The 274,648-nt window shown below is 45.5% G+C and overlaps 1 protein-coding gene across 2 annotated transcripts; it reads right to left on the minus strand.

The window, feature by feature from the left end:
• Window positions 1-7,944: 7,944 nt before the first annotated feature.
• r3hcc1l (R3H domain and coiled-coil containing 1-like) lies at window positions 7,945-210,712 on the minus strand. Of its 2 annotated transcripts, none has more exons than XM_078412798.1 (7): window positions 210,657-210,712; window positions 101,984-103,370; window positions 86,563-86,738; window positions 74,384-74,454; window positions 55,720-55,815; window positions 42,091-42,231; window positions 7,945-8,877 (listed from the first exon to the last, which is right to left on the minus strand). In XM_078412798.1, exons 2-7 carry the CDS (start codon window positions 103,349-103,351, stop codon window positions 8,825-8,827), a joined length of 1,905 nt encoding a protein of 634 aa, XP_078268924.1. In that variant the 5' UTR covers window positions 103,352-103,370; window positions 210,657-210,712; the 3' UTR covers window positions 7,945-8,824. The 2 variants fall into 2 exon arrangements, with proteins under 2 accessions (XP_078268924.1, XP_078268925.1); XM_078412799.1 differs by lacking the exon at window positions 210,657-210,712 and adding an exon at window positions 158,230-158,315.
• Window positions 210,713-274,648: the final 63,936 nt, after the last annotated feature.

Below are 274,648 nucleotides of genomic sequence, written 5' to 3' on the forward strand. Positions count from 1 at the left end.
AATTCTCCATCAAAAGTCGCCGGGCAAACAGTGGTGCAGCGGGTAAAGCTGCTGCATCACAGTGTCAGAGACCCGGCGTTGATCCTGACCTCGGGTGCTGCCAATGCAGAGTTTGCACGCTCTCCTGGGACCGCATGGGTTTTCTCCCGGTGCTCTGGTTTCATCCCAAAGACGTGCGGGTCTGCAGGTTAATTGGCCGTCTGTAAATTGCCCCTCGTGTGTAGGGAGTGGATGAGAAAGCGGGATAACATAGAACTAGTGTGAATGACTGATCGATGGTCGGCGTTAACCTGATGGTCATCCAGCGCAGAAACAGGCCCTTTGGCCCAAACAAGTCCATGCTGAACAAGTTGGAAATACTGGACTCGCCCCATTTGCCGACATTTAGCCCCTATCCCTCTAAACCTTTCCTCTCCATGTACCTGTCCAATTGCCTTTTAAATGCTGTTGTAGCACCTGCCTCAACTACCCCCTCTAGTAGCTGGTTCCATGTTTGTCAGAAAAGTATTTCACTGTGCGTTTGCACTTTGCACTTTGCACATGTGATAATAAAAGCACCATTGAACATTGTAGCAACATCAAATACAGGAAAAGGGAGGATTTGCAGGGGAAAAATGCCGATTTGTGCAGAGTGAGCTGTTTGCATTGGGATTTCTTTTAAGTGGGAGAACATAGGAATGCCAAGGCAAATGGCTATTTCCTATTGCGTCGGTGCCTTGGAAGCAGTGAGCCCACCAGTAACGGGCTCGAGTCCTGATCAAAGGTGATCAGGTAGGTGGGGTGAGCCAGAACAGGCAGCAGTTTCTGCTATTGACCTGTGGAGCGCATTGAATCGTGCAGCGGCTGATGGCATATCGGATGGGCAGGCTGCCAGCCTCCTGCTCTCTAAACCCTGCCAGCAAGAGGGTGAATGCTTTGCTTTGCCCGTTTGATCCTGCTGGTTTAGGGTGGAGTCGTTCTCACCGAGACCACTAATGAAACAGCTTCCTGCTTTCTGCTTCACTCTCTTTACAAGTGTTACAAGTGTTTACAAGGGTTGCTGTGTTTCACGTACGGAGACCTGAACAGAATGCTGGAGCAATTCAGTGGGTCAGGCATCATCCGTGGAGGGAATGGACAGGCTGTGTTTCATGTACAGAGTGCTCATTGAAAGGACATTTCCTTCTCCGACAGCCCGTTCCATAAACCCACCACCCTCTGTGTGGAAAAAGTTGCCCCTTTTGTGTTCCTGGTAAATCTTTCCCCATCTCACCATTTTCATCCTAGTGTGTAGGGAGTGGATTAGAAAGTGGGATAACATGGAACTGGTGTGAGCCTCAGTCTCAAGCGTTCCAAGGAATAAAGTCCTAGCCTGCCCATCCTCTCCCTGTGGCTCAGGCCCACAAGCCCTGGCAACATCCTCGTAAATCTTCTCTGCAGTCTTTCCAGCTTAGTGGCAACTTTCCAGTGGCAGGGTGACAGAAGGCGAGTTCAATTATTCAGTAAATTTGTTCATCTGCAGATACATGTGGTGACACATACCCACTCCACCCAGATCACCACAAACAACTTCCATTTGGAGATTCTCTCCTGGTTTTGTTTATGGAATCCTACTGTCTAGTCTGCATTTTATTCCCCACGTTTCATTGTCCGAATGAGATCATTTCTGGACAGCTGCCACTATTATTCCACCTCCTATAACAGAGTAAAGCTGTAGTCCCTGCGATATTAAACCCAAACTGCTCTTATACCTCAATGGTCCAATGGTTCTTAATGGTCACGCACGCACTGCACAGTGAAATTCTTTTTGCATAGCTCACACACGAGGAAGAAGTAGCAGTTTGGACATAGCACACTATATAAGGCGTTGACGGATCTCGACGTTGGAAGGGGCTCCCAGCAGGCTTGTCGAGGAGCTGTGGAGCAGATTAGCAGTTGATTTCCTAGTAACAAAGATCTCATCACCCCCCTCTGGTGTTCAGATTGTCCTGGCCAGGGCCCTGCAGAATGCTGAGGCTCCTACACCCTGCTTCCGATATTCCTTGTGGAGTCACAGTCATACAGCACGGAAACAGGCCCTTCAGCCCAACACGTCCATGCTGACCAAGATGCCCCATCTACACTAGTCCCATTCAGAATCATACAGCACGGAAACAGGCCCTTCAGCCCAACACGTCTATGCTGACCAAGGTGCCCCGTCTACACTAGTCCCATTCAGAATCATACAGCACGGAAACAGGCCCTTCACCCCAACCCGTCCATGCTGACCAAGATGCCCCATCTACACTAGTCCCATTTGCCTGCATTGGTCCATATCCCTCTAAACCTTTCCTATCCATGTATGTTTGAGACTTCAGAGATACAGTGTGGAAACAGGCCCTTCGGCCCACTGGGTCTGCGCCGACCAGCGTTCACTGTACACTAGCACTATCTTACACACTAGGGACAATTTACAATTTTTACCAAAGCCAATTAACCTACAAACCTGTATGTCTTTGGAAATTGGGAAGAAACTGGAGTACCTGGAGGAAACCCACGCGGTCACAGAGAGAACGTATAAACTCCATACAGACTGTACCCTTAGACTGGATCGAGCATGGGTCTCTGACGTTGTAAGGCAGCAACTCTACCGCTGCGCCACTGTGCCGCCTAAACCTGTCCAAGTGTCTTTTAAATGGTGTTATTGTACCTGCCTCAACTCAAAGTCAAAGACCACATGGGGACACTGTCCCTCACTGCCGGAGCTCATGTACGGTGATGCTGGTGATCTCGGGCCGACCCAGCAGCCCAGTCCTGCTCTGTGGTGGCAGGTGTGGCGATCTCATGCTTCTTCCTGTGGTTCGCCCTTGCCTCGAGAGGGGTGACTGACAGTGTAGGTGTCTTCCTGGCAGCTCAGTTTCAGGCTTGGAGTAATGACCCTGGCTGTGTGTATGTATGTGGGCGTGTGTGTATGTGTGGGCGTGTGTGTGTATGTGTGGGCGTGTGTGTGGGTGTGTGTGTATGTGTGTGTGTGGGCGCGTATGTGGGCGTGTGTGTGGGTGTGTATGTGTGTGCGTGTGTGGGCATGTGTGTATGTGTGTGTGTGCATGCATGTCTGCCATGCAGTCTCTCGTTGTCTGTGGGCATTAAGAGGTTCTGGCTTGCCCCGGACACTCAGTCTTAGCCTTGGGTAGAGGCGCTGGCTGTCTAAATGCTTCCTTTCCCAGCAGTCCAGCCTTGACCACACGGTGACACTGGTGGTCAGTCCTGTCCCAGTGGCTCAATCTTCCTCGTACCTGCAACAGGGGAACATCTAGAAGGAAGGTAGCCTACTTTATCTTCTTTCCTCGCTGACTTTTTTATTATTCTTCATGTTAAAAGGAGCAGAATTGGACCATTTGGCCCATCAAGTCTACTCTGCCATTCAGTCATGGCTGGTCTACCATTCCCTCTCAACTCCATTCTCTTGCCTTTGCCCCGTAACTCCTGACATCCTTACTCGTCTTATTTTCTCTTCCTTCCACTTTTTCCTCCGCTTCTTCTCTCCTACCCTCTACTTTTGTTTGTTTGTCTGTCTGTCTCTTGCTCAGAAGCCATGGTTTTGGAGAGCAGGCTGACGGTTCAAGTGGCCAACCAATGATGCCAGGGATTGTCCTCTCCAGGCCTGTCAGCCAGTTATAGGGGTCAGAGTGACCTCCAGTCACAGCCGCCTTCGCCCGGCTGGTCTCAGATGCTTCCATGAGGGGAAGCCCAAGAGTGACTACAATCTGAACCCCGTCATCATGAGGACTGGCAGGGCACCAACATATTATAAGCTGCTTGCACTTCCATCCTGCCTTTCACAACCTCAGGGCATCCCAGAGCTCTTTACAGTCAATTAAATGTTGATGAAGTTGTAGCCTCCAATTAGTGCACGATCGAGCTCTCACAATATGATATTGACCAGGTAATCTGTTTCAGTGATATTGATTGACGTAAGAATATTGGCCAGAGCACTGGGGAGAAGTTCTCTGCTCTACTTGGAAGTAGTCTTATGGGATCAAATGAATGAAGCTCTTGATCACTGCACACCAACAACCAATACCTCAGACACTATGATCTTCTCTGGACTGTGTCTATGGTCACACAATGGACTTCTGTTTTGCACTATTATGATTACCTGGTATCACCGTTACTAATGCATTGTATTATTGATTATTATCCATTTTATCTGTGTGATATCGCACGGGTGATGGGCCGGTAAAGTAAGAATTCTTAATATAGTTTATTTTTGTCACATGTACCAAGGTACAGTGAAAAGCTTTTGTTTGTGTGCTACCAGTCAAAGAAAATACCCTAAGATAGACACAAAGCGCTGGAGTAACTCAGCGGGTCAGGCAGCATCTCTGGAGAAAAAAGGATGGGTGACATTTCGGGTCGGGATCCTTCTTCGGAATGAAAGTAGGGGGTGGAGGAGGGGTGTGGAGGGGGTGAAGAGCTGGAGACGAGACAAGTCCAGGACCAATCAAGGCCGGCCACAAACGACCTCAGGCAAGGGGGAGACTGCCGACCATGAACTGCACTGAATACTCCAAATGCGGCTTCACCAAAGTGCCAGGCAGGTGTCTAGTAATCTATGACTCTCATAACTTTCGATACTTCTATCAGGTTTTCCTGCATCTTCCGGCATTCCAGAGGAAACAATCCAAGTCTGTCCCTGTAGCTAATACCCTCTAATCCAGACATCCTTCTGGCAGAGATGCTGCCTGTCCCGCTGAATTACACCAGCTTTTTGTGTCTATCTCTCTGGTAAACCTCCTCTGCACCCTCTCCAAAGCCGCCTCCACGTTCTTCCTGCCACGCAATACTCCAAATGTGATTTAACCAAAGTAAACGTACAAACTCCAAACAGACAGCACCCGAGATCAGGATCGAACCCGGGTCTCTGGCGCTGCGAGGCAGCGGCTCTACCCGCTGCGCCATCATGCCGCCCACTTGAAGATTGAAGGAATTACGTTTGAAGAGCATTCTTTACACAACAGCATACATAACCTGGAATGCCTGTGGTTTAGAGAAACTTTATTTTATTTAAAAATGTAAAGATTTGCACAGTTAATGACCCTTACTGTAGCACAACCCATCTGAGATTAAAACCCCGGTAAAATCCAGCCTCACTCACATCGAGCAGACCAGGTAACAATGGCCCGGTAACAAGGGTCAGCAGAGGTGTACTGGCCTTTCACCTCCAGGCACAGGTCATGGTGTGCTGAAGCTTTCTTTGGAGATCTTTGTAAACTTTGACAGTCTCTTCTGTACCCAGGGCACAGTCTGTTAATTTCTCCCTCACTGTGCGGAAATCTCGGGCAGACACTTGAGAGAAGCCCCTGTTAGGGGTGGACAGCTGAGCAAACGCAAGAACCTTCTCACTGAACTTGGTCTGGGGACTCAAGTTACAACAAAATCGAAAAACATCGCTTTATTTGCTGTTTCAACCGCTGTCTTTCATTTTAAGAAAAGGACAAAGAATTTACAGCCATTTCATTTTTAAAAAGTTTTAAAAAAAACACGGTTCACACATCCCTCAAACATTTGAGCAGATTTCGAGCTCCTGGCTAGTATTCCATCAAAGCCGTCGACGGCAATGTCATTTACAATTTCATTTGCTTCAGAGCCTAATAAATTAGTATCACGTTTAAATGTTCCATTTATTTTAAACAAATATTGCGAATCTGGCCAAATTATGCAGCGCGGCAAATTGTCTCTCTCATGTAAAAGGAAACAAAAAGATAGATGTAAATGAAAGTCAGACAGATCTTTGAAGAAAAGATTGGAATTCTGGAATTTGAGTTGCCACGATTGAAGCCAGATCAAATAGACGTGAGCAGGGCCAGGGAGACTGGTGAAAGGGCATGTTTGCTTTGACATGCGTACCAAGCAACCCAGACTTTTGCAATCTGCAGCTGTACATTTTATCTTGCAGACCAGTGACTGTGCGTTGAGTTTAAGGGATGCACTGGTATTCCGGTAAAGGCCAAAAACACACACGGCAACTCTCTTTCCACTCACATTCCCGACTGAAAATGATTGGATGTGTCTAGACACAGACCCTGGGTCCTCAGTTTGCGGTAACACTCAATGCATCGCAGAAGAAAAATGCTTCTGTTCAAGAAAATTCAACTTAAACTGGACTTATTCAGTCGCTGTAAAAGAAAGTGTCTTTGAGTGCGTGGGTGAGAAGTTCAACGGGCGGGGTCTGATCCCAGTTATTTCAACGATCAAGGGTCTACCTTCAACAGAACAAAACGACCTGGATGCACAGTGCAGCCCAGAGCAATGAGAGTGGAGTTGAGGACCGCGGGTGAATCCAGTCGGACAGAGAGAGCTTGACTTCACCCGACAGTGAAGTATGTTCACTTACATTCCCATTACCCGCTGTCGCAATTCTAGGCATTAACCACAAGTTACAGGCCTTGATTGTGTTGCGAGCAGTCCAAAAAAATCAAATCACTTCACCTTCCTCCTTTCACTGCTCAGTACTTTTATATCACTTGATACATTCAGGAAGTTATTGCGAGTTGGAGAGAGACAGAGAGTGACAGGGAGACCATATCGCATTCCTGTACAATGACGGCGCGATGACATTTTAACTCGGCTACTAATGAGCTTAAAGTAAACATGCCATTAACAAATAGGCAGATCTGGAGAGTCCGTCGGAATAAGCGATGACAGCACAAGGAGTCAAGTCCAAATCACTGCTCTTTAAGCAAGGATTCAGCTGCTGTAATTCCCATCAGTAGCTCAGCCACTTCACTTCTCCCATCACCTCTGACACCGAGATAAAACATCCACCCGTGGGTTGGAATGATAGTTTGCAGCGATGATTCCAAAGACAGATTTTCTCGACATATTTTTGGCCACAGGCAACTAGACAACCTGGCCTGGTGCCTTCACATGAAACCTTAGACTACCAATGAAAGCCCGTTGAAGAACGGCGGCACTGGGAATATTCAATGGCAATCGCCATCGACCCCCAAATCACATCTGACAGAAAACCAAAGGAAAACTGCAGATGCTGGAAATCTGGGGGGAAACCCCCCTCCAGAAAATGCTGGAAATGCAGAGAGAGGTTACATTTCAGGACAAAGACTTTAGACTTTAGAGATATAGCCGAGTCTACTTCGACCCCGTACGCTAGCACTATCCTACACACTAGGGACAATTTACAATTTACAGAAGCCATTTAACCTACAAACTTACCAGGCTTGGATAGAGTGAGTCAAGGGGGCTAGAGGTCAGAGCCTCAGAATTAAAGGGCGTTACTTTGGGAAGGAGATTAGGAGGTATTTCTTTAGCCAGATGGCGGTGAATCTGTGGAATTCTTTGCCACAGAAGACTGTGGAGGCCGTCAATTGATATTTTTAAGGTAGAGATAAATATTGTTTTGATTAGCACGGGTGTCAGGGGTTAAGAGGGTAAGGCAGGAGAATAGGATTAGGAGGGAGAGATAGATCAGCCATGATTGAATGGTGGAGTTGACAATGGGCCGAATGGCCTAATTCTGCTCCCATCACTTATGACCTTACAAACCTGTAATGTGGGAGGAAACCGGAGCACCCGGAGAAACCCACGCGGTCACAGACTCCGTACAGACGGTACCATAGTCATGATCGAGCCTGGGTCTCTGGCATTGCAAGGCAGCAACTCCACCGCTGCACAACTGTCTCGGCTGAAGAGGGAAGGGGACAGTCGGAGCTTGTTAGGCTGTCGGGAGGGATGGAGTTCCCTCTGGGGGTGTCTGCCTGGCCTTCCATACATATCCTCTCGCTCAGCATTTCACAACTCTGTTCTCACCGTATAACTGCCCCACGCTCACTGACCACTATCCCTGCAACCCCAACGTCACTCCAGCTTTACCCGAGAAACATATCCCCCCTTCCCCCACCCCCCCCCCCCCCCCCCCCCCGCCATCCCACCCACCCCCATCACCCCCCCCCCCAAAGCTTTACGAGCTTCTGGCGTCTCCTGTACCGTTCTGATGCACGGTCTTCGACCTGAAATATTGACTGTTTCTCCCCACAGATGCAACCTGACCTGATGAGTGTTTACAGCATATTTCTGCTTTTGTTTTACATCTTTTAACGAGAGCCCAGAGTGGGTAAAACACGTAAATACACACCCACACACACGCCCGCAAGCACCCACTCACATCGAAGAAGATTTAGACCCAAGGAACTGCAGATGCTGGTTTACTAAACAAAAACACGAAGTGCTGGAGTATCTCAGGTTGGGTGAAAGGAAACATTTGGAGCACTGACGTGCGCACACTCGTGCCCCGGTCAACCCACCGCAGAGGCAGTGAGGCAGCAAGAGAGTGCACGTGTTATAGGATTGCTCCGACTCGGCACAGTTGTCCCATCCACCCAGAAACAGACTGTGTGATCCAGGCTTCCAAAAAACGCTCCTTAAATAATTCCAGTTAATTGATTTAAAAATCTGTGTCTGTGTAATCACTGTTTTGGGTACTCAGGAAACAAATGGAGCCTGCAGTTAGCTGGAATCCAACTTTTAAACACCCGTAGTTGCCACTACATAAATTACGGGGGGGGGGGAAAAAAAAGCTTTGGATTAAAGTGGATCTTCGTCATCCACCAGTTCAGCCACTGATATTGCTTTTGTGAACACATTTTGGTATACAACTTGCAGCGATTTCCCTTGATGGGTGTGTGTGTATAAATCGTGGTGCACTGCACACAGTCTCCATCCCATCCGGCACTGTAACCCGTGTACGCCAAGGCTTGGTGAAGCAAGGGTTTGGTTTCATCTGGTGGAACGGGCTCCCCACCTGCCTCTGGCTGGCCTTCGGTGCATGTCTCTGCGTGTGTCCGGGCTATTTCCCTTCCCAGGCCGCCTCCACTTGCTGTGCGGCCAGTAGCTTCTGCTCTGCAAGGGGAGAGAAGGAAATCGATTTCACTCGTGTGACACTGAGTCAGCCCCCGTTCTCTTTGAAAGAGAGCCCCCAGCACCCTCTCTCCCCCCAGCGCTCCATTTCAAGCATTTAGCCCAACCCTTCTTGAAGGCTGGGCTCAGCGGAGTCTGCAGGGGGCTGAGAATCTGGAGCAGAGATCTGCTGGTCAGGCAGCATCTGTGGAGGCAGATAGTACCGTCTCTCTGCTGACTGGATAGCTTGCATCAAAGGCTTTTCACTGTACCTCGGCACACGTGGCAATAAATTAAACTGAACTGAACTGATTGCCGACATTTTGGACCGTGCATCAGACAGAGATGCAGAGTTTGGATCCTTGTGTAGAACACAAAGTGCTGGGGGAACTCAGCGGGTCAGGCAGCGTCAGTAGGAAGAATGGACAGATGGTGTTTCGGGTTGGGGAGACCATTTTTCAGTTTGTAGAAGGGTCCCGACCTGAAATGTTGCCAATGGAATGGCAGGGAAAGGACACGGCGTGTTGGAGTAACTCGGCAGATCATGAAGCATCTCTTGGGAAGATGGATAGGTGTGTTCGCCATATCTATGGTGCCAGCTCGTTGGGTAAGTGGCGGACGTGGGGGTGGGTGGGATGCAACCCACTCTGTCCGCAATATCCAAAATCCGCTATATAGAATGTAGGAATGAACTGCATACAGGGCCTTCTTAATGCATGGGCCTGAAGGGCACTTGCCCGGGGCTCCACGAGCATAGGGCCCCCATGCTGATCTGTGTATGTTAAGTGACTTGCAATAAATAAATACTACTTTAAAAATGTAGGTTCAATAAGTGCTTTTTTCACAACATTTTCGGTCCCTAAGTGCTTCTCACAGCGATCTGTAAGTGCTTTTCGCAACAATGTAGCACCCTAAGTCCATCGCTAAGTGCTTTTCGGTAAGTGCTTTTCGCCGGCACGACGGGGGGGGGGGGGGGGGGGGGGGCTGGTAGGGAAAGGGGGGTGGGGGAGAGTAACGGTAGGGGCCCCAGTACACTGCTTTGCCCGGGGGCCCATAATGCTGTAAAAACGGCCCTGACTGCAGATGCTGGTTTAAATCGAAGGTAAACACAAAATGCTGGAGTATCTCAGCGGGGCAGGCAGCATCTCTGGAGAGGAGGAATGGGTGACGTTTCGGGTCGAGATCCTTCTTCAGACGGAAACGTCGCCCATTGCAACTTCGACCCGAGGCGTCATCCATTCCTCCTCTCCAGACATGCTGCCTGTCTCGCTGAGTTACTCCAGCATCTTGAGTCCACTATGTAGAGGTTCATTATTGCGAGGGTTTACTGTAGGTGGTAACCAAATATGGTGCACGCACACAGCAAGTTCATGGCAGTGGTTCTGGATATTCTCTACAAAGTGATAACATCTCTCTGTCACAATCAATAAAACTCCAGGCAAATTACTTGTCGGTCAAGATTGTGAAAACTCTCGTGGGATAGGTAGTGCTTAAGTGGTGGATCAGAGATAAAAGCTGAACAGATAGGCCCTTGATGTTGGGGAGAGATGCAGTGGGGGATGGGGATGGGGATGGGCTTTGACAGCACATGTGACTCCATCAGAAAAAGCCATTGGAAATGAAAAGGATGAATGGTTTTAGAAGATATCGAGAAAGATGGAAAAGATGAAATAGTCAACCTATGAAAACGAAGCGTATGAAACTGTAGATGCTGGAATCTTGAGCAAAGCACAAAGTGATGGAGGAACTCAGCGGATCAGGGAGCATCTGCAGGCAACATTTGCAGGGACTATCGCAAAGTTTAAGAAACATTTAGACAGGTACGTGGATAGGATAGGTTTCGAAGGATATGGGCCAAACGCAGGCAGACGGGACTAGTGTAGATGGGCCATGTTGGTCGGCATGGGGAAAACGGGGCCGAAGGGCCTTTTCAACGCTGTATGATTCTATAACACTATCTGTGAAGGGAACGGACAGATGACATTTTGGGACAGGACCTTTCTTCAGACTGATGAAGAAGTATGGACACACAAGGAACTGCAGATGCTGGAATTCTGCACAGACAAGTGCTAGAGTAACTCAGCAGGTCAGGCAGCATCTGGGAGGAAATGGACAGGTGAAGTTCTAGCGAAGGGTCCCAACTTGAAACATCACCTGTCCATTCCCTCCATAGATGCAGCCTGCCTAGCTGAGTTCTTTGTGACTTCAAGGGGAATGCAGTGTTGTTCCATCAGTCAGTAAATAGAAACATAGAAAATAGGTGCAGGAGTAGGCCATTCGGCCCTTCGAGCCTGCACCGCCATTCAATATGATCATGGCTGATCATCCAGCTCAGTAGCCTGTACCTGCCTTCTCTCCATACCCCCTGATCCCTTTAGCGACTAGGGCCACATCTAACTCCCTCTTAAATATAGCCAATGAACTGGCCTCAACTACCTTTTGTGGCAGAGAATTCCACAGACTCACCACTCTCTGTGTGAAGAAATGTTTTCTCATCTCGGTCCTAATAGACTTCCCCCTTATCCTTAAGCTGTGACCCCTGGTTCTGGACTTCCCCAACATCGGGAACAATCTTCCCGCATCTAGCCTCTCCAACCCCTTAAGAATTTTATATGTTTCTATAAGATCCCCCCTCAGTCTTCTAAATTCCAGCGAGTATAAGCCTAGACTATCTAGTCTTTCTTCATATGAAAGTCCTGCCATCCCATTACAAATATTCTTTGTAATCTCTTTTGTGTTTGATTGATTCGTATTCCACACATATTTTGCTGAGGAGTCATAGTTTCAGTATTTTAAAGATGCAGTGTGGAAGCAGGCCCTTCGACCCACCGAGTCAGCACCAACCAGTGATCGCTTGTTCACACTAGTTCTATCCTGCACACTCGGGACAATTTACAGAAGCCAATTAACCTACAAACCTGCACGTCTTTGGGGTGTGGGGGGAAACTGGAGCACCCACGTGGTCACAGGGAGAATGTACAAACTCCGCACAGACAGCACCCAAGGTCAGGATAGAACCTGGGACTCTGGCGCTGTGAGGCGGCAGCTCTACCCACAGTGCCAATGTGCCACTTCTTCCTCCAGCACTAGGTGTTTTGCTCAATATTCCGGTGTCTGCATTTCCTCGTGTCTCATTGGTAAACACCAGTGTTTCTGAGAGAAGGGGTCAATGTGATGCTACTGATACGTGCAAGGAATATTAGAACCAGCCACTCACTGCATCTCATGATAGAAAAGGATATAGGGTCAGGGATAAACAAGCAAGTTCAGGACTCAAGGAATGGTCTGGTCCAGAATGTTTCATGAAACCACTGAATTCTTCCTGCATGATTTCACTCTGCAAATATCAAGACTCTCTGAGCTAGGCAGTCAACAGCAGACTGAAGGCAGGTGTTTCTTTCCCCTCTCTGTTGAACACACTGGTTTTGTGGCCAGGCGCATACTCTGAACGCAAGCCAGCTGGCTCAGATAAGATCAGCCATCACAAACGCAGTGATATTCATGTGAAGAATCCCGTGGGCTTACAAGCTCTGCCAACATGGGTCAGGAGTGCAGCCAAGCTGCCCAGTAGGGATAGTTGTCAAATAACTCAACTCAGCCCAGTCCAACCTACCCAGCCTACCCCCCCCCCCCACCCCACTCCCATCTACACCATGCTGCCTCAGGAAAGCAGCCAACAGAATCAAGGACCACTCACACAGGGGTCATTCCCTCTTCTCCTAGCAGACAGGATACAAAAGCTTAAAAGCGCATTCCACCAGATTGAGGAATTAACTTGTACCCCCTTTTTATCAAACTATTGAATGCTCTTCCCAGAAGCTAATGGTGTGGACATGATCTTCCAACCTACCTCAAATTGGACCTTGCACTTTTTTTTTTACACTTTCTCTGTAACAGCAAGGCTGTGACACTACAATCTGTACCATGGTATTTTTATCTTTGCACTGTCCATTATACTTGTGTATGGCTTGATTATACTCAGTCATAGAGTTGTACGGCATGGAAACAGCCCCTTCACCCCACCTAGCACACTCGGCTAGTCCTGTTTACCTGCATTTGGCCCATGGTCATCTAAAACGTTTCTATCCATATATCTGTCCAAATACCTTTTATTTGGTGGGTATGTGGAACGAGCAGCCAGAAGGCAGGAACTATAACAACATTTAAAAGATATTTGGCTAGGTACATGGATAAGGAACGGTTTAGAGGGATATGGGCCAAATGCAGGCAGGTGGACCAGTGTAGATGGGGCATCTTAGTTGCCATGGGCATGTTAGGCTATAGGGCCGTAGGATATTCCATGTTGTATGTTCATGCTTATGCCTTTAAAAGTCGTAATTGTATCCGCTTTGAAAATGCTTCTGCAAGTATAGTATGATTTAGAGTCATACACCATGGAAACAGGCCCTTTGGTTCAACTCGCCCAAGCCCTATCTATACCAGTCCCACCTGCTCATGTTTGGCCCATTTCCCTCTAACCCTGTCCTATCCATGTACCTGTCCAAATGTCTTTGACATGCGGCTATAGTACCTGCCTCAACTACGTCCTCTGGCAGCTCCTTCCATACTTACCTCTCTGGATCCTGGGGTCAACATGACAATAAACTAAACACATTGTTTATGACGAGAGCAAATTACTCGATTGCATATTTTCAATGACTTATTTTCCCAGAAATCCTACAGGACGTGAGATGACACGATGGGCTTTGTAACCTTTCGCTATCATCATGAGTGCCTGCCTCCACCGCCGTGAACGAGCCCATCTCCATCCCATCTGCTGCTCACGTTGCTACCAAAGTTGTCCTTCGTATTGGTAATTGGTTCGTATTGGTATTGGTTTATTATTGTCACATGTATTGGGCGGCACAGTGGAGCAATTGATGATAATATTCATTCTCAGCTTTTCTTACTTAATCACAGTTTGGGCACCACAGTGACGCAGCAGTAGAGTGCCAGAGATCCCGACTAAGGGTGCTGTCTGCACGGGGTTTGTATGCTCTCCCTGTGACCACATGGGTTTTCTCCAGGTGCTCTGGTTTCCTCCCACACTCCAAAGAATGCAGGTTTGTCAGTCATGTAGAAACAAGGAACTGCAGATGCTGCTTTATACCACAGACAGACAAAAAGTGCTGGAGTAACTTGGTGGTGCAGGCAGCATCTCTGGAAAAAAAATAAGGCGATGTTTTCCTAGATTTGTATGTTAATTGGCTTCTGCAAATTGCCCCTAGTGTGTAGGATATTACTAGTGTACGGGGTGATTACATGTCAGAGTTGTCTCAGTGGTCTGAAGGGCCTGTTTCTACGCTGTATCTCTAAATAAAGTCTGAAGAGAAACAGTGAAGAACTTTATTTGCTTGGTATTCTTTACATGAATAGACAAGGTTTCAGGTCAGGAACCTTCTTCAGGAATGGCTTATTGCTGCTCCCAATGGACTAGAGAACTGATCCCAAAATATCCCTGAGGTTTTATAATAAAAACACAATTCAATGCCCTGGATTCCAATCAAAATTTCTTGTGCTTTATTCAAATTGGCAAATGAAAAGTTGGATCGTGTGTGATTCATGCACTGAGATGGAACAGGCTCTGCTCTGCGCGATAAACCAAGGTTGAAAGACAAAATTGCAAACCTAGGAAAGACATTACCTCAGAGTAGGAAAAATAAAGGAAAAGAAGACATTGAAAATATCCAATCGAATAATTTGCTTTTGTCATAAACAATGTGTTTTGTTTAGTTTAGTGTCATGTTGACCCCAGGTACAGTGAAAGGCTTTTGTTGCGGGCTCATCTGTCAGTAGACAGACTATACACCGTTACAATCGAGCTCTCCACAGTGTACAGCTATGCCTGTTGTGTCCATATCCTTCCATTCCCTGCACATCCATGTGCCTATCCAAAAGCATCTTAAACACCGCTATCGTATCTGCCTCCACTACCACCCCCGGCAGTGTGTTCCAGGCACTCACCATTCTCTGTGAAAAAAAACTTGCCCTGCACATCTCCTTTAAACTTTGCCCCTCTCACCTTAAAGCTATGTCCTCACCACCATCAATGACAATTTAGTATGGGCAAGGAATGGAGAACAAAGGAGCATTTCCCTGTTCTTCCGATGGGCATTAAATATTACTCCAATCTTGTAATTCCTTTCTTTTGCAATTAGAACGAAGAACGTTGAACAGTTCAGCACAAGAACAGGCTCGAAAAGCTGGAGTAATTCAGCGGGACAGGCAGCATCTCTGGAGAGAAGGAATGGGTGACATTTTGGGTTGAGACCACATTCCTTCTCTCCAGAGATGCTGCCTGTCCCGCTGAGTTACTCCAACGTTTTGCGTCTATCTTTGGTGTAAACCAGCATCTGCAGTTCCTTCTTACACAAGAACAGGCCCTTTAGTTCACAATGTTGGTGCTGAACATAATGCCAACGATCTCTTAACCGTCTGCACATAATCTATCTCCTTCCATATCCATGTGCCTATCCAGAATTCTCTTAAATGCCACTATGGTATCTGCCTCCACCACCACCCCAGGCAGCACGTTCCAGGCACCCACCACCCTCTATGCAGAAAAATGTACCCCGCACATCTCCTTTCAACTTTGCCTCTCTGACCTTAAAACTATGTCATTTAATTAATGGAAGCTGAAACACCATTACTATGCCTTTCATGCTTCAAATAGCTTAACACCATCTTGCCAAAGGCAATTGGGAATGGGCAAGGAATGGAAGACCAAAGAGCATTTCCTGTTCTTCAGATGGGCATGAAATATTACTCCAGTCTCGTAATTCCTTTCTTTTGCAATTTTGAGACCATTTCGAGAATGCATGGCAATTGACTTGAAAGCATAATGTTGCGCCTCTAATCTTAGAGCTGCTGGTACCCGTCCAATGTCACACTGCATCAATTTTGCAATGGGATTCACATTTGTCTACGGTTCCATTAACTCTCATTTCATTCCACAAATTAGCATGCTTTACCACCAATTAAATGCTTCTGAAGGCTCATCGCAGTTGCAAAGTAGGAAATGGATCACAACCAGATAGTCTAATTTGGAGATCTCGATCAAGGGGTAAGTGCAATGTAACTTTGAAAGGACCATGAGGGAACTGGATAAAAAAATCAAACCATTGCAATTAACCATTGCCAATGTTGAGATTTAAAAGGCAGGAGATTCTACAGAACGAGTTCATTAGTTCATAAGCTTCTACAGCAAGAGTTCATAAGTTCATACACTCTAGGAGCAGAATTAGGCCATTCAGTCCATCATCTACTCTGCCCTTCAATCGTGGCTGATCTATCTTTCTCTCTCAACCCCATTCTCCTGCCTTCTCCCCATAACCCCTGACACTCTTACTAATCAAGAATCCGTCAATCTCCGCTTTAAAAATATCCACTGACTTGGCCTCCACCACCGTCTGAATTCAAGTAAAGTTTTTTTCAAGAACCTATTTAATCTGACCATAATTTCATGGAAAGGATTTTGAAGAGAATATGAGGACAAAACTGTGGAGAGATTTATGGAAAAGACAACTCAACGTTTCACTTTGTTTCAGTCTACACCGTCTTCAGACTGTGTCTGCACCGTCATTTTATTATTAATATAGACCATAAAACAGTACAGCATAGGAACAGGTCTTTCAGCCCACAATGTTCATGCTGAACATGATGCCAAAGTTAACTCTTATCTGCCTGCACATGATCCATACCCGTACATTCCCTGCAAAATCCATCTGCCTATGCAAAAGTCTCTTAAATGCCACTATAATATCTGTCCCCACCACACCTCCGGCAGCAGGTTCCAGACACCCACCACCCAAAAAACTTGCCTTGTATATCGCCTTTAAACTTGACCCCTCTCACCTGAAAGCTACGCCCTCTAGTTTTGGACATTTCCATTCCGGGGAAAAAGTTCTGACTGTCTACCTTATCTGTGCCTGAATGAATGGTGGTGCTGGCTCGTAGGGCCGAATGGCCTCCTCCTGCACCTATTTTCTATGCCTCTCATAATTTATCAGATCCACCCTCTACTTCCCTTGTTCCAGAGAAAACGTATAAGATTATTAAGGGATTGGACACGTTAGAGGCAGGGAACATGTTCCCAATGTTGGGGGGAGTCCAGAACAAGGGGCCACAGTTTAAGAATAAGGGGTAGGCCATTTAGAACGGAGATGAGGAAAAACTTTTTCTGTCAGAGAGTTGTGAATCTGTGGAATTCTCTGCCTCAGAAGGCAGTGGAGGCCAATTCTCTGAATGCATTCAAGAGAGACCTAGATCAAGCTCTTAAGGATAGCGGAGTCAGGGGGTATGGGGAGAAGGCAGGAACGGGGTACTGATTGAGAATGATCAGCCATGATCACATTGAATGGCGGTGCTGGCTCGAAGAGCCGAGTGGCCTCCTGCACCTATTGTCTATTGTCTAATTCAAGTCCGTCCAACCTCTCTGTACTCAATGTCCCCTATTCTAGGAATCGTTCAGGTTAACCGTCTTTGCACCCTGTCCAAAGCCTCCACATCCTTCCACCAATGGGATGACCAAAACTGCACGCAATACACCAAATGCAGCTTAACCAAAGTCCTGTAAAGCTGCATCATGACTTCCTGACTCTAACACAATGCCCCCAACCTATGAAGGCAAGCATACCCTATGCCTTCTTCACCACTCTATCTACTTGCGTTGCCACTTTCAGGGAGCTATGGAGTTGGAGAATCTCGTCGATTTGTGTTCCATCACTGAAAAATCGATTCAGCTCCCTCTCCGAGATGGTACGGAACAGCCTTGTCATCAAAATTAGTCATTGATTAGCAACTATGAATAAAAGTAAACATATTGCAAATCTTTGGACCTGCCGTCTGTTTGGCCAGAAATAACACAGACCAAACGCATACTTTGCTGAGACACCCAAAGGTTTCAAACTTAATTGCCTCCGGTTGGAACTTTGGCAGTATATTCAGCAAGATCACCAAAAAGATGAAATGCTGGCAGAACAGTGGGCTAGTCAGTTACATTGAGTGGAGAATACACAAACACTTGTGATGTGGCTGACCAACAGGGAGCTGCAAGCAGGCGTAAAAGGGTATTTTGTCAGGTTGGTAATGCATGTTGCTAAATTTGTTAATGAGAAGAAAGCAAGTCGTGAAGACTCACCAGGAGAGATTCTTGATTAATAAGCGTGTCACGGGATATGGGTAGAAGGCAGAAGAATGGGGTTGAGAGGGAAAGATATATCAGGCATGATTGAATGGCAAAGTAGACTCGATGGGCTGAATGGCCTACTTTTGCTCATATGACTTATGAACTTTCATAGCCCAGAGTCCATGGTAGATCGTTGCTAAGGTAGGGTTGTTGGTGATCGATATAGATATAGATGTGGGAGGCCGCTCAGAGAACAAAGAGGGACTTGGTGTGGGGCGGCCGCCAAGAACAAAGAAGGACCTGCCGTTGGTTGGGTCGCCGAGAGAACAAAGAGGAACCCAGTGTAGGGGGTCACCAAGAGCAAAAGGGGGTGGGGGGAGAAGGAAGAGGGACTATATTGTAAATTTTTGTAACTTTGCATACTTGTGTATTGTATGCAAGACCAAGGACTTTACTGTACCAAGTACACGTGATCAATTATTCAATCAATCAATTCAATGTCTATGTCGTTGGGTAATATGTCAGTTACCTCCAGAGGAATATGAGGTGCCGTACTTCTCTTCCCCCACTCCACCAGTCTGAAGAAGGGTCCCGACCCAAGACGTTGTCAGTTCATTCCCTCCTCCGATGTTAGCGGACTCAATTTGTAAACGTTGCAGGTTTTTTAAGAACTTATTTATTTTGACCATAATTTCATGGAAAGGTTTTTGAAAAGAACATATAAATATGAGGACAAAACAATGGAGCGATTTATGGAAAAGACAACTCAATAATTTGGACGTGAGTGGGCAGAACTCTAGTAAATGAAGTATAATGTGGTAAAATATGAATTTGTCTATTTGGCAGAGAAGATTTAATAAAAAAGCAGACTATTATCTAAATTGTAAGAGATTGCAGAGTTCTAAGATAAAGAGGGTGTACTAGTGGAGGTGTTGACTTTAGCCTTTAGAGATACAGCGCGTAAACAGGCCCTTCGGCCCATCGAGTCCACGCCGAACAGCGATCTCCCCATACACGGGTGTTATCCTACACACGAGGGACAATTTACAATTTTACCTCAGCCAATTAACCTGCAAACCTGCACGTCTTTGGAGTGTGGGACGAAACCGGAGCACCCGGAGGAAACCCACGTGGTCACCTGGAGAACGCACAAACTCCATACAGACAGCACCCAGTCAGCATTGAACCCGGATCTCTGGCGCTGTAAAGCAGCAACTCTACTGCTGCGCCACTGTGGCGCCAAAACTGCGATTAATTAAGAAAAGCTGAGAATTAATATTATCATCAATTGCACAGAAATTGAAGTCGAAGGAGTTAGGAGTTAACTTTAGCTTCTGAACGGTCCTTCCATAGGCTTGGGTACTGTCCAATTCACCTCTAAACCATTGCGGACATTGGACTTTGTCTCTGGAACTGATGCGCTACAATGCTGAGAACTATATTCTGCACTCTGTATCTTCCTCTTCACTCCACCTATTGTACATGAGTGTGACTTGATAGTGTTTATGTATAGTATCATCTGATATGCAAAACAAAGTGTTTCACTGTACCTCGGTACATGTGACAATTTATTATTGTGTATACACACTAGCTTTAGGTTTAATTTTATTAAACCTAAAGCTAGTATGTGAGCCCACATCTGGAGTATTTTGCACGTCATTGGAAGGATGTTAATGTGTTGGAAAAAATCTGCAGTTGCAGATAAAAAACAGAAATTGTTGGAAATAATAAGAGGCCGGAGTTATTCCAGTATTTTATGGTTTTATTTTAGTGTTAGAAGCAGTTCGAGAAAGTTTACAAGACACCGATAGTCTAAGGAGGCTCGAGAGTACATGCAGAATCTGGAATTAAGAGCAGTGTTTAAAAATACGTTGTCATCCATTTGAGAACGAGAGGGGATGCATTTTGTTTCCTGAAGTTTGAGGATTTTTGAAACTCCCCTTTTTCAAAGGGCAGTAGAAAATAGGTTTTGAATATGTTTAACAAAAAGGTTCAGTAGCTTTTTGATAGATTGAGGGAATTAAATATTACCAGGCGAATAGTGTTGAGGTTCTAATTAGATCAGCCATGACCTTATCAAATGGTTGAGTGGTTGAAGATTGACTGGCTGTGTGTGTATGCTCTCTTGTTTGTGGTAGGAGGCGCAAGAGAGGAGGTAAGAAAGGTAGAGAAAGTTAGTTACACATCTCGCAAACAGGCCCTTCTGTTCAACTCACCTATGCTGACCAAGATGCCCCATCTAAGCTAGTCCATTTTGCCCATTCCTGGCCAATAACCTCTAAACATTTGCTATCCATATACCTTTCAATGTCTTTTAAATGCTGTTAGAGTACCTACCTCACCTACCTCCTCTGGCAGCTCATCCCATATACCGACCAGCTCTGAGTGAAAAGGTAGCCCCTAGAGTTCAGATTAAATCTTGCACCGCTCATCTTAAACCTATGCCCTCTGGCATTGATTCCCTTACCTTGGGGAAAAGACTCCTATCAATTGCCCTCGTGATTTTATACACCTCTAAAAGATCATCTCTCAGCCTCCTGCACTCAAAGGAATAAAGTCCTAACCTGCCCAATCTCTCCCTATGGCTCAGTCCCTCGAGTGCTAGTAAGAACCGCACAAATCTTCTCTCTTATTAAGAAAGAGACTTGGATAAAGAGATACAGCATGGCCCTTCAACGCACCGTGCCAGCCATAAACGTCTAATTCCACATTAATAGAATGAAACATTTTTTCCCTTACATTCTCACCAGCTCCGCATGGTAGGATGCTCTGGAAGGTTAGATTGCATGTGATTCAGGGAGAGCTAGGCAACTGGTATAGAGAATTGACTTCATAAAAGGAAGCAGAGGGTGATGGTGGAAGCTTGTTTTTCAGGCTGACATTCCTGTGACCTGTGGTGTGCCTCAGGGATCAGTGCTGGGCCCATTGGTGATTGTGGTTTATATCAATGGTTTGGATGAGAATGTGCAAGGCATGATTAGTAAGTATGCAGATGGCACAAAAGTAGGTAGGACCGTAGATAATGAAGATGGTTATCAAAAATTGCAGCAGGATCTTGATCTTGCGGAATGGTTGATGGAGTTTAGTACGGGGAAGTGCGAGGTGTTGCATTTTGGGAAGTCAGACGAGAGCAGGACCTGAATCGCAGGGCTCTGGGAAGTGGTGTAGAGCAGAGGGATCGAGGAGCACAGGTACATAGTTCCTTGAAAGTGGCGTCACAGGTAGAAAGGGTGGCCAAGGAGGCTTTTGGTGTGATCACCCGGTCTATGGATCACACTAGTTCTATGTTGTCCCACTTTCTCATCCACTCCCTACACACTAGGGGCAATTTTACAGAGGGCAAATTAACCACCAAACCCACCCGTCTTTAGGAAATGGGAGGAAACCGGAGCACCTGGAGGACATCCACACGGTCACAGGGAGAACGTGCAAACTCCACACACAGATAGCACCCGAGATCAGGATTGAACCTGGGTCTCCTGCACGGTCAGGCAGCGGCTCCACCAGCTGTACCTCTGTGCTTTATGAATACTACAGATATCAGCAGCAAAAATATGACAAATATGAAATAGAAATGAAATATTAACAAAAAGAAGCAAGCCTATATGTGAAATGAACTAATTTCTCGCACTGAATTTTTCATTAAGCAACGTTAAAATTTATTTAACTTTACAGAGTGGTAGTCAGATAGATAAATACCTTTCTGATTCAGTTATAAATAATAGTATCAAAAAAAATTACCTTCACAAGTTCCAAAGATTAATTTTGATCTGTTTATTTTTCAAAGCCTGTGCTGGATTGGCAGATATTTTCTCTGCAGGTAAATCTTACAGCACAGCCTCATCTAGTGGCTGCAATTTACAGCTGATTCACGTGAGACTTCAGGCTCCATGAGTCAACCCAGAACACAAGACATAGTCTCATGGTTAGAATTAAATAAGAAATTCCTTCATTTGGAACTGGAGATGAATCTTTGGAATTCACTGCACCAAAAGCCAGTGACTGCTGAGTTGATAACTAAATTCAAGATTGGTAGATTTTCATATGGTAAGAGTTAGGGATTGAAAAGGTAAATGGATTCAGTTAGCAAAATATTACCTGGAGTAACTCAGCATCCCCGGGGAAGACAGATAGGTGATGATTTAGGTTTGGGACCCTGCTTCAGACTGATGGAGTGGGGAAGAAAGTGGGAACAGTGACGCAGTGAGACCAGAGGCCGGAATACGGACGCTGTCCGTACGGAGTTTGTACGTTCTTCCTGTGACCGCGTGAGTTTGTTCCGGGTGCTCCGGTTTCCTCTCACGCTCCAAAGGCGTGCAGGTTTGTACGTTAATCGGCTTGTGTAAAATTGTACATGTCCCTACTGTGTAGAATAATGCGTGTTCAGGATGATCGCTGGTCGGCACGGACTCGGTGGCCTGAAGAGCCTGTTTCTGCCCTGTACCTCTAAAAGTAAAAGTCTAAAAGGTGGGAGCGGGCCACAGCCTGCCAAGCGATAGGTGAATACAAGTCAGAGGGGTTGACTGGCAGATGGGTGGAGTGAGGCTAGAGGGGAAAACGAGACAAAAGAGTGTCAGATAAGGAGAGGAGTGGTGAAATGTAAAGTCAGAGGAAGGAATATGGGAGGATGGGGATTGGGGGTGGGGGGGGGGGAGAGGAAATATGGGACTCGTGGATGGGAGAGGAGGATGGAAGGGTGAAGGGAAATGAGCAGGGGGACTAGGGTGGTGGGAGAAGGGTGTGCAACAGGATGGGAGGGATATTACTAGAAATTAGAAAGGGGGAGTAGGGGGTATTACTTAAAATTGGGGAATTCAATGTTGATACCATTGGGTTGTAAGTTAAGCTAATATATGAGGTGCTGTTCCTCTAGTTTGTGTGTGGCCTCACTCTGGCAATGGAGGTGGCCTTGGACAGAAAGGTCGGTGTGGGAATCGGAAGGGGAGTTAAAATGGTATAATATTAATCTTGATCTGATTGATTGGCGCAGCAGGTTAAGGTGGGTGGGGACCCTACCCGTGCTCTTTTATGTAAAAGACATAGGGCAGCATGGAGTCATACCTCATCCATGGCAAGAGCACCTACTGATCCAGGAGGAAATAAAAGCTTTCATCTGAACATACCCTCCAATGGGCATTTGCTGCACCATCCAGCAGAAATGAACACAGTGAGATACTTGGGCAGTGTCACATTATATCTGCTTTGTTTCTTTGAAAACAGCCCCTCATTCTATAAGGATAACATGAGTACTTTATTTTGTGCAATACCCTTGCTTCTGGCTCACGATGTACATGTATTTAGCGTCTAAAGTCATACAGCACAGAAACAGACCCAACTCGTCCATGCTGACTAAGATGTCCCATCTATGCTAGTCCCACTAGCCCGCGTTTGGCCCATATCCCTCTAAACCTTTCCTATCCATGTAACTGTCCAAACGTCTTTTAATTGTTGTTATTGTACCTGACATTACCTCCTCTGGCATCACATTCCATACACCCACTTTGTGTTGCATCTGTGGTTCATTGTAACCCTCTGTCTTTTACATGTTGTTATTGTACCTGCCCCAATTACTTCCTCTGGCAGCTCGTTCCATACACCCACCACCCTTAGTGTGGAAAAGTTGCCACTCAGATTCCCATCAAATCTTTCCCCTCTCACCTTAAACCTATGTTCTCCATGTTCTCCATTCCCCAATCCTGGAAAAAGACTGTGCATTCACCCTATCTATTTCCCTCCCATTTTTATACACCTCTATACGATCACCTCTCAGCCTAGGAATAAAGTCCTAACCTGCCCAAACTTTCCCTATAACTCAGGCCCTTGAGTCCTGGCTCCACAACATCCTCATTATTTTTCTCTGCACTCTTTCCAACTTAATGACAACTTTCCCATGGCAGGGTGACCAAAGCTGAACACAGTAACTCCAAGTGCGGCCTCACCAACAATATGCACAACTGTAACGTCACGTCCCAACTTCTATGCTCAATTTGGTCATTGTTACTGTGCCTTTTATTGGAACCTTCACTGCGTAAATTGGTTGTGACCTTTGCCCACTTTACGACAGTGAACGCAGTTAAGACACGTTCGTCACTGGCAGTGAAATGTTTGGAAAGTCCCGAGGATGGCAAATGAGCTAGGAAAATGGAGGTTCTTTCTTTCTCCCTCCAATCAAAATGTTTCTGCTCTTGAGGGATTCCTCATGGGGCAAAAGCAGCACTGTCAGCAGACGCGGGCACACAAGGACAGACAGACTGGATGGGAACGATGAGGTCTTGGAAGTTACTAATCATCAAAGACTGGCTGCTGGACCGAGGAATGAATGACTAACTCCTTGCTGCACACCACAAACATGCACTGACACATGGAAACTACTGTGAAGTACGGTCCTTGAAAGTGACTGATTCCTTCTTGAATACTGCTCTCTCAAGTCTCAATGACAACGTGTGATATATTTAAAGATCGCATCTTTTCGTCTTCTTAGGAGGTGGGAGAGTCTAGGATCACAGGCCATAGCTTCAGAATAAAAGGATATATCTTTAGAAAATAGATCAGGAAGAATTTTGTTTAGGCAGAGGGTGGTGGTTCTGTGGAATTCATTATCACAGAAGGCTGTGGAGGCCCAGTTAATGGATATTTTTTAGGCAGATTCTTGATTAATGCGGGTGTCAGGAGCGATGGGGAGAAGGCAGGAGAGTGGGGTTGATAGAGAAAGATAGATCACCTGTGACTGAATGGTGGAGTAGACCTGATGGGCCAAATGGCCTAATTCTGCTCCTATAACCTATCAACAAACTTTTGCAATATAGAAACCAACAGATTGCAGTTGTTCTAATGACCTAGAAACAGGTCAATCCACCCATTTTTGGAAAAATATTCCAATAAGTTAACACGAACGCCAGGAATGAAGGGGACCACAGAGAATGGTGGACACTGCCCGGTCCATCACGGGTACTGACTTCCCACCATCGAAGGGATCTACAGGAGACACTGCCGCAAAAAGGCTGCCAGCATCATCGATGATCCACACCGCCCTGGCCACGCTCTCATCTCACTGCTACCACCGGGGAAGAAGGTGCAGGAGCCTGAAAACCCTGACCTCCAGATTCAAGAACAGCTTCTTCCCAGCAACCATTAACCTCCTGAACACTGCACAATACTAACTACGACCTTCTATGCAATCTGCTTTGGTTGCACTACGGACTTCTGTTTTGGACTATTATGGTCTGGTTACCTTGTATTACTTCTTAATAATTTATTGTATTATTGATTATTGTATATTTAGTGTGTTATTGTGTTTACTGACCTGTTAAATTGCAGCAGATAATGCTATTGCTCCTTTGCTGGTACATATGACAATTAAACTCCCTTTGCACTGTAGATACAGCATTCTTTAGTATATCATTAATTCCCTTTTGCAAGTTACTATGAATTGGCTTCCATTGCTGTTTCAGGCACCATATTCCAGTTCTATGCAATTTATTCCCTAAAATTGTTTCTCGGGTTGGCACAGTGGTGCAGCAGTAGAGCTGCTGCCTCACAGCTCCAGAGATCTGGGTTCGAACCTGACTACGTGCTGTCTGTGTGGAATTTGTGTGTTCTCCCTGTGACTGCGTGGGTTTTCTCCGGGTGCTCTGGTTTCCTCCCACACTCCAAAGCCGTGCACCGTTTGTAGGTTGATTGGCTTTGGTAAAATTGTAAATTGTCCCTAGTGTGTAGGATAGTGCTCGTGAACGGGTCGGTTCACTAGCACTGGTCAGTGAGGACTCGATGGGCCAAAGGGCCTGTTTTGGTGCTGTACCTCAAAAGTCTAAACTCTTCTAGAGTACCTTTTCCCTAATGGATTTATTCCTGTCCTTATGGTTATTGATCTTCCTACTATTTGCAGGCTCTCCCACACGCGGGCTGTAAATCTATAATGCAAGATCAAGCATCTGGCACAGAATAGGGAGGATTATTAAATTAATGCAGCCAGGATCAATACGTGGTATAATGGTGCCTCACAGCTCCTGTAAGCAGTGTTTAATCCTAAGCTCGGGTGCTGCCTGCGTGGAGTTTGCACGTTCTCCCCGTGACCTCGTGGTTTCCTCCCACATCAAAAAGGCACACCGATTGGTTAGCTCATTGGCTGTGGTTAATTACCCCGGGGGTGAAGGATTGGTAGGAGAATCAGGGTGGAGATGATGGATAAGTGAGAGAAAACTGGTAGAGCAGCAGCCTCACAACTCTAGAGACCCAGGTCTGATCCTGATCTCGGGTGCTGTTTGCGCATTCTCCCCTGTGACAGTGTGTGTGTTTCATAGAAATGTAGAAAATCGGTGCAGGAGGCCATTTGGCCCTTCGAGCCAGCACTCCCATTTATTGTGATCATGGCTGATCATCCACAATCAGTAACCTGTGCCTGCCTTCTCCCCATATTCCTTGATTCCGCTAGGCCCTGGAGCTCTATCCAACTCTCTTTTAAATTCATCCAGTGAATTGACCTCCACTGCCCTCTGTGGCAGAGAATTCCACAAATGCACAACACTCTGGGTGAAAAAGTTTTTTCTCACCTCGGTTTTAAATGGCCTTCCTTGGACTGTGGCCCCTGCTTCTGGACTCCCCCAACATTGTGAACATTTTTCCTGCATCTAGGTTGTCCAGTCCTTTTATAATTTAATATTTTTATAAGTTTGTAGTGTGCAACATAGCAGTAGTGTGAAGAGTCTCTCTCTCTCTCTCCTTCCTCTCTCTCTCTCACTCTCTCTCTCTCTCTCTCTCTCTCTCTCTCTCTCTCTCTCTCTCTCTCTCTCTCTCTCTCTCTCTCTCTCTCTCTCTCTCTCTCTCTCTCTCTCTCTCTCTCTCTCCCCCCCCCCCCTCTCTCTCTCTCTCTCTCCCCTCTCTCTCTCCCCCTCTTCCTCTCTCTCCCTCTCCCTCTCCCTCTCTCTCCCTCTCCCTCTGGAAAATTGGATGGATCGGATTGTTCTTTGAGATAGCATAATTCAATCGACTAAATAGCATCCTAGACATGTAAAACTGTGGCTCGTTAGAAACTAGGCAACTCAATAGCATTAAAAAAAGTATATTTTTGCCAAAGCAAAATAAAAGCAACAGAGCACACAGATGGTGCCTTATCAACCTCCTACTAAGAATAAATATTTCTGCACTAACGATTATTGTGTTTTATTTAAGCACCGATGCTTAATGTGGATTGTTTGTGGAGCTGATTTTCAACTAGTTATCTGTGCACAATAGATCAATTGCCCATTAGTGGAACTATTCGATTTCAACCCCCTCTTTCTCAGCAACTCTGATCAACTGTGGACTTTGCTCTGGCTGCATGAGAGACTTGGGATTGGCACCGCCGGTATGGTCTGGTTGACTGGTATTATTGACAATTAATTTATTCTTTTATTGCTTATTATATATTTATTTGTGTGTCGTTGCATTAATGGGCCTGTTAAGCTGCAGCAAGTAAGAATTTCATTGTTTTGTTGCCGGTATGTATCGTTTTTGTTGTCATGTTGGAGCTTGTTCTTAGTACCAAGCTTTCGCTCCTGTCGTGATGACAGTAGATGGGCTCTGATTCATCGTTATGCCTAGCGCAAAAGGGAACTAATGCTATACTGGAAAAATCTCGATCCACAGGTTTGATTGTAAATGTACCAGCAATTGAACAATGGGATTATTACTTGCTGCATTTTTACGGGGCCATTAACGCAATAAACAATCAGTCAATGTAGACCCAAGGAAGTGCAGATGCTAGTTTATAAAACAAAAACAGCGTGCTGGAGTAACTCAGCGGTTCAGGCAGCATCACCAGAGATCATGGATCGAGCCGACGCTTTGGGTAGGGACCCTTCTTCACACTGATTCTAGTAGAGGGGAGAAAGCAGGAAAAGAGGGGTGGGGGCAGGACAAATCTGGCAAGAGGTGGTTGCAGGTGAGGAGGGATTGATTGGCAGATGGTTGGACAAAGACGAGAGATGAAAAGAAAAAAAGGATGTGATAAAGAGATGAGGACAGAAGGTGTGGAACGTGGAAACCAGAGTAAGGAATATAGGCGGAAAGGGATGAGTGTACCGGGGAAGGGGAAAGGAAGAAATGGGTGTGCACTCAGGTTGGGCCAGGGAGGAGAGGGGGATAGAGTGGGTGGGAAAATGGGGGGTGGTTGTTTGTTGATTAGTTTACTTATAATTGGAGAATTCATTGTTCATACCTTTAGGTTGTAAATTACCCAAGCAGAATATGAGGTGCTGTCCCTCCAGTTTGTGTGTGGCCTCACTCTGGCATTGGAGGAGGCTCATGACAGAAAGTTCAGTGTGGGAATGGGAAGTTAAAATGGTTAACTCAATAACGAATAATCCAATACGTTAATAATCAATAATACGAGGTAACCTGATCAAAATAGTGCAAAGAAAAGTACGTAGTGACACAGCGGGTAAAGATGCTGTCTCACGGCACGAGAGATCCGGGTTCGATCCTGACCTCAGATGCTGTCTGGGTGGAGTTTGCACATTCTCCCTGTGACCACGTGGGTTTCTTCCGGATGCTCCGGTTTCCTCCCACATCCTAAAGATGTGCGGGTTTGTAGGTTAATTGGCCGCTTTCAATTGTCCCCAGTGTGTAGGGAGTGGATGAGAAAGTGGCTTAACATAGAACTTGTGATCGATAGTCGGAGTGGGTCTCGGTGAGCCGAAGAGCCTGTTTCCACGCAGTTTATCCAAACAAAACTTTGGAAAAGAGGGTGGCGACAATTTAGCGGAGACGGGATGTACGGATTCTCAGGAAGTGAAGAGTTAACAGCGTTCTGGTGTGGTTAATGGCCGTGTAACAGAATGCAATGTTACAAATGTCACGAAGGGGAAGGTGATTGGAGAAGTTAAGTGGAAAAAGTCCCTTTTGCAATGAAGCGCTCACACCGTGCTCCAGCCTGCGCTCGCTGTAATGCCGCTGACAGCCATGCAAAATGAAGTTTACGCAGCATTATTGCCGGTTTAAAAATAATCCGATGACATTCATGCACCAGCCTACCAGCCCGCACAATCACCTCGGCTGCAGCTTGCCCGCTCTTCAGCAAACTAAGCAGCACTTATCATTAAGAGTCACGTAAAACAAATGTGAACACATGCTCCATCAATCTCAATGAATTTTTAAATCGCAGTTTTCTGCTCATTTTCTTTTCCTTGTTACTTGGCAACAGCAGAAAATAGCTAAATTTGGAGCAAGCCCACTTCAAGAGAGAGTTCCTCTAGGCTTGGATCTGATGGTCTCAATGCATGAAGTGATAGACTGGCCATTCAGTCCACTGTTCCAGCCTGGTGCTTACACTCCCAGCACTGCGTCCCAGCATTCGGAGGGCCGAATGGCCTACTCCTGAACCTATTGAACACCATTTGCCTATTAATCCCCTCTTTGTTTTGTCATCATCTTGCCACCCATTCTGTCACACTTCTTGATATTACGGTTTGGAACTGAACTCAGAACAGTACAGCACAGGAACAGGCCCTTTGGCCTATATGTGTGCACCAAACAAGTTAAACTAATCTCCTCCTCAAGAGAGAGTTACATTTAGCTCAGGGCGAAGGGAATCAAAGGGTATGGGGAAGAAGCCGGAACGGGGTACTGATTTTGGATGATCAACCATGATCATATTGAATGGCGGTGCTGGCTCGAAGGGCCGGATGGCCTACTCCTGAACCTATTTTCAATGCTTCTATGCCTGCACATGATTCATATCCCTCCATAACCTGCATATCCACGTGCCCATCCAAAAGCCGCTTAAATGCCATTATGGTATCTGCTTCCACCACCACCCTTGGCAGCGTAAAACAGGCACCTTTACCAACTATAAAAAAGCTTGCCCCACACATCTCCTTTAAACCTTGTCCCTTGCACATTAAAGCTATGCCCTCTAGTGTTTGATTTTTTTCATCCTGGGAAAAAGATTCTGACTGTCCACCCTATCGATGCCTCTCATAAAAAGATTCTGACTGTTCACCCTATCGATGCCTATCGATGCCTCTCACTTCTATCAGGTTTTCCCGCAACCTTGGGGGTTGCAGAGAAAACAATCCAAGTCTAACCAACTTCTCCCTGGAGCTAAAACCCTCTAATCCAGGCAATATTAGACAATAGGCAATAGGTGCAGGAGGAGGCCATTCGGCCCTTCGAGCCAGCGCCGCCATTCAATGTGATCATGGCTGATCATTCTCAATCAGTACCCCGTTCCTGCCTTCTCCCCATACTCCCTGACTCCGCTATCCTTAAGAGCTCTATCTAGCTCTCTATTGAATGCATTCAGAGAATTGGCCTCCACTGCCTTCTGAGGCAGAGAATTCCACAGATTCACAACTCTCTGACTGAAAAGGTTTTTCCTCATCTCCGTTCTAAATGGCCTACCCCTTATTCTTAAACTGTGGCCCCTTGTTCTGGACTCCCCCAACATTGGGAACATTCCGGTAAACCTCCTCTCCAAAGCCTCCACATCCTCCCTGTAATGGAGCGACCAAAACTGCACGCAATACTCCAATATAAGGCTAGACTAAACATTTTATACAGCTACTGTATAACCTTCTTCCGCGCAATGCCCCGACCAATGATGATTAGCGCACCACATGTCCTCTTCACCACTCTATCTACTTGTGTCGCACTGTCAAGAAGTTATCCGCTTGGACCCCAAGATCCTTCTGCGCATCAATGCCATTAAGGCTCAACCTTTAACTGTATATTCTCACTGTACATTTGACCTCTCAAAGTGCAACGCTTCACACCTGCTCGGATTCAACTCCATCTGCTATTTCTCCGCCCATTGCTGTAGCTGATCATAGCGTTTGACAGCCTTCCTCACTGTCCACAGCGCCACCAATTTTTTGGTGGTCGTTTGCAAACTGACCAACCCAACCCAACCCATCTACATTCACCTCCAAGTCACTATATTTTGTCACCAACGGCAGAGATCCCAGCACCGGTCCCTGTGGAACAATGTTGGTCACAGGCCTCCAGCCTGAATGACACCCATCCTTGGAATTAATTGGCACAGACGTCTGTGGAGCTCAAGTCAATGGATATTTTTAAGGTGGAGATTGACAGATTCTTGATTAGTTAGGGTGTCAGGGGTTATGGGGAGAAGGCAGGAGAATGGGGTTGAGGGGGAAAGATAGATCAGTCATGATTGCATGGCGGAGTAGACTTGATGGGCCGAATGGCCTAATTCTGCTCCTAGAACCTATGAACTTCCACCGCAACCCCCTCTGTAGGTAAGTCTGTTCTGAATACGAACTACCTTAGTCGTGCCTCTGCACAGCAGTGCCACACGGAAGGTTTTCTGGAAAATCAAATGCATTGCATGGGCTGCATTGAAATCAAAATTATCTTGTATTTTGTTTAAAAAAAACTCTAGGACTCATCAGGCATGATCATTCCTCTTGTAATCCACGCTGACTGTTCTTTATTATACATTTCTCTTTTGCTAATGATTTTTATGACCTCTTTAAGCAAGGCTTCCATTATATTTCCCATCACTGGTGTTAAGCTAATAGTTTCAAGCTCCTTGGCTTTGTTCATCTGTGCTTCTTACACCAGAAATCACAATGGTTGTTTGACAGTCTACTGGCATCTATCCCGACCCTAAAGAGTTATAAATAGAGACGCAAGGAACGGCAGATGCGGGACTCCTGAGCAAAACACAGTGTTGGAGGACTCAGTGGGTCAGGCACCATCAGTGGAGGGGATGGACAGACTATGTTTCAGGTCAGGACACTTCTTCAGACTAGGTTTGGGTTTAGCTTTAGGTTTATTAATGTCACATGTACCGTGGTTCAGTGGGGAGGGGGGGGCGGCAGGCAGCGGTTAGGACTGTTCGGTAACTTTGTCGGTACTAGAAATGTGATGACACTTGTGTACTGCCTTGGTGTGAGATCTGCAGTATGATTTTCCGGGCTGTATGCAAAAACATAGCATTTCACTGTACCTGTGATAATATGTGACTGTACATGTGATCATAAAGTATCATTGAATCATTGTGTGTGGGGCTGAACGATGTGTGCCCATCAGCCACCACCCATTCTCCTCGTTGGGGAAGGTCATCGATTGAACAACTGATGTCTGCCTGGTCTCAGCATCTGCCCTGGGGCTCTCCTGTAACCCAGGCAATTGCCCCGTCCATCATTCAGCCTGTCTGGTAAATACCACAGCACTGTAATTATGTAATAATTCTACCATTGTGCTCTCCCGACACGTTTATTGGTAGCTCAACCTCCAGATTCATCTTCCATTATTTACAGCTCTGTAAAAAATACATTTCATTTTTCTTCATTTAAATCTCCCTCCTCATTGCACTTTTGCCCTGTTTTCAGCATTCCTTTTTGGGGGTTTATTTCATTGCTGACTTTGCAAAATGTAATTTAAAAACAAAACATTTTTGATTGTGGGCTATTACTAGCTAGATTGTCACTCTTAATGGGCTTCTGTTGCTGTCATTTTCCTCCATTTATTTGTTTTATTTCACGTTTATTTTCCTTCAATCCATTCTCATTCCCCGAAAACCAGAAGCTGGTCCTTCATCTTCTCCTCCTCAATCCATATCTTAAACATTACTCACCCCTGCTTTTGGCTGCTTTTCACTTTCTCAGAAAAGCAGCCAACAAAAGCAGCCTGAAGTAAGGTCTCGATCTGAAAATTCATTAATCCATGTTCTCCAGAGATGCTGCATGACCTGCTGGGTTACTCCAGTATTTTGTGTTTTTTAAAAATATAAACCAGCATCTATAGTTCCTTGTGTCAACATAATCAAAGACTTGTCCCATTACAGTCATTCCTTCTTCATATGTTCATAAGTGATAGGAGCAGAATTAGACCATTCAGGCCATCAAGTCATTTAATCATGGCTGTGAAGTAAGGCAAGGAAGTTCAAAACAGCATGTTGAGTTGACGCCCTTTCATTAGAACTTACAACAGATAATTTGGTGCTTTACTGTTGGCAAGGGCCTGCTGTGCGCGATTTGGCTGCTCCCTTACAAGCTAAACATTGGCTGTGAAGTGCCATGGGTCATGAAGGCTCCTCTGTAAATGCATGAAATGGAAAGTTCTGACAGGGCTTAGCAGGTGGTGAGCATCTGAGGAAAGACAATAGACAAAAGACAATAGACACAGGAGGAGGCCATTCGGCCCTTCGAGCCAGCACCACCATTCAATGTGATCATGGCTGATCATTCTCAATCAGTACCCCGTTCCTGCCTTCTCCCCATACCCCTGACTCAGCTATCCTTAAGAGCTCTATCTAGCTCTCTCTTGAAAGCATTCAGAGAACTGGCCTTCACTGCCTTCTGAGGCAGAGAATTCCACAGATTCACAACTCTCTGACTGAAAAGGTTTTTCCTCATCTCTGTTCTAAATGGCCTACCCCTTATTCTTAAACTGTGGCCCCTGGTTCTGGACTCCCCCAACATTGGGAACATGTTTCCTGCCTCTAATGAAAGGGACAAGCAGAGATGACACTTCAGGTTAATGCCATCAAGACTGGATCAGTTTCCAGATCAGTGATGTTTGTTCCTTTGTTTTTTTATAAAGACAATTTCTTCTTTTGATATTCTGTTCTGATTCAAGACCAGGAATTCTGAGCTCCCTTGCTGTTGTCTGCAGACGCAAATCCCTTATTTATCTTATACTTTACTTTATCTCTCCTTATCCTTAGAGAGAGATTATCTCTCTCCTTAGAGAGAGATTTAGCTCTTAGGGCTAAGGGAATGAATGGAAATGGGGAGAAAGCCGGAACGGGGTACTGATTTTGAATGATCAGCAATGATCATATTGAATGGAGGTGCCGGCTCGAAGGGACAAATGGCCTACTCCTGCACCTATTTTCTATGTTTCTATGATGTTGTCCCACCCCGGTCATTCCTTCTTCTCCCTGCTCCTGCCTGACAGAAGGTACAGAAGCTTGAATACACGCACCACCAGACTCAGGAACAGCTTTTCCCCCTCTGTTATCAAGCTTCTGAATGGTCCTTCCATAAGCTAGGGTACTGTCCGATTCACCTCTACCCCATTGCGGACATTGGACTTTCTCTATGGAACTGATGCGCTACAATGCTGAAAACTATATTCTGCACTTTGTGTCTTCCCCTTTGTTCTACCTATAGTACTTGCGATTGACAATTATATTTATGCGTAGTATTATCTGATCTGATTTGATAGTTTGCAAAACAAAGCTTTTCACTGTACCTCGATGTACATGACAATAATAAACCTAAATTTGAGATGTTTCCTTCACCAGATTTTGCCACAGAAACCCTGGCCGCATTTGTTGCAGGCTGCTACTTGCAACCTACATGTTTAAATTAAAAAAACTATCATATTTGTTGCAAGAATCACAAAGAAAGTCATGGAGTCCTACAGCATGGAAGTGGCCCACCTCTGGATGGGAATGGGACAGGTGCTGAAGTGGGGAAGACCAGCGGCAAACAACAGAGCCATTATTCTCTCCTTTCCTTTGCTTATCCTGAACTATTCCAGCTTTTACAAACTTCAGTATCGTGCACCATGGAAACAGGCCATTTGGCCCAATTCAATAAGATAGGAAAGGCTTAGAGGGATATGGGCCCAACGTGAGCAAATGGAACTGGCAAAAAATGGGACATCTTGGTTGGCGTGGGCAAGTTGGGCTGAAGGGCCTGTCTCCAGGCTCTATGACTCTAAGAAGCCCCATCCATGCTAGTCTCACTTCCCTGCACCTGGCCCAGATAAGTGATGGGAGCAGAATTAGGCCATTCGACCCATCAAGTCTACTCCACCATTCAATCATGGCTGGTCTATCTCTCCCTCCTAACCCCATTCTCCTGCCTTCTCCCCATAACCCCCGACACCCACATCCCTCTAAACCTCTTCTATCCATGTGTCGGCGCAACACCTCCAATGCAACCCCAACATGGGCTCTGTCCAATTGGCCCCATTAAATCCCCGTGTCCTGGAATTATTGTCTATGCTGACATACGACTCGACTGATTTGAACAGATCCCCCCAACATACAGATTGGCGAGTTAACAAGCGCGCAGCTCACAAGATCGTTCCTTTAACCTTTCTCGAAGATTGGAATCTGTGACTACATTGCTCCCCTGTCCAATGAGCTGTAAACAAATTCCCATCGCACCGTCCCATGCCTGTGTTCTCATTTATTTAAGTACCCTTGGACACATTCCATCTGCTGCTGTTTTATTTGGTTTTAGCAAGGCATTTATTTCTTAAAACCTTTGTATTAGTGACCTCTATTGTCTCTGAACCAAAATGAATTCACTACTACTCTCATTATCAAGGCACTGAAAGCATTTTATTCTGGAGAGTATAAAAAAAAACTTTCGAAGGGTGAGTGTGCAAATTTTAAAGTTGAAATCTGCATTCCCGCTGAAACTCAATAGTATATTTCTGAGGGATTGGATATAAATTGGCTGTGCATATGCTTTGCCGATATGTGCCACCTTGGTGAATGCATAGGCAAAGCACACATTCAACACCGGAAATAAATTCAAAATTCGCAGTTAATGTTTTTTTCGTTTGATAAATTTGATTTTTGTATTTAGTTAACAAGTAAATTAGCAATGAAACTTTTAGGTTAAACGGTTTGTAACACTGCGGGATTAGTGATTACAAGGCGGTTGGGCTCACAGGAGAGCTTTAGACTGTAAAACAACACACACAAGCAATCAGGCGGCACATTTCATTTAGATGAAGTGTGAGATGAGATTTTGGACAGTGCATTAGCTGAGAACAATTTCTCAGTATCTTCCCAACCCCTGGGGTGTCGAGGCAGATGTTAGCAACTAGCAACTTATGCGTGAACATATCTACTGAGGGATTGAATCAGTAAATATTAAAGATCGGAAGGAGGCCATTTGGCCAATCAAGTTTGTGCTGGCTTGTTCAAACAAAAAACAAATTAGTTCCACTCTTTTCCAATATCCCTGCAATATTTTCTTCCTCCGTTGAGTATTTATCCAATTGCCCTTTGAATGCAATTTCTCGAATCTCTTTCCATCAGCTCACACTGCATTCTAACTCATATCTATTTATTTGATAGAAACCGATTTCCTCATGTGGCCTCTGATTCTTTCACCAATCTCCTCAAATCTGTTCCCTCTGGCTATCAACCTGCCGTTTTGCTGAAATGCGATCTCTACACAATCTTAAACACGTGGATCAATAACTAATGCGCGAGCGAGCGGTGTAGGCAATCCGACGGTGGGGAAGTGTGAGGGTGAGACTTCATTTAAACCCGCGGTGGAATCAGTCGTGGGGATGAGCTATCAACCGTACAGCACAAAGATGCCCATTTCAATCTTGACCTGTGCTGAGTTTGATGATCTTGACCAATGCCCAGTCCATCATGGGTACTGACCTTCCCACTATCAAAGCAATCTACAGGTGCTATCTCACAAAAGTATCCAATATCAGCAAAGACCCACACCTCCTTGGTCAAAGTGCTGGAGTAACCCAGCAGGTCAGGCAGCATCTCTGGAAAACATGGATACGTGATGTTTGGGGTCGAGACTGTTCTTCAAACTATTGTGTGCGTGGGGGAGGGGGGAGGGAAGAAGAATGCAAGAAGAGGGGAGAGGGGGAATAATAGGTAGACGCAGGCAAAGGGTGTTTTTTTATAGGAAGACGGTTGGAACAAGGAGATTCTACTCTAATTTCGGCAATGGTCTAACATGGACTGTGTTTGTACTATGTACCTTGGCTTTGCACTATGATGGCATTTATTAATTTATTATGCTGATTATTAATTTATTGTATTATTGATCACTGCATATTTATTTGTTGTGTAATTATGTTAATGGGCCTATAAAGCTGCAGCAAGGAAGAATTTCATTGTTCTATTTCCGGTACAAATGCCAATTAAACGCTGTCGATTCTTGACTCTCGATCATGCCGTACATTATAACTTTTATATTGCATTGGCTCTCGATCAATAAGGTCATCGCTTCTGTCCCGGCTTTCACGGAAGTACTCTGGCATTTATAAATCAGAATTCATTAGTGGTTCTGATCAGTGCAATATTGCCCACCGTAAATGCTCTGCAACCAGCTGAAGTGGGACATTCAGGCGACATAATAACCTGATGAAATAAACATGAGCATCTACATTAGCCGGCAGTCCTCAGATGTTTTACCCATTTCCGGAACGTGTTAGTCCCTGCATGGGAACATTCGGGCAGATGCAGTGCACCATCCAGGAACTCGCTCTCAAGCCATCCTTTCTGATCAGGTCTGAACGGTGAACCGCAGGAGTCATTTGCCAAGCCCTGAATTACACAAAGTAATGCATTTCCCAGCAAGAAGTAGGAGCAATTAGCAAGAATGCAGAATGATTCTCCCCATCTTGTACCTGAACTGACTGTTTACGCCAAGCCTGGAGATCAATTAATGGTGATGTGTTAGTTTAGTTTAATTTAGAAATACATTGTGAAAACAGGCCCTTCAGCCCACCGAGTCCACGCTGACTAACGATCCCTGCACACTAATACAATCCTACTACACACGAGGGACAATTTACAAATTTTCCGAAGCCAATTAATATACATACCTGTACGTCTTTAGAGTGTGGGAGGAAACCGGATCACCCGGAAAAAACCCACGCAGGTCACAGGGAGAACGTACAAACTCCGTACAGACTGCGCCCATAGTCAGGATCGAACCCAGATCTCTTGTGCTGTAAGGCAGCAACTCTACTATTGTGCCACCATGCGTTTACATATATTGGGCCGAAAGCACAGTTTAATAAACCCGAGGTATGGTTGTTATTGCAACAGTGAAGAGGATGGGAGATATAACACAGAACAGGCCCTTTGGCCCATAATGTCTGTGTCAAACATGATGCCAAATTAAATTAATTTCCTCTGCTTGTACCTGATTATTATCCCCCCATTCCCTACATATCCATATGCCTGTCTAAAATCCTCTTAAACATCACTATCGTATCTGCATCCACCAGCACCCCTGGCAACACGTTCCAGGCACCCACCATTCTCCGTGAAAAATAATTGTCCTGCATATCTCCAATAAACTTTCCTTATCTCATTTTTATTAGCTAAGCCCTCTAGTGTAGTATGTTTCTGTCTGTCTACCCTATTTATGCCTTTCATAGTTTTATATACTTCACAAGTCATAGCAGCAGAATTAGGCTGTTCAGCCCATGGAGTCTACTCCACCATTCAATCATGGCTGATCTATCTTTTCCTCTCAACCCCATTCTCCTGTCTTCTCCCCATAAACCTCCATATCCTTACTAATCAAGAATCTGTCAATCTCCACCTTAAAAATACCAAATGACTACGGCCCCCACAGCCGTCTACAGCAATGAATTCCACAGATTCACCACCCTCTGGCTCAATAAATTCCTCCTCATTTCCTTTCTAAATGTAGGAGATGGCCTTTTATTCTGAGGCTGTGCCCTCTGGTTCAAGATTCCCCCACTAGTGGAAACATACTCTCCACGTCCACTCTATCCAGGCCTTTCACTATTCGGTAAGTTTCAATGAAGCTTCCCCCCCCCCCCTCATCCTTCTAAAGCACAGTGCCTTCAAACGCTCATCATACATTAACCCAATCATCCCCAGGATCAAGTCTCCCCTCAACCTCCAACGTTCCAGAGAAATAATCTCTCTACTTCTGTTGCCCTGGGTATGCTTTCTGTGCAAGCACACATGCACGCGCACGCACACATGGGCTCACAAACACGTACACACACACAGACACACACGAGCACACACACAGACACATGCGCACACACAGACACAAACCCGCACACATGCTAGAAGCTACAGCAAGGCTTGTTACTATTCCACTATCTTAGTCTTGAGACGTCTATGATTATCAGCTGAGTGATGAGTCTCTGGTGCTCAATGTCACCTTCTTTGGAGACAGCACACTAACAGAGGCTGCAGGCAGGTGCAGTGTGATGCTGGCAGCCGGCTCCCAGCTGATCAATGAGACCAGAGGAGCGTGGCCACGGCTGACAGGGGCGCCCCCAGGCACACCTATTGTCAAAACCATCACGGAGATTGAACGGAAACACAAGAGACCGCAGGTGCTGCAAACTGGAGCGTGAACCATGGAGAGGAATCATAGTCTTCTAACTTGGAAAGACACAAAGTGCTGGAGTAACTCAGAGGATCAGGCAGCATCTATGGAGAACATGGACAGGTGACGTTTCGGATCGGGACCCTTCTTCAGATTGAATGCAGGGGTGGGGAAGGAATGGGCGCACAGTGGCGCAGTGGTAGAGTTGCTGCCTTGCAGCACCAGAGATCCAGGTTCGATCCTGACTACGGGTGTTATTTGTATGGAGTTTGTATGTTCTCCCTGTGACTGCTTGGATTTCTCCGGGTCCACCGGTTTCCTCCCACACTCCAAAGAGGAATGGTTTGTAGGTTAATTGGCTCTTGCAAATTGTTCCTGGTGTGTAGGATAGAACTAGTGCATGGGTGATTGCTGGTCAGCGTGGGTCAAAGGGCCTGTTTCCATGCTGTATCTCTAAAACTTAAACTATAACAGTCTTCGGAGTTCGGAGAGGAGTCCCACCCAAAATCGTCACCTGTCCATTCCCACCCTAGATGCTGGCTGACCCGCTGAGTTCCTTCAGAAATGTGTGTTTTGATCAAGATTCTTGTATTTTCAGTTTCTAGTCTCCGCAGTCTTTTTTTTTCCCCTCAGCTTAGGCCTTTTGACCCAACTCGTCCATGCCAACCAAGATGCTCCATCTAAGCTAGTCCCATTTCCCACATTTGGTCCATGTCCCTCGAAAACCTTCCTTTCCTTAACCAGAAGTCTTTTAAATTTGTTAATGTACCTGGGTCATCTTACCTACCTTCTCTCGATCCACATACCCACCACCCTCTGTGTGAGAAGGTTGCCTGTCAGATTCCTATTAAAATCTTTTCCCTCACAATTTAAACCTATGCCCTCAAGTTATTGATTCCCCTAGCCTGAGAAAGAAATTTGTGCATACACCCTATCAATTCTCCTCATGATTTTACACACTATATAAGATCATGTCTCAGCCTCCTGCACTCCTCAAACTAAAGTATTAGCCTGCCCAACCTTTCCCTACAGCTCAGGCCCTTGAGTCTTGGCAACATCCTCACACATCTTCTCTGTATTCTTTACAGTTTAATGGCAACTTTCCTACGGCAAGGTGGAGTTACATAAAAACATAGAAAATAGGTGCAGGAGGCCATTCGGCCCTTCGAACCAGCACCGCCATTCATTGTGATCATGGCTGATCATCCACAATCAGTAACCTTTGCCTGCCTTCTCTCCATATCCCTTGATCCCACCAGCCCCTAGAGCTCTATCTAACTCTCTCTTAAATCCATCCAGTGATTTGGCCTCCACTGCCCTCTGTGGCAGAGAATTCCACAAATTCACAACTCTCTGGGTGAAAAAGTTCCTTCTCACCTCACAGTTGCTGCCTCACAGCGCCAGAGACATGGGTTCGATCCTGACTATGGGTGTTGTCTGTGTGGAGTTTGTACGTTCTCCCTGTGACCGTGTGGGTTTTCTCCGCATGCCCGGTTTCCTCCCACACTCCAAAGACGTACAGGTTTGTAAGTTAATTGGCTTCGGTAAAGGTTATAAATTGTACCTAGTATGTAGGATAGTGCCAGTGTACGGGGTGATCACTGGTCAGCACGGACTCGGTGGGCTGAAAGGCCTGTTTCCGCATTGTATCTCTAAACTACACTAAACTAAATCTAAGTTCTGGCATTGGGAAACTAATTAAAACTCTAGATGATATTTGGCAAGGGTTTTCCCTCGTAAATAAAATGCAGTCTTGTTGTGGAGCAGTGATAGAGCTTACACTAAATTATAACACCCCTCCATGTATATATACTGAGGTAGAGGATATTTGTCATTGCATTCATAGACAGAAATTCACAGACAGCCATTTAACATCGCACACAAAGAATAATGAATTTAACTATGCCAGGATTGTTATTGCCAATAGGTTTCTGGGCAATCTGACTGCTGAACAGAGTGGAGTACTCATTCATTGCATGTTTGGCCCATAGGGCCGCATCTGACAAGATTGTGGGGCGTTTTACATGGAGTGTGGGAGGAAACCGGTGCACCCGGAGAAATCGAAGCAGTCGCAGGGAGAACATACAAACAACATACAGATAACACCCATAGTCAGGATCGAACCTGGATCGCTGGTGCTGCAAGGCACAAAGTGTTGAAGGAACTCAGCGGGTCAGGTAGCATCTGTAGAGGGAATGGACAGACAACGTTTCGGGTCTGAAACTAGTCTTCCTCAAACTCTCCTCCTGAATCACTTTAAACCTGCATCTCCTGGTCCTCTAAGCGTTACCCATTGCTCGCCCCTTCCACTACTGTTTTCCTGGCCTGATCTCTTTTCTCCAACTCCTCCACCCGCCATCAGGGTCTTGACCTGAAAAATCGCCTGTCCATTCCCTCTACAGATGCTGCCTGACCCGCTGAGTACCTCCAGCACATTGTGTTTTGGTGTCACTTATGTCCGTCGTGTAAAATGACCCACAATCTTGTCAAGTGCACAGTGGTGCAGCGGTAGAGTCGATGCCTTACAGCCTCAGAGACCCGGGTCCGATCCTGACTAAGGGAAGGCAGTAGGACTGTCTGTACAGAACTTGTAAGTTCTCGCTGTGACTGTGTGGGTTTTCTCCGGCGGCTCTGGTTTCCTCCCACACTCCAAAGACGTACAGGTTTGTAGGTTAATTAGTTTTGGTAAAATTGTAGATTGTTCCTAGTGCGTAGGATAGTGCTAGAGTATGGGGTGATCACTGGTCGACGCGGACTCAGTGGGCGAAAAGGCTTGTTTCCCCACTGTATCTTTAGTCTAAAGTCTTTCCCTCTACAAATGCTGCCTGACCTGCTGAGTTACTTTGTGTTTTGCTCAAGATTCCAGGGTCTCTGTAAGTGATACCAACACGCTTCATTAAGTGACAACAACGCGCTTCAAGGTTGTCACCATTTAACAACTGGTAGAGTGTTGACGAAGATCTGTAAATGTTACACACACACTCTCAGCAGTTGCACAGGCTACTCTGAAAGACACGAGACTCCAAACGTTCAACCAACCTCGAGCTTCCTTCAGCTTTTGGCGCTCTGCGTCTCGTTCTGCCTTAGTTTGATTGCTTTTTACTCCCAGGGCTCCAATGACCAGCCTTCGAGCAAGCACGGCACTAGTCTGAGGCCTCTCCTTTGTCGGAAGGAGAAATTCTAAACACAAGAAGTGGGAAAGAAGGATTTACTTTATATTTATTTAAACCAACAACGCACGCCGTACATGTCAAGCTGAGAATTGGTTAAACTGAATGGATTTTTCCTCCTGCTGCCAACAGAAGTAGCATATTGACGGTGGGGAAAATAAAAAGCCAATAACTCATAGATAACAGCTCATTTAATACTGGTATACACATTGGTTATGACCGCATTAAAACAATTACATTTATTTTCAATTATGCGTTTTTTGTAAATCATTCCATAAAAGCTGAACGAGAATTACTTCAGAAAATGTGAATTTATAATCATATTGCCGAACCGCACTGTTTAGAGGTAACTAAATCTGTCATATTAATGGCGTAGAATGCATTTGAAAACAAATTACTTTTGCACGTCTTTGTGCTGTCTGTTTTAAATCAAAACTTTGCACGCTTTGTTTGATGTCTTGGATCAAACAGCCTGCTCTTGATAGTCTCACACAGATCTGCACAAATTTGGAAAATAAAAATCCTCACCATCTTGGACCCAATGTAGGGGAACCACTGGGGGGGGGGGGGGGGGGGGAGACAAAAGGAGGAGCCGGCTTGCTTGGTAACCTTGTCAGCGCCGTAGGTGGCTGCTATTTGTATACATTGTGTATGCAAGCAAAGAATTTCACTGTGCCTAGTCACATGTGACATTAAAGTATTCCTATTCCTAAATCATTTAAATGATCGCTCCTTTGATAGGCCAAACAGGCAAATATACATCCAGGTCTCTCTCTTGCCCCTGAATAAGCACACTCGTCATGCATTATTCAACTAACTGGTTACAAATTGCCAAATCATTAGCCACCTTTCAGTGCCTAATCATGGAAAGAGTGCACAGAATTTCTCAACGACCTGCGCAAATAATATAGTCAGGAAAATTACCTGTGAACCCTGGTACTTCAGAAAATAAATGCCACGGCTGTGTGCATCTCTAAGTGAGAAGTGGTGTGTGATTTTAAATTTAATCCATCTCTAGCAGCGGTTTTAATGAGGCATTTTATCCAATTGGAAATTGTGATATTCAGCTGCAGTTCAGAGTCCACATTCAACGCCACCGGGCTGGTCTAGATATTTTAGTTTTACTTCTAAAGATACAGCATGGAAACAGGTCCTCCGGCCCACTGAGTCAACATTGACCATCGATCACCCGTTTGCACTAGTTCTATGTTATCCCTCTTTCCCTACACACCAGGGGCAATTTACAGAGGGCCAATTAACCTTAAAAATCCACATGCCTTTGGGATGTGGGAGGAAACCGAAGCACCCGGAGGAAACCCACGCGGTCACAGGGAGAATGTGCAAACTCCACACAGACAGTACCTGAGGTCAGGATTGAACCAGGGTCTGTGGCAGTGTTTGCCACAGATACTATGACCCAAATAGTATCAAATCAAACAACAACTCACTGTTTGATTTGATGCTATGACCCAGGACCCAACTGCTTGAGGAACAATAACAACCCTAAGCTGCCCATTTCCTGACCTGGGTGTAAGTGGTGAACTCATATTTGCAGTTCTGCTGAAAATGGAGCTACAATTTTAATTGCATCAAGAATTCAGCGAGAAACTCGTGCACAGGGCCTGTTTACATGTTGTATGACTCTAAGACGAAATTGTCCATATCGACCAAGTTGTCTAACAGAGCTAGTCTCACTTACCTGCACATCCCTCCAAATCTTCCCTTTCCTTGAACATGTCCAAATGTCTCATAACTTTACCTGCCTTGATCACAGATCTCAGTAAATTGGATCCATCTCGTCCACGTCAACCAAGTTGCCAAACTTCAAATTCATAAACAAATGTCAGAACTGCACCTGCCTTCACCACTAACATAGATGGGGCATCTTGGTCAGCATGGACAAGTTGGGCTGAAGGGCTTGTTTCCATGCTCTATGACTGCATGAACTCAGGCAGCATCTATGTATGGAAATGGAGAGGTGATGCTTCAGGTCTGAATCCTTCTTCTGACCATTAATTGCTTCCCCTTTATGGAGATGTCTCCCCGAGCTGCCGAACATATCAGCATTTTTCAATGGTTTTGAATATTATCAGTTTCCGCAGTGCTTTGTTTTGACATTCTGGGATTCAATCAACTGTCCACCAAAGTCTTGCCAGCAATGCTTGAAATGAAATAATAAAACTTGCAGCTGAGAATGAGTACCCAGGCAGCAATGTGGATGATACATTAAAGCTAAAAGTCCGCTGGTTTTTAATTATAAAATCCTTATTTTATTAATGCCTCACACAAACGTGAACTGCTGATTTAGGTGCAGTGGAATTCTGAAGAGATAATTCAACTCTGCACGTAGGGAAGCATGCAAAGCATGCCTTTCAGGATCAACTGTTGCCTTGCAGTTCCAGTACACTGGAGAATCGTAATGCACCATTCAATGACAGGATTATTATAACACAATCCCCATAATAGAATCAGACAGTTATGATTCCAAGTGCAGCTCAAAAAGTGCAGTTATGTCGATCATGAAACTATTCTTCCTGGCTGTTAAGACATCAAATTTCCTTAAAAGAAAATTACTAATATTGCAAATCTGAAATAAAAGCATCAGCATTCAGGGAGAGCAAGAAACTAACAGTTCAGCAACGTCAGATAACAAGCTTGTTATTCCCATTTGTACCCTCACGAATCGGCGAATTTTGCCTAGCATTGTCATTTCTCCCACTGTTTATCTTCCACTCTATAGAGGACCGGCCATTTGTGCTTCCCCCTTGTTTTAGAGATACAGCGGGGAAACAGGCCCTTCGGCCAACCGAGTCTATGCTGACCATAAATCACCTGTACACACTAGATCTGCGTTATCCCACTGTGGCATCCTGCACACTAGGGGCAATTTACCGTGGACCATTTAAACTCCAAACCTGCACGTCTTTGTGGGAGGAAATCATGGTACCTGGAGGAAACCCATGCGGCCACAGGGAGAAAGTATAAACTCCATACAGACATCACACGTAGTCAGGATGGAAGCCGGGTCTCTGGTGCTGTAAGGCAGCAACTCTACCACTGTGCTACTGTGTCACCCAGCTAAAGGCAAAGGGCAGGAAAAATATTTTCCTTTGAATTATTATATATCCAGTTCTTTGCTGTTCTGTTCAGACATGGTTGCTGACAGGATTTGATGTCAGACCCATGCACTGGGATTTAACAATTTCAGACATAGCATTGACAGGCAGAGAGAAACACCAGGTCTCTGTCAGAACCAGGCAGTAGACAGTCAGATTCTTTCTCCCAGGGTGGAAATGTCAAAGATTGGAGCATTATAGTGAGAGGGACAAAGTTAATGGGCGGCCCAGTGGTGCAGCAGTGGAGTTTCTACCTTAGAGCGCCAGAGACCCGGGTTTAATCCTGACTACGGGTCAGTCTGTACGGAGCTTGTATGCTCTCCCTCTGACCTCATGGGTTTTCCCTGGGCGCTCCGGTTTCCTCCCACACTCCAAAGACGTACAGGTTTGTAGGTTAATTGGTTTCTGTAAATTGTAAATTGTTTCAAGTGTGTAGGATAATGTTAGTATAGGGGGCAATCGCTGGACGGCACACACTTGGTGAGCCAAAGGGTCTGTTTCTGCTTTGTATTTCTAAAGTCTAAATTTTAGAGGAGGTGCTCGGGAGAAGTATTTTTCACAGAGGGTGGCGGGTGCCTGGAACGTGCTGCCAGGGGTGGTGGTGGAGGCAGATACGATAGTGGTGTTTAAGAGGCTTTTGAATAGGCACATGGATATGCAGAGAATGGAGGGATATGGATTACTTGCATGCAGAGGAGATGTAGTTTAACTTGGCATTATGTTTGGCACAGACATTGTGGGCAGAAGGGTTCATTCCTGTACAGTACTATCCTGTTCTTGATCAGTAAAGGTATCAGAGGTTAAGGGGAGAAGGCAGGAGAATGGGGTCAGGAGGGAGAGATAGATCAGCCATGATTTAATGGCAGAGTAGACGAAGGGCCGAATGTCCTAATTCTTCTATCACTTATGACCTTATTACCTCTTCCATATTCGATGGCAATCAGAATGTGATTTACTCCCACGTGATATCCAGAGTGGGTATTGACCATCTGCACAAGACCTGCAGCATTTGTTATGTTTTAATACGCTCCTGTACTAACACTGTTCCTGATCTCAGCTCCTGTAGTCCACAGTCTGTTTTACCGCCCTCATTAACTCCGTAGGGATGAGAGTGGGAATTGATTGCGATGTTAGGTTCCCAATCATGGTCCATTGCCAAACACACAAGGGACATAAGTGTAAGGTGAGAGGGGAACGATGTAGTAGGAACCTGAGGGGCAACTTTTTCATACAGAGGGTGGTGGGTATATGGAACAAGCTTCCAGAGGAGGTAGTTGAGACATGTACCCCCGAAGGCTTGTCGTATCGTGATACCGGGAGGGAGCTTCTGGAGGCATCGGAAGTGTGGAGCAAGGATCGGCAGGAGGGTGAACTGGGGTAATGCCTCCGGCGCCTTCAAAGCACAAAGATGACGTGACCAGTCAGGTAGGAGGGAGGAAGGCCCTGCAGGAGCCTGGGGCTTGCCTGGACCCAGTCGACCCAGCGCTCGGGCGGATCGGACTTTGGAAATTTTGCAAAAACAAGGAGGCACCAGCATGTGTAAATTTGCAAAATGAATTTCACTGTGCAGTTGCATATGTGACAAAGCACCACAACATTTAGAAGACATTTGGATACATTAATTGATAGTAAAGGTTTGAAGGGATATGGGCCAAATGAGGGCAGCTGCGATTAGCGTAGGTGGGGCATCCTGGTTGGCACGGGCAAGTCGGGCCAGTTTCTGTATGATGACTGTGACAGCGCAGGCCTGGTCTCTCGCCAGACCCAGCATGCTTCTGGCACTTCAACTCTGTATCACAAGATGTCACTGTGCATAGCAACACAGTCTCCACCAGACTAAAGTACTGCAGCTGTTTGAAATCTGCAATAAAAACACAAAATGCTGCTTGCTCCACTCGTCCCTTATTTGCTCCTTCAAAGCCTTGAATATAACTGCTGCCGATGTCCAAATGAGAGCTAAGCACTGAGCTCCCGGTAACCTTGCTGATGGGCCATTCTTAGTCACGCGTGTGACCAGAAAAAAATGAAAAATTGTGGAATATATCTCTTCTAATTCTGAAAGCATTACAGGTATATTGTTTTGTACTGTATATACGAGTTACATATGGTCACATGTGACTAGTCATATTTGACCTCTGACCCTAAACAAACATTGTCGGCACGACATATAAAAATTTCACTTGACAATCTTCGACATATACAAGTCATTTATACAGTACAAAACAATATACCTGTAATGTTTTCAGAATTAGAAGAGATGTATACCACAGTTTTTCACATCTTTGGTCACACACATGACTAAAAAAGACCCAGATGCAGAGTGGCTCCTATGAAAATTAATGAATTTTTAACTTCACTTTTTTCAGGGTGCAGTCATCCCTAGAGACACCAGCATTTATTGCCCATTGAAATATATGCCTTTTAAAAGTCATTTGGAAAGATATATGGATTGGAAGGATTTAAGGGGCTGTGGGCCAAATGGAACTATCCCCATATACCAACTTTGTCGGCGTGGAGAAGGAGGACCCTAGGGTCTGTTTTTGACTTGTACAGCTCCATGACTCCATGACACGATGTTTGTAAATACCAGGAGGAGCCAAATGGCATCTGGGCTAGTCCCATTTGCCTGCATTTGGCCAACAACCCAGTTCAGTTTAGTGTATTGTCACGTGTACCGAGGTACAGTAAACAACTTTTGTTGTGTGCTAACCGGAGCAGAAAATTCAGGGTCTCAGCAAACAATCCATTTACAGTGTATAGATACATGATAAGGGAATAACGTTTAATGCAAGGTAAAGCCATCAAAGTCCAATCAAGGATAGTCCGAGGGTCATCAAAAAGGCAGATCGTAGTTCAGCACTGCTCTCTGGATGTGGTGGGATGATTCAGTTGCCTGATAACAGATTGGAAGAAACTGTCCCTGAAACTGGTGGTGTATGTTGTCGCACCTTTTGTCTGATGGGAGAGGTGAGACGAGGGAGTGGCCAGGGTGCGACTCGTCCTTGATTATGCTGCTATCCTTGCCGAGATAGCGCGAGGTATAAAAGGAGTCAATAGAAGGGACACAAAGGGCTGGAGTAACTCAGCGGGACAGGCAGCAGCATCTCAGGATGTCTTTTAAAAGTCATAACTGTAACGGCTTCTATAGCTTCATCTGGCAGCTTGTTCCCGATGCGGACTACCCTCTGAGTGAGAAAGTTGCCCCGAGGTCTCTCGTACATCTCTCCCCTCTCACCTTAAGCCTGTGCCCTTTAGTTTTAGAATCCTCTGCCCTGGGAAAAAGACTGTGTGTTCACTTTATCCATGTCCCTCATGATCTTGTACACCTCAACATGATGAATGTTTCCAGCATTTTCTGTTTTAGCTTTGATCTACAATGCATATTAACTGAAATCATAGTGCTAATTTATGCGACTATTGCAGAAGTTGAGAGCTATTTTTCTCGTCAGTCTGTTACAGTATGCTGATATTAATACCGTTTCTTGAAACAAACAATGACGAAAGATTAATTCTAAAATTACCATTCCGAACGTTGGAAGGGATGTTGACAATTTAGAAACAAGTCAACAACATTTGACAAAAGTCATTTGGACTTGGATAGGAAAGACCCTACTGGCCACAGAGTCAGAGTCAACCAGCAATCACTCCGTGCACAAGCACCATCCTACACACTGAGGACAATTTACAATTTTTACCAAAGCCAATTAACCTACAAACCTGTACGCCTGGAAGAAACCAGAGCACCCGGAGAAAACCCACACGGTCACAGGGAGAAAGCTCTAACTACATACAGACAGCACCCAAGGTCAGGATCGAACTGGGACAGTGTAGGATAGTGCTAGTGTGATAGCTGATTCGTGGTGATAAGTTGGTTCGGGCGGATTTAGTGGGCCAAAGGGCCTGTTTCGACTCTGTAACTCCAAAGTCTAAAGTTTAAAGTCTAAAAGCCTCGCAAAACTGGTTCAGGTTTTTCTGGAAAGTATGAAATGAAACCAGGACTTAGCGGGTCAGGAAGCATCTGTGCAGAGATGAAACAGAGAAGGACACTAAGTGCTGGAGTAACTCAGAGGGTTAAGCAACATCTCTGGAGAACATGGTTAGGTGACGTTTCGGGCTGAGACTCTTCTTCAGGCTGATTGTAGGGGAGGGGAGAAGAAAGCTGGAAAAGCGGATAGGCAGGACAAAACGTGGCAGGTAGTAAGTCGACACAGGCAAGGGGAATTTTTTGGCAAGCAAATGGTTGGAACAAAGGCCAGAGATAAGAACAATAGGTGTGAGGCATGTTTGAATAGACAATAGACAATAGGTGCAGGAGTAGGCCATTCGGCCCTTTGAGCCAGCACCACTATTCAATGTGATCATGGCTGATCATTCTCAATCAGTACCCCGTTCCTGCCTTCTCCCCATACCCCCTGACTCTGCTATCCTTAAGAGCTCCATCTAGCTCTCTCTTGCAAGCATTCAGAGAACTGGCCTCCACTGCCTTCTGAGGCAGCGAATTCCACAAATTTACAACTCTCTGACTGAAAAAGCTTTTCCTCATCTCTGTTCTAAATGGCCTACCCCTTATTCTTAAACTGTGGCCCCTGGTTCTGGACTCCCCAACATTGGGAACATGTTTCCAGCCTCTAACGTGTCCAACCTCTGAATAATCTTATATGTTTCAATAATATCCCCTCCCATCCTTCTAAATTCCAGTGTATACAAGCCTAGTCGCTCCAGTCTTTCAACATATGACAGTCCCGCCATTCCGGGGATTAACCTAGTAAACCTACGCTGCACGCCTTCAATATCAAGAATATCCTTCCTCAAATTTGGAGACCAAAACTGCACACAGTACTCCAGGACACACAACCCAACACAAACATCCATCACAGTGGCTCCAAACACTCCCTCACTGTGATGGAAGGCAAACAAAACTTCCACTCTCTTCCCCCCACGCCCACGGACAGGCAGCTTGGCCCCTACCGAGGCGACCGACACGCACAGCCCCCGCAAGGTAATGGAAGGCCCCGCGGCTGCGCCGCACCGGCACTGAAACGTCCCGCGGCCGAGCCGCACCGGTGATGTTAAGTCCAGCGGCCGAGCCGCGCCGGGCGATGGAAGGCCCCGCGGCCGAGCCGCACCGGGCGCTGCTAAGTCCCGCGGCCGAGCCGCGCCGGGCGATGGAAGGCCCCGCGGCCGCGCCGGGCGCTGCTAAGTTCCGCGGCCGAGCCGCATTGGGCACTGAAACGTCCCGTGGCCGAGCCGGCGATGTTAAGTCCCGCGGCCGAGCCGCGCCGGGCGATGGAAGGTCCCGAGGCCGCTCTGGGCGCTGAACCGTTCCGCGGCCGAGCCGCACCGGGCAATGGAAGGCCCCGCGTCCGAGCCGCACCGAGCGTTGAACCGTCCCGCGGCCGTACCGGGCACTGTTAGGTCCCGCGGCCGAGCCGCGCCGTCGATGTTAAGTCCAGCGGCCGAGCCGCGCCGGGCGATGGAAGGCCCCGCGGGATGGAAGGCCCCGCGGCTGAGCTGCGCCCCGGGGAAGTGATCTAATAAAAGAAAGGTTCCCCCCCCCCCCCCCCCACACATACACAGCCAAAAAAAACAGAAACAAAAACCATCCCAACACCGACACAAACAAACAAAAAAGGAAAAAAAGACAAACAGACTGCCGGAGAGCCGCAGCCGTTAGGCGCAGCCACACGTGAGTAACCTCACACTTATCCACATTAAACTGCATCTGCCATGCACCTGCCCACTCACACAACCTGTCCAAGTCACCCTGCAACCTCATAGCATCTTCCTCACAGTTGACACTCCCACCCAGCTTTGTATCATCTGCAAATTTGCTAATGGGACTTTTAATCCCTTCATCCAAATCATTAATGTAGATTGTAAATAGCTGCGGTCCCAGCACCGAGCCTTGTAGCACCCCACTAGTCACTGCCTGCCTGCCATTCTGAAAGGGACCTATTTTTCCCCACTCTTTACTTTCTGTCTGCCAACCAATTTTCTATTCTTGTCAGTACCCTACTCCTAATACCATGTGCTCTAATTTTGCCCACTAATCTCCGATGTGGGACCTTGTCGAAGGCTTTCTGAAAGTCGAGGTACACTATATTCACCGGCTCTCTCCTGTCAATTTTCCTAGTTAAATGCTCAAAAAATTCCAGAAGATTAGTCAAGCATGATTTCCCCTTCGTAAATCCATGCTGACTTGGAATGATCCTGTTACTGCTATCCAAATGCTCCGCAATTTTGTCTTTTATAATTGACTCCAGCATCTTCCCCACCACTGATGTCAGACTAACTGGTTTATAATTTCCCATTTTCGCTCTCCCTCCTTTCTTAAAAAGTGGGATAACAGTAGCTACCCTCCAATCCGCAGGAACTGATCCTGAATCTATAGAACATTGGAAAATGATCACCAATGTGTCCACGATTTCTAGAGCCACCTACCTAAGTACCCTGGGATGCAGACCATCAGGCCCTGGGGATTTATCAGCCTTCATTCCCATCAGTCTACCCAACACCATTTCCTGCCTAATGTGAATTTCCTTCAGTTCCTCCGTCACCCAAGGATCTCTGGCCACTAGAACATCTGGGAGATTGATTGTATCTTCCTTAGTGAAGACAGATCCAAAGTACCGGTTCAACTCATCTGCCATTTCCTTGTTCCCCATAATAAATTCCCCTGCTTCTGTCTTCAAGGGACCCACATTTGCCTTGACTATTTTTTTCCTCTTCACATACCTAAAAAAGCTTTTACTTATCCTCCTTTATATTATTGGCTAACTTACCCTCATACCTCATCTTTTCTCCCCGTATTGCCTTTTTTGTTATCTTCTGTTGCTCTTTAAAAGAGTCCCAATCCTCTGGCTTCCCACTCTTCTTTGCTATGTTATACTTCTTCTCTTTTATTTTTATGCTGTCCTTGACTTCCCTCGTCAGCCATGGGTGCCTCTTACTCCCCTTTGAATATTTCCTCCTCTTTGGGATAAATTGATCCTGCAACTTCTGCATTATTCCCAGGAATACCTGCCATTGCTGTTCCACCATCTTCCCTGCTAGGGGCTCCTTCCAGTCAAATCTGGCCAGCTCCTCATGCCTCTATAATCCCCTTTGCTATACTGTAATACTGACACTTCCGATTTTCCCTTCTCCCTCTCAATTTGTAGAGTAAAACTTATCATGTTATGATCACTGCCTCCTAATGGCTCTTTTACCTTGAGTTCCCTTATCAGATCAGGTTCATTACACAACACTAAATCCAGAATTGCCTTCTCCCTGGTAGGTTCCAGTACAAGCTGTTCTAAGAATCCATCTCGGAGGCACTCCACAAACTCCCTTTCCTGGGGTCCAGTACCAACCTGATTTTCCCAGTCTACCTGCATGTTGAAATCTCCCTTAACCACTGTAGCATCACATTTGCGACATGCCAATTTTAGCTCCTGATTCAACTTGCACCCTATGTCGAGGCTACTGTTTGGGGGCCTGTAGATAACTCCCATTAGGGTATTTTTACCCTTACAATTCTTCATTTCTGCCCATACTGATTCTACATCTCCTGATTCTATGTCACCCCTTGCAAGGGATTGAATATCATTCCTCACCAACAGAGCGACCCCACCCCCTCTGCCCACCTGTCTGTCTTTTCTATACGTTGTGTACCCCTGAATATTCAGTTCCCAGCCCTGGTCCTCTTGTAGCCATGTCTCAGTGATTCCCACAACATCATACTTGCCAATGTATAACTGAGCCTCAAGCTTATCCACTTTATTTTTTATGCTTCGCGCATTTAAATACAACACTTTAACTTCAGTATTCACCTCCCCTCTCACACCGGTCACCATTGGCCCTGACCTTACTCTCTTATCCCATCTAGAACTTTCATTCCCATTTATTCGAGAGTCCTTTGCAATTTCCCTTGTATTCGCTTCCCCTTTGACTCCATCTTCATATTCCCAATTTGTCAACCCCTCCCCCCCACTACTTTGTTAAACCCACACGTGTATCACTAGCAAACCTGCCTGCCAGAATGTTGGTCCCCTTGCTGGTAAGGTGTAACCCGTCCCTTTTGTACAGGTCACCCCTACCCCAGAAGAGATCCCAGTGGTCTAGAAATCAAAATCCCTGCTCCCTGCACCAGCCCCTCAGTCATACATTCATATCCCCGATCTCTCTGTTCCTGCCCTCACTAGCACGAGGTACAGGCAGCAGTCCAGAGACAACCACCCTCGACGTCCTACTTCTCAGTCTTCTTCCTAACTCTCTAAACTCACGTTGCAGTATCTCCATCCTCTTCCTCCCGACGTCGTTCGTGCCCACGTGCACAACTACCTCCAGTTGATCGCCTTCCCTTGCTAGGATGTTCTGAAGCCGGTCCATGATGTCTTGAACCCTTGCACCAGGGAGGCAACAGACCATCCTCAAGTCCCACCTGCCGGCACAGAATCTATTGTCCATACCTCAGACAATGGAGTCACCCACTACTATGGCTCTTCCTGACTTCGGTCTCCCTGGTCGAGTCTCCTTGCCACCAGATTAGAGCCACCAACCTGTCCGCCGCTCGGACTGGAAGCGTCTTCTGCCCCGACAGCCCTCAAGAGGGTGTACCTGTTTGCAATAGGCACAGCCACCGGGGTCTCTTGCAGTCCACGTTCACTCCACTTTGAAACGGTCTCCCACCTTCGATCAACCTGGACCCTTGGTGTGACAGCCTCACAGTAGGTCCTGTGCAGGAAACTCTCGCATTCCCGGATTGCCCTGAGGTCATCCAGCTGCCTTTCCAACTCCACCACACATCCATTCAGGAGCTGCACCTTAACACAGTTCTTGCAGGTGTAGCTCCCAGAAGCTCCAGCTGAGTCCCTACCTTCCCACATCCTGCAGGAAACACACTACACCAACCTGTCCACCATTACTTTAGTGTCAAGAAACAAATCAGGCTTAAAAACAAGCGAATCCTCCTCACCTCAGCCTCCTCGCCGAAGACTCAAAGCCAAAGACTCACACTTTTCTCACAGGGCACTAAGACTCGCAGCCAAAGACTCGCACTTTTCTCACAGGGCACTTCCCTCGACAGGGCTGCACCCCTTGTGCAAGCCTTGTTTATATCAGTCACTAAATTGACTAATTCACCAATTTACCAGATTTCCGCACTAACTCCTATCCTGCCTTCCTCTGACTAGCTGGGAGGTATGCGCTTCACACTTACTTACTTTCAGCCAATGGTCTTCCTTGCTGCTATTGCTGCTCTCTCGACCTTTACTGAATAGTTGGAGATTGTGAAGCCAGGGAAAGTAGAGAAACAGAGTTGGTATTTGTGGTCTGAAATCCACTGAAAGAACCCAGGAAGAGAAAAAGCTCTCTTAACAATGATTGAGTTTCTCTTCCCACAGGAACTCTCTGATCCACAGTGTTTTCTCATTTTATTTCAGATTTCATACATCTTCAGTTATTTTATTTTTTTTCGTGATCGGTCCTTGGCCCGAAATGTTAGATCCGAATCACTTTCTGCCGACGCTGTGTGTTTCTTGTATTGTATCTATTTTATCAGTAATTTTTTACTTCCACAAACAGCAATATGATTGTAACCAGCCAATCTGTTAGTGATATTGATCGAGGGATAAATATTGGGTTGGAATAGGGATAAATCTCATCACTTCAAAGCAGTGCCTTGCCATATTTACAACCCGTTGTGGGAACACGCAGAGTTCAACCCAATGAGAAATCACAGGGCGAGAGGGAGAGAGCGTTAAAGAAAAATGATTCATAGAACAAACAGTACAGCAGTGGAACAGGCCCTTCGGCCCATAAGGTGTGTGCCCAACACGATGCCAAGGCAAATTCTTATCTCTCTGCACATAATTCATATCCCTCCCTTCCCTGCATCCAAAAGCCTCTTAAACGCTACCAGAATGTCTGCCTCCACCACCACCCTCAGCAGTGCGTTGCAGGCACCCACAAACCTCTGTGTAAATAAAATTGCCCCACACATCTCCTTTTTACTTTTCCCCTCTCACCTTGAGACTATGCCTTCCAGCATTTGATTTTTCCAACCTGGGAAAGAGGTTCTGACTATCTACCCTAACTATGCCTCTCATAATTTAAACACTTTCTCTCACTTCCAAACGAGAGATAACAGCATGGAAACAGGCCCTTCAGCCCACCAAGTCCACCGATCACCCGTGCAGTAGTTCCCTCAGTAATTGCTTGTGCCTTCATCGGCAATGCTATAAGTACTGTTGCTGGAGACAAGCAGGATTACACCTGTAGAAAGCAACCTACACTTTACATGCGTTTTCTTTTTGACAAATGTGGGTCAGATTATTAAATTGTCTCTTTAATCAGCAAACTGTGGAGGCCTTAATTGACTGCAATTATAGTCTTTCTCTCACCTGCACAGCTTCTGGCCTTAACCTTCGTTGATCTAGATGCTTGTGACAAAGGTCGAGTCTTCAACATGGGATGCTTGGTACTGATGGCGTCTCGAGCTACGGAGAAAACAGCAGTGATTAATTGCCGCGAGGAGCAGCAGTAAATACAGCTAAGCAAGGCGTTTCTGTCCTAATTAACTTTATTGAGCTGCCAGACCTGGGTGGATTCCCAAGGTCAGCAGGCATGTGGTGAAAAGCACCGGCAAGGAGCCGACAATCCATTTTCCGGTTCCCTCGTGTGGCAATAGGAACATGTGCAACCATCACAGTAGCATGAGAAAGCTTGGGACAGTCTTGTTTCTCCAAAAAGGTGTTCCCTTTCTCAGCTTTACGTTTTTTTTGTCCCCGTTGAATCTTAATCTGAGTTCAGAAGGAGACTACAGAAACAAGGATCTGTTTCATATAGCGCACCAGCTCCAGAGACAAATTCCAATGTCCGCAATGAGGTAGAGGTGAATTGGACAGTACTCTAGCTTATAGAAGGACCGTCCAGAAGGCTGATACAGAGGGGAAGAAGCTGTTCCCGAGTCTGGGAGTGTGTGCTTTCACGCCTCTGCATCGTCTGCCAGACGGGAGAGGGGAGAAGGAGGAATGACCGGTTGCTGTCCTGACTCCATGTTACTAAGTTCTCCATATCCTTATTGTACCCTGTCTTGCCACCACAATGGTGTGGGACCGATACTCAGCAGTGTTTAGTTTAGTGTAGTGCATGGAAACAGGGCCTTCAGCCCACCAAGTGCGTGTTTGACCAATGATCACCTGTATGCTAGGTTGTAGGTTAATTGCCTTCGGTAAAGTTGTAAATTGTCTCGTGTGTGGGATAGTGCTAGTGTACGGGGTCATTGCTGGGCAGCGCGGTGGGCCAAAGGGCCTGTTTCTGCGCTGTATCTCTAAACTAAACCAAACTAGTTCTATCCTACACATTAGGGGCAATTTACAGAAGCCAATTAAACTACAAACTCGCACATCTTTGACGGAAACCGGTGCACCCAGAGAAAACCCACGCAGTCACAGGGAGAGCGTGCAAACTCTGTACAGACAGCACCCATAGTCAGGATCAAACCCATGTCTTTGGCGCTGTGAGGCAGCAACTCTACTGCTGTGCCACCGTGCTGTCCCGAAGAGGCTGTTTCCCAAGAAGGAGCTCTCTTCCCGCACATAGATTAATGTGGGACATGTGGGACAAAGAAACAGTGAGTGCATTGCCAATCGGTTTAAAACAAAATAAGTGTCAACGGCTACCATTAATAGAAACAATGAAGAAGTTAGGGGAGAGAAAATCCTTGGGATGAAGATGAAATTATTGCAATGCGTGAGGAGACTTGCATTAAAGCTCCCGGTATGGAACAAAGCTGGTTAGTGAATGAGAGAGACACGGACACTGTTTCTTTTACTGTTTCCCGCTGAGTTACTCCAGCATTTTGTGTCTACCCACTGTTTCTCTCTCTTCACTCTACCTGGGCGGTACTCCATCTGCGCAGCACTGTGGTGCAGCTGTAGCGTTGCTGCCTTACAATGCCAGAGACCCAGGTTCTATCCTGACTGCAGGTGCTGTCCGTACGGAGTTTGTATTATCTCACTGTGACCTCGTGGGTTTTCTCCGGGAGCTCCAATTTCTTCTCCCACTCCAAAGACATGCAGATTTGTAGGTTAATTGGCTTGTGTAAATTGTCCCTTGTGTGTGGGATAGAACTAGTGCGGGTGATCGTGGTCGGCGCGGACTTGGTGGACCGAAGGGCCTGTTTCCATGCTGTATCTTTAAGGCTAAAACTGAAAAACTAAAACTACCTATTGTACTCGAGCTTGGCGTAACTCTATTCATGTATAGTATCATCTGAATTGATAGCAGCATGCAAGACAAAACTTTTCATTGTATCTTGTAACCACACTGAAACGCACAAGTCAACAAGCAAAGTGCTGGAGTAACTCAACGAGTCAGGCAACATCTCGGGAGAGCATGGATAGGAGATATTTCAGGATCCATCTTCAGATAATGTATTGCATGCATTTCTGGTTGCCTCATCGCAGGAAGGATGTGAAGGCTTTGGAGGGGATGCAGAAGAGGTTTACTTATGATGCATCGATTAGCCAGAGGCGATAGGGATTGGATTGTTTTCCCTGGAACAGCTGGACGTTGAGGGGAGACTTGATACGCCTATATAAAATTATGACTTGCATAAACAGGGTAGACAGTCAGAATCTTTTTTCCCAGGCTAGAAATGTCAAAGATGGGAATGGGGGGGGGGGGGGGGGGGGAGGGAGGGAGGGCATAGCTTGAAGGTGAGAGGGGCAACGTCTCAAGGAGATGTGCAGAGTGTGGTGGGTTCCTGCCAGGGGGCGTGTGGAGACAGATACAATTGTGGCATTTAAGCGGCATTTCGATAGGCTAGTAGACATGCAGGAATGTAGGGATAGGGATCACGTGCAGGCCCATGGCATCATTTTCGGCACAGAAATTGTGGGCTGAAAGGCCTTTTCTATGCTCTATGTTCTACCTGTCCCTGCATTCAAAACAACTGTGATTTAATCAGACCCGATCTGATTTATTTTGACAAATGACTGATTCGAGAATGTAGTTTCCCTCCAATCAATACTGTCCCCAGAATATTTCACAGAAGAGACAGTGATGGAAGTAAAATTGAAACGAGTTAATGAAGGAACAACAGCGTTTTTGCAACCGTCTGCTCTGGAGCTATCTGCGTGTCTACGCTAGTGGATCTGACATGGTGTTGTTCAGCGAGGGAGTGACAAAGATGAAGTATTGAAGGCAGGAAGCTCAGTCAACACTGGGCAAGTTAACAGAGGCCAGTGCAGCACAGGAACAGGCCACTCGGCCTACAATGTCTGTGCCGACCATGATGCTAAATTAAACTAGTCTTTTCTGCCTGCACGTGATCCATATCCCTCCATTCCCTGCACATCCACTTGCTTATCGAAAAGCTTCTGAAATGCCACTATCGTATCTGCCTCCATCACCACCCCCAGTAGTATCATTCAGACACCCACCACACGGCAAAAATACTTGCCCCTCACATCTCCTTTAAACTTCTTCCTTCCTGTTGCCAGGCCTCGAGGGTCTACATTATGGGGAGAGGTTAGGCCGGCTCGGACTTTATTCCTTAAAGCACAGGAGGCTAAGAAGTGATTTTATAAAGGTGTATAAAATCAAGAAACGAGTAGACAGGGCGAATGCAGACTCTTTTACTAAGAGTAAGGGAATCAAGAACCAGAGGACATAGATTTAAGGTGAGAGGGGAAAGATTTAATAGGAACCTAAGGGGCAACCTTTTCCATACAGATAGTGGTGGGTATGTGGAAGGAGCCAGAGGAGGTAGCTGAAGCAGCTACAATATCAACATTTAAAAGACACTTGGGCAGGTACATGGATAGGAAAGGTTAGGCGGGATATTGGCCAAATGAGGGCAAATGGGACTAGCATAGATGAAGCATTCTGTTTGGGATGGGCGAGTTGGGCCGAAGGGCCTGCTTCCGCCGTGTGGGACTTCAGTGATTCTGTGCTATATTGCAGGGTGCAGGAGTTTACGTATGGGTGAGCGAATCAGATAATAATGTGCAATGAGCGTTTGGACAGATGACATCAGAGGCAAATGGATCCAACAACATCTAGCCAAGACCCTGCATGTTGGGGCAAAACTCCTCTGATATAAACTGATATGTTATCAGACTACTGAACAGTCCTCCCATACGTATGGGTTAGCCCCGATCTCACAACCTACCTTCTTTGTGGAGGCGGGACCCATTCTCTGTAACTGTAGTGCTACAACGCTACAATATTCTGCACCCTGGGGACGGCACGGTGGCGCAGCGGTAGGGTTGCTGCCTTACAGCGCCAGAGACCCGGGTTTGATCCTGACGATGGGTGCTGTCTGTATGGAGTTTGTACATTCTCCCTGTGACCACATGGGATTTCCCACACTCCAAAGACATACAGGTTTGTAGGCTTATTGGCATGGTAAAATTGTAAATTCTCCCTAGTGTGCGTAGGATAGTGTCGGTGTGCGGGGATCACTGGTCGGCGCGGACTCGGTGGGACGAAGGGCCGGTTTCCGCGCTGTATCTCAAAACTAAACTTGTTGTTATAAAAAGGGCCCCAACCCGAAACATCACCTATCCATTCCCTCCACAGATACTGCCTGGCCCATAAGGCCTGTTTCCGTGCTGTATGACTCGATTCTTGCGTTCCTTCAACACCATCAGGAATGGAGTCTCCCATGGACTTTCCCAGGGTAACCTGGAGTCAGAATTGACAAAGTGGATGATCCCACCTTGCCAGTGAGTGATCTTCCTCCTGCCTCGTGTTCCCTGTCCCATGGACAACACCGACCGGATGCCTCTTTTGATGCCAACTCTTTCCTCCCCCACTCACTGGAGCAATTTTAATTGAGATGAGATTCAACCTTCAGTGGATGTCAGGACGTTTGAGAGATGTTGATCACCTATACTCTGGAGCAGTTGTGCGCCACAGATGCTGATAACAATCAAATGCTGCTGGCTGGGAGACAAATCCATTTGCTGAGTGTGCAAAGGCGTTTCATTATCCATATTTAATTCAGTCTTAAAAATGATTTACTACTAAAAAGCCATCATGCACAAGCCGGCAGAACGGTGCCAGATAGAGCGTTCTAATAAATTATGCTACAGTGCAAACCTTTCTGTAATAGCTTGCTGCTAGCTCTTCATCTTCAGCTACAGCAGTGCAAGGATGGGTGCTTACAGGACCTCCCTTATGGAAACAGAGAAACAAACTAAAATAAGGTCTGGAAAAGGTGCTAGAGTAACTCAGCGGGTCAGGCAGCATCTGTGGAGAAACAAGGAACTGCAGGTGCTGGCTTCCAAAAGAAAACGCAGAGTGCTGGAGTAACTCAGCGGGCCATGCAGCATCTCTGGAGAACATGGATAAGCGATGTTTTGTGTCGGGACCCTTCTTCTATCCACGTTCTCCAGAGATGCTACCTGACCTGCTAAGTTACTCCAGCACTTGGCATTATACTTTGTACTTGAGTATCTAGCTAAACCACAATCCAGAGGAAGGCTCGAGAGTGTTTAATTGTCAAATGTCTTTTCTTGTAAAGCAGCATCTGCAGTTCCTTGTGTCAACAAAAATAAGATACCTGGTTCATCCAGGCCTTGCATACGTATAGTGGTGAAGAAGGCAGATGGGAGACTCACATTCATTTGGCATAAGAGTCAGGAGGAGATAGTGCAGCTTTACTGGACTTTGGTGAGGCTGCATTTGGAGTATTGTGTGTCGTTCTGGTCGCCCCATTACAGGGGGAATGGGAAGCTTTGGAGAGGGTGCAGAGGAGGTTTACCGGAATGCTGCCTGGATTAGGGGATATTAGCTACAGGGAGAGGTTGGACGGACTTGGATTGTTTTCTCTGGAATGCCGGAGGTTGCAGGGAGATCTGATAGAAATGTATAACATTACGAGAGGCATAGATAGGATAGAAAGTCAGAAACTTTTTCCCAGGATGGAAAAATTAAATACTAGAGGGCATAGTTTTAAGGTGAGAGGGGCAAAGTTTAAAGGAGATGTGCGGGGCATGTTTTTCACACAGGTGGTGGGTACCTGGAACCCGCTGCCAGGGATGGTGGTGGAAGCAAGTACGATAGTGGCACTTAAGAGACTATTGGATTGGCACATTGACATGCAGGGAATAGAGAGATATGGATTATGTGCAGGCAGATAAGTGTTAGCCTTGGCATCATGTTCAGCGCAGGCTGAAGGGACTGTTCCTAGCTGTGCTGTTCTATGTTCTATGTGTATGATCAGGTCAGGGCAGGGCATGAAATAGCACCTCCTGTTCATCTTCCCCTTTGCTCTATCTATTGTACTTGAGTTTGAACTGATTGTATCTATGTATGGTTATATCTGATCTATTTGGATAGCATGCAAAGCAAAGCTTTTCACTGTACCTTGGTGCACATGAGAATAATAAACCGAAACCTTGTTTAGGGTTTAAGCAGGTCTAAATAGAGTTTGAACCATTCCCAAATTACAAAGGGAGAAAGTATTGGAATAAATGAATATAAAGAACAAGGGTTGGTATTTCTACAGGAGTTCTCCAGCTTTACAATGTAATCTCTGCCACAGATAGAGAAGCCTAGTTTTTTATGGTTTCTAATAACGCAGAACAGTACAGCACAGGGACAGACGTTTCGCCCACAATGTTCGTGCCGAACATGATGCAAGGTTAATAACTGCAGATGCTGGTACAAATTGAAGGTATTTATTCACAAAATGCTGGAGTAACTCGGCAGGTCAGGCAGCATCTCATGAGAGAAGGAATGGGTGACGTTTGCAGTCTCGACCCGAAACGTCACCCACTCCTTCTCTCCTGAGATGCTGCCTGACCTGCTGAGTTACTCCAGCATTTTGTGAATAAATTCCTTTGATGCAAGGTTAAACTCATCTACTCTGCCTGCATCTCGGTGAAATTGCAGGGACGGGGTTGGGAGCATCCTCAAGAGGGAATTTCTGACCCCAATCTTGGTTTTAGGGACACAGGGTTGGGCGTGATGCCTCTATTTTATATGGGGAAGGACCCCAAAATTGGTCTTTCACCTCCCATCCATATTGTCTCTCTGGTGACACAGAGTGGCAGGCGGACATGTCAGGTGAGGGGTGCATGGCGCTTGAATGTGACACTGTCCTAAGTGCAGATTCAGAGTCATCGTGCTTGCAATAAAGGATAATTATATTGGGATTAGTTCTGCTGACAGTTGCAGGACATAAAACTGCTCAGGGTCATCAAGAGGAGAAGGAACTAAGCCATTAGGAGCAGCTTGAAAACGTGAGCTTCTGGGAAAATGCATTGATAAATAATCGAGCGTGATCTCGTGATCATAGGGGCATAGTTTGAAGGAGAGGTGCACGGGATGTTGTTTTTACTCTTTTTTTAGACCAGCTGAGTGGCACAGCTGGTGGAGCCAGAGACCCAGGTTTGATGCTAACCTTGGGTGTTGTCTGGGTGTGGAGTTTGCACGTTCTCCCTGTGACTGCGTGGGTTTTCTCCGAGTGCTCCGGTTTCCTCCCACATCCCAAAGACGTGCGGGTTTGTAGGTTAATTGGCCTCTGTAAATTTTCCTCTAATGTGCATGGAGTGGGTATATGGAGCGAACCGCCAGGGGAAGTAATGTGTAGGGAGGAATTGCAGATGCTGGTTTAAACTCAAGATACACACAAGAAGCTGGAGTCACTCAGCGGGTCAGGCAGCATCTCTGGAGAAAAGGAATAGAAACGATCTCGACCTGAAATGTCACCTATTCCTTTTCTCCAGCCCTGCTGAGTTACTCCAGCTTCTTGTGTCTGTCTGGGGAAGTAGTTGAGGCAGGTACTAAAACATCTTTTTAATGATATTTCTACAGGTACGTATGGCTTTGTGGGATATGGGCCAAGTACAGGCAATGGGACAAGCTTGGATGGGGCATCTTAGTAGGCATGGATATGTTGGGCCGTGGGGCCTGTTTCTGTCCTGTATGACTCCATAACTCTCATGAGTTACCTTATTGAATGGTGGGCAAAACACAAAATGGAGGAGGAACTCAGCGGGTCGAGCAGCATCTGTGGAGGGAATGCACAGACGACGTTTCGGGTCAGGACCCTTCTTCAAACTGATTGGAGTAGTGTGGAGAAGGCTGGAAAAGAGAGGCAGTGGCGGAACAAAGTAATTGAATGTTGGAGCTGGCATAAGAGGCCAAATAACCCACTCCTGCTTAGTTTAGTTTAGTGTAGAGATACAGCATAGAAACAGGCCCTTTGGTTCACCGAGTCCGCGGCGAACAACAATAACCCTGTACACTAGTTCTACTGTATCTTACATACTGAGGACAATTTACTGAGGCCAATTAACCTACAAGCTTGCATTAGTGTAACTTGCACGCCTTCGGAATGTGGGAGGAAACCGGAGCACCCTGAGAAAATCCATGCGGTCACAGGGAGAACATGCAAACTCCGTACAGAGAGCACCAGTAATCAGGATTGAACCCATGTCTCTGGCGGTGTGTGGCAGCAGATCTACCGCCTTGCCACTGTGCCTCCCTAACCTGTAGCTATATCTGATGTAGTGTTCACACTGACATTTTATTTTAATCAGAATACTTTTTTCGAAAGAAGCAGCTAAATAAATGGGAGGAAAGCATTGAGAAAAGAATGGGGAAAGCTGGAAATTACAAATCCCTGTTGGTGAATTTATAGAGGCACCCATTGCAGAAACGCTTTATAATTTGATGCAAGTTTCAGAAGCAGGAGAGATGCCATGCGTGAATGAATCCTTTTGTTCATGCAAACACTGCGGGTTATGTCCAATGTTTTATTTGTGTAGCAGAGGTGTTTGGGGATCACATATCTGTTTCCTCATGTGCCCAAGGGGGGAATATCTAAACACCCTTTCAAAGAGGGAGATTCACCTGGCAGTAGCAAAATGTTATACATTTAATATCACGGCATAAAAATAGATCGGCGGTTAAAGACTGCACAAATTATAATGGTTCAAATCATTGTGCAAACAGACAATGCCTTAACTGGAAGATGACCAGCAAGCCATGGCATACTGCACTTTCATTGTCAGTGCAATGCAGTGCTTCAAATCAATAAGAAAATTATATCGAAGGCTTTATTGAGTAAAGCTCAGCTATTGATTTGCAGATCACAATTACTTATGCAAAATGCATGCTTAAAAACATTTTTGCTGCCTTTTTGTCCTCAACAGTTCAGTCAGTGCTGTGAAGAGAATCTGGTTTGACTTCAAGCATTGCATGTCACTCCAGCAGCTCCCAAGAGGCCGGTGCCTGAGACACAGATGCATTTAAGTGAAAGTGACACGGGAGATAGGAATAAGATGCAATCATTAGGAGAAATGAAGAGAAGTGGGAAGGAGCATATGTAGAGAATTAACACGGCATGGACCATTTGGGCCAAATGGTCTGTTCAGTCTCTGTAATTAGGCACAGTGGATTAGTCCAATCAGAAGCTGCAGCTCATGAACCATGGTCATCTAGTCTCAAACACCACAGTGCTCCGTCCCATTTGCGTTCATCTCCCGTCCTCTCCGTATCATGCCAACACGGGGCCCATAGGCTAATGGGGTTGCTTGCTGGAGGATGGATTATAAAATGGATCACAAAGATTTACGAGGATGTTGCTCGGACTCGACGGCCTGAGCTGTAGGGAGACTGGGACTTTATTCTTGGTGTGCAGGAGACTGAGGGGAGATCTTATAGGGGTGTATAAGATCATGATGGGGATAGATAAGGATGTATGCACAGAATCTTTTACCCAGAGCAGGGGAATTGAGAACCAGAGGACATAGGTTTAAGGTGGGAGGGGAAAGATTTAATAGGAGCCTCAGGCAGAAACGTTTTAGTAGAGGCAGGTGGTTATATGGAACAAGCAGCTTGAGGAGGTAGTTGAAGCAGGTACAATGACAACATTTAAAAGCCACTTGGACAGGTACATGAATAGAAAAGGTTGAAAGGAATATGGATTAAATGTGGGCAAATGAGCCAAGCATGAGGATTCCTCTAGAGACACTAACATCTGTGGTGGACATGGATAGCGATGTTTCGGGTTGGGAAGAAAGGCCCAGATCCAAAAGTTCGCCTATCCATGTCCTCCACAGATAGAATCAGGGAGACATACAGCATGGAAACAGGCCCGACCGAGACTCCCCATCCAAGCAGCTTGGTTTTGTAGATCCCCCAACCTACCTCACTGTGAATCTTGCACTTTTTTCTCTGTTACTGTAACACTATATTCCACACTTGAAAAAAAATTCTTTGCACTACCTGTTGTACCTGTGTGAGGTTTGATTGTACTTATGTATTATGCAGGGAATGGAGGGGTCTGGATTATGTGACAATAGACAATAGGTGCAGGAGTAGGCCATTCGGCCCTTCGAGCCAGCACCGCCATTCAATGTGATCATGGCTGATCATTCTCAATCAGTACCCCGTTCCTGCTTTCTCCCCATACCCCCTGACTCCGCTATCCTTAAGAGCTCTATCTAGCTCTCTCTTGAATGTATTCAGAGAATTGGCCTCCACTGCCCTCTGAGGCAGAGAATTCCACAGATTCACAACTCTCTGACTAAAAAAGTGTTTCCTCATCTCTGTTCTAAATGGCCTACCCCTTATTCTTAAACTGTGGCCCCTGGTTCTGGACTCCCCCAACATTGGGAACATGTTTCCTGCCTCTAACATGTCCAACCCCTTAATAATCTTATACGTTTCGATAAGATCCCCTCTCATCCTTCTAAATTCCAGTGTATACAAACCTAGTCGCTCCAGTCTTTCAACATATGACAGTCCCGCCATTCCGGGAATCATGCAAGTAGATAAGGGTCGATCTTGGCATCATGTTCGGCACAGACATTGTAGGCCGAAGGGCCTGTTCCAGTGCGTTCCTGTTCTATGTTCTATGTATGGCATGATTTGATCAGACAGCACAAAAACAAAAGCTTTTCACTGTATCTCTACACATGTCACAGTAATAATCAATGCCTATCAAACTGGGCTATGGGTCAACTCTGCCATTCATTAGGATCACGGCTGAATCTCTATGCAAGTGCCCTTTCCAGCACTCTCCCCACATCATATACTATTCAAAAAACTCTGTTTTAAAAAGAACAGAATAACAGCGCCTCCAGATCCCCCAGGGCAGAGAATTCTACAGATTCACCAGTCTCTGACCGAAGAAACTTCTCATCTCCATTCTAAGCAACCTTTCCTTTTCATAGAAAGCATACTGAAGAATTGCATCACAGCTTGGTTTGGTCTCAGCTCTGCCCAAAACATCAAGAGATTGCAGAGAGTTGTAGATGTAGCCCAGTCCATCACACAGACCAGACTCTCTACCATCAACTCCATCTACACTTCACGCTGCTTCGTGAAGGTATCCAACATAATCAAAGACTTGTCCCACCCGATCATTCCTTCTTCTCCCTGTTCTTGCCCGGCAGAAGGTACAGAAGCTTGAAAGCGCGCACCACCAGAATAGCTTCTTCCCCTCTGTTATCAGGCTTCTGAACGGTCCTTCCATAAGCTAGGCTACTGCCCAATTCACCTCTACCCACATTGGACTGTGGATCAGATGTGCTGAGGTCAGTATTCTGCACTCTATCAGCAATTCACACCTACTCAGAGACTGGCTGGAGTTTGCAAAGACTGGCCCTCCCCCCACCCCCTCCCTCCCCCCCCACCCCCTCCATGCAAAACAAAGGTTTTCACTCTACCTCGGTACACGTGACAATAATAAACCCAAAGCTAAAGCCTGTGTCCTTGGGTCATCGCCTCCTCGACACAAGGAAGCATCCTCTCTGCTCCCACAGCATGTCCAGCTCTTCAGAACTTTGCAAGTTGAGATGAGATTTCCTATCGTTCGTTTAAACTCAAGAGAATGTAGTCCCATACTCAATGTCTGCTTGTGCAGCATGATCAACATCCTTACAAACTGTCCAGTGAATCGTTACCGCACTCCTTCAATGGGAAGTACAACCATTCTTCCATAAGGAGACCACATTTGTGCATAATGACGGGTGTGGTCCCATCCTGAATCATATGGCGGGCAACCAGGCCTTTGAGACCAACTCGTCCATGCTGACAAGATACCCCATTTAAGCTCGTCCCATTTACCCGCACTTGGCCCACATCCCTCTAAACCTTTCCTATCCATGTCCCTGTCCTAATGTCTTTAAAATGTTTTTGTACCTGCCTCAACTACTCCCTCTAGCAGCTCGTTCCATATACCCACCACCCTCTGTGAAAAAATTGCCCCTCAGGTGTATATTAAATCTTCCCCTCTCACCTTAAACCTATGTCCTCTGGCTCTTGATTCCTCTACCCTGGGTAAAAGACTCTTTGCTTTCACCCTATCTATTTCCCTCAAGATTTTACACACCTGTATAAGATCACCCCTCAACCTCCTGCACTCCAAGGAATAAACTCCTAGCCTGCCCATCCTCTCCCTATTGATCCCTTTTGAGACGCACTTGAGACGGAGATGGAGATGGATTCCGACACAGGAATCATTGTCTCCTCAGCTCAGCCTGCTCCTCCTGCCTCAGTCATGTTCGATGGTCAGCCCATGGCTCTGATTGTATTTGCATTCATTTAATTTGTACTGTTAATCACTAATAAAGAGTCATTTGACTAGAAAGGAGGCACTGCACAACTGCAGTAAGATTGTTTTCTCCTGCACTCTCACAGTGAAGGCCAAAATGCCATTTCTTCTCTTAATTGGTTTCTGCACCTCTATGATCGTTGTCATCTTCCTAAATTCCGCAGATTCCGGCATTGATCCTGCGATCTGGAAAGTAGTAAACGTGACCTCATTACTTAAGGAAGGTGGGGGAGAGAAAACAGGGAAGCTTCGTGTCAGTGGCAGGGCAGTGCGGAAATCCTCCATAAAGGACGTCATGAACGAATACAGTGCACAGTGACGCAGCGGCAGAGTTGCTGCCTTACAACAGCAGCCAGAGTCCCAGGTTCAATCCTGACTACAGGAGCTGTCTCTATGGAGTTTGTACGTTCTCCCAGTGACCGCGTGGATTACCTCAGGTGCTCCAGTTTCCTCCCACACTCCAAAGAGGTGCAGGTTTGAAGGGTTCCGACCCATTATTTTTCTCCAGAGATGCTGCCTGACCCGCTGAGTTACTCCATTACTTTGTGTCTATCCCAGGTTTGTAGGCTTCTGTAAATTATCCCCAGTATGTAGGGAATGGATGAGCAAGTGGGATAACATAGAACCAGTTAGCAGGTAATCATTGGTCGGCACTGACTTGGTGGGCCGAAGGGCCTGTTTCCTCTTTGTATCTCTAAACTAAACTAAAATAATAGAAATAAGGAGTTGCAGATGCTGGAAAGACACAAAGTGCTGGAGTATCTCAGCGGGTCAGGGAGCATCTCTGGAGAACATGAATTGGTGATGTTTTAGGTCGGGACTAGGACCCGACACAGCAAGCTGCCGCAAATTGCAATGCAGTAATTATTAAATAATTTGTTCTACCGGTGTTAATCCAAGGATAATAATACGCACGGGTAACAAGAACTCACCAGCTCTTCTTTGAAACAGGACTATAGAATATTTTGTGATTACCAAAGGCAACACTCCCTCAAGGATACATAGGTTTTGAGCTCGATCTTTTCACTCTAGTCTTTAGTGTGAGATGAAGCAATGGTCCTCTAGAAACAAGGAACTGCAGATGCTAGATTACAAAAGAGGACACAGAGTGCTGGAGTAACGCAGCGGGTCAGGCAGCATCTCTAGAGAAGGTGGATAGGTAACCTTTTGGAGCAGGAGCCTTCCTCAGACTATTGTGATAGGGGGGAGAATTGTGGAAAAGTGAGAGTGTGGAAGGACAAAGCCTGTTGGCAGATAGGTGGACAAAGGCTAGAGATGAAAAGGAGACAAAGAGGTATAAGAAGGAGGAGAGAAATGCGATGCTGGATGAAGGGACATGAGGTGATGGGCATTGGGGGGGGGTGGATAGGGAGATGTTACCTAAAAGTCAATGTTCGGTTTCGTTAGCTTCAGAATAAAAGGACGCACCTTGAGAAAGGAGATGAGGAGGAATTTCTTTAGTGAAAGGGTGGTGAATCTGTGGAATTAATTGCCACAGATGGCTGTGAAGGCCGTCATTGGGGATTTTTTAGTCGGAGATTGAGAGATTCTTGATTAGTACGGGTGTCTGAGGTTATGGGGAGAAGGCAGGAGAATGGGGTTGAGAGTGTTAGATGAGCCATGGTTGAATGGCGGAATAGAATCAATGGGCTGAATGGTCTAATTCTCCTCCTAGAACTTATGAACTTAAACCGTTGGGTTGTGGCTAACCAAGCGGAATATGAGGCATTGTACCTAAATATATTCTGCAGCCTGTGTTCAAGGTTTTTATATTCCGTTCACTAAAAAGCATTTGAGATCTTCATGGGGTATATGCATCTTCATTTATAAATTATATTGCAAACACTGTTTCAGATCCTGTTTTACTAAGAGAGTTAGCAAAGCATTATGTATTTCATTATTTCTGAACCACGACCAGGATGTTAAATATCTGCTATTTAGATCTTGTGCTTGTTTTTTTTAAACGGTTAATAAATCTGCTTTGAGAGTGGGCCAACTTGTTGTTGCCTAGAGAATGTAAAAGGGTGCTGATGGGAGAATTATACCAACACGGTATAATTTCTGATGTTTGACCCTGGACGATATTAACACTTAGAGTTGATAGCAGCAAGCACTCACTTCTGGGAGTGATCTTGAGTGCGGAACGCCAGAATTATCTGACAAGCTAAATATCGCAGCATGCAATTTAATATTTCACCTGCAGAATGAGTTCACAACGACCATAAGCAGTCAAAATTTCCACATCAACACAGTTCATTTAAAGTTAATATTCATAGCAACCTCGTGCTAACTATTTAACCGCTGTGCCACACGAACAGAGTAGATGCGGAACTTTATTCTTTTGTATAATTTACTTTATCTTAACAGCTCAGACCATTACTCTCCCTCGGGTCATCCCATCGGTGGATGATAACTACAGCTCTATGGGGTCTGTGCACTCAGGGAGTGGCTCAGCCCCAGATATTGGTTGTGCTCGTGAATGAGTATCAAACTTGGTTTGGAAACAGCTCTGCCCAAGACTGCAACAAAAAAAAATTGCAGAGTTATGGATGTAGCCCAGTCCATCACACAAACCCCCACCATCGACTCCATCTATCCGTCACGCTGCCTCAGGAGAGTAGTCCAATCCAACCAATGATCACCCGTTCACATCAGTTCTATGTTATCCCCTTTTCTCATCCACTCCCTACATACTAGGGACAATTTACAGAGGGATAATGAACCTACAAACCCGCACGTCTTTGTGGTGTGCGAGGAAAGCGGAGCACCTGGAGGAAAACCCGCGCGGTCACAGAGAGAACGTGCAAACTCCACCCACAGACAGCATCGGAGATCAGGATCAAACCCTGGCTTCTGGCGCTGTGAGGCCCAACTCTGCAGCTGTAACAGCTTCTAGATAATTTAGAATCCACCCACATTGCAAATCCTTCACATGCCAACTCATCTACTGTGTAATTCCAGCATTCTCTGTGCTGCCTAATTTAAAACTCTTGCTGTTTTGGCTTTAACCTTACTGCCATAATGCAATTGATTTCAGACAGGTGGCTCACACTATCTCCACTTACTATTCAGACCATCCAGTGGGGCAGGAATGATAGCCTGTCAGCCAATGATAAACCCCGCAGTCTGCATCTGTTAGTAAACTACTCAAACACATCATTGTCACAATTTACGCCATCGAGAGCCCACTCAAATGAATGATGGCTTTTCAGCTATCCGACAGTCATCCATTATCCCACATCCACAGTCACGCTGCTGCAAAATGCAGCGATGCTTCTTTGGAGGAGAGGGACCGGAGCCCCGGAGTGTCAGTCCTGACACCTGGCATTGCAAACAGCACAAGAACGAGCACTCCTCACCCTCTTTATTCTGTCTGTGGAAAAGACATGGTCTCCATCCAATTCAGTTTAGCGTAAGTGAATGATTGGTGAGTCAAGTGCTTAAATTACAAGCTCTCCTGTTCCACCACCAGAACACGAGAAAACAGAAGAACGGCTCCTCGTGTATGAACATTGAAGATAGACGCACAGTGCTGGAGTAACTCACCGGGTCGGGCAGCATCTCTGGAGAAAAAGAGTAGGGTCAGAACCCATCTTCAAACTGAAAGTAGAGAGGTGGGGGGGGGGGGGGTGGAGAGAGAAACAGAAGGCGAGAAGAGAGATGCTGCCTGGAAAGACTGTTTAGGTCCTTGGATGGAGTCGAGGGGGGAGGTAATGGGACAGGTGTTGCATCTCCTGCGATTGCAGGGGAAAGTACCTGGGGAGGGGGTGGTTTGGGTGGGAAGGGACGAGTGGGCCAGGGAGTTACGGAGGGAACGGTCTCTGCTGGAAGCAGAAAGGGGCGGAGATGGGAAGATGTGGCCAGTAGTGGGATCTCGTTGGAGGTGACGGAAATGTTGGAGGATAATTTGTTGTATACGATGGCTGATGGGGTGGGAAGGTGAGGACAAGGGGGACTCCATAACTCTTATTCCTACAACTCCTTTTCAGCCCGAGGCATTAAATTTAGAGTGTTCCTCATCCCCTCTGCAGCGCTCGGTCCTATTTACTTCCCAGTGGAATAGAAGCTGCAGATTCGGTCCAGCTTCTTTAAGGGGATTTGTCCAGATTTGGCTTTTAGGTTTATTTGTTGTTCACAAGGTCCATAAAAGTGTCGGTGGGTTTCTGATGGGCTATTTATAACACCGAACGTTGTCAAATGAAGGAGTGCCGTGCATCTGTTGCCGCTGACACTCCATCAATGCAAATCTACCTTTGACAAAATAAAAGGAAGTGCATTTTAATTTTAACCACCAACTTCACTCAGCTTGATGAGTGCAAAGCAATTCTCTGAAGGAAACATGATGAAGTGAGCACTCGTTAGTCACTTTACACATGTTGCTTGCGAAAAGGCAGCAAAAAATAAATGACAAGAATCAGGAGCATTTATTTAAATGCCAGGCACATTTTAGTTATCAGCAGACAACAGCTGGCTGCACCCAATGCAACATTCAAATAACCTCCCGTGAAATAAACTGTACTCCCAAATTAACATTGGACCTTTATACATACAGATTGGAAAAGTTTCCTCCCCCCCCACCCCCCCCCCACCCCCACTCCGCCACATCCGGGTGTTGTCTTGTGTCTGTCGAAGACGTACGGATGTTTATCTGTGATGAACAAACGGAATACACGATAACGGGTAGGAAGCAAAGAGACACAAGAGACTGCAGAAGCTGGGATCTCGAGCAGAACACAAAATGCTGGAGGAACTCAGCGGCTCAGGCTGCATCTCTGGATGATGTTTTCGATTATGAGGAAGAGTCCGAACCTGAAACGTCGCCTGATCATTTCTCTCCACAGATACTGCCGGATTCGCAGAGCTTCTCCAGCACTTTGTTCTTTTTTGAGGACAGAAACAAGGAGCAGTTATTGAAGAAATTAATCCAAAAAGGAAACTGACTGGAAGTAAAGGAGACTCTTTAGAATATACTAGACCAAGTGGACCCGTTGGGCCTAAACCTCTCCTGCATTGGTGCAGCACCCTGTCCTCCCCCCCTCCCCCTTCCCTCTCTCCTCACCCCCCCTCCCCTCTCCCTTCTCCCCCACTCCCCCCTTCCCCCCCTCCCTCCCTCCTCCCCTCCACTAAAGTGACAATGGTGAGTAAGGTGGGCCTACAATTGTCACTCTATCGTGTACCGTTTTGGCTGAAGTTCAGTCACAAACAAGATAACAAATGAGAGTTTTAACACGTTACTGATTTTTCTAACCATGTGCCCTTCCATTTAATTTTAGGAATGGTATTTTTAATGTTAGTGTCAGACATACCTATTTTCCTTCCCATAGATTTGGTTTGTATTCCCTGCAGTTCAAAACTTGAGTGTATTAATGTATAGTATCAGTCTGACATGTTTATCCAAACCCGACCCAAAATGTCACCTATTCCTTTTCTCCAGAGATGCTGCCTGACCTGCTGAGTTACTCCAGCATTATGTGTCTATCTTCACTAGGATGTTACCTGGACTTGAGTTATCGGGAGAATTTTGGGACATTTTTTGGAGTAAAAAAGGCTGAGCGGTGACCTTAGTGAGGTGTACTGAGGCAAAATACTGGAAATCTGGGGAGAAATATGCAAAAAACATCCATCTGATCAGACGCACACTCCGAGCAAGAAACATATTTTAGTCCAACATTCCTTCATTAGAATTCCAGGTTCCTCCAACTTTTGAGGATGGACCACTGTTCTGAAATAGAGTCATACAACACGAAAACTGGCCCTTCGGCCCAACTTGCACTTGCCTACCAACAGTGATTTTTAAAAATAAGCTTTCAACCCCAAATCCTTACAATATGTGAAATTTGCTTGTTGCTTTGCTGTTCAACAGCTCTCACTTAGAACAGAAAGAACTGGCTAAACCAACTAGAGAGCAGTCCTGACCTACCTTCTACCTCATTGGAGACCTTCGGACTATCTTTAATTGGACTTTACTGGACCTTATCTTGCACTAGGCATTATTCCCTTTGTACTGTATACTGTGCATTGGCGTGATTATAATCATGCATAGTCTTTCCACTGACTAGATAGCACACAACAAAAAGCTTTTCACTCTACCTTGGTACATGTGATGATAAACAATAAACCAGCATGTCATAATGAAACAAAATGGTCAACACGCCTCCGTTACGCCCTACTATAGTACTTTAGACATACAATGCGGATGCAGGCCCTTCGGCCCACTGAGGTCCAGCGATCGGTAAACTAACACTATCCTACACACTCGGGACAATTTACAATTTTTACTAATGCCAATTAACCTACAAACCTGTACGTTTTTGGAATGTGGGAGAAAAAAACGGAGCAACCGAAGAAAACCCGTGTGGTCATAGGGAGAACAAATTTCTCAATGACAAAATTTTTGATTCTGAACTTTATTTTGTGCCACACATAAAAATCCCTGTTGTAAAAGTTCAATTATTGAACAATAATTAGTTAGAACACAAACATACCTGCAATTGCACTTGAAAATAAACCCAATGCATGCGTGTCATCCACCCATTTGATATGGAATCCTTTTTTCCTGCCAAAAAAGCACTCACAGTTATTAAGAGTTCAAACATTTCCAAAGAAGAATTAGACAGCTGTTATAATCAGGTCTATTGAGACACGCAGAGACAAACATTCAGGGTACCCAACTGTTTGGTTAGTAACGGCAGCATTTGACTGAATTTTGCTGCTCACTGTTTCAAGCTTTGGTTTGGTTTAGTTTAGAGATACAGCATGGAAACAGGTCCTTCTGCCCACTGAGTCCATGCCGACCATTGATCACCAGTTCACACTAGTTCTATTTTAATCCGCTTACTTATCCACTTCCTACACAATAGGAGCAATTTACAGAGGGCCAAATAACCTAAAAACCTGGACATCTTTGGAATGTGGGAGGAGACTGGAGCACCTGGAAGGAACCCACGAGGTCACAGGGAGAACGGGTAAGCTCTACAAAGACAGCACCCGAGGTCAGGATTGAGCCCGAGTCTCTGGCGCTGTGAGATGTCGGCAGCACTGTGCTGCTCCAACTGGTCTTGGTTTATACTTACTTTAACAAGCGAGCATTGAATTGATCTTGAGGGTTAAAGAAGGAGAAATTAAGAGTTACGCATTTGGGTAAAGAACTTATGCGTAAGAAGGTACTGCAGATGCTGTTTTAAACCGAAGATAGACACAAAAAGCTGGAGTAACTCAGCGGAACAAACAGCATCTCTGGAGAGAAGGAATGGGTGACGTTTCGGGTCAAGACCCTTCTTCAGGCTGAAGCTGAAACTTGACCCGAAACGTCACCCATTCTTTCTCTCCAGAGATGCTGCCTGTCCCACTGAGTTACTCCAGCTTTTTGTGTCTATCTTGGGTAAAGAACTTAATTGGCTTAATCTTGTAACTACTCCCATAAACTACAGTGTAGTCCCAATCTTCCAACCTCCCTCATTGCAGACAGTGCACTTTTTCCTCTACATCTGCAACACTATATTCAGCACTCTGGTATTTTTGTCTTTGCAATACCTGTTGTACTTTTGCATGGCTTGATTGTACTCGTGCATAGTTTGATTTGACTGGATAGCACACAAACAAAGATTTTCATTGTATCTGGGTACCAGTGACAATAATAAGTCAATAACATAAAAGTGCCTTGCAATACTGACTCTCCAATTTCGCACAAGCATAAATCAATTGAAGGCGGTATTGGAAGGTTAGTGGAGTATGGGGTTTTGTACCCATGTGGAAAGAGGGGAGGAAAAAGAGAGAACGAGTGTGCAAGAAAAGGGAGATCATGCAAGAGAGAGCACACGAGACAGAGAGCAAGAGAGAGCACATGAGAGAGCGAGAGCAAGAGAGAGAACACACGAGAGAGAGAGAGCAAGAGAGAGAGCACACGAGAGAGAGAGAGAGCAAGAGAGAGAGCACACGGGAGAGAGAGAGCAAGAGAGAGAGCACACGAGAGAGAGCAAGAGAGCACATGAAAGAGAGAGCGAGAGAGAGAGAGAGAGAGAGAGAGAGAGAGAGAGAGAGAGAGAGAGAGAGAGAGAGAGAGAGAGAGAGAGAGAGAGAGAGAGAGAGAGAGAGAGAGAGAGAGAGAGAGAGAGAGAGAGAGAGAGAGAGAGAGAGAGAGAGAGAAAAAAAATCAGCTGCAAAAATAGTGAAGAAAATGGAAATCAGATGTTGTTCTTCACATGGGTGAGGTGATGGTGCAGGCATGGGGTGGGAGGTGGGGTTGGGGTGGGAAGGCAGGGGGTGAGGGGCTGTGGAACAGGGTGGGAGTGAGGAAGGGACGGGGTGTGGAGTGAGGCAGGCATGGGATGGTGGGTGGGGAACGTACAGGGTGAGGTGTGGGGAAGGTGCAGGGTGGGGGATGGGGAAGGCATAGGCTAAGGGGTGGGGAAGGCACAGGGTGGGCGGTGGGGAACGGGACGGGGTGTGGAGTGAGGCAGGCATGGGATGGTGGGGGAACGTACAGAGTGATGTGTGGGGAAGGTGCAGGGCGGGGATGGGGAAGGCACGGGGGGGGGGGGAAGGCATAGAATGGGGGGGTAAGGGAAGGCATCGTAGGGTAAAGGGGTGGGGAGGTCACAGGCTGGGGCTGGAAGCTGAACGTTGCTCCTTTTGATCTTGAGATGTTAACGATACTGGAGCACGATTAATCCAAAACCAATCCACCATCACAATCAATAATATATTTCATAAAGAGACTGAACACAAACAAAACAGTGAAAGCCATAACGTCAATGCAAAGAAAAATTGCAGAAACTGAGTAATTAACAACAGATAGATATACTTCCCCTGAACTGTGGAATCATCAAATCTGATTCCCATCCTTCCAACACAAAAGTAACAGTGATACACTGCCGTAGAAAAGAATCTGATTACTAAAGTAATGGCATAATTATAAGGTATTTAGAAATTAATTTTGCACAACTGAATACTGAACTTGTAATCTCTGATCATAATGCAAATAACTAAAAGGATCACACAATATGGCTTGATTAGAGAGTCAGACGGGTTTATATCGCATCTTATCAACATTCCAAGCCACTTCACGCTGAATAACTTGGCGGCAGACTGCAGATCACTGCAGCTGTTTTGTGTCCGGCGATGTTCCACGCAACAGCAGTTCAAAAAAATAACACTATTTTGGGGTTTACTGGTGAGCAAAAATGTTCTATTCAGGATATCAGGAGAATTGTTTGGTTAAAGTCCAGTGAGGTGTAATGGAGCGGAGTACCGATGGATACCCAGGTTCCTCTCCTCGTACGGCCACCTTTGTGTCCCAGGGGCGTCTCTCGCAGCCAACCGTGAGGGCGCGAGACGCAAGACCCGGTTCGCTTTCCGTCATGGCCGGCTCCCTCCTCTTCGGTACTCTGGTCTTCGGGGGACGAGCAGGGCGGGGCCTACAGGGACTTCCTGCGCCTGCGCGCGCTGCCCACCGGGTGTTGCAGGCGGGGTCCAGGGCCGCTGAGGGAGAGACAGAGGCAGGCCGGCTGTGGAGTGCTTTTCACGGTTGGATGGGGAAAATGGGTTTCTCATCTCCTTATAATGGTCATACAGCTCGGAAACAGGGCCTTCGGACAAACTCGTCCATGCCAACCAAGATGCCCCACCTACGCTCGTCCCACAGGCCTGCGTTTGGCCCTTATCCCTTGAAACCTTTCCTATACATGTACCTGTCCAAGTGTCTTTCAAGTGTTGTTACAGTTTGGCCCATATCCCTCTAAACCTTTACTATGTACTTGTCCAAGTGTCTTTTAAATATTGTTATAGTACCTGCCTCAACTAACTCCTCTAGCAGCTTGTTCCATACACCAACCACCCTCTGTATGAAAATGTTGCCCCTCACTTTCCCATTAAATCTCCCCTCTCACCTTAATCCCATGTCCTCTGGTTCTTGATTCCGCTACTTTGGGTAAAAGATTCTGTGCATTCACCGTATCTATTCCCCTCATGATCTTATACACCTCCAGGGGATCGCCCCTCAGTCTCCTGTTCTCCTGGGAATTAAGTCCTAGCCTGCCCATTCTCTCCCTACACTTCAGGCCCTCGAGTCCTGGCAACACCCTCGTAACTATCCTTTGCACTCACACACCCACCATCTTCTGTGTGAAAGCATGGATCTTGGTTTGAGGAAGACTCCTTACCCGCAACGTCACCTATCCTTGTTCTCCAGGGATGCTGCCTGACCCGCTGAGTTACGCCAGAACTTTGGGTCTTTCCAAATTTCTCTGAAATGGGTGGCCATGTTTGCAGCTGCCAGACACACACACTGAAATACCCCCCTTGTTAACCAGCGTCTGCAGTTCGTTGTGTCTATTTTTGGTTTCTTGGTTGCATGGATCTTGGACCATATTTGTGGCAGTAACTCAGCCTGGACTTGGAATGCATCACACCTTTCTACATTTATGGCTGACTTTGTGCACTGGAATCTGAAGTATAGTTTAGTTTAGAGATACAATGTGGAAACAGGCCCTTCGGTCCACCAAGTCCGCACCAATCAGCGACCCCCTTACACTAACATTATCCTGCACACTAGGGACAATTTACAATGTTTACAGAAAGCCAATTAACCTACAAACCTGCACGTCTCTGGAATATGGGAGGAAACCAGAGAAAACTCACGTGGTCACAGGGAGAATGTACAAACTCCCTACAGACAGCACCCGTAGTCATGATCGAACCTGGGTCTCTGGCGCTGTGAGGCAGTTGCTCTACCACTGCGCCACTGTGCCGCCCAGCTCAATTACTAGGAGCTAGAGCTTTTTTACGCACCACAATATAAGTTACCAAACTTGTGCGTAAGATTGCAAAGCTAGTTAACAATCTCTGTAGGTCAGAAAGGTGAGTGCTGATGAGGGGTGTCAATCGATTCATGTACGTCACCTTGCACTGACACCTCAGCTACCTTCCATCACCGCCGCTGGAAAGCTTCATCGCCTTGACCACTGTAACTAACCAGGCATTCTCAGTATTAATCACTATTTGTGTTTGCTGACACAGACTTTACAGTTGGCTTTTACGGGCTACCTTCGTGTCCCCTTGCAAATACGTTTGTGATTTAACTTGAAACAATGGCCCTGGATTAAACAATTCCCAATTCTTGGAGCTTTTAACAAATACTTCTTCTGACCCATTCAATTCCATCTAATGTGCACTGGGATGTGGGAGAGGGCTAGTGGAAACAAGGTTAGGGGAATCTTTAGAATGGAACTCGAAAAAGGTGCTTACATGCACTTTGCAGCCCGTAACGGAACAGCAAGCAATGTAATAAGTGATGACCACAGTGTGTTTCTGGTCAAAGGAGTATATAAGCCCTATTATGAATATTTACAGATAATTGCACAGGCGTCAAGAAAATCATTTAGTGAAATTGATGGACGTGAGGAAAGGACTCAATCTGGTTTTGTGTGCTCTCTTCCACAAAGCAGCCCACGAAAATTGCAAGATTAACAAAAAAACACTGGTTCGGGGAAGACTGTAACTTAGAATGTGAAATAAAAATCTCGACTGACAGTTTAATAAAGGAACTGCTTTGACTTTGCATCCCACTTTGTTCAGTAGGCAGGGATGCAAAAGGTCATCTTAAACCAAGAAACCCTTGCTGATATACAATTCAGTGATACATATTTCAGTGAGGGGGAAGAATTTTGTGGTAAAGTGATATTAATTGCACTCGGTTTAATCAACTTTTTGAAATTGATGAAGTTAAAATCCAACTAGTTCTCCATGACCTTCAGGACGAGGTCTCCAGCACAAAACAATTTGTTAAAGCTCGACTCCAATCTTGTAATAAATTATTGACTCACAAGTTTCACCCTGAAACGAAAGAAAAGTTTATTTATTGGAGACACAAGCAACTGCAGATACTGGAACCTTGAGCAAAACACAAAGCACAGGAGGAACTCAGCGGGTCAGGCTTCATCTGTGGAGGGAAATGGATAGACAACGCTTCAGTCAGAACCTTCTTGTCTTTCAGACTATCTGCTGCATTCACAGAGAGCACGCTCATATATCTTTAAAAACAGTCCAGAAATGTTCTGCTTACACCTATAAATATGCTTCATTGGACTAAATGTTATGCTCCCATAAACAGCAGTTAAATAATGGCTTAATAATTTGTTTCAGAACAGCTGATGATTGATATATACCAGTCGGAAATGAATAGAGCCATAGTCATAAATTCATGTCACAGGAGCAGAATTAGGCCATTCGGCCCATCGAGTCTACTCCACCATCTATCATTCCCTCTCAAGCCCATTCTCCTGCCTTCTCCCCATAATCCTTGACACCCTTACTAATCAAGAATCTGTCAATCTCCGCCTTTAAAATATCCATTGACTTGGCCTTCACAACCATCTGTGGCAATAAATTGCACATATTCACCATCCTCTATGACTAGAGAAATTCCTCCTCATCTCCTTTCTCAAGGTGCGTCCTTTTACTCTGAGGCTATGGCGTCTGGTCCTAGACTCTCCCACTAATGGAAACACCCTCTCCGCATCCACTCTATCCAAGCCTTTCACTATTCAGTAAGTTTCAATGAGGTCCCACCTCATTCTTCTAAACTCCAGCGAGTACAGGCCCTGTGCCGTCAAATGCTCATCATATGTTAACCCAATCATTCCTGCAATCATTCAGGTAAACCTCCAATGCCAGCTCATCCTTCCTCGGATATGGGGCCCAAAACTGCTCACAATACTCCAAATGCAGTCTAACCGGAGCCTTAGAAAGCCTTAGCATTACATCCCAGTTTTTATGCTCTAGACCTCCCGAAATAAATGCTAACATTTATTTTGTTATACAGAAAGTGGCACTACGGCCCCACCATGTCCATGCTGATGACCAAGTAACTACCTATGCTAATATAATAATAATAAACATTTATTTTTTATAGCGCTTTTCCAAATGCTCAAAGACGCTTTACAAAAACAGTCATGACTTAAAAACAAACAGACAAACTATCCTGACGGAGAAGCGGCGAACAAATAGCGCCAGCGTCCTCTCACGTCAGGGTCTGGCAGTAGACAATAAAGAACACAAGACACACAATTACAATTTTTAACACAAACAGCCATCACAGTGATTGCTCCAGGCACACCCTCACTGTGATGGAAGGCAAAGAAAAGTCTTATCTCCTCCTCATTCCTCTCCCGTGGTGCCACGAGACGATCGAGGCTCCCGACTTTTGAAGCCCCCACCGGGCGATGGAAAGTCCCAGGGCCGAGCCGAGCAGGCCGATGAAGGTCCTGAGCCCCCACCAGGCGATGGAAAGTGCCGCGGCCAGGCCACGCAGGGCGATGAAGGGCCTGCGAGCGGGTCAATCAAACCTCGCGCTTCAGGGTGGTCGAAGCTGCTACGGCTGAAGCTCCCGAAAGCCGGCCGCCAGCCAGGGACCTGCGAGCTCCCGATGTTGCGGTCTGCAGGGCCCATGGCCGAAGCCTCCGAGATGGTAAGTCCAGGCCCTGCGACCGGAGTCTTCAAGGTCGATCCCAGCTGGAGGCCGCCGACTCCACGGTGTTAGGCCGTAGCGCGAACGGAGACACAACACGGTAAAGGTCGCATCTCCGTTGAGGAGGAGATTGGAAAAAAAGGTTTCCCCCACCCCCCACATATACAGAGTTAAAAATAAATCAAAAGAAACATTTAAACGATAACAAAGACAAAAAACAAAAAAAAGACAGAGAGACTACCAGTGAGCCGGAGCTGCAGAACGCAGCCAATATCATTTACCAACACTTGGTCTGTAGCCTCCGATGCCTTAGCAATTCATGTGCCCATCCGTATAGTTCTTAAACAGTTAGCGCCAGAATCTAAGAACCCTCTGGGTGAAAACATTCTTCCTCAGAGTCATGTAGCATGGAAACTGGCCCTTTGGTTCAACTCAACCAAAGTGCACCATCTAAACTAGTCCCATTCGCCTGCGTTTCCTCCTCAAACCCTCCTTGTGTTATTAACCATCGCCATTGCTCACGTGTAGGAAGGAACTGCAGATGCTGGTTTATACCGAAGATAGACACAAAATGCTGGAGTAACAGCGGGACAGGCAGCATCTCTGGAGAGAAGGAATGGATGATGTTTGAAAAAGGGTCTCGACCCGAAACGTCACCCGTTCCTTCTCTCCAGTGATGCTGCCTGTCCTGCTGAGTTGCTCCAGCATTTTGTGTCTACCATTGCTCACGCCACCAGCACCATCCCACGTGTAACCCTCAGCCTCCCATGGTCTTCACCTACCACAGTCATACCCTTAAGGTTGCTTTGCCCTTCCCCATTTATTTAGGGGCAAAATTTAAAGGAGATATATGGAACAAATTCTTTTTATACAGAGTGGTGAGTACCTGGAACGTACTGCCTGGGGTGGTGGCAGAGACAGATATGACAGTGGCATGTAAGAGATTTTTAGATAAGGCACATGGAAATGCAAGGAATGGAGGGATATGGTTCATGTGCAGGCAGATAAGAGTTGGGCCTGGAATCATGTTGGGCATAGACACTGTGGGCTGAAGGGCCTGTTCCTGTGCTGCATCTGTTCTATGATTTAGTTTAGTTTAGAGATACAGCGTGGAAACAAACCCTTTGGCCCACCGATTCGACCATGATCATCAATCACCCATGCACACTAGTTCCAAGTTATCCCACTTTCGCATCCACTCCCTACACACTAGAGGCAATTTACAGAGGGCCGATTAACCTACAAACCGCACATCTCTGGGATGCGGGAAAAAAACGGGAACACGCGGAGGAATCCCACAAAGTCTCAGGGTGAACGTGCAAACTCCACACAGACAAGAACCCACGGCCAGGATTGAACCTGGGTCTCTGGTACTGCGAGGCAGCGATTTCTGGGTTCAAGATTTCTGGAATCTTGAAGCATGTTTAATCTCTGACTTTTTCCAGCCCTGGCAAAATGTTATCAAACTAAAATGTTAACCCTGTGTCTCTCATGGAGGTAGCCTAATCTGCTAACACTTTCTGTTTTTGGTTCGAGAATTTTAACTTAAAAAAAACCCCAAACCGATGAAGAAAAAAAGAAAATAGCGACATTGGGCAATTTGCATCATTGGCAAAATCGTTCTGGTTCTCATTACCTTCAGTGGTAAAAAATAAATGACATTAATGTAAAACTCTGACTGGGCTAATTTGTGACTTGTCAAAATCTTTACAAATCAAGCTTCTAAAGGAAATAAATCAACAGGACCAACCACGTCCGAGTTTTTATTATTATTACTTTGATAAATTCAAATGGACAAATGCGTCAGATGCATTATTACGGAGAAATGATTCTCGAGAAAGACCATTTTCAAGCCATTACCTAACTTGTGCAACAGGATGACAATTTTTTACCCTTTTAATTCTTAGTGTGCTGACTGTTCGGGGAAATCGTGTTGCTGGGCCTAATATCATCCCCTGAGGAATGAAGTGGAGGAGAGATTTAAGAGGAACCTCAGGGGCCAGATTTTCACTCAGAGGGTAGTAAGTATCTGAGTTTCCATGAAACTTTATTGTCACATGTGACTCGGTACAGTAAAATGCTTTGCTTTACATAGAATCATAGAGCAGACCACACCTAGGCAGTACACAAGTGGCGCCATGTTTCTGGCGCCAACAAAGTTATTGCCTGTCGCCGCGTGTGGCAGCGGCACCCCCTTGCCGGGTCCCTCCCTTTGTTCGAATGAGTTGCCAGAGGAAGTTATAAATGCGGACATCATTATAACCTTTAAAAGACATCTGGACAAATCTATGGATAGGAAGGATTTAGAAGGCTATTAGACCAAGTGGACCCGTTGGGCCCAAACCTCTCCTGCATTGGTGCAGTACCCTCTCCTACCCCCCTCCCCCCTCCCTCCCCTCCCCCCTTCCCCCTCTCCATCCCCCTCAACCCCCCTTATCCACCCTCCTCCCCCCTCCCTCCCTCCCCGCCACCTCTCTCCCCCTCCCTCCCTCCTCCCTTCCTAGGAGATAGATTTAAACTTTAAAATGTGAATAACTTAAAAAATATAACACCGATTTCCATAAAACTACTTGCTGAGTTACTCCAGCGTTTTGTGTTTATCTCTCTTATATTAACTTGGCAGCACAGTGGTAGAGCCGTTGCCTCACAATGCCAGAGACCCGGTTCAATCCTTAACTCGGGTACTGTCTATGTGGAGTCTGCACATTCTCCTTGTGATTGCGTGCGTTTCCACCGGGTGCTCCGGTTTCCTCCCACATCCCAAAGACGTGCGGATTTGTAGACTAATTGGCCCTCGTGGGAAGAGGATGAGAAAGTAGGATAACGTATTAACGTTGATCGAATATCAGCATGGACTGAAGGCCCTATTTTGATGCTGGCACCGTAAACTAAACTAATTGAAGCCAAATAACATTTTCCAAAATGTTTTCTTCCAACCTGCTACTACCACGAAAGAGCAGAAAGTAGCTATCGGGAAAAAGTAGATTTAAAGAATCTACAATGGATAGTTCGTTTAGCCACGCTGGAAACATAAACCTTAATTCTTTTCCCAAGGTCACAGCTGTGTTAATGTTTCAATAATGCCAATCAAAATCACAATCCAAATCAAACCTGCTGTTTGAATGAGGAGAAATCGAAGCTTGCAATTAACAAATCAATCCCCTTTAAGGGTAAATTACAGAAGAATCTTGCTAAAGGTTCCAGTCTGTTCATTAATTGTCCTGGTGATATGGGCTTGCTGCTTACCTGGCTATGGAAGGGTCAGGACTCCAATATATTGGTCCGAAATATTCTTATCACTCTGGATGCAAGATAAGTTAATGAGCCTAGCATTTCATATTTTTCTCCTCTCAGTAGCAAACCAGTCAAACATGCAATAATAAATCATCTTCAGGAGATGAATAGTAGATTCATAGAGTCAATATCATTTCTTTTGTAGCATATACCATACCTGGACTTCCAAAAGTTAAGTTCAAATATCAAAATGTCAGGCATTTAATGTCCGCTAAATTCTAAGTTCATGAAGAATTGCAATGAGAAGACTTCGGTCCAGGATCAATTACCTAGACCTTCAAAAGAACCCGCCTTCAAACCTGAACTGTATTCATTAAAATAAACTTGCACAAAGAGCTGCAAGTAAGCACTGATGAAAGGTTTAGCCTCCTGCTCCTCAGACTGCAGTCTAAGTGGAAATTAAATTCATAAAATAATATAGATGTGGTGCAGATTAGCACCCCATACTGCTGAATTGTTTCTTATTTGATGCCACAGACTGCACCTCACATACGTCCAATTAAAGTGGGGACAGAGAGCGAGAGAGCATTATGGGAAATTAAAATGCAAGCTATTCGTTTTTCAAATTGGCACAAGGTAGAGATGAAATGTCTGAAATCCCAATTTCCCATAAGACCAAAGGCTGGGGCAAAGTGACCGAACACACCTGCTGCATAACACCGCAACTCAGTACTGCATGGTGGAGGGGAGTCGCAGTCCAGGCAGTGGGATGGATGCAGGTTGAATAGAATGGGTGAGAGAGTGAGTGGGTAAGTGAGACACACTGATATATATGCACATTTGTATATACGTGTGTGTATATATAAATATTTATACACACACACATACTAATGCGTGCATATATATATACAGTTATATATACATATATACAAATGTGTATGTATCAGTGTATCACACACACACACACACACATATATATATACACACACATATACAGAGATGGAGAAAGAGAGATATACCTAGAGAGAGATCCAAATACAGAGAAGAATAAAGAAATAGATAGATACAGAGAGAACCCAAAAGAGAGAGAAGAAGAAAGTCCTAAAATCATTGAGCATGGAAACAGGTCCTTAACCCAACTCACCTATGTCACCAGGATGGTCCATCTACACTATTCCCATATTCCCATGTTTGGCCCATGTCCCTCTAAACCTTTCCCACCCATGCTCCTATCTAAGAGTATTTTAAATGTTATTATGGTATCTACTGCAACTTGTTCCATACTCCCACCACCTGAGAGTGTGGAAGTGAGAGAGATAGAGAGAGATTAAGGCATTGGTGATTCTTTCACCAAAGCATGACATATGGCACAAGGAAGATGGGGGGGGGGGGGGTAAGGGGGGGAGTTCTTCATCTTGATTTGTTAAAGAACGTTTTCCTCAGAGAACTTTCCTCCCCCCTCCTCTCTTCCATGTGCCCCACCTTGACTTGCACCCATTTCTCTACTACCTCCTCCCCTTCCAACTATATTCCTTCCTCTGGATTCACAATTTGCATCTTTTCTATCCTTATCTCACCTTCTGTCTTTTCATCTCTGGCCTTTGTCTAACTATCTGCCTTTCAACCACCCCCCCCCCACCCCCTCACCTGTATCCACCTATCATTTGGCAGGCCCTTTGTCTTGCTCCTCCTCTCTTCTAGCTTCCTCCCCTCCTCCACCACAGTAACTCTGAAGAAGGGTCCCGACCTGAAACGTCACCTATCCACGTTCTCCAGAGATGCTGCCTGACCCGCTGAGTTACTCCAGCACGTTGTGCCTATCTTTGTAAAGCAACGTCTGCAGTTCCTTGTGTCTACAGTCAAATTAAACAATTTGGTGGGGATTTTTGATTAACATGCCAGACATTCTAAAATCCTTCAACTATTGCCACACTGTTAACATTAACATTATGGCTGGATACGTACTGATAACTGGAGAAAGCTCGCAGCAAATCTTCTGTCTTAAATTCTGATGGAAAATCATAGATCTCAACAATGTGGGAAAATTCAGAATCATCAATTTCTTGCTCAGCCGGTTGGTAGTTGTAGTAATTGAAGGGAGGATCTTGAATAGTCTTCTTAGACTTTCTATTCGGGGTTAACTAGAAGAAAAAAATAAAAGCTCAGGCTCAGATCACAGAAGTTTAATTCAACTGAACACAACACATATTTCTCACGGTGAGGAAGGGAGGTTGTACTTTGATGAATTGTTTTGTTAAGTCATTCTTCCAATATCCCGCCACCATCTCCCACATCTGCTACTCACCTCTTCAAGGATGTCACTTATCCTGTTGTGGGATTAAGAATCTCCGTGAGGGAAAGTTCCTCCAGCACTTTGGGTTTTGATCAAGATTCCAACATCTGCAGTTTCTTGTGTCTGCATTTCGTTGCTGCAGGTGACCGCTAGGTTCAAGAACAGCTTCTTCCCAACAACCCTAACAGATCCATGTTCTCCAGGGATGCTGCCTGACCCACTGAGCTACTCCAGCATTTTGTGTCTATCTTCCCAACAACCATCAGGCGCTTGAACACTACATAACACTCACTTATGGACTGTCTTTGGTTGCACTGAGGACAGCAGGTTGTGTTGCACTAGTACTGTGGTTATTAATATATTGATCAGTTGTTTGTTATATGTTATCTATGTGTATTGTGTTTGCAGCCTGTTAAGCTGCTGCAAGTAAGAATATCATTGTTCCTTCATTGGTAAACAGTCTTGACGTGACGGGAGTTCTCTAGGACCCTCTCTCACTGCTCCCTCCTCTGTGATTCCTTCTGTCCTGCTGCTGAAAGAAGAAGGGACCCGACATGAAACGTTACCCATTTCCCTCCACAGAGGCTGCATGACCCAGTAGGTTCTTTCAGCACTTTGTGTTTTGTTCAAGATTCCAGCATCTGGGACGGCACAGTGGCGCAGCGGTAGAGTTGCTGCCTTACAGCGCTAGAGACCCAGGTTCGAACCTCACTACGGCTGCCGTCTGTAAGGAGTTTGCACGTCCTCCCTGTGGACGTGGTCGACGTGGACTCGGTGGGCTGAAGGGCCTGTTTCCACACTGTATCGCTGGATTAAACAAATCTGCAGTCCTTGTGTCTCTTTGTTACCTAAGCAAGGCCATGAGTTTCACACTGGCTACACCTCCATCCATTATACCCCAAAGGTAAACCAAAGGGGAAAAGCAAAGCTGAAGCAAAGATGAGGTGCTGCTTTTGGTTGGGAGGGTATACTAACCTGGCTGTGGGCAGGAGGCCGGCATAACCTTTGGCCGATTGAGGAAAAAACTTTTTGAAAATCAAGACCTGAGATCTGGCTCTAAACTCCTAGCCCAGCAGGGAGCAGAGATCTCTATCCTCCCAAATGATTCTACATAACATCGACACCTCACGGCATTGGGAAAATACCATCAATACTGTCGCTGCAAAGACCTCCTGAATTACAGAAAGGCTTTCATAGAGTGATCCAGCACGGGAACAGGCCCTTCAGCACAGCTTGCCAATGCTGGTCAAGGTGCCCCATCTCTACGAGTCCTACCTGCCAGCGTTTGACCCTCTAAATCTTTCATGTCCATAAACCTGCCCAAATGCTTTTTAAATGTTGTTATAGTTTCTGCCTCAGCTACCTCCTCCGGTAGCTAATTCTGTATACGCACCACCCTCTATGTGAAAAGGTTGCCTCTCAGAGTCATATTAAATCTTTCTCCTCTCCCCTTAAACCTATGTCCTACTTAAGGGTCAGGACAAAGGGCCAACTTACGTGCTACATGACTCCGTGACTATCTTCACGTAGAGGGTAGTTCGCATTCCCACCATTTTATATATATCACATATAAAATAATATTTTATGGCAAATCAGCCCAGCACAATAAAAGTCTGCGTTTTGCCATCCCACTGTGCAAAAAAAACAGTCAAGTCCGTTCAGAGAAAACCATGTTGCATCCCATCTAGACAGTTGCTTCCAGACATCATCAATACAACTAACAGATTACTCACCTTACTGCGACCAAGTATAATTACAAAAAATAAATACACCAAGTCAATGTTGGGCAAGGAAAGGGAGTGTTTGCTTATTTTTAAACACTGTGCTTCATCTTTGAAAAGACAACATTCTGGCATGTTAACACCAGCACTAATTGGATTTCTTTACTGAATGTGTCACATTGAGGGGCTGCATTATCCTCCTGTCAAAAGAAACAAATATCCGCAGTGTTTGAAGTAGCATGATAATGCAGCGTAATGGATGGCGTGGAGCAGCTTTGCTGCGATTTAAATCAACAAATCGGGGCCATAAGCCACTGAGGCAAAAAGCTTGAGTAGCTTTTAAGGGTCTAAATTGGACCTTAAAAATAAATTATGGCCCTTTGCTCATTTTCTATCAAGGAATATAATCATTATAATGAGCTCAATGAAAGGAAAATTGTAAAAAGCCAAGCTGAAAGTATTTCAGTAATGGGCCTTTAAGGTTTCAGAGATGTCATTCGATATGACCATTCCGACAGTGACCATCTTCTCAGGGACACCCGACACATCTTAGCGCCAGCGAGCCATCCAGCAGGGAAGCAGGCCCTTTGGCCCGAATCATCCGTGCTGACCAAGGAGCCTCATCTAAGCTAGATTTGCCCTTGTTGGGCCAATATCCCTCAAAACGTGGAGCTAACAACGTGGACGCATATCCGTGCAGCTAACGGGATAGAGAGTGCAGGAAAGGTCACATTTAAACTAACAGGGCAGGCGGATGGGACCCAATGCAAGGAGACAGAGGGCCATAAAAGGAGGACAGAAGCAAAAGGTAGAAGGGAGATAAGGAAAACTAACCTGAAAGCTTTGTGCCTTAATGTGAGGAGCATTCGAAATAAGATGGATGAATTGAATGTGCAGTTAGTAGTTCAGGGATATGATATAGTTGGAATTACGGAGACATGGCTCCGGGATGACCAAGGCTGGGAGCTAAACATGCAGGGGTATTCGATATTCAGGAAGGATAGACAGAAAGGAAGAGGAGGTGGGGTGGCATTGCTGGTTAAAGAGATTAATGCAATAGCAAGGAGAGACATTAGCTTGGATGCTGTAGAATCGGTATGGGTAGAACTGCGAAATAGCCATGGGCAGAAAATGTTTGTTGGAGTTGTATACAGATCATCAAAACAGCTGTAGGGAAGTTGGGGATAGCATCAAGCAGGAAATTAGGGATGCGTGTAGCAAAGGTATGACGGTTATCATGGGTGACTTTAATTGGGCCAAGGCCCCTTGGGCAATAGTGATCAATAGTGATCATAATATGGTGGAATTCTGCATTAGGATGGAGAGTGACCCGGTTAATTCAGACACTAGCATCCTGAACTTGAATAAAGGAGACTTTGAAGGTATGATATGGGAATTGGCTAGGATAGACTGGCAAATTATACTTAAAGGGTTGACGGTGGAGATGCAATGGCAAAGATTTAAAGACAGAAACTCCAGCAAATTTTTCACACACATTTTTCAGTGGGTATATGGAAAATGTTGCCAGAGGAGGTGGTTGAAGCAGCCACAATATCAACATCTGGAAGACACTTGGAAATGTGCATGGATAGGAAAGGTTAAGAGACATATTGGCCAAACGAGGGCAAATGGGACTAGCTTAGATAAAGCATCCTCGTCGGTAATTGAGGAAGGTACTAAAACAACATTTAAAAGACATTTGGACAGGTATGTGGATAGGAAAGTTCTAGAGGGATATGGACCAAAGCGGGCAGGTGGGACTAGTGTAGATGGGGCATCTTGGTTGGCATGGGCAAGTTGGGACGAAGGGCCTGTTGCCGTGCTGTATGACTCGATGGCTCAGTGATGTCCAGAGGGACATGGATAGGACAGTTTGGAGGGATGTGGACCAAATGTTGGCAGGTGGGACTAGTGTAGCTGGGACATGTTGGCCGGTGAGGGCAAGTTGGGCTGAAGGGCCTGTTTCCATGCTGTATGACTCTATGACTATGACTCAGGATTTGGACATTTGGCCATCACTGAGTCCTAGAGTAATACAGCACGGAAACAGGCCCTTCGACCCAACTTTCCCATGCCGACTAAGATGCCCCATCTTTAGTAGTCCACCCTGATGTCCAAAGGGACTCAGGATTAGGACCATTGTATTTGATATCAGCTGTACAAGAATGCAGATGACATCGTAGAATGAGTGAGGATTGTCCAGAATGCACTCGTCTGGGCAGACGGTGACATGATGCAGGGATGATTGCGTGTTTGACAAGTGATATTTAACTGAGAAAAACATTCTTTTATAGCAGGTTTGATGCCAAATATTCATACATTCTTGAGGGAATAAAAATTGAAAGCTGCGGTGAGAAAGATAAGGGCTTCATTGTGAAGCGCCGGTTAAAGATTCATCTACGGCATAAAGATGCAGCTAAAACAAACAGGTCTACGATGTAGACACTGGACAATCACTTTGACATACAGATCTCATTTTGTCCTTGTGTGTAGGAATGAACTGCAGAAGCTGGTTTAAAGACAAGAATAAAGATAAACACAAAAAGCTGGAGTAACTCAGGTCTTGATTCGAAACATCACCCATTCCTTTTCTCCAGAGACGCGGTCTGACCCACTGAGTTACTCCAGCTTTATGCGTCTATCTTCATTCTTGTCTTTACACGGGTTTTTAGTTGGACCTTAGTTAGAATACTGTGACCAGACTCCATCTACACTTCACGCTGCCTCGGGAAAACATTGCCGAACTCGCACGTTTTTTGGGATGTGGGAGGAAACTGGAGCACCCGGAGGAAACCCACGCGGTCACAAGGAGAACGTACAAACTTCGCACAGGCAGCACCTGAGGTCAGGATCGAACCCGCGTCTCTGGTGCGGTGAGGCGGCAGAGCTACCGCTGCATCACTGTGCCTCCCAAATGTAAGAAAATACAAAATATGAGACATACAAAGCTGGGTGGCAGTGAGAGGTGTGAGTAGGATGCAGAAGGCTTAAAGGGGATTCAGGCAGACAAAGCGAATGAATAAGGATTTGCAGTTGGAATATAATATTAAATCGTGAAGCCATCCGCTTTGGTAGTATATCAGAAAAGCTGGCTACTCTTTTAAATGGTGGGTGATTGGTAGATGCTGGTGTTCAAATGGACGTTGGTGCCTCTGTACATGAATCACTTAAAGTTAAGATGCATATTCAACAGGCAATTAGCAAGATAAATGGTACTTATTTATTCCAAAATACATTTTTAGTATGCTTACTACAATAACATGGTGAGACCACATCAGACATACAGTGTAAAGGGCTCGTCTCCCTGCCTAAGGATATAAAGACCTGTGGTACACAAGAGTGCAACAAAGATGGATCATGTGTAGGCAGAGAGGCTTCCTTCTGTCTTGTTCGACACAGACATCATGGACCAAAGGGCTTTTCCTGCGCTGTACTCTTCTATGGACGATGTACTGTGCTATGTTCTAAAGATACAATGTTCCCTAGGATAGGATGAGGTTTTGGGGAGTAGCTGTTTTATGGATATTGTCATTGTGCCTAGGTACATGTGACAATAAAGTATAAAGTGTCATTGAAATTAAGCCAGTTGGGCCACAGGCATTAGGACAATGGGAGACGCTCTCACGGCAGCTTGCCAGTATAGATGCAGGGATGAGGTTTCTCTGGATGGGGAGGTTAAAGCTTGGACAACAGTCCCAATTCAAGATGTCTGCCATTCAGGACACAGAGGAAAAGAGGTTTTTAACTAATCTTTGGAGTTCATAAGAAGGCTGTAGAACCTCAGCTGCTGAGCATATCCTAGACATATGAATTTTGGACAGCAAGGAAACCAAGGGATTTGGGGTTAGTAGAGGCATGGGGTGAGGAGATTAAAAATCATGCATGATTTTACTGAACAGCAGAGCAGTCATGAGGGGCTGAATGGCCTCTTGTGTGTCTCAATTGTCAGCCTTTGCCTTTTGAATAGCTTTCCAATTTGTGTCAGAAAGATCATAGTTCAATCCCCGCTCTAGACAGACATGAATATAACCTATGATGACATTTTAGGTTTTGGTTTATTATTGTCACATGTACCGAGGTACAGTAAAAAGCTTCATTTTGCATGCTTTCCAAACAGATCAGATATACAATATATAAATACAGTCAAGTGAAATTCAAGTACAATAAATAGAGCAAAGGGGAAGATACAGAAGGTAGAATAGAGTTCTCAGCATTGGAGCACATCAGTTCCATAGACAAAGTCCAACGTTCACAATGGGGTAGAGGTGAATCGGACAGTACCCTAGCTCATGGAAGGATTATTCAGAAGCCTGATAACAGAGGGGAAGAAGCTGTTCCTGAGTCTGGTAGTGCGGGCTTTCAAGCTTCTGCTCAACATGTTTGCACTAAAGACCAGTTTTTTTTCTTGCACTGGTATAGTGGTCAATAATATATTACATTTTTGTTTATTATATGTTATCTATGTGCATTGTGTTTACAGGCCTGTAAACCTGCTGCAAGAAAGAATACCATCGTTCTGTTGTTGGTACACATAATAATATATTTTATTTACACATGACAATTAAACACTCTTGACTATGAAATCTCTTCGAAGTATGCCCACCTTGGAGTTCTCTTCCTATCCCCAAGGAGAGTTCTATAAAACCCACTTTCCCAAGGCAGCATGAAATGTAGATGGAGTTGATGGTGTGGAGTATGTTCTTAGTGATGGACTGGGTTGTCTGCAATTTCTTGCAGCCTTGGGCAAAGTTGTTCCCAAAACAAGCTGTGATGCAACCTAATAATGTCCACAATCGGGTAGAGATGAATCAGATTATACCCGAGCCTTGACACTAGATTTTATTTTTAGATTTTAGAGATACAGCGCAGAAACAGGCCCTTCAGCCCACCGGGTCTGCGCCGCCCAGCGATCCCCGCACATTAACACTATCCTACACCCACTAGGGACAATTTTTACATTTGCCCAGCCAATTAACCTACAAACCTGTACGTTTTTGGAGTGTGGGAGGAAACTGAAGATCTCGGAGAAAACCCACACAGGTCACGGGGAGAACGTACAAACTCCGTACAGTACAGCACCCGTAGTCAGGATCGAACCTGAGTCTCCGGCGCTGCATTCGCTGTAAGGCAGCAACTCTACCGCTGCGCCACCGTGCCGCCGTACTAATCAGGGATGGCCGCACTGTAAAGATGTTTTAGACAAGATGCTAAACCACAGTCCAGTCTGAACTTTCAAGTGGACATCTGAAAATGTTCAGAGTTCTCCAGGAATCCAGAAGCTTTTCCAAGGGGAGCAGCAGTTTGACAAATTGAAGAATTAAAGTCAAACACGACATTCAATCAATAGTATCTAAAATAATTTGGCTGCTAAAACACCATTCATTGCACCTCAAGCGTACCTCATTGGTTCTATAGTGCTATAGGATGTCAGAGAAAGCTCTATATAAATGCAAATCTCTTCCTTTCTTTGCTTAATAGACTTACTTTAGACTTACTTACTGCAGAGTTATGAATTGCACCAATTTTCTCTTTTCAGTAGGAAATTCTTTCATTAAAACATCTGGTCCCCAATTCTGATCAACTCAGTGCGTACCTCCAGTCCTTTTGCAATCTTTGGAATAAAACACTCCCCACTATATGTGTGTAATTACTCCACAAATTGCTCTTGAGGCCATGGGACTGCTACTTATATGAACAGAAATAAAGAGAAATAGCACATTTTGTCCAATCTGATCATTTCAGAAGTGCCTCCAAAATGTTTTACGGTGCGGGCAGGAACAAAGAAAGTTTCAATAGTTTACCATCAAACTTTCATTTGTGCTTTCAACAGGGACACTAGAATGAAAATTACTACCAGAAAATAAACTTGAAAGGAGCACTGTAAAATGAATCTATCATCCTGACAAACAGAACTGATGGTGAGCATTCCAGCGTAGTTACAGGATATGAATGAAAGTTGCTGATCAAGAATGTTAGTGGCATCCAAGGAATCATGATAAATGGGCAATGCAGAGCTTGCACTGCCACCGTTGCAATGTGTGAGGGATGATTCTGTGTGGTATAACGGTGCTATTCTTTAACTCCTGTACATCAGCGCCCATGGGCAGCATTCTCACAGCCAACGGCTCTTATCCCTCCCTCCACCTGGTCCTTTCTTCTCATCCCAGGTATCAAAATCTGCCAAATCTTGGAGGTTTGAGTTTATTGAGCCCAGTTCTTGCTCCCTCTCCCAGCACTGGACATCCAGAATGCCCGCCCGCCTGCCTGCCCTCCCTCCTGCCCACTCAGCTGAATAATCACGGACTGATGGAAGACTTCTCTTTTAGGTTTAGGTTTACTATTGTCATGTGAACTGGGGTACAGAGAGTAACTTTGTTTTGCATGCTGTCCAAACAGATCAGATAATATTTTGCAGATAGATACAAAGTGCTGGAATAACTCAGCATGCAGGCAGCACTTCGGGGGAAAAAGAATAGGCAACATTTCGGGTCACAACCTTTCTGCAGACTTAACCCAATCCAACCCGGATCCAACCCGGATTACAGGTATCCACGTGTGTTTTCTCGGCGCTTGCCTGCGCCTCCCTCTTGTGTCTCGGGACTTCCAACTCCGGTTCCAGACTGCCGAGTTTGGATCCAACACGGATTACAGGGATCGACAGTCTATCATCCTTTCTACTCAGATAATATTTTATCGGGTGCATCACAACATGGTTTGGGAACAGCTCCATCCAAGACTGCACGAAATTGCAGAGAATTGTGGATGCAGCCCAGACCATCACGCAAACCATCCTCCCTTCCATTGACTCTTCTCCCCTCTCCCGTCAGGAAAGAAGTGCAGAAGTGTGAAGACACACACCTCCAGATTCAGGGACAGTTTCTTCACAGCTGCAATCAGCCAACTGAACCATCCTATCACCGACTAGAGAGCGGTCCTGACCTACCATCTCCCTCATTGGAGACCCTCAGACTATCTTTACTCGGGCTTTACTGGACTTTATCTTGCACTAAACATAATTCCCTTTATCCTGTATCTGTACAATGTGGACGGCTTGATTGTAATCATGTGTAGTCTTTCAGCTGACTGACTAGCATACAACAAAAAAGCTTTTCACTGTACCTTGGTACACATGACAATAAACTCAACTACACTAAACTATAGTAGAGTGACGAGAGAGACCTGAATAAAGATGCAGAATAAATTTCTCAGCGTTGTAGTGCAGGCCATAAAATAAAGTGTTTAAAGAAAATGAATAATTAACAGACCTAATGGTCTTACGAGGATGTTGCCAGGAATCGGGAACCTTAGCTATAGGTTGGGCAGGCGAGCATTTGATTCCTTGGTGTGCAGGAGGCTGGGGAGTGATCGTATAGAGGTGTATAAAATCATAAGGGGAATAGATAGGGTGAATCCACACAGCCTTTTCCTAGTGAAGGGGAATCAAGAACTAGAGGACATAGGTTTCAGGTGAGAGCAGAAAGATTTAACAGGAACCTAAAGGGACAACCTTTTCACACAGAGAGTGGTGGATATATGGATCGAGCTGCCAGAGGTGATAGTTGAGGCAGGTACAATAACAACATTTAAAAGACACTAGGTCAGGTAAATGGATAGGGGAGGTTAAGAGGGATATGGGGCAAACAGGCAAATGGGACTAACTTAGATGTAATATCTTGGTTGGAAGGGATGAGTTGCGTTAAAGGGCCTGTTTCTGTGCTGCCTGACTCTGACTCTCGTGATCATGCTGGCAGATTGCTTGCAGCCTTGAGCATCACCTTTAAACCCCAAGAGTTTTCAGGCTGGAATGTCAGCTGCAACCATTTTGCAGGTGAGCAACAAGACCGTGAGATATTCTACTATATGGACAGCATTGCTTTATTAGTTTAGTTTAGAGATACGGCACGGAAACAGGCTGTTCGGCCCACTGAGTCCGTGCCAACCAGAGATAACCCCAAACACTAACACTATCCTATACACTATGGACAATTTATAATTTTTACTGAAGCCAAATTAATCTACAAACCTGTACATCTTTGGAGTGTGGGAGGAAATCGGAGCACCCAGAGAAAACCCAAGTGGTCACAGGGAAAATGTACAAAGTCTGTACAGATAGTACCCAGAGTCAGGATCGAACCCAGGTCTCTGACGCTGTAAGGCCGCATCTCTACCACTGTGCCGCTGCATTCTTAAAAGAGAAACAGAGGATCCCACTTTATCCAAATAATTACTTTCATCTAATCCTACCTATCGGCTTTAAAAACTATCTGTCTTCTCAAGGCAGCCACGTGGGGCTACAGAGTGAGAAGGCGAAGGAGCAGTTAATTGAATCAATTGAACATTGTGCATTAAGGATGAACTTCTTCCATTTTGCTTTGTAAAGATCTTTAATGTGGGAACTGCGAGATTATTTAAGCAACCATGGTATTAAAATATCGGCATGTTTGCACAAGCAAAGGCCTTTCAAGCTCTGCCATCTGTAGATCACTTGATTTCCCGCGAGTACTCTCTGTGTAAGTATTTAGCTATTGTCAGCAGAAGTACTAACAAGAATTACAGAAAGGTCAAATGTTCCTGTCTTCCATTCAAGATCCCAAGTTGGAAACAGTGTCTCAAGTATCAATGGAGACACAAGGAACCGCAGATGGTGGAGTCTTCTGCAAAACACTAAGTGCTGGAGGAACTTAGTGGGTCAGGCAGCGTCCGTAGAGGGAATGGATAGGCAACATTTCAGGTCAAGGGTCCCAACCCGAAGCAACATCAGTCCGCTCTCTCCCAAGATGCTGAGAACTCAAAGTGCTCGAGTAACTCTGCAGGTCGGGCAGTACTTCTGGAGGATGTGGATAGCCGATGTTTCGGGTCAGGACCCCAAACTTCATCTATCCATGGTCTCCAGAGATGCTGCCTGACCTGCTGAGTTACTCCAGCACTTGGTGTTCTATGCAAGATTCTTGCACCTGTAGTTCCTTGTGTATTCCTCCCAAGATGCTGTCTGACATGCTGAGTTCCCAAGTAGCAATTATCCTTTCTCAAGCTGGGCAAGGCTTGGAAAACTTGGTGTGTTCTTTGAGTACCTCCTCTGTGCCTAGAAGCCTAGAAGAAGGGTCTCGACCCGAAACGTCGCCCATTCCTTCTCTCCTGAGATGCTGCCTGACCTGCTGAGTTACTCCAGCATTTTGTGAATAAATACCTTCTATCTAATCAGAAGATCACTTCTCATTTCATTCCAAACCATTCTGTTGACATAATGGGCGACACAGTGGTGCAGTGGCAGAGTTGCTGCCTTACAACCCCAGAGACCCGGATCAATCCTGATTACGAGTGCTGTCTATACAGAGTTTCTACGTTCTCCCTGTGACTGCATGGGTTATCTCCGGGTGCTCCGGTTCCCCCCCACACTCCAAAGACGTACAGGTTTGTAGGTTAATTGGCTTCAGTAAAAGAAAATTGTCAAATTGTATCTAGTGTGTAAGATAGTGCTATTGTATGGGGTATTCGCTGGTCGATGTGGATTCGGTGGGCCGAAGGGCCTGTTTGCACGCTGTATCTCTAAAGTCTAAAAATAACGGTATGTGGTACGTCTAGAGAACATAAACAAGTTTTGGTAGGTTTAACTGCGGTCACCTAGGTGTAACGGCTTGCTGTATGCGAGTAAATGGAATAAATCTTAAAACATTTTACCTTCTCCAGAGAATGACAGTTAGGTGAAAGACAGGATATGAAGGGAATAGTCAACGTGAGGCAAAGTTGGATTCTGTTTAACCTGCAGTGCGCTTCTTGCAATTTCTACTTTATTTCAGGTTTTTGGCACCTGCATTTAAAAAAAATCCCACAGTTTATTTAGTTTTACAGATAAAACACAGTACTAGGTCCTTCAGCCCAACAAGTCCACGCCGACCAGTGATCACGCCGTACAATAGCGCTATCCTACACATTAGGGGCAATATACAATTTTTACCAAAGCCAATTAAGCTACAAAACCTGTACTTTGTAGTTTGGAAGGAAACCGGAGCACCCAGGGAAAAATCACATAGTCACGGGTAGAACGCATAAACTCCGTACAGACAGCACCCGTAGTCAGTATCGAATTTGGGTCTCTGGTGCTGCAAGGCAGCAGCTCTACTGCTGCCCGCCATGCTGGAGCATATAAAAGCTTCCGACTCTTAGGACTGCTCATGTACATTGAGCCTGGGCAAATTATTCTCCATTCCAAGTTGACGAAACTTAAAGAGCATGAAATACAATGGCAACTTACAACAGGACAGGTCATGTGCAAAATTAAAATGAGAGAATTAGAACCATAGAGTCATAGAGTGATACAGTGTGGAAACAGGCCCCTCGGCCCAACTTGCCCACACAAGCCAACATGTCCCAGCTACACTAGTCCCACCTGCCAGCATTTGATCCATATCCCTCTAAACCTGTCCTATCCATGTACCTGTCTAACTACTTCTTAAATGTTGGGATAGACCCTGCCTCAACTACCTCCTCGAGCAGCTTGTTCCATCCATCCATCTCCCTGTGTGTGAAAAAGCTACCCCTCAGATTCCTATTAAATATTTTCCCGTCACCTTAAACCTATGTCCTCCATACGTTAATCCATAATTGACATAATGGATGATGGATTTACTGGAATTGAAATGTGTCAATGGTAATAATCAGTTGTGTTTTAATTCATGCTTAGCCTATTTTGTTACTGAAACGAGAATGCTTTCCTCTCAATCCAGGGGCAAAATTAATTAAAAATGGAGATTCCTGTCACTATGAGCTGAGATGTTAAATTGTGGGTGGATAGGTTATCTGGGAGAAATTGTGTTAAATTTTTCATGCAGTCGGTACGGTCATTATTTTATGCTTTCTGTGTTATTTGTGCTTTCTGACTGTTTGCATTATTAATTTTATCTTGCTGTGTTATGGAAGTCTACAAATAACCGAACACTGTTCACCCTGCTTCCTAGAGCACCTGTTAGAAATATTCTAATTCCATTTTCCACTCCTTTGTAGAAATATATTAATGTTTTATGAATGTTCCTTCATCATTTTAGTTCAAGTGTTAGCTTTCTGTTCGATTGAACCGGGATATCGGCCAAACATAGGCAAATGGGACTAGCTTAGATGGATATCTTGGTCGGTGTGGACTAGTTGGGCCAAAGGACCTCTTTCCTGTATGACTCTATTTCATTTTACATTACGAAATGGGTTAGATGTGAAGGGCTACAATTTATCACTTTTGACTAGAGCTAATCCTCATCTTTCCATTGGAATTAATCTATCTTCCATAAGAGTACTTCTTGGGAGGGAGTTCAAAATGAAAAAGGCACATTTGTGCACGAATATTCGATGAGCCAACAGGTTTAAAGTGTCAGAAAGTGGCCAATGTCAGGTCCAGTACAAAAGTAATTGATGTGTGAATCAGTTAGATTAAACGTGGTGGCTACAAAGCCTTAGATTCCTTTAATGGTGATAGCTGGAGCACTCAGACATCTGGACTCCAGACCTGAATACTCTTGTGTAGTCATACATGAACACTCTAGATTTGGAGCTGCTGCTTTTTGGAGAAGAGATCAAACGCTTCTCAAGATATTTCAAAGAGCATTAGGGGAGATACTTCTAGTTTTCTGACCAAATGAGTTCCTCTATCACGATTTACCAGAATGCTGCCTGGATTAGAGGATATTAACTGCACGAAGAGGTGGAGTAAACCTGGATTGTCTTCTCAGTAATGTCGGAGGCTGAGGAGAGACCTGATGGAAGTATATAAAATTATGAGGAAAGGATCAGGTAGACAATCAGAACCTATTTCCCAGGGTGGAAATGTCGAAGGCTAGAGGTAGGAGATGCAAAGTTTGTACATGTGCGGGGCAAAATTGTTTTCCACAGATGGAACACGCTGTTAGGTATGGTGGTGGAGGCAGATACGATAGTGGCGATGAAAAACTTTTGGCAAGGCACATGGATAGCCGGGAATGGATCACGTACAGGCAGAGGAGATTAATTTAACTTGACATTATGTTCAGCACTGACATTGTGGGCCGAAGGGCCTGTTCCTGTGTTGTATGTTCTATGATTTGGTCATTGTAGTACTGTAGGTTCAGTGAGCTCGTCATGCACAAATTGGCTGCCAGTTTGCTACAACATCAAGAGCATGCTGACTGTGGAGGATTTGGGAACACCCTGGCTGCTGTGAAAAGCACTGTACAAATGCATACCTTTCAGTTCTACCTGGATGCTGAAATAAGACATTTCAGGGAGAAGCACTTGCATGACCTGCTGTGGTGATCCTCACAAAGCACCGCCGGCATCAAAAAGCCAAACTGCTCATCCAACAGTGAAGAAGCACGCCTTGTTCCAAGCTCCGATGCAGGAAGAGTAAATATTTATATCTCTTGTGTGAACCAGCTTGCCACGAGGAGAGCCATGTTGGCTCACCAGGATAACGCTACGACTTTCCGCCTTCAAAATATATGTTTGATTTGGTTTGGAGATGCACTACGGAAACAGGCCCTTCGGACCACCGAGTCCATGCCGACCATCAGTCAACCGTTCATACTAGTTCTATCTTATACCGCTTTCATATCCACTCCCTGCACACTAGGAGCAGTATTAGAGGCCAATACAAATGCAAAATGATAAATGATCAGGTTATCTATGAATGTACATGAAAACATCAGCAAAATTCTTACAAGAGTTTGGAGCCAATCACTTCACCAATTCCACGCTGGCTCTTTGTAGAGCAGTCCAGTCTGAGGATGGATCGCAGACCCAAAAGATTAACCAATTTCTTTTTGCACAAATGCTGCTTGACTAGCCGAGGTCTTCCAGCATTTGTTTGTGATTTTTAGTCAGCTCCAATCCGTTGCTCTTTCCCCAATCCGGCAGCTATTTTCGTGACTCTGTTTCCACCTTTGCAAGTGACAAATTCTAAACCTTCACCACTCTGTGCAATAAAGATTATTCTTAAATCCCTCTGCTGTTGGTGACTAACCAGTATTATAGAGTCATAGAGATATAGCAATGAAACAGGCCCTTTGGCCCACCAAATCCATACTGACCATCAACTACCCATTTACACTAATCCTAATTCAATGTTATCCTCTCCATATTGTCATCATCAACATCCACCAATCACCTACACACGAGAAGCAATTTTCAATGACCAATTAACCTGCCAAACTCCACACAGACAGCACCTGAGGCCAGGATCAAACCCAGGTGCCTGGCGCTGTAAGACAGTGGCTCTACAAGCTGCACCATCCTGCTGCCCCTAAGCTGAAGAATAGTTTGGCAAAATCTCCTTGCTTTTGTACACTATATCTCCACCAGCAAAGCCAAGGATTATTTTCGTTACTGATCAAAAAAAGGACCCTTGCCTTACCTCTTCCAGGAGATGAGGGTTCAAGCAATCTCCATCATCATTGAAAAGGGCATCCCAAGAGTCGTTCTCTGGCTCTTCAAGAAGAGGTCTGTCGACGCACTCCGATTCTCCCGAACCAGGAGTTGTTAATCGGACCAAATCCAGTGAGATCTTGTCAACACTTTGCAAAGCACCAGTTTCAGCATTCACCTCTGCACTGACAGCCTCACTGTCCACCGAGTCCACTGTGATGCTGCTACCACCTTTCAAGTGCCCGGTCTCTTCCGTTCTTTGTTCTACTTCTTGTACAGCTGACAAGTTAATAATTGTGGAACTTGGGAAATCTGAGCAAACCATGTTTTCAAATGAGGCAGGCAGAGCCACAATGCTCTCTTTTAGAACTTGCGAAAAAGAGTCATTATGTGGCCTAGTTTCATGCTCTGTTGAATTATTCACTTCACCGAAGATTTTATAAGAACTATTCACTTCAGATGCTCCTGTGCATGCATATTGTCCACAGCTCCTCGCCATCTGCTCTGACTCATTTACCCCATTTGAGCACTCTGATATTGTACATCGCTCTGCCTCTGAACATTCACAGCTGGCTAGTTTAGAGGATACCAGTTGATTTAGCTGAGGAAAAGTGTCAGAATCACACCTTCTGCTCGACAGGGAAGCAGCATCTGTAGGCAGAGATTTGTTCACATTAGTTTCAACCTCTCTCACTCCTGAAGTTACTGTATTTGGTTGCTTATTGCTCTGCTCATCGTTGGGTGCATTTGTTACATGCTGCTGGAGTTGGGTTTGGATTTCTGTATACTTGGATTTCATTACTTCTTTATTGTTCTCAGCTTTCAAACGAGTGACTTTAAGTAAATACTGTGCTGGTGCATCATGGTGTTTTTCTGATGTTGCATCCTTGTGTCTTGATTCTTTTTCTCCACTGTGTTCTTTACCAGTGATTGATCCTGCCCTGCTTTGCTGCGTTGACTTATTTTCCTTTGGCTGCTTTGATTCCAATCTGTGTCCGACATCTGATATCCTCTCTTGTACAGAGCTCCCCGTTTGTCTCCCTTCCTCGAAATTCAATGTCTGTTCCAAACCTTTGTTTCTGCACTCTCCCTTGGCGTCTTCCTGCTGGGGCGAGTTGGTTTGCTCGCGGCGGTCGCCCAAGTCATTGCGAGAGAACGTCTTTACACTTACACTCGTCTCACTCTTTGCTGTTACATCCGTTGTCACGCGCGTGATAGCCTGTCTGTCCACGGGAGGTCCTTGCCCTTCCGGTTTGGGGCCGCACTCTGCCCCCAAATGCCGTCGAGCTCTGGGAACGTACAGAGCTTTGTCTGGCCTCTTTGACCGCGGTTTGCTCTTGTCATGTCCCTGCTCCATGGAGTTCTTCTTTCCTTATCTGAAAACACAATCAGATAAGAGTCAAAAACTCAACCTGCTGCCCATTAACAACAACCGACTGCCATAGGAAATGAAAGTAAAGGTGTTGCGGAGGCAAATTAATTATCTGTCCTGTCAAATCGTATAAAATAAGTAATTATTCCTCTTGCAGTAGTTAAACATCAATTCAGAAGCTGTTTTTTTTTTCATTGGTGGAATTATTTCTTCTGATACTTTCACACCGCCTCACTCAAGGACCAACATGTTCCTTGGAACCTCAGCTTGAAAGGCTGGCCATGTTAAGAAGTAAAAAGAATTTGTCAGGGTTAGGAAAAAAACGATTAAAGATTGAAAATAAATTGCCATAACTGTTTTTTACTGTAGGATAGTCAGACAATCTACTGCAAAGATGAATTGTATTTGGGCGCTCGGAAAAAGGAAATTGCAATAAATTCTTGAACGCCAATCTCTTGAACTGTAGAATAAAACAAATCAGTACAACATTGGTAAGCCTTGCTCTGCAAAACTCTACTTGGATGTTCCTCAGGGAGAAGCGACAATGAATGCAGGTCTCTTTCCCTTGGGATGAGGAGATCTGAGATGAATTATAAACAGTGCACAAAATTAAAAATGTGTTACAAACAGCAGGGGCAGACCACATGGCCTCTCAAGCCTGCAATATAATCTTCCCGCCAGACCCCACCATCTCCAGTCACCTTGTGTCCAAGTTCCATAGTGATTGGGTAAATATGGCATTTTTCTATTCCCACCTCCTCCCCCATTAGCAATAGATATCAAAATGCTGCGTAAAGCTAGACCACAGCTTAGAAACATAGAGAATAGGTGCAGGAGGAGGCCATTCGGCCCTTCGAGCCAGCACCGCCATTCATTGTGATCATGGCTGATCATCCACAATTAGTAACCCGTGCCTGCCCTCTCCCCATATCCCTTGATTCCACTAGCCCCTGGAGCTCTATCTAACTCTCTCTTAAATTCATCAGTGATTTGGCCTCCACGGCCCTCTGAGGCAGAGAATTCTACAAATTCACAGCTTGATGTGGGCCCTGGAGATAAAGGGTCAATAAAGCTATTGAGATATCTGGATAACTTTAGACTTTAAAGATGCAGCATGGAAATAGGCCCTTCGGCCTATTGAGTCCATGCCAACTAGCGATCATCCCGTACACTAGTACTATCCTACACACTAGGGACAATTTACACTTTTACCAAAGCCAATTAACCTACAAATCTGCACACATTTGGAATGTGGGAGGAAACCGGACACCCAGAGAAAACCCACACAGTCACAGGGAGAACATCCAAATTCATACAGACAGCACCCGTAGTCAGGATCGAACCCGAGTCTCTGGTGCTGTAAGGCAGCAACTCTACCGCTGAGCCACTGTGCTGCTCTAGGTTCAAAGATAAATTCCTAGACTTTGTCAATGGTTTGTAATTAACCCATTACTGACGATAACCAGGAATAGATGTTTCTACTTGCAATGGGACATAAAATACAAGCTAATCAGTATCACTGGGAAATCCCTGAAAAATGTGTCTATGCAGTGGCCAGAATGTGGAATTTGGCAGCAAATGGAGGAACAACATGGACAACTTTAAGGGGAAACTAGACAGGACCATGAGGGAGAAAGGAACGCAAGGGGGAGGCAGGACCGGTAGCCCGCCCGAAGGCTCATCGGACGGCGTAACCAGGAGGGAGCTGGAGACGCCGGATGTGTGGAACGTGGGCCGGTGGGAGGGTCACCCCGGGGTGACTGGGGCAGTGCCTTAAAGGTTGGCTGCAGGAGGTGTCTCCGGAACACAGAGATGACCGGGCGACGAGAGGAGGGGGACATTGGTTCACGGGAACTGCTCCAGTACATCGAGCGAGCGGGTGACTGGACATTGAATAATGGTGCCAAAACATGCTGGCGCCTGCATGTGTAAACACTATTGATCTATTGAGAGACAAAGGAACCGAGCATAGAAGGGACAAGGCAAGGCCGTAAGGTAGGGAAGATCATCACCAAATGGCAGTTAGGAGAAGGAGGAATTTATATTGTACATTTTTTGTAAGGTGCAAGTGCGCTGATCACCTAGGCAGTGGACTTTTTTACCATCCATTTACCATCTTCATGCCCGTCCAGTGTTGCATTCCCTTGTATTTTTGAAATCCCATGCTCTGATCTTCTCGTCCCCCAAAGACCAGAGACTGGGAGGATGGGGGCCAGCAAGGACAGATACGATGGGCGAGCAGTGAGGCTGGCAGGAGAGGAGAGGGAACTCAGGTCTGGCCTATCGTGCCACGTAGCCGGCTGCTGGAGGCACACTGGGGAATGGTGGATGGATGAGGAGAGGGATGTGGAAATGGCGCCAAACAATAGCGCCTCTTGCACGCAGGCTGAGTGGACTATTTCTGTGCCCTTTCACTGTGTTAGTACTTCTCACATGTGACAATAACGGCACCATCTGTCTGCCCACCCTGCTCTGCTACCACTCCTCTCCCTTCATTGCACTTTGCAACCCTCGTGTTTCATCTTTATCCATGTTTTCTTTTTAAATCCTTCATCAGCCGACCCTTGTGACATGTTTCCCGCACCTTCTACTGCTTGTCGACCCCTGATTTTGAAAGCTCCACAGGATATACTAACACTTCTGTAAATGCAAGATAGTGTTGGCTGAAACTACCCAAGTCCTATTTTAATTTGAGATTATTAACCATCAATCATACAAAATAAGCGAGAGACCGCATTTCCTGCTTCCCATTTTATCTGTAAATGTCCACCAGGTTCAACTGTTTCACGGGGAATGAGAATATCTGTCGCACTGCAATTGGATCTGCTGATCTGAAATCCGTAGACACTGTTTTAAGAGAAAAACAAAGCCCCAGAATGTACAATGAAAATAACAGCGGTGCTGGAATACATCTCCTGTTTCTGGTCTCTGCGAGATATCTGAATGAATGCTGCTCTGGGAAAGGGCAAGTTCACACCACATAGCTGAAGTTGAGTAGGCAGCTTTCTTCAAGTGACTGATGCCCACTTACTAGCAAATCCAAACAGACTATTGATTTAAGACCATCTCTTGGGATCTCAGCATCAAAATACATAAGTCATAGGAACAGGAATTAAGCCATTCGGCCGATCGAGCCTACTCCGCAACATGGTCCAGTGGAGAGCACGTTGACTGGTTGCAGCACTCAGGAACGTAGATTACAAAAAGATTTTGACCATCATGGGCACTGACCTCTCCACCATCGGGTTTCTATATGAGACACTGCCTCAAAAAGGCAGCCAGCATCATCACGGACCCACACTACCCTGGCCACGCTCTCGATTCACTCCTGCCATCAGGGAGAAGGTCCAGGAGCCTGAAAACCGTGACTTCGAGATTCAGGACCAGTTTCTTCCCAACAACCATCAGGCTCATGAACACCACGACCACCAACTAAACTACAAACAACTGTCTTGGGTGCACAATGGAGTTTGCACTTTTGCACTTTTCTTTTGCACTAATGTAGCTTCTTTTTAAATGTATTGAATTATCTTTTGTTTGCTATGTTATCTATGTGTACTGTGTTCAAAGACCTGCTGTGAGAATTTCATTGTTCCGTTCTCAGTACAAATGAAAATTAAACACTCCTGACTCTCTTGACTATATAAAACTCGAGTGGTATTGCAATTTCCAGAAAAACAAAATGAAATACAAGTTTTAAAATTTGTTATATAAACCGATTAACTTGTTTGAATCGGTTTATATAACAACTTCCAGCACTCTATACCAGATCCTAAAATGTGGATTGCTTCTTTGAAGTTTTCTTCTCGGCGCAATCTTGCAAGTCTTGCCCTCGCAAGACTCTAGTAAGACTAGTTGCTTGTTTAAGTGTTCTAGCAAGACTAGTTGCTTGGAAACAGAAGGAACTTCAGATGCGGGGTTTCCAAAAAAAAGACACAAAGTGCTGGAGTAATTCAGCGGGTTAGGCAGCATCTCTAGAGAACATGAACAGTTGATGTTTCGGGTCGGGACAGCTTCTTCAGACTGATTGATAAGCACGTTTTGAGTCCGGACCCTCCTTCAGACTAATTTTTGTTGGCAAGAGCAGTCCCCTTTATCCACTGAAATTCTAAATGCACATTCTCCCCCCCCCCCCCCCCTTCAACACTTAAATGGAAATCAAGATTAAAAACGTCACTCACCGTTGGTAATTAAGGGAACTCAATGCAATGCCTGGCTAAAATATGCTCAACCTACACAATATGCTCACTTAAACAGTGAGTATATCCTGACAAACCATTAAGCAGCATAACTCCCTCAGGTAGGCTCCCTGCAAAAGGGGAAGTATAATGACACAACACTCAACTGGCTGGAAGCAGCGAGATTCATAAATACAGGAAATAATCCAATCCATGCCAGCTGGTGCTCCTCTGGCCTACGGGTCACACTGGCATCGCGGTCCGACATCAATCGTCTTGCCTTTACAGGATTTTTTGCATGGAAGGAAAAAAAATCCCTGATCACTCAAAAAAAAACACGAGATAGTAATGTGGAGCCAAATATTGGTTTATAATGTTATCTTGAAGGTACTTTGCCCAACCTGTGCACAGGTCTAGCTTAGTGAAAAGAGTAATGGAGCGATGAGAATTCAAATCCTTAACTGGTTTTCACACACTTGCTTCTTAATTAATTTACCATTTATCTAAGTCACGGCCCTGATGGATTACTTAATTTAGGCTTCGCATGACTTTGCTGCCTCAAAACGCCAGTTAGCGTTCTATCCGAAATGCTTCTCTCCTGCAGCGATGGCTTCTCGCGTTTTTCCTCCTGTTTTTTTTTTTAAAGCTTTTTTGAAATGTCATCCTGGCTCAGGGCTTAAACTGTTGTCTTTTGAACAGGAGAATTACAGATTCAAACCTCATCCTGGGGGGGGAATAAACACAGGTAAATTAAAAATGATATTTCAGTTCAGCAACAAGGGCCTGCTAAATTTCCAGAGATGCTATCTTTCTGATTAGGATTCAAAGGAACAGCATGCATGTTCACCTGCATGTAAAAGATGCCATGCTCGCTTTTCTACAAACAAAGAACCCTCCAGTGATTGTGGACAAGAAATCATCCTTCAGTCAATACCACCAAGTGGTCAGACATCTAATTTGCTGTGAAATATGTACAAAAATATGACTGCACCTAGCGATGAAATAAATTGACTGCTTCAGAGACCGAGACAAACTTATAGTGGCCTGAGGACAGTCTTAAACCTTCCACAACCAATTAATTATTACCGTTTAATCCTACAATTTATGAACTTATGTCATGGGATTGGTTGCTCTTGAGAGAGTAAAAAGGGCTTGGGTTTCACAGTTCAACCAAACGCTGCTCCTCCAAAAGTAAGACAGATTATTCCTGTTCCTCTTATCTTGAATAAAGCAAGGGAAGGCAATGTGCACTTTAGCATCACGCAGCACTCCCTCACCAAAAATGTATTCAATGCTGCTCAGCGAAGGTTCCACAAGAACCACTCGTCTCCTAAACCCATCTGCAGAGAATGGTAGACACTGCATCATGGGTATTGACCTCCCCACCATCGAAGGGATCTTCAGGAGTTGCTGCCTCAAAAAGGCAGCCAGCATCATCAGGGACCCACACCACCCAGGCCACCCTCTCATTTCATTCCTGCCATCGGGAAGAAGGTACAGGAGTCTGGAAACCGTAACCTCCACGTTCAACAATGGCTTCTTTGCAACAACCATCAGGCTCTTGAACACTGCACACCACCAACCTCAACTTCAGTAACTATGACCTACCATGGACTTTGTTTTGGTTACACTGCAGACTTCAGTTGTTTTGCCCTATTATGGTTTGGTTACCCAGTATTACTATTTTTTAATTAATTTACTATTGATTATTGTACATTTACGTTGTAATATTGTGTTAGTTGTCCTATAAAGCTGCAGCAAGTAAGGATTTCATTATTCCAATGTCTTTAAACGCTATTGACTCTTTGATGAATCATTAAAAGGTGATTGTGACTGGACTAGCTCCCAACGTTCTGGGCCACTGATCCCAACAATGGAGAGGTATCCACCATGACATGCGGAGTCTTTAAATATGGGTAATTAAATATTTCTGGAATTTATTTAAAGGTTGGTATCAGAGATCACAAAATGACCATAAATACCCATGTGGTTCACAAATACAGAGCATAACTGTCAGGGTGAAGAAGGGTCCCGGCCCGAAACATCATCCATCCATGTTCTCCAGAGATGCTGCCTGACCCGCTGAGTTACTCCAGCACTTTGTGTCTTGTTTTGTAACACCAGCATCTGTAGCTCCTTGTTTCTCACCTCTTTACCTGATCTGGCTGAAGTCACTTTTCAGTGACTCTGAATCCTACAGGAATAAAAGACTGACAACGTGATGGGAATGGGGGCTATTTTCTAAATTTGACACGAGATAAGGCTTCCCTGTAAATACTGTCCTCTTCAATTGACAACCGGTGCACAAGAATAAACTAAATGGAAATAAACTGCTCAGATTCCCTTTGTTACTGAGCAAGGGGAAAAGCGAGCGGTGGCAGGGGGAGAGGGCGAGTTAATTTTTCCCCATAGTCTCTGAAGTTTGTCAATTATTCTCCGTGGGTTAGCTGGATAATGAATAGTCTAATCAAGCAGTAGCAGCCACGGCCAAGGCTGACCCTGACGCCATCAATGTCAGAAATCCATACGGCTTTGCTTCGAGCAGCGGGCACTCAGTACCAATCAGGACAGCTGTGGCTCTACGTCCCCCCGTCACTGTGCAGACAGGGAATCGGATTTGAGCCTCAGCAGCACAGCAGAACCTGCAATTAGTGCCAGAGTATCTGAAACGCACCTTCTCAGCACCTGCTCCCGACGCATTAAACTTGTCACAAATAGAAACCTGTCTCCTTCCACTCTTGGTGAAAAGTCTGGGCCTGATACTTCAATGGACCAAAATCACGACATCTTTTCAACACTGTTGGCAGATTTATATTCCCAGTCTCAGGCAGTCCCACATGTCAGGTGGCCACTGAGGTACCGTGCTCAGATGAATCTCAATACCAAGATTCAAGCTATTCCCCAATTACTCTCAGTTACTAGAACAAAGTTTGGCTTTTAGATATGCTGGATAGAAGAATAGCTGCACTTTAGCAAGTCATTTCGAGTTTATATGCACAGGAGTGTGAGGTACAGGTGCAATGAAAATCACACTTGCAGCAGCTTCACATAATAATAATAATAATAATAATAATACATTACATTTATATAGCGCTTTTCATATACTCAAAGACGCTTTACAGGGATTTAGAGAACATAGGGAAGTGAATAAATAGATAAATAAGTAAACGAACAGAGAAAGGAGACAGAAGGTGGGGTGACCTTCAGTGGTTGAAGGCAGTACTGAACAGGTGAGACTTCAGTGATGTTTTGAATGTGGTGAGTGTGGAGGAGTCTCTGACGGTTTGAGGTAGTGAGTTCCATAGGGTGGGAGCAGCGATGGAGAAAGCCCTGTCCCCCCAGGATCTGAGTTTGGTCCGGATGTGGGGGGATAGGAGATTGGCAGCAGCAGAGCGGAGGGTGCAGGTGGGAGTGTGCCTGTGGAGGAGGTCGGTCAGGTAGGATGGGGCCAGGTAATGGAGGGCTTTGTAGGTCATGAGGAGGATTTTGTACTGGATTCTCAGAAACAAACTAATTGTACAGAAATCGCACACAAATTGCACAATCATTACACATAAATTACACACAAATTGTGCAAGAACAATGAGAAGGAAAAAAGGCACAAAGATCATTCATGCAAAAACACAATGAGTAAAAAAATAAGTAAAAATAAGAGGTGGTCCGTAATGTTCCCTTGTCGAAGTAAGATTAGGGTTGTGCAAGTTGGTTTGAGACACTGATGGTTGCAGGAAAGTAGCCCTTCCTGCACCTGGTGGTGAGGGACTTCAGGCTTCTACACCTCCTGTCTGATGACAGTGGCAAGAAGAGGCATGGCCCGGATGGGGGGAACCCTTGATCATCGATGGATGGCTTTGCCACAGCATACCGACGACCAGAGGTGCAAACTTTCCTTTTCTAAACACCTACTACTAGGATGCTCTTGCTGAGCTAACAGTTTTCTCTCATCATTCCTGGATTTAGTTTGCTTTTGGTGCTTTGTTTGTCACCACCAGTTCCAAGATGCTCTACAGCAGCTTTAGTAGTACCTGCCAACAATCTACTGATTTAGAATAGGGGGGCCAAAAGCTTGAACAGTTGGGGTTTTCAGGAGCGTCTCAAGAGAAGATATAAAGGGCCAACCATCAATATGCGTAGGAAAGAAAACTGCAGATGCTGGTTTAAATCGAAGGTAGACATAAAATGCTGGAGTAACTCAGCGGGGCAGGCAGCATCTCAGGTGAGAAGGAATGGGTGACGTTTTGGGCCGAGACATTTCTTCAGGCTGATGTCAGGGGAGGGGCAAAGATGACACAAAATGCTGGAGTAACTCAGCGGGTCAGGCAGCATCTCTGGAGAGAAGGAATGGGTGACGTTTCGGGTCGAGACCCTTCTTCAGACTGATGCCGGGGGAGGGGGCGGGCCTTCTCTCCAGAGATGCTGCCTGACCCGCTGAGTTACTCCAGTATTTTGTGCCAACCATCAATGATGGATAGACTAAAAGTCAACTCGTGCGAGAGAGTAAAATTAAAGGCTTTACCAATTAACAGATTAGCCTTGTCAACCAATGAAGAGCAACAAGAAAGACACAAAGTGCCAGAGTAACCCAGCAGGTCAGGCAGCATCTCTGGAGAACATGGATAGGTGACATTTCGGGTCAGGACTCTTGTTCAAACCCTGATGCTGTCTGACCTGCTGAGTTACTCCAGCACTTTGTGTATTTTTTTTAGATGATCCAGCATCTGCAGTTCCTTGTGTCCACAGTGAACAAGAACAAATGGCCTCAGCATCTCTGGCCGGGATACCTCCTTTAGGAAAAGATAAGGTGCAGATCTTGATCCAGCAAAGATCTTTTGATATTCATTAGATTTTTAAAGAATCGTCAGGCCCTTCAGTCCAACATTTTCATGCTGACCAAGATGCTCCACCTAAGCTCGTCCCATGTTCCTGTGTTTGGCTCACTTACTTCAAAACCTTTCCTATTCAAGTACCTGTCCACATGTCTTTTAAATGTTGACACGGTAGCTGCCTCAACCACCTCCTCCGGCAGCTTGTCCATTTACCCATCACCCTCTAAGAGAAAAAGTTGTCCTATTAAATCTTTCCCCTCTTACCTTAAACCTAGTTCTTGATTCCACTGCTCTGGGAAAAGGACCTTGTGCATTCACCCTTTCTACAGTATTTCTTTATGCACCCCGAGAAAATCACCCCTCGGCTTCCAGCACTTCAAGGAATAACCTGCCCAATCTTTCCCTGTAGCTCAAGCCCTCGAATTCTGGCAACATCCTCGTAAATCCTCTCTGCACTCATTCCATCTTAATGACATCCTTCCTATGGGTAGGGTGACCAACAATGAACACTCTACTCCAAGAACGGCTTCACCAATGTCCGTACAATTGTAACACAACGTCCCAACGTCTACACTCAAATCCCTGAATGAACGGCAAAATTGTAAAATAAGATTACAAAAGGATTTGATAGATGGATGCAGAAAAGATGTTTCACTTGGGCTTCAAATTTAAACCAATTACTAATAAAATGCTGAACAATTACCAAAACATTCTGAAGACAATTCAGGAGAAATTACTTTTCAAGGATGTAGATAGAACTGAGAGTTTTCACGTACATAAGAAGGCTTTTAAATACATACCATGGCTGCACCAAGGGGAGGGAGGGAGGAAGGGAGGGAGGGAGGAAGGGAGGGAGGGAGGGAGGGAGGGAGGGAGGGAGGGAGGGAGGGAGGGAGGGAGGGAGGGAGGGAGGGAGGGAGGGAGGGAGGGAGGGAGGGAGGGAGGGAGGGAGGGAGGGAGGGAGGGAGGGAGGGAGGAAGGAAGGGAGGAAGGGAGGGAGGAAGGAAGGAAGGAAGGAAGGAGAGTTATAGTGATGCAACATTTAAGAAACATTATATGGATAGTTTAGAGAGATTTGGGCCAAGTGCAGGCAAGTGGGACAAGTGTAGATGGGGCAGTGTGGGCGAGTTGGGCCGAAGAGCCTGTTTCCACGCTGTATAATTCTATGAAGGGTTAGGAGAATGAGACTACATGCAGTCAGACCATAAATACCAGGAACTGTATAAATACTGCCTGGAATCTGTGTATTCTTTGAGAGGACGGTAGCAGGTGCCTGAGTGAACGACTATACGCTCAGGTCTCTGTGTCTTCTCCCACCTTGGTGTTAAAGTAAAAGTTTTAACTGAGTCTTGTGCTTTTTGAATTATTTCATAGATAAGTCAAGGCGACTATCGCAATATCTTTATTACATTCTCTCCAACATCAATGGTTGTTCCCTCATAGGTTCAGTTTAAAAGAAACTGTATATTATGAGTAACAAGCATTTGGCAAAAAAACTTGAGGCAGTTAAAGCTTTACGATTATTTATGGCTCCAGCAACATCTGCCTGAATTATTACCTACTTTATGCTGCCTATCAGTTATCCTCAATTGCCCTATATTTACTAATGATAGCTCCAAAGGACAGGTTAAAATTTCCTCTAGACTCTTTTCTGGATGATTTTATTCCAACAAGTATTCTTTATGCCTCCTTGAAATCCACACATCGAAACTATGTGTTTCATTAATTTTTTTAATTTTAATATTGCATCTGTTCCACTACCCGATCACAACTTTCTTTATTGCATAAATTTGCCTTCTATTATCTAGAGTGTAGGAGAATAAGATGTGATTCAAATGCTTAAAATCTTAAAAGGATTTGTTGGAGAAGAATAAGTTCTCATTGAGGAGATCGATTAAAATTGGAGCTAGGCTAAGTGGTAGGACAATGAGGGTGATTCCCACCCCACCCCCCTCATAGAAACATAGAAAATAGGTACAGGAGGAAGCCATTTCGCCCTTCGAGACAGCACCGCCATTCATTGTGATCATGGCTGATCATCTACAATCAGTAACCTGTGCCTGCCTTCTCCCCATATCCCTTGATTCCACTAGCCCCTAGAACTCTATCTAACTCTCTTTTAAATTCATCCAGTGAATGGCCTCCACTTCCTTCTGTGGCAGAGAATTCCACAAAATCACAACTCTCTGGGTTAAAAAGTTTCTTCTCACCTCAATGGCCTCCCCTTTATTCTTAGACTGTGTCCCCTGGTTCTGGACTCCCCCAACATTGGGAACATTTTTGCTGCAACTAGTTTGTCTAGTCTTTTTATAATTTTATACATCTCTATAAGATCCATCCATCCTTCTAAACTCCAGTGAATACAAGCCTAGTCTTTCCAATCTTTCCTCATATGTCAGTCCCTCCATCCCAGGGATTAACCTCATGAACCTACGCTGCACTGTCTCATTAGCAAGGACGTCCGTCCTTAAATTAGGAGATCAAAACTGCACACAATACTCCAGATGTGGTCTCACCAGGGCCCTATACAACTGCAGAAGGACTTCTTTGCTCCTGTACTCAAATCCTCTCGTTATGAAGGCCAACATGCCATAAGCTTTCTTCACTGCCTGCTGTACCTGCACGGTTACTTTCAGTGACCGGTGTACAAGGACACCAAGGTCTTGTTGCACTTCCCCTTTACCTAATCTGACACCATTGAGATAATAATCTGCTTCCTTATTTTTACCGCCAAAGTGGATAACCTCACATTTATCTACATTATACTGCATCTGCCAGGCATCTGCCCACTCACTCAACCTGTCCAAGTCACCCTCCTGTTAGGATGTTAGGATGCAACCTCCTAACATCCTCCGCAGTTCACACTGCCACCCAGCTTTGTGTCATCAGCAAACTTGCTAGTGTTACTTCAAATTCCATCATCCAAATCATTAATATATATTACGGCACTCCACTCTCCACTGCCTGCCATTCTGAAAAGGACCCTTTATTCCTACTCTTTGCTTCCCATCTGCCAACCAATGTCAATACCCTACTCCCACTACCATGTGCTCTAATTTTGCTCACCAACCTCCCGTGTGGTACCTTTCTGAAAGTCTAGATACACTATATCCACTGGCTCTCCTTCATCCATTTTACTTGTCACATCCTCACAAAATTCCAGAAGATTAGTCAAGCAGGATTTCCCCTTCATAAATCCATGCTGACTTGGACCAATCCTTTTATCGCTATCCAAATGCGCCATTATTACCTCTTTAATAATTGACTCCAGCATCTTCCGCACCACCGATGTCGGGCTAACTGGTCTATAATTCCCCGTTTTCTCACTCGCTCCTTTCTTGAAAAGTGGGATAATATTAGCCTCCCTCCAATCCACAGGAACTGATCCTGAATCTATTGAACATTGGAAAATGATCACCAATGCGTCCACGATTTCTTGAGCAACCTCCTTCAGTACCCTGGAATGCAGACAATCAGGCCATGGGGATTTATCAGCCTTCAGTGACTACCCAATACTATTTCTCGCTTAATGCAAATATTTTTCAGTTTCTCTGTCTCCCTTGATCCACTTGTACATCTGGGAGATTGTTTGTGTCTTCCTTAGTGAAGACAGATCCGAAGTACCTGTTCAACTCTTCCGCCATTTCCTTACTACCCATAATAATTTCACCCATTTCTGCCTTCAAGGGACCCACATTTGTCTTTACTAATCTTTTTCTCTTAACATGCCTGAAGAAGCTTATACTGCCCTTCTTTATATTCTTGGCCAGCTTCGCTTCGTAACTCATCTTTTCAGCCCATATTGCCCTTTTTGCTACCTTCTGTTGTCCTTTGAAAGTTGCCCACTCCTTTGGCTTCCCGCTACTCTTTGCTATCTTATACATCTTTTCTTTTAGTTTTATTCCATCTCTAACTTCCCTTGTCAGCCACAGTTGCCTCTTACTCCCCTTAGAATCTTTCTTCCTCTTTGGAATGAAATGATCCTGCATCTTCTGGATTATGCGCAGAAATTCCTGCCATTGCTGTTCCACCGTCACTCCTGCTAGGCACAGATCAGCTCTGAGTGTATGGTGGAGAGCATACTGACGTAGATTTTTTTTAGATTTAGAGATACAGCGCGGAAACAGGCCCTTCGGCCCACCGGGTCCGCGCCGCCCAGCGATCCCCGCACATTAACACTATCCTACACACACTAGGGAGAATTTTTACATTTGCCCAGCCAATTAACCTACATACCTGTACGTCTTTGGAGTGTGGGAGGAAACCGAAGATCTCGGAGAAAACCCACGCAGGTCACTTGGAGAACGTACAAACTCCGTACAGACGGCGCCCGTAGTCAGGATCGAACCTGAGTCTCCGGCGCTGCATTCGCTGTAAGGCAGCAACTCTACCGCTGCGCCACCGTGCTAAGAATCTCATTGTTCTGTCTCAGTACAATTAAATACTCTGACTCTTGACTGGTTGCATCACGGCCTGGTTCAACAACTGGAACACCCAAGAGCAAAGGAGACTACAGAGAGAGGTAAACCTATCTGGCCCGTCACAGGTACTGACCTCCCCACCACTGAAGGGATCTACAGGAGGCACTGCCTCAAAAAGGCAGCCACTACCATCAAAGATCTACACCGCCCTGGCCACGCTTTCATCTCACTGTTAGGGTCAGGAAGAAGGTACAGGAGCCTGAAAACTGTGACCACTAGGTTCAAGAACAACTTCTTCCCAGCAACCATCAGGCTCTTGAACACTGCACAACACTAACTTCAGCAACTATGATCAATACACTGTTTCTTTGGTTGTACTACAGAGCACTATTATCTTTACTATGGCATAATGGCTATTAATCCAGTATATTTTTTCTTATTAAATATTATCTGTGTGTATTGAGTTTACAGGCCTGATAAACTGCAGTAAGTAGGAATTTCATTATTCCATTGCGATACATATGAAAATTAAACATTCTTGAACTCTCTCAAGTAGGTGCACAGGACTAACCAACATCTTTCCCAGCTTTGTTTCTATTATTTACTTTCGCGGTACATTTAGTTTTAGAGATGCAGCGTGGAAACAGGCCCTTCGGCCCGCCATGTCCACGCTGACCAGCGATCACACTTACACTTGTATTGTCCTAAACAGGAGGGACAATTTACAAAACCAATTAACCTACAAACCTGCAAGTCTTTGGAATGTGGGACGAAACCGGAGCATCCTGGGAAAACCCATGCAATCACAGGGAGAACATACAAACTCCACACACAGCGCCCGAGGTGAGGATCGAACCTGGGTCCCTGGCGTTGTAAGGCAATAGCTCTACCGCTGCGCCACTGTTCCGCCCTAAACTTTGCTATAGGTGGAGAAATGTGAAGACACAATAGACAATAGGTGCAGGAGTAGGCCATTCGGCCCTTCGAGCCAGCACCGCCATTCAATGTGATCATGGCTGATCATTCACAATCAGTACCCTGTTCCTGCATTCTCCCCATACCCCCTGACTCCGCATAGGAGTGGCCAAGTTGGGTCTTGTGAGCGCGAAACGAAATGGTGAGAGGAATAAAAGCTAAATATTCAGTGACGGAAAGCGCTGCACTGGTAACAAACCAATTGTTTCGGGATTTTTAACCAATGAAGACGATTTTCTTTGTACATTGTACATTGATAAAAAGGAGTCTGCACAGTTTTGCGGCTTTCCTCCTATGGGAAAAGAAGAAATCTTCCATCTCCGTTGCACTAATTATTAATTGCCAAGTATCTTTCTAAAAAACAATCAAGATCTGCATTTCTCATTAGATACTCAACAAGGCTGAAGACCAGGCTTGTGAAATTTTCATTGCATCTCTGCTTCAAGTGCCCTGGAGCACAATTAAACTTCATTTGTGTCTGGAGACAGCATTCTGAGCTAACATTAAGGTGAAGTTTGCTGCAGGTCTGGCATGTGTGGTGCCAGGAATTGCAGCAATTAGAGATAATGAACTAAATGCACCACAATAAAGGCGGCAATGCACTTCAGCATTTGCTGACTTAAAATTATTCTCTCCGAGATGACTAAACAAGCCTGGCAATGGCGCCGCTACTTATACCTGCCCTCTAGCTTGTCAAGCCGATCCCTAGATGTATTTGGCTTCCTGTTGTTATTCTGCTTGTTTTCACCTACATCTCTACATAAGTGTTAGTTTTAGAGATACAACATGGAAAACAGGCCCTTCGCTCCACCAAATCCATATCGACCAATGATCACCAGCACACTAGTCCTATCCTACACATTAGGGACAATTTGCAGAAGCCAATTAACCACATCTTTGGAGTGTGAAAGTAAACCGGAGCACCCGGAGATAACCTACACGGCCACAGGGAGAACGTACAAACTCCGTAGACAGCATCCGAGGTCATGTTTGAACCTGGGTCTACAGTGCTGTAAAGCAGCAATTCGTTTGCTGCACCACAGTGCCACCCCAAATCAGGACAGAACACCACAGGAGATCCTTCTTCCCTGTGACTATCAAACTTTACAACTCCTCCCCTTTCTGTCGTGGGGTAAACTGAGACTGACCCCCCCCCCCCCCCCACCTCCTCTTTGCACATCCCTAAAGCCTTTAATTTACTTTAATTTCGTCACTTTAATTTCTTGTTTCATGTATTTTGTGTTTTTTTTAATGAGTGTTGGCAAATTAATTTCCCTCCTGGGATAAATAAAGTTCATTTCCCTCCTGGGATAAGTAAAGTTCTATCGTATCATATAAGTTATAATATTGAAGAATTGTGTGCAGTTCTGGTCGCAGGAGGGATGTGGAGGCTTTGGAAAGGCAAAGACGAAGTTGACCAGGATGCTGCCTGGATTAGAAGTTATTAGCTATAAGGAGAGATTGAACAGACTTGGATTGTTTTCACTGGAGCGTCGGAGGTTTGAGGGTAAAACCTGATAAAAGTATATAAAATCATGAGAGGCATTGGTAGGGCAGACAGTCAGAACCTATCCGCCAAGGCATAGCTTTAAAGGTGAACAGGGCAAAGATACAAGGAATTGCAAATGCTGGTTGACACAAAGAAAAGGCACAAAGTGCTGGAGCAACTCAGCAGGTCAGGAAGCATCTCTGGAACATGGAAAATTGACGTTTTGGTTTGGGACCTTCTTTAGGCTATCTGAGTTTAACGGAGATGTGTGGGCAAATATTTACACAGAGAGTGGTGGGTGCCTAGAACACCCTGTCAGGGGTAGTGATGGAGGCAGATACGATTGCGGTGTTTTAGAGACTTTTTGATAGGCACATCGATACGCTGGAAAGGGAGAGAGATGGCTCACATGCAGGCAGATAGGATTAGTTTCACTTGGCATTATGTTTGGCACGGACATTGTAGGCAGAAGAGCCTGACCCTGTGCTGTACTGCTCTATGTATGGAGGACTGTATGAAAAGGAGCACTCAGAGCAATGAGAATCTGTACCTCAGAGCTGTGAATGCTCAGCCATTGCATGTAATCAAGGAGGGGATCAATAGATTGTTGGCAACCAGGGGAACTAGAGGATGTGGTGATCAACTGGGTGACTGGATAGGAAAGGTTTAGTTGGGTACGGGCCAAATATGGGCAGGTTGGACGTGCTTAGGGGCATCTTGGTCGGCACGGGCAGGTTGAGCCGAAGGGCCTGTTTCCATGCTGTATGACTGACTCTCTGACTGGACTTGAAGCACATGATCACTCATGACCTTATTGATGGGTGGAGTATGTTCAATCCTACTGTTGTCCGGATGTTGTATAGAGCTAGCACTTTCATCGGTCATTTTTCATTTACATTGATGGCAACATCATGTTGAAACAACAGAAAAATATTTCAAGGCAACACACTTTTACTGATATCTGATTGATGCCATTATTAGAGACAGGCTAAAGAACCCATTTTCATTTGTCACTTTGGAAAACCTTCACAATGATTTGGCTTACCCCATGAAATACCAAAGAGGAGACTTGACTCTGCCAAAGTCTTGGACCTCTGGAATAAGCTGCCCGTACCCGAGGGCATGGTGCAATAATTTAACGTGTGCTTTACCAGTTCCTATGAGTAGATGGTGCATTATAGAAACGAGTTGGGTTTAGACTTTAGACTTCAGAGATATATAACATGGAAACTGGCCCTTCGAACAACCGAGTCCACACCGACCAGCGATCAAACCGTATCCTGTACTAGGGACAATTTTTACAACTTACCACAGCCAATTAGCCTACAAACCTATACGTTCTTTGAGTGTGAGAGGAAACCGGAACACCAGGAGAAAACCCACATGGTCATGGGGATAATAATAATAATAATAATGCATTACATTTATATAGCGCTTTTCTAACACTCAAAGACGCTTTACAAGGTTTACTAAAACATAAAAGAAAATAAATAGATAAATGAGTAAACGAAGGGAAAAGGAAAAAGAAGGTGAGGTAACGGTCAGTGATTGAAGGCAGTGCTGAACAGATGAGACTTCAGTGATAGACAATAGACAATAGACAATAGGTGCAGGAGTAGGCCATTCAGCCCTTCGAGCCAGCACCGCCATTCAATGCGATCATGGCTGATCACTCTCAATCAGTACCCCGTTCCTGCCTTCTCCCCATACCCCCTCACTCCGCTATCCTTAAGAGCTCTATCCAGCTCTCTTGAAAGCATCCAACGAACTGGCCTCCACTGCCTTCTGAGGCAGAGAATTCCACACCTTCACCACCCTCTGACTGAAAAAGTTCTTCCTCATCTCCGTTCTAAATGGCCTACCCCTTATTCTCAAACTGTGGCCCCTTGTTCTGGACTCCCCCAACATTGGGAACATGTTATCTGCCTCTAATGTGTCCAATCCCCTAATTATCTTATATGTTTCAATAAGATCCCCCCTCATCCTTCTAAATTCCAGTGTATACAAGCCCAATCGCTCCAGCCTTTCAACATACGACAGTCCCGCCATTCCGGGAATTAACCTAGTGAACCTACGCTGCACGCCCTCCATAGCAAGAATATCCTTCCTCAAATTTGGAGACCAAAACTGCACACAGTACTCCAGGTGCGGTCTCACCAGGGCCCGGTACAACTGTAGAAGGACCTCTTTGCTCCTATACTCAACTCCTCTTGTTACGAAGGCCAACATTCCATTGGCTTTCTTCACTGCCTGCTGAACCTGCATGCTTCCTTTCATTGACTGATGCACTAGGACACCCAGATCTCGTTGAACTCCCCCTCCTCCTAACTTGACACCATTCAGATAATAATCTGCCTTTCTATTCTTACTTCCAAAGTGAATAACCTCACACTTATCTACATTAAACTGCATCTGCCATGTATCCGCCCACTCACACAACCTGTCCAAGTCACCCTGCAGCCTTATTGCATCTTCCTCACAATTCACACTACCCCCCAACTTAGTATCATCTGCAAATTTGCTAATGGTACTTTTAATCCCTTCGTCTAAGTCATTAATGTATATCGTGAATAGCTGGGGTCCCAGCACCGAACCTTGCGGTACCCCACTGGTCACTGCCTGCCATTCCGAAAGGGACCCATTTATCCCCACTCTTTGCTTTCTGTCTGTCAACCAATTTTCTATCCATGTCAGTACCCTACCCCCAATACCATGTGCCCTAATTTTGCCCACTAATCTCCTATGTGGGACCTTGTCGAAGGCTTTCTGAAAGTCGAGGTACACCACATCCACTGACTCTCCCTTGTCAATTTTCCTAGTTACATCCTCAAAAAATTCCAGTAGATTTGTCAAGCATGATTTCCCCTTCGTAAATCCATGCTGACTCGGAATGATCCCGTTACTGCTATCCAAATGCTCAGCAATTTCGTCTTTTATAATTGACTCCAGCATCTTCCCCACCACTGATGTCAGACTAACTGGTCTATAATTACCCGTTTTCTCTCTCCCTCCTTTCTTAAAAAGTGGGATAACATTTGCTATCCTCCAATCCACAGGAACTGATCCTGAATCTATAGAACATTGAAAAATGATCTCCAATGCTTCCACTATTTCTAGAGCCACCTCCTTAAGTACTCTGGGATGCAGACCATCAGGCCCTGGGGATTTATCAGCCTTCAGTCCCATCAGTCTACCCAACACCATTTCCTGCCTAATGTGGATTTCCTTCAGTTCCTCCATCACCCTAGGTTCTCCGGCCCCTAGAACATTTGGGAGATTGTGTGTATCTTCCTCAGTGAAGACAGATCCAAAGTAACGGTTTAACTCGTCTGCCATTTCTTTGTTCCCCATAATAAATTCCCCTGCTTCTGTCTTCAAGGGACCCACATTTGCCCTGACTATTTTTTTCCTCTTCACGTACCTAAAAAAACTTTTGCTATCCTCCTTTATATTATTGGCTAGTTTACCCTCGTACCTCATCTTTTCTCCCCGTATTGCCTTTTTAGTTAACTTTTGTTGCTCTTTAAAAGAGTCCCAATCCTCTGTCTTCCCACTCTTCTTTGCTATGTTATACTTCCTCTCCTTAATTTTTATGCTGTCCCTGACTTCCCTTGTCAGCCACAGGTGTCTCTTACTCCCCTTAGAGTCTTTCCACCTCTTTGGAATAAATTGATCCTGCAACCTCTGCATTATTCCCAGGAATACCTGCCATTGCTGTTCTACCGTCTTCCCTGCTAGGGCCTCATTCCAATCAATTTTGGCCAGCTCCCGCCTCATGCCTCTGTAATCCCCTTTGCTATACTGTAATACCGACACTTCCGATTTTCCCTTCTGCTTTTCCATTTGCAGAGTAAAACTTATCATGTTGTGATCACTGCCTCCTAATCAGGATCATTACACAACACTAAATCCAGAATTGCCTTCTCCCTGGTAGGCTCCAGTACAAGCTGTTCTAAGAATCCATCTCGAAGGCACTCTACAAAGTCTCTTTCCTGGGGTCCATTTCCAACCTGATTTTCCCAGTCTACCTGCATGTTGAAATCTCCCATAACCACCGTAGCATTACATTTTTGACACGCCAATTTTATCTCCTGATTCAACTTGCACCCTATGTCGAGGCTACTGTTTGGGGGCCTATAGATAACTCCCATTAGGGTCTTTTTACCCTTACAATTTCTCATTTCTATCCATACTGATTCAACATCTCCTGATTCTATGTCACCCCTTGCAAGGGAATGAATATCATTCCTTACCATCAGAGCAACCCCACCCCCTCTGCCCACCTGTCTGTCTTTTCTATACGTTGTATACCCCTGAATATTCAGTTCCCAGCCCTGGTCCTCTTGTAGCCATGTCTCAGTGATCCCTACAACATCATACTTGCCCATGACTAACTGAGCCTCAAGCTCATCCACTTTATTTTTTATACTACGCGCATTTAAGTACAACACTTTAACTTCTGTATTTACCTCCCCTCTCACATCGTTCACAATTGGCCCTGCCCTTAATTTCTTTTCCGCTCTAGAACTTCTGTTCCCATTCTTCTGAGAGTCTTTTGCAATATCTCCTGTATTCCCTTTTACCTCATCTTCATATTCACAATTTGTTAACCCCTCCCCCCCACTACTTAGTTTAAAGCCACAGGTGTCACACTAGCAAACCTGCCTGCCAGAATGTTTGTCCCCCTGCTGTTAAGATGCAACCCGTCCCTTTTGTACAAGTCACCCCTAGCCCAGAAGAGATCCCAGTGGTCCAGAAATCTAAATCCCTGCTCTCTGCACCAGCCCCTCAGCCATAAATTCATACCCTCTATCTCTCTGTTCCTGACCTCACCAGCACGAGGTACCGGTAGCAGTCCAGAGATAACTACCTTCGACGTCCTACTTCTCAGTGCTTTCCCCAACTCTCTAAACTCCCGCTGTAGCACCTCCTTCCTCTTCCGCCCGACGTCATTCGTGCCCACGTGCACAACGACTTCAGGTTGATCGCCTTCCCTCACTAGGATTTTCTGAAGCCGGTCTGTGATGTGTTGAACCCTGGCACCAGGGAGGCAACAGACCATCCTCAAGTCCCTCCTGCTGCCACAGAATCTTCTGTCCGTCCCTCGGACTATGGAGTCACCGACCACTACGGCTCTTCCAGACTTCGGTCTCCCCTGTCGAGTATCCTTGCCAACAGGTCCGCCACTCGGACTGGAAACGTCTTCTGCCCCGACAGTTCCCAAGAGGGTATACCTATTTGCAATAGGCACAGCCACTGGGGTCTCCTGTAGTCCACGTCCACTCCCCCCTGAAACAGTCTCCCACCTTCGCTCGACCTGGACCCTTGGCGTGACAGCCTCACAATAGGTCCTGTCGAGGAAACTCTCGCATTCTCGGATGGCCCTGAGGTCATCCAACTGCCTCTCCAACTCCACCACACGTCCCTTCAGGAGCTGCACCTGGACACAGTTCTTGCAGGTGTAGCTCCCAGAAGCTCCAGCGACGTCCCCGTCTTCCCACATCCTGCAGGAAACACACTGCACCAACTTTTCCGCCATCACCTTGTGCCTATAACCAGCTCTGGCTTAAAACAATCGTATCCTCCTCACCTCAGCCTCCTCGCCGAAGACTCGCAGCCAAAGACTCGCACTTTTCTCACTGGGCTGCACCTGAACAGGGCTGCACCCTTTTGCAAGTATTGCTTATATCCCAATTAAATTGCCTGATTGTCCAATTTACCTGACTTCTCACTTAAACTACTTTACTGCTCAGCCAACGGGCGTCCTTGCTCTGCTCCCGGACTTTTCAAATTGCCTACTAGCTTCCTTTTGGCGCTCTTTTTAAACTGCCTGCTCAACTGTGATTAGCACTTACTTTACTGCTCAGCCAACGGGCGTCCTTGCTCTGCTCCCGGACTTTTCAAATTGCCTACTAGCTTCCTTTTGGCGCTCTTTTTAAACTGCCTGCTCAACTGTGATTAGCACTTACTTTACTGCTCAGCCAACGGACGTCCTTGCTCTGCTCCCGGACTTTTCAAATTGCCTACTAGCTTCCTTTTGGCGCTCTTTTTAAACTGCCTGCTCAACTGTGATTAGCACTTACTTTACTGCTCAGCCAACGGGCGTCCTTGCTCTGCTCCCGGATGTTTTGAATGTGGTGAGTGAGGAGGAGTCTCTGACGGTTTGGGGTAGTGAGTTCCAGAGTGTGGGAGCAGCGATGGAGAAAGCCCTGTCCCCCCAGGATCTGAGTTTGGTCCGGATGGGGGGGGGGGACAGGAGGTTAGCAGCAGAAGAGCGGAGGGTACGGGTGGGAGTGTGTCTGTGGAGGAGATCAGTCAGGTAATGTGCAAACTCCATACAGACAGCACCCGTAGTCAGGATCGAACCTGGGTCTCTGACGATGTTAGGCAGCAGCTCTACCGCTGAGCCACTGTGCTGCCCCTAAATGTTAATGAGGACTGAAGCACCAATCCCAACCAATATTTCTGTTGGATACTTGGATGGGAGGAGAGAGAAGTCAATGTTAGAGTTTATCTTCCGAGAGGTTTTTTTTCTGCAATGACTAAAGCCTTGGGACTTTAATCCACACATATCCTCAAAATTACATGTGAAAACCAACGGTTACAACAAATTAGCATGGCAGATGCTTGGTTATACAACTGCCATTTAAATTTTCTTTTCACTTATTCCAGCTCTTTGCAGTTGCAATTAACTTTACAGTTTGGGGGCTAAAGAATCTGCGAAGATTATTTTTTCTTCATTTTTGAATCAGGAACAGGAGATGCCCCAATACCTCATGACTTTATTTATGGTTTTTTATAGAACACCTAATTTTTCAATGCGAAAATAATTCCCAATGGCAGTTAGGCTAAATCAAAATAAGCAGTGACAGCTTCTGCTAAAAATCCAATGTAACACATGAGATACATTAATTTTGCGAGGTAGCAGATTTTTTAGATTTAATTAAATCTGACAGAAAGGACCTGGGGAGTAGAAGATATGAGGCAGCAATGGGACCTTAAATCAGATAATCAGAATTACCACCCTCCAGAGCTGCTGATGCAGGTAGCATTGTTGTAACCCAAGCTGGTACCTCAAAGACGTGGGAAATGTGCCCACACCTCTGACCGGAGAGCACGCAAACCAAACTTTTCACTGTATCTCGGTGCACGTGACAATAATAAGCCAATACCCAATACTTGCAAAGCAAGAGAGGGAGGCTTAGCATGTTTGGGGAAAGACCAATGGATTGCTGCTTGGGCAGGAGCTCTTAAGAACCAGACTCAGGAACAGCTGCTTCATCTCTGTTGTCAGGCTTCTGATCAGCCAGGATCCTGTCTGATTCACCTCTACCACATTGCAGACATTGAACTTTGTGGATGGGACTGACGAACTACAATGCTGAAAAACTATATTCTGCACTCTGCATCTAACTCTGTACCTAACTCAGTTCCTAACTCTGTATCAGGAACAGGTTCTCCCCAGCTGTCATAAGGCAACTGAACCATTCTATCACCAACTAGAGAGCAGTCCAGAGCTACCATCTACCTCATTGGAGACCCTTGGACTATCTTTAGTTGGACTTTTTTTTACTATATCCTGCACTGAATGTGTACCTCAGCACACGTGACAATAAACTAAACTAAAACTAAATTAAAACTCCTTTGCTCTACCTACTGTTCTTGAGTTTGACTTGAAGATAGGCACAAAAAACTGGAGTAACTCAGCAGGACAGGCAGCATCTCTGGAGAGAAGGAATGGGTGGCGTTTCGGGTCGAGACCCATCTCGACCCGAAACGTCACCCATTCCTTCTCTCCGGACAGATATCATCTCAAATCAAGTGAACATCTCCGGACCCAGCACAGATATCATCTCAAATCAAGTGAACATAAGGCCGATTCAAAACATTGTTCAACATGAAGTAGGCAATGGCAATAGATTGCTGCATTGTAAAAGGCACAGTGTACTAACAGGTAGATCTGCTGCCTCACAACATCAGAGACCAGGGTTCGATCCTGACCTCAGGTGCTGTCTGTGAGGAGTTTGCAAGTTCTCCTTGTTGGTTTCCTCTGGGTGCTACGGTTTCCTCTCACATCCCAAATATGTGTGGGTTTATAGGTTAATTGGCCCTCTGTAAATTGCCCCCAGTGGATGAGAAAATGGGATAACAGAACCAGCGTAATCGATGGTTGGCATAGGCTCATTGGGCCGAAGGGTCTGTTTCGTTGCTGTATCTCTACACTAAACTAATCGATGCTTTAACCCCTGTCTGATTTAATGAAAAGAGTCACGGTTTCATCAGTCTATCAAAAATGATCTCTCATCCTTGATATCACATTATTGAATCTCAAAATCGCAATAGCCTTCACTTCATTCTTAAAATAGACCACTCTAAACCGGCTACATTATTCTAACTCTGGACCAAATCAATGATTTGTAGGTTTAACATTACCACCTTGCTTTTGCATTTAATATCCTAATTTTGTGTCATTTTTTAGTTGGGATCCTCCCATTCCGTATGAATCAGCCCTTGTGCTTTCTCTTCTTTTCCACAACTTCCAGGGTGCAACTTACCCAACTTGAAAGATCTATCACTGCTTCAGCTTAACGCTGAAAACTGCAGCCACATCTTTGATAACTTTAGCGTTGATCAGTCCAACACAATCCTGATGAAGACGCATGGAACTGCAGGTGATGGAATCTTGAGCAAAACACAAAGTGCTGGTGGAACTCAGTGGGTCAGGCAGCATCTGTGGGTGTAATGGCCAGGCGATGATTTGGGTCAGATCCCTTCTTCAGACTGGTAACCCTGATGAGCTTCCCTCATTTGGCTCCCTGTAAGTCCAGGGACATCCAAAACTACCATCTGTGGCCAAACCCAACTAAGACCCCTGATCATCACCCCTATGTTTGATGACCTGCATTGGCCTTAACCTAATCGACCAACCATTTTTCTCTATCCTTTCCTCAGCTTTGTCCTTTACACTTTTAGTAATCTCCCCCATTGTGTTCCCCCCACTCCTCAAACTTGATCATCCCTGATTTTTATCACACCCCCATTAGCATTCATCTCAGCAACTCCCTTCCTAAACCTCTCCCGTTTCTGAAGAATCTGCTTATAACCTTTGCCCACAGTTTTTGTCACCTGTCCCAAATTCTTATGTGACATGGCATCGGATTCATTTGTTAATTCTCCCACAGAGCAGATTAGATTTAGTTTATTAAACTGGAAGAGTTCTAAGCTTTTTTGCAGTTCAAGCCCCTAAACATCTCTGCTGTTTCTGTCTCTCTAAAAATTTTGGCATTCTATATGTCCTTTTATTCCTCCACTGTATCTTATGATCAGAGCGTCTGGTACCATACAAATTTCTCCAGTGTTCTTGAATGCAATCCGTTACAACATACAGTCCTCAACACTCATTCCACCATGGGCCCTTATGGACTCCACCCTTCCTGAGGTCATCTGTTGCCAGCCCTGATTTATTCAGGCCTTTTCTCGCCTCCAATTTATTCCCCCACCCCCACCCTTTCAGTCTGAATGAGGATTTTGACCTGAAAAGTCATTTATTATTTTTCTCCACAGTTGCTGCCTGACCCGCTGAATTATTCCAGCATTTCATGTCTATCTTTGGTATAAACCAGCATCTGCAGTTCCTTCCTACACTTCCAGGATGTTAGGCATATTGACCTCAGTCGGAGGAAGATGGGTCTCGACCCGAAACGTCACCCATTCCTTCTCTCCAGAGATGCTGCCTGTCCTGCTGAGTTACTCCAGCTTTTTGTGTCTATCTTTGACCTCACCGAAACTGCTTTGCTCCTTCAGTCGACTCAATTTCTCCACATTCAATCCAGCAAAAAAAATACTGCTGTAATGATGTGAGCTTCTGTGATTGTTGTGACATAGTTCTTTCCTTGACTCATTTTTCCTTGTCCTTACTTCCATTTGACATGGATAAAGTGAACGCTCCCAGTCCTTTCCCCAGAGTAGAGGATTCAAAAACTAGAGGGCACAGGCTTAAGGTGAGAGGGGAAAGATTTAAGAGGGACCTCAGGGGCAATATTTTCATTCAGAGGGTGGTCCGTATCTGGAATGAGCTGCCGAGGAAGACATAGAAGCACCTACAATTACGACTTTTAAAAGACATTTGGACAGATATATAAATAGGAAGCGTTTAGGGGGCTAAAGGCCAAAGGCAGGGGAATGGGACAAGCCTGGTATGCCAACTTGATCGGCATGGATAAGGTGGGCCGAAGGTCCCATTGCTGTGCTGCACAACTCTATGAATCTATGAACAAGCAAAAGAGAATCGGGTGGAATTCCACTGACAACTAAATTATTTCCATTATTGAAGAGTTGACACAGGTAACAATCAAAACTTGAGAAGTGGAAGTGAATTGAAAGCTTTTGCAAATCGTGGGTTTGTAACAGTAGAATAAATAGGCGGCTGTAAAAAGGTTCAGCAGTCTTAGGAATTCTAGGAAAAACTAATTGCAAACAGTAACATGGGTAAGGAATTACTGATTACTTTCTTCAGCCAGTTTCAGATATTATCAATGCAGTACCGAAGGGAATCATTTAATTTTATTTTTACATTGTATGCAACTCACATCCGTTCTTCCCGTCAGGGATGACGTTGCGAGCAAACTGAACAGGCCTGGCCTACAATCCTTCAATTTTAATCGCTTAATGACTGAGGGTGTGGATGTTGAACACAGTAAAATAGTTTGCAATCAATAAGACGGAATTTAAAAAAAAATCAAAATGGGAAAAAAAGCAAAGCATTTTGTTCTGGCAGAGAATAAATCATCAATAATGTTGCCTCTGCTTTCTTAGGAGATTAATTACCTATAACTGTGAAAACAAGCCAATTCTTCTGCTTCATAGTTGCAGATTCATGTAGCAAGAAATCTTTTCTGGACAACTGCTTGCACAAATTCTTAACTACATCAATATCATGATCATGATAAAAGTGGCATTTTTTTTAAAATGGCAGCTGGTAGAGCCGTTGTCACACAACACTAGAGATCCGTGTTTGAGCCTGATCTCAGGTGCTGTCTGTGTGGAGTTTGCACGTTCGCTCCGTGACCACGTGGGTTTCCTCCAGGTGTCAGGGTCAAAGAGTCATACGGTGTGAAAACAGGCCTTTCGGCTCAACTTGCCCACACCAACCAACATGCTCCAGTCTCCGGTTCCGATTTCATGCTCCAGTTTCCTCCCATCACCCAAAGATGTGCAGGTTTGTAGGTTAATTGGACCTCTGTAAATTGCCCCAAGTGTGTTAGGGAGTGGATGAGAAAGTGGGATAACATAGAACTAGTGTGAACGGGTGATCAATGGTCAGCATGGACTCGGTGGGCCTGTTTCTATGCTGTAGCTCTAAACTAAACTATATTAACAGAAAATAGGCAAATTTAATCGTAAACTCATCCAAACATATGCAGTTCTATTTGAGGATTAAAATGCACCAAACCTATCTGAGCCAAATTGAACATACAAACTGTGTAGGAAAGAATTGCAGATGCTGGTTTAAATCGTAGACACAAAATGCTGGAATAACTCAGCGGGACAGGCAGCATCTCTGAAGACGGGATAAGGGTGGTCGCGTACGGGACAAACCAATTTAGCCCAAAATACAGGATGTCCCGGCTAATACGGGACAGTTGGCAACCCTACTTTGAACATACAAACTGATGGGCAGACTGTTTAAACACACACACATACATTTAAAAAAAAAATTTTTTAATGGCTATATATGTACATAACACACACAAATATGTATATCTATACATATAGACATACAGGTTTAAAACCAGCATTTGCAGTTCTTTCCTACATATATATTTATATAAAATATATTTATTGGCAATAAAATATACACTTTGGCAATATAATGATGTATCTTATCATGCCAATAAAGTATTTTAAATTGAAAAATTGAATTGAAATTGATATTGATGTATATACATCTATATAAAATATAGATAGAATGTCTGAAGAAGGGTCTCGACCCGAAACGTCACCCATTCCTTCTCTCCCGAGATGCTGCCTGACCAGCATTTTGTGAATAAATCGATTTGTACCAGCATCTGCAGTTATTTTCTTATACTATACAAAATATATATATATACAGGCATATATACATATACACGCACACATATAAATATATATATACACATTACTATCAATTTTATTTATGTTTTACATATAAAATATAAATTTATAAAATGTATTATGTATACATGTATGTATACTGAATGTGTGTATAAAGTAAAATGTGTTTATACTTTGGGCAGCACAATTCATGATCAGGCCAATAAAATGCCAGTTTCTATTGCAGAAGAAATGGTTTTTTTTCCATGTGATGTATATATTTTTTATTCAGTCCACTCAAAACGCAAACCCTGAATCATACAACAATGACATTGGTGAGTGATTGCAAGTGAGACCACTCGTTTCAGTGGTTTGCTGCAAGTCTCCCCTGCGGGGGAGATATGATCGCTCGATAGAACAGTCTTCACGCAATCCCCAAAAGATCTCCTCTGTCTTTGATGCAGGAGTGGTGATCGGTAGATTGGGGGAGGGGGGGGGGGGGGGGGGGGGAGGGCGCGGTGGGGGTGAGTGGCAGTGGGATCACTCTGATATTTTCTGAGCAGATAAAATTCCAGCAACAGTCAATACCTCAGCATGCAGAATAATCTTCAGACTGCCGTGGTGGATTTATAGATATCGTATGTTTCATTTCCTCTCTGCCATATTTTATGACTGACAGGTGAAGATAAAAATTGTTCTTATTTACCCTTATCCCTGACCTGTTTTACTACTATCCATTATATACTTTCCCCTGCAACCGCAGGAGATGCAACACCTGTCCCTTTACCTCCCCCCTCGACTCCATCCAAGGATCCAAACAGTCTTTCCAGGTGAGGCAGAGGTTCACCTGCACCTCCTCCAACCTCATCTACTGTATCCGCTGTTACAGGTGTCAACTTCTCTACATCGGCGAAACCAAGCGCAGGTTCGGCGATCGTTTCGCTGAACACCTCCGCTCAGTCCGTCTTAACCTACCTGATCTCCCGGTGGCTCAGCACTTCAACTCCCCCTCCCATTCCAAATCTGACCTTTCTGTCCTAGGCCTCCTCCATTGTCAGAGTGAGGCCCAGCGCAAATTGGAGGAACAGTACCTCATATTTCACGGGTAGTTTACACCCCAGCAGTATGAACATTGATTCTCTAACTTCATATAGCCCTTGCTTTCCCTCTCTATCCCCTCACCTTCCTAGTTCTCCCACTAGACTTACCGTCTCCGACTACATTCTATCTTTGTTCCGCCCCCTCTCCTGACATCAGTCTGAAGAAGGGTCTCAACCTGAAATGCCACCCATTCCTTCTCTCCAGAGATGCTGCCTGACCCGCTGAGTTACTCCAGCATTTTGTGTCTTCCTTATTACTATCCACCCACATTAGCTTCTTGGTATATGACAGATTCCGCACCATGTGTCCATCTCTCAATTGTTAACATAGACTGGCTCACCACACTGAGCTTACAAAATTCTAAAATTTAAGAAAGAACACATGAAATGATGGACACTGGCACTAATTTGATCAATTTATGGAATTAAAATATGTGCATTTTGCTACTTTTCTAGTCCAGTAGAATTTATGAATGCCAGTTGTGTGGATGGCTGAGGGACAGGGGCAGTGGTTTATCTTGTGCCTCCTTTATACTGATTCCATTATGCTGCAGACATTGGGGGATTGATGTGATGAACTAGCTTTCAGTGTGTACACTAGGCTTTTCTTATCCCGGTAGAAAATTAAGCAAACACACAAAACTCATCCAGAGAATCTGAGGTGGCAGGATCAAATCTGAGGAAGAGAGTTGGCAGGATTAGAGGGTGTTAGCCATAAGGGGAGGTTGCACAAACTTGGGGATTGTTTAGGTTTATTATTGTCACGTGTGCCAAAGTGCAGTGAAAAGCTTTTCTTTGTTCGCTATCCGCACATTATCAGATAATACCGTACATCAATACGATCAAGCCAAGCTCAGGTTAATGTCTGAAACGGAGGATGAGGGGAGACCTGATAGAAGTATATTAACTGATGACAGGCAATAGATAGGGTAGACAGTCAGAACCTTTTTCCCAGGGTGGAAATGTCACAGACTAGAGGCCACACAGCTTTAAGGCGAGAGGGAGATGTGCAAGGCAATTTTTTTTTTTTTACACAAAGAGTGGCGGGTGCCGGGAATGTGCTGCCAGGAGTGATGGAATAGATACGATAGTGCCATTTAAGGGGCTTTTAGGTAGGCACATGGATAAGGAGGGATAGGGATTACATGTATGCAGAGGAGATTCATTTAAATTTGCATTGTGTTTGGTATAGTAATTGTGGGCCATTGCTATACTGCTGTGTTCAAACAAACCACGTTTTTTTTTTTTTTTTTTGAGATACAGCATGGAAATTGGCCCTTCGGCCCACCAAGTCCACGCAGACCATCGTTCACCCATTCACACCAATTCTACGTTATCCCACTTTCTCATCCATTCCCTATATTCTACGGACAATTCACAGAGGTCAATCAACATACAAAGCCGCACATCTTTGGGATGCGGGAGGAATCCGGAGCACCCGGAGGAAACCCACACAGTATGAGAGAGAACATGCAATCTCCACACAGACAGCACCCGGGGTCAGAATCAAACTCGGGTCTCTGAATCTGTGAGGAAGCAGCTCCACCAGCTGCGCTACAGTGTTTCCCAATTTGTGAATTTGTAAATGCTAAAAGATTCCAAGGTGTAAAACTGAGAGAGAACCAAGAGCATTGTGTGATTTTTACCATGGCAACATAGACGGCGCAGAAGAATCTGCAGAGAGTGGCTTCCAAATGTCATCATCAGGACGTTCAGAAGACTAGACCGGCGAGGACTTCAACAGCATGTTACGGTGCTGAATGCTGTCTGCAGCTTGGCAATTTAACACATAAAGCACTTGACGGGTAGTGGGAAACACATGCTGTATGTATGCACTGGCATTTAATTGGCCTCTATAAATTGCCCCTAGTGTGCAGGCAGTGGATGCAAAAACATAGAACTAGTGTGAACGGGTGATCGATGGTCGACACAGACTCGGTGGGCTAAACTCTACACTCGTGGAGGTTGCAGTTTAGATTTTCCTGTCAAATTCATGCATTCTATCAACCAATTCCTTCCACCAACCTCCAGTCACTTAATGTATAAACAAAGAACTGCAGATCAATTCACAATCATACTTTATTAGCCAAGTATGTTTTGCAACATATGAGGAATTTCATTTGCCATACAGTCATAACAATAAAAAGCAACAGGACACACAAAATACATTTTAACATGAACATCAACCACAGTGACTCCTCCATATTCCTCACTGTGATGGAAGGCGAAAAAAAGAAGTTCAATCTCTCCCTTCTTTGTCCTCCAGCGGTCGGGGGCCTCTAACCTTCCGTTGACGGGACGATCTTGACTCCCATAGCTGGTGGCGGGCATTCCTTGTCGGAGCGATCAAACTCCTGCATTGGCGGGGGGGGAGTGGGGGGGGATCTCAGCTCCCCCACGCCGGGCGATCAACCCTGGGTCGGGACTTGTCGAACGTCGTGCGGCTTGGAGCTCCCGACCTCGGTCTCAACCCGAGAATGCGAGCTACTTCATGTTAAAGTCCGCAGGCCACGGTTGGAGCGTCGATCCAGGCAAGGAATCGCACGCTGAGATGGTAATTCCAGGGCCCCGCTGGGGCTCAAAGTCAGTCCCAGGCAAGGCCTCCAGCTCCATGATGTTCGGCCGCAGAGCGAACGGAGATACGATCCGGAAAACAATCGCATCTCCGGCAAGGTAAGAGATTGAAAAAAAGTTTCTCCTGACCCCCAGATGCTGGTTTATACCAAAGATAGACACAAAGTGCTGGAGTAACTCAGCGGGTCAGGCAGCATCTCTGGAGAAAAAGGGTGACTGAAGATGGGTTCCGACCCGAAACGTCACCCATCCTTTTTTTCCCAAAACTGCTGCCTGACCCATTAAGTTACTCCAGCACTTTGTATCTATCTCCAGTTACATAATCTGTGCATTTACATATACGAGGGAGAGGGGGGGGGGGGGAGGAGGGGGAGGGTGATATTTGAATAAACAGCCTTATAGCACCGAAGAAAGCCTCTTTAGCCAGATTTTAAACCAGTATATATCCTAAGGAATTTTCTTGAAGCCAACCTTCAATGCTTTACAGTTACAATTTAGATGGCAAGATTACAGTGGATTTACAGTTTCATCCAAACTCATGAGACAACAGAAATCTTTAAATTTTGCGTACATTTTCAGGTGAAGATGCACCCTGGGCAGCTGGCTTCATGTTCTACTGTGCAAGTACAAAGCTCAAGCTGTTCCTCACGAAGCAAGAACATTTTTAATGAACACCTGTATTGTGTGAGGGGAACTTGGAAGAATTAATGTCCACAGGGCAGTAGAGATCTTGGGGGCAATCAGAGGCGGCAGCAGCCTTACAGTCTCATCAGTGTAAATAGTCTTGGAGCAGGTTTTCCCACAGGATCGAGATAGGCTCTTTGGAAGTTCACAGGGTCAGGGTTCCACTTATCTGTGCACCACCCAATCAAGTATTCTGCATTTCAAAGTTTTCCTGTATTATTAATGGTTATTGACGTGGAGGCAGTTTACATTAATTGTGGTCTTATAATCATGTTTTATCTTTGCAAATGGACCATCATCCTCAGAGTAGCCAAATTTTCCAAAACAATAGGAGATCCCTGGAGTGCGTACACAATTTTGTGAGCGTCCGTGGGAATGTGTCAATAGCTGATTGTGGAATGTGGTACTGCTTCTCAATCTTCTCAGTCACTTAATGTAAAAACAAAGATACCAAAGTGCTAGAGACACAAAGGATGACTGAAGATGGGTTCCGACCCAAAACGTAACCCATCCTTTTTTTCCCAAAGATGCTGCCTGACACACTGAGTTACTCCAGCCAGGCGCGGCCCAGGAATGGGGACCTAGTAGCCAAGGTGGGCCCGGGAATGGAACCTTCTCGCCAAATGGGTCCATGGAATGACGCTCAATGGTCTTAGGAATGGGCCTCAATTATCCCAGGAACAGCTCTCACGAGCTACGTTAGTCCCTGGAATGGCTCACAATGGTCTTAGGAATGGCTCTTAATGCTCCCAGGAATGGCTCTCATCGATCACAGGAATGCACTCCCAATGGTTCCAAGAAAGGCTCCCAAAGATCCCAGGAATGGCTCTCACTTGCCACTTGGGTCCCTAAAATGGCTTTCAGTAGCCACGTGGTGCCTGGAACGGCTCCCACTGATCCCAGGAATGGTTCTCAATGATCTCAGGAATGGTTCTCAATGATCCCAGGAATGGCTCTCAGTAGCCAAGTGGGCCCTAGGAATGGGTCACTATTTTCAAATTTATAATGGTGACATGGGAGAGGGAGTTCTGCACAACTGATTCACAAAGCTTCCTTGGGAATGTGTCAAATAAGCAATTGGTAACAGTCAGCACTTCTAGGATATCCTCGGTAATGCACCCTCACAGATAAATCTGGATGGCATTTCAACACAAACTGTGGACATGTATTGCAAGTAACCACACACTACTGCAAAAACAGACAGGATGCATTACCCAACAGGGGGGATGGGGACGGAGGAGGGGGGTGGGTTGATAAGCAAATACAAAGCTCTAGCAAATTTATGTCAAAATGAGCATTCTGGAATTGCTTCAATTAAAATCAAAAATAAATGAGAAAGACGGCTGCATAATGTTACCATTTAGCAATTCAGGTGTGAGTCAGGGCGAATTTTATTGAGTTGTGGATCTTTGGAGCTCCTTATCTTAGTTGGGCGTAGTTATTTAGTACAGAGGTTATGGGGATTGGGTGGGAGAGGGGACATGGGGGACAGGATCAGTGGCAATCCCACTGAAAGGCAAAGAAAGAATAAGGAGCCTCATGCCTACTCGCACACCTCCAGGTTTTCAAGTTTGACCTCGGTTACCAGGGAATGGAGTGATATGGATCACGTGCTGTGACATGAGATGAGTTTATCTTGGCATTATGCTCTGCAAAGAGCGGGAAGAAAGAAACGGCAGATAGACACAAAATTCTGGAGGAGCTCAGCGGGTCAGGCAGCATCACTGGAGAGAAGGAATGGCTGACGTTTCGGGTCGAGACCATTCTTCAGACCCTTCTTACACAAGGAACTGCAGATGCTGGTTTGTACCGAAGATTGACACTAAATGCTGGAGTAACTCAGCGGATCAGGCAGCATTTCCGGAGAAAAAGGCTGGGTGACGTTTCGGGTCAGGACCCTTCTTCAGACTGAAAGTAGAGGGGAGTTGAACTGGAGGCAACTTCGAGTGAATGGAGAGTCGACCCCCCGCCCCCCCCCCCCCCCCCCCCCCACCCCACCATTCTCCTGGTCGACTTTCTATTCACAGTTGTGCGAGGGAACAGAGGACTTCATCCAATAGGCGTATCCGCCACCACCCCACCCAGCCTCCACCCCGCAAACAAATCTCAGCAAACAAAAAAATGATTAAGTATCTAAAAATATTTACCACAAACTTACTCTGGCAGGATTCAGTAATTTGGTACTTTTGATTTATTTAAAAGCACGAGAAATGAAACTAGTATCACAGTTAACCACAGACGCAGCTTGACAGCCATATTTATATACCACAAAACAATAATGATTATTGATTAAATGAGCAATGGATTCACTTTGTGTCGCTCACAACAAAAGCTCATTTCATTTTGTTTTTCTGAAGCCTTGTTCCTTGTCAACGTACCGGAATTACATAGCTATAATTGGACAACAGTCAGAAACTGTAATACTAGGAGCAACGATCAGACTTGATACATTGGCTGCCACAACTTTACTAAACTAGTTATTGATCCAAGTTTCATTACAGAGGTCAATAAAGGAGGGGAAATATTTTTAAAAAAATCTTCCTATGCTGACAGTCTCAGATACCCGATTCCACAAAAACTATTTCTCACTGACACTCTGCTGACAAAATATATTTGAGCTCTCTTCTAAGTAATACGTCACATCAGCAGTATTGAACAAGATTTGCGCAGGTTTTATTTTGCATTAGTGAAGGAAATCATAAAGTAGGGATGGATTATTAAGGGATAGTTAAACTAATCACACAATTAAAAAAAACCACATAGGATCATCATCTTCAAATTATCACATTTAAAACATTCCCCAGACAATTTTCTTTGCAGGTAGTCAGTCCTCACTGGAGCATCTCTCAGTGGCATCTTTTATTTTATTTTATTCAGGATGTGTGCAGTTATTGCCCATCCCTTTCTGAAATGCTACTCTCTTGCACGGCTGCAGTCCTTCCAGTGAAGGTGCTTCCCATTGCACTTTTGTAAGTCATTGAGTTGTACAGCATGGAAACAGGCCCTTCGGTCCATCTTGTCCATGCTGACCAAGTTGGCATTCTGGGCTAGAAGCAAAGAACTGCAGCTGTTGGTTAATACACAAAAGGACACAAGGTGCTGTAGTAATTCAGCAGGTCAGGGGTGGCATGGTGGTGCAGCATTAGAGTTGCTGCTTTACAGCGCCGGAGACGCGGGTTCAATCCTGATTATGGATGCTGCCTGGACAGAGTTTGTACGTTCTCTCTGTGACCACGTAGGTTTTCTCCAGGTGCTCCGGTTTCCTCCCACACTCCAAAGACGTGCAGGTATGCAGGTCAATTGACTTCTGTAGATTGTAAATTGTCCCTAGTGTGTAGGACAGCACTAGTGTACAGGGTGATAGCTGGTCACGGTGGACTCGGTGAGCTGAAGGGGCCTGTTTCCAAGCTGTATCTCTAAAGTCTAAAATCAGGCGGCATCTCAGGAGAACACGGAAAGGTGGTATTTCGGGTCAAGACGCTTCTTCAATGGAGTAATCACATTTGCCTACATTTGGCCCTTATCCCTCTAAATCCTTCCTTTAAACCTATATCTGCCCAAATATAGGGAGCAATAATGAAGGAGTTGTGACATACCTCCAAGGCAGAGTGACATGGGAACCTTCAGAAGGCGGTGTCACTTTTATTTTGTGGTAAACTTTGGAGTATGGAAGCTGCTCTCAGAGTAGCGGTGACGAGTATACCACAGACAGTAGACGGAACCCACACAGTGTGGTTGGTGGTGAATTCAACAAGACTTATGGTTGATTGCGGTACAAATCAACCAAGCTTGGATGATGGATACGTCCACAGTGTACAGATATATGATAAAGGGAATAACATTGAGTGCAAGATAAAGTCCAGTACAGTCCGATTAAAGATAGCCCGAGTGTTTTCAATGGGGTAGATAGTAGTTCAGAACCACTCTCTAGTTGTTGGTAGAATGGCTCAGTTGCCTGATAACAGTTGGGCAGAAACTGTCTCTTATTCTAGATTTAGAGATACAGCGCAGAAACAGGCCCTTCGGCCCACCGGGTCCGCGCCGCCCAGCGATCCCCGCACACTAACACTATCCTACACCCACTAGGGACAATTTTTACATTTGCCCAGCCAATGAACCTACATACCTGTACGTCTTTGGAGTGTGGGAGGAAACTGAAGATCTCGGAGAAAACCCACGCAGGTCACGGGGAGAAAGTACAAACTCCGTACAGACGGCGCCCATAGGCAGGATCGAACCTGAGTCTCCGGCGCTGCATTCGCTGTAAGGCAGCAACTCTACCGCTGCGCCACCATGCCGCCCATGACAATAATAATAATTCTGTGGGATATGGAGCCTCTGATCAATTTTCACTCAGAGTGTACAGGGCATACAGAGCCAGCTGCCAGAGGAGAGAGGTTTAGGTTTATTATTATCGTCACGTATACTGAGGTACAGTGAAAAGCTTTGCTTTGCAAGCTATCCAAGCAGATCAGATATACCATGCATAGATACAATCAATTCAAACTCAGGTACCATAGATAGAGCAAAGGGGAAGATGCAGAGAGCAGAATATAGTGCAGAATTTAAACAATATTTAAAAAATACTTAGACAGGTACATGGTTTAGAAGGCTATGGACCAAATATGGGCAATTGAGTCTAGCTTAGTCGACGGGTCTTTGCTGTGCTATGACTATTGTTCTAGCGATAATATTTATGCAGCTGATCTGGTCGAGTTTTGGTTAATTTTGGCCCTGTGTTGGACTGACAAATTTTAATATTGTGCTGGATTGTCCATTAAATTCATCCCCAAAGCTTCCTTCTGCTAAGAGGGAGAAACGTACATCTCTGCTGAGTGTTGTCAGACTCTCTCCCTGGGTGGAAGATGGTGAAGTCTAGGGTGCTGAGTGGATGGAGAAAGAGAATGGAGATACAGGAGTGCACAGCTGCATAGTAATTACATAAAATTTAATGAAGCCGTGGGGAAACTTCTGAAGAAAGGAGACAACAACTGAGACAAAATGCAAGAGATTTACCAATAAATTCAGTAAGTAATTCAGGAATTAATCTTTTATCCAGAGATTGGTCAGAACGTGGGACTGAGTTTGAGGTTTATTATTGTCATGTTTATCAAGGTGCAGTGAAAAGCTTTATCTTGCTTGCTATCCAAACAGATCAAAATACTATAGATAAATACAATTAAGTCAAACAAGTACAATAGATAGAGCAATGGGGAAGGTGCAGAGTGCAGAATATAGTTCTCAGCAACGTCGCACATCAGTTCCAGAAACAAAGTACAATGTCCATATTGGGGTAGAGGTGAATCAGGCAGTACCCTGGCTTATGAACGGACCATGATTCTGGAGGTACTACTCTGGCAGCACGGTGGCGCAGGGGGAGAGTTGCTGCCTTACAGCCCTTGCAGCGCCAGAGACCCGGGTTCGATCCCAACTATGGACGCTGTCTGCACGGAGTTTGTACGTTCTCCCCGTGACCGCATGCGTTTTCTCCGAGATTTTCGGTTTCCTCCCACACTCCAAAGACGTACAGGTTTGTAGGTAAATTGACTTGGTATAAGTGTAAATTGTCCCTAGTGTGTGTAGGATAGTGTTAATGTGCAGGGATCACTGGTCGGTGCGGACTCGGTGGGCCAAAGGGTCTGTTTCCGCGCTGTATCTCTAAACTAAACTAAAACTAAACTACTTCCAAGCTTCTGCATCTTCTGACTGACGGTAGCGGCAAAAGGGAGAAATGGCTGCGCTCTTACAGTGAGGTGCACAGTGATGCGAGGAGGCCAAGTGTTGAGCACAAGCGCTTGCCGTAAAAATGGAACAAACACAGCTTTTCCCCACTTTGTGGCTGTGGTGCAGGGACCCGAATCCCCACCGGATGTGCTAACAACAGGATCGCAGTCAAACATTAATTCAAAGGACAGAAGTGCAGCTTACACTGGATTTAAACTCAAATCATCCACGCATCCATCAAGTGGCCTCAACGGTGCAACCAATCACTCTGCTGTGGAGCTTTAAATCAACATTGCTGAGGGACCAGCCAGCAGGTCCAACACAGGCAAGTCCCATCAATATCCTATAAAATTCAGCAATGGAAAGTCTAGAGTACAAAGTTCATAAATCTAATTCCAATATACATAATCTAAACCCAACTAAAATCATCAGCTATTTCTCTATTGATCACATCCTTGTTTAGAAATTTGGAGATGCAAGTCAACTCTGGAGGTGTGAGCACAGAAGCATTGCTGAGCTTCCAAGGCAATACTGAGAGTGTGTTGCAGTCCCAGTGGTGCCCTCCTTTCAAGCATTAAACAGGTGGGTAGACACAAAATGCTGGAGTAACTCGGCGGCTCAGGTAGCTAGTCTGGAGAAAATGGATAATTGATATTTATTCGGGTCCCTTCTTCAGACTGATTGTAGGGGGTAGGGACAAGAAGCAAGAAAAGTCCAGGACAAATCTGAGGTCATCTGTTGATGGCCCTGATTTGACCTGGACTTTTCTAGCTTCCAGTTCATTCAACCCCTCCCCACCCCCCAACATACTCAGTCTGAAGTAAGGCCCCAACCCGAAATGTCACCTATCCATTTTCTCCAGAGATGCTACCTGACCTGCCAAGTTACTCCACCATTTTGTGTCTATATTTGAAAATCCCAGCATCTGCAGTTCCTTTTTATTACATTAAACAGGTGGACACCAGTATTCCTGAGACTGACTGTTACACTTTCCACGTTACCACAGCTACAACGTTTAGTGTCAACAAAAAAAAATGCACATGCTGGTTTAAATCGAAGGTAGACACAAAATGCTGGAGTAACTCAGCTGGTCAGGCAGCATCTCAGGATGCTGTTGTTTACTATCATTTATTACTGTCAAGTGTACCAGGATAGTGAATAGCTTCTGTTTGTTCGCTATCCAGTCACAGAAAAGACTATACATGAATACAATCGAGTCTTCCATAGTGCACAGATAAAGGACACGGCATTTAGTTCAAGATTTAGTGAAGGCTCAACAGAAACACTAATCATTGACGCTAAGGCCAAGAAAGCACACCAATGCCTCTACTTCCTCAGAAGACGAAGAAAGTTTGGCATGTTTCAAACGGCTTCTTATAAATTTCTACAGATGCACGGGAAGAAAAGCATTGTATCGGGATGCAACACAGCTTGGTTTGGCAATTGCTCTGCCCAAAAACGTGCAGCGGTTTGGATGTAGCCCATTCCTTGACACAGACGAGCCTCCCCTCCACATTGACTCCATCTGCACTTCACGCTGCTTCGGGAAAGCAGCCAACATAATCAAGGAGCACTCACAACCCGGCCATTCCCTTTTCTCTCCTCTCCCGTTAGGCAGAAAACTTGAAAGCACATACCGCCAGATTCAGAAACAACTTCTTCCCCACTGATGTCAGACTGAATGGTCCACTCATAAGGTACGGCCGTAGTCCCAATCTCCCAGTCTACTTCATTGTGGTGCTTTCACATTTTTATCTTCAGTTTCCCTGTTACTGTAACACTATACTCTGCACTCTGGTATTTTTCTCATTGCACTACCTGTTGTTCGTATGTATGGCCTGATTGTACGGTGTGTTTTGACTAGGTAGCATGCAAAACAGTTTTTTTACACATGACAGTAATAAACCAATACCAATCTTCTTACTTTTTTCTAAGTGAAGTTTCCCACTTGTATGAGGAATTGAGCGCGAACTGTGATGGAGTTTGTGCGATGGCTAAAAGATAAATGGTCTGCTCAACAAAAGTGAACGAGGTCATGCAGAACTACATCAATAAATTTACCGCGGGTTATGTCAACAAAAGTTCCAAAAGCACTAAATCTTGGAAGATAAAGTGGCCAGCTCAATGCTAAGAGATGAGCAATGTTGAGCAGGGCTTGAATATTTGAGATGAGTTTGGTATATTCCTGTTCAGTTCTCAAGGCAAGCAATGCTTGCAAAAGCTCCACTGCACAATTTTATATGATAGTTGTACTCCTCCATCACTGACCTCTTGCACATCCACATTTTAAAAAAAAATTGTTCCATCAGAACTTGAGTTCCCTCCCTAATCTTCACCGCCTTCCTACCTCCCTTTTCCCTTGAGCTCATTAAAGCCATTCTGATCATTCAATCTTTTAATTACTCATTCTGATTTCTCGAGAAGTGACTTGATTCTTATTTTTGTCTGATAACATGGGAATACTTAGGGATGTTTTATTGCAGGGGTAAAAAAAACAAGGTTGTTAGCCGAGCTACATTATCAAGACTGAACTAGGCATCTTAGCCTTTTGTATTAAGCCTCAATGCCATTTACACAGTGTGAAGACTGCGTCATAACCTTAGTCTCATCACCGGCATATTACCGTTCCTCCATGGCACCTCTATTTCCTACAGCTGACATCTCAGCAACGACTCATAGTGAGATTATGACTTTAATATCAATTAGCTGTGAATTATGAACAGTATCATGCTGTGGAGTCATGCTTAATAGGAAGCAGTTTGAGACTGTCCAGACTCATTTCACATAGCGCCTTTATAGCTATCAGAAAGAGGAGGCAGCCATCTCATCAATCGGGTCGGATTCAATCCAAAGTCACCAAGGTGAAAGGACAGCAAGATCTGCACTCCTGCAATTGCTTAGGATAAGACACGAGCATTACTGGCAACAATTATTTTGCACTTTGTGTCTCACCTGTGCAAAAGCTGAACAAGAACTGATGAAAAAGGAGGAATCTCGTACGTGCTAAGGATGCATTAATTGCAAGCAGCTAGCACACACTAATAAACAAAAACATTAGAATTGCACAATTACATATGCACACACAGAACACATAATTTTTAGTACTTGCATTATTGGGCTTATCCAAGCAAGTAATGTTTTCCTAAAAGAATCAGCCTCAAGTCAGGTGTATTCTGGTAGGCGAGAACAGTGTTCTGCCCACACAATCTCTTTATCTTAAACCTCAGCTCCAAATTGAAAGCATTTCTTATTATTTTGGAGACAGAAGAGGCTGCAGATGCTGGAAAAAAATAAAGTGCCAGAGTAAAATGTGCAAAAGGTCAGGCTACATCTGTGAAGGGGATGAATAGGCAAGGTTTCAAGCCTGAACCCTTCTTCAGACTGTAGTAGGGGGAAGAAAGCTGGAAAAGAGGTGGGAGTGGCACAAAGCCTGGCAGGTGGATGCAGGCGAGGGAGGTTTGACTGGCAGATGGTTGACAAAGGCTAAAGATGGAAAGGAGACAAAGGGTGTCAGATAGTGAAATGTAAAGCAAGAGGGAGGAATACAAGTAAAAGGGGGTGGGAGAGAGGGAAGAGAGGGAAAGAGGAGTGCGACAACAGGAGAAATGTGTGCAGTTCAGCAAAGTGTTGGGAGAAACTCAGCACATCAGACAGAATCTGTGGGGACAATGGCAGTCTGAAGGAGGGTCCGGAAACAATCCATTGTTTGTCCATTCCCTCCACAGATGCTGCCTATCCCCTAGTTTCCTCCCCACACTTTTTTTCTCCTTATTATATGATCTATTCTGACACACCCATGAGTGCTTAGGGTGCTGGACCTTTAATCGTACAGCACCCCCTGGATACATTGCTGGAGGGTCAGCATGGACTATGCAGTCAAGTTTATGGAGCAGAATTATACCCTTATTCTTAACCTTAACCAAAATAAAATGACTTGCTTTTAGAAAGGAGATGAGGAGGAATCTATTTAGCCAGAGGGTGGTGAATCTGTGGAATTCATTTACACAGATGGCTATGAAGGCCATGCCATCGGGTATTTTTAAAGTGGAGTTTGATAGGTTCTTGATTAGTAAGAGAATCAAAGGTCACGGGGAGAAGGCAGGAGAGAGAAAAATAGATCAGCCATGATCGAATGGTGGAGCTGATTCGACAGGCCGAATGACCTAATCTGCTCCTATGTCTTAGGACGTTCTTAGGGGCAGCACAGTGGGACAGCAGTAGAGTTGCTGCCATACAGCCCCAGAGTTCCGGGTTCGATCCTGACCACGGGTGCTATCTGCACGGAGTTTGTACGTTCTTCCTGTGACCGCGTGGCTTTTCTCCGAGTGCTCCGGTTTCTGCCTACACTCCAAAGACGTACAGGTTTGTAGGTTAATTGGCCCTGGTAAAATTGTAAATTGTCGCTAGTGTGTAGGATAGTGCTAGTGTACGGGGATCGCCGGCCGGCGTGGACGGGCTGAAAGACCTATTTCCGCGCTGTATCTTTACAGTTTAAAGTAATGATTGGAGGCGAAGATGTAAACAACGGGCCCCTGGTTTTCTTTTTTTTAAAAACGAGGTTAAGCAGTTTAAAACCTCGCAATCAGGTTTCTCACTGTATTTTAGTTTCCCCAACGCTGATTTTTATTGGAAATTAATAGGTGTCGCCAGCTGTTTGCCCTGCTGACTGGTTCCTCTGCAAACTTGATTTAATGCCCCAACGCGCTTCACAGCTGAGCGAATGGTTGCACAGTTGAAGCTACATGATGTATGTGTCAATGATTAGTGTTTTAATCCAGTGTAAGCTGCATTTCTATATGCTAAATCAATTAGGTGATATTGCTGAAACCTTACCGATATACATTGGATTGGGATGGTTTGTGGTACAGATTCAAGCCCACTTAGAACTGAATATTAAAATCCTAATGAAAATGAAATAAATTGTTCCAGTATGAAAATTAGATTTTTGTGTTTTTATGTGCTTGCAAATGAGTCAATATTTTCTCCAATATTTAAACACACTTTAAAGCTATTACTTTAGGAAGATTTGTGATTATGCTTTTTGTCATATTGTGGTCTCAAATGCATTCTTATCAAGCCAGTGCAAATATTATTCTCGACTAGAATCAAAAAGAAAAACAAATGCAGGAAATAGAAGGTGACAGGAATTCTCTGCAGATCAGCATTACCGAATAATGAAAGGTCTGGATAGAGTGAATGTGGAGAGGATGTTTCCACTGGTGGAAAAGTCTAGGACCAGAGGACACAGCCTCAGAATAAAAGGATGTGTCTTTAGAAAGATGAGGAGGAATTTCTTTCCTCAGAGGGCGGTGAATCTGTGGAATTCATTGCCACAGTCGGCTGCGGAGGCCACGTCAGTGGATATTTTAAAGGCGGAAATTGACAGATTCTGGATTAGTAAGGGTGTCAGGGAATGGGAGGGGGTTAATCTGTGATAGAAACTGCAAAAATGTTAGAAACAAAATCTGCAATCTAAATTCTTGGAGACACAAGGGGCTGAAAATGCAGGGATTTTGAGCAAACCACAAAGTGCTGGAGGAATTCAGGGGCAGGCAGCATCTGTGGAGGGAATGGACAGATGACGTTTTAGGTCACGACCCTTCTTCAGGCTGGCGGAATAGAGGGAAGAAAGCTCTAAAGGAGAGTGGGAGGGGATGGTGGGACAAAGCCTGGCAAGTGATGGACGGCACAGTGGCAGCAGAGACCCAGGTTCGAACCTGACCTCGGGTGCTGCCTTTGCTGTTTGCACGTTCTTCTTGTGATCGTGTAGGTTTTCTCTGAATGCTTTGGTTTCCTGCCACATGCTGAAGATGTGCGGGTGTGTAAGTGAATTGACCCTCTGTAAATTGGCCCCAGTGTTTAGGGAGGGGGATGCAAAAGCCAGATAACAGAACAAGAGAGAACAGGTGATCAATGATTGGCGTGGCCTCAGTGGGCCAAAGGGCCTGTTTCCATGCTGTATCACTGAACTAAAAATACAGGTGGGGAGGGGGATTGATGGGTGGAGTAAGTGACAAAGGCTGGAGATGAAAAGAAGACAAAAGGGTGTCAGATAAGAAGAAAAGAGGAGAATGAAATGTTAAACCAGAGGTTGGGATTTGGGTGGAAGGGGACAGGGGGATAAAAGGAAATGTGGGACTCGGAAATGGGAGGGGAGCATACGGAATGGACAAGGAATTAAAATTCTTCTTGTTTAACTCTTAATAGTTCAGATGTTAGGTCACTGACCTGAAATTTTAACTCTTTTCTTTTACATGTGCTGCCTAATCCATCCAAGTACTTGTATTTTATGTTTTTACTTTACTTCTGAATTTATTTATTTGTACAGAATGTCACCTTATGTTACAGGTTCTTTTCAAGTAACGCTGTGTTAGGAACCTACCATTATCATTTGACAAGAACCACAAAACCTTTTCAGAGCGTATTGAATGTAGTCATTCAAATGGATTGTTATGTTCTGCAGGAGAACAAATCATCTTTTGACAAAGTAATTGCAACTCTTCCTATCTCATTGTCCTTGCACCATTTCCTGACTTTAGCTGACCCAATTCCAGACACACTGCATTTGAACACATGAATTGAAAATAAGACTGCATTTAATGAGGAACATTTGTAACCCCAGAATTTCCCCAACTAGTGTATAAATACTACTGAACAGTCGATTTATCACGCATGAAGTCATGATCTAGCTTGAGAGGACTTTGGTTAGGCCATGTTTGGAGTATTGTGTGCAGTTCTGGCGACTCCATTACAGGAAGGATGCGAAGGCTTTGGAGAGGGTGCAGAGGTTTACCAGAACGTTTAATAATGAGTCTGAAGAACACCACCATGTTCTCACCAAACCTCATCATGTTCTCTAGAGATGCTGCCTGACCTGCTGAGTTACTCCAGCACATTGTCTTATCTGCTTTACCAATTTGCTCAGTACCACTTCCTTGATGGTTGTCATTTTCCTAAGCTCCCCCCTTTCAATTCCCTATTCCTGGATATATCTTTAATTTGATGTAAGAGACCTGATGTAGAAGATTTGTGCATCTTCTTGTTGATGAGGTACTATGACATTTTATGCCCCAGGGTATAAAATTAAAACACTGGCTAGAATCTAACCAAGACCACAACACAGCTCAACTGAGCCCAAGGTCTCTTTGCTTTTTTTATTCAAATACTCAAGCCAGTCCAACCCTGACATGTGGGCAGTTGGATCACATTGAGCTGAACAAAGTAGGTGGAGGGAAGGGCATCTACTCCCACTTGGGGCTGCACTGGTTTGCAAGTTTCAGTTGTTTTCACCACAGGGTTCACCCTTGAGGCACCTGCCCATCATCTCTGCATCCACCCCACCTCGCTGGGCAGCCATCCTTACCTACCTGCCCATTTTAGGGCCATCTCCCCAGCCACATTTCCTTTGTGAACCCTCCAGGCACAGAAGTCTCCATTCAAGCCAAACCTAAGGGCTTCTAGAAACAAGGAACTGCAGATGCTGGCTTACACAAAAAGACACAAAGTGGCACCATTTTCACACAAAGGATGGTGGGAATAATAATAATAATAATAATAATAATAATAATAATAATAATAATAATAATAATAATAATAATAATAATAATAATAATAATAATAATAATAATAATAATAATAATAATAATAATAATAATAATAATAATAATAATAATAATAATAATAATAATAATAATAATAATAATAATAATAATAATAATAACATATTCCTTTATTCGTCCTCCACCAGGGAAATTTACAGTGTTACAGCAGCAAAGTGGAGAGCAAGAGATCATTCATTATAAATAAAAGATACATAAATTGTCATCAGTTTTCTGTGTGTTCTTAGCTGTTATTGTTGACTCGTCTGCTGGGAGCAGTGCAGGTTGTGCAGTCTCACAGCAGCGGGAAGGAAGGACCTCCTGTATCTCTCCTTCATGCACTTCGGGTGATGGAGTCTGTCACTGAAGGAGCTACTCAGTGCAGTGACAGTGTCCTGCATGGGGTGGGAGTCGTTCTCCAGCAGCGATGTTAGCTTTGCCATCATCCTCCTCTCTCCCACCACCTGCACTGAGTCGAGGGGGCAACCCAGGACTGAGCTGGGCTTCCTGACCAGCTTGTCGAGTCTCTTCCCTTCCGCTGCTGAGATGCTGCTGCTCCAGCAGACCAGTCCATATAAGATGGCCGATGCAACCACCGTGTTGTAGAAGGTCCTTGGGAGTGCCCCCTGCACTCCAAAGGACCTGAGTCTCCTTAGCAGAATAAAGTCTGCTCCGGCCCTTTCTGTATAGCGCATCGGTGTTTTCAGTCCAGTCCAGTTTATTGTTGAGGTAGACACCCAGGTACTTATGAGAATCCACCTTCTCGATGTCCATTCCCTGGATGTTCACCGGTGTCGGGGGGACCCGGCTGCGCCTGCGGAAATCTACCACCATCTCCCTGGTTTTCCCCGCGTTGATCCGGAGGCAGTTCCGCTGGCACCAATCCACAAACTCCTTGATCAGTTCTCTGTACGCCCTGTCCTCGTTGCCTGCGATGAGGCCGACGATAGCAGAGTCGTCAGAGAACTTCTGTAGATAGGAGTCTGCAGAGCTGTGCCTGAAGTCCGCAGTGTACAGGGTGAACAAGAATGGCGCTAGCACTGTTCCCTGTGGAACCCCAGTGTTGCAGACCACCCTGTCCGAGACCAGGTCCTTTGTCCTCACATACAGTGGTCGGTTGGTGAGGTAGTCCAGAATCCAGAATGTGAGGTGGTGATCCACTCCTGTGCGCTATGGAACAAGTTGCCGGATGAGGTACACAAGGCAGGTACTATAAGATTTAAAAGACATTTGGATAGTTACTTGGATAGGAAAAGTTTAGAGGGATATGGGCCAAGCACAGGTAAATGGGACTAGCTGAGATGGGACATCTTGGTCGACATGGAAGAGTTGAGCTTGAGTATGACCACGACTCTTAGATAAATCTATAATTTCACTCTTCTAATATCTCCTTTAGTTCAATGTCAGTTTCGTCTGAATGGTCTTTTTTGAACAGTTATGGAACAATTCCTTCATTAAAAGTGATATACAAATCCAAGTTGTTATAAATCTTCATATTCCACATGGGCAAAGCGCAGGCCATCTGAGGGTTTTAACACATTTTCCTGGTGGATGGGTGACCTATTTTAGGTTAGCTTAAAGCATGGATACAGCCCTTCATCCTACCGTGTCCATGCTGGCCATCGATCACCCATTCACACCAGTTCCGTTATCCCAAGTTCTCATCCACTCCCTACACACTAGGGACAATTTACTGAGGCCAATTAACCTGCATAGTCTTTGGGATGTGGGAGGAAACCGGAGACCCTGGAGGAACCCATGCGGTTACAGGGAGAACATACAAACTCCATACAGACAGCATCAATGTTCAGAATCTGACCAGTATCTCTGGCGCTGTGAGGCAGCAACTCCACCAGCTCTACTATTTGAGTTAGAAAAGATGGTAGGTTTCAATAATTCAAATTGTTGTGCAATTATATAAAAAGATGAGATTTTATTTTGATACATTGCAGATATTGCTCACACCTAACTTGAAATCCTGCTGAGTACAACAGATGAAAATTTGATACCTATCCAAAAAGAGAGAAGTAATTGAATCTCACACAAAATACTCAAATGACCAAATGGAACAAAGGGGTCAAGCTAGTTAATTATAGAACCGATATAAAATTAGTTGGTTGACATAAGGAGTTATTCTGCGTTAAGTTGGCAGTACAGGGAGCCCTGCAATTAACTTTAGAGAAGAGTTAGGGAAAAGAAAATCTAACCAATGTTTTGTTTAGTTTAGTTTAGTTTAGTTTAGTTTAGTTTAGTTTAGTTTAGTTTAGTTTAGAGATACAGTGCAGAATCAGACCCTTTGGCCCATTGAATCCGTGCTGACCAGCGATCCCCGCACACTAGCACTATCCTACACATTAGAAACAACTTGCAATTTTTACCAAAGCCAATTAACCTACAAATCTGCACGTTTTTGAAGTCTGGGAGGAAACTGGAGCACCCGGGGGAAAATGCATGCGGTCACAGGGAGAACATACAAACTCCGAACAGACAGCACCCGCAGTCAGGATCGAACCCGGGTCTCTGGCGCTGTAAGGCAGCAACTCTACTGCTGCGCCACCGTGCCGCATCAAATGTGTCTCTTCTTGAACCAGTGTTTAGAGTAACACAGCTTATAATGAGAGCCGAGCCTTTAATGGTTTTAACTGAAGAACAGTCTGTCCATTTTCCCACATAAATGGTCAAGGCACCAAAAGGCAGCCAGCAGCTAAGGAAGCACACAACATGAAAGGAGAAGAGAAGACTGCTCTGCCAGGTTGAGTTGGGACATTGGTTAATGTTCTGTTTGACCGTGTTACAGGAATTCCAGTCAACGATCTTTGCAGAAGCTTAAAACTGACAAGGCATCTATTTGTGCAATAATCTGAGAGGGCTGAACTGGTTCATGAGTTACGATATGTCTGAGGTCAAATTAGCAATAGTAAGTTTCACAGGTGAACAGATGAAACATCAGAGCAAGCTATACAATTACAGCAACCCAATCTGCGGGCTTCAGTATTAGAATGTACAGCTTTAAAAAAGGATAATATTTTCAGAATATATTAACGAGTGGCAAAAACCACCTCTCAAACAAGAAAGACAGCGGGACAGGCAGCATCTCTGGAGAGAAGGAATGGGTGACGTTTCGGGTCGAGACCCATCTTCAAGTACATAGTGAAACGTCACCCATTCCTTCTCTCCAGAGATGCTGCCTGTCCCGCTGAGTTACTCTCGTATTTTGTGTCTACCTTTGATTTAAACCAGCATCTGTTCTTTCTTTCACAAACAAGAAAAATCTATACATTTTATTGGATTTCTAATGATGATAATGATAATGCATAATTCAAGCATAATTATTGCAAACCTGATACTAGCAGAGAAAAGATTAATGATATCTGTATTTTCAATTAGGAAGGTGGGCAAAGTTTTAAAAGGGAACTAACATACAATATTTTGCATTATTTCAATGTAGATAAATCTTTGGAATTATAGACATTTCAGTTTATCAAAAGCCACCCTATTAGCAGTAGGACCATGACAATTACTTAAGTGTTTTGAAGTATTGCAGAGTCTTGTGTTTGATTGACTGGTACAGTGTACAATATTTTGAAAGTTTAGTTATTAACACATTTTCTAACAGAGGGAAGACTCTTGTATTTCCTTTCGGGAGCTTTATGGGCACTGAGAGAGAGAGAGAAAGAGAAAACACCAGGAAAATTCAGTCCCCTTTAATCACAGCCAACTGTACTTTGGATGATGACATAAGGAACTGCAAGTATTAGAATCCTGAACTAAACACAAAGTGCTGGAGGAACTCGACAGGTCAGGCAGCATTTGTGGACAAAATGGATAGGCACCATTTTGCATCGGGACCCTTCTACAGACCCTTTTGATGAGATGTACATCTATTTGACCAGTTGGATGGTGAAGAATCCATGGTGCTTTTTTAAGGCCAATAGATGGCTTTGACTTTTTCCCCCTCAACCAACCTCAGGAGCATAGATACAGCATTTGTTAATGTCACTGCTCATTCTAAGATGGTCCTGGCAGATAGTCAGTCATATGCTTGGCCTACACAATAGTTCAGTGATAAGGTGCATTGAATTTTTTTTTTAAATAACATGTAAGGAAAATAAGGAAGAACTCAATGCCAATATTAAGCAGAAAACAGTTATGTGGTAAAAACTAAGGCGTGTAAAGATATCTTTAGAAGAGACTAGGGATTTATAACAACTACACTGATTTAACAGTTACAGGTATTAGCAAATTGGAAGCCATTAAACTTTCCACCTGACCTCTGCTGTCTTCTCCCAACCTCTGTCCTAGTAAATCCGACCAGTATTTCAGGAAATATATGACAATAACTGCAGATGCTGGTACAAATCGAAGGTATTTATTCACAAAATGCTGGAGTAACTCAGCAGGTCAGGCAGCATCTCAGGAGAGAAGGAATGGGTGACGTTTCGGGTCGAGACCCTTCTTCAGACTGATGTCAGGGGGGCGGAATAAAGGAAGGATATAGGTGGAGACAGGAAGATAGAGGGAGGGGAAGAGAGGGACAGAGGAACTATCTAAAGTTGGAGAAGTCGATGTTCATACCGCCGGGCTGCAAGCTGCCCAGGCGAAATATGAGGTGCTGTTCCTCCAATTTCCGGTGGGCCATGGCACTGGAGGAGGCCCATTTCAGGAAACCTCTCCTTCACTCCTCTGTTCACTCTTTCCAGCTCTCTCCAAACTCACTTCAAGCCTTGTTCCCTGCATCTCCACCACTCGTTGTTTGCCAACCTTTGTTCATCTGCCTTGAGATGTGTCCAGAAACTATTCAAGTACAAGTTGGTGAATGGTAGGCTCTGCAGGATTCCATATTTAACGGTACAAATTGTTTTGCCCCCCCCCCCCCCTGAGTAAGTACAGATGTTAAGCCTCCATAGGTGAGAGAGACATTTTTTTTGGAGAATACACACTGCAAGCATGGTAATTTTGCAGTTCACCTAAATTATTAGTAATTCTCTCTCCTTTATACTAAGATCTCTAACTTCCTCCTTACACAGGGTAATCTAAAGTATAAGAAAATAACTGCAGATGCTGGCACAGGGTAATCTAAAGCTCAGTCTGGGGCTTTTGTGAAAGGCAACTGAACAAAGGGAGATAGCAATAGAAAAAAGGTCTATACTTCAAGAACATGGTGAATACTACTTAAATAACATACTGGAATTTGTTAATAAATTTGACATATTATAGCATCCAGATTATTTTATTTCACCAAGTTAGGATAGCAAGCAACAAAAATGCTTTTCACTGTAACTCGGTGTACATGACAATAAACTAAACAAAATTGCTGTGGTTAACTGAATAGATTGATGTGGCTTCTGAAAATCCCAAGCAATAACATTCAGTCTGACCACATTGTCCTATATGGAAAATGGAGTGCGAGTGTGCAGAAATTGTCAGATATGAATGGACAATGACATTCCCTGCTCCAGTGGAAGTTGTTAATAGCCATTACATTCATGCTGTGGGATGTTATCACTCTCTGTTGCTTTGTTCAGTCTCTCTGGACAGCATTAATTCCCAGTTTTAACAATATTCAACTGTAAGCTTTGCTGCAAATTGAACTCCAGAGACATAAAAGACTTAAGTCTGTTCTGAGTTACATGTAACAAAGGAAATAATTAAAGTCATAGTCATACAGCATGGAAACAGGCCCTTTGGCCCAAGTTGCCCATGCTGACCAAGATGCCCCACCTACACCAGTCCCACCTGCCCGCGTTTGGCCCATATCCCACTAAACCTTTCCTATCCATAAATTGCAAACAGTATTCAAAATTGTTACATTTAACATCTAAGCATTAATTGAACTGATGGGATGCTAATCAAACAAGAAGGAGAAATGTGAATGACAAAAAAAATGTCTTTCTGATTGTTTTCTGGGTTCACCAGAATATGAATCATGGCCTGTGCTGTGTAACCTTCACCTCTGCACAATAGGATCAACAATAGGCAGATCATATTTATTTTCGGGAGCTGGGATGGGACAAGGGTGTTAAAGAATTGAACTTTCGTGCATCAGGGAGAATGAGAAAAGTAATTACAATCTTTTAAAAATTCTTCAACCACATTTTCAATTTTCCATCAGCAGTCATCCCTTAAATGAAGACTAAACTGTTCAGTGATAAATCAATATAATAATCAGTAGTTGCATTTATTATACTAATAATCAAAAGCACTCCGCTTTAAAGTCACAGGTAATAGTGCAGTCAGCATAATTTATGAGCACAACATCCAACATTTCACTGCACCTCAATCCACTTTACGGCAGCAGTGAAGCCAAGGATTCGTTGCTGCCTTTTTTTGTGCATCTATCAAGGTATCACTGACTCCAAAATCTGGAAGGAATTGTGTATTTCCTGTTGTTTATAACGCGCAAACAAAGCCAAATTTTAGATGTCTTCGCAGATGCAGTGTTTACTTTTATACTACTACTAGACCAAGTGGACCCGTTGGGCCCAAACCTCTCCTGCATTGGTGCAGCACCCTCTCTTCCCCCCTCTCTCCCTCCCCTTCTCTTCCCCCCCCCCCCCCCCATCCCCTTCCCCTTCCCCTCTCCCCCCTCCTTCCCCTCTCCAACCCCCCTCCTCCCCCTCCCCCTCCACTCCATCCCCCTCAACCCCCCTTATCCTCCTTCTCCCCTCCCTCCCTAGGAGATAGATTTAAACTTTAAAATGTGAATAACTTAAAAAATATAACACCGATTTCAATGAAACTTCTTCCATTAGCACCAAAGGGACGACGGTGAGTAAGGTGGGCCTAAAATTGTCGCGCTATCGTGCGATCGTTTGGCTGTAGTGCAGGATCAAACAAACAAACAAACAAGAGTTTTAGTATATAGAAGTTGCAGAGAGAGTAAGTGGAATATCTGTGCATATCAGTGAGAGACACGCAGGAGCAACCCTCATTGGCACAGGAAACTCACCTGTGGCCATTCAGGAACGGCTCTAATTAACACCCAGTTGTGATGCCCATTGCCACCCAGGAATGTCACCTAATGGACACTGTCGAAGTCTCGACCCGTAATAATACTCAAGGTCCCGAATCATTAACCTTCAGCAGTTGGTTTATTTTACTTGCGCAAGGGGAGATGCTTCTCAGTCAATGGCTGTGATCACATCTCCAACGTTAGTTGACACAACAGGATATTTATACACCAAGACAACTATTGATGATGTTAAGTGGATCAATGTGTTAATCACCAGGTCTGCACGTAATACACTTTTGATGGTCTGGATGTAATAAACATAGATGACAACTTAAGTAGATCAATGTGTTGTAAATCACTTTGCTGGGTTTGCATCAATCACCAGGTTGTACAATATTGTGTCAAGTATCCCATTAGGCTCTGCGATGCTTAAGGTTTTACTTCTACAACACTCCTATCGACACCCAGGGGTGACTGCCGTGACACCCAGGAATGTCATCCATGCATACCCTGGAGTGGCTTCCATGACACCCAAGAATGACCTTCTCCCTCCTCAAGCCAGTGCCATGGGATCCAGTTACAAGGGTAGCAGTTACATCCATTTAACATCTCATCTCAAAGTAAATAATTCTGACAGTACCGCACTCCATCAGTACCACACTGGGCTACGAGCCTCGACATGTGCTGAAGGTTCTGGAGTGGGGACCTTCTCAGGTGAGGGTTCTACCCTTCAAACAAGCACTGACGGTAGAGGTAAGGGAAGAGGCTAGTGGATCGCATCAATAGTAATGTGGAAAAGATGCTATATCAAGGTAGAATACAGATGAACCATCCATCCATGATTAATTCCCACAGATTTTGCTGATATTTGCCTTACCTGGATTAATCAGTTACTGACGGGGTTTTTTTGTAGACAAAATGATGCTGTTATACATATCAATTAAAGACTTAAGCTACATTTATCAACAATTTCTTTTCATCAATAAAGCCAACATTGAGGACACTTGTAATATAACGACTGAACTCCAAGTGCAAACAAATAAATGTTCCATTGAGACACAAGGAACTGCAGAAGCTGGAATCTTGTTGGAATATATGTTCTAATTCATTCACTCACTTGATGCATTAGCTAAGCACAATTAATAAACATATGTGTCAAGTTGCCAGAAAATTAAATAATCAGGTTTAACTTTTAACAGGTGCTGGTATACCGTACGAGAGTGAAGCCTCATTAAAAGAGTACTGCTGACGATATCGCTAGGCGTATTACTGAACCACACTGACCAGTTTAGTACATTATTGTCACATGTACAATGAAAAGCTTTTTTGTTGCGTGCTGTCCAGTCAGTGGAAAGACTATACATGATTACAATCAAGCCATCCACAGTGTACAGATGCATGATAAAGGGTAAAACGTTTGGTGCAAGATAAAGTCTAGTAAAGTCCGATTAGAGATAGTCAGAGAGTCTCCAATGAGGTAGATGGTATGTCAGGACTGCTCTTTAGTTGGTGATAGGATAGTTCAGTTGCCTGATAACAGCTGGAAAGAAACTATCCCTGAATCTGAATTAATCAGATCGATTAAACCCTTGATCCGTCCAGTCACGATACAACAAAATGACAAGCATTTCAGAGAAAATCACAAAAGACAAGTATCAATTCCACGAGCATTACCTGCAGGAAACAGGAGGAAGTGGAGAGAGAAGGAAGACAAGAAACAAAACGGCAATGAGAGACTGCAGATGTTAGAATCTTGGATAAAACACTGCTGGAGGAACTCAGTGGCTCGGGCAGTTTTTAATTTGATAGCCATACTTGTGATGGAATGTCACTGAATGGATCATTACAACAAACTGTCAGCATCACGGAAAAATCAGGGCTCAGTAACAGATCATGTTCAGGTCACTCTTACGATGACTGGTCAAGTCAAATTCAATTGACATTTTTCAGAATATTTAATCTAATCCCCTCTCATTTTGCCCAATTATCTTACGACCTAAAGGCTTATGACAACTAAATAAACAATATTCTATTTTTCTTCTCCAAAATTACCAGTATTTTAAAAATACGTATTTCAGGAGTGTGTTCCACAACTCGATCCATTTTGATATGAAAGTTGCAAGTCAATGGATTTGATTATGCTTGGTTAACAATTTTAAATTCACATCCATTATGTCTGGCAGGCTGAGAAAAAAATTCTAATTCCAACTTTTATCTGGAGTTAATCATCTGCATCACAAAATAAAACAACAAGAATCAATGTAATGTACCTGTAAAATAGCCACAGTACGGCTTGCAGTCAATTGAAGGAGGTGGTTTATTACCCCATAAGACGTTATTGAAGTTGGGAGTTTTCAGAAAATCATTCCAGATCTGCTAGATATCCAGAGCTACATCACGACAGTTGGCTTAGCTGTGCTGATTGGGGAATGTTGACAAGGCAATTTACAATCCCAAAGGTCAACAGAAAGTATACCTTAAAACTGTTACAACAAGGAGTGAAGTTTGCAGACAGCATTTCACGCCCTTCCGAAGATGTTAATAAACAGATGGTCAGACAGCCTGGTGCTGCTGAGAGATACCATTGCCTACGTGCAGGACAGACGGGTGGATACCTGCCTGGTCAGCTTGGACCAGGAGAAGGCCTTTGACAGGATATTGCACACGTACATGAGGCACGTGCTCTCCAAAATGGGCTTTGGGGAGGAAATCAGGAAGTGGATACAACTGCTCTACACCAATATCTGTAGTGCAGTCCAAATCAATGGGTGGGAATCAGACAGCTTCCCTGTCAGGTCTGGAGTCAGGCAGGGTTGCCCTCTCTCCCCTGTCTTGCTCGTCTGTTGTATTGAGCCCTTTGCCGAATCCATCAGGAAAGATGCGAGCATAAGAGGAGTGACATTGCCAGGCAGTGGGGGCACTCAGGTCAAGGCCTCCCTGTACATGGACGATGTCGCCGTCTTCTGCTCAGATCCAGGGTCAGTCTGCAGACTGATCAGCATCTGCGAACAGTTTGAGTCGGCCACGGGGGCCAGGGTAAACCGCAGGAAGAGCGAGGCCAAGCTCTTTGGCAACTGGCCCGACCGATCTTCCATCCCCTTCACCATCAAGCCTGACCTCTTGAAGGTGTTGGGGATCTGGTTCGGGAAGGCTGAGGTGTGTGACAAGAATTGGCTGGAGCGGATAGCCAAGGTGGGGAAGAAGCTGGAGCTGTGGAAGCAGCGCTCCCTCTCCTTCACAGGGAAAAACCTGGTCATCAGGTGAGAGATGCTCTCGGGGCTGTTGTATTTGGGGCAAGTGTGGCCCGACCCTCCCTCCTGCGCCAGGGGTATCACCCGGGCCGTCTTCCACTTCATTTGGGGGTCGACGATGGACCGGGTGCGATGAGCCACAATGCACAAGTCGGCAGACAACGGAGGTAAAAGCGTGCCCAACGTCGCCCTCATCCTGATGGCCACCTTCGTGTGTGGCTGCATTAGGCGGAGCGTAGAGCAAAGGCACGTGAGCACCAAGTGCCACCACCTGCTGAGGTTCTACCTGTCCCCGGTGTTGCGAAGGATGGGCATGGCACAGATGCCACGCAATGTGCCAGTCAGCTGGACATTGCCGCACCATCTGTCGCTCGTGGAAAGGTTCTTCCGGACCAACACCTTTGACCACAAGTCCATCGGGCAGTGGTCAGCACGGAACGTCCTGCAGGCACTGCAGGGGAATGACTCCATGGATCCTGTGGCGTGGTCCCCAGAGCAGACTGCCCAGCTTGTCTGGCAAAATGCCTCATCGCCAGAACTCACCACAAGCACCAAGACCTGGCTTGGCTGGCGGTGAGGGGAGCCCTCCCAGTCAGATCCTTCCTGCACTGCCGGAACCTCACTACCAGCGCACGCTGCCCTCGGGACGGCTGCTATGGAGAGGAGACGGTTGCCCACCTCTTCACAGAGTGTGGATTTGCCAAGAGTCTGGAGAGGTTTGCAGGGGTCCCTGTCACGATTTATTCCGAGCAACTCCGTCACAGAGGACTCTGTGATCTACGTACTGTTCCCAGGGACGCATTCGGAGACTGACATCGAGTGCTGCTGGAAGGTCATCAACTCGGTGAAAGACGCTCTTTGGTCTGCCCGATCCTTGTTGACCTCCCAGCGGAACGAGCTGCCCGTCAAGGACTGTTGCCGACTGGCCCGCTGCAGACTGCAGGAGTACGTGCTGAGGGACGCACTGAAGCTCGGTGCAGCCAACGCCAAGGCCCTGTGGGGGAGGACCACAGTCTAGGGTCCTTCCGCTGCTGGACATGGGGGGCAGGGTCTGGTGGAGACGCCCCTCCAAATAAGGGATACTGTGTAAATGTCTGTAAATTTGGAAGTGAATAACTATTGAATGTGTAACCTCCGGAAATGTCGGATGGGGTTGTTAAAAAGAAGATGTTTTGTAAATATTTATTACTTGAATAAAGTATTTTTTGATATTTGAAAAAAAAAAGAAAAAAGATGGTCCACTGGCAGAAGCAGACTGGATGAGTCAAATTAAACTGCCGGTCATTCATTATTTTACCTCAAAAGCCAATGGTAAACAACATCGTACAATTTATTATTTTAATTTAAGAGCGGAAGGGATAAAGGCAATTGACCATGCCACCATCGACAACAGTGGCGATCATGCCCATCTGAAGTGAAGGTGTTTTGAGAACAGCCTCAAATTATGTGATCAAAGGGCCTCCCAACAGGGACTGTCATCCAGTGAGAGACTGCGTGCCAAAGTGTGTGGCTGAGCAGCAACCTACCGTCTGTTAGTCCCGTCAGGACGGGCAAGCAATGTGCCTCTGACATAGGAGTGGATACTGATACAGAGACGTGGACCAACAATGTAGTAAATGTGGAAGCAAAGAACTGCAGATGTTGGTTTATACCAAAGATAGACACAAAGTGCTGGAGTAACTCAGAGGGTCAGGCAGCATCTCTGGAGAAAAAAGATGGGTGACATTTTAAGTCGGGTCCCTTCTCCAAACTCGGTACAAATCTGAAGAAGGCTCCTGAACCAAAACGTCACCCATAACTTTTCTCCAGATATGCCTCCTGATCCGCTGAGTTACTCAAGCACTTGCTGCCTATCTACATGCAGTAAATGTCGTTTCAAATCCCACTCTGGCGATTTGAATTCATTTTAAAGTCTGAAAATAAAAGAGCTGCGCAATAAAAAATAGCAATGCAATTGTAAGTCAATGAAAACACTAACCTCAGCAACCGTGAACTTCTGTGGACTATGTCTTTGGTTGCACTATTGACTTCAGCTTTTGCATAATTTTGGCTATGTAGCATTATGATTATTAATTTAATTAATTATTAGGTTTATGTGATTACAAGCCTGTGTGATTGCAGAATAAGATTTTTATTGTGTACAGGGTGGTAACGCGGTGCAGACTTGGTGGGCTGACGGACCTGTTTCCATGCAGTATTCCTAAGGTAAAGTCTAAACGTGGAAACAAAAGCTTCTCATTGTATCTCAGTACACGGACAATAATAATGAACCAATGCAAACCAAACCAAATGTCCTTTGGGGAAGGAAAGCTGCTATTCTTACTCAGTCTGTCTTGTATGTGGGTTCAGTTCTGTATCAATACTCTTGGCTCTTAATTGCCCCGTTCAGCGACCCAGCATCATGTCTGCTTGGCCAACGGAGCGCAATGAGTAAAAAGATTATAGTACGTATTGACATATTAAAAAGAAGCTTATCTTCAGATCACAATATGATTATATGTATTCACAAAATGCTGGAGTAACTCAGCAGGTCAGAGAAAGAATGGGTGACGTTTCGGGTCGAGACCCTTCTTCAGACTGACCCTTCTTCAGTTACTCTAGCATTTTGTGAATAAATACCTTCGATTTGTACCAGCCTCTGCAGTTATTTTCTTACACAATACGATTATGTTTGCAATCAATCCCAGAAGATTGTACTGAATTTTGCAATAGGCACAATAATTTTTTAACAATGAAGATGTGTTGTAACTTTTCAGAAATTCTACCAAGCAAAATTATCAAGGTTTGCATTTCTTTACAACTCTCAAATAGTCAGTCTTCATTTGGCAAGAGAACCCCAAAGAGAAGGCACCCACTTAGGCACAGAAGGCACTTTTCCTACTTGTTACATGATATGTCACAGGAAAAGCAATGCAAGCGAATGCTTAAAAGCTATTCTGATCACAAAGGCAGAATTCTTTGAAACTTGAATATTTTATCTGTATTTATCTAAAAATGTTATCCTCGTAAGGGAGACATTAAGACCGTTATCGGTCTCAGTTACAGCTACAGACGTACATTAGATGGTCTCCAGGGAGCCATCCAGAAACGTGGTGTCGTTGTACAGCCTCTCTGTTGGACAGGGATCCATAGCCAGATATGCAGTTCAGAGTCTGAGCAAGTGCTGTGCTCGACTTTTAATTACACCTCCGCAGAAAGCTGGGAGCCACACTGCAATTGCAAAAAATTGTAATTTTAAAGGAGGTTCACATTTCGGTTGTCTAGGATTTATAATTTCCTTCAAACAACCATGAGAATGTGCAGCACACATGCACGCACAGACACACACACACTCGTGTACGCGCTTTCTCTAGATTACCCGATATCGAGCAGCAAGAAAATTTGTCGGTTCAGTCAAACATTTAGCCATAGAGAGACAGAGTCATATAGCACGGATATAGGCCCTTCAGCCCAACTCGTCCATGCCGACCAAGATGCCCCATCTAAACTAGCCCCATTTTGCTTTATTTCATCCATCCACATCCCTCGAAAGCTTTTCTATCCATCTCTTTTATTTATGTCCAAGTGCCTTTTAAATGCTGTTATGGTACATGTCTCGACTACCGCCTCTGGCAGCTCGTCCCATATACCCACCACCCTCTGGGTGAAGAAGTTGCCAACCAGGTTCCTATTAAATCTTTGCCCACTCAATTTAATATGTGCTCTTGTTTTTGATTCTCCTACCCTGGTGAAAAGACTTTGTGCATTCATGCTATTGATTTCCCCTCATGATTTTATACGCCTCTGCAAGATGAAGCTTTAACCTCCTGTGCTTCAAGGAATAAAGTCCTAGCCTGACCAATCTCTCCCTCTAGCTCAGGCTTGAGACCCTGGCAACATCCTCGTAAATCTTCTCTGCACTCTTTCCGGCTTTTTGCAGGGTGACTAAAACTGAACACAATACTCCAAATGCGGCCTTACTAACGTCTAGTTCAACTCAAACATGATATCTCAACTTCTATACTCAATAACTTGACTGATGAAGGCCAATGTACCAAAAGCCTGTCAACCTGTAACATCACTTTCAGCTAACTGTACTCCTAGATCCATCGGCTCTACATCACTCCCCAGGCCTCTGCCATTCACTATGAAGGTCCCGCCCTGGTTTGACTTCCCAAAATGTAACAAAATGTCTGCATTAAACGCCGTGAGCCAATCTTCAGCCCACTTGCCCAGCTGATCAATATACCGCTGAAATCTTTGATAACCATCTTCATTGTCTACAAAACCGCCTACTTTTGTGTCATCTGCAATTGTTTATATTTGGACAAAATAATGTGTCATCCACTATTTGAAATAGGCTATTTTAATGAATAAGCATAGCGGATGTTTCAATTTGTATAATTGTATAAACAGATCATTTGAGTCACAGCTACTTTAACTAAACAAATACTCCATTTGTGGTGCCCTGATTAAAAAATAATCTACTGTTAGAAAAATGCAAAAAAATGTGATGAGGAAGGCTCAGAAGGCACAGGCATCTTTTTTGACCGTTTAACCGAGTCCTCGAGCTATGCTGAGAAAAGCTCTTTGGCCACTGACCATTAAAATCTATTACACCAGACCTACACTAATCCCATTTTTTACCAAAGATAGACGCAAATTGCAGGAGTAACTCAGCAGGTCAGGCAGCATCCCTGGAGAAAACAGATCAGCGACGTTTCTGGTCAGGATCCTTCTATGGACTATTGCATTTTATACTCTCCACGTTTCCCTTAGCTCCCCCCAGGGGAGGGTATTGGGGGTAGGAGGGAGGGGAACAGGGGGGAGAGGAAGGGGGGAGGGGAAGGGGGGTAGGGGAAGGGGGGTAGGGGAAGGGGGTAGGGGAAGGGGGGTAGGGGAAGGGAAGGGGGGAGGGGAAGGGGGAGGGGAAGGGGGGGAGGGGAAGGGGGGAGGGGAAGGGGGGAGGGGAAGGGGGGAGGGGAAGGGGGGAGGGGAAGGGGGGAGGGGAAGGGAGAGGGGAAGGGGAGAGAGGAAGGGGGGAAGGGGAAGGGGGAGTGGAAGGGGGAGGGGAAGGGGGTGGGTAAAGGAGGGAGGGGAAGGGGGGAGGGGAAGGGGGGAGGGGAAGGGGGGAGGGGAAGGGGGGAGGGGAAGGGGAAGGGGATGGGGAGGGGAGGGGGAGGGGAAGGGGAGGGGGAGGGGGAAGAGGGGAGGGAGGAGAGGGTGCTGCACCAATGCAGGAGAGGTTTGGGCCCAACGGGTCCACTTGGTCTAGTACATGATTAAAATCGAGCTATCCACAGTGTACAGATTCTTGATAAAGGGAATAACTGTGAATAACGTTTAGAGCAAACTAAAGTCCAGTAAAGTCTGATCAAAGATAGTCCAAGGGTCTCCAATGAGGTAAATAGTAGCTCAGGACTGCTCTCTAGTTGTTGTAGGATGGTTCAGTTGCCCGATAATAGTTGGGAAGACACAGTCCCTAAAACTGGAGATGTGCGTTTTCACACTTCTATACCTTTTGCCCGATGGGAAAGTAGAAAATAGAGAGAGAGGAATTTAAAGTAGCTGGAAGAGGAAAGCAAGCCTAAGTGTCTTCAGTAAATATAGACCAGCTAAGTGAATGGGAGAGGATATATCGTATTTAAAATTGTGAGATTACTCCCTGAAAGTGGTGTCACAGGTAGATAGGGTGGTGAACCAAGCTTTTGGCATGCAGGCCCGTTTCTATAATGAACGAGGGGAACCCCCGTTTCTATAATGGACGAGGAGAACCCCCGTTTCCTCAAAGATGGAAGAAAATGCACAGAGTCTGTTTCCCAGGATGGAATCAAAAATCAAGGGCAGAGGTTAAGATTAGAAAAGAAAGATTTAATCAGAAGCTGAGGGGCAACTTTTTCCAAACAGAGAGAGATGGGTATTTCAGCTGCTAGAGAAAATGATTGAGGCAGGTACAATAACAACATTTAAAATACCTTTGGACAGGTAAAGGATGAGCAAAGCTTTAGAGGGCTATGGGATAAACAAGAGAAATGGGATTAGTTTAGATGGGGCATCTTGGTCGGCATGAACGAGTTGGGCAAAGGGCTGGTTTCCGTGCTGTATGACTCTATGACTCCATTCACTTTGATAGGAAAGGTAGAAAAGCAAAATCTTTTCCTAAATGGTGTAAGATTGTGCGGAAAGACACCCAATCATTGGTTTGACAAACACTGCAAAGAGCATACTGGCGTCACTGCAAGAGAACTTGTAAAGGTATCTATCTGTGATCATATTGTGTGCTGGTGAAGCCTCCTCGGGAACTTTGTGTACAGATCTTGTCTCCCTACTCAAGGTTGGATATTGTATTGAATGGCAGGGCAGGCAAGATGGGTTGAATGGCCTGTTCCTGATTCTATTACCATCTTCTATGTTCTTATGTGAGGATTTTTCTGAAAAGTGCAGAGCTGGTAAAACATTAATAGTAGGGGATTTCAACTACTCTATCAATAACTAGGGAAGAAACAACGTAAAATAGGGGCATAACAAAATTTTAAAATTCATTGAAGGAAGCCTTGTTAAGGATAATTGCAAGTACTGAATTTAAATTTAGGCAAAGTACCTGGGTAGCTAGAAAGGGTAGCATTGAGAGAGCATTTCAGAAGTAGTAATCACAAATGAGCAAGATTTAACATTGAAGTAGAAAAGAACGAAGACAGACCATGAGACAGAAGAAGGGTTCTGACCCAAAACGTCATCTTTCCATGTCCTCCAGAGATGTTGCCTGACCGTTGAGTTACCGCAGCACGTCCTGTTCAAGACCAGGAGTAAAATTGGGCGATGGCCAATTTCTACTAAGCTGAGATGCAATTTAGTTGGGGACAGCTCTTTGAAGGATGCAGAGCAATGGGAGGCCTTCAAGGAACAGATAGTGAGGGTTCCTACCTAAAAAAACAGTAGGGTGCAAAAGGCAGGATCTCAAATCTAGATCCACCTGGATGACAGTATTCACATAGAACAATACAGCACAAGCACAGGCTCTTTAGTCCACAATGTCTGTGCTGAAAATGATGCCAAGACCATCTCTTATCCATCTCCCTTCATTCCCTGCACATCCATGTGCTTATTTAGAAGTCTCATAAATGCCAGCATTCTATCTGCTTCCACCACCACCCCTGGCAGTGTGTTCCTGACCCTCACCACCCTCTGTATAAAAACCTTGCCTCGCACATCTCCTTTAAACTTTGCCCCACTCACCTTAAAGCTATGCCCTCTAGTATGTGTGTATGATCAAGCAAAATAAGGTAGCTTATGACAAATATTGTATTATCATTACCATAGAAAGCCTGAAGGAATACAGAAAGTTCAGGCAGGAAATTAAAAAGAAAATCAGGAAGGCAAGACATGTGCACAGAAAAAGCCGTTAGATATTTCATAAATATGAAACGTGAAAGAGGGAAGAGAAAGCCCTTCAGGGACATAAGACATGAGCAAGGTTCTTGCGAGTATTTTATTTAATCTTCACAAAACAGGGGAAAGACAGTTGCTGACATTAAGGAAGAAAAGTGTCAAATATACAGAGGAAGTGTTTAGGAGTCTTACATCATAAAAAGTGGATAAATCCCCAGATCTTGATAAAAATGTATCCCATGTGAAAATTAAAGACAGCAAATACCAGAAATCGGAAATAAAAAAGAAAGTGCTGGAAACACTCAGCTGGTAAAGCAGCACCTGTGGAAAGCGAAACAGTTAACATTTTAGGTCGAAGACTCTTCAAATATGTTTTTAGGGTCATAGAGTCATACAGCAAAGAAACATGCTTTTCGGCCCAACTTGCTACATTGCTGAGAACTATACAATATTCTTCACTCTGTATCTTTCCCTTTGCTTTACCTTTTGTACTTAAGTTTGACTTGATTGTATTATGTATAATATATCTGATCTGATTGGATAGCATGCAAAAAACAAGCTTTTCACCGTGCTTCGGTACACGTGACAATGATAAACATAAACTTACATATTAAATCGTACAGCACAGTAACGGGCCCTTTCGTCCCACCTCATCCATGCTGATCTTCATGCCTATCTATGCTAGTCTGATTGCCCACAATAAGCCCACATGCCTCTGTGCCTTTTCTATCCAAGCACTTACTTGAAGCTAAATTCCCCAGCTGCCGTTGTGGGATTTTAACTGCATCTCCAGATCAATAGTCTTCTGAGATCAATAGTACTTTGAATACTAGCCCAGCCCTTTAATTATTTTGCCACTGCACCCTGAAGGTAGGTAGGTAGTGTGATTAAGGAAATATATGGTGTACCTGCCTCATTCAGCTAAGGCACAGAACAAAAGAGCAAAGAGATTATGTTACCTGCAGATTCCGCTTCAACTCACAGAACTCAGGGCACAGCGGTAGTGTTGCTGTAGTGTTGCAGACTCGGTGGGCCGAAGGGCCTGTTTCCACACTGTATCTCTAAACTAAACGAAACTAAACATCCCGATTTAAAAATATATCATCATTCATCACTGGATTTAATACCTGAAACTCAAGATCCAACAGCAGAATAAATGCAGCAGTCCAAGGTAGTGGCTGATCCCAGCTTCACAAGGGTAATTGGGGATGGACAGCAAAAGCTGTATTGCGTCATAGAAAATGATGGACCCAACATATCAAAATGGAATAGGTGTAGAGGGCTACATTGGACTCTGTAGACATGGTGGCCAAAAGAGACTGTTTCTGTGTTGTACGTCACATAAAATTAAAAACTATTAAACAATATTTAGATGTTTGAGCCACAGTTAGTGCTATGTATAATAGTTAATATATATAATAAGATAATAGTGGGGCGGCACAGTGGTAGAGTTGCTGCCTTACAGAGCTGGAAACCAGGGTTCGATTCTGACTACGGGTGTTGTCTGCACGGAGTTTGTATGTTCTCCCAGTGACTGCGTGGGCTTTCTCTGAACGCTTAGGTTCCTCTCACACTCCAAAGACGCAAGTTTGTAGGTTAATTGGCTTTGTTAAAATTGTAAATTGTCCTTAGTGTGGAGGATGGTGCTAGTGTAAGAGGTGATCGCTGGTCAGCGCGGACTCGGTGTACTGCAGGGCCAGTGCCCAGTGTATATCTAAAGTTCAAATGTACCTGGAAATAGTGAAATTCCTTGCTTTGCATACGTCAGTAAAGTCATACTATACATAAGCACAGTCATACATAGGTTCAAGAGTTCAACAGTTCTGGTACATTATGGGAAGGAAGACATGAAGAAAATGCAGAGAAAATTGGTCAGGATTCTGATTGGAGTGGAAAATGCTCAGTATGAGAAGTTATGTAAGATGTTATTTTCCTTGGCACAATGAAAGCTTAAGGAAGATTAGACTGAGATACACAACTTCAGATGAGATAATGATAATGTAGAGAAGTACCACTTACCTTAGCAAGTGGCCAAAGTGTGTCAGGGGATACAGACTTAAGGGATTATTGGCAAGTCAAACAAAAAAATGTTTCTGCCAAAGATTATGGGGAGGGTTGGTGGAGGCACTAATTTTCACCACATGAAAATACACACTGTGTACACACTGATCTTTTTCTCGTTTATTATATTGTTTACAGTGTACTATGTTTACATATTCTGTTGTGCTGCTGCAAGTAAGAATTTTATTGTTCTATCTGGGACACATGACAATAAAACACTCTTGACAGTGATCAAGGCTCTAGACTGATTGCATGAAAAAGGATTCCAGCCCAAAATGCCGTCAGTCTTTCAGCCTGCTGCATCCACACCGATCATTGATCACTCGTTCACACCGAGTTCTGTTATCACACTTTCTCATCCACTCTCTACATATTAGGGGCAATTTAAAGAGAGCAATTAACCTACAAACCTACACACGAACAGCACCCAAGATCAGGATCGAACCCGGGTCTCTGGCGCTGTGAGGCTGCAGCACCACTGTGCCACCTTTGATTGTTGGGTATGGCTACCCAAGTCTGAAGAAGGGTTCCAACCCCAGGCGTTGCCTGTGCATTCTGTCCACAGATGCTGCGTGACCCGCTTTCATCCAGCACTTTGTATTTCAGCTCTTTTGCCTGGCGCAGGCAAGGTGGCCCAAAAGCCCTTCTCTTATGATGCGAATTTTATTGATTCTAAGTCACCAACAGAGGCAGGGAAGAATGCGAGGAAGATAAAGGCAGAAGGGCTCTAATGGTGTGAAAGGATGATGAAATGACAGGAGCAATGGTGTAGAAGAGCTGTAAATTGCAACAGAGGAACCATTATCAGCACTAAACACGGCATTTCACTAGTCGCAATATCATTGCCTCTACATCAAGACCAAAACCAGAGTGGGTTATTAGTTTGTTGAATACCTCCATTGCATCCACAAGCACACAAACATGACCAAGCTTCCTATTGTGAAATGTTAATTCCTTGCCCTACTCCCACAGTGTTCTCAGCCTCCTACACTGTTCGAATGGAGCCCCAACAATAAGGCAATTTACAGCCTTCCAGAATTAGCACTGAATTTGGCAAATCAGAGCAAAAAGCTGCTGCTGAGACCTTTGCAGAATCCAGCCGTGCAGAAATGCCTGCCCCCTCTCAACCCATCCATTACCCTCTTACGTTCACCTTATCGAGTCACACCATTTGCAATGTAACCTTTCCCACCTTCCACCTATCCCATGTTCTTTCCTCTAAAAGCACTAGCTTACAAAAAGCAAGAAAGAGAAACAAGATTTTGCCATACAGCTCTTAACCCTGCTCCAACATTCAACATCTCATCTTAGCCTCGGCTTCACTCCCCTGTCTGTTCTGAATTGTTGATAGCCTGCAGTCTAAAAAGCTGCTTGTAGCTCTTTCCAGTTCTGATGAAAGGTTGGAATAGTTAACTCTACTCCTTTCCCCAGAACGAGAGTCATAGAGCTGTACGGCATGGAAACAAGCCCTTTGAAACACTTATTCATGCTGTTCAGGTTGGCATACTGGGCTAGTCCCATTTACCTGCATCTGATGCATAGCCTCAACCCTCACTACTCATTTAGTGGTCCAAACAATGCCTGACTTAGCAAGCATTTCTAAAGTTCTCTTTGTATGAGAAAGGGGGAGAGAGAGATGGGGAGAGGAGGAGGGCGAGGGAGGGAGGGTGAGAGTGAGAGAGTGAGTGAGTGAGTGAGTGAGTGAGTGAGTGAGTGAGTGAGTGAGTGAGTGAGTGAGTGAGTGAGTGAGTGAGTGAGTGAGTGAGTGAGTGAGTGAGTGAGTGAGTGAGTGAGTGAGTGAGTGAGTGAGTGAGTGAGTGAGTGAGTGAGTGAGTGAGTGAGTGAGTGAGTGAGTGAGTTACTCCAGCATTTTTGCACAGCCATTTTGCACAGGCATACAGTGCCACCAAGATTCTCCCATCCCCCACAGGTTCTGTCCCACAAATCTCAGTAGTGGAGGTCAGATCTGCTTTCCCGAGAATAAACCCTCAGCAAATGTCCTGTCCACATGCAGCCCTTGGATGGGTTCTGAAATCGTGCACCTATCATATGGCCATCATCTACAACCTCTCACTTCAACAGTCTGCTGTCCCCATCTACTTTAAGGAAACCTCCATCATTCCAGTCCCCAAGAAATGTAATCTGTCTCAGAGACTACCGCCCAGCGGACTTAACATTGAAAGATTGAAGTGTTTTGAAAGATTGATAATGGCCCACGTCAGAGCCCGTCTCCCCGACAACAATGCAACCAATGGAAAAATAGGTGTTTGAATAACAACCTAGTCCTTCATGAAAGAGATTGATGTTGACCGAAGAAAGTGGGTGGGTGGGGTGGGGGAGGGGGACGACACAATCTTTCCTCATCCACCGTAGTTGCTGTAGAGATGGTCGCAGCTTCGTGTTCAGAGGCATCCATATCACCGGCCACCTAACCGGTCATTTAACATTGATGCGATGACTCAGAAAGCACTTCAGCATATTTACTTTCCTTTGCAATCTGAGGAGATTTAGCTTGTCCACAAGGGTTCTCTTGAACTTCTACAGATGCGGTGCGGAGAGTATTCTGATGGGATGCATCTCTGCCTGGTGTGGCAACTGCTCTGCTCTTGACCACCTGAACCTGCAGAGAGTGGTGCGGTCCATCACAGGCTTGACACTTCCTTCCATCCAGTCCATCTTCACACTACACTGGATCAGGGAGGCTGGAAGTACTGTCAACAATGCCCACCGCCCTGGCCATTTCCTTTTCTCGTTTCTACCTCTGGGAGAAGAGATACAGGAGCTTGAAAGCTCTGATATCCAGAGCAATAACACCTTCTTCCCCACTGCTCTCAGACTCCTGAACCAATCACCTATTTCACATCCCCTTCCCGGAGATTCTGCCATGTACTCTTACTCTCAACTCTACCTCATTCTGCATTTTTTTTAAGACCACTTCAAATTGCACTACAATCTTTCCCCAGTCTGTATTCTGTACTCCCCATTGCACTTATTGCTACATGTATCATTAAAATATACTGTTTATGAACTTTGTGCAAACAAGGAATTTCACTGCAGCCTGGCGTACACGGCATAAATTAACCTGAATTTTAGTTTATTCGTGTAGGGTAATTTGAAAAGCAATATCGAGTAACAATGGTATAGCCAGCCAAGCAGGAGATAATTGGCCATCCTTCTTTCAAACAAGTTTGACAACTACACTACTGTAATGATTAAGATCGACTATGTACACAATTTTCAAGTAGCTATCCTGCACTCACTGCATTTCATAGAAAAATGTCCCTGCGCTTACTGGGCAAACTGCTGCACTAACTCTTTAAATGAACATTGTTAACCGAGTAAAGTGACTGAGGATTAGTTATATGCACCCTTTGTTTTCTGTTAATCAACTCTCATTCTATGCTGGTATCTTATCCCCTATATCACGTTCTCTAAACGTGTTCATTAAGTATTGGTATTGGTTTATTATTGTCACTTGCACCGAGATACAGTGAAAAGCTTTTGTTTGCACACTATCTTGTCAAGTCATTCTATACACGAGTACCATCAAGGCCATAGAAACAAGTACAATAAGAAGTTGTAGGAGAAAAGTGCCAGAGCGCAGGATATATAGTGTTACAGTACTGCAGCAGATATTAATAAGTGCAAGGGCGACAATGAGGTATGTTGGAAGATTTGAACTACACCGTAGCTTGTGGGAGGATTGTTCAGTCGGCTGATAGCACAATGCAGAAGTTGTTTCACGGGGAAGAAGCTAGTGATAGGTACGTGCTTTCAAGCTATTGTTCGATGGGAGAGCAGAAAAGGGGGAATGAGTTTGTGAGATTTACTGGGCATCATGTGGGATGTTATATATTACCTTCTGAAAATCCAAATACACAACATCCACTAGTTCCCCTTTACCTTCTCCAGTAGATGCATCCTTAAAGATTTCTCATAGGTTAGTCAAACATGATTTCACCTTCATAAATCCTGTTTACCATGCTCAGTTATTATTTCCTAAGTGTCTAAATGTCACATTCTTTCTTATTGATTCCTGTGTTTTTCTTAGCACTGATGCAACACAGTGACATACCAACCAGTGAGAGATTTTTTTCAGGAATCTTCATAGTGTCCACTGACAATCTATTCGTTTGCAATAGAACATCCAGAAATTTGAATGAGTCGACTGAATTACACAATGGAGTGTGAATCAAACACTGAAAACCCTGAATTATCACAATTTGAATGAAATGACTTTGAATTAAAAGCCGTTCACTTCATTTGCTATCAGTTTCCGCAGCTTGTAGATTGGAACAACCCCTGTTTGAACCGAGCGACTTCATACACTAACTCCATAGTTCTTATAAGGTGCAAAAATTGACGATTTGCAGAATTTAGCTGGTATCTGACTCCGGGAAGGAGTAGCCTTTGATTTTTTTGTGAATGGAAGGTTACCAGAGAGAAGGGAAGAATTTACAAAGATTCTGTGCACAGAAGCAGACCACAATAGAGAATCTAATTATGGTTCTTAGCAGCAAATCCAAGGTGTCATCACAAAGCCCGTGAGTTGGCACTGTAGAGTCCCACATTCATTGAGGGCATGGATAGTGCTTGCCTCACGGCAGCTGAGAATCCCCGCGCATATGAAAGGCAACACCTTCATTCAGCAATGTTTGTTTTTACCTCAAAGATATAAACGTCAGGGAAAGCTTAATATACAATTGCTGTAAAGCACCAGAGGAAAAATCTTTGGTAAGTCCAATGAACCTGCTATAGATGAGCATTCAATACACATTATGATTTTATAATTTGCTGCACATGTAAAATTAAAAATGCTTATGCCATACTTTGACATTATGCCACTTTCCTTTTGCTAATCCCAAAGTAGCACTATGTTTTTAATCTGACAACTGTTACTGCTCCCTTGAAATATTTCCCTCTTGTCTAAACCCAATAAACAATTCTTTCAACACAATTCTTTACTTCTGTTCTTGTACTACAAACAAGATACATACAAGCGTAGACTTGGGTTGTTTTCTCTGGAAGGTCGGAGGTTCAGGAGAAACTTGATAGAAGTATCGAGAATTATGGGACGCATAGAAAGACAGTCAGAACCTTTATCCCAGCGTGGAAATGTCCAAGACTACAGGGCATAGCTACAAGGTGAGAGGGGGATAGTTTCATGGAGATGTGGAGCGCGTTTGTTTTTACACAGAGGGTGGTGGGGGCCTGTAATGCAGTGCCTGGGATGATGGAGGAGGCAGATATGATAGTGGCTTTTAAGAATCTTTTAGATAGACACATGGAAGTGCAGGGAATAGAGGGATATGGTTCATGTACAGGCAAATGACTTCAGTTCAACTTGGCATCATGTTCGGAACAGATCTACTTGCACTTTATTCTGTTTTAAAACTGTTTCTAATTTGTTTCATTGGGTTGTTTAAATTAATACCGATTAGCTAATTAATTTATTGCATCGTATGGGAGGCGCATTCCCAATCTCGTTGTACCCCTGTACAATGACAATAAAGATATATTGTATTGTTTTGTATTGTAACACTGTGGGCCGAAGGGTCCATTCCTGTGTTGTGCTGCTCTAAGTTCTATATTCCATTTATGCATGCTTCTCATGATCTTGCACTCCTCTACAAGGTCAAGGCATGGATAAGGTGAAAGCTCACAGTCTAAGATCACCCCTCAGCCTCTTACACCCCACAGGAAAAAAATCCCTGCCTATGCAGCCTCTCCCTATAACTATTATAGGGACCACAAGCCCAGGAAAGATCCTGGTGAATCTCTTCCGCAAACTTTCCACCCCGAACAACTAATGTGCCTTGAATTTAAAAACCAGCATGGTCAACAATTATCACATGAATTTAAATGCAGTTCCTCTGAAAATTGATATTAGTTGCTGAGATTATTAAATTCCATTTAAGGTTCTGTTGCCAACTGCTGCTGCCTGGAAAAGTTATAATATTTTAAAGGGGAGTATTCAATAAAATGCAGAATCTTCCAAGCAGGAGGATGTGCATTATTGGGTTTGCAGTTTATAGAAAAGACCATAAAAATCCTATCACATTAAGGTCCTGAGTGATTATATAATTAAAACCATTCAGCTTTAAAAATTGCAGAGATTTTGCATTCCTTTTCACTTTTCCTACACAATTAATGTCAACGCTGGTGCATTTGTTACTGAATCATCTGTCATCCCAGAAACCTTGAACCCAACTACTATGCAAAAACTGCAGCCAATCTAGAGACCCAACAGGTACTGATATATATTTAATCTGCCCCTTACCTTATTGATGTACATTACTGAGCTTATTATAATTAACTTTATTTTATATTATCTATGTGAATTGTGCTTTCGCTGATGCAAGTAAGAATTCCATAGTTCTGTTGTCAGTGCACATGACAATTAAACTCAATTGCCCAACAACTATTGTCAAATAAGTGTATCCCTGGGTGTAAAATGTGACTTTGAAACAAGGTTCATATCCATGTTACTATTAACTCTGCATATTTCCAACTATCTAATGCCACTCAACTCTGCCCTCAACTCATCTCCTTCTAAATTTGTACAAGACGTTGGTGAGGCCGCACTTGGAATACTGTGTTCAGTTATGTCACCTTAGAAAGGATGTCATAAAGCTGGAAAATCATAGATGGGGTGAATACACAGTAGTTTATCCACGGTAGGAAATCAAAAGCAAGAGGACATATGTGTAACGTGAGAGGAGGAAGATTTAATGGGAGCTTGAGGGAAAACCTTTTCACACAAAGGGTGCTGGGTATATTGAATGAGCTACCATAGGAGGTTGTTGATGCAGGTACAATATTTAAATGACATTTACACAGGTACATGGAGAGAAAAGGTTTAGAGGGATTTGGGGCAAACGCAAGCAGGTGGGACTAGTGAGGTGGGGTCTGATTCAGCCAGCACAAGTTGGGCCATAGGGCCTGATCCATGCTGTATGACTCTATGATGCTCATGATGTCGTTTAACTCTGCTCTTGCTTCAACTCATCTTCTGCTGAGACCTCACAAGTTTCACTAATCTAATGTGCTCTTCACCCGCATCTGGGGTTTTTACCACTGAACTAGAGACTGCCAAAACTGTTTAATTCCTGCTCGCTCCCCACCTCAAAACCCAAATCAATCTGATCAGTCTGAAGATTCCCGACCTGAAACGTCATTTGACATCGGTCTGACGAAGGATCCAGATTCGAAACGTCATCCACCTATTTCACTCCACCAATACTGCCTGACCCACTCTTCCTCCAGCCTTTTGTTTTTTTAATCCAAACGAGCACTTAATCTTTAGTGATACAGTGCGGAAACAGCCCCCATCGGCCCACCGAATTCACACCGACCGGTGCTCACCCCGTACACTAGCACAATCCTACACACTAGGGACAATTTACAGTTTGTAGAATTAACCTACAAACCCATCTGTCTTTGGCGTATGGTGGGAAACCGGAGCACCTGGAGAAAACACAGTGGGAAGTTACAAACTCTATACAGAGAGCACCCTTAGTCAGGATCGAACCCGGATCTCTGGCGTTGTATGGCGGCAACTCTACTGCTGCACCACTGTGCCTTTGAGCACCTATTCTATAAACATCTAAGGTGAATTTACCTTCTGATAGATTAAAAATAACCGCCTGATAGTTTATTGTTTCTCTCTTCACAGATGCTACCCGACCTGCTGAGTACTTCGAGCATTTTGTTTTTATTTCAGAGCTTCAGCATTTCAGTTTTTGACTTTCAACTGGATGACTTAAGTCTGCACCAATGCATCTCATCTCAACAGCAGTGCTTTGGCTGACCTCAGTACTCTTAAATAAGTGAATCTGAAACGTCGAGGAATTCCAGCTCTAATGATTATTGGTTGTATTTTTTTAGAGATATAGCACAGAAGCAGACCATTTGGCACCCTGAGTGCACGTTGACCATCGATCACCCATTCACACTAGTTCTATGTTATCCCACTTTCTCATCCACTCCCTACACACTGCACGGAAACAGGCTCTTCAGCCCAACGTCTATGCCGACCAAGACGCTCCATCTGCCTCCGTTTGGTCCATATTCCTTTCCACCTTTACTATCCCTGTGCCAATCCAAATGCCTTTCAAATGCTGTCATAGCACCTTCATCAACTACCTCCTCTGGCAAATGGTGTGGAGGGGAAATTGGCCTAAAAAAGTGGTTTTGTACAGTCCAAATAATATTTTATTCAAGGTTTGCTGCTGTTTAAAAAAGGTCACTACATCCAACTTTTGCATAATGCTTCACGTACATCATTTTCTTGACAAATTTCGTTTAATGTTGCAATACAATTTTTATGGGCTCATAAATAATTCCGACAGCCAAGTACTGCAGTCCTGCTGCAGTTACCTGCCTCTAGCAAGTTTGCAGGAAATGTGAAAAGGCTGAATGAATGCTAACAACATTTGACAGTGTAAGGATTTAGGTTTGATTGTCTCTTGCATTTGCAACCCTATCTTTCACATTTTGAGTGAAATTGAGGAATGAAAACATAGAAACCTCTGAATGGGGCACCAAGTGTTTAGTACAATACCAGTAAGATAGTTTCCCACAAATAACTAGCTTCCTAGCATTAGGGAATAATTATAGTCTCAAATGATTCCTTAAATTACATTGAATCCATAGCTTTATCAATAAAGATGAATTAACCTTGCACCTACAAAGTATGGCAGCAGCAGATCAAGGCAAACATTTTCAACCTCCACTTACTGCATTGCTGGGATATGGCCTTTGTCCTTGAACAACTGAAATTCTAACACATCCTGGAACAAATGATGTAGCTTCCCATTAAAGAATGACTTTTGCATTAAGGACCTATTGGTGTAAAGTCTTCAGATGAAAACTGAAGCAATTTTAAGCATTGTTGCCAGTAGGCATAATCAGCATAATGAAACAATCATTGAGGGGAGAAGCAATATTTAGCATCTGCACTTTAACAGTCACCTTTTCTTCTTTTTACTAATCTTCTGGCTATCAAGATCTGGCCCTTCTGCAAAACAGGAGCAAAATAATAAACTTGGCCGATTCCCCAGATAATAGACCTTGCTGTCTCGGTTCTTTTCATGGTGAGATATTTCCACATCAGTAGCTGGTATCAGTAAAACAGGAGGAAAGATGCCAGCAGCCGATGCTGCAAATCCGTTCAAATAATTGAGTTTATTGTCAGATGGACAAGTACGGTGAGGTACAGGCACAATGAAAACCTTGCTTGTAGCAGTACCACTGGCACATTGTCTCAGACAACACACAAACATAAGTTATACAACACTGTGAAAAGGAACAAGACTGTTCCAGACACGTTCTAGATGTGACAAGAACAGCCAATTACATCCAAGTAACCTTTGTTACATATTCCACGCATTTGCCAATCACCACCCCTCGCACCTATATTCACCTATCACGTGTAGAAAGGAACCGCAGATGCTGGTACATACCAAAGATAGACACAAAGTACTGGAGTAACACAGCAGCTCAGGCAGAATCTCTGGAGAAAAAGAATGGGTGACGTTTCAGGTCAGGACCCTTCTTCAGTCTGAAGAAAGGTCCCCATCCGAAACATTATCTGTCCATTCCCTCCACAGATGCTGCCTAACCTGTTGAGTTTCTCCAGAACTTTGTTTTTTAATCTCATTTTAATCTTATTTTGAGCTCAGAATAGTAGCATTTAAATGTTGAGTGTCCGTATGTTTGAACGGCACCTCTCCCACAATGAGATACAGGTTAATATTTCACAAGCAAACTCCCCCTGTAGTCCTGGTGATAATAGACCATAACACCATAAGACCTAGGAGCAGAATCAGGCCATTCGGCCCATCAAGTCCGCACCACCATTATTCGATCATGCTGACCTATTTTTTTCCTCTCAACGCCATTCTCCTGCCTTATTCACGTAACCTTTGATGCCCTTACAAATCAAGAACCTCCGATTTTTAAATATCCAATGTCTTGGCCTCCACAGCCGTGTGAGGCAAAGAATTCCACAGTTTCACCGCCTAACAGGTTAGATGGTGATAGCAAACAGTTGGCGATTTCACAAACAGCAGACTCTGTTTACAAGTGCAGTCCCACAGAGCACAAACTGTGAACGGCTATTACGGGATCAATCTCCTGGGAAAGCTTTAACCAAGCTAGTTTGATGCAGACATGCCAACACATCCCTCCGACAACTTGAACTGAAGTTCTCTCTCCAAACATTGCTGATGAGATTTTGTAGACATCAAGTAGATGTTTTACCCCGAGTGATTTTCTTGTTAAACTGACCACGCTAACAAAGATTCCTTCCACAGAAAAACTCTGGGGTCTCGGGAATCAAGAAATCAAAGTTCTAATGATAAGACAAAGCAGAATGTGTTCTCTGCTGAAAGCATCACCTCTCAGAGGTTTACTTTGCCCTTCCCAAAGCTGTACTGAACTTTCCAAAGCTACTTTCCTTCTTTATATTTCCTCTCAGCACTGTCCTTCACACATCAGGCAACAAAACCAACTACAGTTCACAAAAAAATCACTGAGAGGTCTCTGCTGCATTCCACAAGACAAGGGTACATGAAAAATATGCAGTGCAGGCAGAGGTAGAATTATGATACGAATCAGTCATCACCTCACTGGCTAACTCAAGGGGTTCAATGGTCTCCAGTAATGCTCGGATTAGGGGGAATTAGCTACAAGGAGAGGTCGGACAGACTTGGATTGTTTGCTCTGTAGCGTCAGAAGCTGAGGGGAAATCTGTTAGAAGTAAATAAAATTACGAGAGGCACAGATAGGGTAGACAGCCAAGACTCCCCCCCCCCCCCCAAGAGTGAAAATTTCCAAGACTAGAGGGCAGAGCTTTAAGGTGACAGGGGCAAAGTATAAAGAAAATGTACAGGGTAGGTTTTCATTTTACATGGAGAGTGTGCCTGGAACTGGAACATACTGCCAGGGATGGTGGTGGAGGCAGATACAATAGTTGTGTTTAAGAAGCTTTTAGATAGGCACTTAGGCCTGCAGCGAATGGAGGAATAGTTGTAAGGGCTAACATTACGAATGCAGCTATGTGGGTTTTATTGCAGGAGTGTAAAAGCTCCAGCTCGGATTATTCCTGGGGTATCCTGTTGTCAGCATGGAAACGCGGCTTATGGCTGATCGTATCCTCTGATATCAGCAACCAGCGTTCAAAGCGTTGAAGTGTTAAGAAGAATATCTTGCCATATGGACTGCCCTTTGTTCCCAAGAAAGAAGAGGTCACGATGGACACGGAGGTCCCGAAAGACACATAAAGATTTATAGGGCATTGTAAACTTGCCATATAAGGCAGCGATGGAAAAATACTGGCACATGTATTTAGGGTATAAAAGGTGTGTAAATGTAAGTTTTCGGAGAGAGAGGCTACACTAGCTGCCTGAGCGTTTCTGAACGCTCCGGTATCTAGGCTCTCTCCCACCTGGGTGAGTAGAATAAAGAGGTTAAACGATTTTAGTTGTCTGACTATTCTGTCAATAGGTCACGAACTACAACATAGTGATCATGCACAGACAGAGGAGATTAGTTTAACTTGACTTCATGTTCGGCACAGGTATTGTGGGCCATGCTGCACTCTCCCATGTTCCAAATCCTTATGCTTCTAAATCGCTCGACGGCTTACACGTGATCCTGCATAACTTTATCCAAATGTAAAATCCTCTTTTTCACTTGCTGGCTGAGCACACAATGCAATTTACACCCTGCAATTATCTAACTCTATCCTCCTGACACATTCTGGGTAAACCTTGGAGCTAACCGCAAACTCTTAAAAAATTTTAAGGCCAGATACTGAGTCATTTTATCGATTCACCATAAGGTGAAAAATGTTAAAAACATTAAAAATAACTGCAAATAAATATGCTGCAAACTTCCAATGCCCAGTGGGAATTAAATTTACCTAGAATACCTCAGTAAGCACATTCTGGTAATTCCGCGCTGATCGGGTGGCAGGGGAGAGAATAGGTGCCCTTGAAGATCAGCATGGCGATCTTTGCATAGAGCCACAGGAAATGAGGGAGATATTAAACTAATATTTCTCATCAGTTTTTACCGGTGAGAGTATCATGCAAGCTACGGAATTGAGGCACGAGTTGTGATGCCTTATATCATGCACGAATTACCAAGGAGAAGGAATTGGTGGTTAGATTGGAAATCTTTTTTTCCAGGAAGGACGCTTCTAAAATTAGAGGGAGGGAGAGAAATTGAAGAGGGACCTCAGGAGCAACATTTACATTCCATGCTTGGAACATGCTGCCAGAGGAAGCTATAGAAATAGATACAATTATGACTTTTAAAAGACATTTGGACAGATAATTGGATAGGATTATTTATGAGGGATATGGGCCAAATGTAGGCAAATGGGACTACGCCAGTCAGCACGGACAATTTGGGCCAGAGGGCTGTACAGCTCTATGCCTCTATAAAAGTGTTTAATATTGTTCATCTTCAATAGCAATGTTGTTCATGTTCATGTGCTGAAAGCAGGTATAACTTACATTACATTTAAGACACATTTGGGCAGGTAAATGGATAGGATAGACTTAGACAAAAGAACTGCAGATGCTGTTATATGCCAAAGATAGATACAAGGTGCTGGAGTAACTCAGCAGGTCTGGCTGCATATCTGGAGAAAAAGGATGGGTTGTGGCGACTCCTGAGAGTTAGGCGTCCAGCCTTATTTCGGGCTGAACCGATCGCTCACGCTACATACAGGGTGATGCTTCGGGTCGGGATCCTTTTTCAGGGTCTTCTTTATGGGCAGGTTGGACTAGTGCAGATGGGGCATGTTGACTGGCGTGGGTTGGTTGGGCCGAAGGGCCTGTTTCCACGCAATATGACTCTCGCTTCAGCATTTCAAATGGTTAAAAAAGCATCTTTGGCTGAAGGCAATTGATAAATAGCACTATCAGCAAAATCTTCCGTAAAAGGTCTCTCTAATTCCTAGAAATTGAGATTTCCTCATATTGACGGGAAATTCTGGCGGAGAAGCCACTGAGTTAGATGTCATGGCAGAGCTCCAGAGAGTCATTAACACAGGGTTATTTCTGCTTGAAGTAGGTGTTAAAGGCAAGCTCCAAAATAATACCCGAGCTGAAACACTTGCATTCCCTCTTGATCAGGTGTCTACAATTTAAGTCTTCCTCACTGTTGATGTTCCAATGAAGGCCTGCTGCACACAAAGACATGCAGTACATCCCGAGGGAAAGACCATCAAACCAGTTCTTATTATAGTAACATGGGTAAGGAGGTAAAGCAGGTATTGTTCATGAATCGTGCCTTGTGGCTGCTCGAACAGAACAAATACCACATATTACTACTTATAAGTCAGCTAAAAGTGTCTTAATGCATTTCAAAATATGATGAAAAGTAAATATCTTCAATCTCTTCATGTCTTTTGAGCATTATCAGGTGCATCCACTCAAGTTCACATCATATCTCCACAAAATCATATGTCCTATTTTTAAAAAATGTCCACAATTCAGGGAAAAATCCATTAGTTACCAACGCAATTTTACAGCTAAAGGTACGAATAAAAAAACAAAGTGATCTTGCCTCAAAATGACAATAATAACTGTACTTAAAGAATCCAATCAAATTCTAAAGCCAAGGAACTGCAGAAGTAGAATTGTGATCAAAATACAAAGTCCTGGAGAAACTCAGTAGGTCAGGCAGCATCTGTGGAGGGAATACACAGATGACATTTCAGGTCAGGACACTTCTTCAGATTAGTCTAAAGCTTGTAAGGCAAGTCCCTTTTAAAATCCAAGGTCTAGGTTACATAGCTAGTCATAGCCACAGAATCATATCATACAGCACGGAAACAGGCCCTTCGGCCTAGTTGGCCAATACCAGCCATGGTGCTCATCCCTTGTCCCACCTGCCCACATTTGGCGCATATCCCTCCAATCCTTTCCTATACATGTACCTGTCCAAATGCCTTTTAAATGGTGTTATAGCTTCTGCCGCAACTACCTCCTCCAGCAGCTCATTCCACATACTCACCACCCTCTGTGTGAAAAAGTTGACCCTCAGAATCCTATCAAATCTTCCCCCCCCTATCCTCAACCCTATGTCCTCTGGTTCTTGATTCTGGTTCTTGAAGTTTTTGGGTTCTAGCATGGGCCATCCATACAGAAGTTGAGCTAGCTTGAATTTAGGAAAAAAAAATCTCTCTTTGAGAAAACGGCCATGCTGACCAAGCTGGTTATCTGAGCTAGTCCCATTTGCCTGTTTGGCCTGAGTCCTTCTCAACTCTTTCTTTCCGTGTACCCATCCAATTGTCTTGTTAACATTGTAATTGTACCTGCCTTTACAGCTTCCTCTGGCAGCTCATTCTGTATCCCAAACATCCTATGTGAGAAGATGCCCCTAAGGGGCATGCTCCTTTTAAAGTGTGAAGGTGTAGCCTATCCTCCCTCCCTTAAAACTCAAACCTTCCAAACCCAATAAAATCCTCATAAATCTTTTCTTCACCTTTTCCAGCGTAATTATATCTTTCAGATGAGTGGGAAATAAAGCAACGTTCTTTCACCCTCAATGGATCTAATTCCTAGAATTCCATGGCCAATAGCATGGTGAGGCAGAAGGGCTGCAGCAGTTCAGAGTGGTGGCTCACCACCATCTCGAGGGTGTAAGAAAATAACTGCAGATGCTGGTACAAATCGACGGTATTTATTCACAAAATGCTGGAGTAGCTCAGCAGTTCAGGCAGCATCTCAGGAGAGAAGGAATGGGTGACGTTTCGGGTCGTACATCTCGAGGGTAATCAGGAATGGGCAATCCTGGCTGTCAGCGATACAGACCCCAAAAAAACAGCAACTTGACTTAAGAAAACCAAAGAGCAATTCCTATAGGCAGATGTGAGAAGATGGGCGGCACGGTAGCGCAGCGGTAGAGTTGCTGCTTTACAGCGAATGCAGCGCCGGAGACTCAGGTTCGATCCTGACTACGGGTGCTGCACTGTAAGGAGTTTGTACGTTCTCCCCGTGACCTGCGTGGGTTTTCTCCGAGATCTTCGGTTTCCTCCCACACTCCAAAGACGTACAGGTATGTAGGTTAATTGGCTGGGTAAATGTAAAAATTGTCCCTAGTGGGTGTAGGATAGTGTTAATGTACGGGGATCACTGGGCGGCACGGACTTGGAGGGCCGAAAAGGCCTGTTTCCGGCTGTATATATATGATATGATATGATATGAAGCCAACAACTAGCTAAATCAACAAGTACGGAAACAGCATCAAGCTTGTGTTTATATTAAATGTTTATATTACACAGCAACCGGTTCACCTTGCACGAAGCTAACGGCTGAAGTCAGTCACATTGCAAGTGGCACTAATGTTCTCTATATAAAAGTGTTCAGCAGCTGGGATGATTTTAATAATACATGGATTGGAGAAGGTGAAGAGGTAACCTATAAAAGGATTTCCAAGTTAATGAAATGTTGCAATAGATGTTTCCGTGGTTCAACAGGAAAATCTGCAGCCTTTGACCTAATAAGTCCATGCAAACTTCAAGTACCCTTTTATATAAATTCCACTATAAATTTATAGAGGTGACAAAAGGCCTTGCAGTAATTCAGGTTTCCAATTCTATCGTCCAATTTCATTTCCGCTAACTATGAGTAAACAAAAATTAGGAAATTATTTTAAATAGCACATCTAACATGCTCAAAGTGAAATAAGGTTGAAGACATTATTGTTTTATGTTCTGTGTCGTTGGTAATCGTCACCAACAGCTTTCATTAAAGTGGTAGTTTACGTTACAAATGCTGAGAAATCCAATGAATCTGTGGATTTCATTGCCACAAACGACTATCGACGCCATCATTGGGTATTTTTAAAGCAGAGATTGACAGGTTCTTGATTGGTAAGGGTGTCAAAGATTATGCGAAGAAAGCAGGAGAATGTGGCCAAGGGGAAAAGATAGATCAGCCACGATTAAATGGCATAATGGATGAGCCAAACGGCCTAATTTTTCCACTATGACATGAACTTATTGTCCACCATAATTTGAACATGGCAGAATCTCACAAATATGTTTAGGTTTATTATTGTCAGGTGTTCCAGTGCCTTCAGCTCCCCTGAGCCTTACCCACAAGGCAGTGGAATGCTATTGACCCATGGCTGGGAGCTGATTGATGGATGTCAGGACGTGTCGACTCGCTGGTGGTCCTACATGCAGTATCTCTGGGGCCAAGGTCCGTCTGCGAACCTCACGCAGTTTCACCCGGTGCCAAAGGTGGTCCCGGTTACCACGTGTTGCCAAGAGGAGGCACCGCGGGGGTCTTGATGATGCAGAGGGTATGTGCTGGCAGGGGGAGGCTTTTGTGCTCAGCTCCCTCCTTTGCAAAATTCGCTAGCCACCAGCGTCTGGATTTATACCATTGCACTAGACACATGCATAACCCTATAGCTCACACCACAACCGAGTATACCGAGGTACAGCGAAAGCCATGCTTTGCATGCTATCCAATAAAATCAAATCTTACTATCAGGCAACTGAATCATCCGATCAACAGCTAGAGAGCGGCCCTGAGCTACCATCTACCTCATTGGAAACCCTTGGACTGTCTTTAATCAGACTCTATTAGACTTTATCTTGCACTGAACGTTTTTCCTTTTGTCCTGTATCTGTACAATGTGGACGGCTCGATTGTAATGGTGCAGTCTTTCCGCTGACTGGTTAGCACACAACAAAAAAATTCCACTATACTTCGGTACAAGTGCCAATAAACTATACTAAACTAATAAATACTATCAACCCAAATGTAAGTGCAATAGATAAAGTAAAGGATAGATACAGAGTGCAGAATATAGTTCTCAGCACTGTCACACGTCAATTCCAGAGACAATAACTGGGATACCAGGAGATCAGGGAGGTTCTCTGACAAACACTGCATTTTATAAATCACAGAGGGTGCTCGTCTTTGTCAAGAATCAAGAGAGTGTTTTATTGTTAGGTGTCCCAGTCAGAACTATGACATTCTTACTTATCATCTCATTTAAAACATTCTGGGGGTTCTGAGGGCAGGAAAACATACACCAGGTACTACCTAATGAACCTAAATCACCGATGGACCAATGAACCTAAATCACTGATGCACACACATCCAGTTCAGATTCTAGATCTTGAAAGAAAAATACACTCAACTATTGGGTCAGGAGACACAAGTAACTGCCGATGTTGAAATCCTGAGCAAAAGGTGTTGGAGGAAATCAGGGAGTTAGTCAGCATCTGTGGATGGAATGGGCAGATGACGATTCGGATCGGGACCCTTCTTCAGACAGGTAGAGATAGAGTTTGTCAACATTCTTATTCATTCAAAAATATTCCAGGTAGCTCAGGAGTGACGCTGATACACATTCAATACCAAAGGTTGCCATCCAAGTTACAATGGACTGCCATTGTCCTTGGGAAATCGTTGCACTGTAGTCTATCTAACTAGCCATTCCACTGAATGCAATGTCAGAGCATTTGTGGAATAGAGGTAAAACACATCTGCAGTGAATATTTAGTGATAGTAATTACGTGCGAATAGTCTTTTAACAAAGTGTTAATGATTTTCTATCATCCTCTGGCACTGAAAATTAAATATTACATGTGTGGACTCGCAATCCTTCAGGTTGTGAATTGTTTTAGAAATATTTTATACATGAATATTGTCGTCTTATTCCATTTGTCTTTCTGTCTTACTCAAATCTAATTGAGTTCAACTTCTCCCCCACTTTAATTGAATATCCTGCCCAATCCTACTGTTGTTAGTTGCTAATCAAAGGAGATAAAACATTGGTTACCCTGTTCACTTCAGTCTCATATACCTGGCTCCTCTCTCTGTGCCAATGCTGACGTTGCCTTTTGGCAAATTGGTAGGCAAAAAAAAATTAAGCAAATGTTAAATAACAACAGATGTGATAAGATGCCCCACTTTGCAAAACCATTTTTTGTTTGTTCTCGCAAATGAATTCAAGAAGACAGATGCATCCATTTTTAAATGAATTATTCATTCCATACATGGCAGGCTAAGATAATTTGATACTCATTTGACTTCCTGTTGAAAAAGCATGGAGTTCTTTAAATCTGGTCTCTGGATGTCATATGTTCATAGGAGCAGAATTGGGGCCATTCAGCCCATGAAGTCTAATCCGCTATTGATCATGGCTGATTTATCTTTCCCTCTCAACCCCATTCTCCTGCCTTCTTCCCCATACCCCCTGACACCTGTAATAATCAAGAATCTGTCCATCTCCTCCGTAAAAATATCCATTGACATAAGTTCATGTTGATAAATGCGTTCACTATGCGTTTCTTCCCAGAGCTCAAAGATATGCTGGTTGGGAGTTTAACAGGTGACTGTAAAATTACCTCTGATATTGTGGGGGGGCAGTCAAAGCATCGAATGGGAGTGAACGAGTACGAGAGAGAGATCAGGTTGCAGGGAAACAAGCAGGTGAATGAGATTGCTTTGAGAACTGGCACATGCTGGTTGGGTCAAATTGCCTCCAATGTCATAATGAAATATTGAAATCATGCAGGAGGAATGTGGAGGGTTTGGAGATGGTGCAAAAGAGGTTTACCAGAATGCTGCCTGGATTCGCTAGAAGGAAAGTTGGACACACTGAGGCTGAGGGGAGACCTGACAGAAGTATATAACATTATGAGAGGCATGGATAAGGTAGACAGTCAGAACCTTTTTCCCAGGATGAAAATGTCAAAAGTCTGGACGGCATAGCTTTAAGGTGAGAGGAGCAAAGTTTAAAGATCATGTGCGGGGCAAGTTGAGAGTGGTGGGGGCCTGGAATGTGCTGCCAGGAGTTGGTAGTAGAGGCAGATTGTACGTTCGGGGAGTTTGTACGTTCTCCCCGTGACCTGCGTGGATTTTCTCCAAGATCTTCGGTTTCCTCCCACACTCCAAAGACGTACAGGTATGTAGGTTAATTGGCTGGGCAAATATATAACATATAACATATAACATATAACAACTACAGCATGGAAACAGGCCTGTCCGGCCCTACCAGTCCACGCCGACCATTCTCCCTGACCTAGTCTCATCTACCTGCACTCAGACCATAACCCTCCAATCCCCTCCTATCCATATACCTATCCAATTTACTCTTAAATAATAAAATCGAGCCAGCCTCCACCACTTCCACCGGAAGCCCATTCCATACAGCCACAACCCTCTGAGTAAAGAAGTTCCCCCTCATGTTACCCCTAAACCTTTGTCCCTCAATTCTGAAGCTATGTCCCCTTGTTGGAATCTTCCCCACTCTCAAAGGGAAAAGCCTACCCACGTCAACTCTGTCCGTCCCTCTCAAAATTTTAAAAACCTCTATCAAGTCCCCCCTCAACCTTCTACGCTCCAAAGAATAAAGACCCAACCTGATCAACCTCTCTCTGTAGCCTAAGTGCTGAAACCCAGGCAACATTCTAGTAAATCTCCTCTGTACCCTCTCCATTTTGTCGACATCCTTCCTATAATTTGGCGACCAGAACTGCACACCATACTCCAGATTTGGCCTCACCAATGCCCTGTACAATTTCAACATTACATCCCAACTTCTATACTCGATGCTCTGATTTATAAAGGCAAGCATACCAAACGCCTTCTTCACCACCCTATCCACATGAGATTCCACCTTCAGGGAACAATGCACAGTTATTCCCAGATCCCTCTGTTCCACTGCATTCCTCAATTCCCTACCATTTACCCTGTACGTCCTATTTTGATTTGTCCTACCAAAATGCAGCACCTCACACTTATCAGCATTAAACTCCATCTGCCATCTTTCAGCCCACCCTTCCAAAAGGCCCAAGTCTCTCTGTAGACTTTGAAAATCTACCTCACTATCAACTACTCCACCTATCTTAGTATCATCTGCATATTTACTAATCCAATTTGCCACACCATCATCCAGATCATTAATGTAAATGACAAACAACAGTGGACCCAACACAGATCCTTGGGGCACTCCACTAGACACTGGCCTCCAACCTGACATACAATTGTCAACCGTTACCCTCTGGTATCTCCCATTCAGCCATTGTTGAATCCATCTTGCAACCTCACTATTAATACCCAACGATTTAACCTTCTTAATCAACCTTCCATGTGGAACCTTGTCAAATGCCTTACTGAAGTCCATATAGACAACATCCACAGCCTTGCCCTTATCAATTTCCCTGGTAACCTCTTCAAAAAATTCAAGAAGATTAGTCAAACATGACCTTCCAGGCACAAATCCATGTTGACTGTTTCTAATCAGGCCTTGATTATCCAAATAATTATATATATTGTCCCTAAGTATCTTTTCCATTAATTTTCCCACCACAGACGTCAAACTAATAGGTCTATAATTGCTAGGTTTACTTTTAGAACCTTTTTTAAACAAAGGCACAACATGCGCAATTCGCCAATCTTCCGGCACCATCCCTGTTTCTAATGACGTTTGAAATATTTCCGTCATAGCCCCTGCTATTTCTGCACTAACTTCCCTCAATGTCCTAGGGAATATCCTATCAGGACCTGGAGACTTATCCACTTTTATATTCTTCAAAAGTGTCCGTACCTCCTCTTCTTTAATCCTCCTAATTTCCATCACTACTCTACTTGTTTCGCTTACCTCACATAATTCAATATCCTTCTCCTCGGTAAATACCGAAGAAAAGAAATTGTTTAATATCTCCCCCATTTCTTCCGGCTCAGCACATAGCTGTCCACTCTGACTCTCTAATGGACCAATTTTATCCCTCACTATCCTTTTGCTATTGACATATCTGTAGAACCCCTTGGGGTTTACTTTTACATTACTTGCCAAAGCAGCCTCATATCTTTTTTTCGCTTTTCTAATTTCCTTTTTAAGATTCCTTTTACATTCTTTATATTCCTCAAGAACCTCATTTACTCCCTGCCGCTTATATTTATTGTATATCTCCCTCTTTTTCCGAACCAAGTGTCCAATTTCCCTGGAAAACCATGGCTCTTTCAAATTATTATTCTTTCCTTTCCACCGAACAGGGACATAAAGACTCTGTACTCTCAAAATTTCACCTTTAAATATCCTCCATTTCTCTATTATATCCTTTTCATAAAACAACAATTTCCATTTCACTCCTTTTAAATCCTTTCTCATCTCCTCAAAATTAGCCTTTCTCCAATCCAAAATCTCAACCCTTGGTCCAGATTTGACCTTCTCCATAATGATATTGAAACTAATGGCATTATGATCACTAGACCCAAAGTGCTCCTCAACACATACCTCCGTCACCTGACCCATCTCATTTCCTAACATGAGGTCCAACACTGCCCCTTCTCTGGTAGGCACCTCTACGTATTGCTGCAAAAAACTATCCTGCACACATTTTACAAACTCCAAACCATCCAGCCCTTTAACAGAATGTGATTCCCAGTCTATATACGGAAAATTGAAATCACCCACAATCACCACTCTGTGCTTATTACTAATATCTGCTATCTCCTTACATATTTGCTCTTCCAATTCTCGTTCCCTATTTGGCGGTCTATAATACACCCCTATAAGTGTTGCTAAACCTTTCTCATTTCTGAGTTCCACCCAAACAGCCTCCTTAATCGAGCCTTCTAGTCTGTCCTGCCAAAGCACTGCTGTGATATCCTCCCTGACAAGCAATGCAACACCCCCACCTCTTGCCCCTCCGATTCTATCACATCTGAAACAATGAAATCCTGGAATATTTAATTGCCAATCGCAACCCTCCTGCAACCATGTTTCACTGATCGCCACAACATCATACTTCCAGATGTCAATCCAGGCTCTAAGCTCATCCACCTTTCTTACAATGCTCCTAGCATTAAAATATACACATTTAAGGGACCCATCATTTCTTATTCTCAGTTTATTTCTTTTCCCTTCTTTCTCTCCTACATATTGGGTCTGAGTGTTTCCCTTTTCTGCCTCCTGCCTCACACACTGCCTATTAGCTATCTGTGTTTGAGTCCCTCCCCCCAACCGTACTAGTTTAAAGTCTCCGCAGTTATTTTAGCAAATCTCCCGCCAGGATATTGGTTCCCCTCGGGTTCAGATGCAACCCGTCCTTTTTGTACAGGTCATACTTCCCCCAGAAGAGGTCCCAATGATCCAGAAACTTGAAACCCTGCTCCCTGCACCAGTTCCTCAGCCACGTATTTATCCTCCACCTCACTCCATTCCTATTCTCACTATCGCGTGGCACAGGCAGTAAGCCTGAGATTATTACTTTGGAAGTCCTTTTTTTTAACTCTCTTCCTAGCCCCCTGAATTCTCCTTTCAGGACCTCTTCCCTTATCCTACCTATATTGTTGGTACCTATATGTACCACGACCTCTGGCTCCTCTCCCTCCCCTTTCAGGATATCCTGGACACGCTCAGACATATCCCGGACACCGGCACCAGGGAGGCAAACCACCATCCGGGTCTCCCGACTGCGTCCACAGAAACGCCTATCTGACCCCCTCACTATAGAGTCCCCTATTACTACTGCTCTCCTCTTCCTTTCCCTACCCTTCTGAGCAACAGGGCCGGACTCCTTGCCAGAGGCCCGGGCACCGTCGTTGCCCCCAGGTAGGCTGTCCCCCCCAACAGTACTTAAACAGGAGTACTTATTTCCAAGGGGTACAGCCACCGGGGTACTCCCTAGTCCCTGCCTCTGTTCCTTGCCCCCCCTAACAGTGACCCACTTGTCTACCTCCCGTGGTCTAGGAGTGACCACCTCCCTGTAACTCCTATCTATAACCTCCTCACTCTCCCTGATCAGACGGAGGTCATCAATCTGCCGCTCCAGGTTCCTAATACGGTCCCTTAGGAGCCCCATCTCGTCACACCTGGCGCAGATGTGGATGTCTGGAAGACTATCAGACTACCAGATTCCCCACATCTGACACCCAGAACAAAAAACTGCCCTGGCAGTCATACTCTCCAAACAAAGCCCCGCGCTCGGTTACTAAACCTACCGCCCGGCCGCTACTCCAACCGCTCCAACCGCCCACCCAAAAGAACTGAGTGATCTCCTGGGAGAGGCGAAAAACCGGATAAAAAACCCAGGCCAATTTGGGAAAAAATCCGGGAAATTCCTCTCCGACCCCAAGCTAGGCGATCGAAACTAGTCCGGGAGATCACACAGGTCTTACTCCTTACTATCCCCACACACTACTTCCCAAGCAACACAGCTAGGTGCTGCTTGCTGCTGCTGCTGCTACTTCTGATTGCTGCTGCTGCTGCTGCTGCTACTGCTGATTGCTGCTGCTGCTACTGCTGATTGCTGCTGCTGCTACTGCTGATTGCTGCTGCTGCTACTGCTGATTGCTGCTGCTGCTGCTACTGCTGATTGCTGCTGCTGCTGCTGCTGCTGCTACTGCTGATTGCTGCTGCTGCTGCTACTGCTGATTGCTGCTGCTGCTGCTACTGCTGATTGCTACTAAATGTAATTAAATGTTAAAAAAATTGTCCCTAGGGTGTAGGATAGTGTTAATGTGCGGGGATCGCTGGGCGGCGAGGACCCGGTGGGCTGAAGGGCCTGTTTCCGCGCTGTATCTCTAAATCTAAATCTAAAAATCTAAATCAGATGCAATAGTGCCAATCTTTAGGTAGGCACATGGAAATGCAAGGAATGGAGGAGAATGGATCACTAGGCAGAGGGGATTAGTTTAACTTGGCATCATATCGGTATGGACATTGTGGTCCTGTGCTGGACTGTTCTATGATTTTGATGTTTTTGATGTAATATAAAATAACTACATGGGCATGGACCATTGCTGGGTGATAAGGTGAAAAGTTTGCTCAAGGATTATTAAATTAATCAGCAGGAAGGAAGTGGAGGATCTATCTGAAGATAGTCACAAAAAGTTGGAGTAACTCAGTGGGACAGGCAGCATCTCTGGAGAGAAGGAACGGGTGACATGTTGGGTCGAGACTATCTGACCATGTTTTCCTTAGCTAGCTAATTTTACAACTCGAGTCAGTGTGCCCTTACTGCATATGTTCAGTACACTTCCCTCGCACTATCTCTGCAAACACTGTTCAGTAACTGGGGGTCCATCACTGCTTCTAGCATTACGATGTCTTTTCGATGGCCAATATTTTGAGAGCATTTCTTACACCATATGACATTACACTGAGCTAGTATGCTGTGGGTCAACCAGCTTATACAGCGCGACGTGGTCTTACACTGGGGGCTCACAACATTCGCTCTGCCCTGTACGTTACTACAAAGCTGTGACACAGAAATGGCGGGAAATTATTGCATTGTAATGAGAACCTGATAAATCTATTCGATATCCCCAAAAGTATTTTCTGTTAAGCGAGTTAATATTACTTCAGCAGAGAAGGTTAATTGAGGTGTTAGTAAAAAAAAGCAACAAGCAGTAAATTAATCTTACAGCAGCAATTTCGGTCAGCGCAATTTCAAAATAATCGGGATTTTTTTTGAGAAAGTTAAGTTTAATACCCAGTTACATTTTTAGAGGTCAAAATGGCAGTTATATAATAAATAAATGAAAAGACCAATTCAAGATAAAGCTAATAACAGCTGAATGAATATGCCTGAGGGGTATAAGTGACAACTCTCAAAGATTCCAGTCCATCAAATATTTAAAGTATATATTTTTTAATATGTAAAGTTAATTTACCTTCAGTTCTACCTCCAAAGAGCATGGTTTCATAAATTTTAAACAAACCGTTGCAATAGAACACGTGACAAACTTTACCTACAAACCCGAAAATTAAAAAAGGACTAATCCCTGAGACAGCGAGCATTCAAAGTCAGTCATTGCTTTATCGTGCACAGTACAGTAACCAAATAACTCTAGTTTCATTGATGCTTCCAATCAGCGTGAGCTTGGTCCACCTGGATCTTCTGGTTGCTAGCTATTTTAACTCCCCTCCCGATCCAGGGACCTTTCTGTCCTGGGCCTCCTCCATTGCCAGAGTGAGGTCACATGCAAACTGCAGGAACAGTACCTCATATTCCGCTTGGGTAGCTTACAACCCAATGGTATAAATACTGAATTCTCCAATTTTAGGTTCCCATCATCCACTTTTTTTTTTACCCCCCCCCCGCCTCCTCCCCCTCTTCCTTGGATGCACAACCATTTCTCCGACAACCCTGCCCCCTTCCTCTGGCTTCACACTTCACACCTCTTCTTATCTGCTTATCTCACAGGCTTTTGTCTTTTCATCTCTAGCCTTTGTCTAACCATCTGTCAATCAACCCCACCTCAGGTGTCCACCTATCACTTGTATCCACCTATCTCCCCCCCCCCACACCAATTAGTCTTAAGAGTCCTGACCCGAAACATCACCTATCCATGTCAAATGAATGACTAATCAGGTTCAGAGAGGTTAAGACCACAATGCCAAAGGTTGAAGAGAAGGATAATCTTTTGCTTTCAGTACAAAGGAGGCTCCTGGGTTTGTCAAGCAACAAAGCCAGTTTACTGCAACAGGTGGGTTTACTGCTTACAGCAACAGGTACGTTTACAGAGATAGGTGCCACCTACTGCAGGGCATGGGGCGAATAAGTATGGACATTACAGTAGATGGTGTGAGCAAGAATGGAGAGCTGGGGGATGGTGCAGTGTAAAGAACTTTGCATTTCAGAGAAAACAATCCTAGTCTGCCCAACCAACCCCTGTAGCTAATACCCACTAATCCAGGCATCATTCTGGTACACCTCCTCTGCACCCTTTCCAAAGCCTCCACATCCGGTCTGCAACCAGAATTGCACGGAATACTCCAAACAAGGAATTAGCCAGATAACACAGAGGTGAAGCATTTCTTCTCAGAGAGAGTCGTGGCAATTTTCTATCTCAGAGAACAGTGAATGCCAAGTCACCAAACAGATTCAAGCCAGAGACCAATATATTTTTGGATGAGGAGAATCAAGGGAGTTTGGATAGGATAGGAAATGGAGTTGAGGCAAAAAAATTAGAGCAGCCACAAAATTAAATGGCGGAGCAGGTTTGAATGGCCAAATGACATATTCCTATTATTCTTATGTACTTAATTCATGTTTTGCAGAGGGTGAATTAGGTTTGAAGTCCCTGTCGTAATGTAGGAAGCATTGTAACAAATGTGCAGGTTGTAAGCTTCCACAAAGAGCAACGTGATAATTATCCAATGTTTTAATGGAGATAATTGAGCAATGCTATTCCGAAATTGCTTCACCCATATTAAATCTGAATACGTGATAATTCTAATTAAATAAGGATTTGAAAAGCACTTTTAATAAGGTGATTCTTAATATGAGCATTCATAGAATTTGCCAAACGATATATCATAACAAAGAACCATTTAATAACCATTTAAAAGACATTTGGATAGGTACATAGATTGGAAAGGTTTAGATGGATATGGGCCAAACGTGGGCAAATGGGACGAGCTTAGATGGAGCATCTTGGTCAGCATTGACGAGTTGGGCTGAAGGGCCTGTTTCCGTGCTGTATAACATGGTCAAAGATGTAGGCTTTAAGAACCGTTTTAAAGGAGAGAGGCAAAGTATGTTTAGCAAAGCAACTAAATGCACAGAGAGCTTTGACAGTGACTGAAATAGCCAAGGGATGTGAATTGGAGGAACAGAGAGCGGGAGAGTATAGATCACCAGCAGAATACATCCATGGGAAAGGGCGAGGCTTGGAGGAATTTGGAAGGCGTACATTCACCAATTAGATAAATTACTGACAAGTGAGCAAGCCAGATTTTTGTTTTGTACCCAGGTGCTCGGAAACAAATTGGTGGATCTGTGGGTCACTTGCATTTCATTCTTCCCTGGCAAAATGCTCATCATCGATCCCGTCTGTAAACAAATGACTGTGATCCTGAACCCCCCCATCCAGCTGATCCTACGCATAAAGCTGCCACTGCCACTATGTAGTGCTCGGTTAGGATTTCAGAGACTGCCCATTTTTTCCCCTGAATTATGCAGAGCAAATTCCGACAGCAACAATGGGATCGGAGCGCTTTGTGCTTCAGCTAACCTGGATCATCAATCAATGGAGCAAAGGTCTGACAAGCACCTTTTATTAAAGACCCTATAAAGAGGCTCCATCTTTTGCTGCCTCCCTCACCCCAAATGATAAATGAGCTGCAGTTATTAGCATCCCATTTTAATGACAAGCTGCACCCAATATTAACTGTACTTGTCCAGATATAAAATTAATTTTCTAATTACTAGCCTCCAACGCAGAAATCTAGATTTAACAGACTAAAGTAACTAATTATGCTTTATTTCCCATCCCTCACAATAAAATATTAGTATGGGTTCATTCTTTAATACTTGCCAAACATTCTCTAAGATTTCACACAAATGTCAGCATGTCAATACAAATAATCCAAGCTTGGATGAATAAAATCTGGGATGCTGCTGCACGCTGTATCGTCCATATTCACATACCTTTCATTAATGTTAAGCCTAAATGTGTCACTGAGCAGTTATGAGGTGGTTTAATTTGCACTAAGATGCCTACAGTTAATAATAAGCCTGACCCAAACCTATCTTAAATCGAGGAGACACAAGAAACTGTCCGTAGCGGGGTCCCAACCCAAAATGTTGTCTGTCCATTTCCCTCCACAGATGCTACCTGACCAGCTGAGTTCCTCCATTACCCTATGTTTTGCTACTGTAAGGCATTACTCGCCCATCACTTTGCCCTTTATGGTCCAGCCTTTGAACTTTCCTCTGCATATTATATCTACCTCTTCCCCTTCAAACCTTTCTGTCATCCACCGCTTTCTCATGGTTTTGCTTGTTCAACCCAATACATATACTGATTGCACATTTCATAAAAAACAATTTCTAGTTTTGTAGACAGGGTTTGAACCAACCAATGAACACAATGACCCAATGGACTTTACGTCCTTTCTCAAACTTCCTCTGCCCTCTGATGCACCAGGAGCAATGCCACACAAGATCACTGGTACAATGCAAACCTCATAGAAGTTGAAATGGATCGTATTTCAACTTAACTGCATAAAACCAGCAAAGGGCAAGGGAGAGATACAAGTGGGTTACATAATACAAGCAGACAGTGCTGGAAATAATCAGCAAGTCAGGTTTCATGTGTGGGAAGTTGACAGCATCATCTTTTCAGATTGAAGACTGTTCGTTGAAACTGAGATGGAGAGAAAACCAAAAAAAACCCACAAAGCGCTGGAGTAACTCAGCAGGTCAAGCAGCATCTCTGGAGAACATGGATAGGTGACATTTCAGGTCGGGACCCTTCTTCAGACTGACTGTGGTGGGAGAGCAAAAAAACTGGAAGAGAGGAGGGGCAGGACAAAGGGCCAGGCGAGTATAGACACAAATTGCTGGAGTAACTCAGCGGGATATGCAGCGCCTCTGGAGAGAAAGAATGGGTTTTGGGTCGAGACCCTTCTTCAGACTACATGGATACGGACAAGGGCGATTTTAATACGCAGATGGTTGGACAAAGGCAAGAGAAACTTGGAGAATTCAATGAAGGTACGTCTCTGTTAGAACAACACTAGGTAACCCTGAGAGATAAGCTGTGAACAAGATTATCGGGTCAATGAGATCAGTGCGAGAGTTAGAATGGAAAGAAAAACATAGTCAACAGAATGTATGAATTATGAAATACAGAACAGGCAGATAGATATGCCTGGCAAGTTTGTCTGGGAGTGTCCTCCACTTCCAGAGGGAAGAAAAACAGAAAAAAGGGGAGCACACAAGGTGAAATGCCTTTGAATCTTAAGCAAAGATGAGAAATAAGGGGAACATGCTGCCTGACCCACTGAGTTCCTCCAGCACTTCTTGCTTGTACAAGATCAGCTAGAATGCCTTCAAATCCACAGTACATTCTGCCATATGGCACATTCCTTAAAAGAAACACGAGATTCAAAGATCTTCGTGGAAATGTTTCAATGTTTTGAGATAGCATGTGAAGCTTCACATTTCAAATTTCTTCCAAAACAACAAAGGTTGAAAATCAACAAAAAAAACCTGCAAGGTGCGGGAAATCTAAAACAAGAACTGGAAATGCTGGAAATACTGCACAGGTTTGGCGCATTTGTGGGAAGAGAAACTGAGTCAATACTTCAGGTCAGAGACCCTTTGTCAGAACGGAAAGTGAGACAAAGGAAGCCATTGAAGCTACGGGGGGGGGGGGGGGAGAGGTGGTGGGGGGTTGCCATTGTTTCCGATAAGGGTACAACCAGTGTGACCATCAGTTTTAGCTTAAAACAAGGCTGTCTGATCAATGGAAGAGGTTAGAGGCTAGACAAAATATGCTTTAGACCGTGGGCCGAGTAGCCTTTTTGTTTCATGTCGTAACCCACATCCCATATCTACCTGTATTTATAACATATTGTGTAAAAAGATTATAGAAATTATATTTGAAACTCGTCGAACAAAACCTGCACATATTTTTAAGGTATGGAAAAAACCTCCAAAATCTTGTCAATTTTCCGAGTAGTAATTGTCCAATCAAAGCACGTTTGTCATTGAGTCTGACGCCAATTGACCAATCATGCGCTTTGTTTCAGGCTAGCTAGGCAGGGAGGCCACGTGTCGCTGTTCCTTCACTGTTGGTGGGTCAAAGTCCTGGAGTAAATCCATCAAAACCCTGCAGTGCGTGTTCAGAATTCTCTCTCTGACGTCCCGGAAAGCCGCGGAGAAGCCGGGACCGGAGCAGGCCAGAGCGGGATCTCACGGATCGACAGAGCCCGTGGCTGACGGAGCCTGGGTCGATGGAGCCCATGGCTGAAGGAGCCTGGGTCAATGGAGCCCGTGGCTGGAGCCTGCGTCGACGGAGCCCACGGCTGACAGAGCCTGGGTCGACGGGCCCTTGGCTGGAGTGTTGTAGTTCGTGACCTATTAACAGAAACAGTCAGACAACCGAATTCGTTTAACCTCTTTATTCTACTCACCCAGGTGGGAGAGAGCCTAGACACCGGAGCGTTCAGAAACGCTCAGGCAGCTAGTGTAGCCTCTCTCTCCGAAAACTCAGATTCACACACATTTTATACCCGTAATACATGTGCCGGTACCTTTCCATCGCTGCCTTATATGGCAAGTTTACAATGTCCTATAAATCTTTATGTGTCTTTCAGGACCTCAGTGTCCTCCGTGTCCATCGTGACCAACGTGACCTACGTGTCCTCTTCTTTCTTGGGAACAAAGGGCAGTCCATGTGGCAAGATGTTCCTCTTACCACTTCAAAGCTTTGAACGGTGGTTGCTGATATCAGAGGATGCGATCAGGCATAAACCGTGCTACATGCTGACAAACAGGATGCCTCAGCAATATAACCCAGCTGGAACATTTTACACTCCTGCAATAGCACCCACATAGCTGCTTACCCAATGTTAACCCTTACAGGAGTGCTGTGACTTTTTCTAATTACCTTAATTAATTAGTGCGCAACTTTTTGCACTGACGAGTTATGAATTCCTTCTCAATGATATCTGTGCCAAATTACAAGCTTTGATATCAGAGATGGGTCACGAAAGTTAAAATCTAGACACATTTTCGATGTTGGCATTACACCAATACAGAGGTGGGAAACCTGCCACCGAGCCAGGCCTCCAGTGGTCTCCATGTTCTCCCCCTTCCGTTCCCCCTCCAATTGCAAAAACATTTTTAGCTAATATGGCTGGATAACTGATACAGGCTGAGAAATCAAGGGACAAGTTGAAGGGCAAGCTTTTCACACAGAGGGTGGCAAGTATATGGAACATTACATGGATGGTAGTTGAGGTAGGCACTATAATAGCATTTAAAAGACATTTGACAATGTACATGGATAGGAAAAGTTTAGAGAGATATTGTCCAAAGGTGGGAAAATGGGACTACCTTGGTTGCTCAGTTGGGCTTTATGATGTTTTGACACATTGGACCAAATAGCCCCCTCTAGCTTCTTATGTTCTTAACTTTTGAACAGCAAAAATGTTTACTTTTTTACTCACTTAGTAAAAACATGAACTACCTTAACATTTACATCGTAGAATTCTAAGATGTCTTCTGGAATCACTCTGCTCTTGTAAGTAAACCATGCAAACTTTCATATGTACATACATCAGTTAACCACTGTCAGTAATTTTCCCACTTCATCAACTCATTTTGAAATGTTTATTTGGCACAACTTCCTTTCATAATCAAATATTAGTTTGCTATTGTAATAACAAGGAACTGCAGATGCTGGTTTAGACCAGAGAAAAAGTTGCTCTTTTCCAGCTTTCTTTCCTGTTCCCTAATAATCAGTCTGAAAAAGGGTTTTCCAGAGATGCTGCTGAGTTACTCCAGCACTTTGTGTATTCCTTGGCTTGCTTTCGTTGCTTTGCGCTGCCAGGAACATCAAAATTTACAGTTTTCTTTAGTATTGTCTGTCTCCATGCACATCAAACCAATACCAATTCCAACCCCCAAGCTTTTGAATTTTATTAGAATTTCAAATGCTGCACCTCAACCCTTCACCTAATGAGCTGTGAGCAATTTCTGCCACTAGTTTTCACCATACTGTCTGTGTTTGTGTGTGGAGTTCAATGTTATGGTGTTATAAAGGCAGGTATCATAAATGTCTACCTCCCAGGCTCCACATATAAGCCTTGGGGCTTTAATACACTACACACTACTTTCTGCCAACAAATAAGTAAGTGCGCAGGTCAGTTATATCTGCAATTCCTACTCAGTTAACTGGTATCCACTGAACAGCTCTACCCAGCCCCAAATCACCAGCTCTGTAGCCCTTATGAGACCTGTCCTTCTCATCTGTAAGCTCTCACATATGCTGACACGTTTCAAGTTTCAGCTGAACCTCAACTATTTCTTCACCCTTCTGTTGCCAGAACATAGGCTTGTTTAATATCCAGCCGCGGACAAACAATTTATTTGCAAATAAACAGTGAATGCAGAAGGTGGGGAGGTTATCTTCTAGCTTTATAAAACCCTGGTCAGACCTCGGTTGGTGCCGATCTGTGTGCAGATCTGCTCAGCAGCAATCATCAAACATTAAAAATATATATTGAAACGACCGATTTAAGTTATAAAAAAGAGCTCAATAATTTGATTTGAAAAATTCAAAAATTACCTATGCCCTGGGAAGAGAGAAGTATAAGAGTTAGAAATACATTTTATTTAATGTATTAATAGAATGTGGAAACCAGCATAGTTTAGAGATACAGCATGGAAATCTCTTCGGCCCACTGAGTCCACACCGACCATTGATCACCTGTTCACACCAGTTCCATGTTTTCCCACTTTCTCATCCACACCCTACAAACCTGGGAAAATGTACAGAAGCCAATTACAGCTACAAACCCCACGTTTTGGGGATGTGGGAGGAAACCGGAGCACCTGGAGGAAACCCACGCGGTCACAGGGAGAATGTGCAAACTGCACACAGACACCACCTGAGGTCAGGATTAAACCCGGGTCACCAGCGCTGTGAGGCAGCAGCTCTACCAGCTGCAACACTACGTGTATTCCATCTCTGGTATTCCACCTCTTCAGTTTATTAAAAGTGCCTGTTGGGTTGAATACCTGTGGAAGTACACACACAGTAAATGACTGCTTGCCTGCACAGTGCCAAAGGCTGAACACAAAAGCAATACTGGGATAGATTCTTGCATGTTATTTCTTTCCAAAAGTTCCATCCATTTCAATGACTAGTTCAACATCTGGTATCTTGACTGAGCCATTTAATATGCACGAACATTGAATGCTACAAAGCTATGGAGCTGGAAACTATCGCGCTGATCCTAATGCCGTCCTCAATCAATGTCCACACAAGCACAACTTCCAACAATAATGGTATCAGAACCAAGAATTTGTTCTGCTGTTCTCCCCCTTGTAAAATAAATTAGACCAAATCTACAGTAGCTCGTGACAACAACCAGACGCAGTCAAACAGAGAAAGAACTGGGGACTTCCTGACTTCCACCATTCAATTGCACAGTGAAATGTCCCCCTACCATATGAACAAGGACTGAGTACATGCTCTGAAAGTTGCATCCGGTTTGAGGGATGAGTTGTTCAGCTATTGGATGCATTAAACAAACAGAACTTATAAAAGTGCAGAACAGGAATAGATCCTTCGCCCCATAATATCTGAGGCCAAGTTAAACTAATCTCCTCTGCCTATATATGATCCATACCCTGAATATCATGTCAAAAAGCCCCTGAAATGCCACTATTCTTTATGCTTCCACCACCACCTCTGGCAGCCCACTTCTGACACCCACAGCTCGGTGTAAAAAAGAAACTTGCCCCATATGTCTCCTTTAAACTTTGCCTCTCTCTCCTTAAATCTATGCCCTCTAGTCTTTGGCATTTCCACCCTGGGAAAAAAAAGTTCTAACTGTCAAGAGTATGATTCTCATCAATTTGTATACTTCTATCACATCTACCCTCAACCTCCAACGCTTCAGAAAAAAACCAGTTCAAGTTTATCTAACCTCTTCTTATAGCTTATACTCTCTAATCCAGGGAGCATTCAAGTACCCTCTCTAAAGCCTCTATGCCCTTCCTGTAATGGGGCAAAGTGAACTGCGCATAATATTCTAAATGTTGCCTCACCAAAAGTCCTATAAAGCTGTATTCAGAACTATTTTGTAATTAAATTAGCATAACTTAAATCTTTACTCACACATGCTGTCTCAACTAAGGCTGGGAGCACCAGATAAAACCAATCACCCTAAAACTTGACAAAAGAAAGCAACTCAATCCATCAAGACTTTCTCAATGAGGTCCTCAGAATTTGCAAATCAGGCACTCAAGGCCATCATTAAATTATCTGGACCTAATGTAGCGTTTTGGTCCCAAGGCATGTAGTTCGAAGCACCCTTGGGCCATGGAAATTGGCCCAAAGTGAAGTAGACCAATAAAAGAATTCTTAATGGATGTGGCATACATTAGGATGACGGTCGAATAAATTTTTCAGATAATATGAAGACTTTCTATGAGTGAATATTTGAGCTTCAGCAGGGTAGGTTTAGGTTTAGGACTAGGGTTATCATCATCACATGTACAATGAAAAGCTTTGATTTGCTTGCTGTCCAAACAGATCAGATATAACATACATAAATACAATCACTTCAAACAGGAGTATAAAGGGAAAGATACAGAGTGCAGAATATAATTCTCAGCATTGGAGTAGATCAGTTCCGTACAGAAAGTCCAATGTCCTTAATGGGGTAGAGGTGAATCAGACAGTATCCCAGTTTATGAAAAGACCGTTCAGAAGCCTGATAACAGAGGAAGAAGCTGTTCCTAAATATGGTAGAGTGAGCTTTCAAGTTTCTGTACCTTCTGCCGGATCGGAGGAGCGAGAAGAAGGAATGACCGAGGCGGGACAAGTCTTTGATTAAGTTGGCTGCTTTTCTGAGGCAGCATGTAATGTAGATGGAGTCGATGGTGGGGAGTCTGGTCTGTGTGATGGACTGGGCTACATCCACAACTTTCTACAATTTCTTGTGGTCTTGGGCAGAGCTGTTCCCAAACGAAACGGTGATGTAACCCGACAATATGCTTTCTATGTTACTTCTCTGCATGGCGAAGGTACAAGCTGAGTGATATAAAAAACCATCACCACCTTGGCCACGCTCTCATCTCGTTGCTGCCATCGGAAAGAACGTACAGGAGCCTGAAAACTGTGAGCTGCAGGTTCAAGAACAACTTCTTCCCAGCAACCATCAGACTCTTGAACACTGCACAACACTAACCTCAACAACTATGAACTTGTAGGTAGACACAATGATCAGTAGAAGAAGGGTCTCGACCCGAAACGTCACCCATTCCTTCTCTCCCGAGATGCCGCCTGACCTGCTGAGTTACTCCAGCATTTTGTGAATAAAACAATGATCAGTAGATGCTGGTTTACAAAAAAAAAGCATGGGAGCAGAACAAAGTCAGTGATCGGTGCATACAGGCAAGGGGTTTTATTAGCAGATGGATGGGAAAAAGCCAGAAATGAAAAGTCAAAGCCCCACCTCTCTTGCAGCTCTCTCCCCTCCTACTACAATCAGCCTGAAGAAGAGTCCTGACCTGAAACGTCACCTATCCAAGTTCTCCAGAGATCCAAGTCCGCCTGAACAGCTGAGTCACTCCAGCACTATGTATCTTTTTATGATTTTCTACAGACTGTTTCTTTGGTTGCACTATTATGATTACCTAATATTATGGATATAATTTACAATATTATTGATTATTATACATTTAACCGTGTTATTATTTTAACGAGCCTGTGAAGCTGTGGCAAGAATGTCAATGTTCCGTTGCTGGTACATATGACAATTTGACACTCTTGACTCTCATTAGATGCTTTGCATTGTAAACTGTGAACAAATGCAATCAACTGTAGTTTGTAGCAATGGGACAACCTCTAAGTGAGCAATTTACAGATAAAAATCTCAACAGAAAGCCAGTCAATGAATGCAAAAAAATAAGCTGTTGAAGGATCTCAAGTTCCTCCGGCAGTTTGTTTTGTGCTCAGATTCCAGCAAGATCAGTCTCTTTGTGCCGGCAATTATTTAATGTGGGTTCTTCTGATCATCAGACTGAGATTTATAAGCAGCAACAAATTGACTTCTGCACCATGAGAATTTAGTTCTTTAATTGCCCAGTAATTTCCAGCTGCCACTCAGAATATCGATTTACCAGTTCATCAGCCTGGAATCCCACCCACTGACTGACAATCTTGCGTTAGTATGGAAATGGGCCCGTCGGTCCACCAAGTCCATGCCGCCCATCAATCACACGAGTTCTATGTTATCCCACTTTCCCATCCATTCCCTACACACTAGAGGCAATTTACAGTGCCCAATTAACCTACAAACCTGCACGTCTTTGGGATATGGGAGGAAATCAGAGCACACGGAGAAAACCGATGTGGCCACAAGGAGACGTGTAGGAAGGAACTGCAGATGCTGGTTTAAACCGAAGATAGACATAAAGATGCTGGAGTAACTCAGCGGGACAGGCAGCATCTCTGGAGAGAAGGAATGGGTGACGATGGGTCTTCAGGGTCTCGACCCGAAATGGCACCCATTTCTTCTCTCCAGAGATGCTGCCTGTCCCACTGAGTTACTCCAACATTTTGTGTCTATCTTTAGTCACAAGGAGAACTCTACACAGACAGGACCCAAGATCAGGGTCTCTGGTGCTGTGAGGCAGCACCTCTACCAACTGCGCCACAGTGTCGGCCTAAAAGAAAAATTGCACGCGCACACACATCCCTACCTGTTACTCCTAGGAAGGAATAGCCCTGGGCCTATTGGAGCTATAGTCAACAAGCTTCGAACCTGTGAATGGAATCCCCAATAGATTTCTAGTAACAGTGTTCTCGTAACAGCACTTCAGTCCAACTTGCCCATGCCATCCAAGATGCCCCATCTACACTCACCCCACACGTCCACATTTGGCCCATATCCCTCAAAACTTTTCCTATCCATGTGCCTGTTCATATCATATCATATCATATATATACAGCCGGAAACAGGCCTTTTCGGCCCACCAAGTCCGTGCCGCCCAGCGACCCCCGTACATTAACACTATCCTACACCCACTAGGGACAATTTTTACATTTACCCAGCCAATTAACCTACATACCTGTACGTCTTTGGAGTGTGGGAGGAAACCGAAGATCTCGGAGAAAACCCACGCAGGTCACGGGGAGAACGTACAAACTCCTTACAGTGCAGCACCCGTAGTCAGGATCGAACCTGAGTCTCCGGCGCTGCATTCGCTGTAAAGCAGCAACTCTACCGCTGCGCTACCGTGTTCAAATGTCTTTTAAATGTTGTTACTGTATCAAAGTCCATGTAATCTTCTATTACAAATGCACGGAGTTGAAATAATATTTGGTTAATCCAATTCCAAAATCATACTTCTCAGACCATGAAAAGATTTGCACTGGATGAAAACCTCATTTGGTGAATGAGCCTCTGCATTCACATCCATTAGAAAGGGTAGACCATTGGATGAAGTGCACTTTTTCCAGATGTCTTGCACTCTGCTGTGTGGTCAACTCACACAGAAATTGGCACCTCTGTTACCTTTGGCACGTTCTCTAAACACTGCTCAGTTGGATTCCAACTCTGGCATGTTTTTGCAAATGATGGAAGTGTTGGAAATTTTAATTATGTGAAGATCAACCAAATCTGTTCCGGTTTGTTGGGCTAAACACAAAGTGCTGGAGGAACACAACAGGTCAGGCAGCATCTGTAATGGGAATGCTCAGGTGGGTGCATTTTAACTCCTTCTTACTTGAATATAGACAATGTATGTAGACATTTTAGTTTAGAGCTACAGCATGGTAACAGACTCTTCGGCCCACCAATTCCATGACAACCATCAATCACCCGTTCAAACTAGTTGTATGTTATGTGTATGAAGGAACTGCAGATGCTGGTTTAAATCAAAGATAAACTGAAAATGCTGGAGTAACAGCGGGAAAGGCAGCATCTCCGGAGAGAAGGAATGGGTGATGTTTCAGGTCGAAACCGTTCTTCAGACTGGTATGTTATCCCACTTTCTCATCCACTCCTTACACACCAGGGCCACACACAGGCAAATGGAACTGGCTTAGAAGGGATATTCTAGTCAGCATGGACAAGTTGGGCCGAAGGGGCCTGTGTCCGCGCTGTATGATTCTCTGGCTCTACAATTCTACAGCAGCCAATTAACCTGCAAACCCGCACGTCTTTGGGATGTGGGAGGAAACTGGAGCACCTGGAGGAAACCTACTCGGTCAAAGGGAGAACGTGCAAACTCCACACAGATAGCACCCGAGGTCAGGATTGAACCCGGGTCACCAGCACTGTGAGGTAGCAGTTCAACCAGTTGCTCCACACTTGGCAAGTCAGCATGGTACTCAGTTGTCATGTTGTCCGCATCCAATAGAGCCACATCTCCATCGATTCTTTAACTATCAGACAGTGAATATAATGAATATTGATATAGGTTTTGTCATCTGCAGTACCCAAAGTCAGTGATGAGGACATTAAGCAGCACCTTAAGCTTCTTCCACAACACAGGAGTTTGTGGAATAATCTGGGAGACTGCTACACCAATAACAAGCATTATAGATTCAGAATTTGTATAGTCAGTGATGGGAACAATGTTTATTACGCACATACACCGAGATAAATTTGTAGTGCAGAAGCACCTTCAGTTTAACATACACACAAAATGATTTCTGCTTTGCAACAAATGGAGGTGTAATTTCAAAGTTAACTGCACCAGTGGTCCAGATAAACTCTGACTACAAACCAATTATAGTTGCCGTGTGAGCGCATCCTAAAATTGGAAGTAATGGTTGGTCTGAATGCATCCCAAGGTAAGAAAACAGCAGGAAGAGCATGGGCAAAATAGGTTACAGAGGCTCATCTGTGATGAAAACGTCATGGTTCACTGATCAAAATACATTCTATCACAAAGCAGTTACAGTACATTGCAAATTCATCCGAAGCTAAAGCAGATGCCCTTTAAGATCCAGAAGACCTCTAGTTTAATTTAGAGATACAACGCGGTAAAGGCCCGTCGGCCCACCGAGTCAGTGCCGACCAACGATCCCCACACACTAACACTATCCTACACACATTAGAAGCCAATTAACCTACATACTAGTATGTTTTTGGAGTGTGGGAGAAAACCGGAGCACCCGGCAAAAGCCCACTCGGGCACAGGGAGAACGTACAAACTCTGTACAGACAGCTCCTGTAGTCCGGATCTAATCCGGATCTTTGGCACTGTAAGGCAACAGCTCTACCGTTGTGCCACTGTGCCGCCTGCTCTAAATACAAGGTGAGATTGTTTAACCCCACCGGCCATAATAATTTGCTGTATAACAGCCAATAACATGCCAGGTGATTCCATTTTATATCACAAACGGTCCAGAGGTGAGAAAACTTGCTCTCATATGAAGACTATATCTTCTCTCCTTCACGACAATCGAGTAATATTATAAATCGCTCGCTATTGTTTTTGTATTTGTTGTCAAAATGAGAAAAAAACAATTACACAAACATTACACCTGCATTTGATTCATTATATCAGTTCATTCGATCAGAACCCACAGTCTGCTTTTGCTTGTTATCAAGTCTGCTGAGCATCCTACTTAACATAAACATGCTTTGAAGTCAGGTAACACACTTATTGTTCTGAATTCTTAGCATAAATCATTTAAATGGCTCTCTCTGGTATTTCACTATAATAAAATAATCTCTTCACACTCAATACCTATCTGTAAAGATCAACATTTATCACATTGCCGGCTGTATTTTTATAAAATCACAAACGATTGAAAAAACAACGGAGATAAAAAAAGTAAAGGCAAAAATAAAAGTCACAAAATAATACTGGAAGTACAGAAAAGTCTATCACACTACAATGAATATTTTAGAGATTCTTTATCAGCTTATCGAAACAAAATTTCTTTACAACTGCTGACAGAAACTTTTTTGTATTCTAGCAATTTTATGGTAAACTGATGACTTTATCCCGTGCAACCGTTTCCAACTCATTGGCAGCTAAAAGAGATTGTCTTTGATCTGAAGCCAACTCATCTAACACCTACCCCACATGCGCAGATAGTGCCTACGAGTCTGGGCACCATGATCTCTCCAATCATAAGCAGATACAGTTATCATCCATTTCCATGATCGGTCATTTATATCCCACGTAAAAACATAATTATGGTTCATTCAGCCCCTCATGCCTGCACCACCGTTCAAGTAAAAATCCTGGAGATCTTTGACCACAAACCACACATCTGCTCCGACTGCATTTTCCTTGATTCTCTGAACATCACATCATCTCCGAACAGCAGATCTAAACACAATTATTCCCTCCTACGAGACATCCCACCCCAACCACACCAGCTCAGGATGCCTCATACCCCAGCCAAGATTTATAAGCACAGATCAAATGGAAAGTTGGGCAGAAGGAACTGAATCCCAACAAGTCACAAGAAGTCATACGGTATGCTTACATTCATTGCAAGGGGCATTGAGCATTTGAGTCAGGAAGTCATGATGCAGTTTTATGGGACTTTGGTTAGTCTGCATTTGGAGTATCACGTGCAATTCTGGTCACCCCATTATAGGAAGCTTTGGAAAGTGTTACCAGAATGATGAAACACTATGATTGGAGGGTATTAGCTACAGGGAGAGGTTGGACAGACATGGATTGTTTTCTCTGGAACGCCAGAGGTTGCGGGAAGACATGATAGAAGTATATAAAATTACGAGAGGGATAGATAGCTTAAGACAGTCGTAACCTTTTTTCCCCAAGATGGAAATATCAAATACTAGAGGGCGTAGCTTTAAGCTGAAAGAGCAAAATTGAAAGATGTGCAGAGCAAGTATTTGTATACAGATGGTGGTAACTGTCTGGAATGTGCTGCTGGAGGGTGGTAGTTAAGATAGTGGCACTTTTGGATAGGCACATGGATATGCAGGGAATGGAGGGACATGGATAATGAACAGGCAGATGAGGTGGTCCGGGCATGATGTTCAGCACAGACATTGTGGGCCGAATGGCCTATTCCTGTGCTGTAACATTCTTTGTGGGATTATTTGTGGGATTATTTTGGAAAGTCAATTAGAATAGGACATATACAGTAAATGGGACAGCACTAAGGAATGTGATGAGAGATCTTGGAGTCCAAGTCCGTAGTTCCCTGAAAGTGGCCACACAAGGAGATGGGTTGGTGAAAAAGGCACATGGAACACTTGCCTTCGTAGGTCGGGGGATAGAAAATAAGAGTAGGGAGGTAATGTTGCAACTTTACAAAACATTGGTCAGATTGCATTTGGGGTAATGTGTGCAGTTCTGGGAATCACACTATTGGAAGGACGCGTTTGCTTTGGAAAGTGTGCAGAGGAGATTCACCAGGATGTTGCTTGGATTGGAGGACTTTAGTTATGGGGAGAGTTTGGACAGGCTGAGCTTGTTTTCCCTGGAGTGCAGGAAGCCAAGGGGTGACCTGATAGTACATAGGTTTACAAGCCATGGATTGGGTCGATATTTCCAATGGTTAATGTTTCAAAAAGATGTCAAAGGTTTAAGGTAAGAGGAAGCGCTATAAAGGGGACCCAGGAGAATTTTTTTTTTACGCAAAGAGTGGGTGATATCTGAAATGCACTGGCAGAGGAAGTGGCGGAATCAGATACAATCACAATGCTTAAGAGGCGTTTATACAAACACTTAAATAGGCAAGACATATTTACAGTCCAAATGTGGGCAAACGGGATTTGTGTAGATGGGCCTAAAGTTCGGCATGGACGTGATGGACCAAAGGGCTGGTTTCTTTGCTGTGTCCTGGTTCCCCGCTCCATCCGTGACCCAGTACTGACTTCTTCCCAGTGACCCCATCCTATCCCCCCCCGTCCTGACCCCCTGTGCAGTGACCCCATTCTGACCCCCATCACCAGTGATCCTGTCCTACCTCCATCTGTGTCCCCATACTATTCCCTGCCTGTGATCCCGTCCTATCTCCCCCCCTCCCCACACTCCAATCAATGACCCCCATACCCAGTGACCCTATCCTGCCTCCCCCCAACTCCAATCCGTGACCCCATCCTACCTCCCCCCCCCTCCCCATTCCAATCCGTGGCCCCGTCCTCACCCCCTGCCCAGTGACCCCGTCCTGCCCCTTGCCCTTGATCACTTCCTGGCCCTCCCGTGACCCCGTCCTGACGCCCTTTAACCCCGTCCATGACCCCTGCCCATGACCCATCCTACCCCTCCGTCCCTGTCCCCCTGCCCAGTGACCATGTCCTGCCCCTCCCTCCCACCGTCCGTAACCCCATCGTGCCGTTCTGCCCAGTGACCTCTTCCTAGCCCTCCCGTGACCCTGCCCTGCCCCCCGTCCATGACCCTCTCCCTATCCGTGACCCCGTCATGCCCCCCACGTGACCCCGCCATGCCCCCACCTTGCCCCTCCTCCGAGCCCAGTCACCCTCCTCCCCACCGGCGCCTCCGGGCCCGTCCACTGCGACCCCGCTCACCCCCCCGCGACCGCCATTACCTCCCGCCTCAGGCCGCGGCCTCCCGTCTCCAAGCAGCAGCGACGACCAGCCCGACGTCAGCGCGCTCCACACGCAGGGATGGGGCGGGGAGTGATGTACGTCACGGCGCAGTGCACGTCCCGCCCGCGGAATGCTGGTAGTTGTAGTCCACCCAGACTGTCCTTTGTCCACAACACCTGTGTGGAAGAAAATAACTGCAGATGCTGGTACTTTGAAGAAGTTCTCCTCCTCTCTTCGACGAGAGTTTAGCAACATGCTCTCTCGTTGCTCCCCCTCTGTGATTTCTCCTACTCTACGACCACATTTTGACCCAGACTTGTACCAACACCTGTGTGGAAGATGCACCTCAACCTCTTGAAGACTGTGGAACAGCATCCCTCTCCCCATCAGAACTGCCCCCTCCATCGACTCCTTTAAGTCCAGGCTCAAACCCTATTTCTACTCCCTAGCGTTTGAGGCTCATTGAGGAGGCGCTGTGAACTGTTTGCGTGCTACTGTATGTTTCATTTTTTTTTCTTTAGTACCTAATCAGATGTACAGCACTTTGGTCAACGTGGGTTGTTTTTAAATGTGCTATACAAATAAAATTGACTTGACTTGACTTGACTCTTGGCTCCCTATTAACAATAAACCTCCTCAGAAGCGCAATCACTTTTATTGCAGAGTCACAGAGCTCGGAAACAGGCCCTTTGGCCCATCGGGTCCATACCAACGTGTAGGGGAAAAAAAACTGCAGATGCTGGTTTAAATCGAAGGTAGACACAAAATGCTGGAGTAACTCAGCGGGTCAGGCAGCATCTTGGGAGTGAAGGAATGGGTGACGTTTCGGGTCGAGTCCCTTCTTCTGACGCGTCTCGACCTGAAACATTATGGCGAGTCTGGAGGCTCGTTCTTTGTTAAAGAAATTTATTGCGACAGCAACATTCGATTACAAAGTAGAACGAACAAGATTACAGACAACCATTAATTCTAACTGTTCACTTCGAAGAACTCTCCTAACTAACTGGTTTTGGGCGCTGTCCAATCAGCGGGCTCAACTCCCTGGACCAATCCCTATGGTCGCACCCACATGTGACCTTGCTGGCCAATCTGAGGGTTCGACTCCCAGGACTAATCTCTATGGTCCCTACAACATCACCCATTCCTTCTCTCCTGAGATGCTGCCTAACCCGCTGAGTTACTCCAGCATTTTGTGTCTACCAGGGTCCATACCAACCATCAGCCACCCATTTATCCCAAAGATAGAGGTGAAGTAACTCAACAGGTCAGGCAGCTTCTCTGGAGAACATGGATAGGTGACGTTTCGAGTCGGGACCCTACTTCAGACTCTATGGGTCTCAATCCGAAACGCCACCCATCCTTTTTCTCCAGAGATGCTGCCTGACCTGTTGGGGTACTCCAGTACTTTGTGTCTTTCTTTGGTATAAACCAGCATATGCAGTTTTTTTTCACCTATTTACCCCAATCCCATTTCACTCTCCCCCCCCAATCCCACCTACTCCCCCCCCCGATTCTACCGCTCACACACATACTACAGGCAATTTACAGAAGGTCAATCAACCTACAAATCCACCCATTTTGGGGAGTTGCTGTCTTACAGCGTCGGATACCCGGATTCGACCCTGACCACGGGTGCTGTCGGTACGGAGTTTGCTCCTTCTCCCTGTGACTGCATGGGTTTTCTCTGGGTGCTCCGGTTTCCTCCCACACTCCAAAGACATGTTGGTTTGTAGGTTAATTGGTGTGTAGGATAGAACAAGTGTGAGCGGGTGATCGCCGGTCGGTACGGACTCGGTGGGCTGAAGGGCTTACTTCCATGCTGTATCTTTAAACCTAAAATTAAAACCAAGCACCAGAAGCAAGGTCAGTGATCGAGGCATCACTAAAGCTGCTTCTCTGTCAACATAAATCGTGAAGAAGGGTCTCGACCCGAAACATCACCCTTTCCTTCTCTCCAGAGATGCTGCCTGTCCCGCTAAGTTACTCCAGATTTTTGTTTCTATCTTCGGTTTGAACCAGCATCTGCAGGTCCTTCTTACATAAATCAGTGTTAATCTTCCAGACTGGAAGTGTTGTGTATGTTCTTCAGGGTCTCTGCTTTTCTTGTACGTGCAGTAAATCTACAGGTTGAGCATCCTTTATCAGCACAGAACGTTGACCAAAACCTCAAAGCATTGATTTCTGAAAGCTGTGCATGAAATTTTCCTTTTTATTTGCACTTTTTACGCTTGCTGTTTAATATATTTGATGGGGGCAATGGGAGATTTCTTCGCCTTGCTGTGGGGAATAAAATATTTATGACAGACCAGACTATCAGGGATAAATTTAGCTTCAGTCACGACAACCATTGTTAGTCAAGTACCACTGTCAAGGTGGAGTGGTTATGCACCATGGTTGTAGGATCGCAGTAATGAGCAGTGGGCCAGATGTACCGCCACATTTGCTAAATGGCTCCAGTGGCTCTGAACGCTATTGGAACAAGTCATATTCATAAGTCATAGGAACAGAATTAGGCCATTCGGCCCATCAAGTTTACTACCCCATTCAACTGCCTTCTCCCCATAACCCTTAACACCCTTACTAAACAAGAACCTGTCAATCTCCACCTTAAAAATATCCATTGACTTGGCCTCCACAGATTCACCACAGATTCACCACCCTCTGGTGAATGAAATCCTCCTCGTATCCTTTCTAAAGCTACGTCCATTTATTCTGAAACTGTCCCCTCTGGTCCTAGACTCTCCCACTAGTGGAAACATCCTCTCCACGTCTGCTCTATTCAGGCCGTTCATTATTCGGTAAATCCACCAATACTATCAAATTCCTTAGCAAACACATTCCGAAAGTCATTGTTTACATGTGACAAGAAGTCAGAAGAAGGAGAACATACAAGAAATGTAATAAAGATTGCACATTAGTTTAGAGAGACAGCATGGAAACAGGCCCTTCAGCCCACCAAGTCCACGTCGACCATCGATCACCCGCTTACACCAGTTCTATGTTATCCCACTTTTGTCAATCCACTCCCTATGTACTAGCTGGAAATTTACAGAGGGCCAATCAACCTACAAACCCGCACGTCTTTAGGACGTGTGAGGAAACAGGAGAACCCTGGAAATCCGCGCGGTCACAGGGAGAACATGCAAACTCCACACAGACAACACCCGAGGTCAGAATTGAACCTGGCTCTCTGGTGCTGTGAGGCAGCGGCTCTACCCGCTGTGTCACTGCGCCGCCTACATCCCTAATGATCTTGCTTTACAAAAATTGGAGGTGTTGACTCGAGACAGCTGGTGACTTGAGTCAGCGCATAACTCCTGAATGTGGGTAGGCTCGATGCAAGGATGATTAGAATAAAAAGCAAGATCATGCTGAGGAATCACACAAACACAGATCTCATGAACTCGGTGGCCTGCCTTCCTGGAGTGCCTTTACGTAAGAAAGCACTGTGAGTCTTGAAGGCAAGAAAAAGTAAAATTGCAAATACTTGACATTGGAGCAAGGCTACTGATCCAAGATAGACACAAAATGCTGGATCAGGCAGCATCTCTGGAGAAAAAGGATGGATGAAGTTTGGAGTCGGGACCCTTCTTCTGGCTGACCGTAAGGTGTGGTATGGGAGGTGGTGGTGAAGAGCTGGAGGAAGAAAAGACCAGGATCATTAAGGATCGGCAACAGATGACCTCAGGTAGGGTGGTGCCTGGTCAGCCAATTGTTGGGAAGAGAAGATATGATCTCAAGAGGGATGCAACGTGAGAGCTGGGGATAGACACAAAATGCTGGAATAACTCTGCGGGTCAGGCAGCATCTCTGGAGATAAGGAATAGGTGATGTCGTCAGTCTGAAGAAAGGTTATGACCCAAAACATCACCAATTCCTTTTCTCCATCGATGTTGCCTGACCCGCTGCATTACTCCAGCATTTTGAGTCTATCTTCAGTGTAAACTAGAATCTGCAGTTCCTTTCTACACATGGACAGCTGGGGAACTGGTTAAACAGGGAGAGGTGTGGAGTGTAGGTGGAATTTACTTAAAATCAGAGAATTCAACGTTCATACCGCTGGGCTGTGAATTGCCCAAGCGAAATACGAGGTGCTTTTCCTCCAGTTTGCATTTGGCCTCACTCTGACAGTGGAGGAGGCCTGGGACAGAAAGGTCAGTGTGGGAATGGGAAAGGGAGTGGAAATGGTCAGCAACCATGGTGGACAGGATGGTTTACAAATATTTTAACTCTCCTTCCCATTCCTATACTGACCTTTCTGCCCTGGGCCCCCTCCACTGTTTGTTAGGCCACACACAAATTGGAAGAACAACACCTCGTATTTCACTTGTGCTGCTTACATCCCAGTGGTATGTATGCCGATTTCTCTAATTTCAAGTAACTCCTGCATTCCCCCTCTCCCCCCCCCCCCCCCCCCCCCCCAGTCGCCCTAACTACTGTAATTCCACTGTTTGCATTCATTATCATCTCTTCCCCAGCAAACACTGGCCCGTTACGGGCTCCACCCTTCATTGGTCATCTGTTGCCAGCCCAGCTTTGTTCTGACCTTTACTTACTTCCAGTTCCCTCCCTTTATTTTCAGTCTTACCTGTATTGGCCTATCACTTCTGAAGAACGGTCACACAATTCACACTCAGTCTGAAGAACGGTCCAGATCCGAAACGTCACCCATCCTTTTTCACCAGAGATGCTGCCTGATCCGTTGAGTTACTCCAGCACTTTGTGTCTATCTAGGGAGCTGATCAGTTCTGATGAAGAGCGATCCCTGGAATACTCTGCCTTCAGATGTTGACTGCTTCAGATCTTAAAAGGAAACTGCAATCCTTGAATGAGGGAAGAGAAATTTCCTACCCAGGAGACAGATTGGCAATGCATGCAAAAGGTGCACAAATCAAAGAATTGCCAGCAGTCAATTCACTATCCACTGGGAGAAATCTCCTGCTTTTGCAGACTCTATAAAATATTAACACCAAAAGATGGATTATTCAAAAGTACTTCTAAACATCTTAATACAAATTGAATAAGCGAAACCTGGAACAAATTTAAAATGGCTAGTTTCCCAGGAGACAGTGTTGCCTAAACCTAATCCCAGGGTCTGTATTTTCTAAACATGAATCAGCTCTGGTAGAGAGGGAAGATAGTTTGTGTATAGATGCCTGAAAACCACTGTGTGCCTGCATGACGCCAGTGAAACAAAGATATTAATCATTCAAAATGATAGGCACTTAGAAATAGGAGCAGATGATTTTTCCCCTCAAGCATTAAAAGATTAATTCTATTCATTCATCTTGGCTCTATATTTGTAATATTCTTGAATAACAAAAATATCACAATTTTGAAAACTTTCAATTTAGTATCAGCACCTTTAGTATCAGAATTGATAGAATCGTGAATGCTTTGACTCCTGAACAATCGTCAGCTGTGAATGGTCCATTAACTCACATCCCATGCCCTCGGGATTCAACTTGGCATCATGTTTGAATCATGACAGACATTATGGGCTGAAGGGCCTGCTCCTGTGCTGTACTATGTTCCATGTTCTATGTTCTATGATTTGACGGATAGCAGAACAAGCATTTCATTGTATCTATGACAACAAAAAAACATTGAGAACATTGACACCCGAATGGCAGAAATAGAAAAATGCTATCTGACAAAAAATATAATCAAAGTAAACATTGTCTTTGTGGTATGTACTGTGCATGGATGTATTTTTGGTCATGCAGTCCATTTACGCTGAGGAACCATCTGAACATAGTCCAATCTAAGATTAGACCTGGCATATATTTATGATCAGGGTGAACAAGAATGCAAGAATTAGGTGGTCCCAACCCGAGATGCCGGACTATCTTTGATAAGACCTTACTGGACTTTATCTTGTACTAAACGTTATTCCTTTTATCATATATCTGTATTGTGTGGACAATCATGATTGTAATCATGTATAGTCTTTCCACTGACTGGTTAGCTAACTGTAAATTGTCCCTAGTGTGTAGGGAGTGGATGAGAAAGAGGGATAACATAGAACTAGTGTGAACGGGTGATTGATGATCAGCATGGACTTGTTGGGTCAAATGGCCTGTTTCCATGCTGTGTCTCTAAACTAAATTAGAGCCCTTTGGCCCAACTTACCCACAATGACCAACATGTCCCATTTACATCTAATCCCACCTGCCTGCCTTTGGCCCATCTATATAATAAAATTCTTGTTTGTTTGTTTGTTCCTGAACTACAGCCAAAACAGTACAGGATAGCGTGACAATTTTAGGCCCACCTTAATCACCTTCATCCCTTTGGTGCTAATGGAAGAAGTTTCATTGAAATCGGTGTTATATTTTTTAAGTTATTCACATTTGTTTAAATCTATCTCCTAGGGATGGAGGGGGGAGGGAGGGAAGTGAGAGAGGATAAGGGGGGTTGAGGGGGTGGAGTGGGGGGAGGAGAAGGGGGAGGGGAGAGGAGGGGTGGATGGGGAGGAGGGGGGGGAGAGGGGGGAGAGGAAGGGGAAGAGAGGGAGGGTGAGGAGGATGGGGAGAGGAGGGGGGAGAGGAGGGGGGAGAGGAGGGGGGGAGAGGAGGGGGGGAGAGGAGGGGGGGAGAGGAGGGGGGAAGAGGAGGGGGGGAGTGGAGGAGAGGAGGGGGGAGAGGAGGGGGAGAGGAGGGGGGAGAGGAGGGGGGGAGAGGAGGGGGGGAGAGGAGGGGGGGGAGAGGAGGGGGGGAGGGTGGAGGGGGAGGGAGAAGGGAGGGGGAGGGGAGGGGGAGGGGAGGGGGAGAGCGAGGGGAGTGGGAGGGCGAGGGGAGTGGGAGGGAGAGAGGAAGGGGAGGGAGAGGGGAAGGGGAGGGAGAGGGGAGGGGAGGGCGAGGGGAGGGGGAGGGCGAGGGGAGTGGGAGGGAGAGGGGAAGGGGAGGGAGAGGGGAGGGGGAGGGGTGGGAGAGGGGAGGAGAGGGTGCTGCATCAATGTAGGAGGTTTGGGCCCAACGGGTCCACATGGTCTAGTATCCCTCTAAACCTGTTCTATTCGTGTACCTGTCTGGATGTTTCTTAAACATTGTGTTAGTCCCTGCCTCAACAATCTCTACTGGCAGCACGTACCATACAGCCATAACCCTTTGTGTGAAAAGGTTACCCGTCGGGTTGCTATTAAATCTTTACCCCTTCACGTTAAATCGATGTTTAAATTGACATAAATCGATGTAATCTGGTTCTCGATTCTCTTACTCTTAGCAAGAGACTCTGTTCTTCTACCCGATCTATTCCTCTCATTTAACTAAAATTAAAAATTAAAATACCTCCTCTCACCCACTTCACTCTCATCTTATTGAGAAGTGGAAGTTTCTACAAACTCGATTGAAAGGAGAATTACCCAATCATCTGCAGTCTCCCTACAATGGACTTACTATTTAATCCCTTTGTTGTTAAAGGCATCATTGGCAACACTGACACTTATTGATCCCTCCTAATTGTACTTGAGAAGGCCATGATAATTCTTTAACCACTACAATAGTGTGAAAGAAACATCTTCACAGCAGGCCAACATTGATCCTACCCACCTCACTGGTAGTGGCTGCTTCGTAAGTTCATGTTCATAAGTTCTAGGAGCAGAATTAGGCCATTTGGCTCATCAAATCCACTCCGCCATTCAATCATAGCTGATCTATCTTTCCCTCTTAACCCCATTCTCCTGCCTTCTCCCCATAACCCCTGACACCGTTCTAATCAAGAATATGTCAATCTGCGCCTTAAGAATGCCCAATGACTTGGCCTCCACAGCCACCTGTGGCAATAAATTCCACAGATTCACCACCCTCTGACTAAAGAAATTCCTCATTATCGCCCTTCTAAAGGTACGTCCTTTTATTCTGAGGCCATGGGCTCTGGTCCTAGACTCTCCCACTAGTGCAAACATCCAAAAGCAAATATAGAACGTAGAACAGAACAGCACAGGAACAGGCTCTTCGGCCCACAATCTCCCGGGCCTGATCAGATATATTTTGGGTTGCCAACTGTCCCGTATTAGCCACAACATCCCGTATTTTGGGCTAAATTGGTTTGTACCGTACGGGACTGCCCTTGTCCTGTATTAGGCCCGGGGGGCGCTGTAGACCCAGATGCTGTAGGCCTGGACGCTGTAGGCCCGGACAGTGTAGGTCTGGACAGTGTAGGTGCGGACAGTGTAAGTGCGGACAGTGTAGGTGCAGACAGTGTAGGCCCGGACAGTGTAGGTCTGGACAGTGTAGGTGCGGACAGTGTAGGTGCGGAGGCCCGGGTGCCGCCTAACGGAGGTGGCGTAGCAACCCGCCTCCCGGCCCGGGCGGCCACCATTGGTGGAGCGGGAGCACATGGACGCTGGCTGGGTGAGGTCAGGTGGGGCGCAGGGCGGTGATGTCACCTTGGCCCGTATTTGGGAGAGAGATAGTTGGCAACCCTAGATATATCTGAGGACACTATGGGGAGCTAGACAGGGAATTGCAAGTGCCGTAGCTGAGATTTATGAGTCGTCATTAAATACAGGTGAGGTGCTGGAAGACTGGAGGGTGGCAAATGTTGTGCCTCTATTTAAGAAAGGCTGCAGGAAAAAGCCTGGGTACTTCAGGCCAGTGAGTCTAACAGCTATGGTTGGAAAATTACTAGAGAGTATTCTGAGGGATAAGATATACAAAAGATTAGATAGACAAGTGCTGATTCGGGATAGTCAGCATGGTTTCTTGTGTGGGAGATCGTGTCTCACGAATCTGATTTAGTTTTTTGAAGATGTGGCTTAAAATGTTGATGAGGGCAGAGCTGTAGATACTGTATAGATGGGTATGGGGAGAAGGCAGGAACGGGGTATTGATTGTGAATGAACAGCCATGATCACATTAAATGGCGATGCTGGTTCTAAGGGCCGAATGGCCTACTCCTGCACCTATTGTCTATTGACTTCAGCAAGGCCTTTGAAAAGATTCTGCATGGTAGGCTGCTGTGGAAGATTAGGTTGTATGACTCTATGACACCAACAGAGGACGTCTACGGGCACTGTCTTCCCTGCCAGAGGCTCGCACATTATGAAGGAAGATCATTAGATCATAAGGTCACAAGTGATCGGAGTAGAATTAGGCCATTCGGCCCATCAAGTCTACTCTGCCATTCAATCATGGCTGATCTATCTCTCCCTCCTAACCCCATTCTCCTGCCTTCTCCCCATAACCTCGGTCATCCCTGCTAATAAAGAAGAGGTACTTGAACAGGTTGGTGTGGAGACCAGGGCTGAGAACTGTAATGTCCAGGTTCAGGAGCAACTTCTTCTCAACAACCATCAGGCTGTTAAACACTACAACCTCCAACTAAACTATGAACTACGAACTGCCTAGAGAGTTTGGGCTTTGGGGTCTTTTTTGCACTGTTTATAATTTTTTTAATTGAACTTCTATCTATTGGATGATTATATTATCGAAGACGAGACTCATCCCAGACACTGCCTCTTTTCCCCTCTCACATCAGGCAAGAGGTACAGAAGTGTGAAAAGCCACACCTCCAGATTCAGGGACAGTTCCTTCCCAGGTGTTATCAGGCAACTGAACCATAGAGAGAGGTCCTGGCCTCCTATCTACCTCATTAGAGATCTTTGGACAATCTTTAATTGAACTTTACTGGACTTCATCTTACATTAAACAATATCCCCTCTATCGTATATCTGTACACTGTGGACGGCTTGATTGTAATCATGTGCAGTCTTTTCACTAACGATAGCATGCAACAAAAAAGCTTTTCATTGTACGTGACAATAAACTAAGCCACACCACACCACTCCACACTATACTAGACTAGACTAGACTAGACTAGACTATACTATACTATACTATACTATACTATACTATACTATACTATACTATACTACACTACACGAAACTGAACTACACTGTTGCACAGGATCTTTAAGATCGCTGGCACTAATTGTACACATCTGCCAACAGCTGGCATAGACAGCTGTGCAGTATTCCTTAGCAGGAGAGCTTTACCTTAAATTTTATGCTCAGGATTCTTGAGTGAGACTTGAACTCGCAACGCACTGAGCCGTGAAGAGAAAGGTCAATGGGAGATGAAGAGAGAGGCCAGTGAAAGATAACACCGGGACACGCAGGGAAAGATCATCCACTCCAAAGGGTTAATTACGTGGGATTTAGTCTTTGGTTAAGGACAACATTGGGTGGAATAGATCCCTCACAATTAATTATGGGGATGAGGTTAATTGAAGATTTCTCCGCAGTGCTTGAAGAGATTACCAGAATTCATTATTGTAATTATGAGGATTTCTTCATGTCCTAATGAAGCGATTGCTACCAGCTGCGATTAATTCCATCCAGGGTTTAGTGAAACATTAATACACTTGAAAGAGGCTGGCAGGAATGCCGAGGAAGTCCGAACTTGTGACGGAGCCTATGTCTCTGGCTCTGAACTCTGAGATACTCAACCTTCAATTAGTTTAGTTTAGAGAAACAGCGTGGAAACAGGCCCTTTGGCACACCGAAACCAGCGATCACCCCTTACACTAACAGTATCCCTACACACACTAGGGACAATTTACAATTTTACGATGCCAATTAACCTACAAACCTGTACGTCTTTGGAGTGTGGGAGGAAAACAGAGGACCCGGGAAAAACCCCACGCAGGTCTCGGGGAGAACGTACATGCAGGTTTCTAGGTTAATTGGCTTCAATAAAGTGTCCCTAGTGTGTAGGATAAAAACTAATGTATGTGTCAGCGTGGACTCGGTGGGCCACCGGTTGTTGTTGTTTCCATGCTGTATCTTTAAACTAAACTAAACCGTTGTGGCACAGAAACATTGCTGGCAAGTTACCAGTTCAATAGGATGGAGACACAAGAGTCTGCAGATGCAAGCAGCGGTTTGCATTTTAGTTCAAAAAGATTATCGATGCTGAAACAGAAATTCAAAAAGCTGCCGGGCCAGCTGGGGAATATTTTGTTCAGATAATTAAATAAATTTGGTCAATACGATGTAGAAAGCTCTTCGGGGGCTGGACAAAATGGATGGGGATTGATGTTTCCCGAGTCTGGGGTGTCTCCAACCAAGGGTCAGAGACACAACATAAGGGGTCAGCCATTCAGAGATGTGGAAAATGGCTTCACCGAGAAGGTGATGAATCCTAGAGTCACAGAGACAGGACAGAAACAGGTCTTACAGCCCAACTCATCCATGCCCACCAAAATACCCCATCTAAACTAGTCCCACTTACCCATGTTTGGCCCATATCCCTCTAAACCTTTCGTATCCATGTACCTATCCAAATATCTTTTAAATGTTGTTATAGTACCTGCTTCAACGACCTCCTCTGGCAGCTCGTTCCATACACCCACCACCCTCTGTGTGAAAAAGTTGCCCCTCAGGTACCTATTAAATCGTTCTCCTCTCACCTTAAACCCATGTCCTCTGGTTCTTGATTCCCCTGCTCTGGGTGAAAGACTGCATTTACCCTGTCTATTCCTCTCATGATTTTATTCACCTCTATAAGATCACCCCTCAGCCTCCTGCGCTCCAAGGAATAAAGTCTTAGCCTGCCCGACCTCTCCCCACAGTTCTGCCCTTAAGTCCTGGTAACATCCTCATAAATCCTCTCTGCACCCTTTCCAGCTTAAAGGCACCTTCTCTATATCAGGGAGACCAAAACTGAAAACAATGCCCCAAGTGCGTTCTCACCAAAGTCTTGTGCAACTGCAACATAATAATCTTTGAAACTCCAAGAGGCTGAGGGAACTCAATCACCAATTGCATTCAAGACAGAGAACGAGAGATTTTTAAATATTAAGGGATTAAATATTAACTATTAATATCAATGATTTTGGGGTGAGTGTAAAAAGGTTGAAATGAGGGCAAACAAACAGGCATGATCACACAGGTTTATTACCGTCACCTATAGCCAGATGCAGTCTACAACTTTATTTTGCTTGCTATCTTAGTTCCTCCAACGCTTTGGTTTTTTTTCTTCTGTCTTTTCATCTCTGGCCTTTGTCCAACCATTTGCCTATCACCCACCCCCCTCCCCCCCCCCCCCCCCCTCACCTGTATTCACTTGCCGCGCTCTGCCCTGCCCTTCCTAGCTTTCTTCCCCCCCCCCCCTCCCCCCATACAATCAGCCTGAAGAAGGGTCCCGACCTAACATGTCACCTACCCATATTCTCCGAAGATGCCGCCTGACCCGCTGAGTTATTCCAGCACCATCAGTTTTGGTCTCCCTGATATAGAGAAGGTGCCTTTAAGCTGGAAAGGGTGCAGAGAGGATTTATGAGGATGTTACCAGGACTTAAGGGCAGAGTCTTCTTTTGTAAAACAGCATCTGAAATTCCACCCTTCCACCAGGAGTGTCAGAGAGAGGATGACAGAGGTACCGCTGAGATACAAAGACATGCAGACACAAAGTGCGGAGTAACTCAGTGGGTCCGACAGCATCTCTGGAGAACATGGATAGGTGAGATTTACTCTAGTTTAGTTTAGAGAAGCAGCATGGAAACAGGCCCTTCGGCCCACTGAGTCTGTGCTGACCATCGATGACCCATTTACACTACTTCTATGTTATCCCACTGAGTCTATGCTGACCATCGATGACCCATTTACACTAGTACTATGTTATCCCACTTTCACATCCAACACACAAGGGGCAATTTACAGAGGGCCAAATAACCTACAAATCCACATGTCATTGGAGTGTGGGAGGAAACTGGAGCACCTGAAGAAAACATGCAGTCACAGATATAATGTGCAAACTCCATACAGACAACACCCGTAGTCAGGATCGAACCAGGGTCTCTGGCGCTGTAAGGCAGCAACTCTACCATTGCACCCCTTCTTCGGACTGCTGACTTGTAGATAGTCTCAATTCTACAAACAAGCATTCAAACCTAACACCAAGCATTTTTCGTTTGGGCTGGTTTTATGAGATTCTTAGACACTCCCTAAGGGAATGCATTGCATCAAAAATTGCAATTAAGCTTATCTGTGTGAAAATGAAAATTATAATGGTCAGAACTTATTTGCATACAAAAATGAGCTCAGTAGCAATTACATTTCCACTACGAATTTTAAAAAAAGGAAGTTCGCTATTTACATCAATACCCAAACGCACAAAAATATGACACAACGTGCGTTTAGGAATAACAAGTTCTGCAGCTTGAAGCAGAAATTAATAAAGAGGAGGTTGTAAAACCGGCAGAGACGATTGCATTCTGTACCCTGGCAATAAAGCCCATGTTCTCAGGTGGAGTGGAAGTGTAGAGAATAAAGTTTAATAATCTTATTTTAATTTAAACTTAATAATCCCCCAAAACTCATCTCGAAATCCTTCCAGGTATCATCAATCAGCAAGCAGGTTTAAGGCAGAGAAGTCACAGATTTAGAACTTGTTCAGCGGTGCAGGGGTATGGGCTCGTGTTCACCTGGGCTGTAGATGTGAGTTCATATTCCATTGAGGAGTTTAAATTCAATCTCTTTTAATTTCTGAGGCAGCGGGTAGAGCCACTGCCTCACATAGAAACATAGAAACATAGAAACATAGAATGGTATGTTGGCATTCATAGCAAGAGGATTTGAGTTTAGGAACAGGGAGGTTCTGCTGCAGTTGTACAGGGCCTTGGTGAGACCGCACCTGGAGTATTGCGTGCAGTTTTGGTCTCCTAATCTGAGGAAAGACATTCTTGCCTTAGAGGGCGTACAGAGAAGGTTCACCAGATTGATCCCTAGGATGGCGGGACTTTCATTTGAAGAAAGACTGGATAGACTAGGCTTGTACTCGCTGGAATTTAGAAGACTGAGGGGGGATCTTATAGAAACATATAAAATTCTTAAGGGGTTGGAGAGGCAAGATGCGGGAAGATTGTTCCCGATGTTGGGGGAGTCCAGAACCAGGGGTCACAGCTTAAGGATAAAGGGGAAGTCTTTTAGGACCGAGATGAGAAAACATTTCTTCACACAGAGAGTGGTGGGTCTGTGGAATTCTCTGCCACAGAAGGTAGTTGAGGCCAGTTCATTGGCTATATTTAAGAGGGAGTTAGATGTGGCCCTTGTGGCTAAAGGGATCAGGGGGTATGGAGAGAAGGCAGGTACAGGTTACTGAGCTGGATGATCAGCCATGATCATATTGAATGGCGGTGCAGGCTCGAAGGGCCGAATGGCCTACTCCTGCACCTATTTTCTATGTTTCTATGCTGCCTGACCCGCTGAGTTACTCGAACATTTTGTGTCTACCTTCGATTTAAACCAGCATCTGCAGTTTTTTTTCCTACACAACTTTTAAATGCTGTTATAGCACCTGCATCAACCACCGCCTCTGGCAGCTCGTTCCATATACCCACCAACCTCTGAGTGAGAAGGTTGCCCCTCAGGTTCCTATCAAACCTTTCCCCCTTCCCCTTGAGCCTATGTCCTCTGGATCTTGATTCTCCCATTCTGTGTAAAAGACAATGCATTCACCCAATTTATTCCCCTTAGATTTATGCATGATTTTTTTGTTTCCCATGCCCAAAAGACATGCGGGTTTGTAGGTTAATTGGCCGCTGTGAATTGCCCCCTGGTGCGTAGGGAGTGGATGAGACAATGGGATAACATAGAACTAGTGTGAACAGATGATCGATGGTTGGTGTGGAATCAGTGGGCCCGGTAATACATATTAATGATTTGGATAGAAATGAAAATGATCAGTGTAAGGTGATGCACTTTAGAAATCAGATGTGCGGGGAAAGTATTCAGTAACTGGCAGGACCCTTAATAGTATGGCGAGTCCGAAACTTGCTAGTTGTAGACGAAGTTTATTGCAGCCGCAATACACGAATACAGAATCAAAACAACAAGTTACAGGACAACCAATATAAACTTACTGTCTTCCTTGAAGACTTCGCCGAACTGGCTAAATCGGGCGCCAAACGCGCACCTGACATCGCTGGCCAATCAGCGATGTCGTTTGCTGGACCAATCCTCATGGTCGCGTTCCCACGTGACCTCGCTGGCCAATCCGAGGGTTCGACGACCTGGACCATTCTCTATGGTCGCTACATGACCCCCCCCAGAACCCGAGGTGCGGAACCTAGCAGGGAGCCGGATTTCGCGACCATAACGAGTACGGAGAGGGACAGCCTGAACCACAGGAGCCGGAGGTTCCGGACTTGGTGGAACAGCCGGAACGGGAGGTTCTGGAGGAACTACCGGAACGGGGGGTCCTGGAGGAACTGCCGAAACGGGGGGTCCTAGGGGAACTGCCGAAACTGGAGGTCCCGGAGGAACTGCCGGAATGGGGGTTTGTGGACTGGGCGGAACTAACGGAGGTCGGCCTCTTCTAGGGGTTTGACCGACCAGGACTGGTTGATCTGGGTCCAAATGGGCAGGTTTGAGCCGGGACACCGAGACGAGTTCACTCTTGCCGCCCATGTCTAAGGTGAAAGTAGCCGTTCCCTTACGTAAAACCCGAAACGGCCCTTGATAGACCCTCTGCAACGGGGCGCGATGGGCATCTTTACGCAAAAAAACAAACTCACAGTCCTTCAGGGAAGACGGTTCATGTACCATGGGACACCCATGACGTGAAGTCGGCACTGGAGCCAGGGAGCCCACCCGTTCCCGGAGAGCTGCTAACGCTGATGGGACTGTAGGGAGCAGGGCTGAAGTGTCCGGAAACAGATCTCCAGGTACTCGAAGGGTCGAGCCATATACCAGCTCTGCGGACGACGCACCGAGATCTGGCTTAGGAGCCGTCCGGATGCCCAACAGAACCCAAGGGAGTTGGTCTACCCAGTCTGGGCCTTCAAGCCTTGCACAGAGGGACGCCTTAAGTTGGCGGTGGAACCTTTCTACGAGTCCATTTGCCTGGGGGTGATATGCAGTTGTGGGTTGTAATTTGGACCCGTACAGTTCCGCCAGCGCGGCCCAGAGGGACGAAGTGAACTGTGGTCCTCTGTCAGTTGTAATAACTGCCGGGACCCCGAAACGAGCTACCCAGTGAAGGGCCAAAGTCCTAGCACAAGACGCTGACGAGATATCACACAATGGGAAAGCCTCTGGCCACCGGGTGAACCGATCCACCACCGTGAGGAGGTGGGTGTAGCCCCGGGAGGAAGGCAAAGGCCCGACCAAATCCACGTGGATGTGGAAAAAACGAAAAGCCGGGACTTCGAAATCCTGTACGGGGGGCTGGACGTGGCGCTGGACCTTAGCGGTCTGACAGGGCACGCAGGAACGTGCCCATCCCGCTACCTGTTTCCGCAGGCCATGCCAGACAAACCTCGCTGCCACCAAGGCAGAGGTGGAGCGGATGGACGGGTGTGCCAGCCCATGAATGGCATCGAAAACCCGGCGCTGAAGGGAGGGCGGTACTACCGGCCTGGGGCGAGGAAGAGAAACATCGCACCAGACTTTCGTGCCCTCCGACCCACAAGCTACCTGGGCCAACTTCAATCCCGAAGTGGTGGACTGGTACGTCGAAACGGTATCCGCCAGGAGCTGTGCCTCCGCGAGCTCCTGGGGATCCACCTCGCAGTCCACCGCCGAAATAGGCGGAAAAGCAGGTCTAGACAGGGCGTCAGCAACGGCATTCAGCTTACCCGCGATATGACGGACATCTGTGGTAAATTCTGAGATAGCAGTCAGGTGCCGCTGCTGGCGGGCCGACCATGGGTCAGACAATTTCAAAAAAGCAAATGTTAATGGCTTGTGGTCCGTAAATGCCACAAATGGGCGGCCCTCGAGGAAATACCTGAAATGACGGACAGCTAAATGGAGAGCTAGAAGCTCTCGGTCAAATGCGCTATATTTCAGCTCGGCCGAATTTAGTTGCCGGCTGAAAAACGCTAAAGGCTGCCAACGGCCACCAACCTGCTGCTCCAGAACCCCGCCCACCGCCACGTCAGAGGCGTCAACCGTCAGGGCCGTGGGGGCGGAGGGGCTCGGATGGACCAGCATGGTGGCGTCTGCCAAGGCTGCCTTAGCTGCCGTAAAAGCCGACTCTGCGGTCGGGGACCACAACAACTCTACCGGATTACCTGCAAGGCATTGGAAAAGTGGGCGCAGGACTCGCGCCGCTGCCGGAACGAATCTATGGTAGAAATTAACCATGCCTACGAACTCCTGCAGCCCTTTTACTGTGGTAGGCCTGGGGAAAGCCCGGATAGCCTCCACCTTCTCTGGCAAAGGGACAGCGCCGGCAGGGGTAATTCTGTGTCCTAGAAAATCGAGAGCAGGCAGGCCGAATTGACATTTGGAGGGTTGAATAATGAGCCCGTGGTCTTGGAGCCGCTGGAACACGGTCCGCAAATGGGCCTGGTGTTCTTGCACTGAGGGGCTGGCTATCAGGATGTCGTCTAAATAAATAAACACAAAGGGTAAACCCCTGCCCACGCGGTCCATCAGTCGCTGGAAAGCCTGTGCCGCGTTCTTTAAACCGAAAGGCATACGCAACCATTCAAACAACCCGAACGGAGTAATAGTTGCAGTTTTTTGTATGTCCTCCGGTCGCACCGGAATCTGATGGTATCCTCGCACCAAATCGATTTTGGAAAACACCACCGCTCCTTCCAGTCCAGATGAAAAGTCCTGTAGGTGCGGTATGGGGTAGCGATCAGCCGTGGTGACAGCATTGAGACGCCGATAATCGCCACATGGCCTCCACCCCCCAGATGCCTTGGAGACCATGTGTAACGGCGAGGCCCACGGGCTGTCAGACTGACGAACAATTCCCATTTCCTCCATCTTCCTGAACTCCGCCCGTGCCACCACCAGTTTGTCTGGCGGTAGTCTCCTGGCCCGAGCGAAAACGGGAGGGCCTTCAGTGCGGATGTGATGGACCACACCGTGCTTAGCTGAAGGTGCGTCAAAACGTTGGACGAGCAGCTCTGGGAACTCTGCCAGAATCGCAGCATACGAGTCGGGGGCCGCGACGACGGCCTGGACAGTAGGGCTGGGCGAGGAGGCGATTGCCGGAGCGACGTGCTCGTCTTCAGCAGCGGGTCGGAGGTCGTTACCACGGACATCAGGAACCAGTGAAAAAGCCCAGAGAAAATCTGCGCCCAGGATCGCTTGTTTGACGTCGGCTATGATGAATGGCCATTCGTACGTGCGGAGGCCTAAAGCAAGGGACATCTTCCGTGTGCCGAAAGTGCGAATTGGGCTGCCGTTAACCGCGATGAGGGTGGGACCTGTCTTACCCGATCTGGTTTCGAGGTCGGTCGGCGGCACTATGCTGACGATGGCTCCGGTGTCTACCAAAAATTCTGTGTCTGTGAATCGATCATGGACATAGAGGCGCCGGTTCTGGCCAATCGTAACTGCCCCTATGTACGATCGGCCGAGGCATTTCCCGCGAAGGTACAAGGCAAACGACAGTTGCGGGATTCGTTACCCCATCGTAGGTGATAATAGCACCAGCCGCGCTTGTGCGGATCTTTTTGGCGGGCTTTCGGGGAATTGGCGGGAGACGTGGCGCCATCTTTCCGTCGCTGTGGCGTGGTCACCGATGTCGAGACTTTGTTGATGGAATCACTTGCCTTGTTTTTTCCCGCTATGAGCGCGTCCGCTTTCGCTGCATATGCTTCGGGGTCCTTAAAAGAACAATCCGTAAGCAGCAGTCGGACATCCTCGGGAAGTTTCTCGCGGAATGCCTGTTCAAACATCGGGCAATCCGTATGCTCACCGGCTAGCACCATCATTTCAGCCATGCGGACGGAAGGCAGTTGGTCTCCAAGCTCCGGTAGGTGCAGAAGTTTTGCCGCACCACCATGCTTATTTAACCCGAAGGTTCGCAGTAATGCCTTCTTCATGGTTTCGTATTTGTCTTCCGCAGGTGAATTTATGATAAACCGCATCATGCGCTTGGTTGTGTCCGGCGATAGAGCGCTGACGAGGTAGAAGTACTTCGTGGAATCGTCCGACACCTTCTTTATGTGGAATTGAGCCTCGGCGTGGATAAACCAAGCTTGCGGTGCGTACGTCCAAAATAACGGAAGATGAACGCCTGCCGCGCTTGACTCCGGTGTGCCCTGCTCGGTCATCGTCAACGAGGCGTCGGGTTCCTGCTCAGTTGGTGATCGTCCAGATCACGTTCGGGGTCACCAATATGGCGAGTCCGAAACTTGCTAGTTGTAGACGAAGTTTATTGCAGCCGCAATACACGAATACAGAATCAAAACAACAAGTTACAGGACAACCAATATAAACTTACTGTCTTCCTTGAAGACTTCGCCGAACTGGCTAAATCGGGCGCCAAACGCGCACCTGACATCGCTGGCCAATCAGCGATGTCGTTTGCTGGACCAATCCTCATGGTCGCGTTCCCACGTGACCTCGCTGGCCAATCCGAGGGTTCGACGACCTGGACCATTCTCTATGGTCGCTACAATAGCATTAATTCACAGAGTGATCACGGGGTCCAAGTCTATAACTCAACACAAGTGGATCGGTGGTAAAGAAGGCATATGGTTCGCTTGTCTTCATCGGTCGAGGCACTTAGTATAAAAGTTTGGAAATTGTGTTGCAGTATAAAGTTTTGTTTTAGTTCAATTTAGTTCAGAGATCCAGTGTTGGGAACAGGCCCTTCAGCCCACTGAGTCCCCGCCGACCAATGATGACCAGTACACTGGCTCGGCCCCACATACTAGGGACAATTTACGGAAGCATATTAACCTACTTTGGGATGTGGGAGGAAACCAGAGCACCTGGAGAAAACCACTCGTGGGCTCAGGGAGAACGTGCAAACTCCAGAAAGACAGCACATGTAGTCATGATCGATCCCAGGCGTTGTGAGGCAGCAACTTTACCGCTGCGCCACCGTGCCACCCTTTTATTCCTAAGTCGGATGTCTCTTTGAGGCTGGAGTTGATTCCATTAAATGTCAACTTGGGGGGAAGCGGTGAGAGGGAGACAGGAGCGGAATTTAAATCTGCATATTTGTAACATCGCTGGTGGGTTCCTTTCTCATTAAAAGTGTGTGATGGGAATGAGATGCAGGGGGTGTGCTGATGGGACTGTGCGGACTGTGGGAAGGTGCTGCATTAAGATGCACAGTCAGAGCACAGTGATTACTCTCGCACCCCAGGGGCTAATGACTGCTGCGCCCTGGATGTTAATTCACTCACTCGCTTGTTGTGAGTGTTTTCCATGTACACCTAAAAACTGGTGAGACAGATCGGCAAGTGGACCGGGGTCGAGCGTGGAGACAGCCGAGCCTGGGCCGAGGAGGAGGAGGGGGAAGGGGGAGGGGGCGAATGATTCATCTCACATGGGCTCCTATTGACGCACAAGCAGAAACCACCAGGAATCAGTGGTGATGCCCCCCCACTGAAGCTTCTGACTGGCCACAGGCTGTTCATAAGCTCCAGGAGCAAGATTACGCCATTCGGCCCATTAATTCCACTCCACCATTCAATCATGGCTGATCTAACCTTTCCTCTTAACCCCATTCTCCTGCCTTCTCCCCATAACCCCTGAAACCCGTACTAATCAAGAATCTATCTATCTCTGCCTTAAAAATATCCATTGACTTGTTCTCCACAGCTTCTTGTGGCAATGCATTTCACAGATTCACCACCCACTGCCACCACACCCAGGCAACAGGCCTGGCTCACCCACTGCGGAACCAGGAACTCGCCTGGAGTCCGAGGCTCATCTCCCGTCCCTCCCTGAGGACCGGGAACCGGAGAGGAGGGTGGAGGGAGTCGGTGATGGCGGTGGACGCTGGACAAAGGGCCGGTGAGAAGGGACGGGGGTTTTACCTTCTGTGCCCTCAAGGTCGGCAGCAGGAGGTGCCCCCCGGGGCACGAAGGCTGGAGGTGGCCGGGCGAGGAGAGGGACGACGGTTCGCGGAACGATCTGGACGGAGGTGACGGCTGCAACGGGCCTTTATGGCCAACTACAGCTGGGACTGTGAAAATGGCGGCAAAACCTGGCCACTCTTGCAGATGGACTCAGTGGGTTCAGTATAGGAGTAAAGAGGTTCTTCTGCAGTTGTGTAGGGCCCTGGTAAGACCACATCTGGAGTATCGTGTACAGTTTTGGCCTCCTAATTTGAGGAAGGACATCCATGTCATTGAGGCAGTGAAGCGTAGGTTCACGAGATTGATCCCTGGGATGGCGGGCCAGTCATATGAGGAAAGTTTGGAAAGACTAGGCTTGTATTCACTGGAGTTTAGAAGGATGAGAGGGGATCTTATAGAGACATATAAAATTATAAAAAGGACAAGCTAGATGCAGGAAAAATGTTCCCAATGTTGGGGGAGTCCAGAACCAGGGGCCACGGTCTTAGAATAAAGGGGATGCCATTTAAAACTGAGGTGAGGAACTTTTTCAGTCAGAGAGTTGTGAATTTGTGGAGCAGTGGAGGCCAAATCACTGGATGAATTTTAGAGAGAGTTAGATGGAGCTCTGGGGGCTAGTGGAATCAAGGGATATGGGGAGAAATTGGGCACAGGTTACTGATTGTGGATGATCAGCCATGATCACAATGAATGGTGGTGCTGGTTCGAAGGGCCGATTGGCCTCCTCCTGCACCTATTTTCTATGTTTCTATGAGCTGTTTCTATGCACTCTGTACTTAATAGGGTAGTGTACTTATGTGTGGAATAATCTCACTGATCTGTATGCAGAAAAATCATTTCACTGAACCTTGCTACACGTGATAATAAGAAACCATTGAACCATGAACAATGGTAAAATAGTCACAAATGCTGGAGTAACTCAGCGGGTCAGGCAGCATCTCTGGAGAAGGCTTTTTTAAATCCAGAGATGCTGCCTGACCCACTGAGTTACTCTGACATTTTGTGTCTATCTTTGGTATAAACCTACCAGGACTGACAACATCTACCTTCTCTCTGGCATTGCACCTCCTGGAATCAGAAGAGCTGCAGCCAGTCAAAAAGAACGTCTCAGGCAATCAAGGGATGAAAGACACCCCCTACGTGACCACCCTTAGCTACCTCAGCGTTTGAAATCACGCAGAGGTTTCCTCTCTTCTATCCATCCCCTGGACTGCAGTGCATCGTCTAGAAGGCTCAAACTCTGGGAAGAGAGACTAGAGAAATTGCCGGAAGACATTCACATGGTTATCGATCGCTCTGAGAAACTCCCACCAGGTTCCGACCAACCGTGGATAACCTGGCGCAGTCTCAACAGACTGCGGACAGGCATGGGGAGGAGAATATCGAACATGCTGATAGACTGAAGATGCGGCAGACTGCGAGTGCGGACGGGGCCTCCAGACTATGGAACATCTCCCGAGCTGTGACGTGCAACGTAAAGGATCTTGCAGAGGCCAATGACGTGGCACTAAAATTTGCTCGCCATTGGCCAACAGTTGTGTGATGACACGAATAAATAAATAAATAAATAAACCTGCATCTGCAGTTCCTTGTTATCACACTTAGACTACTTTGCAGAAGTTCTCCACCTATCTCCAAAGGGAGTTCTGTGAAACCCTCCCTCACTGCTCCCCCTCTGAGATTCCTGATGCTCTCCAACTCAATGGGCCATTTCTTAACCCAGACTTGCCAAGCAGGCTGTGAATTATCCAGCCACCTCTTCTCCCCAGCTTTTTTCTTCCTGTTCCCCCCCTACGATCAGTTGAAGAAAGATCCCGATCCAAAACGTCACCTCTCCATGTTCTCCAGGCTGCCTGACCTGCCGAGTTATTCTGACATTTTAGGGTATATTAGAAGATCGGGAATTCATCCCTAGTTTAAGCGAGGTCTCATGACAGCGGGAAGAAGCTGTCTCTGCATCCAATGGTACGTGCTTTCAAGTTTTTGTGTGTACTACTTGTTGGGAGAGGGCAGAAGAGGAAATGACTGGGGTGTAAATGGTCCTTGATTATATTGGCTGCTTTGGCAGTCGAGAAGTGTAGACAGAGTCTCTGGTGGGGAATCTGGTCTGTGCGATGGACTGGGCTAGCAGAGGGAAAGAGAGGAGTCTGCTCGTGTTCTTGATGTGAAGGGACCGTCGTTAGAGATATCAGAGTGGAGTCTGGTGCAAGGACAGAGCAAACTGCAACATCAATCAACGGCCCCTGGGCACAACACTTTGTGAGAACAAACTGCTAAAACAGCCCTGTAATCCCTCTGGAGGTGTGTGTCAAAGGGGAAGCTCTTGAAGGAGTTTATTATTACACAATCAATCAGTCAGTCGGTCAATTCATCAATCAGATGATTGATTAGTCAGTTAATCAACCAATCAATTTGTCAATCGATCATCGATCAGTCAGCCAGTCAATCAATCGATTGTTCATTTGATCAATCAATCAATCAACCAACCAATCAGTCAGTCAGTCAAACAATCACTGTACAAATCTCTTTCTGAGGGGCAAATTTCTTTTTACAGAGGGTGGTGGGTATCTGGAATGAGCGGTAGAGGAGGTAATTGAGGCAGGTACTATAACAACACTTGGACAGGTTTATAGCAAAGGCTTTGAGGGATAAGGGGCAAATGTAGATGGGGCATGTGGGTTGCGATTAGGGTTGCCATCTTTCTCCCAAATAAGGGACAAAAGGTGATGTCACTGCCCCGGGCCCTCATGACCTCACTCCACCAATGGTGGCTGCCCGGGCCGGGAGCTGGGTTGCTATGCAACCTCCATTAGGCAGCGCCCGGGCCTCCAGGCCTATACTGCCCGGGCCTACAGTGGCCCCCAGGCCTAATACGGGACAAAGGCAGTCCTGTACGGGACAAACCAATTTAGCCCAATATACGGAATGTCCCGGCTAATACGGGATAGTTGGCAGCCCTAGTTGCGATGTACAAGTTGGGCTGAAGGGCCTGTTTCTGTGCTGCGTGATTCTAACTGGTTTCTTTGGTGGGGAAACCTTCACCAGCATCTGACCCAGGCCATTTGTGGAAGAAGTCAGGAAGAGTTCTTCACACAAAGGCGTCCGTGAACCTGGAACCTGCATCCCGAAACAATGGTGGAGCAGAGAGCTAGAACATCATAGCTGAGGCCACGGGCTGCTGCCCGACAGGAATATCAGCTAGGATTGGAGTAGATCTTTGACCTGATGGAGCGTCAAGGTGGGATTGAGTATCTGATTCGTCTCATCTGTGTGGTTGAAAGGAAAATTTAGTTTTGTTTATTTGTTTATTATTTATTGTCACGTATGCAGAGATACGGTGAGAGGTTTGTTCTGAGTGCTATTCAGTCCCATCATGCCATAGACGAGTGTAACAGATCCCCTTCTGGAACAGCACGCAGAGAATGACCACATTCCGCCGCCATCTTGCAACGTCCAAGTCTTTAAAAAGTCCGATCTTGGCCCAAGGAGATCTGCGGTCCTTTACTTCCTCACGTTCAGGCCCGGTGTCCGGGCGGCACTGGATGGGTGACGCAGGGGTCGGCCTGGCACAGCGCGATGCCGTCGGCTCCTTCCACCGCCGCTCCGTGCAATTGCCGCAGGCTGCGCTCGATCCGCTCGCTCGCCCGGCTGCTGTACGGCCGCCTGCGGCCGCCACAACCGATAAAAACACTCCGCAACCACCGCAAACCTCTGGACGGGAGCGGGGAGAAGGAGGAAAGACTCGGGTGGGATTCCTTCTTACCCATTCCTTCTCTCCAGAGATGCTGCCTGTCCCGCAGGGTTACTCCAGCATTTTGTGTCTACCTTCGGGTGGGACAAGTCTTTGATTATGAGTGTGGGCAGAAAGGCAAGTGTGCAGTGGGCTTTTGATTCCCTGCGTCTATGCTGGTTGCCTGGCGAAGATTTAGTGTCTATTCTCACTCACAATGTGTCACCCCCCCCCCCGGGGCAAAGTGAAGAAGTTCAGTGTTGGTGTTTGGGAACCTAAGTTTCTCTACACTCCAGCCATCTCAAGCTATTCTTTCCCTCACAGTGTCCAAGCTTCAAAGCAAGCTAACCACTAAAGCTGGAGAGATGCACTGCTAGGTCTTCAATAATTAAAGGCTTTCAGAAAGATGTATGGCACAATTTAGGGTTTGTGAAATTACACTCCATCACAAAGTTGCAGTGCAATTAATAAGTCTGATTGCTCCAGTTCTGTGTGCGCTAGGCCTGCAGCAATGGTTTGCCATTCATTGAAATTCAGGAGGACGTTGCTGCCAGTGTCGAGGTGTTTCCTTCTGGGTAGAGGGTTCAATGAGGCAAGGCAGGGAGGAGGAGGCAACCAGAAAATCAGTCGGGGAGGTCACTTCCCTTCTTGACATTCACTCTGCTCCCCGCTCCAATCCGGCAGCAGATACCGAAGCTTGAAGAACAGAGCTTCATGCCCTCTGTTATTAGGCTTCTAAACAGCCCTCCTATAAGCTAGGGTACTGTCCGATTCACCTCTACCCCATTGCGGACATTAGAGTTTGACTCGGGAACTAATGCGCTACAATGCTGAGAACTATATTCTGCACTCTGTGTCTTCGCCTTTGCTCTACTCTTGCTGTGCTTGAGTTTGACTTGATTGTATTTATGTGATGGGATAGCAGGCAAAACAAAGCTTTTCACTGTACCTCGGTACACGTGACAATAATAAACCTAAACCTAACAGTTGCTTCAGGGCGGCACGGAGGGGCAGTGGTAGAGCCGCTGCCTCACAACACCAGGGAGCCGGCTTCAATCCTGACCTCGGGTGCTGTCTGTGTGGAGTTTGTACGTTCTCCCCGTGATCGCGTGGGTTTCCTCGGGGTGTGAGGTTCAACGGTTTCTTCCCACACCCCAAAGACGTGCGGGTTTGTAGGTTAATCGGCCCTCTGTAAATTGTGTAGGGAGTGGATGAGAAAGTGGGATAACGTAGAACTAGTGTGAACGGGTGTTCGATGGTTGGTGTGGACTCGGTGGGCCAAAGGGCCTGTTTTCAAGCTGTATCTCGAAACTGAACTAAGGGACACAAAATGCTAGAGTAATTCAGAAGGTCAGGCAATATCTTTGGAGAACATGGATAAGTGATGTTTCGTGTCGAGACCCTTCTTCAGCATTGAGGGGGGGGGGGGCGGAAGAAAAAAGCTAGAAGTGTATAAACTAGCATCTACAGTTCCTTGTTTCTATCTAAACTAAGCTTACGGCACTCTGCGGGATATCAGTATGGATCCCTCTGCCATGTGAGCTTCAAGCTGTGTTCCCCACACATCAGACTTGTGTTAGTCATTCTGCATTAATTTTATAGGTGACAATGACATCAGCAGCATGCAGGAAAGAAGACAGAAATAGATGCTTGAAGTTGGATTGGGAAGAGGATTCTATTTTCTAGTTAAAGACGGCAAACCTTTGGCTCAACTAGAGAATGCCACTCACTAAGTAGATCACCATTAACCTGAGGCACCAGAACCAAACAAACTATCCGGCCCGAAACATGACTTTTTTTTCTCTAGAGATATCATATCATATCATATCATATCATATATATACAGCCGGAAACAGGCCTTTTCGGCCCTCCAAGTCCGTGCCGCCCAGCGATCCCCGTACATTAACACTATCCTACACCCACTAGGGATAATTTTTACATTTACCCAGCCAATTAACCTACATACCTGTACGTCTTTGGAGTGTGGGAGGAAACCGAAGATCTCGGAGAAAACCCACGCAGGTCACGGGGAGAACGTACAAACTCCTTACAGTGCAGCACCCGTAGACAGGATCGAACCTGAGTCTCCGGCGCTGCATTGTTAGTTAATTAATTAAAATTAAAGTTAATTAAATAAAATTAATTAATTAAGATTAAAGTTAGTTAATTTAGTTTATTTGTCATTCCACTCCTTACAGATCATGCAACGAATGGGACGAAACAGAGTGCCTCCGGGGGCCATAGTGCAATACAAATGCAAGACATATAGACAGGGGATGACAGTGCAGTACAATACAGTACAATGCAATTAGACAGTGCAATACAATACAATAGATATAGACGGGGGATTAAAGCATGTAAACGGTAAAAGGTAAAGCATTTAATCTAGATGCTGCCTGACCCACTGATTACCCCAGCATTTTGTGTCTATCTTCACCCTCCCCTTCCCCACCCAACTCATCCGCCAATCATTTTCTCCTCGCCGAGCTCCACCTACCAACATAATCAAAGATGTCCCACCCCGATCATTCCCTCTTCCTTCCACTCCCGTCCAATAATAAACCTAACACTCACCAGCTTTTGCTCCACCCATTCCCCTCACCTCTTTCTCCCAGCTATCTCTCCCCCCCCTACTCTATTAGTCTGAAGAAGGGTCTCGACCCAAAACGTCCTCTGTCCATTCTCTTCACAGATGCTGCCCCTGACCCGCTGAGTTCACCCAGCATTTTGTTTTGATGAAAACTACTGGTTCATTGTGAAAACCTGTTTGGAAGTGAAAGGTGACCTTCTCACCTGATTTGTCCTCTATGTATTTCCAAGACACCTAGGTAATATAAAATGACAGCACAGCAACAGGCCATTTAGCCTGTAGTCATGTACTCATTATATGCTTCTATGTGGCTTAGAGTCACATAACCTGCATGTCTGTGCCAAGCATGAGGCTAAGTTCAACTAATCTCCACAGGTGCCTACAAGTGATCCATTTCCCTCCGTTCCCTGCATATCCATGCGCCTATTTAAAAAGCTTTGTAAACCCCACTATCGTATCTTCCTCCACCACCATCTCCGGCAGCGCATTCCAGGCACCCAACACTCTCTGCGTAAAATAAACTTGCCCCATACATCATGAAACATACCCCCCTCTTACCTTAAAGCAATGTCCTCTTGTAGTTGACATTAATTGTCTGTAGGCCATCAAATAAGGAAGGAAGAGTGAAATGTAAAGACGGAGGGAGGGATATCCTACACTCTTTTGTCTCCTTTTCATTTCCAGCCTTACTCCACCCATCTGTTAATCACCCCCACCTGTACCCACCTCTCACTTCTAAGGAAGGGTTCTGACCCAAAACGTCACCATGTTCCATGTTCTTCAGAGATGCTGCCTGACCCGCTGAGTTACTCCAGCACTTTGCGCATTTTTTGGTAAACCAGCATCTGCAGTTCCCATTTCTACCTATCACTCCACTTATCACTTGCCAGACTCTGTCCCGCCCCACCTCTCTTCTCCAGCTTTCTCCCCCCTACTCGCTCAGTCTGAACAAAGGTCCCGACCTATGTCTGTCTATTTCCTTCCTCAGATGCCGCCTAACCTGCTGAGTTCCTCCAGCACTTTGTGTTTTTATTTGCTTCAGATTCTAGTGTCAGCAGTTCCTTGTGCCTCCATTGAGATAATGAGGGATGACAGAGTATGAAGAGGTGACCTGAAAGGCCACCTATCCGTGTTCTCCAGAGATGCTGCTGACCCGCTGAGTTACCCCAGCACTTGGTGTCTTCCCATGATTCAGAGGAAATTGGGTGGAATTTAATGATTAACATGTTGCTCTTTCACTTTGGTGAATTAAAATTGGGTTTCAGCCGGAGAGGTTGAAAACAAGCATCCTCTTTACAACAGATGTAAGGAGACTTAGGGAAATAATTAGGTGCTAATTGGTATTTAATTGGTAATCTCAATCAGAGAGAGAAGTGGGAGCAGAAGGATGGGAGAGATATAGGGAGTGTTCTGGGACAGGTTAAGGTGTGATTGCAGAGGCCATGATTCAGGTGAACACCACCCCTCCCCACCCCTCCCCACCCACACCCCACACCACCCCTCCCACACCACCCCTCCCACACCACCCCTCCCACACCACCCCTCCCACACCACCCCTCCCACACCACCCCTCCCACACCACCCCTCCCACACCACCCCTCCCACACCACCCCTCCCACACCACACCCCACCCCACCCCTCCCACACCCCTCCCACACCCCTCCCCTCCCACATCCCACCCCACCCCTCCCGCACCCCACCCCTCCCACACCCCACCCCATCCCTCCCCCTCCCCTCCCACACCCCTCCCCTCCCCTCCCACACCCCTCCCCTCCCACACCCCTCCCCTCCCACACCCCTGAGGCACACCACTAGCCACAGCCCATCGGTCCGTAAAAGAGTCTTCCATCATTGAGGCTGAAGAGGGACACTTATCCATGTCCTCCAGAGATGCTGCGTTACTCCAGCACTTTTTGTCTCCTTCCATCATCACCAACTGCTTCTTTCCTTGAAGCCAACTCTGGGTAGAAACAAGGAACTGTAGATGCTGATTTACACAAAAGGCAGCATCTGGAAAATGCAGACCGGTAATGTTTTGGGTCGGGACCCTTTTCCAGACCAATCCATGTTCTCCAGAGATGTTTGGTGACCACTTGAGTTCGTTTAGTTAAGTTTATTGTCACATGTAACAAAGTAAAGTGAAGAGGTTTTGTTGCATGCTAACCAGTCAGCGGAAAAACTATCCATGATTATGATCAAGCCATCAGCAGTGTACACATACAGGATGAAGGGAATAACGTTTAGTGCAAGACCAAGTCCAATAAAGTCCGATTAAAGATAGTCCGAAGGTCTCCAATGAGGAAGAGCAGAGGTCAGGACCGCTCTCTAGTTGGCGATTGGATGGTTCAGTTGCCTGATAACAGCTGGGAAGAAACCGTCCCTGAATCTGGAGATGTGCGTTCTCACACTTCTGTTTCTCTTGCCTGATGGGAGAGGGGAGAAGAGGGAGTGACCGGGGTGTGAGTCGTTCTTGATTATGCTGATGGCCTTGCTGAGGCAGCGTGAAATATAAATGGAATAATTGGAAGGGAGGTTGGTTTGTGCGATGGTCTGGGTTGCGTTCACAACTCTCTGCAAATTCTTGCAGATCGCTAGCACTTTGTGTTCCTTCTGTATCCAGAGGTCCTACTCCTGTTCATACCCTTCTCCCCTCCTCCCCCCCCCCCCTTCAACTCTTGCCCATAGGACATGCCAAGAACCAAATGATCTAAGCCTTCAATTCCTCCCTAACCCAACTCCCCCAATAGACCGAAGACAGACACAAAAAGCTGGAGTAAATCAGCGGGACAGGCAGCATCTCTGGAGAGAAGGAAGGGGTGACATTTCGGGTCCAGAGCCTTCTTCAGACTCTCGACCCGAAACATCATTATTAATTTTATTTAAATTTTAACAAAACACAAACATGTTACAGCTCATCGTACCCAATGATACCTACATTATAAATATCACCCATTCCTTCTCTCCAGAGATGCTGCCTGTCCTGCTGAGTCACCCCAGCTTCTTGTGTCTACGGTTTAAACCAGCATCTGCAGTTACACGCTTTGTCTCCCCAATAGACATGTTTGTCCATATTCCCTATCCCACTTTCACCAACATGGAGTGGAGAGAGCGATGAAGCAGCCAGCGATCGCGAGGGGGGATTAACGCAGGGCACATCAAAGGATTGGATGGAGGGAGGTAAGGAGAATACAAACAGTGCCCACAGAGATTATTGTTATCCGCGATGAATAATTAATCCGCATAATCTCTTTGACATGTGAAGCAAACCCAGAATAGAATAAAATGTTTAATACAATAATAAATGGAAATATTTGAAGAACTGGCTCATGGGAATAATGCAGAAAGAGGAGGAAAATATTCCCTTATGAGAGAAATCGTGTAAGTGTGGGAGGCTTAAGTGGGAAGGAGATCGCCTGGTGAATTGAATGATGATTGGGATGACTGGGTCCCGTAACATTGATAAAATACGTCTCTTGATGCTCCTGAACACATCATCAGTGATGTAACCTGGGGTCATTGGGTGTTTCGGCCTCTTTCAGCATCAGACACCCTCGCCCGGGCAACCCAGCCGTGGTTGATTAGACCACGACTTGTGTTCAGGTAGCATGCGCTCCTCCCCATGGACCTCCTGTCCTGATCCAGAGCCATCTCCAGGCTTTCTCCGCTGCCTCAGTGGTGTTCTTGATGGCTCTTCTCCTCTCCATTCCGATGATGCCCAGTGCACTCAAGGCCTTGTAGAGCGATTGCCCTGCCAAACCTCTCCAGCCAACCTCGAGAGTAACACTGGAAGGGTGTGTGATAACGAGTGTTGCTCTTGAGAAGATAATCCAGCTCAAATTGCAGGGAGTTTCTGGAGATCCCACTGAAAGGGCAAGCCTGCATCGTCAGAGACCCACACTACCCGTGCCAAGCTCTCATTTCACTCCTGCCATCGGAAAGAAGGTGCAGGAGCCCGGAAACTGTAATGTCCAGCTTCAGGAGCAGGTTCTTCCCTACAACCACCATAACCTCCAAATTGGCTGTGAACTACGTCAACTAAGGACCATTGTTTTTGCCATTGCACTATTAGTTTAGTTTGGAGATACATTTAGTTTGTGATAAGTTTAGGTAGTTTAGAATGTTGAGATATTATTATTTGTTTATTTGTTTTATATGTATACACACACACACACGCACGCACACGTGCATATATACCGTAGACTGAAGATGGGTCCCAAACTGAAAAGTCATCAATCCTTTTTTCCCAGAGATGCTGCCTGACCTGCTGAGTCACCCCAGCATTTTGTGTCTGTCTTGATGATAAACCTGCATCTGTAGTTCTTTGTTTTTACGTTTTGATGGCTGTGGAGGCCAAGTCTTTGGGTATTTTTAAAGCGGAGATTGGCAGGTTCTTGATTAGTGAGCGTGTTAGAGGTTACGGGGAAAAGGCAGGAGAATAGGGTTGAGAGGGAAAGATAAATGAACCATGATTGAATGGTGGAGTACACTTGATGGCCCAATTCTGCTCCTAGAACTTATGATCTACAATGGACTTTGTTTAGGCTGAACTACTTTCTTTAGTTTGTACTATTTTAGGCAATAGACAATAGGTGCAGGAGTAGGCCATTCGGCCCTTTGAGCCAGCACCGCCATTCAATGTGATCATTGCTGATTATTCTCAATCAGTACCCCGTTCCTGCCTTCTCCCCATACCCCCTGACTCCGCTATCCTTAAGAGCTCTATCTAGCTCTCTCTTGAATGCATTCAGAGAATTGGCCTCCACTGCCTTCTGAGGCAGAAAATTCCACAGATTCACAACTCTCTGCCTGAAAAAAAAATTCCTCATCTCAGTTCTAAATGGACTACCCCTTATTCTTAAACTGTGGCCCCTAGTTCTGGACTCCCCCAACATTGGGAACATGTTTCCTGCCTCTGACATGTCCAACCCCTTAATAATCTTGTACGTTTCGATAAGATCCCCTCTCATCCTTCCAAATTCCAGTGTATACAAGCCTAGTCGCTCCAGTCTTTCAACATATGACAGTCCCGCCATTCCGGGAATTAACCTAGTAAACCTGCCCTGCACGCCCTCAGGAATAGCTTATATTTGAATCAGGAATAGTTTATATTTGTATTATAGTTTGGTATATATAATAGTCTCTATATCTGACTACCTGGATAACTGATCATTCATGGTTTAATTAATCATTATATATTTATTGGTTGTGTCACTGTTTTTTACGCGGCTGGTAATCGGCAGCAAGTAAGAATTTCACTGTTCCAACCTGGTGCGTGTGACAAGTAGACTCTTATGTCTCCCGGCACGTTGTTCTGTGGGTTTGATGTGAAAACCTGTTTGTGTTCGCTGTTGAAAAGCTGGTTTTGACATTTTTTACAATGGTGAATGTGCTTTGATTTCATGAAACATTGTGTTGCTACAAAGCTAACAACCAGCGATTTACTGCTGGTGAGAGTCCGATGGAAGTTCCCTGCTGTAAATGGTAAGTCACTGCTTTGATAATTGTTCCTGATGATTTCCCATAGGTCAGCAACTCCCCCTGTTCAGCTCAGCTGAAGACAGTGATTGTACAGAGAGGATAGAACGTCAGGCGTGGAACGTGGGGCGTGGAACGTCAGGCGTGGAACGTGGGGCGTGGAACGTGGGGCGTGGAAGATACAGGATAGAACAATGCAGCAAAGGAACAGGTCCTTCGGCCCACAATGCCTGTGCCAAACATGCCAAGACCATCACTTATCCACCTGCACATACCTGTAACCCATATCCCTCCATTCCCTGCATATCCATGTGCCTATCTAAAAGGCACTTAAATTCCACTATTGTATCTGCCTCCACCACCACCCGTGGAAGCACATTCCAGGCACCCCCCACCCTCTGAGTAAGAACAACGTGTCTCGCCCATCTCCTTTAACAAATCTATGCCCTGTACTTTTCCATCCTGGGAAACACGTTCTGACTATCCACCCTGTCTATAGGCAATAGACAATAGGTGCAGGAAGAGGCCATTCGGCCCTTCGAGCCAGCACCACCATTCAATGTGATCATGGCTGATCATTCTCAATCAGTACCCCGTTCCTGCCTTCTCCCCATACCCCCTGAATCCGCTATCGTTAAGAGCTCTATCTAGTTCTCTCTTGAATGCATTCAGAGACTTGGCCTCCACTGCCTTCTGAGGCAGTGAATTCCACAGATTTACTATGTCTCATAATTTTATATACTTCAATATACTTATATTATGGTGGCACAGCAGGAGAGTTGCTGGCTTACAGCGCCAGAGACCCGAGTTCGATCCTGACTACGGGTGCTATCTGTACGGAGTCAAGTGATCCCCTACACTAACACTATCCTGCACACTGGGGACAATTTATAGAAGCCAATTAACCTACAAACCTGCACATCTTTGGAGTGTGGGAGAAAACCTGAGCACCCAGAGAAAACCCACGCTGTCACGGGGAGAACGTACAAACTCCGTACAGACAGCACCCATGGTCAGGATCGAACCCGGGTCTCTGGCACTGTGAGGCGGCAACTCTACCGCCGCTCCACAGTGTGGGAGGAAACCGGGAGAACGTGCAAACTGCATGCGTTGAGCAAGTTTGCCTGAGAGGCTGTCTGGCTCTACCCGAGGCAGGATCGGCCGACGGAACGGAAGTGGAGACTTCGAGATTCCGATCACACTCGTCCGGATCTCCGGATCTTTCATGCCGTATGCTCAATCTCCCGATCTTTCATACCAAATGCCACAATTGCTATGGCAACGCGATTCAGCCAGAACCCTGAGGAATACTGTTGCCTGTGAAGGAGAGGAGAATAAAAGGAATGCTCAGTCCTTTGAATCTGCAACAGATTTAATTTCTGAAGATGACAACGGTGATCACAACAGTTCATGGCATCAACAGACTCCAGAGTGCGAGTCTCGTCAGTTGGTGAATAGGGTTTACGTGATTCCACCGCTGTGTTTACATATTGAATATTGGAAGCACCTTTCGTAATGTCGGAGAATAACATAAAAACGCCATCAAATGTGCCATCAAATGTGCCTCTTGCATTCTTGACATTTTCACAAGTTTCTCCTGGGAATATCTTGCCATATAGATCCCAGATGTTCTTGTTTACAAAGGGCATTACCCACGGCAAATCATCTCCCCCGCCACCAGAGGCACAAGGAAGTGCCACACCTGGTGGGAGTGAGTGGAATCACAGTGTGACACAGAGTCACACAGCAAGGAAACAGGCCCAACTTGCCCACGCCGACCAACGTGCCCCATCTACACCTGTCCCACCTGCCTGCAGTGGAGCTGAGTTTATTGTCAAGTGAAAAACTCTTTGTTGCATGCTAACCAGTCAGCGGAAAGGCAACACATGATTGCAATCCAGCCGTCCACAGTGTACAGATACATGATAAAGTGAATAATGTGGATAACATTTAGTGCAAGATAAAGTCCGATCAAAGTTAGTCCGAGGGTCTCCAGTAATATAGATAGTAGCTTAGGACTGCGTTTGGCCCATAACCCTCTAAAGCTATCCTATCCATGTGCCTGTCCAAATGTCTCTCAAACGTTATGATAGTATCTGCCTCAACTACCTCCTCTGGCAGCTCGTTCCATGTACCCACCACCCTTTGTGTAAAAGCATTACTCCTCAGGTAAAATCTAAAGTCTGATAGCTCTAAAGTAAAGGTACCTATTAACTCTTTCTCGTTAAACCTAGGTCCTCGGGTTCTCAATTTTCCTACTCTGGGCAAAAAATTATGTGCAGTTACCCTATCTGTTCCTGTCATGATCTTCTAGATCTCTGTAAGATCACCCCACACTCTCCTGCGCTCCAAGGAATAAAGTCCAAGCCTGCTCGACCAGTACAGAAGTGTGAAAACGCACACCTGCAGATTCAGGGACAGTTTCTTCCCAGCTGTTGTCAGGCAACTGAACCATCCTATCACCAGCTAGAGAGCGGTCCTGACCTACCATCTACCTCATTGGAGACCCTCGGACTACCTTTAATCAGACGTTACTGAACCTTATCATGCACTTATGGCGAGTCCGAAACTTGCTAGTTGTAGACGAAGTTTATTGCAGCCGCAATACACGAATACAGAGTCAAAACAACAAGTTACAGGACAACCAATATAAACTTACTGTCTTCCTTGAAGACTTCGCCGAACTGGCTAAATCGGGCGCCAAACGCGCACCTGACATCGCTGGCCAATCAGCGATGTCGTTTCCTGGACCAATCCCCATGGTCGCGTTCCCACGTGACCTCGCTGGCCAATCCGAGGGTTCGACGACCTGGACCATTCTCTATGGTCGCTACACACTAAACGTTACTCACGTTATTCGCTTTATCATGTATTTATTCATCCAGTGGACGACTTGATGGTAATCATGTAATGTCTTCCCGCTGACTAGATAGCACGCAACGAAAAAGCTTTTCACTGTACCTCGGTACACGTGACAATAAACAAAACTAAATTATAACACTGCAATATTGTATTCTGCCCTCTGGTATTTTTCTTTTTGAGTTATCTGTTGTACCAGTGTGTGGTGAGATTGTACTCGTCCTGATGGTATGATTTGACTGGATAGCTTGCAAACAAATCTTCTTACTGTATCTCGGTACACATGACAACCGTAAACCGATACGGATACCAATTCACCCATGACTGTGTGGATAAGCATAGCTCCGATGCCATCTATGTGAACGTGCCAACTAATGTTGAAGAAATATTTAGACAGGTACATGGATAGGATAGATTTAGAGGGATACTAGACTAAGTGGACCCGTTGGGCCCAAACCTCTCCTACATTGCTGCAGCACCCTCTCGTCCCCCCTCCCCCATCCCCTCCCCCCCCTCCACTCCCTTCCCCCTCCCTCCTCCGCTCCCCCCCCACCCCCCTCCCTCCACCCCCCTCCCCCTCCCCTCCCTTCCAGTCCCCCCTTCCCCTCCCCCCCCACTTCATCCCCCTCAACCCCACATCCTCCCTCCTCCCCCCCCCTCTCTCCACCCCCCTCCCTCCCTCCCTCCCATTTAGTATATAGATGGGCGAAATGCGGGCAGATGGGACTAGTGTGGTGGACATGTTGGTCGGCGTGGTTAAAGAAATCCCTCCTCATCTCCATTCTAAAGGTATTTATTTCTAGTCTCTCCCACTAGTGGAAACATTGTAGACACAGATGTGATCATGAAGAAGGAGCAACAACAGATTTACTTTCTAATAAGTTTAACGAGATTCATTATGCCTGTGAATATTCTAACAAACCTGAAGATGCATTGTACGTAAAAAAAAAATCACAAAGTGCTGGAGAAACTTAGCGGGTCAGGCAGTATCTGTGGAGAGAAAAGAACAAACGATTTATCATAAGGGACCTGAAATGTTAATGCTTCTACAGTACATTAGTACTCCACTATAATATCTGCCTCCACCACCACCCCTAGCAGCGCGTTCCAGGCACCCACCACCTTCTGTGTAATAAAAGGTTGCCCCACACATCTCCTTAAAACTTTGACTCTCTCACCTTAAAGTCACACCTTCTAATCTTTGCCATTTCCACCCTGCTAAAAAGTTAGGGCTGTCTACCCTATTTATGCCCTTCATAATTTCCATATACTTCTATCAGGTCTTCCCTCAACTTCCGACGTTCCGGAGAATACGATCCAAGTCTGTCCAAACTCTCCTTCTAACCAATGCCCTCTAATCCAGGCAAAATTCAGGTAAACCTCCGCAGCCCTAAAGCCTCCGCATCCTTCCTATATTGGGGAGACCAGAAACGCAGACAGTGAAGATGAAATTGGACTATGAAGTACGTGGGGCGGCACAGTGGTGCAGCAGTAGAGTTGCTGCCTTACAGCGCCAGAGACCCGGGTTCGATCCTGACTATGGGTGCTGGCTGTACGGAGTTTGTATGTTCTCTCTGTGACCGCGTGGGTTTTCCTCAGGTGCTCCAGTTCCTTCCCACACTCCAAAGACGTACAGGTATGTAGGTTAATTTGGCTTCGGTAAAATAATTGTGAATTGTCCTCAGTGTGCAGGATAGTGCTGATGTATGGGGATCGCCGGTCGATGTGGAATCGGTGGGTCGAAGGGCCTGCCTCTGCGCTGTGTCTCTAAACTAAATTGCACAACATATACACCTATGCAATCCAATTCATCGGCTAATGTGTCCTCAGGTTTTCCAATTCTGGAATGTTCTCTCGGACGTTGGAAGATTTATACTTTTTTGACAGCTCGCTCATGAAGCAAATCTTACCTCTCAGCAATGAAAGCTATTCACTGCAAAATAACAAAGCAAATGTTCCATAAATCACACCTGTGACAGAACTTTAATTGAGAAAGAACTGCCTGTATTAACTACAGTACTCAACGGTATTAAAACCATTTGCACCAAAGCTGAAAGAACGGGCTTTGATTCGATCCGCACATCATCTCCCGTATCGTACCCGGGAAAAGAGCGCTAAGTAGGTGCTGGTGGAACTTACCGCGTCAGGTCGTGTGGGTTTCCTCCGGGTGCTCCGGTTTCATCCCACATCCCAAAAACGTCAATGATTCAATGCAATGATTCAATGATACATCTTTGTCACATGTACCTAGGTACAGTGAAATACTTTGTTTTGCATACAACCCGATAAGATCGTACAGCAGACCTCACCTGGGCAGTACACAAAAGTTGCCTCTGTCTGGTGCCGACAAAGTTACGCGCAGATTTACTTTAGTTTATTGTCACGTGTACCGAGGTACAGTGCAAAGCCTGTTGTTGCGTGCTATCCAGTCAGCGGAAAGACAATACATGAGCCATCCACAATGTACAAATATACGATAAAGGGAATAACGTTAATCAAGTCCAGTAAAGTCCGATCAAAGATAGTCCAAGGGTCTCCAATGAGTTAGATCGGAGCTCAGGACCGCTCTCTAGTTGGTGAGAGGATGGTTCAGTTGCCTGATAACAGCCGAGAAGAAACTGTCCCTGAACCTGGAGGTGTACGTTTTCACACTTCTCTTTCCTGATGGGAGAGGGGAGAAGAGGGAGAGACCGGGGTGAGACTGGTCCTTGATTATGCTGGTGGCCTTGCCGAGGCAGCGTGAGGTATAAATGGAGTCGATGGAAGGGTGGTTGGTTTGTGTGATGGTCTGGGCTGTGTCCAAAATTCTCTGCAATTTCTTGCAGTCTTGAATGGAACTGTTTAATTGGCTGCTGTAAATTGTCTCATGATAGAATCTGGGGGAAATGGATGGGAATGTGGAGAGAATAAATCACAGGGAATAAATTACATTAAGCCGGAACAAGTGCTGAGAAGATTTATGAGGATGTTGCCTGGACCCGAGGGTCTGAGCTATAGGGAGAGGTTGGGCAGGCTAGGACTCTATTCCTTGGAGTGCAGGAGGATGAGGGGTGATCTTATAGAGACGTATAAAATCATGAGGTGAATCGATAGGGTGAATGCACAGAGTCTTTTTTCTAGGGATCGGGATTCAAGAACCAGAGAGCATAACCTTAAGGTGAGGGGGGAGAGAATCCTGAGGGACAACGTTTTTCATTAAAGGGTGGTGGGTATATGGAACAAGCTGCCAGTGGAAATGCTTGAGGCAGGTACAATAACAACATGAATGAGACAATTGGACAGGTACATGGATAGGCAAGGTTTAGGGGGATATGGGCCCAATGTTTACAGGTGCGACTGGTGTAGATGAGGATCTTGGCTGGCATGGACGAATTGGGCCAAAGAGCCTCTTTCTGTGCTGAATTCAATGACTCTATGATATGTTAATTTTAAACTGAGGAAGGACTAAACAGGGAGTGAGGGCGGGTGTAGTTTTGGATAAATTGGCTTGATTGGCATCGATGCGTAGGGCTTTCGTGCTGTGTGACTATTGTGAGCAGTTTGGGGCTCCATATCTGAGGAAGGGTGTACTGGCATTGGAGAGGATCCAGAGGAGGTTTGCGAGAGTGATCCCGGGGATAGTTGGGCTGACGTATGACCAGTGTTTGACGGCACTGTGTTTATGATAAGTGTTTGCCGGTACTTGTTGGAGTTTTGAAGGATGAGGGCAAATCTCGTTTTTTTTTCCGTTCGTGTGTCAGACGATGATCTGCCATCGTTCTGCCACAGCCAGTGCCACATCTGCGCCTCTGCGGAGATCGTCCGCAGTGCGTTTCTCTCCGCCGCTGGTCAGTAGGTGGGCCACTGTCTGTACTTCTCCATAGTTGTATTTGTCAGAGTCCGAGAAATCTCATTGAAACCTACCGAACAGTGAAAGGCCCGGATAGAGTGGATGTGGAGAGGATGTTTCCATGAGTGGATGAGTCTAGGACCAGAAGGCACAGCCTTAGAATAAAAGGACGTGCCTTTAGAAAGGAGATGAGGATGGTGAATCTGTGGAATTAACTGCCACGGACGGCTGTGGAGGCCAAGTCAGTGGGTATTTTTAAAGCAGAAATTGCCAGATTCGTGATTGGTAAGGGCATCAAAGGTTACGGGGAGAAGGCAGGAGAATGGGGTTGAGAGGGAAAGACAGATCAGCCATGATTGAATGGCAGAGCAGACTTGATGGGGCAAATGGCCGAACTCTGTTCCTATGACTCATGGACACATCTGGACCCAGAGTACGGGAATCGAGAACCATAGGTTTAAGGTGAAGGGGGAGACTGAGGGGTAGCTTTTTTACACAAAAGGGTAATGGGTATATTATGGAATGGGCTGCCGGAGGAGGTCGTTGAGGTAGGTACTATTGCAACATTTAAGAAACATTTAGACAGGCACTTGGATAGGATAGGTTTTGGGGGGGGATATGGGCCAAATGCGGGCAGGTGAGACTAGTGCAAATGGGGTGTGTTGATCGGCATGGGCAAGTTGGGCTGAAGGGCCTGTTTCCACACTGTATGACCTCCATGACTCTCTAATTTGTGAGAATTGCTCCATAGGCTAGCACAGACACGATGGGCCGAAATGACCTCGCTTTACATCAGAACAAAATATGAAATATGGAACCTCGTGTGTCCCTTGAACTCACATTTCATTTGAACTCCTTTCAATCACATTATGATACAGCTGTACAGAATGTACTCTGCAAACACAGGGCGCTAAGTAATTGATGATGAAGAATCTCAGAGCTAAACCTGCCTTTGTCAGTGGAGATGCGTAGCAGAGTCACGATGTAACTTAATCTCACACGCCAGAGTTATCTCTCCAAAACCTGATCATATCAGATTTTGATTGTTTTGAAAGTTTTGGATTGCTCAACTTTGACCAATCTCCTTCATGCTCTAATCGTGCAGCAAACCTTGACAGCTTCCCAGTAAAAGCTGGACACAAAATATAAAAGCTGAGGATTCACAGTGGCGCAGCTGGTAGAGCCACTGCCTCACAGAGCCAGAGACCCCCGGGTTCGATCCTGACTACAGGCCTCACAACTCTGTACGGAGTTTGTACGTTCTCCCTGTGACCACGTGGGTTTCCTTCGGGTGCATCGGTTTCCCAAAGACATGCGGGATTGCAGGTTGATTGGCTTCAGTAAATGGTCCCTGGTGTGTAGGGAATGGATGCGAAAATGGGATAACACAGAACTAGTGTGAATGGGTGATCGATGGTCGGCATCGGCTCGGTGGGCCAAAGAGCCTGATCCATAAGTTATAGGAGTAGAATTAGGCCATTTGGTCACCTCCCTGACCAAGGCCCTTCTCCTCCGATTGCTCAGTTTGGCCGGGCGGCCAGCTCGATGAAGAGTCCTGGTAGATCCAAAGATCTTCTATTTAAGAATGACGGAGGCCACTGTGCTCTTCGGGACCTGCAATGCTGCAGAAATTGTTTTATACCCTTCCCCAGATCTGTGTCTCGACTCAATCCTGTCTCGGAGGGCTACGGACAATTCCTTCGTCTTCATGGCTTGGATTTTGCTCTGACATGCACTGTCAACTGTGGGACCTTATATAGACAGGCGTGTGCCTTTCCAAATCATGTCCAATCAATTAAATTTACCACTGGTGGACTCCAATCAAGTTGTAGAAACATCTCAAAGATAATCAATGGAAACAGGATGAACATAAGCTCAATTTTGAGTGTCATAGCAAAGGGTCTGAATATTTATGTAAATGTGATATTTCAGTTATTTCTTTTTAATTACTTTGCAAACATTTCTAAACACCTGCTTTCACCTTTTTATTATGGGGTATTGTGTGTAGATTGATGATGAAAAAAATGAATTTAACCCATTTTAAAATAAGGCTGTAACGTAGCAAAATGTGGGAAAAATGAAGGGGTCTGAATGCTTTCTGAATGCACTGTATGTAGAAACACGGAACTGCTTTTCATTGTATCTTGGTATGTGACAATAATTAGCCCAGTTTAGTTTAGTTTGGTTGAGTTTAGCTTAGCTGAGCTCAGTTTAGTTTCGTTTAATATAATTTAGTTTAGATTCGTTTTTTTGTTGCGAGCTATCCAGTCAATGAAAAGACTATAGAAACATAGAAACATAGAAAATAGATGCAGGAGTAGGCCATTCGGCCCTTCGAGCCTGCACCGCCATTCAATATGATCATGGCTGATCATCCAGCTCAGTAACCTGTACCTGCCTTCTCTATACATGATTACAGGAAAGAAACCTGCAGATGTTGGTTTAAATCAAAGGTAGACACAAAATGCTGGAGTAACTCAGCGGGTCAGGGAGCATCTCTGGAGAGAAGGAATGGGTGATGTTTTGGGTCGAGAGGGGGAGTTGAAGACCAACCTGATCTCCCGGTGGCTCAGCACTTCAACTCCCCCTCCACTTCCCAATCTGACCTTTCTGTCCTGGGCCTCCTCCATTGTCCAGTTTTTGCTTTTTTTATTATGGGGTATTGTGTGTAGATTGATGATTAAAAAAAATGAATGAAATCCATTTTAAAATAAGGCTGTAACGTAGCAAAATGTGGAAAAAGTAAAGAGGTCTGAATACTTTCTGAATGCACTGTAGATACAATCAGGTCAAACTCAAGTACATGTGGAGCAAGATTTTTATTCAGAGTGGTGGGTGCCTGGAAGGTGCTGCCGGGGGTGGGGGTGGGGGTGGAGGCAGACATGATAGTGGCATTTAAGTGTTTTGGTCTCCTAATCTGAGGAAAGACATTCTAGCCTTAGAGGGAGTACTGAGAAGGTTCACCAGATTAATCCCTGGGATAGCAGGACTTTCATATGAAGAAAGACTGGATAGACTAGGCTTATACTCGCTGGAATTTAGAAGACTGAGGGGGGATCTTATTGAAACATATAAAATTCTTAAGGGGTTGGAGAGGCTAGATGCGGGAAGATTGTTCCCGATGTTGGGGAAGTCCAGAACCAGGGGTCACAGCTTAAGGATAAGGGGGAAGTCTTTTAGGACCGAGATGAGAAAACATTTCTTCACACAGAGAGTGGTGAGTCTGTGGAATTCTCTGCCACGGAAGGTAGTTGAGGCCAGTTCATTGGCTATATTTAAGAGGGAGTTAGATGTGGCCCTTGTGGCTAAAGGGATCAGGGTGTATGGAGAGAAGGCAGGTACAGGTTACTGAGCTGGATGATCAGCCATGATCATATTGAATGGCGGTGCAGGCTCGAAGGGCCGAATGGCCTACTCCTGCACCTATTTTCTATGTTTCTAAGAGGGTCTCAGACAGGCATATGGATATGCAGGGAATGGAGGGATAGGGATCATATGCAGACAGAGGAGATTAGTTTAACGGCATTATGTTCGGCACGGACATTGTGGGCAGACGGGCCTGTTCCTGTGCTGTACCTTTCTATGGCGGAGTATTCATTGGCAAACTGAATCTTATTAAACTTCTTAGAAGGCACGCCTTCTTTATGATTAAATCTATTGTGTAATCTACGATGTTCCCACGAGTGGGAGAGTCTAGGACTAGAGGGCACAGCCTCAGAATAAAAAGGTGTACCTTTAGAAAAGAGATGAGGAGGAATTTCTTAAGCCCAGAGGGCGGTGAATCTGTGCAATTCATTGCCACGGTGGCGCAGCGGTAGAGGGGCTGCCTTACAGCGCTTGCAGCGCCAGAGACTCGGGTTCGATCCTGACTACGGGCGCTGTCTGTGCAGAGTTTGTACGTTCTCCCCGTGACTGCGTGGGTTTTCTACGAGATTTTCGGTTTCCTCCCACACTCCAAAGACGTACAGGTTTGTAGGTTGATTGGTTTGGTAAACGTTAAAAAAAATTGTCCCGAGTGTGTGTAGGATTGTGTTAATGTGTGACGATCTTTGGTCGGTGCAGACTTGTTGGGTCGACAGGCCCGTTTCCGCTCTGTATCTCGAAACTAAACTAAAGACTGCTGTGGAGGCCAAGTCATTGGGTATTTTTAAAGCGGAGATTGACAGGTTCTTGATTAGTAAGGGCATCAAAGGTTATGGGGAGAAGGCAGGAGAATGTGGTTGAGGGGGATAGATCAGCCATGATTGGCAGAGTAGAATCGATGGGCCAAATGGCCCAATTCTGCTCCAATGACTTATGAACTTATGATCAGCACGATTTGAGTGGACAGCACACCTTCTCGCTGTATCTTGGTGCACATGACAATAATAAACCAAGACCAGCACCTTAAAAAGACACAAAGTGCTGGAGTAACTCAGCAGGTCAGGCAGCATCACTGATGAACATGGATCGGTGACGTTTCGGGCAGGGACCCTTCCTCAAGTCCTATATACCACATCACATCTCACATTCCTCAGGAATACCAAAGCAGACGGTCACCTCTCCTGCCCACATCACCCTCCTCATGGGCACTTGATGATGAATAAAGGAACTCCTCTTCAGACAGCCATAGATTTGGATCAGTCCTCAACCTTTCGAAGATGGCCGATAAACCTTTCATGATGCAACCACATCAAAAGGGCGGCACGGTAGCGCAGCAGTAGAGTGGTTGCTTTACAGCGCCGGAGACCCAAGTTTGATCCTGACTACGGGTGCTGGCTGTGTAGAATTTGTGCGTTCTCCCTGTGACCACCTGGGTGATCTCAGGGTGCTCCCGTATACTCCCACACTCGTTTGTAGGTTAATTGGCTTCTGTAAATTGTAACTTGTCCCTGGCGTGTAGGATAACGTTAGTTTGCGGGGTGATTACTGATTGGCGAGAACTCGGTGGGCCGAAGGGCTTTTTTTCCACGCTGCATCTCTAAACGAAACTGAACTAAACTGCACACAACCGGAGCTTATTAGATGTCAGGCCTATTTATTGAACAATAACAAACAAGGAAATAAATGAAGTTACGATATTTTCCAGCAAAGCTACCCAATGCGACCATCAAGAAAACTAATAAACAATGAATGTTACAGTCTCTATTAAAATCCCTGTTCTTTTATACCCATTGTTTTGTTTCCTCTCCTTAGTGTCTCACCAGTGGAACTTCCATTGACCTCACCTCTTCAACAATCCCTCTCTTGATGGAAGCTAATAAATGTGCATCTCGGTCTGGTTTGGTAATTTGAATGCCCAGGAACGAAGGAGACCGCAGAGAGTCAAGTCAAGTCAAGTCAAGTCAATTTTATTTGTATAGCACATTTAAAAACATTTAAAAACAACCCACGTTGACCAAAGTGCTGCACATCTGATTAGGAAAAAAAAAAAGAAAGTTACAGTGGCAGGCAGCCAAACACAACGGCGCGGCCATCTTGAACAAAATGTTTAACTAAAGCAGAATGGTGTCCCGCGGCCGCGCCGCACCGGGCGATGGAAGGCCCCGCGGCCGAGCTGCACCGGGCGCTGTTCAGGAGTGGTAGACATTGCCCGGTCCATCACAGGTACTGACCTCCCCACCATCAAAGGGCACAGTGGCGCACCGGTAGAGTTGCTGCCTTACAGCGCCAGAGACCTGGGTTCAATACTGACTACGGGTGCTGTCTGTATGGTGTTTGCACGTTCTGTCTGTGACTGCTTGGGTTTCCTCCGGGTACTCCGGTTTCCTCCCACATCCCAGAGACGTGCGGGTTTGAAGGTTAATTGACTTCTGTAATTTGCACCCTAGTGTGTAGGGTAGAACTAGTGTATGGGTGACTGGTGGTTGGCGTGGACTCAGTTCAGTTTCAGTTTAGTTTATTGTCACGTGTACCGAAGTACAGTGAAAAGCTTTTGTTGCGTGCTAGCCAGTCAGCAGAAAGACAATACACGATTACAATCGATCCATTTACAGTATATAGATACATCAGAAGGGAATAATGTTTAGTACAAGGTTAAAGCCAGCAGAGTCCAATAAAGGATAGTCCGAGGGTCATCAAAGAGGTAGATAGTAGTTCAGCACTGCTCTCTGGTTGTGGTAGGATGGTTCAGTTGTCTGGGAAGAAACTGTCCCTGAATCTGGAGGTGTGCGTTTTCACACTTCGATACCTTTTGCCTGATGGGAGAGGGGAGAATGGGGACTGGTCAGGGCGCGACTCATCCTTGATTATGCTGCTGGCCTTGCCGATGCAGCGTGAGGTGTAAATGGAGTCAATAGAAGGGAGGCTGGTTTGTGTGATGGTCTGGGCTGCGTCCACAATTCGCTGCAATTTATTGCGATCTTAGATGGAGTTATTCCCAAACCAAGCCCGATAAAATGCTTTCTATGGTGCATCTGTAGAAGTTGGTGAGAGTTGTAGGCGATATGCCAAACTTCCTAAGCCTTCTAAGGAAGTAGAGGCGCGGTGTGCTTTCTTGGTCGTTGCTTCAATATGGGTGGTCCAGGAGAAGTAGTTGGTGATATTGACTCCTCAGAATTTGAAGTTTTCAACCATCTCTACTTTGGCACCGTCAATGCAAACTAGGGTATGTGTACCGCCTCACTTCCTGAAGTCGATCACTTGCTGACGATGAAAGGTTGTTGTCTCGACACCAGGACACGAGGTTCTCAATCTCATTCCTGTACTCCGTCTCATCACTATTTGATATCCGGCCCACAATGATGGTGTCGTCTGGGAATTTGACAATTGAATTAGATTTGTACATGACTTGGCAGTCGTGGGTGTACAAGGAGTAAAGAAGGGGGCTGAGAACACATCCTTGTGGAGCCCCCGTGTTGAGGATTATCTTGGAGGATGATTTGTTCCGTCTCCTGACTGATTGGGGTCTGTTGGTCAGGAAGTCGAGGATCCAGTTGCAGAGATGAATGCTGACACCAAGACCCGCTAAATTTGGTGATAAGCTTGGATGGTATAATTTTTTATATCAAAAAATACTTTATTCAAGTAATAAATATTTACAAAACATCTTCTTTTTAACAACCCCATCCGACATTTCCGGAGGTTACACATTCAATACAGTTATTCACTTCCAAATTTACAGACATTTACACAGAATCCCTTATTTGGAGGGGCGTCTCCACCAGACCCTGCCCCCCATGTCCAGCAGCGGAAGGATATAATGGTATTAATGGCAGAGCTGTGGTCTATGAATAGGAGTCTGACGTAGGTGTCTCTCTTCTCCAGGTGTTCCAGGGATGAGTGTAGGGCCAGGGCGATGGCATCATCCGTAGACCTGTTGTGGCGGTTGGCAAACTGCAGTGGGTCAAGGCCGCTGGGTAGACTGGATTTAATATGTTCCAAAACTAGCCTCTCAAAACATTTCATGACGGTGGATGTCAGGGCTACAGGACGGTGGTCGTTTAGGCATGAGGTCTTGCTTTTCTTCGGCACTGGGATGATGGTGGTCTTCTTGAAGTCGGTGGGTACCTCAGAATGGAGTAGGGTGAGATCAAAGATGTCCGCAAATACTCCCGCTAGCTGGTCCGCACAGCGACTTGGGACACGCCCAGGAACTCCGCCTGGGCCAGTTGCTTCTCGTGGGTTTACCCTCAGGAAGGCCGATCCTAACCTCTGCTGCAGTCACCCTGAGGGGAGGCACACTGGAGTCTGAAGGGCCAGGTGTCGCCGCCCTGCTGGCCATCTGCTCGAAGCGTTCAGCATTCAGTTCATCGGGTGGGATTGATGATGTTTCCCACCCAGTGGGCCAAACGGCCTGTTTCCACGCAGTACCTTTAAAACAAAATCGAAGAGATTCTGCTTCAAAAAGGTTGCTAATATCATCATAGACTCGCCCCATTGTGTTTCCCACGCCCCCAACTACAATCAGTCTGAAGAAGTGACCCGAAACGTCACCTGTCCATGTTCTCCAGAGGTGCTGCCTGGTCCGTTGAGTTACTCCAGCATTTTGTGTCGATCTTTGCTAAAGGCTCACCCCACCCTGGCCATCATGCTCTCATATCGCTACTACCATCGGGAAGGAGATAGACGAGATTGAAAACCATGACCTTTGGGTTCACTGGAACAACAGCATTCTTACATGCGGCTGCATGACTAGCTTAGATGGAGCATCTTGGTCGGCATGGACGAGTTGGGCTGAAGGGGGCGGCTTCCGTGATGTATGGCGTTAGACTTTACAGGCCCTTCGGCCCAACAAGTCCACGCCGACCAACGAATGCCCCGTACACTGGCACTAGGGACAATTTACAAATTTTACTGAAATCAATTTACCTACAAACCCGTTTATTCACAAAATGCTGGAGTAACTCAGCAGGTCAGGCTCCCGAGATGCTGCCTGACCTGCTGAGTTACTCCAGCATTTTGTGAATAAATCGATTTGTACCAGCATCTGCAGTTATTTTCTTACCTACAAACCTGTACGCCTTTGGAATGTGGGAGGAAACTGGAGCACGGTGGCGCAGCGGTAGAGTTGCTGCCTTACAGCGAATGCAGCGCCGGAGACTCGGGTTCGATCCTGGCTACGGGGGCCGTCTGTACGGAGTTTGCACATTCTCCCCGTGACCTGCGTGGGTTTTCTCCGAGATCTTCGGTTTCCTCCCACACTCCAAAGACGTACAGGTATGTAGGTTAATTGACTGGGTAAATGTAAAAATTGTCCCTAGTGGGTGTAGGATAGTGTTAATGTGCGGGGATCGCTGGGCGGCGCGGACTCAGTGGGCCGAAGGGCCTGTTTCCGCTCTGTATCTCTAAATCTAAAAAGAAAATCTACCCGGAGAAAACCCACGCGGTCACAGGGAGAACGTACAAACACTGTACAGCCAGCACTGGCAGTCAGGATCGTGACCCTGGACTGTGGCAGTAACTCTACTGCTGCGCCGCAGTGCCACCCTACCTTTTAAACCTATAACTAAGCCATCAATATGTTTTCAAACTTTAGACTTTGGGCTCCTTGGCTCTGTGACTCGAAACAACAAAGTTTGTCAGGTGACACTTCTGGAAAGTGTCGAATTTTGTTTTTGAAACTTTAATAAACTGCAATATTGATCTCAATACGTGGCACAAGGCAATAGAAGTTTTGCAGTGAGAAGCAAACACTCAATTCTCGCCCGCTTCAAACTGAAGAAAACTTGACACACAGAAGCTAAGCCTGTCGAAGCCACAAACACTCTCTCTCTCTCTCTCTCTCTCTCTCCCCCTCTCTCTCACTCTCTCTCTCTCTCCCTCACCCTCACCCACCCCAGTGTCTCCCCATTCCCCCAGTCACCCTGCACCTTTCCCCTCCTCTGGAGGCTCAATTTCCATCCCTTTTACAACATAGAACAGTACAGCACAGGAAGAGGCCCTTCGGCCCACAATGTCCGTGCCCAACATGATGCCAAGACCAACTCTTATCTACCTGCACGTGATCCATATCCCTCCATTCCCTGCATATTCCATGTGCCAATCTAAAGGACTCTTTAAAAACTCCGCTATCGTATATCTGCCTCCACCACCACCACTGGCAGCCCGTTCCAGGCACCCACCACCCTCTGTGTAAAAATACTTGCCCATCACATCTCCTTTAAACTTTGCCCTTCTCACCTTCAGTTTATTATTGTCATGTGTACCGAGGTAGTGAGAAGCTTTTTGTTTTGTGCTCTCCAGTCAGCGGTAAGACCATACAATCACGGCACCCCCAATGTACAGATACAGGGTAAAGGGAATAACATTTAGTTCCCCAGCCACCCCCTCCCTCAGTTACCCATATCCTTTCCTCCAGCTTCACATTTCACTCCTCCTATTCTCCCCTTATCTGTCATCCTTTTGTCTCCTTTTCATCTCCAGCCTTTGTCACTTATCCCCCCAGCTGCCAATCACCCTCCCCATCTGTATCCACCTATCACTTGCCAGGCTTTGCCCCGCCTCCACCTCTCCTCCTCACCTTTCTCCCCCCCCCCACTCCATCAAGGGTCCCGACCCGAAACGTCATCTGTCTATTCCCTCTACAGATGCTGCCTGACCCGCTGAGTTCCTCCAGTGCTTTAGAAACATAGAAAATAGGTGCAGGAGTAGGCCATTCAGCCCTTCGAGCCAGCACCGCCATTCAATATGATCATGGCTGATCATCCGAAATCAGTTCCTGCTTTTTCCCCCCATATCCCTTGATTCCGTTAACCCCAAGAGCTAAATCTAACTCTCCCTTGACAACAGAGAGCTTTGAAGTGTTCTGCTCACCTCTCACAGAATGGGCAACTAGCCAAAGTAATCGTAAATTCATAAGAAATAGGAGCAGAATTAGGCCATTCGGCCCATCGAGTCCATTCCGCCATTCAGTCACGACTGATCTATCGTTTGCTCTCCACACCATTCTCCTGCCTTCTCCCCGTAACCTATGACACCCTTACTCATCAATCCCCACGTTCTAAATACCCGATGAATTGGCCTCCACCAACGTCTGGTGTTTAGTTTAGAGATGCAGCGTGGAAACAGGCCCTTCGGCCCACCGAGTCCGCGCCGACCAGCGCTCACCCCGTACACCGGCACTGTCTCACACACGAGGGACAATTTACAATTTTATTTACCGAAGCCAAATAACCTACAAACCTGTACGTCTGTGGAGTGTGGGAGGAAACCAGAGAACCCGTGGAAAACCCATGCGGTCACGGGGAGAACGTGCAAACTCCGTACAGACAGCACCCGTGGTCAAGATTGAACCCTGATCTTTGGCGCTCTGAGGCAGCAACTCTACCGCTGTGCCACCGTGCCATGGCAATGACTTCCACAGATTCACCGCCCATCAGATGGTCCATTTAGAGTCACAGTCCTAGAATAAGAAAATAACTGCAGATGCTGGTACAAATCGAAGGTATTTATTCACAAAACACTGGAGTAACTCAGCGGGTCAGGCAGCATCTCGGGAGAGAAGGAATGGGTGGCGTTTTGGGTCGAGACCCTTCTTCAGATTCCCCCCTCTTTCCGGTGAGTGTCATTAATCCTCTCAAGTTACTCCAGCATTTTGTGAATAAATATCCAGAGTCATAGAATGATACAGTGTGGAAACAGGCCCTTCGACCCAACACCCACACCGGCCAACATGTCCCACCAGCTACACTAGTCCCACCTGCCTGCGCTTGGTCCATATATCCCTCCAAACCTGTCAATAGACAATAGGTGCAGGAGGAGGCCATTCGGCCCTTCGAGCCAGCACCGCCATTCAATGTGATCATGGCTGATCATTCTCAATCAGTACCCCGTTCCTGCCTTCTCCCCATACCCCCTGACTCCGCTATCCTTAAGAGCTCTATCTAGCTCTCTCTTGAATGTTTATTCACAAAATGCTGGAGTAACTCAGCAGGTCTTGAATGTATTCAGAGAATTGGCCTCCACTGCCCTCTGAGGCAGAGAATTCCACAGATTCACAACTCTCTGACTGAAAAAGTTTTTCCTCATCTCTGTTCTAAATGGCCTACCCCTTATTCCTATCCATGTACCTGTCCAACTGTTTCTTAAACGTTGGGACAGTCCCAGCCTCAGCTACCTCGTCTGGCAGCTGGTTCCATGCACCCACCGCCTTCCGTGTGAAAGACATGGAGCTCCGCAGCCCACCTCCTGCCTGGGACGAGTGTAGATGGGGCAAGTTGGGGCTGAAGGGCGCTGCAGCGAGCGAGACTCCCTGGCTCCTGGCCGCTGGGATGGGATCGCACTGTGTCTCACTGTCACAGCCACCACTCAATGGTGGAAGAGCCCGCCCATTGGGCTGATCATGGTTGGAGCAGAGACATAGTGGGGGGGTGTTGGTAACGCCGGGGGGATGGACTGCCATTGGTCGGTGCATGAGGATCCTGCGTTGGGAGAATGTTCCTTATAACGGGACATGAGGCGGTGTGAGGGGCGGTGTGTAGTTGAGCCCAGGGAGGCGAGTTGAGCTTAGCTTCATGGGCGAGAGCTGCTGCTGCTACTACTGTTGCAAGCGGCACTGTGGTGAGTATCCCCAGCCCCATCTCCACCGCTAACACCTGCTGCAAAATTCAAACGACCCTTTTATTTCCAAGCAGCTCTCCAGCGATACAATTTGCATCCCCGTGTAATCTGTGTGCGCGGACAGTGGGTTTGCAAATAGATTGCTGGATCCAAATTTTTTTTTTTTTTTTTTTTTGCAGCCGGCACCAGAAATCCACCTCTTATCCTTAATCTTCTCACTCAAGTTTGCGAGTTTAATGGTTGCAAAGTTTAATGCAGGAAGAAAAAAAATCCCAGGGGCTTTTTATTACTGGTTTAATTCTAAGCTTCGAGGCAGGTGGAAGCCAGGAGGACTGGGTCAGTCACGGATGGGTTAATTCGTCCACTGCACAAGGGAAGGCTTTGGGATCTCGTTTCGATCCGTGGGAAGTTTGCGAGGGAATGGGAAAGGGTTTCAAAGTGAACTTTTAATTGTCATTATTTTGCTGGTTGCTAATTGCATTGTGGATAGGGGCGGTGTGGCTGGGTGGTGGATTTGACTATTAACCATTGTGATTCCCCCCTCTCCTCCCCTCTCCTCTCCTCCCCTCTCCTCTCCTCCCCTCTCCTCTCCTCTCCTCTCCTCCCCTCTCCCCCCTCTCCTCTCCTCCCCTCTCCTCCCCTCTCCTCTCCTCTCCTCCCCTCCCCTCCCCTCCCCTCTCCTCCCCTCTCCTCCCCTCTCCTCTCCTCTCCTCCCCTCTCCTCCCCTCCCCTCTCCTCTCCTCCCCTCTCCTCTCCTCTCCTCCCCTCTCCCCCCTCTCCTCTCCCCCCTCTCCTCTCCCCTCTCTCCACTCCACTCCACTCCTCCCCTCTCCCCTCCCCTCCCCTCCCTCTCCCCCTCTCCCCACACAGCCAGCCCCGAGCACGCCACGATGCTGCCTCTCCTGCTCGCCGTCCTCTCGCTCCTCCAGCCCGGACACTCGCTCGGTCCCGAGCCCATCTTCACCGCTGTCACACACTCGCTCCTTCCCCCCGACTACGACAACAACCCCATCCAGCTCAACTACGGCGTGGCGGTGACTGATGTGGACAACGATGGAGATCTGGAGATAGTGGTGGCCGGGTAGGTGCGACGATGACCCCCTCCCTCTGTGTGTGTGTGTGTGTGTGTGTGTGTGTGTGTGTGTGTGTGTGAGTGTCAGTATTGTGGACAGCGGTGTAGATCTGGAGCTCCAGGTAGTGGATAGGTGTGGTGACCCACTCCCTGTGTGTGTGTGTGTGTGTGTGTGTGTGTGTGTGTGTGTGGGACGGTATTGTGGGCAGTGATGGAGATCGAGAGACGGTGGTGCGGTAGATGTGTGTGTGTGTGTGTGTGTGTGAGTGTGGGACGGTATTGTGGGCAGTGATGGAGATCGAGAGACGGTGGTGCGGTAGATGTGTGTGTGTGCGAGAGAGAAAGGGACAGTATTGTGGACAGTGATGGTGATCTGGAGTTAGAGGTGGCGGGTAGGTGCGGTGGTGACCCGCTCCCTGTGTCCTACGGTGTGTGAGGGAACAGTGTTGTGGACAGTGGTGTAGATCTGGAGCTGTGGGTGGTGGGGTAGGTGTGGTGACACACTCTCTGTGGCCGCGTGTGTTTGTGTGTGTGTGGGACAGACGGTATTGTGAACAGCGATGGAGATCTGGAGCTATAGGTGGTGGGGTAGGTGGGGTGACCCACTCTGGCCACGTGTGTGTGTGTGTGTGGGACTGTATTGTGGACAGTGATGGAGATCTAGCAGAGGTGGTGGGTGGGTGTGGTGAACCATTCTGTGTGTGTGTGTGTAGGACAGTATTGTGGACATTGATGAAGATCTGGAGATGGGAGGTGGTGGGAAAGGTGTGGTGACCCACTGTGTGTGTGAGAGAGAGAGAGAGAAGGGGACAGTACTGTGGACAGCAATGGAGATCTGAGGTTCTAGGTGGCGGGGTAGGTGTGTCCTGTGTGTGTGGGTCAGTACTGTGGTCAGTGATGAAGATCTGGAGCTATAGGTGGTGGGGTAGGTGGGGTGACCCACTGGCCATGTGTGTGTGTGTGTGGGACTGTGGACAGTGATGGAGATCTAGCAGAGGTGGTGGGTGGGTGTGGTGAACCATTCTGTGTGTGTGTGTCTGTGTCTGTCTGTGTCTGTGTCTGTGTGTGTCAGTGTCGGTGTCAGTGTCAGTGTCAGTGTCGAAGATCTGCAGATAGGAGGTGGTGGGAAAGGTGTGGTGACCCACTGTGTGTGAGAGAGAGAGAGAGAAGGGGACAGTACTGTGGACAGCAATGGAGATCTGGAGCTAGAAGTGGTGGGTAGTTCTGGTGTCTGCTCGCTCTCTGTGAGCCTGGGGCAGTATTGTGGAGAATGATGGAGATGTAGAGAGAGAGAGGTGGTAGTTTCGGTTGTGGTGATCAGCTGTGTGTGTTTGTGTGAGAGAGGGACAGTATTGTGGTCAATGATGGAGATCTGGAGGTATTGGTGTTGGGTTAGGTGTGTCCCAGTGTGTGCGAGGGGCAGTATTGTGGACAACCATGGAGATCTAGAGATGGTGGTGACGGGGTAAGTGTGTCCTGTGTGTGAGGGACAGTATTGTGGACACTGATGGAGATCTGGAGATAGAGATGGTGGAGTAGATGTGGTGACCCACTGTGTGTGAGAGAGAAACAGACAGTATTGTGGACAGTGTTGTAGATCTGGAGCTAGTGGTGGTGGGGTAAGTGTGTCCTTCTGTGTGTGAGGGACAGTATTGTGGAAAATGATGGAGATAGAATAGAGATGGTGGGGAAGATGTGGTGACCTACTGTGTGCGAGAGAGAAGCAGACAATATTATGGAGATCTGGAGATGTTGGGGCAGGTGTATCCTACTGTGTGTGTGTGTGTGTGTGTGTGTGTGTGTGAGGGAGAAAATTGTGAACAAGGATGGAGATAATGGTAGTGCTTCTCTATGTATCTGAAGGAGATACAGTATTGTGGACAATGATGGCAATCAGGAGGTGGTGGTGGCCAGGCCAGGTGTGTGTGTGGATGGGGTACAGTATTGTGCACAGCCATGGAGATGGTGGTGTGACCATGTGAAGGGGCATGTGTAGGATACACTCTGGGGTGTGTAGGATACAGTACATAATATCCTCTATCCACATCCATGCATAGTCCGAACCCCAACAATGATGCATTCTGCACGGGCAGTGTGATCATGTATGTTTCTCTGTATGTAAAGCTTATGCATAAGTCATGCATGTTTATGGCCATGTATATGCGAGGTGTACTTGCCCGCATGCATACAGTGTGGGGATGTGTACTGTTTGTGCCAATGTGAAATATGTGCGTGTAAAATATGCACGGTGAAAATTTATTGTGTGAATTCCCTTCGGAAAGGGAACTGGTGTTTCTGGCCCCTGCTGCTGCTGTTTAATGCACAATATAATGTGAATGTATGTTGATCCTGGGTTCAAAACCGTGCCTCTTTCCTGCCTGTTTCTCTTTACCAGTTCTTGTGCAGTTCCACGCACTGCCTTCCGCGGGCAGGCTCTGCCCCATCTATCTGCCAAGATGCTATCAGCTGCACTTTCAGATGTTTCACACCATCTCTCCCCTCTCTCTCTCTCTCTCTCTCTCTGCCACATTCTATCTGTCGCTCAATCTGTCTTTCTCTTTTGACTCCTGCATTTTATCTCTGAGCCGGGGATGACTGGGTGAATAACAATCTCTCCCGACTGCTTCCAGGAGCTCCAATTTGGAGAAGAATAGGTGTGGGAGGAACAAAGTTCTGATTTAAGTCACCAAACGGAATTCTAAATGGACCATCTCCAGCTCACACTGGGTGACCTCCTATAGGTGCCGTGACGGACACTTTGCACAGATTTCTTTTTTTAAAAAACAGCAAATTTAGTGGCTAAGATTAGCTAAGATTTTATCGAGATTGCAAACAGCATGAAAATTGACATGACAAAAACACAATATAATCTGAATGCTGCTTTTAAATATGAGAACATTTCCCCCTTCCTCAATCTCTGTCCTTTCTTGAATAAATCCTTCAGTAAAATATCGTTGGCTCCACAGTGCCGAATCTTTGCAACCTGAGTTAGCTGTGCAGCACGCTAGGCTGTTAAAGAGTAGCCATGGGTGGACGGTTCTTTCTGTGTTTGTTTGTGTGTGTGTGTGTGTGTGTGTGTGTGAGAGTGAGTAGGAGAGGCAGACGTGATTAATCCAGCTCGTTTTCTGAGTGCCGCCTTTAGGATTTAAGTTCCCAGGAGGTTAAAATGCTGGGAATCTTCTGTGACGCGGGAGAGATGTTAACAGGGTTTGGTCCAGTCTGTGTGTGAGTGTCCATCTACTGGCCAGATGCATCAACGTGACCATCTTAGATCTGTGATAATGTGGCTCCCAGCAGTGTTTAATCGTCTTTTTCTTCAGCTTGAGAATATTATCACGGTTGGCAAACTAGCGTGGATTTTTACATTTCAAAATCACATTTGTTATCTTGCACTGCAATGGCTGGTCCTTCAGCAAAGTTGGAGCAAAGGGCTGGTTGATGTCCTGATACTGAAGGTGTAGATGTCTGAGCTCTATATCTTCCTCCATCTCTGCTCCGGGGCAAGAATCCCACGTGTGGGACCATTTTGTGGGGCGGCACAGTGACGCAGTGGGTAGAGCTGCTGCCTTGCAGCACCAGAGACCCGGGTTCTATCCTGACCTCGGGTGCTGTCTGTGGAGATTGCATGTTCTCTCTGTGACCATGTGGGTTTCCTCCGGGTGCTCCAGTCGCATCCCAAAGACTTGCGGGTTAATTGTAAGTTAATTGGCTTCTGTGAATTGCTATCCTAAAACTGGGATAATCTGGAGCTAGTAAACGGGTGACCGATGATGGCCTTGGTGGGCCGAAGGGCCTGTTTCCACAAGGGAGGCACGGTGACGCAGCGGTAGAGTTGCTGCCTCACAGCGCCAGCGACCCAGGTTCGATCCTGACTATAGGTGCTGGCACTATGGAGTTTGTACATTCTCCCTGTGACCTTGTGGGTTTTCTCCGGGTCCTCCGGTTTCCTCCCACACTCCAAAGACGTACACGTTTGTTGGTTAATTGAGGGTCTCTGTCTGTCTCTCATCTGTTTTAAGATGCTCCTTGAAATTTCTGTGTTGACCCTAAACTTCTAGTCACTTCACGGTTCTGGTCATTGGGTTTGATCTTGACCTCGGCTGCTGTCTGTGTGGAGTTTGCACGTTCTCCCTGTGACTGCGTGGGGTTCCTCTGGGTACTCCGTTGGTTCCTCCCACATCCCGAAGGCATGCGGGCTTGTACACATTGCCGTCTGGGTCCGTCAAAGAATCTGGAAGAATTTTGTGGGAATGAGAGGAGGGTAGAATCGGCTGAATATGAAGGGTGTTTCATGATCCTCAAAGGCATTGTTGCCCTGTACTCTGACCTTGCCTGTAATTCCATCGGCTTGGAGCGTAGAACAGTACAGCCCAGGAACAGACTATCCGGCCCCCGACGTCCGTGCCAAGTGAAAGTAATCTCCTCTCCCTCCATTCCCTGCAGATCCATGTACCGAACTAAAAGCCTCCTTAAACGCCACTATTGTATCTGCCTTCATCGCCTCCCTTGGCAGCGCACCCTACGTACAAAGGCAAACTTGCTCTGCACACCTCCTGTGAACTTTGCCTTAAACATATGCCCTCTAGACTTTGACATTTTCACCCTCTAGGAGAAAAAGGTTCTGACTGTCTTACGTGGCTTAGAGTTGAGTTATTGTCTAACAACCATGAGAAACATTTTAGATTATTGTTTTTGAAGTATCAAATGAATGAGAATTTTTGTTCTTTGCAATAAACCCACTGTTGCTATGGATATATCTGGTGCAGCAGTGATTATATATTTTTAGAGATGCAGCAAGGAAACAGGGCATTCGGCCCACCAAGTCCATGCCGACTATCGATCACCCATTCACACTAGTTCTATGTTATCCCTCTTTCTCACGCACTTTCGCTTGGATTTTCTTCAAGCTGGGAAAGAGAGGTGGGGGTGATCAGCCTGAAGGGTCCCCACCTGAAACGTCACCAGTCCACGTTCTCCTGAGATGCTGCCTCACCCGCTGAGTTACTCTGGCACCATAGACTTAGGGAAGAATTGGGCCATTAGGCCCATCGAGTCTACTCAATCACGGCTGATTTATTTTTCTCTCTCAACCACATTCTCCTGCCTTCTCCACGTATCCTCGATGCCCTTACTAATTAAGAACTTATCAATCTTGGATAAAGGGATTAAAAGTACCATTAGCAAATTTGTCGATGATACAAAGCTGGGTGGTAGTGTGAACTGCGAGGAAGATGCTATGAGGTTGCAGGGTGACTTGGACAGGTTGTGTGAGTGGGCGGATGCATGGCAGATGCAGTTTAATGTGGATAAGTGTGAGGTTATCCACTTTGGTGGTAAGAATAGGAAGGCAGATTATTATCTGAATGGTGTCAAGTTAGGAAAAGGGAACGTACAACGAGATCTGGGTGTCCTAGTGCATCAGTCACTGAAAGGAAGCATGCAGGTACACCAGGCAGTGAAGAAAGCCAATGGAATGTTGGCCTTCATAACAAGAGGAGTTGAGTGTAGGAGCAAAGAGGCCCTTTTGCAGTTGTACAGGGTCCTAGTGAGACCACACCTGGAGTACTGTGTGCAAATTTGAGAAAGGATATTCTTGCTATTGAGGGTGTGCAGCGTAGGTTTACTAGGTTAATTCCCAGAATGGCTGGACTGTCGTATGTTGAAAGACTGGAGCGACTAGGCTTGTATACACTGGAATTTAGAAGGATGATAGGGGATCTTATCGAAACATACAAGATTATTAAGGGGTTGGACACGTTAGAGGCAGGAAACATGTTCCCAATGTTGGGGGAGTCCAGAACCAGGGGTCACAGTTTAAGAATAAGGGAGAGGTTGGGGGGAGGGAAGGGTTTATTGTTGGTTTCCTACAGCATTGTGGTGTTATAAACAGCGGCAGGAGTGAGTATTGAACCCATGACCCTCTGATGCTGCCACGAGACTGCCATTCAAGGCGACAAGGCCACACAAGTGTGAAGAGAATTAGCAATTTGGTTTTGATTGAGTTGAAATAAACACAAAGCATTGTGGAATGTGACATGGGGCTGGTAATGAGGTTGGAGCAGGTGAATCAGCAGCTCAAGGTCTGCTGCACTGGGATGGGGGAGAACAAACTACAGACGTAGCTGGCGGAGCTCTGAGCTGATCATTCTCACAGCTCCAGCGATTTGCTTAAAAGACGAAGCAGTGAATGAATAGCCACGGGTGACACGGTGGTACAGCGGTAGAGCTGCTGCCTCACAGCGTCAGAGACCCGGGTTGGATCCCGACTACAGGTGCTGTCTGTACGGAGTTTGTACCTTCTCCCTGTGACCAAAAGGAAGTAGTAGTCAGTTTGAAAAGTCCGGGAGCAGAGCAAGGACGCCCGTTGGCTGAGCAGTAAAGTAAGTGCTAATCACAGTTCAACAGGCAGTTTAAGTGAGAAGTCAGGTAAATTGGACAATCAGGCAATTTAAATTGGTGATATAAGCAAGGCTCACAAAAGGGTGCAGCCCTGTTCAGGTGCAGCCCAGTGAGGGAAGTGCCCAGTGAGAAAAGTGCGAGTCTTTGGCTGCGAGTCTTCGGCAAGGAGGCTGAGGTGAGGAGGATACCATTGTTTTAAGCCAGAGCTGGTTATAGGCACAAGGTGATGGCGGAAAAGTTGGTGCGGTGTGTTTCCTGCAGGATGTGGGAAGACAGGGACGTCGCGGGAGCTTCTGGGAGCTACACCTGCAAGAACTGTGTCCAGGTGCAGCTCCTGAAGGGACGTGTGGTGGAGTTGGAGAGGCAGTTGGATGACCTCAGGGCCATCCGGGAATGCGAGAGTTTCCTCGACAGGACCTATTGTGAGGCTGTCACGCCAAGGGTCCAGGTCGAGCGAAGGTGGGAGACTGTTTCCGGGGGGAGTGGACGTGGACTACAGGAGACCCCGGTGGCTGTGCCTATTGCAAATAGGTATACCCTCTTGGGAACTGTCGGGGCAGAAGACGTTTCCAGTCCGAGTGGCGGACCTGTTGGCAAGGATACACGACAGGGGAGACCGAAGTCTGGAAGAGCCGTAGTGGTCGGTGACTCCATAGTCCGAGGGACGGATAGAAGATTCTGTGGCAGCAGGAGGGACTTGAGGATGGTCTGTTGCCTCCCTGGTGCCAGGGTTCAACACATCACAGACCGGCTTCAGAAAATCCTAGCGAGGGAAGGCGATCAACCTGAAGTCGTTGTGCACGTGGGCACGAATGACGTCGGGCGGAAGAGGAAGGAGGTGCTACAGCGGGAGTTTAGAGAGTTGGGAAAAACGCTGAGAAGTAGGACGTCGAAGGTGGTTATCTCTGGACTGCTACCGGTACCTCGTGCTGGTGAGGCCAGGAACAGAGAGATAGAGGGTATGAATTTATGGCTGAGGGACTGGTGCAGAGAGCAGGGATTTAGATTTCTGGACCACTGGGATCTCTTCTGGGCTAGGGGTGACTTGTACAAAAGGGACGGGTTGCATCTTAACAGCAGGGGGACAAACATTCTGGCAGGCAGGTTTGCTAGTGTGACACCTGTGGCTTTAAACTAAGTAGTGGGGGGGAGGGGTTAACAAATTGTGAATATGAAGATGAGGTAAAAGGGAATACAGGAGATATTGCAAAAGACTCTAGGAAGAATGGGAACAGAAGTTCCAGAGCGGAAAAGAAATTAAGGGCAGGGCCAATTGTGAACGATGTGAGAGGGGAGGTAAATACAGAAGTTAAAGTGTTGTACTTAAATGCGCGTAGTATAAAAAATAAAGTGGATGAGCTTGAGGCTCAGTTAGTCATGGGCAAGTATGATGTTGTAGGGATCACTGAGACATGGCTACAAGAGGACCAGGGCTGGGAACTGAATATTCAGGGGTACACAACGTATAGAAAAGACAGACAGGTGGGCAGAGGGGGTGGGGTTGCTCTGATGGTAAGGAATGATATTCATTCCCTTGCAAGGGGTGACATAGAATCAGGAGATGTTGAATCAGTATGGATAGAAATGAGAAATTGTAAGGGTAAAAAGACCCTAATGGGAGTTATCTATAGGCCCCCAAACAGTAGCCTCGACTTAGGGTGCAAGTTAAATCAGGAGATAAAATTGGCGTGTCAAAAATGTAATGCTACGGTGGTTATGGGAGATTTCAACATGCAGGTAGACTGGGAAAATCAGGTTGGAAATGGACCCCAGGAAAGAGAGTTTGTAGAGTGCCTTCGAGATGGATTCTTAGAACAGCTTGTACTGGAGCCTACCAGGGAGAAGGCAATTCTGGATTTAGTGTTGTGTAATGATCCTGATCTGGTAAGGGGACTAGAGGTAAAAGAGCCATTAGGAGGCAGTGATCACAACATGATAAGTTTTACTCTGCAAATGGAAAGGCAGAAGGGAAAATCGGAAGTGTCGGTATTGCAGTATAGCAAAGGGGATTACAGAGGCATGAGGCGGGAGCTGGCCAAAATTGATTGGAAGGAGGCCCTAGCAGGGAAGACGGTAGAACAGCAATGGCAGGTATTCCTGGGAATAATGCAGAGGTTGCAGGATCAATTTATTCCAAAGAGGTGGAAAGACTCTAAGGGGAGTAAGAGACACCTGTGGCTGACAAGGGAAGTCAGGGACAGCATAAAAATTAAGGAGAGGAAGTATAACATAGCAAAGAAGAGTGGGAAGACAGAGGATTGGGACTCTTTTAAAGAGCAACAAAAGTTAACTAAAAAGGCAATACGAGGAGAAAAGATGAGGTACGAGGGTAAACTAGCCAATAATATAAAGGAGGATAGCAAAAGTTTTTTTAGGTACGTGAAGAGGAAAAAAATAGTCAAGGCAAATGTGGGTCCCTTGAAGACAGAAGCAGGGGAATTTATTATGGGGAACAAAGAAATGGCAGACGAGTTAAACCGTTACTTTGGATCTGTCTTCACTGAGGAAGATACACACAATCTCCCAAATGTTCTAGGGGCTGGAGAACCTAGGGTGATGGAGGAACTGAAGGAAATCCACATTAGGCAGGAAATGGTTTTGGGTAGACTGATGGGACTGAAGGCTGATAAATCCCCAGGGCCTGATGGTCTGCATCCCAGAGTACTTAAGGAGGTGGCTCTAGAAATAGTGGAAGCATTGGAGATCATTTTTCAATGTTCTATAGATTCAGGATCAGTTCCTGTGGATTGGAGAATAGCAAATGTTATCCCACTTTTTAAGAAAGGAGGGAGAGAGAAAACGGGTAATTATAGACCAGTTAGTCTGACATCAGTGGTGGGGAAAATGCTGGAGTCAATTATAAAAGACGAAATTGCTGAGCATTTGGATAGCAGTAACGGGATCGTTCCGAGTCAGCATGGATTTACGAAGGGGAAATCATGCTTGACAAATCTACTGGAATTTTTTGAGGATGTAACTAGGAAAATTGACAAGGGAGAGTCAGTGGATGTGGTGTACCTCGACTTTCAGAAAGCCTTCGACAAGGTCCCACATAGGAGATTAGTGGGCAAAATTAGGGCACATGGTATTGGGGGTAGGGTACTGACATGGATAGAAAATTGGTTAACAGACAGAAAGCAAAGAGTGGGGATAAATGGGTCCCTTTCGGAATGGCAGGCAGTGACCAGTGGGGTACCGCAAGGTTCGGTGCTGGGACCCCAGCTATTTACGATATACATTAATGACTTGGACGAAGGGATTAAAAGTACCATTAGCAAATTTGCAGATGATACTAAGTTGGGGGGTAGTGTGAATTGTGAGGAAGATGCAATAAGGCTGCAGGGTGACCTGGACAGGTTGTGTGAGTGGGCGGATACATGGCAGATGCAGTTTAATGTAGATAAGTGTGAGGTTATTCACTTTGGAAGTAAGAATAGAAAGGCAGATTATTATCTGAATGGTGTCAAGTTAGGAGGAGGGGGAGTTCAACGAGATCTGGGTGTCCTAGTGCATCAGTCAATGAAAGGAAGCATGCAGGTTCAGCAGGCAGTGAAGAAAGCCAATGGAATGTTGGCCTTCGTAACAAGAGGAGTTGAGTATAGGAGCAAAGAGGTCCTTCTACAGTTGTACCGGGCCCTGGTGAGACCGCACCTGGAGTACTGTGTGCAGTTTTGGTCTCCAAATTTGAGGAAGGATATTCTTGCTATGGAGGGCGTGCAGCGTAGGTTCACTAGATTAATTCCCGGAATGGCGGGACTGTCGTATGTTGAAAGGCTGGAGCGATTGGGCTTGTATACACTGGAATTTAGAAGGATGAGGGGGGATCTTATTGAAACATATAAGATAATTAGGGGATTGGACACATTAGAGGCAGATAACATGTTCCCAATGTTGGGGGAGTCCAGAACAAGGGGCCACAGTTTGAGAATAAGGGGTAGGCCATTTAGAACGGAGATGAGGAAGAACTTTTTCAGTCAGAGGGTGGTGAAGGTGTGGAATTCTCTGCCTCAGAAGGCAGTGGAGGCCAGTTCGTTGGATGCTTTCAAGAGAGAGCTGGATAGAGCTCTTAAGGATAGCGGAGTGAGGGGGTATGGGGAGAAGGCAGGAACGGGGTACTGATTGATAGTGATCAGCCATGATCGCATTGAATGGCGGTGCTGGCTCGAAGGGCTGAATGGCCTACTCCTGCACCTATTGTCTATTGTCTATTGACCGCTTGGATTTTCTTCAAGCTGGGAAAGAGAGGTGGGGGTGATCAGTCTGAAGAAGGGTCCCCACCTGAAACGTCACCAATCCACGTTCTCCAGAGATGCTGCCTGACCCGCCGAGTTACTCTGGCACCATAGACTTGGGAGAAGAATTGGGCCATTCGGCCCATCGAGTCTACTCAATCACGGCTGATTTATTTTTCTCTCTTAACCACATTCTCCTGCCTTCTCCACTTATCCTCGATGCCATTACTAATTAAGAACTTATCAATCTCTGCCTTTAAAAATACCCAATGACTTGATCTACACAGCTGGCACTTTGTTTTTTATTGGAAACCAGCATCTGCAGTTCCTTGTTTCTATGGGGCTAGGACATGTTCATAAGTCATCGGAACAGAATTAGGCCATTTGGCCCATCAAATCTACTCTGTCATGGCTGATCTATCTTTCCCTCTCAGCCCCCATGCTCCTGCCTTCTCCCCATAACCTCTGGCACCCGTACTAATCAAGAATCTGTTAATCTGTGCCTTAAGAATACCCAATGACTTGGTCTCCACAGCCGTCTGTGGCAATGAATTCCACAGATTCACCACCCTCTCACCAAATAAATTGCTCCTCATCTCCTTTCTAAAGGTATGCCCTGTTATTCTGAGGCTGTGCCCTCTGGTCCTCGACTCTCCCACTAGTGGAAATATCCTCACCACATCCACAAAGCGTGGCAAGTGATGGGTGGACACATGTGAGGGGGGGGGTTGGGGGGAAGGGAAGGGTTTATTGTTGGTTTCCTACAGCGTTGCCGTTGTGTTATAAACAGCGGCAGGAGTGTGAAGAGAATTAACAATTTGGCTTTGACTGAATTGAAATAAACACAAAGCGTTGTGGAATGTGACATGGGGCTGGTAATGAGGTTGGAGCAGGTGAATCAGCAGCTCAAGGTCTGCTGCACTGGGGTGGGGGAGAACAAACTACAGACGTTGCTGGCGGAGCTCTGAGCTGATCATTCTCACAGCTCCAGTGATCTGCTTAAAAGATGAAGCAGTGAATGGATGGCCACGGGCGGCACGG

This window comes from Rhinoraja longicauda, chromosome 16 (assembly GCF_053455715.1).
Source record: "Rhinoraja longicauda isolate Sanriku21f chromosome 16, sRhiLon1.1, whole genome shotgun sequence".
NCBI lineage: Eukaryota > Metazoa > Chordata > Chondrichthyes > Rajiformes > Arhynchobatidae > Rhinoraja > Rhinoraja longicauda.

Excerpts from the sequence above, each read along its gene's own strand:
- r3hcc1l (XM_078412798.1), bottom strand. The coding sequence starts at position 103,351 with ATGGAGCAGGGACATGACAAGAGCAAACCGCGGTCAAAGAGGCCAGAC. Across the intron at positions 86,739-101,983 it reads ACCCTCATCTCCTGGAAGAG|TTAACCCCGAATAGAAAGTC; the intron begins GTAAGGCAAGGG and ends TTTTTCTTCTAG. Across the intron at positions 55,816-74,383 it reads ATTTTCAAGTGCAATTGCAG|CTCGAGACGCCATCAGTACC; the intron begins GTATGTTTGTGT and ends TTTTCTCCGTAG.